A 288358-nucleotide genomic window follows, 5' to 3' on the forward strand; every position below is an offset into this window, starting at 1 on the left:
CACAGGTTCTGCTGGGTGCTGTCGTCCCCATGGTAGAGCTGTTTGCACTGCAGCCAGGATCTACTGCAGAGACCTTTCCTGCTTTGAACCCCCTGAAGCTGGGAGCTGTTTGTGTTCTCCAGTACAGTTTGGAGCAGTATCCGCAGTAATGGAATCTGTTGTCTCCAGAATAGATCCAACCAGGGCTCTTTCTGAGTGGTGGAAGGCTCAAAGGCAATAACTTGTTCTTTAGTATGAAGAGGAAGTCATAGAAGTTCCAGACCAATGGGCCCTTAGTATTTTTCTGATGTCGTGGACCTGAGTGTTCCTAGGATGTATCTTTCTCCCACAGCAGTATCAATGACCTACCAAGGCCTCCTGAGTACTAGCTGCTTCCTGCTCATCTGTTCAGAGTAGCATGATGTCTTTGATGTAGTGGGTCCACATGATGCTCTGATGCCCCATGGGATGTCTGACCAGAACAGACCTCTTTGAATTATATTATGACAGAGAGTGGGAGAGTTAAAATAGTTCTGGGTCAAAACTGTAAATATATACTGTTGTCTATTCAAAGTCAGTGCAATCTCTTCCTGACCCTCTTCTCTGATAGCAGCAGAAAAGAATGTATTTGTTGGATCAATGACCGTGGACTATGTACTGGAAACCATGTTAATCTGCTCTAGCAAAGATGCCATATCTGGTCTAGTACCTGCAACTGGGGCTACTATTTGATTAAGTTTGTCATACTCCACTGTTATCTTCAGGATGTGTTTGGTTTTTGTAGGGGCCAGAACTGGTGAATTAAGGGGGAAAAAAAAAACCATCCATACATCCTTCAAATTTTTAAGGGTGGCACTAATTTCTACCTTTTCCTCCAGGATGTGATGCTGTTTTTGATTTGCTTTCTTGGCCAGGATAGGGTGTGGTTTCAGATATTTCCTTTGGTTTTCCCCAGTGCAATAACTCTGACCACAGAGGCCAAAGAACCAAGGTGGGACTGTGGTCATTATAAGTATGGCTATTCCAATCGCACATTGAAGGACCAGGAAAATGATCACCTGGTGGGTCCACAGACCCGGTGGACCTCCTGTGAGCCAGGCCCCCTATGTCCCCCCACTCAAGCTGGGGGCTGGTGATGATGCTCTGGATCTTTGGCTGAGTTGTTGCCAACTTGGACCCTGTATCTAACAGTCTTTCAAAAGTTTGGGCATTCCCCATCCCCAGTGTATGGTCCTCAAGTAAATGGTGACAGGTCTCTTTGAGGAAAGACTGTGGAGTCATTATCCTGCGTGCTTATCTTGCTGTTGTCAGTCTTCATCCCAGCGACTCAGTCTGTCCTTCACTCAACACAATCTGGGTTTGAACACTTGCCCAGGTCTAGCAATTGGGTAAGAGATTATGACCTTTTTATTGGAACAACTGCCCTTGGCCATCCTTGATTTTGTTTTCTTATATGTATTGGTCAGTATCTCTGTTAGCCACCATTCATGCTGTTGCTAGGGTCACTGTACCCTGTCAACCATCCCTGTTAATACTCAGACTCTGCTCTCACTGTGATATTTATATCCATGTTTTCTGACAATTGAGCATAACTACCTTCTCCATTGTTTGGGGGATTGATCAGCCCCACCGTTGTGTGTGAATTCAGTCTTATAACGATATGTGTTGTCATCAGTCCTAGGCTATGGAGGAGAGTCCCGACACCAGCCCATGCTTCACTGCTTTGGTAAGTGGTGTATTCTTGGGGCCCGCCTCTGGAGCAGTCTTCTGGTGGCTTTTCTGGGCTAACAAAGCATATCCACTGTAGCATGGCCTCTTTTCTCTGCCCCAGGGAGAAGACCAGGGTGATGCTTTCACAAGCCAAGGGATGCTGAAGATTGCCAGCAAACCACCAAAATCTCTATTAGTTTGCTAGGGCTGCCATAACAAAGTACCACAAACTGTGTGGCTTAAACAATAGAGAATTATCATCTCACAGAGTTGAAGGCTAAGAGTCTGAGGTCAAGGTGCCAGACGGCTGGCTCCTTCTGAGGGCTGTGAGTGAAGAATCTGTTCTAGGCTTCTCTCCAAAGCCTGTAGATGGCTGTCTCCTCCCTGTGGCTTCTTACCATCTTCCTTCTATGCATCTCTCTGTCCAAATTTCCCCTTGTTACCAGGACACTGGTCACATTGGATTAGGAGCTCCACTCAATTCCAGTGTGACCTCACCTTTACTAATTACCTCTGCAACTGAGGTATTGGGGATTAGGACCTCAATATATGAATTTGTGGGGGGGACACAGTTTACCTCGTAACAATATGTATGGTAGCAATTATTTTAAAACACACTTCATAAATTCACATCTTTAAAAGAACTCCTGAATCCTAGATTTGGGAAGCAGATGACGTTACCCCCGGTGGTGCTGGCCCGCATGCCCCTGCATTCTGTGCTACAGCATGCACAGGTGAGCCTCCAGCTTCTCCGAGGATGTGCCTGCTTTGGTGACATCTGTCAGATGGGGTGCTCAGCCGAGCGGGTCTCGAGTTACAGCACAGAGCAGGCTACACCGTGCAGCCAGTGAGAGGTCATCTCAAGTTGGCTACAAAGAAAGACTGGCTACCAAATGTGGGCTAATTTTGCTTTGTAGGTAAAGAAGAAAGTACAATCAAGAAGAGAGCAAGAAATAATGAGTGAATGCTAAAAAACTGTGATTTTGTTTTTTAGTATTTTAAAACTTGCTTTCATAAACTTGTATTCATCTTACACTCCCTTCAAGATGTTGCTTCAAGCACAAAAATGTTAAACACTACTACACTGAACAATCACTATGCTAACAAGATTGAACTGTTGGCTTTCCTCAGCTGGTTGCTGGTCACTATTGGGCTCTCATTGTCTCCTTAGTCTCACTTTAGCTCCTGTCAATCAAACAGCCTCAGAGCCTAGTGTTGGGCAGTCTGAGTCAGAGTCAAGCGGTAATAATAGGGATTGGGTCTGGTCTGGGATCCCAGAGTGAAAATTTTGCCAATTAACCTCTTTCCGCAGGGCAGCAGCAGCTTGGCAGCCTCTCGAGTACAAGCCACTAGATGGCGCTCGATGCTCACATTGAACCTGTCAAAGTTCAGCTCAGCTGGAACCCGATTGTTCAGGGCCAGTTTGTCTTTCCAGCCCTGTGGGCACACATTCTTAAGGACCAAGGAAAGTGTTTTAACTTCTTTTAAAATCAGAAATAAAAAATGAATATAATATTCCTGGATTATATTCATAATTTTATTTTATTTTTTTGGACAGGGTCTTGCTCTGTTGCCCAGGCTGGAGTGCAAGTGGCATCATCATAGCTCACTGTAACCTCAAACTCCTGGGCTCAAGCAATCCTCCTGTCTCAGCCTCCCAAGTAGCTGGGACTACAGGCATGCACCATGACACCCAAATAATTTTTATTTTTTGTAGAGATGGGGGTCTTACTATGTTGCACAGGCTGGTCTTGAACTCCTGGCCTCAAGTGACCACCCCCTGCCACAGCCTCCCAAAGTGCTGGGGTTACAGGTGTGAGCCACCACACCTGGCCTATATTCATCTTTATACCAATGCAGTTGTAAAGTATGCTTTCTCATATATACATATATATGTACACACACACACACATATATGTATACATATGTGAAGGACGGGATCCATGGAGGAAAAGTGTCTAGGGCCCATGAAAGTCATGAAGTCACAATGGGGCCCTGGCCTGGTTGTTTTTCCGTACCACATTTGGAATGTAGATCAAAAGTGTCAGTAAAAGTGTCCCAGGGTGCATCTCTCCTTGCGGGCATCTTTTGAGATGAATGCATTCATGTATTTATTTAACTCAATATGTCCACTCTCAGTAACATGTCCTCTTGATTACAGCCCCTAAATATCTCTCCAGCCGGTCACTTTCTCTGCAAACCTACTGCTGCTGCCTTTGTCCAGACCTCTGGGACCTTTCTCTCGGACTTTTATAACAGCTTCCTGTTGGGCCTCTTGTTTCCAGCCTTTTCTCCTATAGCTCCAGAATGATCTCCCCCAAATCCAGTCTGAACATGTCAGGTTTTTCTTTAAAACCTTCTGTGACTCCTCACTGCCTACACCTGTCTCTAAGGTAGGGTGTGTGTCCTTAAGGAAGCTGGCAAGGTACGGAACTCTTATTTATATTTCCCTTTGATCCTTTAAACACTTCTCATTTCTATTTTCTGTACGCTTTATTTATACAGTACACGCACATTATTTATTCATAAATATGCATGTATTGGGGGAGGTGTGGGTTTTAATTTTTTTTTTAACCAAAGATGCATCCTGAAGAGTGTTTGGAGAACTTAAAAATGATGTCCACATTTTTTAGAATCGTGCATAGGCCTTTCTGATATGAATCGACCTACCTTTAGGATCTTACTTGCTTAGTGCTAGCCACACAGAGCACCCCAGGTCTAAGCTCTTTCACCTTCATGTATTTGTAAATGTTCCACACATGGCGGCACCTCCCCAGCCATCACCCTCTCCTGATGAACTGCAGCTCATCCTTCACCACCCGGCTGCCGGGCTTCTCAGAGACCTGCTCTCTTGGTGCTGTCTGAGTTGTACCATACTTACTTGTTTGCATTTTCTTTTTCCATTCCCATGTTATGAGAGACACGTGTGTGTGACTGCATTATTAGTTGCAGGGCACAGTGCTAGTCATTTCAATCCTCTAGGTGACCAACGCTAGGTGACCTGATGTGCCTAGGAGTTTCTAGGTTTTAGCACTGAAAGTCCTGTGTCTCAGGAAACCCTTGAGTCCCTGGCAAACCGGGACGGTTGTCAACCTATGCGATAATCCCATTATATGGATGAGAAAACCAAGGCTCAGAGAAATTATAAAAACTTGCCTGAGCTCACAAAGCTAATTGTGAGCCAATTGTCCTGCCAGTGGCAGGACCTGGCTGTGTCCCTCAGAAAATCAGTGCCTATCTATGGCCATACCACCCTGAACACACTTGATCTTGTCTGGAAGATCTCGGAAGCTAAGCAGGGTGGGACCTGGTTAGTGCTTGGATGGGAGAAAATCAGTGCTCTTTCCATCCCGTCTTGCTGCCTGTTCAGGGGCAGGGACTGTATCTTATTCAACTTTGTGTCTTAACGCCTGCCGTGGTTCCTGGTATATATTATAACAAATATCAAATGAATGCATGAATGAAGTCACCAATAAGAAATCAAACAGGTATTGCACGGTGACACAGTGAACCAACCAAGCCATTCCTCTTTCCTCCAGTGATTCTGCATAGTCACAGGGTGTTAGAGAATTGGGCCCAGAGAGGACGGATGACTTGCCCAAGGTCACACTGCCAGGAAGAGGGTAGAGTGGGAAGTAGAACCCATGTTGCCTGACGCGGACTCCAGAAACCGTCCCACTAGACCACGGGATGAAACAAACCAAGGTGTAGAGGAAATAGTGAGTGAGAACCGGGCTATTTTCAACATCTAGCTGCAGACACTAAACAGCTCTGAATTGCCAGAATTTGCATGGTTTAAAAATTCCCAAGATTGGGAACTTATTTTCTAAAAGGAAAGAAAAGCAACACTGTGAAAAAGGGGTGCCCTCCACATCGGGAGGGCTTTGTACAGGAGCAAGAAGCGCGGCAGTGCCACGCCTGTCCCCCAGAAGGGGGCCTTCTTTTCTCTGTCCATCCTCCCACCTCCACACCACTCCACCCGGCCCACCCCGCAACAATAAAGCTTCGGGTCCAAACCGGTCTGGCATCTCCAAAATAGAAGTACTGTTTGGAGACAAAGTGGCCAGGCACTGCCCTGCGGAGAAGGGACAAATTGCCACACCCACTGCCTGCCCGCTGTGGCTCTGAAATGCCTGTTTATCTCCATTTCTATCAACAGCACTTGGCTTCCAGGCCCTGTTTGTGCTTTGTCCTTAGTGCTTAGTGACCTATTTGATTCTGAGGGGAAGCTCAGCCTCGGGCAATGGGCATTTTAATGCACAGTGGGGAAGATGGGCTCCCCCAGTGCATGGGCTGGTCCCAGGGTCTTGGCCTTGACCTTTCCAGCTAAGTGTGACCCCAAACTCCACCCAAGCCAAAGAACAAAAGGGGCCCAGGGGCACACACTGGGGCCATACAAGGGGCTGAAGGGTGGAGTGCTGAGGACTTGCCCTTTTTTTTCCTTCTGGGTCTGCCATCAGACTCTGTCATGGGACAGAAGGGAGGAGGAGGGTGGGAACAAAGCCTGTCCTACGCAGTTCCCCACTCGGGCCACACCTGGACAGGTTCCAGATGTGTCCAAAGGGCTGGAGAAGCAGGTTGCTCAGTCAGGGTTGTGAGATCTATGGCCCTGATGGGTCCTGTGAGCAGCTAAAGTGATGACCTGGCGGGACTGTCAGGGTGGGTGGAGGGGGAAGCTGAGCAGAGGATAAGAGTCGCAGCACCCTGCTCAGCAAGAGGGCTGCACCTGAGTGTGGCTCAGCTGGTGTCCCACCCTGTCCCCTCTCCACCGTGGAAGAACAGGCTCATGGTCGTCCCGGGTCTCCCAGACCAACTGCGGCTGTCACAGCCCCCAGGCGTGGTTTACCAGGAACCTGCTCTGGGAAAGTGAACTTGGATTCACCTGAGCAATAAGTGCTCAGGAGTGTGCTGGGGACGGGCCGACCCCAGAGCACTGGGAGGGGGCGCAGCTCCATGGGATGCCCACCCTCACGGGGACCCTGGCGGGCAGGGCTGGATGGTGACCGAGCTGCCGGGTCTCCTGCTCGTTCCCTGCAGCATCTCCTGGTAGTAAACTATGTCCTTTACCTGGGTCTATGACAGAAACCACAGCTATTCCAACACCCACACAAGTATTACCACGTGCCTGGTTTTGTGCTGAACACTGACAAATCTATGGTAAAAACAACAGCCTGTTGCCTGAGGGGACATCTAGACCGGTGGGGCTGGGCCTCAGTTGGAGAAGGGGAGCCGGGCGGGAGGCACTTGGTGGGGCTTCCAGTGCAGGCCGGGGGGCCAGCAGGAGTCCTGGGGTGCTGACCCGGGGCCTGCGGAGGAGGTGCTGGAGTGAGGAGGAGGGAGGGGTCCTGCCGGGCAGCCACTGTGCTGTAGCACAGCGACGCCCAGTGCCCTGAGTCCCGCTTGATGCTGGCCGTGGAACAAGCAAGCTCACAGGCCTGGAGGTGAGTGCTGGGTGTTTTAGGTGGCATCAGAAGTGCCCGGTAGCCCATGTTGGGGCATCTCCACTTTCTCCTGAGGGTGGGTGGTGGGAAGGAGGAGTGGAAGCCTTGCTATCCAACCTGTCCCGGCCCCTTACCTTAGGAGCCAACAGAGCACAGTGTCTGACTGACCAAGGCACCCACTTTCTCTAGTTCAGCTCCCCTTTCACACCTCCTTGATTTCTATATTAAAAAAAAACCAAAAAGACTGCATGATATTGTAACATGGAGAACAGTGACCTACTGGACCGCGTCCCAGCAAGACAGAGCAGCAAAGCCCTTCTCACCATGCAGACTGACACAGGCTTCCAGCAGTGCCCCACTGTGTCATTTGATTTAACCAGACCCCTTGAAAACCCAATTTCTCACTGCGACTTTCCTTCTGCGCAGCATCACCATGTGCCCACCAGATGGCGCAAGCGTCTCACATTTTGGTCATGACCAACAGCAAAAGCTTCAGTCAACAAGTATTGATTAAGCAACAGACATGCATTGTGTGTCATGCTGAGTACTTGGTAGATAAAAATTCCTTGCTCCCAGGATTGTTTTGATGACAAAAGAAGGTAACACATAAAAATAATGCATTGGATTGGAGGCACGACGGCGGACGAGAAAAACCTCCAGCCAGGGTGTCTCTGCAAGAAGGAAAGATTTTAGATGAAAGTGAAAAAAACAGGCAGGCAGACAAACATAGATCAGAGGAGGGTCGGGAGGAAGGGTGCATGAACCTACAGGAGACTCCACGGGAAGAGGTTGTGGAGCAGAGCTGGAAGGAGAAAGGCGTTGGCAGGGGCTAAACCCGAGAGGCTTGGAGACCAGCGACAAGGGCAGGTGGAGTGGTTAATTTCCCCTCCCTTGCATCTCGGACTGCGGGTGGGCTCCTGAGCTGCTGGAGAGACCTGCCCACACCAGCCCAGAGACGGCTGCCGCCAGTGAGCGGTGAGCCTCTTGCGGACAGGGCACCAGGCTCCCAGCTCCCTCGGGACACCTTCTGCCCGGGCCAATCTGCAGGCGCCATATTGCCTCATTCTCCCCTTCCTCTTCCCTACCCACAGCCGCCCTAGGGAAGGACAATTTTGCCACCACCTGGAGGCAACCACAGGGAATGGGACCTTTCCTTGTGGGGCCCTACAGCGGACCAAGGGGTACTCAGACTGTGCGCTCCCTACCCGCCAGCCCCCCCAGGTGCCACTTGCCTGGTGACTCCAGCAGAGCAGGGCAAACCCCGAGACACAGAGACATTGATCCAGCTTGGGCACCCCGTGGATGACTTGAGACCAGGATTCTTCTCCCTCGCAGGGTCAGGAATTGATCTCCAGGGCCCAGAGGACAGGACTGCAGGCCAGATCCTGCACACCCGGGTCTCAATCGCATTGCTCCGGGAGGGGATATTTGTGAAGGAGCCTACTGAGGTGGCTGTGCCTTCAGGGGCAGATCAGCATGCCTGAGGGGCAACCCTCCTCCCATGGGAGGGCCGTGCGCCCAGCTCAGGCCGGGATCCTGGGCAGGGAACCTCCCGGCTCACATCACGGTTAGGGGAGATCCACTGGCTTGAGGTCCTGCCTGCCAGCAGAGGCCCGGGAGAAACTGGGGAGTAGGGGAGGGTGGAAAGGAGCGAGGCCTGCTCCAGACTTAGGGTCTCAGACAGCCCCACCCCCACCCACAGGCTTTTTGGCTCAGTGGGACCATTTCAGCCCCTCCCGGGCAGCTTTGCCCAGAGGCAGAGAACAGACCTTTGACCCCTGCTAACAGCATTTGTGGAGCTTGAGGGCAGGCTCTCCCACCCCAGCTCTGTCCAGACTCACTCCCCCACCTGCCCCCACTGAGGTGCAGAATAAGGACACACCTGGAAGTCCCAAGCCCCCACCCACCACCTGAGGCACTAGAGTGCCTCTTCAGAGGAACGAGAGCCGGTTACAGGACCCCAAAACAACACTGCAGCTGGCACCTTCCAGCAAGCGCCACCTACTGACAGGGAGGTCAATTTGCACACACGTTTACTGCATCTACTGACTCATCATACAGGGTGTGGTTGAATCTCACCCACAAACACCACCTACTGGATCAGAGATTAAACTGGGTGTGTTATTATCTAAATGAAAATACAAAAGTAAGAAGCAATAGCTGCTCCAGATGAGAAGGAATCAATGAAAGAACTCTAGAAGTGTGAAGAATCAAACTGAAAGGACACCCCCAGAGGGAAACACCAGCTCTCTAGCAATGGATATAAACCAAATTCAGAGCACTAAAATGACAGAAGAATTTCAAACATGGCTTATAAGAAAACTCAATGATATGCAAGAGAAAATGAATACCCAACACACACACACACACACACACACACACACACACACACACACACACAAACACACACAAAAAAACCCCAGGACTTGGAAGAAAAATTCACTACAGAAATTAAAATATTAAAGAAAATTCAAACAGAACTTCTGGAAATGAAGAATTTATTCAAGGAATTACAAAACAGTGGAAACCCTCAAGAATAGAGTAGATCAACAGAAGAAAGAATCTCAGAGATTAAAGATAACACCTTTCAATTAAACAAGTCAGTTGCAGAGATAGAGCAGAGAAATAAGAGAAAAGAGCAAAGCCTACAAGAAATGTGGGATTGTATTAAGAGACCTAACATGAGAATTATAGGCATCCTTGAGGGTGAAGAAGAAAATACACAAGGGTTGGAAAAACTATTTGAGGACATAATAAATGAAAATTTCCCTGGTCTTGCTAGAAATCTAGATATACAAGAAGCTCAAAGGTCTCCTGGGAGATTCATTGCAAACAGGAAGACACCATGACACATAAGTCATCAGACTGGCCAAAATAAACACTAAAGAGGCCCTCTTACAAGCTGTAAGGCAAAAGAGGCAGGTAACCTACAAAGGAAAACCCATCAGACTAACTGCAGACTTCTCAACTGAGACTTTACAAGCCAGAAGAGACTGGGGCCCCATTCTCACTCTTCTCAAGCAGAATAATGCCCAGCCTAGAATCTTGTACCCTGCAAAACTAAGTTTCATATATAAAGGAGAAACAAAGACCTTCTCAGACAAGCAAAGAATGAGGGAATTCATCAAGACAAGACCTGCCCTCCAGGAAGTACTCAGAACAGCATTACACATGGATCAGCACAGTAAACACTGATCAGTGTAAAATCATCCAAAAGCTAAAGTTCAAAGGCCAGATACCATAATGACTCAAGAGAGAAAACAAAGCAACAAAGTTCAACTCAACAGGATAAACAGAAATCTGCCCCACCTATCAATTCTTTCAATAAATGTGAATGGCTTGAACTGACCATTAAAGAGACATAGGCTGGCTGAATGGATAAATATACACAAGCCAAGTATCTGCTGTCTTCAGGAAACACATCTAACCCATAAGGATTCATTCAGACTCAAAGTGAAGGGATGGAAAACAATATTCCATGCAAATGGAAGCCAAAAGAAAACTGATGTAGCAGTTCTGGTTTCAGATAACTTAGTCTTCAAATCAACTAAAGTAATGAAAGGCAAAGATGGTCACTATATAATGGTGAAGGGTACAATTCAACAAGAAGACATAACAATTCTCAATATTTATGCTCCTAACACACCCAAATTCATAAAGCAAATCCTACTTGATCTAAACAAAATGATAAACAGCAGTACCGTAATAGTTGGGGACTTCAAATGACATCAGATTTACCTTCCAAATATATTCAAAATGAATCTACATCATACCACCCCATGCCACACCCTGACCCCTTTCCTGCCTCCACCCCTGCCCCTCTTGGTCTATAATTCAGCAGCCAGAGTGACCGTGTCACTCTCTGCTTAAAATCTTCTAATAGCTTCTCACCTGACTTAAAGTAAATGTCAAGGCTCTACATGATCTGGCCCCAGTTGTCTCTGACCTCTCTGCTTCCCTCCCTTTCCTGTCTGGCTCCAGCCACACCAGGCTCCTTGTTTGTCCTTAATCTCCAGGGGCACCTCCAGCACCTTTGCACTCGCTGTTCCCTCTGCCCGCAATGCTTTTCCCTGAGGTATTTGTATGGTCGATTCCTTTACTCCCTTCAAGTCTTCTTAGCAAAGCTATGGTAGGTTCCTAGACCTGCTGTAACAAACTGCCACAAGCTGAGCAGCTCGAACAACAGAAATGTATTGTTTCACAATTCTAAAGTCTGAAATCAAGGTATTGGCTGGGTCAGTGTCTTTTGAAGGCTGCAAGGGAAGGATCTGCTCCAGGTTTTTCTTTCTCCCCTTGGCTTGTGGGTGGCTGCCTTCATGTTCTCAGGGTGTTCTCCCTGTGTGTGTCTGTCTCCAGTACTGCCTCGTAGAATACCAGTCATATTGGATTAGGGCCCACCCTAATAACTTCATTTTAACTTGATTACATCTGTAATGACCCTGTCTTTTAAAAAAAAAAAAAACAATGTCATATTCTAAGGTACTGGCGGTTAGGACTTTAAATATTCATTTGGGGGGTACACTTCATCCTGTAACAAAGACTTTCCCTGGTCACCCTATTTAAAATTTCACCCATCCTGCCCGGCACTCCCTAACCCCCTTCTTTGCCTTAGCTTTGTTCTCTTCAAGAAAAACCATCTAATTAATGGGCTATTTTACCTATTTGCCTTGTTTATGGTCTACCTCTTCCATGGATCAAAGCTCCATGAAGAAAGGGCTCTTTGTTTCATTGATGGCTGTTGTCCCATCACCTGGAACAGTATCTGCACATAGATGATCAGCATGTGTGTATAAGATGAAGTTGATGAAGTCTGTTGCAGACTAACATTAGCTCACTAACAGTCCGCGACAGAGAGACGGGAGGAGGAGTTAGTTATTGGTTGATTTAAGGAAGAAAAAGACCGTGCAATTGTAACAGACATCAGGCCCAGGGTGAGCTGGCTTTGCTCCTGGCCCCTCCTGCTTTTCTGCCTTACAAAGGGGACTTTATCTCAACCCAGGGCTCAGAGTGCAGGTTCAGCTGTGTGTGCTTGCAGACCGGATTCTAAATGAAACTGGAGACTCCCCCAGCCACAGAGGACAAGAGCACGGGGAGCAGCCTGGCCTTCTCAGGCGCTTGTCTGAAGTGGTGATGCTTCCATGTTGCTGAAGAGAAGCCCGAAGCTTATGAGGGAGCTGCTGCTTGGGGCTTCCCAGGCTGAAGTCCGAGCAGAGAGGCAATAGGGAGAGGAAGGGCTTGGGGCCATGGAAGAGCACTGCACAGAGAGCTCCACTGAGCCCTCAGAGAAGTTGTGGGCCGGGGTCAGAAGATGCGAACAGGCCCGGGGTCTAATCAGACTGTTAATAATAACATCGATGCCAACATTAGTATTCCCCCAACTTGGCAGGCTACATGCAGACATCTTTGTTCAGCTAAATCGGCCACCATCTGGGGAGCCATTGCCTATCTGGCATTGCGCAGGCACAGGGGATTCCTAAAGAAAATCTCTCATTTGTATCTCGCTTTAGCACATACAAAGGACACTCACGTGCATTGTCCATTTCCTTCTCCCAAGTGCCCTGCGACAGAGAGGTTACTATGATCTTGCTGGAAAAGAAGGGGAATGAGGATAAGAGAAATTAAGTAACTTGCCACAGCCGTGTTTATGCAATGGTTGAGTAAAAATCTGGTGGTGAATCTTCTGGCATGTACCCTGTATTAATAATAATAACCAATTATCATTGTGTAGTGGGCACCCCAGACATTGTATTAAGCACTTGACACACTATTTTTCACTCAACCTTGTGAGGTAGGTAGCATTTTAATTCCCATTTTATGAAATGCAGAAACAGCAGCCAAGAACAAGGTAGGAACTTTCTCACCAGTTCTCCCCATCTTGATAACAGAAGGCGGTTCCCCCAAAGAGTAACAGGTGGGACCTGCTGTAGGAATGCAGATGAGGGATGGGGGGCCCAGTGTCAGATGGGGTGGTCCAGGGAGGCCTTGGAATGGACTGGTTCTGTTTTGTAGGTAGGGAAGGAGCTCTGAGCGTGACATGTTGAGTGGGACAAGAAGGGCCTGGCGGACGGGGCAGGCTGGTGCCAGACTTTGGGGAGCCAGGAACACAGCGGGGAGCCAAGCAGACCCAACACCTACTGTCGGGTGGCAGTAGCTGGCTTGGCACTTGGAAGCAGGCCCTTACGTGTTGATTCCAGGGGATTTTCTGGTTCTTTATTGCAGGCGTTCATTCCTGGTAGGACTGTGGAGTCAGCATTGGACGCAGGACAGGGAAGGGGCGAGGTGTTCCTTTCTGGCATCTTCCCATGGCCTTTTCCCTTCCAGCTTCTGAGGCCTAGCCCAGGTCAACTGAATACAAAGGAGCATGAACAGTTCTGATTTCCTACATTAGTCAAGTGGCTTAAAAAAAAGCCACCAAAAAACTACTGAGTTCTAGCAAGCACAGATCTGTACCAGCTTTCTTACCAGCCATGGGCTGGAAGGATCTTCGAGGCGTCTGAGCACAGCTCTCCTCTGATCACTGGATTGCCCTTGAGACCATCGCTTCTTGCACATCGCTGGTGGGGAAGAGCTCGTTATGCCTAAGGCAGTTCTGCTGGCCTGGGCTCCTGCATTCAGGACCAACACACACACACACACACACACCCCCACATACACACACACACAAAGAGCTGTATGTTCATCCTCATCAGTCTGACTTTAACACCTTGAAATTAGCAAGTAAGTCTCACACTTACTTAGCAAGTGATTGGTGCATGTGATTTTCAACAGGCATTTCAGTTAGTAGGAATCAATTTATCACCACATTTAGAATATCAGTTTCAAGGGGAGATTTCTTGGGGGCATCTGCATGATCTCTTTGGCCTTAGACAGGTAAGAAGAGACCAGAATGTGAAGAATCTGTATGCAATTGAAGTTTAGTTCTACAGCCTAGGAGTACTGTTGAAGGATGTTGAGCTGGGGAGAAACATGACATTTGTGTTTTAGGAACAAAACATTTTTTTGATTGCAGCGTGGATATTATATTGGGGAAAGACTATGTCAAAGGTCACTGTAATGGTCGAGGTGATGGACAAGTAGGACCTGGTCGCATGCAGAGGGAGCGGGACAAATGGCAGCGGGTGGAGAACTTCATGAGCAAAGGGCTGGCAGAGCCAGGAGTCAAGACAGTTTGCACAGGCTGGACTTGGTCGGAGGGTGACACCACTCAGCCCTGAGGCTCTCCCTGAGGAAGGGACTGTAGAGTTGGGGGACACCAGAGTCACTGTTTCTGAACTCGGGAAAGATCTTGCCACAGCCTCAAGTCTCTCAGACAGGCTAATTGCTTCTGAGACCTCAATCTCTCTGCTTCATTATTTGTGTGTGTTTGATTGTTTGCGTGGCTTTTTGGTCAGGACTCCCAGAACAGGGTGACCATTGCAGGGATTTTCTCAGATCATGATTATTTTCACTCAAGTTCTAACTAGAAATGTCAGACTCTATCCACGCACAGACAACTTGGGAACCTCCAAGTGTCTCTGAGCACGAAAGGGGCCTTCCAGAGAGCAGGCTCACAGTCACTTCCTATGGCAGCATCTCAGGACAGCCAGCCTCCAAGGCCAGACCGCTGCGCAGGGTCTTCCTGGGAGAAGAAAATTTCAATCAGGAGTGCTTGGCGTTTCCACCCTCCCACTTCCATGCTGACACCTGGGAGTGCAGGAGACTCCCAGAACTGGGGGAATCCACAATGGGGAACTTGTTCTCCTCCTAGGGGAAAATTTCCAGGCAGTAACAGGAATATTTTACTAAAGAACATTAACAAATCTAAAGCTTTAGGAATCTCATTTGTTTAGTAGTGAGTGAAAAGCAAATACACAAGTTGCTCCTGGGGAATCGGAAGACCTCAGACCAAGAATGGGACCCACATGGAGCCTCATGCCCTGGAGTCAGATTCTGCAGCTGGAGCACCCGGGCTAGGAGCAGAGTCTCATTTTAAGGTTTGCTAATTTGAGCAAGAACAGGTTTCTAAGATCACTTGAGCCTTATTCAACCGTCTTTCCCACTTGTAATTGAAGAAAATCCATCATATCCTTAGCAGTGGGCATTTCCCTTTCCTCTCCTGTCCCCTTCCAAACCTGGAGCCCAGGGCTTACCGTCTCCCTTCATCTCCTGCATTGCTCCAGATTCCAGGAGGACCCTGTGAGGTCAGCCTCCGTTAAGTGATCTGGGGACCAGCACAAAAGCAGTAAAGTTCAGCGGTCCTCCTCTCTCTCTGCTCCCGGCTGCTGTCTCAGAGGCAATGTCCTGGCATTCTATTTTTCTCATTTCTCGTCTCACAGAAGTGCCATGTCCTGGTGATCAAGAGCCCAAGAAAATTGTCTTTAGGTCTTCTTTACTATTCCATACATAAAGACAAGATTTTTCCATGGATGTGTGACAACGGTGGCTTCATCCTTACTATACAGAGATGATGCTGCTGCCCACACATGGACAGAGGGAAGGAGCAATTTATCAAGAAAGGAGTTCCCTGGGAGACAGCATTAGTCAGCTGAGGCTAAATTCTGCTGAGTAACAAACCACTCCCACACCTTAGTAGCTTCTAGCGATGACATTTCTCATTCCAGTTACATGTCCTTCACAAGATGGAGCTCTGCTCTGTGTTGCCTTTGTTCCCAGACCCAGGCTGACAGACGCCTGTACCTGGGGCAGTGAAGGTCTCCTAGCAGGGCAGACATGGCAGGCACAGGCTACCTCGTAAAGCTTCCGCATACAAGCCTCAGAGGTCATGTCTCCCCATTTTTCATCGGACAAAGCGAGGCACTTGGCTGCTCCAGAGTTCAACATGGTGAGACATAGAATCCTCCTGCAAGGAGGGGATACCACATGCCAAAAGCCAAGCTTCCCCTTGATGGGCAGGATGCACAAGTCTCCCGTTTATACAGAGACAGAGAAGATTCTGAACACGAATACAGTCTACGCTAGTGTATGTATAGCCAGTCTTCCCACTGCCCCAGAACGCCCTTACTGCCCATTTGCCCCTCCATCCACCCACCGCTCTTCTGCTATCAGGACCTCTGTTCTGGGCCCAGGGTATCACCACCGGGCTTGGAGCTCATGTCTCCCCATTTTTCATTGGACAAAGCAAGTACCTGGCCACTCAATATGGTAGCCCCACTCAAGTGGGGTAAGGCGATGACCATGGCTGTCAGGTTACCCAAATCTCAGCCTGTGAGAACAACTGATGCAGTTGCCAACATACAGTGTTAGGTTCTCCAATAACCCAACAGCAGGATAAGTGATTTTGGCCTCCAGGGGCTGCCTGCGAACCTCTTCACCTCCTTGCAGCTCCGTCAGTGAACAAATGACTTCTGAGTTCCAAACACCTGATCATCAAATGCTACCAGTACACCGGCAATATTTAGCCCACAAACGTCACAGAGAAAGCAAGAAACTATGAGGCATCAAAAGTATCTTTAACAGAGTTTATATTTGGAAAAGCAGTTTAAAAAAAACACTTGAAAATAAGGTAATGGTTACTTATATAAGTTTTAACCTTATATTGCTTGGCCATTTTTACATATAAATTATTGCTTACTAGCTTCGATAAATACACAGCACAGTCCTATATACAGAGGCAGAAAGCATGAAATATGGGAAAGGAAACACTGTTAATGGCAATTCTGGTAATTCAACAAATGTTTCATATTTACCAGCTCTTATAATGGTGGAAAACTACGAAGTGTAGTCCCTGAGAAGTTAGGTAGACACCCTGATTGCGGGTTTTCTATCTTCTAATTGATAACGCAAGCTGACAGTATCACAGCAGGCCTAATTAATAATACATTGAAAGGCAAGATTCCTTGCTTCAGGTCATTGATTTCATCCCAATATTTAATAACCGTGTAATACGAATACAATAAATAGACTATGCAAATAAATATTACTCTGCTAAAAAAAGTTTAGTATATACAGCTTTGCTTTATACAGTAGTACATTTTCATCTCACTTTTTGGCAATTTTTAAAAATGTTTTTCACCCCTACCAGTTTTAAGCAAAACTGGCCCACTCACTAAGAAGCAGGCTGAAATTTTAAGGACATGTCTCTGAAACATTTAAAAGAGATCCCGTGTTGGACAGCTGCAATGGACCTGGATCTTCCCCATTTTAATGGTTTTTGCCCAGTTTCTGAGAAGCTTGGAGTGGCTGTGCCATTCAGGAACACTCAGTCCCAGATGTGTGGTGTTCGCGCTGGCTAGGACAGAACTGCAGGGCTGCGAGCCGGGCAGCAGGGAAAGCCCAGCTTCAGGGATCTGAAGTTGCCACCAGCACCCTCTCATTCATGCTACTGTTCCTCCCCCACTCAGAGGCGAGTGTGCATTCATGCAACATCCTAACTGCAGGCTGGGAGGTGTGGGCATTTACTTCATCTTCGTGTGCTTCTAAATTCAATGTATGCTCTGCACTACCTGCTTGTGGGTATTGGTCTAGGAAAATGAGTTTATTCTAAACATAATTAAGCCTACTGAAAAAAGTGAATGCGGGTCACAGGTCATAATATTTATCACTACAACCATTTGGCAATTATACAGATTATGACAAAGACTGAATTTAAAACACTGTAGTCTATAGAACATCTGCAAATGTGTATGCAAAAATTAAAAAAAAAAATGGAAAGGTTGTGATTTTGCCTACGGGAGCCTGCATTCCTCTGTCCTGTGCTAACTCCAAAGCAGGGCTGGTTTGCTGGAATGCTGACGCAGCCACAGGCCTGCGGGACTGAGAGTTGTGCTCTGACAAAGAGGACCCACTTACAAGTGACTGCATCACCTGCTGTGGAAGGTGGCAGATTACACAAGATTTTCAGAGTGAATGGAAATTCCATACAACCATAAAAACCCCAAAGAGAGCTAGAAAAGAGCTTAGACGTCTTCCAGTCCACCCTTCTAGCCTGAATAAAACCTATTCTCGGTGGCCGTGGTGAATAGCCCAGACAGGAAACATGGCCCATTCACGTGAGTCCCGCCGTGGCCTGTTCACTGTTGGACAGCTCAGAGTGGTTAGAAAGAATTCTTGTTGAGCAAAATCTGGTTCTCACAATTTTGCCTTCAATTCTGTAATTCCAGATTTAAGATTCCTCAAAGCTTCTGAAGTTTCTGAGAGTTGCTGCCTGGGAAATCTCTGGAGATGAGTTATTAAATTTCAGAAAGATTTAGAGATTTTCAGAATTTCAGAAAGATTCAGAAGACAGGGATGGAAAAGCAAATCTAAACAAAATCCTCCCTTCTCTTTGCTACCCTGAGGGCAACGTGATCATGGCGGGACGACATGGTGGGCAAGCACCACTCTCTCCCCAGCCTATTTCCCCAGGGCCATGCAAGATACTCTGAATGCACCACACAAAATGTGTTTGAACAGCTTCATTTGGCCAAGCACACATATCTGACTTGGGGTCTAAGCAGCATGCACTATGCTGAAATAGTTCTTTGCAAATCAGTCCCCTAAAAGCAATGCTTGCCTTGGAGCAATGTAGAGCTAATGTAAATAAAAATTTAAATTCCAAAACATAGAGACAATGTCAAAATGGCCTTACATGATTAGACTGCCCAAACCCTAGTTCCTAGAATAGGAAAAAGATGTGCTGTAAGCCCATGCCATCCTCAGGGACTGCCAAGGGGAGGGCTTTAGAGTGTTTGCTCAGCCGTGAGGGATGTCTGTACCCCCCGGTTCTGATGGCTCTGGTCTCCCCTTCAGTGGGTCTCATTCCAATACCAACAGCATGAAGCATCTCTCTGAGAGACCATCCCTGGATGGTGCCTTTCTATAAACCCTGTACATTTCCAGGAATGAAGTTTTACATGCTGGGCGAGCCTGAGTCTCCGTGGAAGAACTTCCAAACATTTCCTCTGCATGGTTCCTTCCAGCAATATCTCAAGCTCAGCGTGGTTCCTGAGCCCAGGAAACAGCACTGCCATAAAGACGTCAGAAAGCACTGGGCCCGCCTCGTAATGAGGATGAACGAGGTGCTGATGCGACAAAAAGGACAAAAAGGAAGCAGGGCCGATGGGGCCCCTCAGAGAGGACAGGCAGGGATGGCGAGAAAAACACCAAGCCTCCGCGTCTGGACAGCGGACGGGCTGAAGGCAGGAGGCAGCCCTTGCGTGGTGGCAAAGCAGCAAGTACCTACCGGGCAGGGGTAGAGTCATTATTTTAACCCCCAGGCTCTGAGTCTGTGTGAAGGTTGCGGGAACTCCTCCAATCAGTCCTTGAGAACAGCAAGAAGTCTTATTTGCTGTTGGAGCCCCAACTGGTAAAAATGGGAATAAAAAAAGGACTCAGAAGACTCTGAGATTTTGAAATTTAACAAAGGGCAAATTACAGAAAGGCTCCCTGCTTTGGCTGGTATGTGGACCACAGGACTTCTAAGGCTCCAGTATCAATTAAACATTTGGGTATTCCTGGGCGCTTTTCATTTGCTGAAAGACTGGTAATCCCCACTCCCTTATTACTGAGCTTTTGTAGAGAACGCTAAGCGCTTCACACATCAAACCTCACGCCACCTCCCTGCGTGGCTGCTGTCATCCCGCACCGTGGGCAAGGAGCCTGCGTGAGGTATCAGGCACACGAATGCAGACCTCTGTCACTCGGTCACCTCACTCAGCAGTTACTGAGCGCCAACAACGTGTCAGGCACTGTGCTTTTTCAAAAATCATATCATGCCCAATAAAAGATAAGAGCCTGCTTACCAATGTAAAGAAAATCCCCAGAAATTAAACATTGAGTCAATTTCTTAAAGATTACTATTTTTGCTTCTTGGCAAAGCAACTTAGTCTACCTTGCCTATAGCTGCAAATCAGTTGTACAGAAACTAATTTCACCTGCAAGCATGTGTTGGTAAGTGATTGTGGTGCAAAGCGGTGCACGCCTCGATGTTTCTCATCTGCAAGTTGGAGCTTGGGTGCCAGCTGCGGGCCTCACCCCCTAGACACAAGTGGCTTTTGGTGATGTCATAGTTCGTACTGACAGAGACCTCTCCTTCTCCCTGGAAATCTGGAGATGCTGTCACTATCTTTAGGTGTTCAAAACAACTACTCCTTGATAGCCTATAAAGAGTAATCTAACACCAGGCAAAGCAAAACTCCTCCTTGTTTCACGCACGCTCTTACTGAAATATTTGGTCATTATATACGTCAAGACGTGTTCTGTTGTCTTGATGCTGGCGCATCTAAATGGAAAACTGGACTGGATCAAGAGCGTGCTCATGAGAAACCAGACTTCTCCACCTTAAGAATGCATCTGAGTCTCTCTCTGCCTTCTTGTTCTGGGAGTAGCGTGGAGAGGCCTCTCCCCCTCTCTGGTGGCTGACGTTGCTTCCGGAACACGCTCTGGCTGGCTTTCCTGGGAATGTCTTGGGGTGTACTGATAAAACTCAGCAACTTCGTTTCTCACAGGAAAGCAACGTGCTTGGCATGGACATTCCCGTAGCTCAAAGTGCTGCAGTTACAAGGGAGGTGAGGCCGAGGGGGCTCACACCCGAGGCTCGATCCGGTGCGACAGCTCAAACAGGGCCTGCTGGCTCTCGATGACGTACAGATGATTCACGTAGGACTTTAACTCCTGATGCTCTTTTGGAGACAGGTCACCTCCTGTTTCGTAGCAAATAAAACAGACAATCTCAGGAGAGTAGTAACGTTATTTCTAAATACCAGTAAAACCCACACTAAGGCTTAGAGTAAATCTACCAGGTAGATTCTCATTAGTTGGAATCCCCTGTTTCAGATCAGACTGGATTCCTCAGGTCGGGCAATCAAACTGGCAAGATATTTATAGCATTTATTACCTAATATTATATACTATTTAGATATTATATTATCCTGCACCACAGATGAGGAAATTGAGCATAGTGACAAGCAAGTAAGTGGCACAGCCATGACTTGGACCCAGGCCACGTGGCTCCTGGGTCCAGGGTCTGAGCTCCCATGCCATGCAGACTTTCGTAGCAACTGCTCATTTAAATGGCCTGCACTGTCTCTTATATCTCAGCCTGGAATTGTGTTAGAAATCACTAATAATGTGTTTAGCATAGGAACCCAATCGCTCCTATTTAATTTTTTTTTATTTTGTAGATTTCTTTGGTGTCCTCTTTTTTTGGGAAAAAAAAAAAATTAATGGAGTAATTGAATGAAGAAGGACCGAAGAACAGGTGCGGTTAATAGGCAAAGTAGGTTGAGAGTAGGTTGTGCATGAACTAAAGTCTACCCAGAGAAGAACAAGGCAAGGGGGCTTTCCACTCACATATCCCGGGCAGTCAAAGAATCGAGGGGCCACAAGGAAGCTTTAGAGCCCTATGAACACATATGGGCCCTGTACCCACAGCTCTGATAAGGAACCAGAGATAAAGCAGCATGGACAATGGGGCAAGCCCACATTCCGCAGTCAAAACAAACAAAGGACAAAACCATCAAGGCATGGGGACCTTGGCTGACCACTCACTACAGTGAGACAGTGTAAATGTGGGTGGTGATGACGTCACATCCTCTTGCTTCATGGAGCACAGATGGGCCAGGCAGGCTGGGCCACCGGAGCTCAGCCTGAGCGGAGGGAAGGGGCCCGCAGCAGGGTAGGCATTTTACTGTGGTGTTTTTTTCTCTTGGTGAAAACACCCTTTTTCCTCCTCTTTGATGAATGCATTTTATGAGGAAATGATTTAAGACTTGTACGTCATGGCTGGCTCGTACCTCTTAGGTTTAACAGAGACAAGTCTTCCTGGTTTCAGCAAGTAAAAGCACTAGTAGTTAAATTTTTTTTACCACCCCACCTGTTTGGATGTGACCAAAAAGCCATACTATTCTAGATGCCTTTTCTGGAAGACACTGAGAAACTGCTTTTGGTTTAGTAAACACTGGTTTGGAAAACATGATACACGAAGATAACTTTTGTTGTTAATTTGCAAGCCTTAAAAAGACGGCAGAATGAATGATCCTAACCATGACAGCTGACGCTTGCATGCCACTTTATAAGTGACTTGATCAGCTTTATCTTATTTGATCCCAAATGCTGACATTGATTGACTATGTCCATATAAACTGTTAAAATGAATTCAGATAATTAAGTCCCAAACCCAATTTTTAAACATACATTATATAAATATTAGAACACAAACTGGCTTGATAGTTATTTAAATTTCTCCTTTGCTTAGTGCTATGTGGAGAGTTACTGTCTGGGGACTGGGAGGTTGAAGACAGGTGCAAGGCCAGCCAAGCCAGTGTAACCTTCCTGTCCATACTTGGAGCATATATAATTAGAGTCCCTTGGTAAATGAGATTGATGTCTTAGAATTAGCCGAATACTCAGTAAATACTTGGGAAGCAGAGGAGGATGAAGTAAACATGAAGCCATCCTTATCAGCAACATTATCTTTGTGCATTTGAATGAATCTCCATGACAATGTTGTTATTACTGTTTCTATTATAACTGCATTGTACTTGTGCACTTAATGAAGAATTATATAAGCACATATAGAATGGTATTAATTGATATGAGTATTTAAAAAATTAGGTCCTATATTTATAATTCTCCTTTTCAAACAGAAAAATTATAATCCATACAGAAGTTTAGTTCCTAATTTGCTTTTGGGGGGCCAATATTGCTAGCCAAGACCAACCCTGAACAGAAAAAAAATTCTTAAGAATGTGTACCAAATAGTTAGTAGTACTTTTCTTGGGAGGTAGGACTTTGATTTTCTACTTTATAGATACTTCTATATTGATGAAAAAATTGTTTTACAATGGGGATGCATTACTTAACAAATTAAGTTTTACTTAGTGGTCACCTTTGATTAATTTATAATTATTGAACTCAATTATTTTTCTTATTACCCTTTATATCTATAGAATCTGCAGAGAGCAAAGGGAAGGGCCTGGGCAGGAAGTCAGGCAGACTCAGTGTGAACAGTGGCTGAGCAGGTGAATCTCCCTGAGCCTCAGTTTCTGCTCTGCACCTACAGAGTTAATCATGTCCATTCATTCGCTAGCTCTGCTGTCAGGATTCTACTGCCCATGTGAAAGCTCCTTCAACTCAATAAAATTGATTTCCTTCCTTCCTGCAATGTTCTAACACCATTTAGACAGTGTAAATTATGCCTGAGATTTAAAATGGAACAAGCATTCCTACATACATTTGTCTCAGTTGGGATTCTACAAAAGTGCTCAGAAAAGCACTTTTTCAGCTGAAAGGCAACTCTAGACAGGAAGTTTTTGTTGGAGAGAAAAAGATTCTGGAAGATTCTGTAAAAGTGCTTCAGGCACTTTTACAAACTATAGTTCTATTCCAGGAAGGCTCCAGGCAAGAAGGTGAGGGACAGGGTCACCCCTGCTAAACCCACCAGCAATTCTGAGCCAATGGGGAAGCAAAGCAAGACCTTCTGGGGCCAGCAGTGGGGTGGGGGCTTCTGACTGTCCAAAGCCACTCTGTTCAGTGTAAACTTGGTGTCATGAGGGGATAATGACCTGCGTATCTTATCTTTCTTTGCATCCAAACATGCAGTGAGGAAACAAAGAGAGCAATTAGCATATGCATACAATATGTATACATATAGACCTGTGGTACTTTTCAATCTGTTTAAGTTTGTTGCCACCAAAGACTTGTGATATAACCACGATGGGTACCAACGTATAGTCAAATCAGATTCCTCACTTGACTTCAATTACTCACCAAACTGGTTCGTCCTGCAGTGTCTCAGGGTTCGGACAGTGTCTGCAATCATGTGCTGGAAGGTAGAGCAGGAAACACATCAGTAAAGTGTCACCGAGGGTGTTGTTGAAGTAGCAGTGCCTGCTAGGATGGGTGGGGCGTCTAACACCTTCGGGTGTAAATACGGGAGCTATATTTGGAGACTGACATAACTTTAATTGATTCTACTGAGCTTGGATGACAAAAGAATATTTAGTCCTTGTCTGCAGAAGCAGTAGCACCCAAACCAGTTGCACAGACCCCAACTGAGACTCGAGAAAGCACGGTGTGAAGCGGCTCAGCCCTCCCACCCACACTGGCTCGTGCCTTTCACGTCAGGGTGTGTGTCGCCTTCTCGCCATGAAGCCTTTCTGAGATCCCCCTTCTGGCCTTGGAGGCTCCATCCTCAGCATTCCCACTGTTCTTTGTGCAGCGTCTACTGGCTTTGTGTCATTGTCATTGCTGCTGAACTGTTCTCCTCCTCTAGACCAGGTACCACCAGAGAGGTCTGCGTGCCCAGCACCTGCCGTGGCCGACACGCAGAGGCTCACACGTGTGCTGAATGGAGGGGGGAATTTTTGTAGACTCAAAGGCTCAAGTATCTCACATAGTGACAGGAAATGAGATACATACAAAAGATGGACATTTTCTAAAAATCCACAGCCTTATAGAGGCCATTTTCTGTTCAGAGTTTACATTCCTTTACAGTCTCTGGTATTCTAATTTAATTCTTTCTTTAAAGTTCTCACTGATCTCCAGGCAAAAGTCTTCTCAAATGTACAGCTGCTTACATGTACCTACAATATACTTCTAGCTGTTTCTACCATTTTTAGTTTTCCATGATGAAGGAACCAGCATTTTGGAAGAAACCATTCTCCACTCTAGTTCCTCCTACGTAGTTGCCAGAATAGTCTCTAAATACTGTTGTCATCATGTTCTAGTCCTCTAGAGCATCTACAGTAACACCTTACTTTGTTTCATATCAAAATCCAAACATAATCCTATCATTCAAGCATTAATATCATTCAGCATCTGGTCCTCCAAATCTTCCCAACTGGGTCGTCATTTTCCACGTCACACCTGCACACACTGAACACAGACAGGATCACCCATCTACAGCAAACCCTCAGTGAATTATTGCTGAAAGAAGAATGTTAGCACTAAAAAACTGTCTTACTTAAAATCCAAGAGAACTACAGAAACATTATTTGAATATGACCCACTGATTACATTGTTCTCCCAACCGCATTTCTAACGTACTTCTATTCAATAGTGGCAAATTAAATAGGACAGTGATTGCAGCAGTAGCTCAAGCTGCATTTGCAAAGGAAATGAGGCCTGACTCATGTCTGTGAAGGCATTGTTAAATTTCCTTCCCCAAATTTGACCACTATTCCCAGGACGGTTTTCTTGTTGTTTTAAGCTGTGGCGTCACATTGATTTCTATCACATGCCATTTGCATAGCTCAGGCCAGGCTCAAATTGATGTAAGGCTCGGTACTGAGTGTGGCGTTGAAACCTGAGTCCTGATCCTCATCTTCAGGCTCTCTGACGGGGGAGGGAGGAAGATATGGTAAGAGATGATGCTCTTAACACAGAAGGATGTTTCTTCATTATTTAATAGTTTCAGATGCAAACATTTCGAGTTGCTGAGGCAGCAAGGAACTTAGCGTAGGGAACAATAGAAATCCTATTAGGCCCCGTGAGCACTTCTGGAACTTTACGTGGTCTGACTTAATGAATTGGCCTGTATCAGCCAGATAAAGATAACACACTGAATTATCTGCTAGCTGGCTTAAGTTAATCTCCATCATGAGGAATTGGCTCCTCACAAGTTAATTCACTTAGGTTCTATCGGTTCATTATAGTGAAAGATGATCCTGTTTTAATTTAAGTGAAACCCTGTCCTTTGCTAAGGAACATTCCTTGAAAACAGCGTCTCTCCGAGTAAAGGTCAGTCTCATTCTCCAGCATCCAAGTAGAATATAGGGCTCCGTATGATGTAAAATTGATTTTTGTCCTTCTGAAAAAAATTCTAACTTCACCCTTCTGCATGTAAGGAGTCGTCAGCAGGAGACTCTAAGGGCCAGAACTCACTGAACCCACGAGGCCTATGCTCTTAGAAACCTTGTGCTCGCCCTGCCCGATGGTGTGTGTGTGCACGCTGGGTCTGGCGTGTGCATGCACAACTGCACCTGTTTTCTCACTCTTTTTCATAAAAGCTCTCTTCAGGAATTTCAAACAGTTTCCTTAAGTTTTCTTAAATAATCAAGGGTACAATTATTGACCCTAATAGAAGCAATATTGTTTAGAGTTCGTCTCAGTCCCTACGGCTAGTTGGAAGTCTTAGCAGGTATAAAAGCTGGCATCGAAAGGCTTCCATTGGATTGTTGGAGAGGCAGGGGAGGACCACAGATGCTGGTCAGAAGGAAAGAGTGATGATTTTTTTTCCACAGCTCTCTCCCATTTGTGCCTTTAAGGAATTGTTCTCTTGCTTTGGTGGCACAAGCTGAGGGGAAACGACACGATGAACGAAACCGATGCACTGGTTCACCGAAGGGAGGAGGCAAGCCACCAGGCTGCCCCCAACAGCAGGCCACAGTCAGCTCATAGAGAGTGCACTGTTTTCCCATGTCCCTTCTGGATTAGTCAGAGGGAAAACATCACTACACCTCTACAGGGAATTCCACTTGGTGTGACACACCTCATCCCGCATCTTCACAGATGCTTTACAAAGCTCACTTGGTGCTCTTAGCCAGGTGTGTTGGCCAGGAGGCAAAATACCTATCCACCAAGGGCTTCACATTCTCACAATCATTTCACTAATACCAAACACTGGAGACGAACCTGCTTAGAGACAAGAATTCTAGTGCTAACAGTTGCCCTGTGATCTTCAGAATATCACACGGCAACATAAAACCAGTACAAAAACATGTACACTTCATCCACTCCCAGCTCCGATGGTTTGACTGTAGCATCTAAAATAAATGAACTCTGATTCCAAAACACTTAGTGCAGAGACAGACTTGAAACCTTACAGCCATATCCACTTCAAACATAGCCACGGAGCGATCGTCTTCAGAGTGCTTAAAATGGAGCCAGAGCAAGATATGCCGAGATGTCGGTCCTCCAGACCCCAGATGCCCGGGTTGTGCGGCTGTGCAAGAGCCGACGACACTGTTCCCGCGACCTGTGGGGACTCAGCCTGATGGTCAGGCGCCAAAGCTCAGCTGGAGTCATCGGCTTGTTCTGTTCTTTGGTCACGGTCCCTGGTCCCTGCCCCCCTCAACCTCCCAAGGGCCTGACCCCGTCTCACAGGGAACCAGGGTCAGTTCCTGCAAGAGTTCACACAAACCCATTACCGTCACTGAAAAGGTCACTCAAAGGTCAGGATCTGTGGAGCAGGGTGATTGCTACCATCTCTAACCAAGAAGGACAGTTTAATCTATGACACTAAAGTTCATCTGTCAGACAGATCCGTTCCTCTTGCAGACAAGCGGGTCCCTTCGGAGCACGTCTATTTTACAGTTGTTCGCTCTTACAGGTAACTCCTCCCGTGCCTAAGGGCAAGTCAGAAAGGCTTGGGGGAGCCCATCGCAGGGCAAGGCACCTGGGAATGTCCTGGAGATAATTCAGGAAGAGGGATGACCTGGGGGACCTCTAACTCGGAGCAGGGAGGGCACTTTGCCCGAGTTGCCCTGTCCACGGTGTTCAGAGGTGGCACCGTTTGTCCACAGGCTGATAAGGGGGCGGCCTTTCCCTGCACACACAGACCCTGCAAATTCCAGCCTCACATCCAAGTGTGGAGTCCTGAGAGACAGAGACGCACCTCCCCAAGAGGAGAACTTTCTCTCTCCCTGCCTTGAAAGCAGTGCAGGCTGAGACACTGCAAGATGCCTCGAAAGCAGTAAAACTTAATCTCATGAGTGTGAATTCCTCCTGACAGGAACTTTACAGTTTTATTTCTGGATCAATAATATACACTCAACCCCTGATGATAATCTAATGAAGCTCTTTTTTTATAAATAAAAAGATATTCATATTTGGTTCTCAAAAACCTCGCTAGCATATTTACTGTTAACTGGAATACATTTTGTTGACAAGGTACAACATGCAACAAATAAACTCCTGGAAATCACCCTGTATTCAACGGAGAAAAGTACTGAAACCATCTGTCTCCTGGAGCAGGCAAGACAGGCACACACTTCCTTTACCGTGGAAAAAGTAGAAACAGTGAAATTTACGTACCAGCTTTTCAAAATTGACAAGATTATCCAAAAAGGTTTTATTTCCTTCGTGAATAAATGTTACATCTGAAAATTAGAAACAAAGAGATACATGTACCATTAGGAATGGATCACGACTGGCTGTCAGGGCTGAAGAGGTCCACACGCAATGCAACTTATACAATTTTCTTAAACATTATGGATCATTCCACCCACGTGGCAAACAACTTGAAATTGACTTTGTATAGTATGTGATGGGAAAGTGCATAATTTTCGTGCATGTGTGGACAAAGTGTAATGCCACTGAAAGTATATATTTTATAATCACAGTGAAGTGTTTGACATCAACCTGCTTAATATAAGCTAACATTATCCTATAACTTAATTGTTCCACCATGTTTTTAGGCCAGAACACTGAGCAGAAAAGCACCAAATATCCAGAAACAACAGGATTTTAGTAATGACTTGTTTGCTTTTTAATAAATGCCTAGCAAAGTATATGGGACTTGCTTTACTTAAAATAGTTAAGATTTAGATCTAGATATTTAAATTTTAAGTTTTTGGTTCTGAAAGCCGGGACCTGATTTTGCACCAGAAGTGAGGAAAGGGGTAGTTTTGAAAATGGCAAGATTTCTGGCACCATTGGACTGGTAGAAAGAAAGGAAGCATCACTGACAAAAATGAAATAAGGAAAATAGGATGAAGGTACATTTTCGAAGAGAAAGTTAAACTTGGTTTGAGATTCTGCTTTTAAAGGGACCAAGCATATTCATTAAAAAATCTCCTTTTGGCTGCAATAAACAAAGGATCTTCCTCAGGAGATAGGATTTGGGAATTAGTTACATTAAAGGTAGCAGGTGAGGATTTAGCCAAACTGAGATCAGAGGGTTGATGACTGAACATTAGGGAATCCTCACAGACAAGGATCACAAAAAGAAAACACTACAGTTTAAAGCACATGCAAATAATCATGTTCTATCAGATGTGGACGGCCAGCCAAATAAAAATAATCTTCAAAAACTTTGTTCAAGTAACCAGATAGAAAAGAGGGAAAAGAACAGCTTAAAACTACTATGAATAGAAGGGAAAGCATTTGCATTTCATCAAGACGTTCCCTAAGTACGAGATAGATGCTCCTGAAATGTGCCTCCGAGTTTTGACAGCAGCCAGGAGGTGACCCCACTACACGGTTACCGCACACCCTTTCCTCAGGCCCTCCCTAGGCACAGCTTCCAGTGTGGACTGCCATGTTTTCATGAGCTTGTTTCCCTTTTTTTTTTTTTTGCTTTCAAACTGATGTCCTAGTAGGAAAATGATTCACAATTAATTACACAGTCTTCTGACAAACTCTCTGGTTATTTTATTATCTTTTGCAATTTTGCTTTCAGAAAATAATTGCAAGCTTTCATTCTGTGACACAATATTTAGAAAAGAGAAGTCAACACTGTTAGTTTTTACCTTTTTTGTATAGCAAATAAAACTCTGTGTGCAATCTACATTAAACACCACCTAACAGCCTGGCCTTTACTAACTCTGGATTGTAAACGCCCTCTGAGAGTCACTCGGCCCATTTCCCCAGTGTTGGAAGGTTTATCTTCCAAGCTCCTCACCCCCCAAGCACCTTGGGGTGATGATGAGGGTGGTGACAATATTACCAGTGTCACACTTGGCTCTCAGTGCTTTGGCTGCATTAAGTCATTTAATCCTCAAAAGACTGTAAGATAAACCTAGGAGGTAAGCATGTGAAGAAACTAGGGCTAATGGTATGGTACAAAAGACCACCATCTCTGAAAATAGCACACCATAAACACCACTCAGCTGCGTCTGACCCTTAGCGCAGCTGGGTCTTTTCCCCAACACTTATTTAGGGTTTCCCATCATCCCTTTCTGACTAGGATCCCACACCACAGTAGCGGGAAAGTACATCCAAAGGTAAGAAATTCCACTGGGAAAGAGGAAAACTGATGGCTGGAAGGATCCTCAGGTAATGCCCTTACTTGATCACCTGCATGCTTCCTGAGAATTGACTCTATCAAAAAATGAAACCAGGGAAGCCTAATTCTTCCTAAACATCCAAGGAGTTCAATTTGGTTCTATTTCTCTAATTAAAAGCAACTCATCCTAGGAGGTACAAGAGAGGGAAGAAAAAGAGTTATCATTAAAAATTAAGCTGGTTGCTCTAAAATAGTTCGTCACAACTTTAAAAATAATTACAGTTAAAAAAACCTAAGAATTAATGTGTATTTTTGCCAAAATGCCTCATCTCAGGCATGACACACACAAACACACACATACACACACACACACACACACACACACACACACACAGAGGCTGTCTGGAAAGTATCCAGCCATTGTTAATATATTTTTTATATTACATGGCTGGACACTTTCCAGACAGCACCCTATATTTTAAATTTTCATCTTAGTTTCTTCGGAAATTTAGACAAAAACAGTCACTTTAAAAGCCAGGTGCAGTGATGCACACCTATAGTCCCAGCTACTCAAGAGGCTGAGGTGGGAGGATCACTTGAGCCCAGAAGTTCAAGTCCAGCCTGGGCAACATAGCGAGATCCCATCTCAAAAAAAAATTTTATGACACTTAAAAACAGTAACTTTAAATACAATGGAGTACTATTAATAATACTATTTTTATAATGACAAAAATTAAGATAAAGAAAAAATAAGTACTTATCTAAACTCATGAGGGCTTTAATGAGAAAAAGAAAAAATATTTAATTTACTTCTTGTTTTTGGAATAAGTGAATATATTTTCAGTATAAAAAAGGAGATTTGTCTTGCTGCCAACAAAGAGGTCTAGATAGACTCAGTAGAGCAGAAAATTTCATCTAAGCTAAGACGTACATGAGACACTTGACTACATTAAATATTTTGGGAGAAAACCCTCTAATATATAGCAGAAAGGTCTATTCATATCTATTTAAGTTAAAGAAACACTATCAACTAATTTCTCTTTATCTTATATTTATTGTTTCAATTTTTTTCTTCCTAAAATCAATTCTTGCTTACATCTGCCCTCATTTTCTACTGTCTCTATTTGTGTCTAAATGATTCTAAGTGTTATTTCCCACCTGCCACCTCCTACCATCCAGGTGAAGGCATTGTATGAGCCCAAGTAAACTTATCTTAAAAGCAAATAAATATGAAGAACCAAATCAACTTTTAAATTGTTATTTGGGCACTGCAATCTCTCTTTATTTCATCTGTTTGTATTTAACAGAATCTCTCAACTGGAACGAACCATTCGTGCATCTCTCAATTATCCTAATATTGTATTATTCTTTTCACAGAGATTCTTGATTTATATTTGATGAAGACTAAATGAGTAGCTGCAGGGATGCACAGCAACTCACAATAATTCTCCGAGCTCTGGCTGTTCTCGAGAGCAGCTGAAGAGGGAGGGCCGGCTTTATTGCCAGTGGGGGTGGCAGTGGGAAAGGTGGGGGCTGAGGATGGCTAGGCCAACCAGCAATCCAGTTCCTGTGAGATTTATTTCATTTCCAGAATCACATTTATGGGTCCAGTTGTTGGGGCCTAACCCAGCAGAAGTTACAGACTTCTGAAGAGCAGAGGCTGGATGAAGGGGGTATTCCTACAAAACCTCCAGAAGGAATCCAAAGATGACCAAGGACAATGCCCAAACCCCCTTTCCCTACAAAGCACATAGGTACAGATATACACTGAATGTCAGGAGTATAAGCTAGATCAAAAATAGTTTCCTTTTATTAATCCCATTAATTTGAAAGAGAGATCACTGAGATCTCATCAGTAAATTTAACATGGTTCGTGGTGGATTATTTAGTGCACTATAGAAGAGAAGTCAGTGGACTGACTTGGAGCTGTCCAATACTTTCCCCAACTGGATTCCTCTCCTTGAAAGAGGAAAGCACACTTTCCATCAATAACTTTTATACACTATATTGCTTATATTGACCAAAGGTGATTCTCCCACAACAGCAAACTGTGGGCTGTGTTTCTCAAGTTGCAAACATAGAGCATGATTGATCACCATTTGGGTTCTTTATGCCAGCCTTATTCTTGGTTGAATTCACTGCATCGTAGACTCAAAGAAAATAATGCAGGACTTAGAAGCAGAGTCAAAGAAAAACACAAGTTTCCAGTGCCCAGTTTTGTGAGTCAAGTGAAAATGCTTTGACGTCTGCTTAAGCACAATTAAGTATTCTAGGTACCTCAAAAATAACTGAGCATTTGAAAAACGATCATAAGTAAACATAGGTAGATCTGAATGCCAAAACTACTGTAAAGAAATAAACGGAGAATCCTTTTTTTGCCCTCTACAGTTTCAGTGATAAATTTCTGGAAGATGGAATTACATAGCATGAAAGATAGAAAATTGTTACCTTTAAGCAATAAGGGCATGAAAGGGATTTTTGGAGGCTTCATCTTTTTGAATGCATCTCTGTAGGCTTTGTGATTTAGGGAAGGATCCTGAAGAACCAAACAGATTACAAAGAGAAAGAAAAATCAATATGCTATAGAAAGAATTCTAAATCCACTTTTGTTATACAGTTTTAACATGATTTAGATATAGAGAGATTCTTCCTAAGAATGAAAGTAGATAAAGGTTTCCTAGGAGAATACTCACTAAATTAGGGCAAGAAATCTAGGCAATGAATGAAACTCAAGTTATTGGTTTACAATAATGGGAAATGACTGCAAATGGGAGATACCTTTTGATTGCCCTATTATTTTCTTCAAATAGGTTCTTTAAGTACAGTTTCCTCTGCATAATTTCTATCGTGAGTTAACCCGACATCTTTTGTTAGGTACGCTGCCAAGAAAAACTGCCCTCATCATGCACAGACAATACAGAGAAAACAAGAGACTAGTGTTTTATTGCACTCTATTATAAAAAGAAACTATAAATTTTGTATCTAAATTGTAAAAAGGAGAAAAAAGAAAAGAATAATGCATAAGGCACTGATTGCACACTAAATTTATACTGATTACTTTTGTAGGCTTTGAAATAGACTATTTTAAAAAATCTGCCTTCTGAAAAATCACACTAAAAGGATTATTCTCACCACCATTTTTCATGGAGAGGAAACAGCATTAACTGTCAAATAGCTTCCCTCCATGAGAAGCAAAGTTACATTTTCATGTACAAGTAAACTAGTCTAAGCTACCTGACACTGTGGAGTGCAGATACTAACCACTGAAATCTAGAAGGAAACTAGATAGTAGCAATTAATTTGAAAAATAAGTCCCCTTTGGCTCAACTACTTACTGTTAAACTTTCAAGTTCAGAGAAAAGTTTCTTAAACTTCCCAGGGATTTTCTACAAAACAAACAAAAGGTCACAGAAGTTAGTTAATTTGAGAGGCACCAAAGGCAGTTTTCATTAAGTTGTGCCTAACTGTGTCACATTTCTGCACATAAATAACCTCTATCATCTGGTTCTACCCTGATTGCTTCTCATTATGTAATTTTCATCATCCCCTTAATGTGACATTCCTTAGGAATATTGTTAAAAACAATTTAAAATAACAGCCACATGATTCGGGAATCTAGCTGGTTAGATATTCCACACATTGGTGATTATTTAATAAAAACTTAGATTTCAGTTACACACGCTACCTTTGATGAATGCTCTCATCTTCTTAATAGTCTGGCTGAGTGGGAAGTAATAATGTTGGCTGACATAAATGATATAATTGTATTTCACAGCAGAGAGCTAAGCAGTGAAGGGCCATGAAGACCTTAACGGACGAAGCCTGTGCTTCAATGGGTAGAATCACCGAATTGCAAAGCTCAATCGCATCAACAGGTGGCATGCAAGAACGCCAGACGATGGAAACCTATGCCATCCTCCCAAATAAAAATTCAGGCATAAGGAAGATGGGTCCGAATGTTCCGGCCTACCTTTAACATGAGTAAGTAAAAAACTGAACATCTTTCATACTGACTTAGTGGTAAGCAGCATGTATTTGAAGTCAGCTGATTCTGAATCCTGACTGTGCCCCTTTCTAGCTGTGTGGTTTTGTGTGAGTCTCCAGGCTCTCTGATCTGTTTCTCTAGCTGAGGATATAGACACATGCCTAGAAAGTATACAATCCAAGGCTGGCTGGGGCTTAACAATTCCAGCTATTAATACCAACAACAATATTGAAGAAGATATTTGTGGGATTTTCTTTTTCTAAAGTGAATCAAAACAATGAGGCAAACTCCACAATAATTAGACTCTTACATTATTTGGAAGTGGACTTTTCAATTTGATAATTTTGCATCTGAACTCAGTGTATCACAGCAAACGGGTAATTTAATCTGTTTGGAAACTACTGCCATACACAAATGCATACATGCACACATCAGTGAATGGAGGACAAATTAAGTGAGAAGATACAAAATGGAGATACCTGCAAGTGATTCCTGTCTTTCTTCAGAGCTGCATATCTTAGTCTGTTGGACATTCCACATGCATGTACCAGTGGCACCTCAAATCCAACATGTCCAAAGACAAACTAACTGATCTACTGCAGAGGTCAGCCACGGGCCAAATCTGGCCCATCGCCGGCTTTTGTAAATAAAGCTTTATTGGATCACTGCCATGCCCATTCTTTCCCATATTAACTATGGCTGCTCTTTCACTCCAGTGGCAGACGCAAGAAGTTGCAACCGAGACCACGTAGCCTGCACAGCCTAAAAATATTTACTCTCAGGCCCTTTGCCAAAGAAGTTTGCTGACCTCTGATCTGGTCTCTCAAACCTACTTTTTTCCCCTATATTATCTATCTGGGACAGTGTGATCACTTTCCACTCACTCAGTCACCAGACTTAGAGATCCTGTGGGTCACCTCTGCCTGGGATGGCCACCCTCACTCCAGTAACTCCCAGCTCAACCTCCCAGGCCCCATTGCATGGGGACCCCAGCTACCCTGGGGCAGAATGAGTCCCTCCACTTGCTCTGCCTGGGTCCAGGACTTCTTTTGTCACAGAACACTTGCTTCTAATGTATCCATTTCCTATCTGCCATGGCACTGACCCAGCGCCCTGCACCTAGTAGGCAGTCAATACGCAGATTAAATTGTTGGAATTTCACTAATGATTTCTCCTCCTAATTTTTGCAAATCAAAGTTTCTTTCAAGGTTGAATTCAAATTCACTAGCCATCTGTTTTCCTCCCGCTCTGATCAATCGTGGCATTTGTCCCCCATCTCCTTTAATCTTAGGACGTGTGGGAACATCTTGTTTGCTGAACCAGAGCAGGCAGGTCTTTCACTTCTTTTCTTTGGAATCCCTTTAAGGGGCACTGACTCTGACCCTTGGGTCACCACAATGCGTCCCATCAGGGTATGGGACCTGAATGAAAGGCAGTGAATACTCTCACTTGCCCAGAGACCTATACTGAGAAAAAAATAGTTAACCTATCAGCTTGTCTCTTGTAGGAGGAGTTTGAATTGGGAACCATAAAGAGAATGGCTCGGTCAGTGATAGGAACTAAATCTGAGAGGACTGTGGAGAGAGGCTAAGGTGACCACAGGGAGCCAGAGGCAGGCTGGAGCCAGAAGGGAGGGCGCGCGATGCTTACGGCGAAATGACGAGGGAGAGAAATGGTAGAGTGAGTGAGGCATAGTCATTGAGGAAAGCAGAGTGAAGGAAACAAGAACCCAAGGAAAGAAGGTGAGGGGGCCACGGGAGAGGCGGAGAGTCCTATGACTGTGTCTGGCTAGGTTTAGGGGCTCCCTGGTTCCAGGGCTCCCCACTTAGAGACTCAGTCAGTGCGTCAGAACTTGTGCTAACCGGAGTGGGACTTGCGTCTTATAACCCCAGCAGCCGCCATCATGGGAAGGGGCTGAGCCAAGATTTGGGAGGCCTGAAACTTACAACCTTTTGTGGATGCTCTTTAAGAAAAAAAATACAAAATTGCTTTAGAAGATTTTACAAGAATATACATCATCCATGTGCATACGTTGCCAGGTGCCCCACAAGTAAGAGGCCCTGAGACTTAAATCCATTAGCATCACGGCACGTCAGCTTCTGAGCACACATCATCACATAGGCGAGACTGTGAACGACCAGCATGGAACTAGAACGCGCTACCGGAGAGCACGGAAGGGAAGGCTAATTTTAGCTGGGGGGCATTTTACAATTTTTATCTTTTTTGTATATACATTATGGAGCCATTTTAAAGACCATTTGACCGAGCTGGTCCCTACTGCCTTGCTTGACACATTACTTTTTAACATTTTTAGTCTAGTAGCACGTATCTCATTTAAACCATTTAAGCACATTTATTTTCACTTTATTTTCCCATTCCCCACCACACACAACAGGACCCCGGGGCTCACCTCCCAGGTCTGCGAGAGTCGGCTGACAGAGGCAGTGTTGAGACCCATCACAATCGCAAAGAAAGAATTCAGGTTTCTCTGGGCTTTGCAGCTATGGAGGAAGTAGAGGGCACTTTGAGGAAACATCCTTTTGCAGAACGATCACAAAAGGTAAAGCTGAAAAAGACTGTCCTAGGCCACAGGGTTCAGGAACTCTGCTCTACAGCCCAGGTACCCTTCGCCACCCCCAGCTGTTTCTAGCACAAAGAAATGATTAATGATCACAAATGCTTCAGCTCATCCTTACCTTTAAGAAGAGGTCTGTGCCCTGGACAACCTCCTGACATTTCACAACATTCCTGTTTTTTTTTTCTCTGTTTTGTGTACATTTACAATTCCCACTGAACCCTCTTTTAAATTCACGGTTCTTCATCTATGCCACACTCTCCTTGTAACAGCTCTCTGGTCCCAACTCCTTCATCAAAATGCTTTTTTCCATTTTTGACAGCCCCTCTCTCCACACAGGTCTAAGCTCCCACTCCCATTACAGTTAGGCACATTATCTTTGCTGCCAACAAAATAGCTACTATATTATGTATATATTTAAAATATGGCATATATTAATGGGGATACCGTTCCACATGGCTCACTTAAAGAAACAAGGAGATAAAATGCAAGATGAGATCATGTTGAGCTCCATTCACAAGGTTATCCATTCTGCATAACATCAATCATGCCCTCAGACTTAAAGGATCAACATTCCACTATTTTTCAAAGCCAGCTGAGAGGGCTTGGTATAGCAGCAGGAACTTGGGCTTCCAGGTCCACCAGAACAGCCTATGAATCCCAGATACTCCTTTATCTGGGAGCATTAGAACACAGCTTCTCTGAGGGAAGGCTTTAATATCAAGAAATTATGCTACTTTATAATTAAATATGAGAAAATATGAAAAAGTACTTGGCAGTAAGCAGGGTGCATAAAGAGCCTAGTGCATGTTAGTTTAGCCTCCCCCCAATGCTGTCTCTTCCATGACATCTCTACCAATGTCCCAAATGGAATTTGGGCAGAGTGTATGTGCAACTCTGTAGCCTGCTTTTTCAGTTAAATACCATGTCATATTATGTACTATGGATTCTTTACTATCATCATTAATGGCTACATGATATTTCATCAAGAACATATTCTATAACTTATTTATTCCTCTATTATTGAAATTTAAGTTATTTTCAATCCCATTATGCAGAATGTTGCAATGAATATCTTGTGTATACAACTTTTGACTGTATTTACTATTTTTTTCATTAAATTAGACTTCCAGCCATTACATGATTGATCAATAGCTATGAAGACTTTAAAGGTTCTCAATACATATTACACACTGCTGTCCCCAAAGCTATACCGACTTCCAGTTGCACAGGTAGCGTATAAGAACATTTAATTCAGAACCAGGAAAATGGCTGGGCTGTTAAAGCAAGCAGGGAAGTCCACAGTGGCTGTGCTCTGGCAGGTCCTGCCGGGACAGGCCCGGCCCTGGAGCCAGCCTCACCGACCAGGCACTGTCCAAATCCTGCTGCACCTGGGCTCCAAGCCAGGGGGCTCAGGCCTGGGTGCATTTTAGGGGGAGTTCTAACCCCACTAACAGTGGACCCTGGAAGGGCACTGCTGCCTCCACACCCAGCATGGAAGTTATCGGGGTGAACACATGTCCTGTAGGCACCTCGCTGCTGAACCTCTACCAGGCATGGTCTGTCCCTCTCATAGTCCTCCTGCCCAGCTTTTCGCTCTGCTCGCAGTTTCCCAGTAGTGTGGGGACCTCAGTCCAAGTGACTCCTTCCCTGGCTTCTTGCCAACTTTCTCCTGGGTGGACCCTGCTTGGTGTATTTTATGAACAAACCAAAACAAGATACTTTCTGGTGTATGATTTGGAAACTCATCTGTTTTTGAGAATTGCTGCTGTGTAAGACTCCAATACTGTGACTCCACCTCCCTCCTGCTGTTCATGTCCTCCATTTTACCCTTTCTGTTTCATCGCATCTTTTGAACGTTCACACCAGCTAGAACAGATCTGAGTGAGCACCATCTCTTGACTTGACATTCTGAAATGCTAGGCTCCTCTGCCGAGGCTCCTGTGTTCAGCAAGAACAGCTCTATCCCTCCTCCTCACTCACTCCTGGGCCCTCCCTCCTGGGTCCACCCTACCAGTGAGGGAGGCCCCACTGGTTATACCATTCCTCGCTGCACAGTAGGTGCCTTAAGGCTGGAGTACCTGTCTACTCATTTTCATACTCTGTCCATCACTCAGCTGCTTAGTATTATACATGGCAAGCCTGTCAAACAGCATTTTTGAAATTGAAAACAAGAACTTCTGGGGAAATGGTTTTACTATTGTTCCTTATTAAAAAGTTTATTATTCTTCTTTTTATTCAGCATCATTTATCTATATGAAATCTTAGATATAATTCCCATCTTTTTGTCTGTTAGCTCCCATCAACAATTTTCCTGGCACATACAGCTTTCTTTTCTAGTCATACTTTACGAAACGAAAACACACATATAACTAACATCTGAATCTGTTAAAAAAAAAAAAAAGAGAGGAATTAATATAGACACAATTTCTGTAGAAGACAAATTGACATAGTGCAAATATTAGATACCATTCCAGTCTGGAATCCTCTGTTACCAAGGGTCATTCATTCCGTGATAAGAACAGACTGCCTGACACTGAACATTCCAGTTCAGCAAACACTCCTTTGTCTCTGTGTGAAGAAATAAAACCCACTCCATCCACAGAGGTGGGGGATGGGGATGGCGAGGAGGAGGGGAAACATGAATATGCAAATAGGATGCCTTAGGCAGGAAACACACTTCACAATTGTGGAAATTACTATTTTCCCTTGGTTATTCCCACCAGTGTGATTATAAGGAATTTCACTTTATGTTTCTGTTGGCGTTCTATTCCATGGGCTAGGGATAGAGACCACTACCATAAATAATTCAAGAGCATGGGGCCATATGGAGAAGATGAGAATATATTTCATCTCCCTAAGGATAGATATAATCTTATACTGGGGACCGAGCTGGGTGGTGTCATTTTACTCCCTGGAACATTAATTTCCCATTTCTCCACGTAACTGGCATTTAGAAGAAAGCTTTTTACCCCAAAGAGCCTCACCTTCAGGAATTTCAAAGGCTATTTTGGAATACACTGGCCAAAAAAAACAAGAGCATTCACCATAAAAATAGCCTAAGATTTAGGCATATCTGTTATCTATCTTTCCATTCCCAGTCACATTAAACACCAGGTCAGGCACTTCCATGATCTCTTGCCTAAGAAGATAAATTATCCTGCTTCTGGGGTTTCCCTGCCCCACAGTTCAGCCTGTGTGCTGCTTTCAGACCCACTGTCCTGAAGGACAACTCTGATCATACGGCCTTCTGCCCAACAGCTTTCAAAGGACCCCTTCTCCCTTGTCATTCAGTTTGAGCTCTTCAATCTGAAATTCAAGATCCTTTACAGTTTGCTCTCATCTTCCTTTGCAGATCAATCTCCCACAACTTCCTTACAAATACCCCTTCTCACACTTGCCAAATGGTATGAGGCTTCCTTCCCTGACCACAGGCTCTGCTTCTCTGTCTCCAATAAGTTTGCCCCCCATGGGGCGTGTGCTCTTCTGAATTCTTACCTGTCAAATCCCACCCAGAATTCAAACAGAACCTCGCTCCAATGCTGCCTCCTTCACAAATGTCTTCCTCATCCTGCCTCCCACACCCTTGGGGTGTGAGCTTTCCCTCCTCTAAAGCCCCTAACAGAATTAGATCTCATACCAAGGCACTCCCCGACTATTTTGCACAGTAGCCAGTCGAGTTCCAGAAGTGCAGCCTGGCAGACTGCAAGCTCCTCGGAGGCAGGACTGGGTGTAGCCTCAGTCTGATTTCCCCACACTACCTTGTACAGATCTGCACATATACTGAGTGATCAATAGATATTTCCTGGATATATTGCATTGACATGTACTTGAAAACTGTTTGATATAAAAACTACTTTGGAAGACAAAGGAGAAGTGACATGGGAAGCCTGGGAGGTGAAAGGAACTGAGGAAGGTTTTGATCCAGGCTGCCTGCTTCTGCAGGGGGGCTGTGCCCAGAGGACAGTCCCAGGATACTAATCTGGTGTTTTAAGAGATGCTCCCAGCAAGTTAGCAAAATTTCATTCAACCAACATTCACTGAGTCACTGCTGTTTACCAACGTCTGTACTAGGCACCAAGGAACAATGAGTGGTTAGAAATGGTCCCTGTTCTTCAGGACCCAGTGAAGGAATCCTAAATAAATAAATATGTCTAATAAGTATATAATAAAAGAGTTTTTGAAAGATAATAAGTACATGTGTCCAGAGGGAAAGCAGTTGACCCTGCATTTGAAAGTCAGGTATGACTTCAAGAAGGAAGTAACATTTGCCTGAGGTCTTGAAGAATGCAACAATGTGCGGGATGAAAGTGGCCATTTTTGGCAGAGCCAGCAAGTTTCCAGGTTTGGGGGATGATGTGCATGGGAAAGAAACAGACATTCAGAGGGGCTGGAAACCAAGGTGTACCCAGTGGCAGAGGCTCAGAGGTAAGCTGGGGCCAGCCGGTGCAAGGCCTTCTGACCAGTGAGTATGCAAGAGTTCAGACTGTGGGTATCAAGGAACAATGACCAGAATCCTAGAAGGCATGTGATTTGCGATGATGCTCATCCCTCACGTCATCTTCCCTTATTTTCCCAGCCTACTGGAGCTCACCCGGCCCCACTGTAGCTCAGCTGCCGGGTGGAGGATGTGTGCGCTGCCTGCTTATTAGCTCTGAAGCACAGGGCACAGTGCTTCCACCTGGTATTTTGACATTTACTTAAGATATAAATACTTCAAATGCAAAGACATAAATATTCAAGAACAGACCTTTTCAAACATTTGGTCACTTAACTCAATATTACACTTTTACATCCCAACCCCCCAAAACAATGTATTCTATTCTCTCAAGGAGAGGAGAGGAATGGCACTTTGCACCACTGCAAACTTACTGAGCCGCGATTTTGATGAATTTTTTCACCAGCTGCACCCGCTTGCCCAGCTGGCTGCAGAGCAGAATCTCCGTGGCCACCCAGAGCTGGACCTCGTTGCATCTCTGGAGCAGAAGGCTGAGGTTTGCAGTGTGCTCCCCACTACCCTGTCTGCTGAATGTGAAGTAGATCAGCTCTTGCTGAAAGAAAACGTATTCATGCCAGGGTTTATTCATAGCAAAGTCCAAGCTGATACAAAATTCAGGCCATTTTTAAGAGATACTTCCAGTAGCCAACCCCATATCTTTAACACAACCAACAGAAAATAAAGCAATAAGAATGTATTAAATTCAAAATAATTTATATTTAGTTTTAGAGATGCCGCCTTCAAAATGTTCACCTAGAATCCTTGTATGAAAGTAATTTTTCAGAAATGTAAGGAACACATCTTTACATGAAAATCTAAAACATTCTAAAGTTGAAATCACAGGCCAATGGAATTCCCCAAACTTTCCAAACTTACATTGAAAAATTCAAGCAAAAAATGAACACTAGCATTACTAGTATTTGTTAAGGTGCATATCAGACCCTCACAGGTCTGTTCTCTAAGACAATGGTCCTCAAACTCGAGTGTGAATCAGGACCACCTGGAAAACTGGTAAAGCACAGACTGCTGGGCCCCACCCCTAGAACTTCTGATCCTGTGGGTGTGTGGAGAGGCTGGAAATGTGCACTTCTAACAAGTTCCCAAGTGGTGCTGATGATGCTGGTTTGGGTACCCACTCTTAGAGAAGCATTGATATAAGGTATTGTCAAACTGTAAACAGAAAGAAATGACACTGGGCAAGATCCAATAATTTACAAAAGCAAATGAGACCACTAGCTATTATATAAATGGATCATGTGCCAAGCAATAGAAATTTGTTTTTAAGTGTGTGTGTGTGTGTTTGTGTGTATTTTACAAAAGTAATCCACATTTTCTCACTGCATAAATAGGGACATATCCCACTCTGTTAACATTGCCAAACACACAAGTCACTTAACCTAAATAAGTTCACTACTTGCTCAAATTCAGATCATAATGTTGAAGTTTCTTTAATGAGAAAATATGAAGACATTTAAAAGACATCCCCAAATGAAAATAAAGCTTAAGCTTCCCGAAATTGGGCATGAGGTTCCTTTTTCAGAAGGAAAGGCCATTTCAGAATGAAAAATTTCACTACATGGCAAAGCAAATGCAACATATGGTTGCACGGGGCTCTAACATTTTTCATCTCCTGATTCCTGTGAGCCTTTCCACTGGCCAAATTTACTCATTAACTGTCAGTAGCATTTTGCTCCTAATCCATTGTTTATAAATGTCATAAGGTGTCCTCAAGTGAAAAGTTTATGAACATAAAAACTTGAAATATATCCAAAAATTTCAAGAAAGTACCTGAAATCTTATAGCATAGTCCAAATTTATAGAATGTTCTTTGGTAAAAAGATGAATGTGTGTACATACGTAAATATAAATATGGTTCTTGTACAACTACTTTAAACTCCATGGGAAAAAAATATCAATATCAAAGATAAAATGGTCCTTCAACCCCATTAAAGCATCATATATAAATATGTACATATACATTTATACATATAAAATATGGCATATTTATACTACATTACACAAGCATATAATTGTGCTAAAAGCAATAAAGTATGTTCATATATTCTGATTTTTCTAGGACTATGTCAGCCTTTCAGTACATTTAAAGTTCCCAAATATTTTTTGGACCATGTTATCCTAGCATAACTATAGCACCACACACATAGACATTCTTCCAAAAGAATTCGTAGTTAAAACAGCATTCACATTTTATCTTTTCACTCCTTACTTACCTCATGAATTGAATTGAACAGACTCCAATCAAAATTCATTAATTCCAGAGCAAGATCCCAAGTGTTCATTCCCAAAATCCTCATCGACCTTTGCTGTGATTCCTCATTTTCTGCCAATGGGTTCTAAACCGACAAACAGAAGCAAAAAGGACTCTCAGTAATTCCCAAATGTTTTGCATTGAGTTGGCTGGCCATAGAAAGGCACTAGAAGCCCAGATTAGAAAAGTCATCTTTTCTGAGTGCACTTAATATTTTCCCTGGTCTGTTCACCTTCAGTGAGTTACAGCCAATTTAGGAAACGGTCTTGGAAGTAGTAGGATGTGATCAATGATACTTCACTGCCTTAGCCTGCCCCTCCTCCACCCCCACTCTCCATCCTCCCACCCCCAACCCATGCACACACAAATCTGATTATAAAACACTGCCCCAGCAGACAGCATAATGAAAGCGAAAGCCCTGAAATCACTTTGGCTTCTGGTAAGAATTAATGTGCCAGCAGGGTTAGTATAAAAACAAACAAAAGAAATGTCATGGTGCAACTTCAATAAAGACAGACATGGCTTTTACAGGAAATATGTTTAACAAGTCTCATCCCAGACACACATTTACAAATGTTATTAAAATGTCTGTGGCAAATGAAAAAATTTAATGTGAAATAAAAAATAAAAGTTATTTGAGTATCAACTGCTTTTCCTCTATAAATAGGACCTAACAACTATGAGGTTGGTAACAGTACTTCACTATAATCTGGCATAAAATTATTAAATGTCACCACAACTTTAAATCTATTGCCGTTATTAAAGTCATTAAAATTATTTGGAATCTTCCCAAAATACTTGATATTTTCTAATTAAAATATAAATTCTTCCATTTGAAGGGTTGGACTTGACTAGTTAATGACTTAATAAAAAGAAAGGGACTTTGCAAAAATAAATGACAGGATTGGATAGAGGGAATATTCCAGATGCCAGATATTAATCCCTATTTCTAAACTGAAAAATAAGTTACCTGCATTTTAGAAGTTTTACATTTATGAAAATGTATCCTAATTTAAAAAAAACTAATGACTGGAGAGCTTTGCAGAGCTTTCCCACAGACTTGATTCTCTCTGGAGCAGGTCAAGGTACAAATTGTCTCTGTAGCCCCAGTGTGGGACACAGCGTGGAGCTCAGAAAGCACTGAATGAATGAAGCAGCTTACAAATTCTGAGGTTTTGATGTGGGGGGAAAAGCCAAAGGGTCAGGGGCTGGTCTGGCTAGGCTGGGCCCAGATAGACTCCACTGCAGACTTGCAAAGAAAGAACCAGGGTTGGGAAGTAACACAACTACCTGCTTCATCGTTTAGAGGTGTAAGGATATTTTTACTTGGCTTTTTGTGCCTCTTATATTCTCCCTAAATGGGACCCTTACCCTGGCACTCATCTCTGGTTATGCAAGGTTGTCCCTCTTCCCACCCCATCACCAAGAAACACTATATTTCTCCATCTCATTTCTCCATGGCTCTAATTCCTGTTCCCTAAGAGGATGAACTCATCTGTGCGAAAGTACTAGTGGGTACCAATGGTTTCATGTGTTATTCTTCCCTTACAACGTTCTATTTCAACTGACATCTTTTAGAGATGAAATATCTAAACTTGTGATTCCAATGAGGATGTTTTAGATGGTGTCCAATGTTGGTGGGGAAACATTCCAGAGCGAGCGGGATGGGGGTCAGACCCCTTTTGGAATGTACTTCACAGCACCCAATCATTCCGTGAGGATATCGCCCCGGCCTGCCTGCTCTTCTGTGGCTGGCCCTGGACAGTGGCAGACTGGGCGTTGCGGGGCTGGGGAGGAGGTGGATGTGGAAGACAATGGGGTGCAGCTCTCTTCCACTGCAAGCAGCCCTGCAGCAGCTACGTGTTAGATGGTCCTCCTTCGTGGGGAGGGGCAAGAGCGAGCTCATTATCTACTCAGAAATGCTATGCAGCACCCAGTTTGTCTGGTTTCCCTGATGGAATTACACCGGAGCTGCGACCCACTAAAGGCCAGAACAGGAAAGGTCCGAGTAAGGCAAACAGTTCTCTCTCCTTTTCTTCCTCATCGTGTAGAAATGAAAGGAATGTGCAGGGGCTTTGGAGCCAAACGTAAATGGATTTTGAATCCCAACATTCTCCCTTACTTGGTTGTATGAAGCTAGAGTAAGTGACTCAGCCTTTCCGAATCTCTTATTGGAAGTGTTAAAGGAGATACTGCATGTAAATTACTCAGCACATACATGTCTGGTAATAAGTATGGAAAAGGACAACGATTAACACTATTACTGTAGCCTGATAGCCTGCAGATAACTTTAAATAAAATGTGTTTAATATAAGTTGTTTTGGTTAACCCACATGGTATATAGATTACCCAATTATATATATAACTGGAACCAGCTAGAGAGACCCGTCCCAGTGACGACTCCGTGAAAAGAAACGTAGACTCTGAGTCTAGACACAGACACAACCTGTTAGAGTCCATATTTCTAGGTGACGGGTCTGAGGCCTGCTCCTACTACTCAGAAACCAACCACATGACTGAGGAACAACAAATAAATCATCCACTTAGGTGTAAATGTCCTTATATTGTGGACTGAAAATAATTTAAAGCATGGGTTCTACATTTCTTCAGACTCTTATTCTTCTTCAGTGGCATCTGATGTCCTGTCATTATGTCCCCATTTTACACAGGAAAGGCTTTAAGGGAAGGGAACAAAGAAGTGCACCAAGTACTGAAACAAAGGTCTCTTCCCCGTAAATCTACCCAGGGTGCACTTCTCAGTCTAATCTTCACATATCCATCAAAAAAGAAGAAATGGAATTAAAATTCCACGGGAGAGGGAGTCACCTGTCTCAAATCCCTTATTTCAGGAGCTCAGAAAGGGTTTTACTTAGAAGGGGGTTGGAATTCTTCAAGTTGGGCCACAAAAGTAGTGTTATTTAGAAAGCATATCATTGGCTAGGGAAGGAAATAGTTTAATATATTTTTTTCTAACATTCATTATAAAGCATACAAAAATGTGCTTTGAGTCTGACATTTGTGTGCATGTGTGTTTTAAATCGAGGCTAAAGGTCCTTACCAAAGTGTCAGCCAGGTCTTTCCGGTAGACAAATATCCGACCAGATGCCTCAAGGGATTTGGAGATGGCCAAGTCATTTGGCTGAAGTTCATGTTTTCCTTCATAAAAAAAAGGTGGGGGGGAAATGACTAATAACACAAGAGTAACAGTAGGCCTAGACATACATCTAAAGAGTAAAACTTGCCAAAGAAAAATATTATAAAATAAATACAACGTAAGGTGGATTAGTTCAGTTCTGCACACTCTATACAATGACACCAGTGGTATCACGAACATCACTGCTCGGCATCCATAAAGGGGAGCTCTCTCATAGTTCTTCCTTATGATATTTTATCATTCTTTAGAACACAGAATAGTTTAAGGAAAAAAGCAAAATGTATTCATCTCTCTAAAATAACCATACGATGTTAGCATTGGTTACATTTGGGTACATTTTTGTTATGATGATTATATAAGTCTGTGCACACACAACTGCATTTATTTGCATACATATGCAGTCATAATTATTGTAGATACTTATATACATATATACTTGCGATTATTCCATATATGGTTTTATATTCTGATTTTATTATAAGCACTTATCCACTTATCAAAATAATTTATATATGTCATGTTTAATTGGTTATATAATAGTCCATTATACCATCATTTAATCATTCCTCTATTGCTGAACATTTAATGGTTTCCAATTTTTTGGTCATACAAATTAGATGGCATGATATATGCTAAGTATTACCATGGGGCCTGGCACATAACATGGGCTTGATAAATGGGATCTATTATTGTGGTAGCCATAATACCACTGAAGTCAACATCCTTGTGCATAAATCTTTTTCTGCTTATAGATGATTTTCTTAAGATAGATTCCGAGTACTGGAATTATTGGGTCAAAGGGAATGCATATTTTTAGTTTTTGACACAAACTTCCAAATTGCTTTCTAATTCTTATTTTTTAGAAAATAAGTCAACATATTTTCCAAAAAATAGATATAAAACTTGTACACTGACCAACACTGATTGTTACTTTGGGTAAATTTATTATTTTCCTAAAAACAAAAAAAGATCCTTAGTTTAATTTGCATTTCTTGACTACTAGTGAGGTTGAATATTTTTCATATATTCCTCTTCTATTTTATTTCCCTGATTGCAAATTGTTCATATCCTTTGACCATTTTTCTACCACAGTTAGACCCTCTTGCGACCCAATAGCTTTCTGCATAGAAAAAATACCCTCCTCCTGACTACCAAATGCATATGGGAGTAGGTTAAATAATACCAAGTTTTATTTTACTGTGAGATAATCAAATTCTCCTAAGGTAGCCACTTAGTTATCCAGCATGATTGGGAAATGCAATGTTCCACTTATCTTTTTCTAGATAACTTCATCAGTTCAAATTCAAGTTTTGTTTTGAACATTTCTGTTTAACACAGAGCACACAAATGATAATCTAATCTATTCTTTAAGGCCCAGCATTAAAAAGATCAATAGTACTTGTAATGTTGGGCTCGTGACATGTACAGCTGATGGTCCCACACAGCTGGGTTCTGAAGTTCCATCTCCTGGGTTCTATCTACTCCTTCTTTGGTTAGCTACAATTTCTTGCAGCCCTCTGTGTGACAACTGTATACCTTAAATCTGAATTTATGAGAGTCATCCATACTTTACAGAATAAAATGCCATGGCTTTCCAACAGCAATCTTTCTATTTGCTGAGCAACATTTTTTTTTCCTGATTTTCAGGTTTGTCACTATACTATAAAAGATTAAAACTGATAAAATTTTAACCTCTGAATAACGGGGTAGATTACTGTTACTGCATATATATACCTACCCTGGGTACAAATAGTTAGAAACCTACTAGAGCTATGAGAATGATAGTTAGAAATATCCACTCTAACATCTTAAAACATTTTTTTTGACAAAAAGAAAAAACAGATCTGTCATTTCATTCTGAAGTAGCATTAAAACATAATTTATTAAAAAGTATGTGACTAGAGCAAGGAATACATTAAGCTCTTTTTTTTTCCTTCATTGAAACATTATTGTTTCGGGGATAATAAGATGCAGGCAGAAAGGTTCTTTGCAGACAAAAAAACTAATGGATGGAAAATGATGGCACATTTCCAAATCTGTAGGATAATTCAAGAGATAAGCTGATATTTCTAGTGATGATTAGCAATGGATCTATACACATTAGAACGCCATTGCCCACCCTGATGAATCTAATTTAATAGAGTGTGAAAATGGTATTTCACAGCCATCAAAGAGATATTGGGTACCGAAGAGCCACTCATTAATTGCCAGATTCTCATGAGGCTCTGGGCTGACTCTGTGTTGCAGGGGAAAGGTTGCAGGGGAAAGGTCTCAGACGTGCTGCAAAGTTCACTCAGGGTCCTTCCTTCTCCGGAACCTTCTGTCTAAATAGAGACTTCCATGATTACTTTCTGTGGTGGTACTATCTCGAGAGGCAAAAGTTGGTGTTGATGAAGCTGAATATTGCTTAAAATCATTTAATATTTTTGGTCACTTGGAAATCAAATCTAATATACATTTATCAAACGTATCTGAAGTATCTGAACTATATTATGAAAAATTCAACCCCTCCCTAATTAAAATTCATTTAGTGCACATGTTCCTCCAATTCTTGCTCTTTTTTTTTTATTCTAGCTAATGTTTCACCAGGATGTACAAGTAGAGCCCCGGGAGAGGGAGCGAGGAGAGACTCTCATTTATTAGGCCTAGGGAGAAGGGCTGTGTGTGCATGTGTAATCACCTGGCTTGTAGGACCGTTTTACCTGCCTGTGAGCAACAAAGCAAGAGGAGCAATATTCTGCCACATTATACTTTAAGGTCAAGGATATTCTGACAGTCATCTCCCAACTGTAGCACGGTAACAAAGGGTAAACAGGAATGCTGTTTATCTGCTCCCCTCCCCCGGCCCCCCTCAGTTCTGGCTGATCAGTTCACACAGCACTCGCATTTTCCAACTACTGATGCTAAGTCACTTGCTTTGTGTTTTTCTCAGGGTTAATGAGATATTAAATGAAGATTGCAAGCCAAAAAGGAGGCCAGTGACACCAAGGTCTGACAGGCTCCAGCGAAAACGAAGGGGGTCTGTTCAGGCCACAGAGATCAATAGCGTCAGCTTGTAATCTGTGTGATCTTATTCAAAACAGACAATGAACCATTCTCTGAGGATAAATAAGGCCCAACAGAGGCAGAAGCTGTAACCAGGCCTCGCTCCCCACGTCCACCTGAGGAAGCAAGCTTTCAGCTTATTGTACGGATTTTCTTTCTTTCAACAGGGAGTCTTTAACTATTAAATTGTCAGCCTGCAATATGACTAGTTCAAGGCCATCTTTCTTTTTTTTTTCTAAAGTAATTTCATTCTATAGCAATTTCCCAAGTTAATTTAAATATGAAAATAGAAGGCTTATCTAGAGCACAAAATATGAAAAGCTTTATAATGTATTTCAAAACACTGGCGTGCCTCCCTATTCAGTTCTAGGGGAGGAAATTCAGTATCCAACAGTACCCAACTGTTGTCATGGAAACACTTCTGGTAGGCAGCTTCTCATTGTTACTGTGGTCACCCAGCTGTGGGCCCAGAAGGGACACGCTGCACATTTACTCTACAAAAATGTCAACTTTCCCCTTTAGGAAGAGATCCGGTGAAAGATTAATATTTAAGGACAGAAAATAATTTACCCCCAGAGAACGTGATGGCCACCAGAGCCAGATCCTCTTCTGCATGCTGGATCTTTTCTGCTACGACTTTCAGGATCTCTTGGGCTGTACTGGAAACTTTTGCCTTCACACTGACATAGGAGTGCTCCATTACATACACGTGGCAAAACACTGCACAAGTCAAAAGAATTGTTCGTGAACAGAGAACTGTGGTTATGCGGTACAGACTTTTCCAAATCAAGGCACCCACCTTGCTATTGTTATAAAGTACATACAGCTAGATTTACACACATGTGTATGTATGTGAATGCCTGAGGGTATATGCCTATAAACATGGGCTTGCAAACACATGAGACATAGACATGATAAAGCTATTGAACAAGCATGAATAGTATTTAGACTTCGCATACTGTTACTAGAGACCTGAGTCATGCAAGTCTATACTTACAGTAGAGATTATCTTACCACAATATAGTGGAATCTGTGGTATACACTGTATTGTTTTTTTCTTTTTTTGAGATTGAGTCGGCTCTTTTACCTGGGCTAGAGTGCAGTGGTGTCACCATAGCTCACTGCAACCTCAAACTCCCAGGCTTAAGCGATCCTCGAAGCTGGAACTATAGGCACGTGCCACCACACCTGGCTAATTCTTCTATTTTTTGTAGAGACAGGGTCTCACTATGTTGCTCAGGGTGGTCTTGAACCCCTGGCCTCAAGCGATCCTTCCACCTCAGCCTCCCAAAGTGCTAGGATTATCGGAGTGAGTACCCAGCCCACACTATATTTTTGAATCCCTTCTTTGAGAGTTGCTGAGATCTCCCAAAGCAGCATATTAAAGTGTCTAACTCATAAATTTTCATCTTATACAACATTTCTGGACAGTCTCGATGGCCTAATCAAGAATATCATATATTGCTATTAGAATTCTCACAAACTTATCTAAAAATCTGTCATCTGTCTCATTTTTTGTGTTCAGCTTTCTCCATCATTTAAAAATGATCCCCCCACATCAAGGTGGAGAAGAATTTAATTTCCAAATGGAGGTCCTATTTCTAAGCCTTTTTTAATTTCCTTTTGATTGTCTATGGTGCTAATAATTATTACTAGGACATTATCACTATCAGGGAGAATGGGTCCTGAAAAGATTTCTGTTTAAGATTTGAATAGCAAAAAATGTATTAATAGCAATGGAGATAATTGACATATTGCCTCTCATATTAATATCAGCTATTCTGAATGTACAAAACACTAGCTTCTTTAGAATAGACATAAGAACAATAATATACTTAGATATTCTACTATTCTATATCGCAAAAAAAAAATTAGGAGTGTAGCCCTTAGAGAAATTTCATATGCAATTTAAACAGCACCACAAAAATAAACCCAGGAAGATTTTCATAGAAATGCAAATGAAGCAAATGCCTAAATATGAGTTTGTATGCATAGAAACTCAAAGTGAACCATCACCAGGAAGCACTTCACATATTTGGTTTGGTTGGGTGTGTCACTAAAACAATAGCATTTAACAAATAATTGTTTTATATTTTGTCAATAGGTTTCTCAAAGAGAAAAAAAGCTTTCCTCCTTCCATAGAAAAATGGAATTTTTGACCAAGGTAAAATCCAGTCTAAAAACCACTAAATGTCAGGTAAGTTTACAGCTTGCTTAATAAACTGATTAAAAAAAAAGACGCCAGTGACCTTGAAATACTTAGCCTCTTTGAAGCTCAGCTTGGAAAATTATACAATTAAATTATAAGACAAATGGGCAGGGAAGGTCAGCAACTAATGAATTAGGAGGTAAGATCATTTTGTTTGCTCTTTCACTTGGTGCAGACGACACTTAACAGGATCCAACAGAACCCACCTATCAGTGGCGTCATATACAAACACCATGTAACAGAACAAGCATCCTGTGAGTTTTTAAAATATGCTCAAGAAATTGGGTAAATGTTAAATGTTCACACTTAGAATTTCAGCACGTGGAGAAAGGTGAGCCAAGAGAGCGAGTCTCTAAGTCACAACAGTGTGAACATTTTAATTTGCTGTTTCCTGGCTCTGCCCGTAACTCAACCTTTATCCTCGCAGGAGGAAACCACTGCTAACGTTTCTTGTTCTGCTATAAAATATTAACGTAGGAAAGCACGTCAGCATCTTCAGGGGGCTGAAAAGGTGTTTCCCCTTGTATTGAATGAACAGCCCTCTGCAGGCGAGGCCACGAGCCCCTGTGGGACTGAGGTGCCGCTGACTGAGGACACACCGGATGCGTGGCACTGCCCACACGGCTGGCTTTGGAGGAGTTCCTACCGCATATCCTTCCTTTCATTATTCTCTGCAAGATTTTCTTTTCTAATCTCATGGATCGACTCAGCCAAAACCCCGCGCACTGGCTTTGGTGCTCTTCCCAGTTAGTCACAGGCAATGGCCCGATGGAAGCCGGGAGGTGGCGGATCTGGGAGCAAAATGTTGAGTTTCCCAGTCCACTTTCCACCTCTGCTCAAGAAAGCAAGGGGGCTCTTTATGAAGCCTCCTTTCCTTGCCCCCAAATTAAAAATATCCCTGGTGCCTAGGACAGTATTATATGATTGAACACTCAAAGTAAGAAAAGAAAAACCATTCTGTTTGATGTTAACGTGCTTGTCCAAGGGATACGACTGCTGCAAATGATGGGTAAAGGCAGGTTCGTGTGCTAATGTAGGAGAACGATGGTGATTAACCGCGACTCCACCCACCCCAAACCCTTGCTGAAAATCATACTCACTTTCCTCTGTTTCAGTCACAGCTCCTCTGTGCTGGAGCCAGTTCTCCTTAAGACTGAATTGGTGGAAAAGGGCTTTATTCTGTGAGAAAGGAGAAAGAGAACAATGAATGAATGCATTCCTGCCCTTTGGAAAAACCATAGCTGTTTACAACATGTTCCAAAAGAGTTAGCCAGTTTTTTTAAAAAATATGAAATTTATCCATCCAATCTTAGAGAAATAAACCAGGAGTTGCTTCAATTAATGCTAGTGGAGATGGAGATTCTGAGCTATATGATAGGCCTTGGCTAAGGCCGGTGGCAGGCAAACAGCCCCTATAATTTCCCTGTGACATGCTAGAGAATCCCCCCCCCCCCCCGCAATTTTTCACCTCTGGCTACTACAAACATCCACGGAGTCTTCTCCTAAGAAAAACATAATTTCTGTATCCCAATATTAACCTCCAAGTTATAGTCATCACAATCTGATCTTTTGCTTTTTGCATTTTTCACAGAAGCAACTCTGAGATTGTTTCAATACTTCTGCTGTAGTATAATATACTGACTTTCTTAAGGGAAGCAGGCACGTTGTTCATTGTGATTAGCCATCTGATACATCTCTTTCTCCAAAACTTGTGCCTGACATCTCATTCTGCATTTCCCCCTCATCACGTTGAACAGGGAACACATTCACACTTGCTATCATCTCTCTCTCTATTGTGCTGAGAAAGTGCAAATATTTTCTTTACAAGACTTTAGTTTTGGAGTTAAAATTCCTGACTGGATTTTTTTTTTTTTGGCATACATATTTTAAAATTCTAATTTATATCACTCTGGAGACAGCACGAAGCTCAGAGACTCCAAAATGTACCACAAATTATGCAGAATGTCATAAAGTCAAGGGCACAGGGCTGAAATCAGATCTGCACCAGCACAGGAAAGCTGAAGGGAAGCAGGCAGGTGCAGGAGGCTGCAGCCCCAGGCGTCGCTGCCCTGCCCTGCTGTGCTGCAGGCAGTGTTCGTTTTAATTATGAAGAAATGCCAAGTGAGGCAAGGCCAGGCCTGTAGAACAGATGACCCCATTTCAGATACAGAAGTGTCTGCTTTACCTTCTTTTGTGGTGAGTATTCATCTACAGTGCTGAAAGGGAAAGGACAAGAAGTCAGTCTTCACCCTAAGACCCAGAATAATGCAGTTATTGTTATGGAAGACTAATTTTCAGGCACTGGGCAGAGGATTTTGCTCTTTAAAAAAAGATAAAACATACTATTCATTAATTTACTACGTACAACACACTTGGCATTGGGCTCTGAATTTCAAATGAACCAGGAAGTAAAGGAGCTATCTATTCAACAGGTGGATTTTGTCTCCTACCCACAGAAAGTGAAGCTGAGAACTGGGGGAAAGCAACTAGAGCTACTCAATTTATGGGAACTCAGTCCACAGAAATAATTATTTTTAAATTGCAATATTCAGCCCACAGAAATAAGTTTTCACATATAGTGATAGGTTTTAGGTAAAATTGTTATTTAGATAGCTAAATAGTTCAGCCAAGGTACATCTTTTCCAGGCTGTCTCTCTGTGTGGTAGGAACATTCTGGGGAACGTTCTGCCCCTCTCTGATTGTGCTCCACAGAGCCCCACTGGCAAGTGACTTCTGAAGGCCACCTCCACGTATGGGGAACCAGTCCTGGGACCACTCTCATACATCATTAGGTAAACCATAAGTTAAAGGTATCGATCTTGTTCTCAGAAAGAAACACTTTCTCCTCTATTTGTGCACAGTGCATTATAAAGGAATGTTGTGAGTTTTGGTGGGTCTTTTATCACAGTCTGTATTATACTAACTTCCCATAGCCTAAGACTAATATCAAAATATGAACTAATAAATGAAACAAAAGAAAAAAAGGCAAGCTTTTCCTTAAAACAATCTCCCAAATGGAAGTTGCTCTATGCTATAAAGCACACCTGTTAAAGTCGGGAAACTTTAACATGTGGGGCTCAAATCTTATTGTAGAATCTAAAGATATTTCATAATCTTATACCACCAAAGAGGCAAGAATAATTTCTTAATATCATTGTCTTATTTTAATCTATTAATTACCATTTTTAAATTTTTAAAACAGAATATATTAAATTCCATTAATGTACTTAATGTATTTAAATGTATTAAACTATGAGTTAAAGTTTCCCCACTTTAACAGGTTTGCTTTCTAGCATAGAGCAACTTCCATTTGGGGGATTGTTTTGAGGATAAGCTTGTCTTTTCTTCTTTTGTTTCATTTATTAGTTCATATTTTCATATTTGTCTTAGGCTATGAAAAGTTAATTAATATAGACTGTGATAAAAGACCCACCAAACCCACAACATTCATTTATAATGCACTGTGCTAACTTGCACCTTACTTGTGAATCTCTCAACATGAGACATTCAGATTTGATGATGAAGGACGAAAGCTTACACAGGGTTTGCTCCCTAAGATTCATTTATACAGATGTTTCATTTGCAATGGGGTCTCCCTTTACTAACATTAAGTCAGACTGTAAATCTCGAATCAGTAATCTAAAAGGCCTGAACCAACATTTTTCTATGAGAAGTGCATTTGTGACTGCTGAAATCTTAAGCTTTTCACAACTTGACAATATATATGCTTCATGTTTACTAAGTATAAACTACATTGTAAATCAGAGAATGATTTTTCCCTTCAGATGAACACTGCAACTGAAAACTGAAGAATGATTTGATGTTTTCATTTACCAAAATTAATAAGGAGAGTTAGTGGTAATGTCACAGTAAAGTCGGGTATTGCCAATCTGAAAGATTAATGACAGATACCTAGGGGATGCTTGGATATGCCGAGAGTCATTGAGTAAATGGTTTTCTTTAATCTTTCTAAATTGATAAAGAAACCTCAAGGAACCTATAAAATCGAGCTTTTAAAATGCTCCATGACTCGCTGGGACCTATTTATAAAACTTTTATTCCTATTCCATTGAACACCCAAATAACAAGTTAAATATGTAAACTTTTAAAATTAAATAACAACTTATTAAATAATTGTTTTTATGTACCAGGTTGTTATGGTCCAGCTTCTTTTTATGATATCAAAGAGGGTTCAAAAAATAGTCAATGAGTTTGATTTCATGTTCTTTAATTTTGAGATACAAGAACAAAATACACAATTTATTACTAGAAAAGCTAAGGAATCAGGAAGAATCCGAGTCAAACTGCTTGAAATCAACTTTAGTGCATAAGGCATCCCAAACCCCATCACATTTGCCGCTGCTTTCTTTCATTAACTATAATTAGGAAAAATGAAATACTTACTGACGACGGTGCATTCCAAGTATCTTTTGAAATTCTTTCAATTCTTTTTCAAGTATTGGATATTCATAGACATCATCCAGTACATTCCTGTATATGGTCTGAGGGAAAAGACAAATGACAGCTGAAATGATTTAATGCCCATTTTGTTGTGATTAAGACACATACAAGGGCTATTCTACCTAAGGAAATAAGGAGGAACCCAGGACAATGCAAGGGTTTAACCAGGCACCACTGAGATCCAAGTGGGATTCTCTCTCCCAGCCCCTCAACTCAACTGCCATGGCTCCCTACCTGCTTTTAGGAGCTACAGGTAGGAATTCTGGAAACTCAGAGCACCCTAGCTAGCTACTCCAGATGTGCATGCCTATTCTATATTTTAAAAACTAATATGCACATAATTATTTGGGAGGAGAGAAATCAATTGAATTAAATTAACCAGTTGTTTTGAAAATAACATGAGTTTAGTCAAAGAGCTGGTTAGACCAATTTTTAACCGGGTGTCTAAATGATATCTGAATGTTGAATTCAAAGTGGTTTCCTTCAGGAAAGGCAGAATCACTGTAGGCACTTGCCTAATCTGAACTAGAATTCTTCCTTGCTAGAATTCCACTCTACACCTTTTCTGTTTTAACCTGCACACCCAGTATGGTTTTGGTGGTCAAAGGAATCCAACTGTCTACTAGTCATCTCCAAAGAATCACCTGTGTTGAAAAGATATTGAAGCCTTGATCAGAAAAACAAATCACTTTATCTAATTCCAAATGTAAATCTAGGTTAGTATCTATTTTAAAAATTATTATTGTTTAAAATTCTCCAATTATACCATGTCCCACAAATGTTTTATCCAAATAGTGTATTTATGGGACTAGCTGGTTTAAACTTACAATAAATCACTAGCCAAGCATGGTGGCACACACCTATAGTTCTAGCTACTCAGGAGGCTGAGGCAGAAGGATCGCTTGAGGCCAGGAGTTCAGGGCAAAAGTGAGCTATGATTGTGCTACTGCATTACAGCTTAGGTGACAAAATGAGATCCTCTCTCAGCAAAACAAACCAAAACAATCCACAAAAACCTACCAAACAAAACACCCCTTATAATAAATCTCAACATATCAAGGAGTATCAAATTTTGAAGTATATTTTGGTTTACCTTCCTTATTTCATTTGCAATCAAAATTCCCATGGCTTCTATATAGGGAATATCAAGCCTCAGAAGTTAAAATAAACTTATATATTCTCTGAATCACAACTGGACTATCACAAAAAAGTTGAATGACTATTAACATACAAATGAGATTTTTGAAATGCATAACTAAAAATAAAATCAGTCTTTTGGCATCAAAGACTATCTGGAAGTGTTAGATTACCTTTAAAAACATTTTTGAATGTTCATCTTCATGTAACCAGTCTTTGTACAGAGCGATCCACTGGGAAACAAGATGTAAGACTTTACGTTTCCGACAAGGAACATCAGAGTTTTCCTCTTTGCCCTGATACTTCTTAGCAGAATAGGTGCAAACAGTTAAGGAAGAACATTACATTGTTGAAAATAAAAAAAACATAAAGAGATCCATTTACTCTTGTTTTTATACAATGTGCTAAGGCATACAAGCATATAAACATGCAGGAAGAAGAGAATATGTGCACAGAGACCAAAAGGTGTGCACTGAAGAGAGCAAACATAAACCAAGGGAAATGGGATTTTCCTTGAAAAAAAGTATTAGATAAATATGCAGACACAGAGGTGAAAGGGATTGCTCATTTCCATTTTGATTAAAATAAAATTTAAAAAATAAAATAGGAAATAACCTAAAAGCGTCAACAACTGAGGACAGTTAACTAAATTATTACATATCCATTTAGTGGACTATTCTGTAGCCTCACATGGAACATTCACAATACATAGTCGAACAGAAAAGCAAGGAAGAAAAGAATATGTTAGGATGATCCATTTCTGTTAACAATTCTTATTTATATGAAAAATCTCATTATCTGAAAGGATATATACTGAATAGTTAACTGTGGCTTCTCAAGATAATGAGATTTGAGAGTACATTAATTATTTTTATTTTGCTTATTAGCATTTCCTAATTTGTATACAATGACCATGTATTAACTATGCTGTTAAAATTATCACCTCAAAGGCAAAGTGTTTAAATGACTAGGAATGAGACAGCAGCTTGGCATGTTCTAAACTGATCTATTCTTTTTGTCTCCAAAATGATAATTTCTGAGTGTCTTGGACACATTGAAAAGATGACTAGGAATACGAAATGCTGTAATACCAAACACAGGTAGGCTTGAAGGTTGTTGGATAGGATTATATTAATATGTTCTTTAATGCTGATATATTTGCAAAATAGGAATAAATTCTCAATCAGCCTTTGTAAATATTTAAAAACTTTAATTCAGTCACTGTCTCCCTGTGCTGCAAAAGTACATTAAGGCCATCTTTGAATTCCACCTGTGAAATAAACTCAGGCAAACACACACAAAAATCTTGTAAAGTTTCTATTTCTCCTAGTTTTTCTCTTGAAAGGCAAAATATAAAAAATTATCCTACTTATGCAAATGTCCTTTTCTTCTTTTCCTGTGAATATAATGGCTTACTAATATAAAGGAAAAAATCTAGAAAATTAAGAAATACTAGCAGCTTCTTTTTTTTTTAGGTCAGCATAGATAAAATGAAGATTTGAGCTTTTTATTCAAGATGCATACGTATGGCATAGGGTTCTACAATTACGGACCAGCAGAATGAAGCAATTTCAGGAACTGACACTTGAACCACTCTTCTATATTCATAGTTACTAACATTTATTTGCTTAACCTTGTTCTCCTCCCTGCAAGATATATAATTTTAAAATATTTGCTGGTTAAATCTACATTTGTATTAATCCAGTTTTCAATATTAGGGTATATACATTATTTTACATTTTGTTTGTCTGTGCTAGATTATACTGATTTATAAATTTAGCTTATGGCGGGTATAGTGGGATGCCATGGGGGTGAGAGTTACAACTTCTGTGTAATGGACTGAATATTAGCTGGCCCAGGGCCATGAGCTTAAATAATGTGCTTTATGGTGATAAAAGATGAAAGCTATTAAATACTATTATAATAAAAATACTTACCTAAAATCTCCAAATCCAGCACAAATGGCTCTAATCTACAAATGTTATTCAAAAACCATGGAAAAAAAACAAAAAATAATTTGGACCATTCCCCAGAAGCTGGTAGTAGTGATAGGATATGAAAGACATTTTCACTAAGTGTGCATAAAAATATTTCACATTAAATATGGATGCCATATTTTCATTTGTGGTTTGTATTATGTCATAAAAGACAGAGTATGCAAATATACAGAAACAATCATATAGAAAGACTCCAGGCTTAAAATGTTTTCAATTTCATGGGTTTTGATAATTGGCAAAAAGGCTGCTAAGAATTTGAACTAAATTTTCACATAAAATGTCTTAAAGACTCAAAACGTTTATATCCAAGTAAAGTTTTAGAGATTCTTTAGAGACATTCCATAAGGCACTAAATTATTAAATGATAATCACAAATGTTTAATATTAGGATCATAGTTAAAGATAGTAGTTTGAAGGCATCTATTTTGCTATAAAGAATTTATAGTACTTAATGGATAGTAATTGTTTTAGAAATACATCAGCATTAAAATGTACATGAAACTAGCTCACACTTTTCCAAAACACTTTCAAAGACAGAGAAATTCAAAATCTTATAATTATTGCTAAGTTTCTTAACAGCATTCCACTTGGAAGCCGTGGAAGAAATCTGCACATATTTTATTGAAATTTTCCAAATTCAAAACTAACTATTAATAATAACATTTCAATATCAGTTTTATGAACTGGTTCTAAAAAGTATCAAAACATCAACTATAGTTTGCTTGGTTACAGGATACAGTGAGGCACTAAAAAGTAATCACCATTTCCAGTTTATATATTTTTTAAGACAAATTTTACTTTATGTCCTTTATTAAGTTTTAAAGTATTCTTTTAGGCGGAAAAATGCTGTAAAGCTGGCAGACGTGTAATAATTATTTAACAGAAAAAGAATACTGAATGACCATTATTGTTAGGTCTCAATAAAACTTTGGTATATAAGAAAAGCAACCCATTTTTTCTAAAAATTCTCATGTGGGCTAAAGTAGAATCTTCAGTTTGGTTTAATAAAAACAGGATGGCTAACGGGCTCCTTAAATGCTTCTGAAGCATCTTCTATAAACATTGTGAGGCAAGAAGCCCATTTGAAGACTTTAAATTTACATGGTTTTGCTTTTTGGCCTCTCAATGTTTCTGCGTTTCATCTCTCCTAGTTAGTGGGTAAAATATAAGGGTCTTAACTGGTCATTAACCTTTTAATCACATCCATCATTCTAAGAGAGCATGCACTGACAAAGCTCTGAAACGATGACAGCTGATTCCAAGGGGCTAGTTTAGACCTCCCAAGTAGGGGAATGGCTTGTCTTCCCTGGGATACTTGCCAGGAACATATCACATTTGTACATTTTCCCGCGCCAGTGGTCTGACACTAACTGACCGAGTCTCCTCTAAGTCCACTTATTGTGTGATATTGCCAATCCACTCAACCTCTTGACTCTGGGGTTTACCCACTAGGCGGAATTTACCTCCAGACTTCTAAGTGATCGTGAAGCACAGATTTGAGCCAATGTAACATAAACAGTACAATTTACCCACATCATGGGATGTGAAAACAGCAGCTCTGCACTTCCAGTTCTCCCTGTCTGTTCTGTCTCATTTCATCTTTTACCGTGGATATCATTACATTAATATTTAACATATCCATGCTCCATCGTGGAGTTGAGTAAATTAAGAAAGGCAGTTAATTCCTGATGTGGTACATCTGTCTGAGGGGACGCCAACACAGCATCCTGAAGTCAACGAAGGATATTGCCTTAACAGCGCCTGACACAAGTCATCAGTTGTCATGAAGACAGTGTACGTGAGAAGGAAGTCATCAAGGAGGGTCTCTGCAAAGAAAGAAAACAAATAATACAAGGTAAGTGAAGAGGTGACAAGAAGGGCAGCTGCTGATCCGGGCCCCAGAACAGTGTGGGTGGCAGAAATATATGATGATGGTAGTGGGAGGGGTTAGCCACAAAATACATTTTAGCCACAAAACACATTTATTAAAGTTAAGATTTAAAAAACTCCTTCCACTTTCCACAGAATGCCTTGAGCAATGACATATTTTTTGTTGAAAGGCTCTCTAAACATACAACTTTATCATTTTTTTTCTGAAACCTCATTTATATTTGTGGGTAAATATATTACAGAAAACCAATGCATAAATAATGTGCTTTAAGAAATGAATTTTATGAGATTTCTGAGGTATACACTCCCATCCTACAGGGAATGAAGCCTTCATGTCTAATAAATTAAGGCTTTCCAAAGCCATTTATTTAAGTCTAGGGCAAGAACAATGGATAATAAAACCCAGAAGATACATATCAGGTTCCAAGGCCATTCACCTTTATCTCTCAAATGCATCTATAAGAAGTTGAGAAAGTGATGAGTGATTTTCTTACAACTGTGTAGAGAGACAAAGCGGAGTCCAGTTAAAATTGGAAATTATCTACCTTGTTTGACTGTAGGTCATGAGCCCCTGTTCCAGAGAGGACCTTGCCCCACACCCAGAAGGCAGGAGTGCATGCTCAGAGAGGCCAGATAGGCCTTGCTGGGTTTCCCCAACTCAGTCTATTAGCATTAGATGAAAAAAAAAAAAATTGGAGAGCAGGTACAACATATCACAACATGCTTCTATCTAATTTCTTCTTTTTACCAACCCAAACTGGTTCTGCTTTTATCAGCTCTTTTCTTTGAGTGTTCTTGAAGAGTCCAGTTTACACATAATATGGAACTGCTAAACAGGCAAACTCTGACCTTCAATATTATTTCCAAAATGATAAATTTTATGCAGACTCCAAAGTAGTGATTTTTGCCATGACAGTCTTTATCTAGTCTCCTTAACTTAAAAATCATTTTACTACATGATTTAATTTTCATGTCTTTTACATTCTGGACATCAAATTTTTAGTTATATGAAACAGTCATAAAATCTAAGAGTAATGAGGCTTACATACCGTTATGGGCTGAACACTTATGTCCCCCGACCCCCACCACTCCATGTTAAAACCTTACCACTTCGTGTGATGGTAGTAGGAAGTGGGGCATTTGAGAGGTGATTAGAATTCGATCAGGTCATGGGGGTGGAGCCCTCGTGAATGGGATTAGTGCCCTTGTAAGAGTCCTGAGAGAGCTTGGTCCTCCCTCTGTTATGTGAGGACAAAAAAAGACTGTGGTCTATGAACCAGGTAGTAGGCCCTCACCAGATGCTGAATCTGCTGGCACCATGATCTTGGACTTCCCAGCCTCCAGAACTCCGAGAAATAAATGTCTATTGCTTAAGCCACCCAATTTATGACATTTTGTCATAGCAGCCTGAGCCAAGACATATACTCAATAGTACTTATGCTCTCCAAGATCTACACAGTATGAAGTTGCAAGTAAAAAGAATTGCCTGGTACAGAGCTCTATAGCTCTATGTTGAAGATTGGATGAAAGAAAAATTCCATAACTTTTAGGAATTACCAGTAATAGTTACTTTAAAAGTTGATCAATGAGAACAACATGGTTGTATTTATGAATACAAAATTCTGATATAAGAGGTTGTGGATGACATCTACAACTCTGTATTAGCTACAGGAGCTAATTTATTTCTATGTTTGTTTGGTTGCAGAGCATCAAGTCAATCCTGATCTACACAGATAAGTGGTAATTTTTTTTTAATAGCTTGCTTTTTAATTGCCAGATGCCCTTAATTAAAATGAACTGAAGGTCTTAATGAAGAATATTAAGACTATTAATGGAATTTCTTTGAAAGATATTTATTTATGGTAAATAATACTATTCCTTATTAAAACAATAAATCTGACAAATGGCATGCACCTAAAACATTAAAAAAAAAAAGCCTAAACTTACAATGTTGTATCACACTGCAGTACATTAGCAATCTCTATTCTAACTGACTATTACTCTATGGCAAAAGCAAGTGCCCAAACAGATGTACCTGGGCCTTGCTGGGCATAAATTAAGCCCAGTACAAGAAAGCCGTGGTAGTGCGCCTGCTCCATTTCATGTGAGTAGACATGTGCAGCCTGCATACAAAGAAGACCTGTGAGCTCCCTGTAGAGTCCCTGTTTATGAAAGTTTCAAATACACGCACAAGGCAGGAGAAGCTTTATTCTAAACATGTGTCTCCAAACTACTTAACCTGGCAGCTCAAGTTAATCACCACTCATCCCAATGAAAAATTTGGAATATACAGTATCTTTTATTATGGTTTTTAAAATAGTTTAAATTAAAATTCACCATTTGCATAATGTCTGAAACCCTAGGATATTTTGGAAATACAATTTGAAAACCATCCCTCTGGGATGCTGTTGAACAGTAATGTTTATAAATTGTAACATTGCTTTGTGCTAAATGTGGTTGATGAAAATCCTCAAACTCTCTGGTCTGATTTGAAATTAAGGGAAATCTTCCCTGCATTCAATGTTGGATACAGGCAGCAAGGACAACAGAGTAGCCTGGAATCTATTTTAGGGTTTTCAATGGGCTTTTATAGATAGGAGGCACCAATATGTGGAAACCACTGGTTGACAGCATTGAGAACATCACATGTTTGGCATTTAAAGTGTTTGATGTGACATGGAAGTTCAGACTCTATGAGATGTTCTTATACTTAGCTGCATTTAATGAGGTTAGAACTATTCTCTAATCAAGATTTACTCCATTAGTAGCTGAGATTAAAAAGAACACCATTAACTTTGACATAGCCAGTCATTCTATCCCAGAACAACCTCAGATAATGAACTGAGTGACTATGAGAGTCTGGCTGGCTGGTGTCAAACCCATCTGGCATTCAGTTCAATTAATCAGCTCACATACAACAATGTTTTGTTAAGGACTTTGACCCAGGAATGTTTATTTTCCCCTAAGCTACTAGCATATTTAACATTCAACAGCATTTACCTAATTATCTCTCTGCCATAGAAATATTAATTAAAATAAAAACAATGAGGCTATATAAAAATATCTCCAGTTAAAATCCCAATAAATAGTTAAAAATCCTAATAACCAGAACAGATTCCCAATACTCCTAGCTCAAATCTTTCTCCATTTAACAACCATATTCTTCTGAAAATTTTCTCTAAAGAGCATTCCTTTATTTTTTTCTGCATTGTTTTTTCTCTATACAGACTCTGAAAGTAATTGAGTGATGTGAACAAAAAAACCCATAATCAAAATGATGCACTCTAAATAAATGTGCATTTTATGGTAGTCATGCTTCAAAAAAAAAAAAAAAAAAGCTGTCCCATTGGTATATAGAGATGTTTTTAGAGCCACAAGGGCTATATGAATGATCCCCTGAAGACTATTAGCCAACAGCCATTTAGAAAAACTAGCAAATCCACTAGCATCTAAATTAAAACACAAAAATTATCTATTATATTAAATACTAATTAATAGTAATTTAAGACTATAGGCCAAAAAGCACTTTTGCATATATAAAGGTATCTTTCATTTAAACAAATTCACAGTTCCCTTATATACTAACATTTTGAACAAAGAAAAGTATTCATTTTTATTTCTAACTCTGAATACCTAGGTATTAATATACAAAAAACTTTTCTGTGGAATTTTTTTCATCAAATTAATAAATCTAATACCAAATTCTTAGCTTATTACTAAACTTTTGGGAATATCCTCCCCACTCCACCAAAATAAAAGAATATTTTTGCAGTGGCTTTTTGAATATAGGAAATACTCTTGCAGTATGAAAGTAATCCTAATAACCCTCAAAACCAGAAGGCTAATACTATTATAGTTATAAGTACTATGTAACTTGAAATAAAATATATCAATATGCTGCCAAAATCTGAAATTTTCATAGAAATGGTTATAAAATGCATGTCTATAATGAGCCATACTAATGTCATAGAGGATTTTTCCCTATCATCTGCTACTATTTTAATTTTTAAGGTATAAGAAAATAATTGTCTATTTGATTTTACTTGAATGTGTTTCTCTTGCATGTAACAATTAAAACATTTTCTCAGTCTCATTTTAACTGTATTAAGCACTAAAAATTCCTATTTTATTTCTGCAAAACACAAGTGTCTCTAGAGCATCCTAGAGTTGTGCCAAGGTGGAATAGTAAGAAGTTTGGTACAGGCCCTTTTTATAGGGTTCTATTAAGTAAATGTAATCAAATTTTTAAAACTGATCAAAATGTTACCAAAAGGTCTAAGCTTAATGCTTTTTTGGCAAAAACAAAACCCCTGATGTCTAGAAATTGTGAGGAGTATAGGGTTACATAGGAACAATTATAGAAATCTACCTCAGTTATTTTTTTCAATACTCATAAGCAAAATGCACTGCAATAATGAAATCACTCATTTGTATAAGTGAATTACCCAAGAAAGCAAGTGAAAAGGGTTTTGGCAGGCAAGTGCCTATGGCAGCCATTTAATCTAAGTATTGTAATGTGAATATTCAACATTTCTGTACTAACTCATATTCCCTGAAGTACTGTTAATAGTTTTGTTTCACCTATATTTCTACTTCAGATGCAATGGAATTTAAGGCACTCTAAAATACGTTCTACTTAACCTTTATTTCAAGGAGCCAAGAAAACTTTGAACATGAAAGGGCTCATTTCTGGCCTAGGAATGTTATAACTTACCATTATTTTTTGAGAAGCAGTGCCAAAATGTACTATGTAATTTGATTAAGCACAAATAAAATGTTTTTAATGTTCAGGTTGGAATCATGGATAAAAGTGCTAAGCCATTAAAAGCTACGTTTCTTTCCCAGTGTATCTTACTTTCCGAAAACAATATTAATGACCTAAAATGCAGCTGTTTACCACAGCTTTTAAATTCACTTAATTCCTGCCTATTTTTACAATTTCACCAGAATTTTGCTTAGGCATTCTAAAACTACCAAACCTTGAGATCTAGCTTTATGTTTAGATATCTGTGACATAAGAAATGCTTATTTAATATTGTTTACATGTCAAACCTTCAAAGTCACCTCCTTAATGACAAGAACTCACTACAGACAGGGCTTGGGTGCACTCTTCAAATAATCAAATCTGTTTTTATTTTAACTTGTAAAGTTCAGTTTTGGAATCCCATCATTCCTTCTGTGGGGAAAAAATGATTTGGATACAATAGATATTATGTTCCTAGATACATTTAATTTCACACACTGCCTTTGATTAATAAACATGCTACTAAGATCCACGTGGAGTAATAAATTCAGTGCTTACCTAGCTTCTCCAGACTGTGTGTGGCACCCAGAGAAGGGGCTGGGATTGCAGGTCACTCTGGGGTTAAGAGAGGTGAGAGTCCTGTACCTCCTGGAGCCTTCCCACCCCTAATCAGCTGCACAATATAACCTATATATAACCCATAATATAACCCATATATCTAGGCACAATATAACCCATTCATGGCTCATACATGTGTCTGCCAGGCCTGTTAGGAAGCTCAGAAAACAGTATAAAGAATGCAAAAGGAATCAGAGAGCTGGACTTCTACCTGATTAGCCTAAGGCATAGTACTTAATCTCTCTAGGCCTTAGCTAAATCACCTGTAAGTGGCTATCACATCTACACCCATGAGAGTTGTAGTGAGGCTTAAATACCATAGTATATCCAAAGCAACTGGCAGAGAACCTGGCATACCCTAGGCACTCACTAAATACTACCTATTCTTTGTTTTCATAAAATAAAATTATTTAGATCTTGTCCCAATTCTCCAAGTGCCACCAATCAACCAACGAAAAGCGAGTATTGAGAACTGACTATGAACTTCCAAGAAGAACAGGAGGAGAAGGAGATAAAGTGAAAGTGAGCAAGGGAACGGACATGGGTGTGTCTGCGGCTGACTCACAAATCTGTGGCCTGCGGGTCGTGTTTAGCCCTTAAAGACTTTTTTGTCAGTTGACAAAATTTAAAAATCAGAAGATCTGGCACCTCCAGGCCCACATCTCATATGGCAACCATGGCTTAGAGTCAACTTGTGTTTTTCATGCAGGGGGCACTCTCCAGTTTATCATTGTTCTACCCTGGCTGGCTTCACTTATTCACCTTAACCGCCTGTGGACATGCAGGTGTGTAAGCCTTGGTTCTGGTACAGTTGTGAAATAGTAATAGTATAATTGAAACATAAAGCTAGAAAAGTAGGTTGACCAATTCCTGGAGGGCCTTTGAGTGCCAGACTAAGGAGCCTAGGGCTCATTTGTTTGCTAAAGCGAGGTGAAGGAGGTTTTCAAGGCCAGGAGTGGCAAGAGAGGTAGGATTAACCTTGGTGCATCACAGAAAGCAGACTGGACAAAGGAAGGATAAGGGGAGGGAGGTGAGCTTGCCTTTAAATTTATTGAGCTTGGGTTCCCCATGCTATGCCAAGTGAAGCTACTGGACAAAAATATCAAAGGCAGAGCTTGCCAAAGAGGGCTAGAGTTATGATCATGTGAGCCACTGCCTGAGAAGGATGGCTGAGACCAACAGGAATTCTCAGATATGACTCAGGAAAAATAAGCAGTGCCCTAAGGGTTGAGCTGGAGTGAATATTCACTTTTGGACAACGGCAAGGAAAAGGTGAGTTAAGTAAAGGGAAAGAGAAAGGAGAGAAATAGGAGAATTGGGAGACACAAATGTTAACAGAAATTAACAAGAAAAAAAGATTGGAAAAGAGAGCAGATCATAAGCGGCCAACGCTGCTGGAAGGAGGTTCATCAGACTCAGCATTCAGAGGCCATTGATTTGTTGTGCGGGTGGTCCCTGGTCTGATGGCCTTGGAGAGACGCCCCTTGGTAAATGGTGGGGATGTACTCTAGTTAAAATGAATGAAGGATGGTCTGATAATCAGCTCTCACGCCATGCATCACACGGTTTTTCCCCAAAGACTCCTTAGAGTTGTAGAGCTCATTGATTAGAAACAGCAGTTGCTCTTACAAATGAGCCAGGACGAAAAATTTCTTCATGATCAATGCAAGTATCATTTTATTTAACTGTATAGATTAGAATGCGGGAATTGTCATGGGCATGAAGCTCTCAATACCAATCTGCCAGCATCTACCAACAAAAATTAATTTCTGGTTCTAAGATTCACTGTCTAACATAATTGACCCCTCAGAGTTGCTACACGCTTGTATGATTAACATCACAGAATGCATTCTTAAGATGCAAGCTGTGTTTCTAAGTGCTTGTCAATTAAACATTCTAAAATTTCAGGAAACAAAGAAAAAATTAATTTAAACATAAAATCTTAAATTAGAAGCCTGAGACATGTTTATTATAAGCAAATTAATAGTCTAATATTTGAATCCACTTAGGATAAGGTATAATGTTTTCACCTCTAAAGCACCAAAAAGAATCTGTATTATCAATTTCCTTTCAAAACTTTGAAAAACATCATCAGTCTGAATGTTAATTTTTTTCTGGTCAGGGTGAATCATTAGCATTGAATTTCAGAAAGATAAAATTTTATTTACTTATTTATTTTTTTGTTTCTAATTAACAGAAATTCTAGGAATACTAAAGAGAAGTTATTTTCCTCGAAGTTTAGCAATAGATGCTCAACTACCTCTTTTAAAGCTAAAAATTGGCATGATAGATATATTAAAGATAAAAAGATATTCTACAAAACTTACTAATTTAAGATAAACACAACTAAGCACAATTAAGGCTCTTTCTAAATCATCTGGCACAAGATCTTACACACACTGAAAATTTCCAATATAAAAAAAATTACTTTAATGTATTGCCTGTATTTAAAAATATTCCTAGGGCAAATATATCAACCAGTGACTGACAGCGAGCCTGCCTTTGTGTTCTGGTTTCCAGAGCAGGCATTAGAGTTCTTTTCAATCACACACAGCTGCTTTCTTTCTCACACAGGTGAAAGCAAGACTTGTGGGTTTAGGGTCACAAAGAAAGGTTTGGCCTGCAGCCCGTTAACTGGGCTCCTGCGACTAAGCGCTGAGCACTATGCTCTCTGTTCGCAGGGTTTAGGAATTTGGCGAGATAAAGAAAGAACCACCTGGGGCAGCCTACACACCCCAAGCTGATGGATCTCCCACTCCTGTGTGAATGTCTGAGCAAGCCTCCACACCCCACCCTCCCCAGCACACATTTCAGCCCTAGAGAGCCCCAAATTTGTTTTAAACCACACCCATTCCTTCCCATGCACCAGGAAGCCGGTAGTGGCTTCAATGGGCTATGGGGAAAAGCCCAGGAGGAAATGACAGCAGCCACTCTGTTTGGAAATAACCATAACAGCCCCCTTTTATTGATCACATACTGTGTGCTGGTACCAAGAGCTTTACCTATATGATCGGTCCGGCTCATATCCACCCTTGGAGACAGGTCTCACATTCTCTTTTCGGAGGCGATGACACTAAGGTTAAGTAAGGTGAATAATCACCCATGCTCCTCAGCAAGCTGATGTCAGCGGACGTCTAAGTCCCAAAGTCAGCTACGCTCCACCACTGGCTTTTTCACTGCACCATGCTCTCCTGAGGGTGTGGATCCAAACAGTCCACACTGGGGAGTGGGAAAAGAAAGTGCAGGAATGTCACGGAATCCCTGGCTTTGGAAAGGGGGAAGAGTCATAGACATAGGAACCTGGTCTCTTTATTGGCTTTGAATCACAAACAAGCCCCTATGAAGCTGTTTTTCATCTAAGTGCCAGTATGCTGTGTTCCTTTATTCCTACTCAAATTTTACTTTGTTTTTATTTTCTAGTGAATGCCTGGCCAGCACAAATAGATAAAAGAGATTAATTTGCTTTTCTAAAGGTAGAACTGACAATCACATGGAAGGATTAACATAGTCCATACATTCATAATGCTTTTAAGATATCTTAATGGCCAATTATACATATTTAGATTTTAAAAGATGGAAATGAAATGTTAAGGCAGAAACTAAAAAATTTTTTATGAAAGTCCAATCATAAACTTCTGCCATTCCTTGTAGATAAACTTCTCCATATGAAACATTACAGATACTAAAAATCTTAGTCACATTATATTGTGTTCACTCTTTCCTAAATGAAAAGAATTAACTTCCCTGTCAAAGTCTTAGTGGTCTCTCCCCCTTCATCTGCCAACACCTGGGTAAACAGGCCATTAAATATGTATTAATTGTCATTGATCAAAAATTTTTTTAGGCTAAAATGTAGTTTTTAGTGCCTTTAGGCTAAAGACACTCAAATAAACTCCTTTGTCTCAAATGGTTCTGATAGGTCCATTTTGTTTTGTTTTAAGATATATCTACTACTCAAACACCTACCAATGTCCTTAGGGCATTTTCTTACCATTGAAATCACATGATTCCTAGTGATACATTACAGCCATGTAATGGATACAGGAGTTCTGAAATATCACCAAGAATAATGTAAATATAATAATATAATAAAAAGAAATATTTCTACTCTTAACACACCAACTAGATGTCTTACAGCTCAATTCCAACGCTCTCTACCTAGAGTTAGTACAGAACCCATAGGTTGAGGGCTCAGGCCCACAAGCTGCCCCCATTTCAGATGCCAGTCACAAGTCTCAGGTTGTCATCTGTACTTCTGACCAACCAGCTATAAATTAGAGGTTCTCACAACTCCCTCCTCAGGCTTGATAATTTACTATAAGAGCTTATAAAACTCATTTACTGGTTTATTATAAAGGACAGTAGAAAGGATACAGATGAACAGTCAGGTGGAGTTAAGGCAAGGTCTGAAAGTGTCCTGAGCACAGAAGCTTCTGTCCCTGTGGAGTTTGGGTTCACCAACCTGGAAGCTCTCTGAACCTTGTTGCTGAGGGTTCTTATGGAGGCTTCAATATGTAGGCATGATTGATGAAATCACTGACCACTGGCAGTTAAGTCAATTTCCAGCCCCTCCCCAATCCCCAGAGGTCCAGGAGTTGGGCTGAAAGTCTCATCCCTCCAGTCAGGCCTTGGTCTTTCTGAAGACCAGCCCCCGGCCTGAAGCTACCGTCATATCAGCACACCTTCCACTCTGGAGATTCCAAGGGTCTTAGAAGCTCTTGTGTTAGGAATCAGAGGATGAGACCAAATATTAAAAGAAAAGATGCTCCTATCACCCCACCACTCATGAAACTACATGGCTTTTAGGAGCTCTGTACCAGGAACCAGGAGCAGAGACCAAATACATCTTTCTTATTATGTCACAAGAATATAACATCATATACAATTATATGTAATAAGCTACTTTTATAAGAACAAATTTAATTTGTGCCATTGTTTAAGAAAACCAGTTCTTCCAACTGATAGTATATGAAATCTTAATATTTCTTAGCACATGGTTAATTTCTTATGAAAAATATTTCTAACAACTGCTAGGAATTTCAGAGTGAATGATGAAGAATTCTCAAACATGAATTCAATAGCTCAAATTAGACATATTAAAGATGCTTATAGCTAAGTAAACCTTGCATGCCAAGAATACATGAGATTATTCTAAATATTCACTGGTTGAGAAAAATATAGGAGCCAAACTACTTTACAGACTTTTTTTTTTTTTTGAGACAGAGTCTCACTCTGTTGCCCGGGCTAGAGTGAGTGCCATGGCATCAGCCTAGCTCACAGCAACCTCAAACTCCTGGGCTTGAGCAATCCTCCTGCCTCAGCCTCCCGGGTAGCTGGGACTACAGGCATGTACCACCATGCCTGGCTAATTTTTTATATATATATATATATATATATATATATATACATATATATATATATGTTTTTAGCTGTCCGTATAATTTCTTTTCTATTTTTAGTAGAGACAGGGTCTCGCTCTTGCTCAGGCTGGTCTCGAACTTCTGAGCTCAAACAATCCGCCCGCCTCGGCCTCCCAGAGTGCTAGGATTACAGGCGTGAGCCACTGCGCCCGGCCTAGACTTTTTAAAAAATGATTATATAATTCTTTAAATCACAATATGTTTATATTTCTTTAAAGAAACAAATATATAATTATGGCCTTGGGTCTACAGTGTCAAAACAAATTAACATAAGCTTCCATTTATAAAATTAAATGCCATTTCCCCCTTCTTTAGGAATCAAACTTTGATTTTTTTCTGGGCATATTGCTCCCCAAATATTTTAAAATCAATACAAAACAATATATTTCTCAGCTTCACTTGCAGCTAGATGTGGCCACAAGATTAAGTTTTGGTCCATGAGATAAAAGCAGGAGCCATGTGTGATGGACAAATGTGCTGTTCATGACTCTCTGTCCTGCTGCCTGGACAGTCATGCTAGTATCCATCAGGGAAAGTCACACTCCAGGGACATTGGAACAAAGAGCTAGCTGCAAGGAATCTCAGGACTCACTGATGACAGAGTGGCCTTACCCTCTCTGGACTGCATTTCTCCACATTTATTTTCACATGAGGGACAAATACATTTATACCATGTTTACATCACCATTAGAGGTTTTCCTGTTACATGCAGCCATGCCTAATCAAAAATAATGCATATACATTGAACATTTTCAGAACTTAAGCACATGATCAGCAATATAATCTGGTTCTCAAGTTTCTCAATTACCCTAAGTAGGAAAAGTACATTTAAGGAGTTTGTGAATGTATCCTGATCTCACTACTATGGATTTCTAAAATGTGCTGATGAAAATGCATTTGCCTTGCACGTTTTTCTTTTTTTTTTTTGAAAGAAGAAACACCCACCCTAGGAGACTGTCAAATAGTGAAAATTGTCATAATTCTGAGACAAGCATACTATGCCAATCGGCACTGGCAGAACTTGAGTTTACTAAAATTATTCTACCAAAGTCATCAGTAAATGAAAATGGCTTGCAGTGCCTTCAAAATCAGATCAAACTGAACTAAGATATAAAAGGTCTTATATATCCCACTCTGGGGACAGGATCCAAGATTAGGATGAAAAGACCCCACCCTGTTCTTTCTTTTCTTCTTAACACATTACCTGACACTAGATTTAAGATCTATAAGCTGTTACACAAAAACAAAATATGTGATATCAAGCAAGACTGGAAGAAAATTTAGGGAAAAAAACTAACCTGCTCTCAGTACCATGTAAATCCTTCTTTGTAGAAAGTATATTTAAAGCTCACTGAAAGGGATACAGTAAGAAGGAAAATAGCAGAAGCTTACATACACCCATTCACCTAAAACTATGTTCACTTTTAGACTGAGAATTTACGTAGAAATATCCAGCCAGGTATGCAATACACAATTTTAAATTGTACTTTTCATGTTCACACTCAGTGAAGCTCATTTAAAGGATTAAAGGATTTCCAAAGTTAGAAGATTCACCAGGTATCCTATATACTAGACAAGAACACCAAGTCTGAAGCAGAATTGCTCTAAAATTTATTTTCTGTCACTACTTAGATAATGACAATATATTTGGGGATTTTGTTTAGTTTTCCACCCTTTCTGTTCACTCATATTTAACAACTCTAATTTCATATTTATTTTTGAGATGGGGAGAAGGATTGCCAGCCAAGCAGCAGCCTTAAGTACAAGGCAAAAAGCTGCAAGCAGAATGGAAAGAATGGTTTCAATTGTAGAGCAAGAAAGCCCAAGGGCAGAAAATGAGGATAATGGGAAATGGGAGGGAAGGTTATAGCGAGAAAAGACTGCAAAGAGAAATGAGGAAAAGCTCAATTGTAGGCAGGTTACAGGCAAACATTCTCCCACATAAAGAATATCCCTTTTAGATGCGTGCTTGTCAGTTACAGCAATTCTATGACATTACACCATTCAAATGAGGCAGTAATTTGATTGATACTTGCTGTGAGAGATTAACATGCAGTGATTATAATCAACAAATTGCCATCCACTAAGGTTCCTTCCTCACACTTGGAAGACTATCTATCTGAAGTACACATACATACTCTTACACAAAAAAACACTTTTCCCCCCATTTTCTGAGAGGATGCTACATTTTACTTGAGGAAGACGTCATGAGCATTTTAAAATTCAGACAAGGACATCTGATGATCTCACTTTAAATCTAACAACTGTTTGGGGAAATGACACAAGGTCTCTGAGACAGAGAGAGAAGTGGGGAGGGGAGGGGGAGAGGGGAGGGGAGGGGAGGGGGAGAGGGGAGGGGAGGGGAGGGGGAGGGGATGGGTTGTCTTAAATGCAGTTTCAAGTAATTTCAGTTGCCAATGTTACAATGAAACTATCGTTTTGCTAAAATCACTAGGTTGTCAAACTCACTACTGACACAATATCTTGTCTCCATGAATTTCACTGCTTCTCACTTTCAATTTGCTGCTCCAGAAACACCCGACTTACATCACACATTTAAACAAGTTCCTGGAAATACAGCTGGACACTGACAAAATCACATTTGTTTCTGCTGAAGTACAACACTAAGTGTGCCAACAGACCCAAAACTTACTGAGAATATATGGTTGTTTTAAAACTTTTAAGATTTGAGAACAGAATTTTCCTTTTAAAAGAACAAAAATCCTAGTTAGCACTCAACTGAGGATCTGTGCTGTAGAGATTATTTTTCCAAACAACTATATAGAAAAGAAAGCGAAGTAGCCTTCATTCTTACAGGGTACTTGTTGGGGGAGACAGACTATAAAGAGAATATGAAACAAGCTGTTATTTGTCTCAAATGTATGAGAAAAAAATGAGTTATACCAAGGACTTGTGTTTCAAAAGCAACCGTCATCCTGTGTCAAAGAGATTATGTAGATTCAAGCCGATGTCTTATTCATATAATAATAAAACTGAGGACTATTCATAGAACCTCCTAATTCTTCATGAACTTTGTGACTTTTCAGATAGCACCATTAAATTTTATCTCTGAAAATAGATTGTAAGTTTATATGTTTTGATTCTTTGAAAATTGACAATTCATGTACACACTTAGGGCAACTCTCAGTACACCAGAATATTTTATTGTTTGTAATAAATTATCCTCCAGCTATTCTAGAAAATTAGAAAGTTACTGAACTACAAGGAAAAAGTAACTAAGGTTCCCCAAGGAAATGTATCTAAAAAGGTAAGTATCAAGTGGACATATGAGGTAGAGGGAAAGCATTTTAGGTGAAGCAAATACATGTAAATAAAGGAATATAAAGCAAATAAAAAGTGCAAATGTGAATAAAGGAGACATTCCATCCATTTCTACATCTTCCATACTGGGTGCAGTTTACATGGGAAAACCAGGGCTCAGGGACTGAGGTCACCACTGGGACAGACTGTACAGAAACAAGCAGTCACATGCACATTTCATTTAGAACAAACAGTGTGAGGAAACTTCCAAAGACTATGTCATCTTCTGCTCTAGGACAAGGCCTTCACTCTAACCCGTCAGAAAGGGATTGATAGTTTCCTTATAAGTATTTAGAGAAGAAAGTCTATAAATGCTTAAGATACCCAAGTTTTTCATAATCCTTATAGTTGAGAAGCTAAGAATCTAATTTCTCGGGTCTTCTTTTCTCTGAAGTACTCCATTTTCCATTTCCTATTTTCAGATCCTCTTAAAATTAATTTCCCATAGTCCTACAATATTTTAGTTGATTTCCAGTGTGCTGTAGACTTACATAGGAACTTTCCCTTTACAAAGTCTACTATAAAATGGTCACGTTTTTATGGCAACAGCCTCATAAGTAAACTGACTATAATTTCCCTTCAAATATTACAGTCTTAATTACCCAATGTTTTATTTATTTATTTTTTTACTTTAGAAATAAACCCACATGCACACTCCCATATACACACATTATAGTAAATTATAAGAGCGGGCACAAAATAAACAAAGATAGGAACTGAAAGATAATCATAAAATTAAGAGTTTAATGAAAGTGCTCTCTCTCCACACTGTTCTCTACAAATACTGGGTAATCATTGAATAAACTACTCTATATTTCTCTGAAAACTTTAATATCATTGGAAAACTGTAATTTGAAAGGTAATACTTTTATAACCTTTGATGCTAAAATCATTTGTAATACTAAAATTAAAACTTCAGATTGTAAACAACAGCTCAAATGCGGAGTAAACGTGAAAATGATCCATTTTCATTCTAAGTAGGGATTGTTTCCCTGATAGGTTTGCTATACCACTTAAATCCTTTTCCATTACACATCTTCCTTTGCCCATTGGTTATGCCGTAATGAAAACTTCCACATTTCCATTATTAATCAGCGTATGTTAATGATCTTATGCTTCAGTTCAGTCTCACTTCATTTCACCTTGCTTCATTAACAACAAGGGTATTAATTAACCCACAATCTACTGGCAGTGTACAAGCATCAATTCCCTTGTTATCATACATAAGATTGCATGTTTAAAGATGGTGTGAATAGATTAACCCAGAAGATGAACACCTCAAATGAAATCCACGGTCAAAATATGATTTTTAATCACTTCTCATTTGAGTGGTCTGATACAGGGTCAACTAAAACTAGGACCTGTCTCTCTTTTCCTCTTTTTTAACCTTTTTGAAGCAGTTAGCCTCACCCAGTGGCCATCCTGCTCACAGCTGGAAGCCAAGAAGCAGGTCTTTGTGCTGGAGATTAGATCTCTCCTAAGTGGGTACAGAAGCACCTGATTTGGGGTTTATAGCTTGACTTGAATGGTAGAGTCTCACTTCAATTATGCCTTTCATCTATGATTCCAGTCTCTGACAAAAAACGATCTTTGGGATAAAACTCAGAATATATCTGGGCTCATTTCCCGATTCGATTCAAATGTTCACTCAATCACTGAAGCAATTTAATTAACTGCAACCTCAGCTTCTAAGTCCATTAAATGGGGATAATTATCCTGCACAGAGATCCATCTAATGGGACAAGGTTGGGATAAATAAATCGGTGTCTGGAGTAATCTTTGAACTCTGGCTCTCAGATCTGGAAGGGGCCTCAAATGTCACGTGGTCTAAAGCCTCTGCTTTTATAATAAAAATGAGGCAACCGAGAAGAAAATCTCTACACAATCCTAATTATCACATCACTTTGTCAACATTAATTTATAAAGTCTTCCAGTGCTTCAGTTATGGCCACCAAATACAGTACATTCCACTCTCCATATAAGGAATTAGGAGAGAAGCTCAAGAACTGCCAAAATCCAAACCAAGACAAAAACCCTAGCACAAACACTGCAGAGCAGAGCAGAAACCACATTCTAATCTGAGCACTTTTACTCCTAGGTTCTCTCTTGACACCATTCTGGGGACTTTTTACTGTCACTATGGATAGCAGTTTCAACTCTTTGCTGTATCTGGAAAAAACGAGTCCTTACTGAACAGTGAGTGGTGTTCTTCATCTGCATCTGATGTACACCCAGGGAAGCTAGAGTTTGTGCTAATGAATTTAGTCTTTCGCTGATTTTTTTATTAGTATGTATGCAAACAAAATTAACCTAAGATTTAAAAGTGCCAGTTTCATAAAGCTGAAAAAGCCCTCAAGTGGCAACCTAGTCCAGTTAATTGTCTTAGAGAGCTATTTTCACAGATTAAGATGGAAAAAGGCTAATATCCTTATCAAACATTTCCAAGAATACAGTAGCTATTTGCCATCCAGGGATACCTGTATATATTTCTGATTTCTTTTATGTTATTTTTTTAATTTCTATTAAGTCTATTTCATTAGGTTCTGAACTTTGTTGAATATGATCAGAAGTTTCATGTCAATTAAAATATTTTAAATACATTAAATTATCCTCCAGCTTTATTTCTCAAGACATGTGGATACTGTTATCCTAAATAGTGCCTGTAATGATATTGGTTATTTAACATCTATCATTTAATATGTGAATTTTCCTATTTATTTTATCATCTGATTCCCTCCAAGAGAATATAATCCTCCATGAGGGTATGGAGTTTGTTGATTTTGTTTTCAGTTGTATACCTGGTATTTAGAATAGTGTCTACACAGTAGGAGTTCAAAGATATTTACATATAGAATGAAGAAATTAAATTTTTCTAAGGTATTCATTCAGGTGCATATAGAAACTGAATAAATGAAAAAGGCACTGTTATACTTGTTACAGAAGCAGTGTGTAAAGTTAAAAGTTGAGGAATTACAGGGAAATGGCTAGTATAAGAGATATGATTTAGTATATTTCATCACTTGGGGAAAACTGCTGCTTTTTTCCTACAGTGCTGTGTCTGAATATCCCAAAATGGCTTGGTAATAAAACTCCACAAATGGATTTTACTAGTAGGTAATATATCAAAGCTATTCTTTGGAAATGTTACAGCATAATTTCTCAAAAGAACTTAAAAAGTTCCCCATTGGACAAGGTTATAGAAAAACACACTTAAATCACCACTAGATATGGTCACTGAGCCTTAGATCCCAAACTTAAAACCCCATCAACATTCTAACAGCTCTGTAAGGCTGAAGAAATGTATCAGTCATATAAAGTAACATGAAGTTAGACCAAATTTCCTAAGCCCTTGTGCAATGGCTAAATGCCGGTGCTTTCCGCATAAAATGACTATAAGATTCTGGAGGTCATCTGCTTGAATTCTCAAGTGTCCCTCTGATCTAGAATCCCATGGTTCTGTGACATATTTTGACAGGAAAGAGCATATAGGTCCCTTTGAATCAAAGAGTTTTAGTGATAAAAGCACTTCAGAGATCATCTCATTTATGACTTGCTCAAAGTCTCAGGCTGGTTTACTAATGGAGCCCAGATCTGGGACTCAAGGCTTTTAGAACCTCGTTTTAGTACCCTTTCTACTCTGCTATGTGCAGTTTCTCCATCCTTAAAATCTATTATTTACAGAAGTAAGCATTCTTGGCTGTGAGACCTAAGGACCGCCCAGGGAATTCTGCAGTGTGATAGAACCCTTACAAAAAGCCAACTGGGTTTTGTTCACGATATCCTCACCTCCTCATTTCAAGAGTGGAGAAACCAAATGTGTGTAAATGTGTGTGTCCAGTGCCTCTGTTCCCTGTGATTGTATCTTTGAAAAAAACAAAAACAAAACAAAACAAAAAAAAAACCGCTTTAGTGGATGGACCAGCAGTACAGGTTTGTCAATTACGAACTTCTCAGGCTATTACGTCTGAGCAGTTTGTCAGTTATGAACTTCAGAGGCTCCAGGGCAGGGACCATTAGACATGAGGCTGGACATACAGCACTGGAGAGGGGTCAGAAAGAGGAGGAGGAGGAAAGGAGGAATCATTCCCCTAACTCTCAGAAGGAAATGTATATTTATAACCATTAGAAACTTGCAATAGGTCTTAAAAAATGGGTGTGAGATACAGCCAGTGTTCTATTTCAGTGGCTTTCAAATCTGGCTACATAACTAGCATCACCTGGGGAGCTTTTAAAGCCCATTAGACCTAGACCCCAACTCAGGCCAACTAAATCAGAATCTCTGGGCACTGGTATGTTTCAAAAGTGCTCCAGGTGCTCCTTATGTGCAGCTGCAGATAAGCTACCTTGGTCTATTTGTTACATGACGTTACAGAAATAAAAAAGAAAAGACATAAATGCAAGATATGTATGTGCATATCAATTCTACAAAATCATGAAAAGACTTACCACCATCTAAAACTTTCTCTACCCACCCTTGAAAAGTTTTAGTCCTACAAAAGTGATGCTGCTACAGGGATTTTATGGTTTGGTAACCTGGGAGAAAAAGCCTAGAACAAAGGCACCCAGCATCACTCCAGATATCCTAAAAGGCAAGGTATGTAAGAAAGGAGTTCACTTTATTGTCTTCTATCTTTCCAACAATCAGAATAAAAGCATTATTTATTTTCCTCCACAAAAATTATGTATCAAGGGCTTATTACAAGCTTGGTGCGGGCAGGGGAGAAGATAGGAGCATTAATAGAAAATGAGGTACCTGTCCTAGCTTTACTGAAGGTTTGGTTTGTGCAATGCTTGGAAAAAGCCGCTAGGCTGACCATCAAGAACTTTTGGACTCTATCAAATGAGTAAGACACCCCTATAGTATAAAGCTGACACTTTCACAGAGGTTGTTGCCTTCTTAGAATAGTAATGACTCACTTCTTCAATCACATGTTCAACTTACTCTGCGCTGCTTAAAGCAAACCACCAACATTGAGGCATCCCAAAATGATCAAGGCAGGCTGCATAGACATTTCCACACCGAGGCATGTTAATGAACTATACTGAATGATAACCTTATGAAGTTAAAAAAAAAAAAAGCAGCCATGCCTTAAAGAAATCAGGTCAGGTCTAATGAGAATCAGCTGGCAGGCTTTACCTACTCCTACTATCCTATTCTATTTGCTTGATTTTCTTGGAAACCTGGAATCATAAGTGCATTTTCTTCAAAAGATGAATAAAGAATAAAGAAGTGGGAATTAAGAAATGGGAAATAACATTATTTCCTCCTGTGGTTTCCTTAAGGTAGACTCGTTATAACACAGATTCAGAAAGAAAAATCAATGAGAAGGTTTTTCTCTATATAATCCACAGTTTTCCCCTCTGCTTTGAAACAGAAATCATTATTTCCTACAGAAGCGTCTGTAAGCAAAACATACTTCATCCTCTCCAGGGAGGGGAAGGGGTTAAATAGGTGCAGTAACCACTGTGACCACAACAGAACAGGACTGGCTGGGTCAAAACCTGTTCCTCCATCTCTCCAACTCCTCTCCTCACAACTTGTTTTTTTCCTTCTTGCCTTCTTTATAATTCTCTCATGTAAATCTCATGCCCAGTGATGTCTGCCCTATTTCTGAGAGAATGAAAGATGAAAGACAGAGCTGCAGAAACTGCTTGATTTTCCTCTAACATTTCAAAATGTTTCAAGTCAGAACCTGAACCTTGGAAATAAAAAAAAAAAAAAAAAAAGAGAAATCTTTGAAAACAGTTTCAATCACTTTCCAAGTTCACAAATAAATATCCAGTTACCAGACTTTTAGTTTTTCTATTTTAAACAATGAAGAACTATGGGACAAAGGAAGAAATGTTAAAAAATTTAGATTACAAGAAATTGTGGCTGCTATTTGGGAGTGTTATATTTCTAATATGATAGACAAAAGAAAGAGACTGTCATAGATTATTGAACATTTCGAATATGGCTGCAATGCATGGAAGACCAAATAAATACTTGGTTGGTTTACTTGTTCCCTATTAGTATTTCCCATTCATCTTCTATTTAAGAGTTTAAGAAATTCATTCATTCATTCGTTAGTTCATTCCTTCATTCCACAGATATCACTGGATGACTTCTTATACCTGTACTACCAGGGAGGAAAGGTATGCATTTGGAGGATTATGAAAATAAGTATGGTAGGTGTGTCAATCAAGTCATTTAGGAAAATCATTAGTAGCACCTCTAAAGTTATTTTTGCTTTTAAAACTTAGCTTGATTTAGTGATAGAATACTGTATGAATTGTTTAGTTGTTTCTACTCTTTCTTGATTCCAGTAGCAACAGAAATGCCCATCTCAATCGCCCTGGCCTTCTCCTCCCTATTCCCTGCAATTTGGTAAACTTTTCCCACTTGCATGTTAATATCAATCAGTAATCACTTCAACTTGTCCTACGTGAGCAAAGACAGCCTGTTCTACTGGGCCCTGTGCACCTACATTTTCACAACTAAGTGACTTCTGCGGGAAAGAGGTGGGGAATTACTCACATCTCTTGCTGGGTTACCTTCCCCAGCCTCTGGTGGGCCCAGAATGTGAGAATCCAGAACAGGCTCATCCCTCATCCCAGCCTCCAGGACCACCTACTTCCTCCCCTGTACCCCCTTCCTCCCGTTGCTGTCAGGGCCTTGCACAGGGCCACCACATGGCTCCACCCAGCCCCAGATGGCTCCACCTCCCTAACAGGGGTGCTCAGGAACATAAAATGCTGCTGTGTACTTTTATTGCAGCCCCGTCTCATTTTCCCCCATCTGTCCTCCATATGGTTTATGCAGCTCTACTGGGCTCCTGCACACACAGGCCTTTGATAATGAGGGCTGCCGACCCGACCAAGATAAAGAATCAGAATTCACCTCTGTCACTGACAAAGGGCCGCAGTACTTTAAACGTCTGATTCACTTAGTATTCAAACAATTAATAGCCACTTTTCTTCAATTTGCACACAAAATTTATTCTGTTTTATATTTATTTCTTTTAATTTTATCAACAAAAACCACATGGTGGCTTTTCTACTGTTTTCTCCAAATGCTGTACTTGAAGTTTTAAAGAGCTACATGTGACTTCTACTTAGGCATCTCTTTTATACACACATCACTTTTTCCAAAACTGACTTTTTCATTTTCATAAAATTCTCCTTTGAAAGGAGGAAAAGTTGTTACCATTTTTTTCCCTCAGACGTCTCTGCAAAACTCTGAAGTTTCATGTGTGTCCTGCCCCCAAACTCTAAGCAAATGAGCAGAAATCAGGTGAGGCTGCACCCCTTCTGCCCTGCTTAGGTTAGTGCTACCAGAGTCAAGCCACGGAGTCATGGTCATCTTTGCTTTGTGAACACATGGCTGAAGTGACATGTTTTATCCCAGGGTTGGTATGATTGGGAAGAAAATAGGAATAAGTCACAATACACCGTGCACATCACTATTTCCCAACAGGAGGCAACTTCTGGTATTAGTAACAGTAATAAGAGCGATTTATCATTCCCAGTGTTAAGTAGTGGGAACTTGTTAGTGAGCACCTAGGCCATTTTTCTCAGAAGGAAAGAGAACACAGACTAATGACAATTACAAGGAAAGACAAAAGAAATCAAGCTAGGCCTAGGTAGGCTTTAATAATTTCTACGTTTATTAATATGACCTAGACACAAACTCTTGCATTTACAGAATAGGTTTGTGGTGTTATGAAGAAAAAGCAAGCATTCAACTCTTCCAAACCTCTACCACATTTAAAGTGTCCTCTCCATGACAGACAACTTGCCTGTGTTCTAGTCCAAACCACCTGTGTAAAAGCAGTCTGGTAATCAGTACATGGAAAATTATGCCCACTTCCACGATGATTCTATTTGGTGAAGCAGAACATGGGAGTAGCACTCAAATGCACAAAATATTAATCTGTAGATATATGAAATCAACCCAGCAAATGCCACAAGAATATGTTTTCCTTTTAGCTCATTTTTTGTGTGTATAAATGACCACTATTGATTTTTTCCTCCAAACACATGCAAAATAAGGTCTCTATTTAAATTTTAAGATCAAACAATAACACTACTGCAAGATACATGATTTGGTCATGTTGCTACATTTTTTTTTTTACCCATTTACATGTTTCACACATCTTTGTTTCTCTTATTGTCCTTTATAATGCACACTATAGACCCAGAGGTCACTTATGTTCAGTCAAAACTCCTGGGACGCAAGGAAACTCTTGTTCCCACCTAAGCTGTCATTTCACAATCCCTTCTGCATGGTAAAAACCTAAGGAAACTGTGGGTATCACAGGTGCTGTGGTAGCAGCAAAAAGTGCACTTTAGTCAAGGAATCAAGTTGCAAAATTCAGCCTATAGCCAGAGGCCTATTCATTGGGATAATTGCTTCAGGCTGGAACAAATTACAAATTCTGGTGAAGAGAAGCAAGTACTTTCCCTTCTGTGGTAAAGGAAGTTATAGATAAGTCATTTTGTAAATGGAATAGTAGTGTTTCCAAAAGTGCATGGATGCAAAAGCTAAATGGGTATTTTGCTCTCAGATTAAATTAAAAGGACAAGAAGTCTGATTGATAAGGCATCAGTGAATTACAATTTCTGGTCTGAAAAGCTATGAGTATCATATTCTGCACCGCAGGGCTTGCTCTGAGCCAGCAGTTTGTAAACCACTTGGAAAAAGGCAGAAGTTGCTGCTAAACATGTAGCTGCTGAGTAGTTGCATTAATTGTTGACATTTGGGCAGGGAGGCTACTCCCCCCAGCTCAGCACTTCCCACATGCCAGGTGAATGCCTGCTAACCCTCCTTCCCCGTGTTTCTTTCCACTGAACACGGGCTAGTGAATGTTGGCCTCTTGCCAACTGCCTCAGGTGAGATTTGGTAAAAATTGCCAAGGAATCAAGAACATCTGCCTTCATATCATTTTCTTTGTACAGCTACTTCCCAGGCAGCTGCTTGGGAACTACATGTGTCCATTTACTGGATTTAAACACAATGGCACAAGGCAAAGGACAAGGCACACAAAGCATATGCTGTTTCACCCCACCCTGGTTTCAGCTAACAGTGGGAGCCTTGCCCCTGAGGATACTGACAAGGGCATCAGCAGCTGTGAGTCTGGAAGCAGGAGAGACACTCCGTGCCTTACCTGTTTCTTTGTCCTGGACTTCTTCCAGGTGCAAGTCATTCAGGAGGTGCTCCAAAATCTTCTCCGGAGTCCCGGACACTACCACGTATCTGTCAGAGAGCAGAGAGTCCACTGAGTCATCCTCGGTGGAAGACTGCGAGCGGCTGCTCCATTCATCGTCCTCATCCTCCTCGTCGATGTATTTGAAATAAGGCACATCGAAGGTAGGCAAGGGCAGCTCTCGGTCTGAGAGTGCCGCGGAATCTTTCCTCTCTAAATGAGGGTCAAAGACCCTCAGCCGGGAGCTGCCCATTGTGAGCGGTTACTAACAAAGGCATCCCCTTAAATGCTAAAAGATCTTGCCATCCCTGTCCTTCCACTAGGAACTGAGTCCATCTGGCTGCTAAGAGCTCTGCAGTCAGCTAGAACGCTGGAGAGGCGGAGAGAAAAGGGAGGGAGGCAGGGTAGAGGAGGCAGAGAGCGAGTGCGAAGGGAAGGCAGGGAGAAGGAAACGGGAGCGCATGCCTCTGGCTGCAGGGAAACTCTCACCTGCAATGGCTCTCCGGGCTCCCAGCGGTGGGGGCTGGGCCACAGCACTGCACTTTCTTCAGCACCAGGACGCTCCGGTCTTGCTCTTTCACTTGCACCGTGGTCACTTCATCATCCTGCTTTAATTGTGGAGGGGAGTGATGGATGAGAGAAGGAAAAAGGAGAGAGAATTAAAAAGGGGAAAAAAAAAAGCAGCTAATGAAAGCTGTATTTTCTAGAGTTGCTTTAGCATCATTTCTTTAAAGATTGAAAATAAATTAAGAGTCTGGTCAAAAATCGCCCTCTAATAGTAGAATGTCCAGGCTCAAGTTTTATTGAAACATAAAGCATTGGAGAGACATAAGTACTTTAAAGGAAACAGGAAAAAAAAAAAGTGGAGGTGGGATTTCAGAGTTTATTCTTAAAACTACCTAAACAACTTGAATTAGAGAATACGAAGTTCAAAGTTTCAAAAAGCACAACATACTGATTGAATATGTGCTATATTCTTTCACTTAGTGAATGTTTATTAAACACTTCATTAAAATGGGAAAATCACATAAAACCCACACAATTTAAGCATTAAAACAATGAGTAAGTCATATTCAATAATTGTAGTTGACACGTCATATTCATTTACTTCACAGCCGTGCTTTAAAAGGTAGGCAAAAAAACTACCCATTTGATCATTCAGTTCAATTTTTTTTTTTTTCAGACTTGAGATGGCCTTCAAATTTATCATGTACTCGTTTTGCCAGAATACAAGCAAAAATGGCTCTCTAGTTAGGATCTCATCTAGACTGAAATTCGGATGTCACGGGTGAGTGCCCTGACTTTCTTCACCTCAGTCCCTCTGTAGAAAGGAGAGACGGCTGAACCATCACTCATTTCTGCACACACAGCTCCCACAGCCCAGAGCGAGTGTGGCCCGCTGACGTGGCTCTGTCACAGAGCACGGCTGGCTGCTGACCCAGCAGTGTGGCTCCGACTCTGAGTGATGAACACTTCCAGGGTGTTTAGTGCAAAATTCTCCCAGTGTGCAAGTGTAAGGTAGCCCAGGAAAAAAAGAACATGTAAGATGCATACATGAAAATCGAGCTTTATCTATTTCTGATGATGGGAGCAAAAGATTAAAGAAAAGTTAAATCTTCAAAATGATGTCACCTCTTTAAAAAGGGAATCGTGCTACTGACAGAAAATCCTACCTGTAATTAGGAACAAACATAAAAGAGAAGGATATCCCCGCCCCCAATACATAAAAAGTACCATATCCATTGTGCCTTATTAATTGGTTCCATAGACCAATCAGGGATATCAGTCTATTTTATTCACCTTTTATAAGAATAGGAGGGCACTAATCTTGCCATAACTGCCAACCAAATCAGTGATAAAATTGCAATTTTACCTCCTGGTGTAAAATCCTAAGAAAATATAGCAACCTAGTCATTTAAGTCCTCCAGGATTTTCTTAAAAACAAAAAACATTGGTCAGTCTAAATAGCAATATAATTTTATGATCATTCTTTTTTAATCTTTTAGTGGCAAATAATTTTACTATGTAAAACTGATGTATTACATTTCAGCAAGGTCAGACTCAGAGTTACTGTGGCAATTAATGTTGGATATTCATTGTTAAACTCCCTGAGGACGGCAGTGTGACTCCCCTAACATGAATACCAATGTGTAATTGCTATCTTTCATTTCTCCAAAGGGGTTCTTTTGTTATCCGTGTGGCTGAAGTGAAATAAGATGGCTGGAGAGAGGGGCATTTATTGACCCCCCTCATAAAAAGAAAAAAGGCAGAATGAGAGTCTGGGATGCTGAGACACACAGAAACAGACAAATAAATCTGTTATTTGAAAGAACAAAAATCTTTCCCTGGTTTCCTTTAATCGTGCGCCAATACTCATTTTATACAAGCCCGCTGTCATTCTGGAGTACATTTTACATTCTATGTGCATGTGATATATGGCGTTATTAACTTCCACAGGCCACGCACATACATATGGATGGGAACGGCTTCTCTAATGCCTGTGTAACTAATATGTATTACATGGCTGTGCACACAGCAGCCACACTCTGCTGGGCAGGGGAATAGCTGAATCACATTGATGTACTATCAATAGCATCTTATGTCACTGTGATAGTTTCCATGTTGAAAACCTGTTAAAAATAAAGAAGAGAAAAAGCAGAAAAATCAGTGTATAAAGGGAGATGTAAGTTATCAAACATTCCCATGAAAACATCATAATCCTATGTATTATATCTGGCTTTTAAGGAGAGTTAATTTAATGCTTCCTGATCCGTGCACCCTTCACTAATTTCTCTTCCTGAAAAAGAGCAGAAATACCACAGCTGAGGTTCTGTGTGTGAAATTTTATTCTAGTGCTTGCTTGGTTAAGAATAAAAGTATTAAGAGAATGAGTGATGGAAAATATGTTCAATGACAAATAGTTCATGAAATGCAAGTAAAGCGTTAAAACACTTAATTGACAGTCATTCATTGAACAAGGAGTGAGGGCCTCCTTGGGGTAAGGCATTGTGCTGGATACCAAGTGGCAAGTGAAGATGAGTGAGACAAGTGCCCTGCGCTTAACTGACAAGTTAACAGGCTCCAGGACAACGTAAGCATAGCGAGATGAGAACCCTCAGATGTGGCCAAATGCAAGAAACAGTGCAAAAGTGGCATCCATGGGATTTGACAGTCAAAGATAACGATAGGCGACTGAGAGAATGGGAGTGGCTTTAAATGGGAAAATAACGGATGGAAGATGGGTTCTGGAGAGACTGACGCATTTGCTTTCAGACCCTTGATGTTTTAGCCTGGATGAGGCATCCTGCTGTAAGTGTTGAGCACACAGTCCCAAATAAAGGATTAGGCCTGTGGACAAAGGTCAAGGATAGAGACAAATGAGTGAATTATTTAAGTTGTGGCAGTGAATGAGATTTTAAGGGGGAGCAGGAAAGAGGGGAAACTGTGAATATGGGGGATTAGAGGAACTAAAAACAGAGAGTAAGGGGAAGAGATAAAGAGAAGAGAGCTCAGAGTCACAGGAGAACCTGCTTATAGAGAGACCACAAAGAACAAAGCTGGGATGAGTCAGGAGCCCAGGAGAGCACTGTATCCTGCAAATCAAGATCCAAGGAAAACCCTGCCTGCCACTGTGAAATTTACACAGATGATACATCTAAGAAAGAGTGATGGTGGGATGACTTCAGATCAGGAGAGGGGAAAGAAGTGTTAAAGTGTGAGTGACCGAGGAGGAAGGGAACAGAGAAGGGAAGACTACATCCTGGACATTTTGTTATAAAGGAAAGGAGTCGGCTGGAAGAGGCCCATTGCTCCAAAATCAAACCTCTCTGAATGAAGCAGGCAGCACCAGGGAACCTTTCAGATGGCAACCACTGAGAATCACCTAGCTTGACGCCATGGCGTTCAAGAAGTCACACAAGTAGCACACGTTCCAGTGCTGTTTGCCCTCCAGTTTGTGAACACAGTAACTGAAGATGCTAACTTACAGGAAGGCATTTATAGCCAATAGCTTGTTATGCTGCTTTTCATGTCACAACCTTCTTGGCCCAACTCTTATTCATCCCACAAAGTTCACTTCAAGAATCACCTCCTCCAGGAAACCCCCCTGGCCTCCCTTCTGACATGGCTGGCCCTTCTGTGTGACCTCACAGCCCCACCTACATCTTTCTAACTCAGCACTCTGAGGAGCACTTACTGATGCACTTGTCTCCCCTTAGACTACAAGTTCACTTGTGGGCAAGCACCCTATCTTCTTCCATTTTGAATTCCCAAAAATTAGCCAAGTCTTGACACTTCATAGACTCTCAATGAACATTTACTAAATGAATAAGTTTATGAACAAAAGGATGAATGGGGAAATGTGCATTTTAAAGAGGAGGTTTAGAGAACAACATCTGAAATCTCAAAGAACACTCTTCCCATGGTGAATTCTGCAGGATCTGAGAGAGGGAACATTGTGCAGAGAGGAGCCTGGTTAAGGAGGTGCCATCGGCCTCTGCTGGTGGGGCACAGCACTGGCCTGACAGTAGGTGCAGATGAGGACTCCAACAGACAGGGCTGTACTGAGGGAACAGCTGGCATGAGTGTCAAGTCAGGCAGTGACAAAGACAGGCAAGGGACTACATATTGGATCAGAATGGCCTGCTCCAATCCCAGATTAGATGGTGGGAGGGTGGTACATGCTACAACCACTGGGAGACAGCACTAGGCCTTGGCCACTATTTAAGATAACGTATAAGTATTTGTGAAGTGTAAAACATCAGGCAATTATTAGTTACTGGACCATTGATAGCTAACATAATTTTATTCCACAGCGGTAGAGGTAACCACAACCCAAGAACTATGAGGTAGGACTATCACATGCAGCAACCAGACCCCCAGGAATGGGCACCAGGGGAAGAATGAGCCATGACCAGGCAGATAAACCTCCCACAACAACTACCACTTACCAAGGTTCACTGCATAGCAGGCAAAGCCAAGAACTGAACATCCGTTACCTTACCTAATTACAATGATCCTATAAGTTAAATACTATGAAAATTCCCATTTCACAGATACTGAAGCCCAGAGAGATGAAATAACTTGATCAAGAAAGATCACAGAGCAGAGATATGGTGAAACTGAGACTGAACCCAGATAGGCTCAAATCCAGTGCCCTTATCTGGAATCACAGATGTCCCCCAAGATGGCCCGTGCTCTGTATTATAGATTGCAACTATCACAGGGGATTCACTTTACCCTGCTGCTGACAGCCAGGGCAGGGCAGTCGCTGGTGGGTCACCAACAGAGCTATCTGGGCCACAGAGAGGCTCAAAACTTCCAAGGGTTGCATTTCAAGAGAACAGGAGGGTTGACAGGGCCAAGCACAGTGTTAGGGTCATAGCTCAACCAGCTCAGATCAGGCAGAGCTCAAGGAGAAAATGAAGCACTGACCGGAACTGAGGCAAGGACCAAGGCAGGAACAGAGTTAAAGATGGCAGGGGTTAGACTTAGGGGAAATCGGGGTTTGTGGGTGCCCATGTATCTATACCCATACAACTCAGGGACACTGGTGGAGGTAGGGCTCCCAGTGCATAAGCTGCCTTGGGTCTGATGGGCTCAAGAACTTGGCAGAAACTGAACTGCCTACTTAAAATGGTTCATTTTATGTTATGTGAATTTTACCCGAACATGGAAAAAAACAAACAAAAAAAAGAACTGGGCACAGATGAGCCTGTGGACACAGGGGTTTGCTGAGCATGGTGCACAGGAATCTGTACCAAGGAGCCACAAGGGGTATAGCCAGGGAGCCAGAATGTCTAAGAAAGAAGAGTTCAGGAGGACGATGGTAGTAGGTTATTTCTATTCTCTGAGCCTTGTGGGAGAGGGAGCCCTGGAATTACTCACAATGTTCTAGAAAGACGACTTTCCACTAGTGGGTGGTGAGATAAAGGAGGCCGACTGTGGCTCAGATTAAGGAAGCACTAACAAGACAGAACCAGCTCTCTCAAGCTGGAGCAGAGTCTGTCAACAACATCACAGAACAAGTATGCCGGCGTGGATGCAGAGGGAAAGGGAACACTTACACACTGCTGGTGGGACTGCAAACTAGTTCAGCCTCCATGGAAAGTAGTATGCAGATACCTCAAAGAACTAAAAGTAGACCTACCATTTGATCCAGCAATCCCACTACTGGGTATTTACCCAGAGGAAAAGAAGGCAGTTTATAAAAAAGACCTTGCACTAGAATGTTTATAGCAGCACAATTCACAATTGCAAAGATGTGGAAACAACCCAAGTGCCCACCAATACACGAGTGGATTAATAAAATGTGGTATATGTATACCATGGATTACTACTCAGCCATTAAAAATGGTGAATTTATAACCTTTTGTAACAACCTGGATGGAACTGGAGACCATCCTCCTAAGTGAAGTATTGCACGAATGGAAAAACAAATACCACATGTACTCACTATTAAATTGGAACTAAATGATAAACACTCATGTGTACATACGGTAGTAAAATTCAATGGAAATCAAGCAGGTGGGAGGGGAAAGAAGGAGATGGGCAAATTCATACCTAACAGGTACAATGCACACCAGCTGGGTGATGGACACACTTATAACTTTGACTCAAACTGTACAAAGGTAATTCATGTAACGAAAACATTTGTACCCCTGTAATGTTCTGAAATAAAAAAAAAATCATAGAATAAGTAAAGATGATTTTTTTTTTTTGAGACAGAGTCTCACTCTGTTGCCCGGGCTAGAGTGCCATCGTGTCAGCCTAGCTCACAACAACCTCAAACTCCTGGGCTCAAGCAATCCTTCTGCCTCAGCCTCCCGAGTAGCTGAGACTACAGGCATGTGCCACCATGCCCGGCTAATTTTTTATATATATTTATATATATATATATATATATATTTTTTTTTTTTTCTTTTTTAAGTTGTCCATATAATTTCTTTCTATTTTTAGTAGAGACGGGGTCTCGCTCTTGCTCAGGCTGGTCTCGAACTCTTGAGCTCAAACAATCTGCCCGCCTCGGCCTCCCAGAGTGCTAGGATTACAGGCATGAGCCACCGCGCCTGGCCAAAGATGATTTTTGATTGAGGTAGGGGCTAGGCTCTGCATGCTTTCCAACACTGAGATCCAACAAAATGCATCTGTCCTGATTCTATCACTTTCACAGAAGCCCAAAGTGTTTGCTCTCCTGAAAAGGAAGAAGGCACATGATTGAGCAGTTAGATATCTCTTCCCATCTTGTACTGTGGAAATTTACACAGAGCTTACAGACCAAACCACCAATGCCCACATCTATTCTTGTACTATAAATGTGGGTACAGCAGAATTGGAATACTTATCTGAAAAAAAAACTCCTCTAGCCAAAAAGAATTTTGTTTGAGAACAACCTTCACAGAATTTGCTGACATTGTATCACATGATTCTTTTTTCTCATGGAAAAAAAGTAAACAGATCTTTTAAGGAAAAAAAAAAGGTCAAAAGAATACTGCTGGCAAGATAGAACTGATTAAGAGAAAGATTAAGTAAGCAGATGTGTGTCAAGGTGAGCCGTTTAGATTCACCCAACCGCAAAGGCACTGGCCTAACAAATACATCTTTGTACAGGCTACTCTGGCAGAAGGAGAGTATTTAAATAATGATAATGAGTTCTTTTTTTTATATCCAACACTAATAAAGATTAATAACTCAAATGAAAGCCTAAATAGGACTAATAGGATTCATCACCCCAAATTTACAGAATCTAGGTAAAATGTGACTTCGACAAGTGTGAAAACAAACATAAATTTATTATGGAACTTGCCCAAACTCCCACAAACAACCAGTATACATCATGACTAGAAAGAAAGCTTCTGGCTGCTAGAGAAGGACTGTATGTATTAAATCATATTGCCTGTAACAATTATCATCATATACAGCAAGTTGTCTAAGAACCCTGAAACTAGAGCAAGCCTAGGGATTTGATCTCAGGACCAACTTCAGCTAGTGAACCTACTGCCCAATACAGCAGAAGAGATGAGGCTGGACTGCAGTATCTTGAAATATAAAGTCAATGTCTTTTCATGACAAGTATATTTCAATATGCTGTGTTAGCTTGAGGGATCATTCTGGATACTGGCAGGAAAGGGAGGCACACTCAGCTAGGGTTTTGAAAGTGTTTAACGAAGGGACTACTTACAGACATGTAGGTGGGTTTGAGGAAGCTAGGCAAGAATGGTGAGATAACCAGAGATGAGTAAAAGGAAGATCTTAACCACACCTGGGCTGGAAGGGGAAGGGGAGGCAAGCTTAGTACTGGATCCCTTTGGGAGTTGGAGGCATAAATGAGAGGCTACTGCAGGGGGACCCCAGCTGGACAGAGGTGGGCAGAAACGCCCTGATCTCTCCCTGCTTCTGCCCTCTGATCTCCTGCCTCTCACTGGCTGCACCCCATTCAGAGCAGGAGGGCAGGAGGTGCCGGGTGATGCGTCCGCAGTGGTCAGGACTCACTGCCCACCAGCACAGGGCAGAGGGGAGAACTGAGAAGAGTACAAATGGAGACAACCCAGCACACTTCACATTTCAGTTTCTAGAGAAGCTTGTGTTAATTTTTAATTAATTCAGACTACATCCTGAAGGTCATGCAGTCCCTCCTCCTATTGTCAGGAAAACTAAAAGATCTAAACACTTGGAGTAGGGTATATGAGCATTTCCCTACTTGATCTGATCCAATTCCTACATTGTTTATTGTCTTAACACACCTTGCCTGGTACCTACACTTGCTTACTGCAGTTTAGCCCCACAGCTTGCTTCCCACGCCACACTTTCCGGGTGACCTTAGTTATTCAATCACATAGGTGTTAATGGTTTTTTTTTATCACAAAAGCTTAAATTTTAGCAAATCTTTCCCAGCAGTCCATTAGTTCCAATATAAAAGTTCTTGGTTGGTGACCAGATTTGGGAGCTGGATGGAGGGGAGAAGGAGGAAGAGAAATGGCAGGGGCAGGTCCACTCTGATGTCAGCTGCCCGAGAACAGGGTCTAGTTTAATTGAGAAAACTGAACTAACCTGTTCAGTTCTGTTCCATCCCACCACCCAGAACCAGTGCCTGTGGAATGAACAAATGGCCTGGTGAATGACGGATGAGTAAATAGATACTAGAAATCAGAATGGCCCAAAATGAAGGACAGGGAGGTCGGCAAACGCCAAGAGGCAGAGGTTAAGCCCCAGAGGAGCTAAGTGCAGGGAGTAGGCGAGGGTAGAAAAGATAAGTTCAAGCTAGAAGTCTGCAGAACAAAAAGGCAAGATCCCCCATGGCTAGGAACCGAAGCACCAAAGCCAGGTCTAGGCAGAGGGCACAGAGCTCTCTCACAACAGAAATAGAGCTTGATTCTGACTCTGGAGTCTCTGGAGCCACTTCTCACCCAGGGAGAGGCCTGTCCTCCAAGAAAGGCCAGGGTCACAGCTGCAGACAAGGCCTCCAACTGTATAGAGGACAGGGGTTCCAGGGTTTGCCTTAGCTAGAGCCAAGTCCTGGCCACCACCCAATAGCTGTGTTGCTGGGGGTAAAATATACTCCCCAAGCCACAGAGTGTCATCTGAAATATAATGCTATCATACCCCTCAGGGGACTTTTAGGCATTAGAAAAGATAATATATGCAAAAGACTTAGCCTAGTCCCACCCCAACTACTGTTTAGTCACCAATGGCTAGGTAAATCTAATTTGTTTAACAATTCACACACCTTACCAAGATCCCTCCCACCAAACCTCAAGCCAGGGGTATGGTTCATTTCACTCTATTTCATGGGTAATAACCAATTCTTAATGGTATAAAAATTAAACTCAGATGATGGCAGCCTTTCAAAAAACTTACAGCCTGAATCAAATTAAACTGATATCCACCAAAGCAAAACTAGATCTGCCTGGGTTCAAATCCTAGACTTGCCACTTACTATCGGGGTAGTCTCTGACAGAGTTGTTTGATCTCTCTGGGCATCAGTTTCCTCGCCTGTGAAATGAGATAATCCCTACCTTACAGACCTAATTGATAGCTGGACACAGAAAAAGCCCTCGATAATTGGGTTCACAAACATATAAACTATATTGCAACTGTATACCATATAAGTATGTTAACACCAAAGTGTTACAAAATTGGAATTGTATCAGGGCCTTGCTATAATTTTGTTCATGTATATGTTTGTATGAATATCATCCAAATTTAAAGAAACACACAAGTAATTGAATTTTTTTACTTACAATGACAACTGCTCCCTATGGTGCTGTATGCACCCTTGAGAGGCAGGGGACATCACTGGAATTAATTACAGAGCTCACTGGACCTGCAGAAAAGGAGGTTCCGGGCCCTTCTGCTAGAGGAGGACTGGGGACGAAATGGATGGTTTTCTTGGGAGCACTGGGTTGTTCCTCTCTGGCCCTCACCTCACCCTTCAACTCAAAGCCTCACTTGCCAAGAAGTGTACACCTCTAGAGAACGAAAACTAAAAGAAGGGAGATGAGAAAATTCAGTTGTCTTTGACGTTTACATTTTTTAAAATAAAATGTCAAGAGTTAGTTCTTGCCTTCCGAGCCCTTTGTCCTGGGTGGGATTCCTGATTATCTACAAGAGAGTAGTTGTACCCTTCCTTGTCCCCGGACAAGTATAAACAGGATAAAGCACAAGCAGCAACAAGCAAGGTGTGATGCCAGCCGTGGTCACCGGAGGTGAGGCAGCTGGAGCTCCACTGCTTTCTGCTGCTCCTCTGTTCCAGACTTGGTGGCTATTTCGTTCTGCTGAGACCTGTGAGTTAGAGCCACTGGCCCTTGTTAGCAGGCCCAAGGGAAGATGGAAGGGTCAGCCAAGCTGGCAAGTCACTGAGACTTTCTGAGCCACCTACCACCCGTGTGCTGTGGGCCAGGGCTCTTCAGCAGTGGCTCGGCTTCCCTGGAATCAAGCAGCTCAGGTCAAAGGGCAACTGAGGGCACCACACTGTGTGCACACACGACCCGATAGAGGCCTACCTGAAAGAACTTCAGAAGAAATGAGGATGCCTTCAGAAATCTAAATTAGATCCTTAAGCATTTTCTAACGCATAGAAGAACAAAGGAAAAAAATTGCCAATGAGCAGAATCACTGGAGCAAAACTTTGTGTCTGTCAATTCTTGGAACATGTGAGCTCTATCAATCCACAGCATCCACACAGACTCTGCACAATGTGTTCCCAACAGAGTCTGTCATGCTGGGATTTGCAAAAGTGAGATGACTTAGTGCTGAGAACAGCACTTATTTCCACCTCTTATTATTGGTGTATCTCGATATTCCTCAAAATATAAAATATATATTTTACCTGTGATCTTTTTCCAAAGGGCAAATAAATAAATCTGAGATCTTGCTTCCTAGGAGGTTTTACAGAAATTATAAATATGTTATGCAGAAATACTTTCTGGTTTTTAAGAGTTCTCAAATCATTTCTGTGTGTGTGTGTGTGAGAGAGAGAGAGAGAGGGAGAGAGATGCAAGTTTTTCTCAACGGAAAATATCAATATCGACACTTCTCACTAGCAGCCCAAAGACGGGATGAAAACCTAGCCTGAATTATGACTAGAATAGAGTTTCTGCATTCTAGTTGCAGATATATTTGTCACCTGGGGTTTGACTAATTCACAGTAGCAGTTTTATAGAAGACTTTAAAATCTGAGTAACAAAAGGATAATAGGAATTTGCAGAGCAGCACTTATAGCTAGCCTTGACTGGTTCTTGTAGCTTTGGCTTCTCCTCCTAAATTCCTCCTATACTATCTGAAACTCACTTGTTTTTGATAATACTTCCTGATTAAGTGAAGCCTAATTCATAAACAAACTATTTGAAAAAATGAACCCTTAACTCCCAACAGACCCAGAAGTAATCTTCAAACTTAAGAAGTAAAGAAGGTATAACGTAATACACTTAAAAACTGGAAAAGTTTCAAGTCCAAGAACTCCACAACTCTTTCCAAATCTCCTTTGTGTGTATGTAAATGGACATTTGTATGTGTGTGCATGAGGATATACTTTGTGTGTGTGTGTGTGTGTGTGTGTGTGTGTGTGTGTGTGTGTGTGTGTAACTTCAGAGAGGGCAAAGCAGTAACAAAAAGGGCAGCCTCAGTATTTATGCAAGTTATGGAATGAAAAATTCTTAGTTACCATAGTAACTGCTAGATCACATGGAATGGGGGTGAGGAGATACAAACCATCTTAAGTAAACACTCGTGTTTTTTCATGTTTTGTACATTCCTTGGTGTTTTTAGGGAGGCATGCATTTAGTCTCTGCAGTAACCATCTCAGAAATTTGATTTCACAGTTGGAAACAGGATCAGAAAAAGGTAAGACAATATGTCATTTGGTGCATCGAATAGTAATGCAAAGTTGGTACTAAAAATAGGTTAAGAGAATTTGAATGCAATGAAATATTGCCAGCACAATTTGAGGCAGGTAAGCAAGTAAACAAACAAAAAACCAGGAGGTAAAAAGGGTAAGAGAAGGTTAGAGTAAGACAATGATAAATCTGGTTGCACAGTAATAGATCTCTCCTGCCTCCTTTCTAAGGTGGGAGAGAGGTGTGGAGGAAAGAGAAGGGCGGACTGAAAGAAATGAAAGTAGTAATTTAATGATAATGTCGATGGAAAGACAAAGTTCTATTTTCCTGAATATTAATATGCACTCGCTATGCCGAAGAAGGTCAAAATCCTCTCATACAAACCTGCCTAGGTCTATTGGCTACTGGTGATGAACCTCCCTGCCTTTCCAGCTTGCCATTTCCAGGTTAATTCTCCACTGTAGAAAACTGTTAATTTAAAATTTTAAATCTCCAGTGAAGTGGAATCCTAAAGCTGGTACAAGTTTGGACTTTAACAGATTTGATTTGAGCACCTGAACTTGGGAAACATTTCAAATCGCCCACAGCTGCCTGCTCTACTCGCTCCAGTTCCGTAAACGTTGACCGAAGGCCTAGCGCTAGACACTGGGGGATTAAAGAAGTTCAAATAAAACATGTGACTGCCCTCAAAGAGTAAATTCTTCATGTGAGAGATAGATACATCAGAGATTAAAATTTGTACTTTTTAAAAAAATGGTGGCTTGGAGCCAGGCTGTGGGTAGCGGTTAGTTCATGAACCTCACTAGTATCAATAACCAGGCCACTTTCTTGGTATTTCCACAAAGTCAAGGCAATAATATCTAGCATTTTCTTAGTTTGTCAAGACATGAGAATTCCAGATCTTGACCGTCCTCAGGACACTGTGAGCTCAGAAAAACAATTCCAAATATTTAATGACTTGATTTGAAGTACAGTTTTAATACCCTGATAACACAGACACTTGTAGCTGGATATGCTACATCAGCCATCTGTCCTGTATCAACACCATTTCACACAGAGCAAATTTTTAGAAGTTCTATGCAGTCCAGTATTTTTAGAACATAAAAGAACAGAATGATTCTTGGCATTGATAGACATATTCAATTAGAAGGAATAAAGAGTATCTCAAAGCTTCCTAAGTAATCAATTGCTATCCATTATAAAATGGTGACATTTTGCCAAAAAGAGTTGAATACTCAAAATATGGATGTTGCTGAATTTTTTTTTGGTGGGGGGGGGATGATATTCTAGCTAATAAAGAAATTTTAGAGCAAGAAGAAATCTTAGATCTCTAATGTCCTAATTTAATAGATGAGAAAACTGAAGCTCAGAGAGGTAAACTGACTCACTAAATCTGTACTCAACATATTTAACTTGGAGGAAGATTGTTCACAGAATTTCAGTAAAGTGTGCTATGAAAATGTGCATGAGAAAAGCCAAATAATGCAAAGATTAGTAAAATGTAAGAAAGTGAGGGGGAACAGTGGTTAGTTATCACTAAATTTTTCTTTTCTTCCTTGTAGCTATTATTTCTAAACTCTCTACGAAAGGCATATATTACTTTTACAATCATAGAACAACTTTAAACAATAAAAACCTTTAGCAGCAATGTGCTATAAATTCCAACAAGTTGCCTGATACCTTGTTCTGGACCGTTAAACACCTATAAACCTCTTCCAGATGAAGCTTGTTTTCAAAACCAAATGCAATCAGTAAAACAAGTCAAGGACCATGTATAATATACTAAAAAATTTTTTTTTGGAAAAATATATTTTGTAGCTAGGAAATGGGAGGGGGGAAGGAATAGTAAATTCCAACAATATGTAGCCGCCTTCAGATTTGAGATTTATGATCTTTGCCATCTACGATTTGTGTCTAGACGTGGCCATAACCCAGGAAGTAAAAAACGATGATGTTTAATTTAGCAAATGCCTTATAGGAATGTGAGACAAGAATTTTCTGGAAACAAATAGCTTATTCAAAGCGTACCCTTCTGGAAGCACTTCCTAACCCCCCCCATTCTGTCTGCTCATTGTCTCTCCTCCTCAACTCTCCTGTCTTGGTTTTTTTCATCCTCTCCCCTCACTCCATGGTGGTACCTTTGGGGCTCAAATCACATCTTGCTAATTTTTGTCTCTGTCCGATTTCGTGTGATGGCTGGTTCGTAGGTCTTCAACACATGCTTTTCTCAGTACATGAAGGTGAGAACAAGTTAATATTAGCTAGATCTTTAAAAAGTCTGCTCTAAGTATGAAAAGAGAAGGTTATGCTGACATTAAAAATCATTTAGGCCCTCAACAAAGTCAACTTTGTGTGTTGTTGGTGAATGACCACCGCTGGTGGCAGCAAGCTGAACAGCTATTTGGCTGTCTTCCTCTTCATTGGTATGGCTCTTTCTAATCACCTCCGTGAGCTCAAGCAGGGACTCTGAAGTGACGTTGCTAACAGTGAAGAAACCAAGTGTCTGCACTGAGTGTAAGGGATGCTGGCCTCTATCTGAACACCTAGTGCAATAACAGAAGTGAATGACCTCCCCGGTATCTGTGGCTCACCACGTTCAGCTAAGGAATAATTCGGTTCACCTGGGGCCTCCCTCAGGCCTGGGCTACCCAACCCTCCTCTTCACGGGGCCCACCAGACTGAGGTGTCTGCAGCTTGCCTCTGTCACTCAGAAGGAAAAGACACATCTGTTCTGCATGGAAACAGTCTCAAAACGTAGGTTTGGGCCAAAATGGAACGAACAAGATGCTCTTTCACTACATTCCTCCCCAGAGGTTCTGGACTAGCCAGCAGCGGAACAGAAAAGTAGAAGTCAGAGCTAAGATGCAAAGATGGCGAACCACAGAGGGTGGGGCACGAAAGAATAAGCAGCTGCAGATGTTCAGTGCACCTAGAGCCGCTCTGATCTTTATTAACAAGGATTTTTCCAGGGTGTGGCACATTTTCTCAGGTCTGTGCAGATCTCTTCTATACGCCAAGATTATGAATAATACTGAAGGACAGGAACTTTCGATTTATTGACTTGGGACGGCGGAAATGGGATCCATTAAAACGGAGATAAAGGTCAGATGGGATTGCCAAATTACAGTAGAAACGGCATTTAATGGTTCAACAAGTCATGAAAGGTTTCTGTGCACAAGCATCTGGCATTCAAGTATATTCCTTAAAGACAATCAGAATGTATTAATAATTGGCTCTCTCTTTTGTTCCAACGTTTCTTCTTTTGGATTTGAAGTTACTCAGAATTCTGCCCCATCCAGCCCCAAAATTCTCCTCTCATCTCCTCCTTGTCTTATCCCTTGATCTCAGACCTGTAGGTATAAATCAACAACAACTTGGGCCGTGTGTATTCCTGTCTTTCCATGTCATATCCTGTAGTTTTATTCACTTGTACCTTTTAAAATTCCAGTCATACATATCATTAGAGGGGACAGTATTATCTCCATGGCTTCAATTATGCTCTTTCCCCCCATGTTTTTAAGAGTTATACCTGAATGTTGTTTTAATATTGAGATAATTCTTAGATATGCGCTTCTCAGTAGGTATTTAATGAGAAGCACTGAACGATCCCATTTATTTTTTGCTGACAAAATTGTTTGTGCCTGCTTTCCTGAGCTGCTAATTTTCTGATAGGGTAACTGCTAATAAGTAGGGGAGGAAGAGTTCAAAAGCAGTATTTTATTAGGGCAAAGGTCATTTCAATCAGGCTAGTCTCACTTTAGAGCCCCACAAAATATAACTTCAGGAACACAAAGAGATAAAAGCACAAAGATTGAATTACAGTGTCTTCTAACAAACCTAAAGGATCTCCAATGATTACTATTTTTATTAATGATTTTTTGCTTCTGATTACAGAGGCTAAAAGATACCTACTTTACTAGAAGAATATTATCAACGGAATATCTTAACATTTTCTTGTGACTAATGCACTTCCAACAGAACTAATGGTCCTATAGTATTTATTGCCCACTTTAAAGTAAACTGCTTATAATCCTATTTAGTGGGTACCGCTTTTTGAAAGAAATTTTCTCTTACCCAAAGCATCAAGACACATGATATCTACAGTTCTTTCTAATGCCTATGACTCTCAGAGGAAAACTCCAGACTACTCAGATTGATTGTGAAAAATTACACATCATGACAATCCCCCAATTTGTAATAACAATAAGTTCACTGAGCAGGGGGAGAGTGTTAGCATCCATCAACCATAAAACCCATTTGGGGATTTTATTATGCATTGCACCATTTAGGGATCATTGGAATTCTTTATTCACAAGGGCATCCACGTAAAGCTTGTTCCACCTCTATAAATCCTAGCGAGGGCGAGATCATGCAAGCTTTCAAGAACCATCTGTATGAAGTACCGCTCTCTCTCCTCTTTGATGGCACAAAATTGTACCTTGACACATTCCACCCCCTCCCCAACCTTTGGGGTCACCCAGATATGCTCCTGTGACTCATTAAGTTCTCTTGAGCCTCCTTACAAAGCCCTCCCTGCAAGCCACTTCCCGACATCTTAATTGTCTTATTATCACCATTATTCTCTCCCATTATGTGTTTCTTGGATCTTGAGGAACCCCTAATCCTTTATTCTGACTCACTTTGCCTCAACCAAGCCCAGCCATTCCTGGAACCAGAACAAAGAGAACATTTACAAGGGTTTGTTAAAATTGTTGAGCCTTATTCACTTAATTACGTACAAATGTACAATAAATGAACATACATGCCATATCTTATTTCTCCATTTTTTTAATGCAGGAGGGAAATATTGGAAAAAGGAAAAAAAAAAAACCTTAAAATACAAAAACCTATTCTAGCTAAACCTAAGTACTACAGCATTGACTTCTTTAGACCAAAACAATAGTTCTTTGTGCTTCACTAATGGAGTAGATAAATATTTTTAAAAAGTAAAGACAAATTTTTATGTAACAGCAAATAAGAACATTGTTATGTTTTAAGTAAAATATGGATATTTAGCATGATTTATTAGAAAAATATGTACTGTACACTTGCCCACAGTCTGTTATGTTCTGTTATGATATTTTCAGCAATCTTCTATTTTTGTTATCTTAAAACAACATTTAGGGCTGCTTGATGCCAGATGGACTTTTTCCTTTCCACCCACTTCCCACTGCAAAAGGAAAAAGGTTCTTTGCATCCTACATGGAAATCTTTTAATTCCTTTTTCTCATCTTTAGCAACCAAAGTATGTGAATCACTCAGCAATCACCAAACTTTGGCTGAATCAATATGAAGCAAATATCATATCGCAGAGTAAACTGTATTTAAAGTGAACATATCTGCCTGCATGGTGTTTATCACAGAAGGTATTCATATTATACGCATATCAAATTCATTTCTACAAAAGCAAGACTGAAGCCAAGTCAACTTTTTAAAGAAAAATGATGATGTAATCGTATATTTTAGGGTAAAGCTAATAAATTTGAAATGAGCTATAACTGGACATTCTGTCTTCAAGAATGAAGTCCCGGGACTTGAGACAGCAAACCCTTCACATGTGTGCTGGTTACTGCTTCACGTGAAACCAACAGACAGGGCTGTGAGGAAAGGAGGGCCAGAAAGCCTTAAAGGAGTGTGTGTGACCCATTCTTTCCTTCAAATCCATCCCCATACTGCAGTGGACGAATCTCAAAAATTTGAATCATCTTTCTCTCTCTTGCTTAAATTCTTCGCAAGAGCTTGACATTGCTCTAACATGTAATGAGTGGCCAGGCCACTGGTCGCAGGTCCTGTGCCTCTCCCACCTGGCCCTGCCTCTCCTGTCCACAGATTCTGCCTCCTAGAGCTGCCCCATCCTCTCTGCATCAGGCCCCTCTGCCTTGAATGCACCACCACCCCCCCCCCCCCGCTTCTCGTAGCTCTCCTGACCCTTCAGATTCTGTCTCTTCCTCAAAGAAACGTGCCTGACTCCCTAGACTAGCTGAGGTCCCTGCTAGATGCTTCCAGAGCACTTACCACACAGGTGGCTGTGAATGCAGCCTCTGAATTGCTTGCAGAGCATCAGGGCAGCTCTCAGGGAACCAAGGCACACTGTGAATTGGTATCTATGTCTCCCTACTCCTTTATATCTCTTCTGTTTATTTCTCCAAGCCCCCACAGTACACACAAACCTCAGTAGTACACAGTTATCATGAAGGGCTCTCCATCTGTCTGTACATCTTTCCCCTGACTTTTTGTCTTAAAGCATCCATTATAAACCCAAGTAAAACCAAAGTGCCAAAGGTTCCTAATGTTACCTGATCAGATAACAGTCTGTAACATATTGATATTGTTATATTAATGCAGATCAAACTATGACAGGAGTAGAGGAGAAGAAAACACAAGGTCACCAGATAATCTGGAGTGAGGTGTAACACAGGGGGTAGGGTGGACAGAGAAAAATAGCCTATTTTTCAATACCTTACTTTAATGATTTCTCAAATATATCACAGATGATATGGCTATTTTAATTCTGTAAGAATCAGAACATAATAAAGGCAAGCAGCATCTGTACAGCAGGGAATAAAAGGATCCTTTGATAACATGAGTTTGATAAATCAACCTTCAGAGCCACTATCAATTTTCTGAATTGGGCCTTTTAGAATAAACTTGAACATTTTCAAAAAAGTAAACAAATAGCATAATCACAAATTCCTCTCTCTTTAAAAATGCTCAAACTAATTTTTTAAAAAATGTCAGGACTTGCCATGGGCTTGTTGCAAGAAACTCTAAATGCAGCTAATGAGCAGATGGTTCCAGCAGACAGCAGGAGCACCGCTGACTTCCACCGATAGTCTAGCTGCCATTTTTCTGGAGGAAAAAACTAGAATTTAAAGAGAGCACACAGTGAACCAAAGCTGCGAGCCTTGCTCCCGAATAAATGAGAAGAGCATGGATGGCCACAGTTGTGAAATGTGTTTACCAGATTGATTCTCCTCTCCCTAAATGCCTTATTTGGACACTTTATTAAATGCCATCTTGAATGGCTTCTTGTTTTCCATGTATAAATGGAAATAAATCTCCAGCTAGACTGTAAACTTCTTGGAGGCAAGAACTGTCTTCTACTACTTTTTTGTTACTCTTTGGCCATGTTAATCCCTATTAAAATAGACTATAATAATTCACTCAAGGAAGCCTATTTCCTACGAAAAGATACTTTAATACTAACCCAACACAAAGTAAGGATTTTGTTAATAAGAAAAATAACATGATTTCAATGTGGTGATTTCTCAGTTTATGAATAGGCAATTTAATGTATTATGAATTGCCTCTTACATCTGAATTCTGGCTTTCAATACCAAACAAGGTTAGAATATTCTATTTGTCTTTAAGTAGTTTCTTGGTTAAACTAAGTCACTGGTAAACTTCAAATAATGCTGAGATTGCTTGAAATTTTACTCATCTGGATGTATGAGTTTGAAAACAGAATGATGAAAATACTTTTCCTTATAGTATTTCATAGAGACTAAAAAGAAGATTTTTACTTTACATTTAACTGCTTAAAAAAAAAAAAAAAAAAAAAAACCAAAGGAATAGACCACATGAAAGTTGGGAAAAGGTAGAGACCAACTTTTAATATGTAAAATAAGAATGACAGCAGGCAGAATACTCCAAAGCACTTCTCCCCTAGTAATCCTTAAACAAGGGACCCTTTTTCGCAGGCAGAATTCCAGGATGAGGCTGCAGGAAACAGGGAAAAGGAAATTCCGGTTTAGGTCGAGTGATAGGGACCCTACCCTTGCAGCAGATGGTGCCAAGATTCAGTTTCAGAATGTGCAAAATCCCCTTCCCACCCATACATATTTCATGAGTGAATTAGAAAAGGGGAAGGAAGTCGGGCGGGTCCCCAGACTTAACAAAGGAACAGAAGAAAATGGGGTGGGGAGAGGGAGGGATGCAGACAGGGTCCCTAGGGAAAGGATTGCTGAACACGGTTTTCACACACATTTGAGAGACACTACTCGTTTCTACAATTGGAAGTTGGGAAGTCAGTTTAGGAGCTACTGCCGGTATTTCTAATCGACAATTTAATGTACTACAAAGCATAAGCTACATTTTAGGAAAAATACGGTTTCAGCTTTCTGGTAAAAAGCAGGGTGTATTCTAGAAAATAAGAGCCACATGTAGACCCACGATGACCATCCCTTCCTGCATATTCACTCAGTCTCTTTCCCTCAGGGCTGCGCTCGTCCATCCCTCTGTCTCAGGACTGCCGTGACCTCGGTCATCTCGGCCTCCTGGCCTCCAGTCAGTGCTCACCCCAGTGACGATGGCTGAGGGAGAGCCAGAGGCAATGAGACCTGAGTTCACTCTCAACCCACATCAGCTCCACCTTTCTAATCAGTCAGACTGAAATAATATCACTTACCTCACGAAGGCCCTGCCTGAACCTCCTTTTTTAATAAAAAGCAACCAAACCAAATACTCCATGTGTCCTCATTATTTCTAGAATGAGGTGAAATTTCTCAGCCCTCAGACTCCTCCACAGTCTTGGTCCCAACCTCATTTCTCACTAGATCCTCTTTCTCCTGCCTCTTCTCCCACTCCCAGCTCCTGGTACTCTGGCGACAAAAAATGGTCTCAGATTTTAGAAAAATATCTTGTATTTGAGATCTCTGTGCACTTTCTAATGCTATTCTTCAACTGAATTGTTTAAATCCAACCCCAACTACTTTAAGGTCCAAGTCAAACTCTACCTCTACCTTTTAAAAGAGAATCTTGTTTCCCCAGGTATAAATTCTTCTCACTCCTATGTAGCTCTCCTGGGATTCTCATCAGTGCGTTCGGTACCTCACTTATTTGCATCAGTGTCTTTTTTTCCACAACTAGACTATACTTCTTGAGGGTAGGAGCTACCATAGTTATTCTGGTTCCTCTATAACATCAGCTTCAATAAAAGTGTAGTGAATGAATGAAGATGGAGAGTATTCTAGGAAGACAGTACAGTAACACCAATTCAGACTACATAGATCAGGAAAGCATTAAAGAAACCATAATAAAAATTTAAAAATTGCTTAATATAAAATAGTACACACATCCCCCATTACCAGTCATCAAATTCTGCCAACTTTACTGTCTAAATGACTCTTAACATCTACTGCCTTCTCAGTTCCTATAGTCACTGCCCTGGTTCAGGCTGACATCTCTCACCTGACTCACTACAATAGCTTTCTCAGGGTTCTCTCCAACATTTTCCTCTTCCTCACTCAATTTTTCCTCTAAACCAATGCCAAAGAGATCTCACAAAAGCCACATGTGATTATGCCACTTCCTTTCTTTGGTGGCATTCCTTTGCCAGAAAGGCAAGTTTAAACTCCTTAGGGTGGCTTACTGGGGCTTTCACAAGTGAATTGTAGCCTCCCTGTCAACCTGCCCTTTTCCATTCCCTGTGAATCACCCAGGGCTCTGGTCGTGTGTTTCCCTGCTGGTCCCTCTGCCTGAGATGCTCTCCCTGCCTTTCTTTAAGACCATGAGTCATCCTTCAGGGATAAGCTCAAAAATCCCCACTTTGTCACACATACCCCTTCCTCTATTGATATAATCACAGAATTAAGACTAGGAAAAACAATGCCTTCATAAGAGGTCATTTATTTAAAGAACTAATGACCAAATGTTAATGCTGTGACATAATGCTTAGGAGACAGCCGATTTCTGTCCCATTCTCAAAGTACTCACATAACAATTTTCAGGATTTAGGAATGAGTGCTGCCTAATTTTGCCCATAGATATTTAACAGAACATAGAAAAACTGAGTGCTTCCTGAGAAACCTGTGATAATTATACATTTAATTTTTTTTTTTTAATTTCAGAAACACCTTGGCAAAAGCACAGTGAAGTGCTTCTCTAATTGCATGCATTTGGAATCACGGCACTTACCAGTTTAAGAAAATATGACAAATGCCTACTCAGAAATCTCTAATCTGCTTCAATTTGTAATAAGATGTACCGGCAACAAAGGCTTTATTCTATCAAATTCATGTCTTTCCCTTTGCAGTAGTACTTTGAAGTAGCTTTCTCTTTGGCACACACGTGGCATTCTAGAACTGGAAAAGCAATGTAGTTCAGTGAAAAGAATGACTGAATAGGCAACTTGTATTCTAACTCAAATTTTATCACTGTCTACTTAGCTAGCTTTGGCCCAGGAACGGTAGATATGATAGAAGTCTTTTAAAATCATAAAAGAAAGGAAATCTGTATGTAACTTCAGAGGCTGGTCATTATTCTTATAACAAGAAGAGGAAACTGCAGACCTAGGTTTCTGTTAAGTAAACTGCAGTTGGCTCTGTTCATGCTGTGTGTTATAACTGAGTTTCCATGCACAAGAGCAGGTGACAGCTACTGAAAAGAAAGGCAAGGCAGGAAAAATGAAAATGTTGCACCAACCTCATGAACACTGTGAGCTTAGGGGGTAAGCAAAGGTATAGATACATCAAATGCTCGAGATATAAAAGATTAAAATAAACTATCATGTGAGTTTTATTCCTAATAACTTATTGTAAAAAGTGTAAGACTCTAGTATCAAATAATTCATTTAGTGGAGGACTATGTCAATAACAGCCTCAAGAGTTGATTGGTTCAACTGATGTCCTTCTGCAGAAGGGAGATCACAGAATGGCTGAGTTTATATTTATCACTAAGGAAGAAAGATCCTTAATATTTACCTTTATGTTAGGCTTCACAGGAAAGTCTACATAGAGGAAGTTCTAATTCCACTGTTTATTTAAGCACCATCTTTGCCCTCAGGGGCGTAAACATTTCAGAGCTGTTAATGCATCCATCATATGACATTCATGCAAGAAGTAAAAAACCATAGTGTTCTATTTTACAAATGAAATGAAAGTTTAAAAGTAACAGATAGCAAATAACCATAAGCAAATTTGCAAATCTCCAACCACTAAATTTCTGTCTCACGTTAAAAGCCTTTACAATTACAAGCGCCAAGTTCAGATTTCTATAGTTACACAACCACATTAGCTGTAAATATTTATAACATTCTGGATTGAACTAAATATAAGACAAAGATAACACAGGTATCTGTTTTAAAAGCACAAAGTTGTTTGTGGCCTAAAGCTGATTATTTCTAACTTTGGCAAAGTGGTACCCTACTGTATGATTTTGAAAGATCTTGATGTACCTGAAGTTGTCACTGGTTTACTGCATCTGCAATGAATTGTAAGATATAGCATTTATTTTAAGGACCACTAGGAAAGAAAAATGCTCCCAATTAAACCATGACATGTTTTCATATCACCAATTATTAAGACTCATCCTGATTTCAGAGATGCTAAAATGTGGGGAAAATGTGCATCTTGAAATCAACAAAATATGACATATGAAAACTGTTGTTCTTCTAATTAAAATGAATTAAAAGGAATATTTTTTTGAGAAATTTAAGCCACATGCTATGATACTCAAATATCCTAAGGACACAGCAGAGGTTGGGAGTTAGTTTATGAAATAGTCCACCATCAGGGTGCTTTTATAATAACAACCTGAACAAGCTGCTAAATTTTTCAGTGGTACCTAGCAAAGTGAAGGTGTCTGAGATCTCCACCTGCATTGAAAGTCAATAGTCACTCCTAAAATAGCTCAATCACAAGGATTTAAAACTGCCTAATTATTTTCTCTCTTAAAATACCAACTATTATGATCCAGTGTCCCACTGTTAAAGATGTGCTGTGTTATTAAACTAAACAGCCAGCCTTGGCCATGCCACTCTTCTCCCGCTCAGTAAAACCCTGTCACTTGTATTCATGGACTTGGAGCAGAAAAAGCATGAAGCAACTTTTTCCCCCTTGGAAAGTGTTGAAAATAAAATTCCAAGGAAAAATTACAGTCAGAGAAAGACATGTTTATAAGCACAGAGGAATATTCCTCTTCATGAGCAATCCTGGATGGCACAGCACTGAGAGTGAAGTCTTAACAAACAACAAAGTCCATGGATGACAATGCATGGCAGAAGAAAGTGGTCCCATTGTGCTCCCAGCCTAACAGCAGCATTGCCAGTTATAAGGCTCAATCTTGAATAACTGCTTTCAGGAAGACCAAGCAGAATGTCCCTTTCCTCTAGTTTTAACTGCATCCAAACAATATAACTCTTGTTGGAACACAAGCCTTCATAAGATACTGGGAAAACTCCCCTCTGACCTCCCACTGGGTGAGAGCATCTATAATCTGTTTTCTTGTTCTTATCTGTTTCTTGTGACTTAGGATACGTTCATTCGGCAACTAGATCCATTTCTGTACTAAACATAAGAGTACATTGGAATGTTCTTTCAAAATTCATATTCTCTAAACTATCTGATTAGGCACAACTTCCAAAGTCAAACTTGAAAGCCATCAAGCCAGGATCATAAACATACATATTTGCTTAAATGCTCAGATTTCTACATGATTTACTTTTGAGAAGAGTTCTCTTATAAATCCAGTGTCATAAACCACTTGCTTAGAGCTATGAGCAGCTGTCATTTTCACCTAAGGAGAATGCTCTGGGGTGGGGGAAACCCAAACCTAGAGAATTTAAAATAAAATATTATTTCCTTCAAACATAAAACCAGGCAGAAACATTTTCCACCCCCTCAAACCTGCATTCCCCAAGAGGTAAAAAGGCTTACGTATTCAGACTTCTCCTGTTCTTTTTTGTCCGTCTGCAAAAACTGATAGTTTTCTCTTGCCAGCTTCTGGACCAGTTCGATTCGTCCGATGTCATCTCTCTCTTGAAGCTTGCACATCACCCCTGCCTTAAGAGTCGGAGAAAGAGCGAAGATATACTTAAATCCACAGTCCCAGGACATGACACCACTGCAAAGTTCACCTTAGAATAAGCTCATCTTTGCCGTCGCCTGGATTAAATCATGGTCTTGGTAAAATATTTTGCATTTCCAAAACCGAAACTGTATTATTTTAATCTAGGAACACCCTGCCAGAAGACTTAGAGTTGAGAGCATGTATCGGTCTACTTTAAGAGGGTGAAGGGCAGAGAAAACTAAATCATTTGCTACTAAGTGTGTGCCTGATATGCCCCTGTTTGTTTGTTCCTGACAGCCTGTTTCCTGTTACATAAGCAGAGCCTAGCAAGAGGTTAAAAACTCATGGGAAAGTTAGCCAGGAACCACGCTGGCAAAAGGGTGAAGTGATAGAGTCCTAAAAATAACAGTACATAACCTCCCATGTCCACCAGATCATTCATTTTGTATATACACAGTTAACAAGAAGATAACAAGATAATTTTTTTCCACAACTGGAAAATTACTATGGGGCATTAGTAAAACACTCCTGATATTGCATGAAAGATGGTGAAAATTTTTATTAACAATAAGAAATTGGAAAAAGAAAGCTTAAAATTTCATTCATTGGAGTTTGGAAATGATCCCTAAAGCATCATATTTTTAATTAGGTCAAGGCACCTAAATAATAATAATATAAGGAGAGAGGTGAATCTAGGGCTTTAGAATTGGAAAAGAATGTTCATTCTAATGCACAAATTATGAACTGTTTCTGCTCAAATTCTTTCCAAAATGGTTCATACTGACATACATACCAAGACATGATCTAATAAAGAAATCTGAAATTATACTTGGCAGGAGTAGTTAGAACTATGGAATCTTTGTTTTGCCCAACACAACCTACAGGATTTGAATATACTTAGTAACATGACCAAATATGGGGAAGGGGCCAGCCAGGGATCTAAAGCTTCGTGGTCTTTGTGGTTTACGCTAAGGATACCCATGTTGTTGAGTGGGCATCAGAGAAATGGAACCATCCATGCAAAGTGACTAAATCTTTATTCCCAAGGGCAGTGACATCTCTTTATCTGCAGTTTCTCCAACTAGGAAGGAAGGAAACAAACAAAAAAATCCTCTGAAGAGGCCCAAATCACAGACTCCCAGAGGGACAGCAAGTGGAATTCCTCCACCAAAGTCAGAGATTTATTTTTACAACATCCCTCACAAGAGGTTTTCCAGTTCCTTTCTAAAGTTGCCTTGGACAGGGATCTCAGTTTATCTTAAGACAGCCAGGACACTGTCAGATAGCCAGAACTGTTGCAAAATCCCTTATCACATTAGACAAAACTCTGAACTCATTTCACTTCAACCCATGAGTACTAGTTTTGCCTTTTAAAGCAACTGAAACTAGGCCTATTCCTTATCCAACATGACAAACTCTCAAATATTTAAATACAAATATTATATCCTCCTTTTAGTATTCTCTAGATATATAATATCCCTAGTTTCCTAATTATTTTATTTGTTCATTCATTCACTCATTCACTCAACAGAGGATATGTGAGCAACAACCTACTATAGGTTCTGGGGGTCTAGTAGTGAATGACGACAAAAACGTCCCTCATGTCATGGAGCTTACACTCAATAGAGAATGTAGATTATATAACACATGGATAGGAAACATCAGGTGATAAGATAAGACAGGATGGAAAATAAAGTGTGACAAAGGCACAGAGACGTAATTGGAAGCATTATTAAAACAGAAATGTCAGGGAAAGATTTTCTAGTAAGATGGCACTTGAGTGGCGACCCAAAGGAAGAGAGGAAGAGGTGACACGGATATCCAGACAAAGCATGTTCCAGGCAGAGAAACAGCGAGTGCAAGGGCCCCGAGGCTTGGTGTGTTTGGCATGATCAAGGACGAGCAGAGAGAGCAGGGTGGCTAGAACAGGGCTTGGAAGGGGGACACTGTTAGGGTCGGTCAGAGAGGTGATGTGGAAAAAGATTACGCAGTTTCCTCACAGGCTGTATAAGGAGCGTGGATTCTTTTTCTGAATGAGACAGCAATCCTTTGGAAGGTTTTGAACAGAGGACTGGTATAATCACTTATATTTTAGCAGGATCATTGTGTGTCCTGGGTTAGGTGGGGGAATGTAGCTGCAGCTGGAAGACCAGTTAGAAGACTGGTTTCCACACGAGATGGCCTGGAGCTTGTGGGAGTGGTGGAGACGGTAAGAAGTGGTTCTAACCACTGGGTGTATTTCAAAGGAGGGGCCAGCAGACTGTGTGCTGTTTGGGAGTGTCCTAAGTATTTGGCCTGAGCAACTGGAAGGATGGTGTTGTCATCGACTGAGATTGGAAAGACAGGGAAGGTTGGAAGGGCTGGGAAGGAAGATGTCTGCTCGACTTCCCAGTGGAGTTGCAGGGCTGGCAGTCTGGGGGTTCAGGGGAGAGGTCCAGGCTGTAGAAGGAACTCGGGCGTCATCAGAGTGTAGACAGTATTCTTCTGGATTTACTAACGCAGTGATGTGGATCTAGGCACTGAGTCTGATGTTTAGATATTGGGAAGATGAGGAGAAATCAGAAAAGGAGACTAAGGAGAAGTGGCTCCAGGAGGAGGATCTGAAGAAGAGAGAAGGAGGTGCTTCAGTGAGGAAAGAGAGAAAAACTCCATCAAATGCTGCTGAAATAGCAAACAAGATGGGTTCAAAACAATTGACACTGAATTTAACAAAAGTAATTGGTGACTTGGAGGAGAACAATTTCCTTTTGAAGCGGTAGGGACAAAAGCTTCATTAGCACGGGTTCAACAGGGAACAGGAGCCAATCCTTCCAAAGAGTTTGTGACAACAATGTGCTGCTGAAGAGCGAGGCTGAAGGGAGTTTTGCTCACTTGCTTAAAACAAGGGATACTCCAGCGTATTTATCTTTATTAGACATCACCCAGCAGAGAAGGAAATTCAATGACGAGGAGGGAAAGGGGGCATTTTCAAGAGTAATGTTCTAGAGTAGAAAAGGGAGGATAAAGATCTGACCTCGGGCAGAAACATGAATATAAATATTTCATCCACTGGAACAGGAGGGACGGTGAAGGGCAGGGGTAAATATGCAGGTAGGTTGGCATATTTGGTGGTGGGGACATGTGGAAGTTCTCTTCTGAAGGCTTCTATTTCTCAGAAAAAAAAGAAGTGAAGTTTATTAGCTGAGAGTAAGAATTGTGGGGAGAATATGCTGGAGGTATGAGGAAGGAAGGCACGCAATAGTCATTTCAGTTGCAAGCACTGGAAAAGTTTTATTTGAAAAGGGTCAGACAGTGAATATTCTAGGCTTTGTGGGCCATGGGGTCTCTGTTGAAACTACCCCATTTTGCAGTTTTAGCTCCAAAGCAGCAAGAGACAATGTATAAATGAATATGCACAGCTATGTTCCAATGACACTTCATTTACAAAAACAGGCAGTAGGCTGTGGATTGTCAACTCCTGGCCTAGGAGAAGAGGAAACTGGGCAAGGGAAGTAGAATAAGATTGTCAAGCATTACTAAGGGCACACTTGATTTTATTTTTAGATCCTTTTACCATCCTAGCCCTCCTCCTTAGGGCATATTTCTGTTTGTCAGGATTTTAATGGAACCTGCAACCTGAGGCAATGCTAAATATACAGGCTGATCCTGAAGATGCTATTTTAATTAATACTAATGAGGGTGAAAGAGTTTCAGTGGCGTAAAGCATCCTCCTTCAAACTATGAAGGCAAGGAAACTGTTTGGGGCAATTTCGACTCACAAATGACTAACATTCTTTAAATGTTTTGACACTTAAAAGACTACATTTCTGTTATCTTGAAAATCCATTTTTGTCAACCACCTAAGATTTCTTCTCTCTCCTTCCATGTCATCTGCACAGTGTTTAATACACTGTCCTGCTAGTGGGGAGAGGATGCTGACGACCATCCGACCCGGGCACCTGCTCCGTGGTGTGATGGGTGAGCCCTGAGCCCTCTGTGTTCCCCAGCATGGCTCTCCAGTATGATAGAGGGCCTGAGGCCCAGGCTGTGGGGGGACACAGGTGAGAGTGCTGCCCAGTTAACTCACTCAGCTCCCCATTGGGCATTTTCCTCCTCGTATAAGTACAGGCTGCAAAGCAACTTGGCTAAGCTCCCACAGACTCTGATTTGGAGACACTCTTTCCTTCTGCCTGTAGGTCCCAAACACAGGGTTTTATTTATTTATTTGTTTGTTTGTTTATTCATTCATTCACAAAAGCATCACCAATAAAAGGCTGGAATTAAATAGAGGAAACTGACGAGGTCTTGACTATATTTTTGGTTTCAGTGTGAATGTCAGTTTTTAAGGAACTCTAAACACTCTTCATATCATATGATTAGTATCCTAATGAATGAATTGTATGATATAATTATATAATTATATCATATAATGAATTATATTCATTTATATTCATTTCTTTCAGGCAGAAATATTTTTATTAGGACCAGATACTTGGGTACACAAATGAAATGTGTATTTGATACCCCAAAAGCTATTACTTTTTAAAGTGGGCTTCCGACTAAATTATTTTATATTTACTTCATATCTTATACTGAAAGAAGGAATATTGCTGTCTTGATTTTTCTGGTTTCCATATAATTTTTAGATGCATTTTCACCAGATAATCAATTCTCCAGCACTCCTTACATAACAACTATCAAGAAAAGCTTTCAAGGAAGGTTATAAATGCTTCTTCATTCCCTGGAGGACTTTAAGCCCATATATCCTAAACGGCTTGTAAGGCAGTGCTCTTTGGAAACATCATGCTAAACCAGATGTTCTCTGAGGGTCCCTTTCACAGCTCTATAATTTAGTAATTTAATTCAAGAAACCCATGAATTTATTAATGTATTTTGGGAGATTTCTTACGGCAGGTGAAGCAAGATAACTAACAGCCCTCGATCTAGACTTTCACATTCTTGGTCTATTTAATTTATCTATGTGAAATTCATTATAAACAGTTTACCTAACATTGCTAAGCCAGAAAAAAAATAAAAGATTCATGTATAACTGTCAGAAGAGTTATTTAAGAGCCTTATTTCAAGGTCTTGTTTTTTAAAAAAAAAAAAAAATCTCTGTAATGTATAACTAAAGCTTTTCATATGATTTTTCAGCATTTGAGAAGAGAAATGTTATGAATGTAAATGAAAAGCCTGTTTTCTTTACAAATGGAGTCATAAAAAAATGTTGTGTCCATACCCTCTGTGGTTAAAATGAAATCTGAACAAGATTCCTTAGGAAAGACCACAGGGATGATAAACGAGCATCTTACTATGACAAGAGGTGAAACAGCACAGTTCTGTGTACGAAAACATTTCCCACATTATCTTAACTTTAAAAACCACCTTTTCTAAAACACCTACGTAAAACATTGTGCAAAAATTGCTATCAAGAGAAGGGCAACCAGGAAGAAAGAGTCCACCTTTCATGAAAGCACTTTTGTAGTAATAGAAGGCTATGCAACACGAAGTCAGGGTTTTTGGATAACTCTTATTAATTACTACATAATACGTTCATTTCCTTAAAAATTAAACCTTGAATATAAATTCATAGAGTTTTTTTTGCTATTTTAAATAAAAAATATAAATGACAGAATAAAACAATGATGGCTTGAGATATTGTATTACTCAGTTGTATACACCTATTTCCAAAACAAAATATTAAGAATTCTTTCCAGAAAAATTTAGATGACAGTTCATAGTCAAAAAATAATAATAATTTCAGGGCAGCAAGTATTCATTTTTTTTCAAATTTCTTCAAAGAAAGAAATAGTACTATGAAAAAGCTCTCCCTGTTAGGAACAGAAAAATATGCACTTTGATAATGGGGGAAAGAACTGTGAAGCAAGCGTCCATGGTGAGAAATACATACAATAGAAAGTGTGGCAGTCAAGGCAGGTGTACTAATCCCCGGAGTATCACTAATGCAGGCCTTAGACTCCATACTGGGGTGGAGCCTCAGAAATCATTCATTGAGTCCAAGCCCCTCACTGAATAGGCAAGGCGCTGAAGTTCAGGGAGGCTCCCTCCCTGGACCTCCTCCTTCGTGAATTACTTTTGTTCATGCACTGCCCCGTTGGATCTCCATCCTGTACAAATACTATTCGATACCACATTCTGCCAGAGCGCGCTGAGAGCAGGGAAGGAGGCAGAAATCATAGCTGCATGGAATTTGTAACTGTTATTTCCCTCTAATACTGTCTTAAGCTATTGTACTGAGAGAATTATGCCCTCTGATTAAACTCAAAATATAGAATTATAAATTTACATGACTGACAAAGCAAGGGGTTCATTCATTTCACATACTTGATTCCTTGAACTTTCGGACTAGATCACTGAGTCCACCAATATTCTATATTGTTTTGCCCTGAGAGAAATTACAGCTCAGATCTGTATATACTATTGATCACACTGCTAAGCAGGGCAGCAAAGTTGAAAAATAATAAAGAAGTAAAAAAAGAGAATAAGCAAACTTTAATAAATTCCAACATAAATGATTTAACAGGATCATCTGTTTTCTACAACAGCCTTAAATAAGAGCTTTCTTCAGTACATAGTTTTTTAAAGTTACTCTTTGGCTACAGACAAATTATCAAATATTTGGCAATTAATTTACATAATTAACAATTATTATCACTTAATATTAAAATGATTGGTTCAAATATGGGACAGGAGGCAAAATAGTCACTGAATCCAGTGGCCAATGGCATCAAAGCAAGAATTTCCAAAGTTCAAAACATTATAAATTATTCACTGAAGGTCTAATTAGAACCCTTAAGCTAGAACCTGGTAAAACTTCAATACATTCTGACAAAGATTCTTTAATCCTTTTGCCCTATATAGAGTGAGAATAACACCACATCCCAGCCCTGTTAACTACCTTAAATATTCAAACCCAAAAGCAACGAGATCGATGATCAGGATGCTAATAAGTGACAGAGGCTAACCTTTCTGAGTGCTTACTGTGTGTCTGGCACTATTCTAATTGCTTCACATGTAGTCATGTAATCTGCAAAACAATCTGACAATTATCTCCATCTTACAGAAGTTAGAAAGGCAGTTTGCACAGTGGTTAAAAGCAAAGATGCTGGAGCCAAACTGCCTTGGTTTGAAACTTAGCCCCGCCTCTCACCGGCTCATCTGTAAAGTGGTGGTAATTACACAATCTACCTTATGGGGTTTGCTGTGAGGTTTAAATACGGTAATAAAAACAAAGAGCCTTGAAGAGCGTCTAGTATGTATGAAGTGCTGCCTAAGTGTTAACTCTCAGTATTATTACAGAAAAGAAAGATGGGACACAGGAGAGTTAACTTGCCCAAGGTGCCGGTGGCAGAGCCAGGAAAAGAACCCAGGTAGTCTGGCCCTGGGCAGCACCTCTAAATTTCATGCCTAACATTTATTGAAACTCTCCTATGTGCCAGGCTTGTAAACTTCTTTTAAAATGTTGTTTCATTTCAATCTTATGACAACCTTATGATATCTCCATGTTACAGAGATCAAAAGCATGCATGCTAGGTACTGCTTAGCACAGTGGGGACACCACAGGGACAAAGACTCAGGCACCCAGCAGGAACTTACAGGTTTAGAGCTGCTAAGGAACCTGCCCTTAAGGAAGAAGGGCTGGGGTGCAAACCCAAGTCTGAAGCTTTCTTCACTCCGCCCTCATGTCACAGCATTAAAACAGGGCGTTTCTTAGGCAGAAAAGATATTTTTAGCGAGAGAAAAAAGAAAGGAACCAATGGGTGAGGGAAGATTAGCACTCTTGGGTAGGTGGGAGGCCTAGGTACAACAAGGACCCTGTCTCTCTGGGGTTAGTGGCTGTCTTAACCCTTTATATACCCAAAGTTTTCAACAGCCTAGAGGCATTTTCCCCAAAGTAACATATTTATCAAGTATGGGGGGATGGGACCGTAAGGAATGAGAAACCAATTTCTATTTAACTTGCTTAAAATTATTTCAGTACTCTGGGGTAAAGATTGAATTAATCTGAAATACTTACCATGGAGTCTGGCATATAGATAGTTAAGCAATTATATGTAATACATCAATCAAATTGCATGTGTAAATTATGCACATATGTACACATCCATGAGCATACACATTTATTTCTAATTCTGCCTAGGTAACTCATGGCAAAATCTGAAAGTTTTCTTTAAGTTCACCCCACACGACTTGAACTACCAATTCTTCCCAGGGCATTTGTATAGATGGACCTGGGGAATCAAACCAATAGAAATGGTGGTTCTACCGTGGTAGCTGATTGGGCTTTCTCAGACATACTAGGGGAGATGACGCTGCCTTCCTGCCTACTCAGCCTAGGCTTGTAACACTCACAATTATGCCTCCCGGTGAACGTGACTTTCAAACCTAAACAGAATCTGTTCCTGATCTAATTATTGATTTATTGGTTGCATGATTTCATTCTTCTCTGTGTCCTGTAGATGTACAGTTACGTCACTGTTGCTGAATAGAATCACAAAATTCTGAAGAGCAAGGTCTGTGTACCCTTTTGAGAAATAAAACTGCATTCAAGCAGACTTTTGCCCATGGAATAAGTTCAAAATAAATAAGGAATAACAGTTTAAATTTAGAAACACTTGTCCCACTAATAACTAAAGGATGTAAGAAACCCTCGAGAAAGTCGTAAATATGCTGAGTTAGGAAATCCCTTCATAGGTTTGCTTGGAAACCTTAAGTGTAATTTCAATATGAACTTGTAGACTGCAGTATTTTTAATACTATCATAGCAAAACAATGCAAATTTATTAAAACACTACAATCTGTGCAAACTTGACTGAAAAAGTTAATATGATTATTCTGATCAGAATTGACAGATTTGGAACCTTAAAAGTGAAAATGATGGGCCAACCAGGCTAATTAAGAATCTTTAAATGCTCCACTGTTACATAAAGTTAATAGCTGATAGCACTAGGGTGCCCAAAGTTTTTACACCATGGTAGGATCTGGAGGTAAGTTGCTACCAAAAGCATATCTACGCCATGGTTTACCTCTTGGGAGATAGCACAGCACCTCAGTGCTGTCGGCCAGCTCGTTCCCCTCTGCCTTCTGCAAGGGAAGGTCTTCCCTAAGGGTGGCCTCTTCTTCTGGTTCTTGACTTACGTTCCCTGCTTTCTCTGGGAAGTAGACTGTGTCTATCTGTCCCTCTCTCGTGAATCACGTTATCAATATGGTTAGCAATTTAGGGCCCTTCTTGTGAAATACCTTTATATCAAAACTAAGCACTTTATTCCCAATAATATGACTATTTACAGAACACACAAGGCAAAAACTGTATCACTTGTGAACACCTGTCCTACCTTACCACCCTCAGCACAGAAGAGTACAACGCATGAGGGGCTGTCACAGAATTGATCCTACCTGAGAATCTGGAACACCTTCCGCTTCTGTTACAGTTACGTGTTTGTCATTGTTTTCTTCATCTTGTTCAATTGCTTAAAAAAGAAAAAAGAACACTATTAAACAAATGTAGCAGCATAAGAAAAATGTTTCAATTTTCTTTCAGATAGCAATTTGGCAGGAAAAAATGATGGTAGGTGGATTCATAAAATGTAAATCTTGGCACTATTTTTTTGTTATTCAAATGGAAAGTTAACTAATAGCACTAGGTACTTTTCATGTACCTTATCTCATTTCTTAAAGCAATGGCAGTGGGAAATTTTAATCTCAGTTCTCCTCTTCACCTAAACTCATCCATACATCAGTATTGTGCTTTGCCAAAACAGAAGCGGGAAGTATAGATGAAGACTTCTATTCATTGCATGTGAGAACAGTCATATTTTTTAAAATGTGGTTTTCTGGCTGGCAGTTTAAATGTCATGTAATAAAGGAAGTGCAGTATTTTATATCTGGGTTTCTTAGTGCATTGTTACCATGAAATTCCAAACTGTGGGGTCTTGAATCTGCCTCCCCCCTCCTCAGAATCTCCCTATCCAAGACCTTGTCACCCTTTTCTCACTGGTGTGATAACCTCCTACACAAAGCTCCTGTCTCCAGCGTGGGCACAACTGCTAAAATAATCAGTCTCAAAAAATATGAAAATGGCATGTGCCAGGTTTTGGCCTATGTATTGCTTAGTTTATTAAATCTGAACTTCTGCTAGATCGTGGAAGGGCTTTCTGGAACTGTCTAGCTTCCCCCAATATTAAACTTTACACTGACACTCAGCACCGAAACTATTTTACATTACTGTGATTCAAGCATAACGACTGGACAGCTTTTCTATTAATACAGCCTGCTCTTCCTTTTCAATAAATATTAACTGAGCACCAACTATGTCCATAGCAGGTGACAGTGACATTTGACAAGCCGGATGATGTGTAGACCATGATAAATTCAGATTTGAACCTAAGAACATGGGGAATTGCATGATTTGATGTCTATTTTTGAAAGTTCTTTTTGGCTTCTTTGTAGAGAACAGACTTAAGAGAAGGAAGCGCGGAAGCAAGGAGACCAATTTGGTGACTGTTGCTATTGTCCTTCCTAGAGATGACAACGGCTCAGACTGGGGGTGGCTATGAGCAGGAGAAACACGGAGGACTAGAGCTGTATTTTTATACAAAATGGCACAACTTGCCAACGAATTGAAAAGGAAGATGAGGGAGCGGCAGCAATCAAGGATGACTCCTACGCAGAGTGAGTCATTTATCCTCTTTGCCCTCTCTATCAAAAGCAGGTCAGACACATGCCAACCCAGCTGGCAGTCAGGTCCCCCACTGTATTTAAGGATTCAGTTTGCATTATTTTGTGTACTTTTAAATATTGTGCTCTTTCTGCTCTGTGTTGTTTAAAGCACCATTTCATGTACCTTTTGCTTTTGCATGCCTTTCACGCCTGCTGTGTGGTGCTTACCACGGAGCCCACCTACAATGCTGTGGATAAAGCACGACTCTGCAAATGCTAACTGGGATGAACAGCTCGTCCCCAAGTGACCAAAATGGCACTACTTGACTACACCTACTTGAATAATAAGCTACTTCTTTTGTACCTATTTATGAAACAAGGAGGGAGGAAAACTCTACTGTTAACCTCCACAAATACCTAGGATAACTCCTACCAGCTGAGCACCTAAAGGCAAGGTAGGAATAGCTGAAGTGGGTAGAAGTTTTTCTTCTATTTTCAGAAAAAAGTTCCATTCACGCTCGTTCAAAGGGGTCCCCTGTTGCTACTGTTGCCCAGTTAGGAGGAAACTTAAGAACAAAGAAAAACACTCATGTTTTCTCTAAAAAACTAGAGGCAAGAATACGAAGGGAAAAATAAAACACAGAATAACATCCTAAATTCCACTTAGCAATGCAGTGGGCTATGGAAGCAAGGAGCTCTGCTTAACCAATTGACATGACATGAGAAGCCTTTCCTCATCATCATTTTCTTGGAGGGCAGGCTGATCATATACCAATGAGGGATAACTTCACGTGAAGAACAACCATGCTTTGGTACTTAATTTGTGCTTTATTTGAATTTTTGCTCTTTAAAGTTTAAATTTTGATGAAAATGAAGATAATTAAATTTTGGAATCTGTTTTTAAAACAACATTCTAGGGTAGGAGCATTTCTCTTTTTTACCTCTTGTACTAGGACACAGAACATCCAAGATGATAAATAACCATTTCAGATGAGAATTAACACTATTTTTAAAGAGTTAGGCATAATTCTTAATATATAGGAAGAAAATTAAAAGGGGAACAGATGAACACAAGAGCACACTTGGGATAAAATGTCTGTCCTTTATTTCTAGCTTATCCCCAACAATGCTACATGTACTGTCACATCTTTGAAGATCTCAAAATCTGTTGCCTAGCATTATGCTGAAATTAACAGAGTGAGAATCACAAACACAAGCAAGTTAAAGGACCTGGCAGAGGTAACTCAGCAATCTATCTCAATCAGCATAACGGAGAGTCTCAAAATACTGCCAGACTCTTTAACTTCAACCCCGTGATGATGAAGAGGAGAGAGCATTCTCTTCCAACACATAAATAATATCACTTTCTTGGAAATACTGAAAAATTATAATTCCAAAAATGCAAACTTTAGCCAGTGGTTCACATACACCACTTGGGAACAAAAACTTATTTATCTTGGATTTCCAGGGATTTAAGATTAGCCCATGAAGTCACAAGCATGAAATACACAGAGTCACGTAAAAGGGGAGTGAGTACTCCATTGACCTTTTAATGCATAATATCAAGGAGTAAATAAGGAGATAGTTTCTCTCTTTTTGCCTTCTAGGGGTGTGGCTTACCTGGTGGAAGAAGGAGGAAGCAATTATTTAGATTTTTGAGTTTAATTTTTCTTTTATCTGTTCAGAATAAGGGTAGGTTGGGGAAAATTTCCTATGCAAATATTGATTCTGGGACAGTTCCCTCCAGCAAAACACGTACACAGGAATGACAGCTTCTGGGACCAAGGGAGGCTAGGAGCCTCTCTCTCTGCCAACACAAACCATCTTCTTATCTCTCAACACACAGAGTGTAAAAGCAAGCAAAGGCCTTTGAAAATAACATACCATAACAAAAGACCCAAGTACAAGACTAAAGCATACACTTTGAATAGTGAATATTAGAGGCCACATGAGAACAAAGAATACATGTGGATTAATTAACACTAATTCACATAAAAGTACCTAGTTTAAATGTGTCTATTTGTAAATTAACCAAGAGGGATTCAAGATGAGCTACTGTTGACAGCCCTTAAGGATTTTAAGGCTTATCTTGATATCACTTTCTTGTTGCTGTGGGGACAACAGGTTTTCTTTATGACTTACTAGGGCGCTAAGAAAACCCTCCTAGTAACTCTACTAATAATATTATTTAAACACAAAGGGGGTTGATGTCCTTTCAAAATGATGCTTATTTAATTTCTGCTAATCAATTTTGAAAGGGGGAGAACTACACTAACAGAAAAAAATAATTTTTCTGATGATTTTGCACATCAGCAAATCCATCCGTGTGGGTCCTAACTGGGACTTCTCTTTTCTTTTCCTTTTTAATGAAATAGAATGGCATAAAATAGAAACAATAGGAAAAAATTAAGATCCAAATGCATTTTTCACAAGTGTAAATGAAATGTGTACCAACATGAAATCTTTTATGTGTGCTGAGGGTTGTGGACATAAAAATGTTTATAGAAAACACTGTAGTGTTTCCAAGCCATAGGAGGCAGAATCCAGTTCCTCATTATCTAAGTCATCAGCTATTTTTTTGCCCCATCCTGGAGAGGGGTCATAATATTGACTTTAGGAGTCCACTCAGCAATACTCCATTCACATTCCACAAGGAGTTCATACCCTGCGGGAGGGCATGGTAACAAGCTTGCAGGGAGAAATGTTTATAGAGGATATTCATTTTTGTTGCCAATATATAATCACAAATGTGTCCAAATGCTCAAATCTCTTCTATTCCTTAGAAAGAAAAAAAAAAGCAGTTATAACCCTTCACCTCATCACTATATTTTTTTAATGTTAAAATTAGAAAAATAGGAGTCAGTGTTCAGCATCAAGACACTCCACATGGTACTATAATCTGGCCCACGCAATGCTATTGAACATTGAACTTCTCTTTGAAAGCTGACCAATAACCACTACATCTCTGTCCCAATAGTTTTTTCTCAACCCCTATCTATTCAGTCTGACTACTGAACTTGAGACTTGTTGATATAAAACACTTTTCTGTGTCCTTACTGTCCTTAAACCTTCTAAAAATGTAAGTTTTCCCCTACGCTCTCTCTTCGGCCTCTTTCCTCGGTGATCTTATCTGTTCCTAAGGTTTCAACTTGCACTGCTATGCGGGTTATTCCCAAATCTGTGTCTCTGTCTCTGCCTGCTTCTCTGAGTTCCAGGCCCGCATTTCCAGCTACACATTGGATGTTTACATTTTACAGACTGTAACATATCTGCTACATACAAGCTGCTAGGTTCTCACTCATGTGTGTAATCTAAATATTAAACACAATTGATCTCATGGAGACAGAGAGTAGAATGATGGTCACCAGAGGTTGGAAAGGGTAGTGGGGAGGCAGGTAAAGTGGGGATAGTTAATGGTACAAAACCATAGTTAGATAGTTAGAATAAACAATACTTGGCAGCACAACAAAGTAATAATAATCAACAGTAAACTAAGGCATACTTTGAAATAACTAAAAGAGTGGAACTGCAATGAATATTCCTAACACAAAGACATGATAAATGCCTGAGGTGATGAATAGCCCAATTACCCTGATTTGATTAATTCACATTGTGTGCCTGTATTAAAATATCACATGTACCCTATAAAGATATATACTTATGGTGCACCCATAACTTTAACAATTAAATAATTGTTAAAATTATAACAATAAATTAATTTAAAATTAATAATAATTGTTAAAATAAATCAATAAATTAAACAAGCTGCTATGATAGGTACGGCAGCATAATCTTTGCCTCAAAAAAAGAGCAGTCTACGTAATACGGTGAGTAACAAAGGTGTGCAATCACAGGCTCCCTCCCTCTCCTGGGGTCTGTATTTGGATCACCACCAAGTACTGAAGCTGGCGACCTCAGCCTCTTCCTGGTCTTCCTTCCCCACAGCCCTCACATCATTCTCACGCTAAATCCTGTCACTTCTACCTCTGGAATGTTTCCACCCTTCTTCTCCGCACAGTCCCAGCTCATGACATCATCTCTCACCTGGGCTACCGTCACAGCCTCCCCTCGCTCCAGTCTCCACACTACCTGGGTTCTTCCTCCAGAACAGGAGTCTGGCCAGGCCCTCCTGCACCCTGTAGTGCCCCCTCAGAGAACGTGAGAATCATGCAGGGAGATTAACACCAGTTCAAGTTCCACAGCCCCAGCTTCCCTGATGCCCTAGGGCTTAACCCAGGGACGTGCAGGTTTGAAAGATTTCATACCTGTGACCCCCACTCTATTCAACACTGGCCAACATTCAAGTGGAAGCTCTCAACCTGGCCTCGAAGGCCAGGCCACTGGGTCTCAGACGCGCTCCCCAGGTACATCTCCCGCGTTTGTTTCTGGCCCATGATGCCCTCTTCCTCAGCTTAACCAGGAGAGACTGTCTTGTCCCCTGGGCTCCCCAGCCTTAATAAAGAGCCTTCTGAGTCCTCACTACCAGCATCCAAGGCCCCAGACAAAATGAAGAGCCTTTCCTCCTGGCCTAACAAAGTTCTTTTTCTGTACACTCATGTTTTTTTATCTCAGTGTTTTATAGTCAGCAGCACAAACATCTGTCTTTACTAGTCTACATTATGAGTTCCTCAAGAGGAGAGTACATTTCCATAATCCCACCCAGAATATTTTCTTGAACATAGTGGTCCTAAGTAACGGCCTATTGAATTGAACGAAGGTTGTCAAAACAGAAAGTAATAAAAGACAGACATAAGCTGAATAAAATGTCACATCCAGTTGAGGGGATGGGGTTAACATTATGAAAGAGGCGTCAAGGGAAAGCTAGATTTCAGATCAGAGGAGGGGAGGGACTCAAGGTGGAGAACTGGCATGATATGGAGAAATGCATGGGGTCTGACGTCAGAACAGCGAGGAATAGAGTGTTGGGAAATGTTAGAAAACAAAGCCAGACAAGCAAGTTGGGTGTAGATGTTCAGCTGAGGAACTTGGAGGGGCAAAGGAAATACCACCATCACTATAGTATATACATACAGTTCTGGAGCTCTTACTGTTTCAGGCACATGACAAACTCTTAGTGTGGATTATCTTGTTAAGTCTTTACCATATTCCTCTAGTAGAGGTCCTGGCAAGGCTGGACTGATGTGGCCACTGGGGGAAGGTCAACAATTTGATACCTCTTTATGCCAACATTTGCTCAATATCTATTCAGCATTTCTTCACTAGGGCTAGTGAGAAACTGAGTTTCTATTCATAAAGGGTGAATATCATTTATTGGAATTTAGCAATTCACTTTTTTTGAATTGTCTCATTTGACAATTAAAAACTTTTATTTTTTAAATTGTAATAAAATTGTCATACTATAATTGTATATATTTTCTGACACCCATATTTTTTTCTGACATGCTTCCTAAGGAGAGAGGTAAATCTCATTGCTCTGATGCAGCAACATCCCATGTGTGATCTGGTTTCATAATTATCACGAATCACCAACCAAAAGCTGGCAAGTCTACAGGTTGGTAGAGCTGCCTTGCTGAGCCTTGAGCAATGAGCTTACGTTCACTGAAAAAGTATTCCTCAGTGATTACACGCACCCAGCAAGGGGCGTTTATGCATCGTCAATAGTTAAGACCAACTTCCTTGGCCAAGGCAGGGTCCATTTACATTTGAGAGTTATGTGATTCTTAATGTAGGAATCTGCATTTAACAAGGGCGTATATTCATCACACCGGTGATGTTCCTGGGCAGGTGCACGGTTGGCCCTCGGCTTAATCAGATTCCAAGCACTATTACGATTATGCTCATTTTATAGATGGAAAAACTGAGGCTCAGAGATGTCAAATAGCTTGCCCAGAATTACATAGGAAGTCAGTGGAGGAGATAGCAGTTAAGTCTCCAGGTCTGACTCTTTATCTGTACCAATATGTTATAAAGATTAAGTTGTCTAAAATGAATTGAACAGAAATAAGGCTGAAAACATAGGAAACACAAGGTTTACTTCAAACAGTCTAAGCACAAACTGACTTGGATTTCCTACCAGGACTTCGGTCTCTGAAAATTAGGGCCACAATGACTTACTGGATTTTAATCGCTCCTACCCACTCCCTTTCCCCAACCCTTCCAACCCATGGTTTTATATGGAACAGATAATGTTTGCTGCACATAAGAAATGTGTTACCTTTATTAACATTTGAATGCAGGTGTGTGGATATTCTGAAAATGCACAGCACTCAGACAGCACAATAAATCTCTGGTGAGGAGACTGATACCTGAAGTAGCTGAAAAACTCCAACCTCCTGCATCAGATGCACCACACTCAGCACACCTGACTGCAGGGCTCAAGCCACTGAGAGAAGGGCTCTGGGCCCCCCCAACTCCTCCTGCTCCCAACTGACTGCATGATTTATGCCCACCCTAAGGCAAAGAGGATTCCATTTCAATTCTTATGTGTTTTTCTTGTAGCCAAGACCCTCCAAACTTCCTTCTCTGCCACTTAATAGGTTTTTACAGTGATTTCTTTTGCGTAAGATTTAATATATGTCCAGTCAATGGAAAAGTTAGTCAATAGAGAAAAATGATAATGTCACTAGGGCAAAGGGTATCCCATACCAGGTCCCTAAATTAGGGCATAAATATTTACACCGCTGGCCAGGGTAATAAAGGGTAATCAGTAATTGACCCCAGTGGCCTGTTACATTGCCATTCTTACAAGGAATTGTATCAGAAAAAAAAAATGTTTTCTTCCCATGCAAAGATAGCTTGAAGATTATCCAACTAAAATAAAACCTCAATACACAAAAATCAAGTTAACCTTAGCAACAATTTTTTTTCCAGCGTTTTTCCTGAGAAACAGAAAGGCTTTAGTTTTGTTAGGTGCCTTTTCAAGGGTACGTTCTGGTGACAAAACAGACTCAGGCCAATCTGCTATTATCACATGGGAAAAACAGGAGCAGCAATGGTTCTCAGACATTGCAAAATGTTCATTCATTAAAAAAGATCCCGGTGCACTCCACCACTCTATACAGTTTCTCTCAGGAATTAAATTTGAAAAGATTTATCTCTACTAGTAAAAGAAAAATGATTCCTGAGCCTGACTATGTGCCAGCGAAAAGCTCCGCATGCTTTATGCCATCTCATTTCCCCCCTTCAACGAGCCCCAGAGGCTTGTGTCATTAGCTCCATTTCCTAGAATAAGAAAATGAGCCTCTGGAAGCCACTAAGTCATAACAAGTGGCTAATCCAGGACTGAACCTGAGTCCTTGATTCGCTTTTCACAGCTACATGATTCTGCCTTAGGGACCGTAAATCAGAAAACTCAACAGGTCAGATCTATACGGACATTCTTATTCACTCAGGTTTTATGGTAGACAAGTAACCTACATTTAAAGAATAACATTTATCACAACTCTTTTGCTACACATATCACGCTCATAAGTTTGTTTCTGAATTGTCAGCAATTCTACTGTTCAATCTTCCCATTGAGGTTACAGTGGAATTTCAAAACACACACAACTACCAAGAATTCCCTAGGAGTCCTGGTGTTTGCAAATACAAGCGATGACATCAAATGGGCTACTAAATAAATAAAGGGTGGAGACAGCCCAAGAAGAGTCCAGGAAAGAAGATTACAAAATCTTCTTTAACCCCCATCAAAGTCTATACTGTGAGAATTTAAAGGAATTTCTTCTTCTTATACGTTCAAGGAAAAAAATACAGCATTAGTCCCATGATACTTCTAGTACACAATCTTAGTCAAGTTACGTCAACTCACCAAGCTTCAATTTCATTACTTATAAAAGAGGGATGATAATAACCACTACCCACAGCACGGATGTGTGGAAGGAAGGAAGGATGGAAACTGCTTAATCAAGGGTAGTGACTTTACATTACAAAATATGATAATGAGCTTTTCTCTTTTGCATTTTCATCTGTGGATGGGACCTTTTTCCTAATCTGACCCACCTACCATTGCGGTAGAGTGGAAGATAATGGAATGTAAAAACAAAGTCATTAATATTTATATTCTGACACCCAAGGTAGATTTTTTACATCAAGACAATAGTCTTGAAAGGACAAAATCTGTAGAGAAATGTTAACTTGCTTTGTACATCAAGAACCAATCCTAAGTCCCAGATCTCAGACCCTTCTCTCCCGTGATGGCTAAGTCACAGGCGTGTCCCCCTAAAGGAGGAGGTCAGGAAGTAACCAGCTGGAAAAGCTCAAGGCTGTCCCCATGTTGTGTCAAGTGCACTGTGGGCAGAAGGGTGACAGGGCAGCAGAGATGGAAGGGAAGGACTGGCTGGGCTTAGGTCTGGGAGGACATGGCCAGGGAGATGGCTGAGGGGACACTGAGGACAGAGGCACTGGTTTACAGGCAGACGCAGCCTTGGCACAGAGGAGACTGCTTTGAAGTCTGCACCCAGCCCCTCTGGGGGTCAGCAGACTCACAGTTAATCAGCAGCGAGCACAGTAAGGCTGGCGGCAAACCAGGTGCAGTTTATTTTTCCTGAGTTGCTCTTCTTTACCAACATGGCAAGTTTCTACATGCCCTGGGGACAGGGACATGCAATGGACCCTCCCCTCAGAAGAGGCAAAGGTCTTGATGGAGCAGATGGCAGCGAAGCAGTGGAGTACATGCTCCATCCAGAGGCAATATGGGATGGAGCAGCTAGGAAGGCCCAGAGCCCCTGATCAACTGAGATGGGCCCCTGGCCACACCACCATGAATCCACTGTGGCAGCAGTGAATGGAACAGCCCCATGTAGCTCCAACAATCCCACACACCAGGGACCGAGAGATACAGAAGGGGCAATTTAAACCAGCCCCAGGCAGCAGCTACATCCTAAACAGACTTCAAATCAGAAACAGGTAAAAGAATGCTCAATGGCAGCAGGTAGCAACTTGTGAGGACCATAGAGCAGTTGTCGAACATAAAGAACACATCATTCCCTCTACATTTCAGTGTGGTGAATAATTTTAAGAGCCTACTACACTCTCAGTTTGGAGTATCAATGTAAGCACTTTAATGGCTCATAAGAGAAAATAATCTCACACAATTACCAGATAACAAAGCTAAGCCAAAATGTATTAATATTTGAAAAAAGTATTAACACAATATTGGTTATCAGCCCAATTTTAATTTTTAATTAACAAATAATAATTGTATACATTTACAGGATTGGATGTTGTGATGTATGTATGTATACACTGTGGAATGATTATATATGTTTACGTTGAGGAATGATTACATCATTGTAGAATGATTATGTATACATTGAGGAATGATTACATTATTATATATACATTGTGGGATGATTATATCAAGCTAACATAGCTATCACCCCATATACTTATCATTTTTTGATTATATAAAGCTAACACATTAGCTTGATCACTTCATATATATTTTTTTAAATAGATCATTTAAAATCTATTCTTTTAATAATGTTGAAATATACATTAACTGTGGTCACCAGACTGTGCAATAGATCTTGAAAATTTATTTCTGCTTTCTCACTGAAACTGTGCACCCTTTGGTCAACATCTCCTCAATCCCCCCACCCCTCAAGCCTGTGGTAACCACCATTCTACTCTCTAATTCCATAAGTTCCACTTTTTAAAATTCCACAAATAAGTGAATACAGTATTTGTCTTTCTGTGCCTGGCTTATGTCACTTAACCTAATGTCCTCCAGGCTTCTCCAAGTTGTTGCAAATGACAGCATTTCCTTCTTTTTCAGAGCTGAAAAATATTCCATATACACACACATACACCACATATTCTTTATCCACTCATTCACTGACAGGCACTCAGGTTGCTTCCATATCTCAGCTATTGTGAATAATGCCGCAATGAACATGCAGGTACAGATCTTTCTTCAACATTCTGATTTCAATTCATTCAGATACCCAGAAGTGGGATTGTTGGATCATATGGTAATTCTATTTTTAGTTTTTTGAGGAACTTCCACACTGTTGTATGGCTATACCAATTTTTATTTTTATTAGCAGCATACAAGGGTTCTCCATATCCTCACCAACACTTATCTTCCATCTTTTTGATAACACCCACTCTAGCAGGTATGAGGTGATATCTCAATGTGATTTTAATATGCATTTCCCTGATTAGTAATGTTGAACATTTTCTCAGAAGCCTGTTGGCCATCTGTATATCTTTAAAAAATGTCTATTCAAGTCCTTTGCCCATTTTTAAATCAAGTTGGTTTCTTGCTATTGAGTTGTTTGAATTCTTTACATATTTTGGATATTAACCCCTTATCAGATGTGCGGTTTGCGAATACTTTCTACCACTCTGTGAGTTGTCTCTTCACTCTGGTAATGTTTCCTTTGCTGTGGAGAAGCTTTTTAGTTTGATGCAATCACATTTGTCTATTTTTGCTTTTATTGCCTGTGCTTTTGGGGTCATATCCAAAAAAAATCATTGCCCAGACCAATATCGTGTATCATTTCCCTTATGTTTTCTTTTAGTAGTTTACAGTTTGAGATCATACATTTAAAGTCTTTAAACTATTTTGAGTTGATTTTAAATATATGGTGTGCGATAAGGGTCCAATTCCATTCTTCTGCATGTAGATATCCACTTTTCTCAGCACCATTTATTGAAAGACTGTCCATTGTGTATATTTTTCAAGTCCGTGTCAAAGGCATTGAGTCATATTTCCTCTCAAATAAGTAAAAGTATATGTATTTTGAACTTTCACATAAATTGACAAAACCATAGGCTATTTTATCTGTCTAGCTTTCTTCCTAAAATTTTAAGGTAATTTTTAAAAACTACACTAGAGTAGATCCTAGAAAATTCGCTTGGAGGGACCTGGACCATTCAAACAAATGTGTTCTTTTGATAAGACTGTCCATTTGGTTACAAGGCTAACCATGAAACTGGTTAACTCACATAGGCCTATATTATGAGCAAAACGAAGCAATTTCAATTAACTTGGATTTAGGTACAAACACTAAGCCTGAGGACTAGAGGATCTGAGGTGCCCAGTGTCCAAACCTGCAGACTAGGTGTGTTGCTCTAATACCCACATGGCCCAGTGAGGGGATCCGTCCCTTCCCTGACTAGACCAGGTGGACACACCACCCCCTGGGGACCACAGGCTACCAGGATGATGCTCCCTACTCCCCCACTGTCAGTAAGAGATGTTCTCAGCCAGGGGTTACTGCCAATCTCCAACTTGTATTAATCTTTCCCTCAATCCCGATCGGGGAGGAAGTTTGCTTTCTTACACATATGTAACAAATTTGTGTTTGCTATATAAGGACAGAGGAGAAGAACTTCACTTAGCTCTACCTCTGGAACTAAGATATAGGAAATGAGCCTTTTAAGCATGCTAAAACAAAACTAAAAATCAAAATGAAGAAAATTAGAATCTATAAAATTAAGATGTCAAATTGTATCTATCATGTCTTGCTCTCTACTGTAGCTAGAGTGGAAGAACATGGGCAACATTTCTTAAAAACTACTACCTATTCCTAAGGCTGTAAAGGCAACATCGACTCAAATTTCTCGCAGTCATTCTTCCACCAGAAAAGAATAACAGGAAAAGATAGAAACCTCCCCAACTGATCTTCATAAGTCTTAGACCAAATGCTGAATGTTTATTAAATGCCTGCATTTCCAGTAAATGAAAGTTAGCCACTTCTTGGCAAAAGGAGAACCAGAGAAGCCCTTTAGTTCTACTGACTTGGGACCTGCACACGGTTTACAAGGATAAGCCTTCGGTTCAGGTACACTTCATTGGAGCCAGGCTTAAATTAATTTCCCCTTTAAACTACTACAAATCAGCTTCAAAAAATGTCTTCCTGACAAGTATAGATACTTTAGTCAGAAGGTTCGCTTATTCCTGACTCTGCCCACCCAATAAAGCTTGGTAATAATTCTCCTCATTTATAAAGCTTTTACTGCCAATGTCATGAGTGCTTTATAATTGTGTTATCACTCCCATGAGAAACTCTCTACTCAGGTAGAGAAACATTGAAAAGTTAGGCAATTCTCTAAAACACAAGCTATATGCAGAAGTATAAGGTATATTTTTGACTCTTTCTACCATGCTTGGTTTGCTAGACCAACTAACATCCTTTATATTGATAAAACATCAGCTCACTCTCTGAGTTGCAGATCAGATAAGATAGACTTTGGAATATGTTGGACAAAGTCTGGCATCTAAATCACTGAGGGTTAAAGGCTGGTTAAAGTACAGATTGCCAGGGCCTCTGTCCACACTTAAATGAAGCCCCAAGAGGCTGGGCCAAGGAATTAGCTCCATTAACAAGTGTTGCAGATAATTGCTAGGCAAATTAAATTTGAGGAGCATTGCTTCAGAAAAACAAAATTTTATTTAGTCAAGGAGGGACTTATGTAGCTGTTCAGAAAGAAGCCTAGGATTGTCTTATAAAGTATCCACCTACGTTTCTTCCTCTCCAAAACAAAGCAAAAAATCGCATAACGTCAAAATGCACTGTTTAAGCTGAAATTGTACAATACATGTCTTCACTGAGTCCAGGGTGAAAATTTCTATCACTGATCTTACCACCAAACTAGATCTCAATCATTGCATGATAGTATTAAAACACAGTATTTTTATAACCTATCTGAAAAATGCAAATAGTTAAAACCATGGTTTGCTTATCCACTTAATGTCCAATTCAGAAAGTCTCAAATGTTAAGTATTTCATATTATATAAGCGAAAGGACAGCATATGAAGTAAATTTCAGTTTCGTCATAAGCATCACTTATCTTCAGAATTTAGCTGAAGCAAATTACACAGTTTCTGTTACTTACAGTGGAACATGATTTACTTATATTCACAGACTGTGCTCATGTCATTCTCAGTTTTCCTGAGAACAGTTCCATGTTCATGTCTGTATATACAATTATATTTTTAATGTGACGAATGATGGATAATAGCTGGCTCATGTGGCCAGGACAAAGATTTCCCTAGACAGCTCTTCCTTGTCAATACAGATGACAGAAGAAAATGTGCCCTGGGGGGAAAAAGAGGACCTTCTGTGGATTTTCAGTGAGGAAAAAGTCGATGAAAGGAAAAGAGCTTGGGAAGGAAATTAAAGTATCAGCAATCACTATTCTCACATTTTTACAGAGTAAATAGCAATGTAACATGGAGAGAAGTGAAGCTTCCTAGTACTTGGTATTTAGGACATGACCTTCAGGCCTGGCATGGTATTCCACTCACCAACCAAACCCACCTCTTCCTTTTATAAAAAAGAAAAGAAAAAGGACAATGAGGCTGAGAGAAGAAAGTGACTTATCAGAGGTAAAACAGCCAGTGAAGAAGTCAAATTTCCTGACTATGCTCCCAGGACTGCAAAATTTTGGTAGAAGACCATGTTTACTAGACTGAAGAATTTCACAACTTTATAAAAACAGCATATGGCAAGGATTCTTGTTCTTAAGGAATATTTTATTACATAAGAGAGTTGATTTTAGCCATTAAACAGCTTTCCATTTAATTATGTGATCATCTAATATTTCCTTAAATATTTTAAAACATCTACAGATTGCTATTACTTTGCACCTTAGGGGCATAAAGAGAAGCAGTCAGAGAATTATAAGTTCTAAAAATAAATTACAGATAATCCCCCTCCCCACCCTTACCCATGCACCCCTAAATGTAAACCTTTATTCAAATATACAGAATTAGTCAGATACAAGGCCTTAAGTGGATGCATGTTCTGTTTAGGGTACTTGGTAATTAGCATAATGGCCCCTTGGGCCCTGCCTCTGAATGCTGGGTGGCATATATCATATGTCCATGCACGAAGCGGTTCCCACTCACCAGAGAACCAAGAACAAAGGAGCTGGCAGGCTTCATGGGAGAAGTTGCCCAGTCAACTGTGTATTAAAGACACCCATTAGTTGCCTCAATCAGCTAATTAGCTCAAACAAATATGAAACCTAAATCATTAAATAAAGTGGCCCTGATTGCATTGGTGACTTCTGATTTGCTGTCACTAACCTAGCAGGGTATGAACAGGGTAGTTCTACCCAAAACAAAAAACTATCCACACTGGGAAAATGGAATGGGATGGGACTTAATTTTTATCAAAGTTGAGCCCTGCCAGGAAGTTTTACTGATTAAAAAAAAAGGGGAGGGGGAATGCCAGGGAGACCTCTGTGTTTATGCTTTGAAATTTAAATCAATTTAAATATAAATTGCTCTCCCTTTTTGTCATTATGAGAAAGAAATAAAACATGGGTTTCAGATCTCCGGTGTGCAAATGGTCATTAACTTTCATTTGACCTTGGGTGTAGATCTCATATTGGATTTACGCACAGGGTACACTCATTATACTCATCTAGTTTCCTCGCAGAAAACACGTTCCCAGGAGCTGCAATGCCGGAAGCTGCTTCTTAGCTCTCAACTACAAAACTTGATTCTCCCTTGAATGCCTCTCTCCCGCCTCTCTGCTCAACATCTCAGGAAACTGTTTCTCAAGGCTTAGAAATGTGTTTAAAACATGAGCAATGACAAGTAGGACTCTCAACAGTATAAAATCATTGTCCTGGACACCAGACCAGAAAGGAACCTGCTCTGTGTGCCATGATGTTACTGGGACAGGGATCATCAATGTTCAGTTCTCTTTCCTGGTACCTAATTCTCTATAATAGGAACAACTTCCCATTTAGAATCATTTAGTTACCTTTGTCTATTGAGCTTTATACGTGTTACACACCCTCACTGAAGTGCCCTGCAGCATGTTTTCAAACACCAAAACCTCAAAAACCTTGTATTCTGAAGTATGCTTTGCTGTGGTCATTAATTATTCACCTCCTTGGCAAATTAGGTTTACTTACTATCTTAATGGACATGAGGATGAAAAAGAAAATCATCTCGCCTTGTTTTCTAACTTTCTTAATTCTAAACAATTCTCAGGGTTAAAGGAATCTAACTTCCTATACTCAATACTCTCACATCTCTTGCTATTCAGGAGAAATCTATGCAAAGGGCTATTTTCTTTTATAGTATGCCATTGAATAGTTATTTATCATTTTGACTCAATAGCTCTAATTACAAAAGACAGTGTCACAGGATTTTTTTTTAAAGGCAATTTTCTTTGTATCCCAGTGGGAGATTAGGAAAAATTTACAAAGCATCTGCTGCATGCATTTTCAATTATTCCCGGGTTTTACCAGTGCTATTACTCTCTTGACGGTAAGAATTTTACATTTTCAAATATCTTTTAAGTTTACACTGCATTGAGAATTACTGTTTCAAGACTCTTATTTTATGTCATTTAAAAGTAAAGGAAGATACAACCTGTCAACCACTGAATTGATCTCTGCTCAACAAGAACATGGCACAGGTGGAGACGGGATGTACAAAATCTGTCAGCAAGCAGGGACAGAGGAACTGTCTCTAGAAATGTTAGAACAAGGAGTTATTATAGCACCAGAGAAGGAAGGAGATTTTACCAACTTCAACAATCAGCCTGGTGTTAGGCAAAGCTGTCTCTTTTAGGGAAAACATCCTAGATCAATCAATCAGGAAGACAAGAAGGTTGTGTTGGATATTTTAGGGGAAAATACATCCTACTTCTTTCTTCTTGGTTGAAAAATGCCAAACAACACATTCAGTGGGGTTAGAGTTTGGACCGGTGCTGACCACGAATGAGGGTGATGCACAGCCCGAGGAGGTGGCAAGGAAAAGAAAAGGACAAACACAAACCACGTGGAAAAATCAATGCTGAGAGAACACAGGTGCATCCTTTGAGCACAGGCTGTGACAGTCTCGGGAAAATTTAAATAGTTGAAAACATCCCTAAAAATAAGCATAATCTCTTAATTACGTAAAATATAGCCAACAGACTTCTGTTATAAAGTAGTACTTTTCAGCTTTAACATTCATTATTAGAGCACTCAGAGATTAGATGGAAAAGTCATTCAAGAGACCATCACTATAGCTTTTTGTTTTAAGAGGATTTAATTTTTTTCAATAAAAAATGACACATTATCCAAAAGGTAAAAGGAATTTGAGATAGCAATAATTATACTAGCAAGTGAGCCTGTCTTTGCTGGCCCTTAATTTTATTATTAACAGCTACTCTAAAATCCCATTTGTCATGCATTCTCCTAAATATGAGCTATGTGTTTCCAAAAGGCTCAGGGTAAATTCAAATATGGTGTTACATTAAAAGAAAATTCTGCCAACTAAAAATAAAAAGTAAAAATTTTAGAGGACCATAAAAGTAGATGCCCTTCCACAGGTTTTTTTTTTCTTCTAAATGTGGAAAAGGAAAAGCCTTATTCTCTAATGTTAAAAATAGTTAATCAATCTATACCATTTCTCATGACAAAGCAACGTGAATATCTTTTCTCTGGAATATTCTGCTCTGAAATAGAATATGTCTTTTCAGTTGTGTCCACTGACCTCAAACTTCACAAATGCCTCGCTTCAGAGAGTCCTGCCAATATATGATTTCCCCAAATCACACATACACATACTTAAGAAGGGTGCTTAAAACCACTAAATTTTCTTAAAATGTGTTACTGGTGACCAGTGATTGTTATTAACAGTAGATCCAGAAAGCTGGGACTTTAACTAGACTACCAGGGTGATTAAAAAAAAAAAAAAAACACCCTCAAATAGCCTAACAGGTCTACCATGATTAGCAGATCCAGGGGTTGCCTACCTGAATGTTTTACCTGGAGTTCAATGTTGTAGCAAATAATAGTAACCATATTTGGTGGTTGAAACCATATACCCAATACAAATGCCTACTTAAGCTTGGATGTAGGATTCAAAGATGATAAAACAAACAAGAAGATCTGTAAGGTAAGAAAAAACAATTTAATGCAAAACGCTAGCTTCTCTCTCATTCTTCCTAGCCTCTTAAAAATAATGTTTTAAAAAAGCTAAAACTAGGCCAGGTGTGGTGGCTCACACCTATAATTCTGGACTCTGGGAGGCCAAAGCGGTAGGATCACTTGAGCTTGGGAGTTCGAGACTAGCCTGAACAAGAGCAAGATCCAGTCTCTACTAAAAATAGAAAAATTAGCGGGGCATTCTGGCACATGCCTATAGTCTGAGCTACTCGGGAGGCTGAAGCAGGAGGATTGCTTAAGCCCAGAAGATTGAGGTTGCGGTGAGCTACGATGACACCACTGCACTCTACCCAGGGCGACAGAGTGAGGCTCAATCTATCAATAAATCAATTAATAAGCTAAAATTAAACACAATAAGCTAAACCATTTTACAGAACTTTATATTATATACATTTTATATATAGAAATAATAAAAGAATAATAAAACATCTTTGTATACAAATAATACTTTAACCTGAATTCTTGAACAGTTTATCCTAGAAAGAAGGAAAAAAATGTTGAAACCCACGACTTGAAGAGTTTATGGGTTTTCACTAAATACTTTTTCATTTCCAGGCACAAAAGTAGAAAACAAGAATGAATGCCTTTTCATAAATCACATCTTTATTCTCATAATCCTGAAAATTACTAACCAAGAGTGGGAGCATAGCTGGAAACAATGGGCATCCGATGTTGGAAAACCTGGATTCGCATTGTGGCTGCAGACTTTTAGCCTGTGTGATCACGGAGTGGCACTCCCTCCCCTCAATCTCAAGATTGGGACAGTGCAAACAATTCCTCCTGCAGCTGTTCATCTTTCTGTGGGTGTCCTCTGCAGAGCCACGTGTCTTGCGTGGGGCTGAGTTGACCCCTCCACCTCCCCCCTGCCATTGTCCTGCTGCTCCAGAGGTGAGCACTGCATCCTGACAAACAGCTCCCCTACCTGGGATTCTGCTGTGGCTCCCCGGACATCTCTCTGCCAAGACGCTTAAACTCCAGATTCCCCTGAGCCAATAAATTCCCTTTTTGGTTTTCAGTTTGTTTTTCTACCATGTACACCTGCAAGAATCCTGAACAAAATAGTCCCAAGGTTGTGACTAAGGGGAATGAAGGTAAAAGTGAAAATACTGTTATAATTAAACATTATAGCTTGGAGGAATCACTGAGGTTACCAGATTCTACGCCAGCCCCCCAAAAATACAAATTGAAATCACATAGCCAAGATCACAAAGACATTTAATGGCAAAAACAGAGCCAGGAACCCCTTCCTCCCTTTCCAAATTTTAATATCCCAGGTACCTCAGTTTTAAAACATTTAACTAGCTACTAGCTATGGGCTAAGGACAAAGAGTGAAATTTAAAAACTGCCAAGGAGATTTTCGGCTTTCCAGAAATAGAAGCCCACCGTGGCACAAATTTCATGTGATCTAAAGTTAATGAGAGCTAAAATGCTTTGGCTGTGGATTTCCCAGAAAAGGGAATAACACATCTTCCAAGACATTAATGAGCTAACATTAGCAGGAGAATAAGCAATCCAACAAACAGAAAGAAGTGTAAGGATATCTGTGCAAATTTTTGTAAATCTCATGAAGACTTAAAATGTTATTCACATCCACTAATGTTAGTTCTCAGAGGAGAAAACTGAAAACTGTTCAAAGGCACATCCTAATGGCCTCTTAGAAAACTACAACAAAATGGATTTTTTAATAAGCTAGAGCTTTGAATCATTTATAGGACCTACATTGATTGGAAACTACTTTTATTTCTATTTGTACGGTGGGCTGAAACCAAAACTTTTTCTTTAAACTAATGCTCATTTTAATAACTCTTTGCAGTTAGACATAAATCTGGCAGGACCACCTGAGCCCTAATTAACAGTTTTACTGCAAGACATAGATTTAGGGTAATCAATTCCTTCTGTCAAGCTCCAGATGTGTCAACTATCATTTTAATACTTTTTTCTTAGATGTATACCAGCTTATTTTTCTTCTCCCTTTAAAAAAAAAAAAACAAAAAAACACCTCAACATAAAAAACAAAAAGCGTACATAGAAAGCACCATTCTGCAGCTGGAACTCTATTTAATTAAGGCCATGGTTAATGGTTCTGCAGTTTATCACCTCCTAACTTCACAATAATAAGGTTACCTTTTTCTGATAGCCATTGACTCAATAATGCATTCTATTTATGAAACATATGCTATGATTTAAAAACAGCAGGGGCCACGCTTGTCCTTGCTCACTAGTGTATCCTCTGTGCCTTACACTGCACACCTAGCACATAGTAGGTGCCCAGCTAGAATTTGATAAAGGAATGAATGAATATAGTATCTATGATTCAGGCTCTATTTTACCTTGCCATTATTATTTTTCATCCACTTTCAATGCCAACTCAAGGATTGAGAATGTAGGATGAAACAGGTGGGTATCTCTAATATTTCCATATTTGGATTCTTTGGATTCATGGTAATATATACCATGTTCGTTATTTTTGACCCTAGATTGGCTCCCAACTTTGTTGTGGTTTGGGAGGTCTGAGAAAGAAATGTCTGTTTTTTTCCCAAGACAATCTACTTTATTTGTTACTTTTCTAATCTGAAAACATATTTAATTAAAGTTAGGGGCAACATAAGAATGCCAACTATCATTGATATTATTCAACCTTATATTTCAGGGCTCTAATTAATGAAGTAATATGGAAAAAAGAGTTCATATGGATTGATAAGATAGAGATAAAATAGGCATCACTGATAGATATTGAGTTTGTCCATGTAGAAAATCCAAGATAATTTTAAAACGAGCTATTGGAATTCCTTTGAGTTCCACACATTTACAAGACACAAAATCAAGAGTTCTCATACAGAAAAAAAAAAGCCAACTAGAGGAAATAATAGATATAGATATTGATAAACTGATTCTGAGGTTTATTTGGAGAGGGACAAGACTCAAGATAGTCAACACGATGTCGAAAGAGAAGAGCAAAGTTGGAGGACTGACATTACCTGATTCCAACACTTACCATAAAGCTTTATTGTATTGGTAAAAGAATAGACAAATAGATCAATGGAAAAGCATACAGAGTCCAGAAATAGACCCAAACAAATAGAGCCAATTGAATCTTTGACAAAAATCTATGAACAAAGGCAATATGATGGGGAAAAGATTGTCATTGTCTTTTCAACAAATGGTACTGAAACAACCAGACATCTACATGCAAAAAAAAAAGAAAAAATGAACCTAGGCACAGACCTTATACCTTTTGCAAAAATGAATTTGAAATGGATCACAGACCTAAATGCAAAACACAAAATTATAAAACTCCTAGTTGATAACAGAAGAGAAAATCTAGATGACCTTGCGTTTGGCAGTGACTTTTTAGATACAACACCAAAGGCATGATCTATAAGAGAAATAATTTGTAAGCTAGACTTCATTAAAATAAAGAAACTTCTGTTTTGCAAAGACACTGTAAAGAGAATGAGAAAACAAGCCACAGAGAGAAAATATTTGCAAAAGACCTATCTGATAAAGGGCCATTTCCAAAATATACAAACAACTCTAAAACTCAACAGAAAATGAATAAGCCAACTAAAAAATTGGCAAAAGACCTGAACAGACACCTGACTGAAGAAGATATACAGATAAGCACATAAAAAGATGCTCAATATCATATGTCATTAGGGAATTGTGAATTAAAACAATGAGCTATCAATGCACACGTTAGCATAGCCAAAATCCAGAATACTGACAATACTAAATGCTGGTAAGAATGTGGTGCAACAGGAATGCTCATTCATTGCTGGTGGGAATGCAAAATAGTACAACTGCTTTGGAAGACAACTTAGCGGTTTCTAACAAAATTTAACATACTTTTACCACATGATCTAGCAATCAAACTCCTTGCTATTTACTTAAATGAGCTGAAAACTAATATCAACACAAAAACCTGCATATAGATGTTTACAGAAGCTTTACTTATAATGGCCAAAACTTGAAAGCAACCAAGATATCCTTCAGTAGGTGAATGGATAAATAAACTGTAGTATATCCAGACAATGAAATATTATTCAGCACTAAAAAGAAATAAACTATCACACCATGAAAGAAGCCAGTTGGAAAAGACTACATGCAGTATTATTCCAAAACGTACAACATCAAGAGTGAAGCCTTATGTAAACTATGGACTGTGGGTGATAATGTGTCAATGTAGATTCGTTGACTGTTACAAATGTACCACTCTGACTTGAGATTTTGATAGTGGGAAACTGTGCATGTGTAGGGCAGAGGGCATACAGGAACTCTCTGTACATTCAATTTTACTATCAACTAAAACTGCTCTAAAAAAATACAGTCTATTTTTAAAAAAAGAAGTTTCATGAATGACCAAGACCGAGGAACCATGACATAATGAGATGAGGACAACTTAAAAAAAAAAAAGGTAATAGAAAAAATAGCTCATTTATAATCGTAACCAAAACTGCAAGGTACCTAAAAAACAATTCAAACAAAAAACATGTAAGATATTTATAGAGAAACATATCCTAGGTTTGTGGATGGCAACACATTATCTCAAAAGTGTCAGATTTATGTAATGATCTATAAACTGAATATGTGTTTTAAAAAATCCCTTTGGGATCTTCATGGAATGTGACAAATTAAAACGATGAAGAGAACAAGAAAAGTAAGAAGAGACTTGCCTTACCCACCCCAACTACCCCCAAAAGTCTCAATATAAACCTTTGGTAATTAAAACAGGATAATGTAGGCACAGGGATTGGTAAACAGATCAATGGAATACAGACACCAGAAATAAATCCAAGCACAGCATACATTAAACTTCATATATGACAGAGTTAGCATTATAGATCAGTGAGCAAAGAATACAATGGATGCTGCTGGGTTAACTGGCTTAACATAAGTAAAACATAAAACTTGATCTCTACCTCACACCATATACATAAATAAATTTCAGATGACTTAAAGTCTTAAATGTGAAAAACAAAACTTTAACACTGTTCACACCTAGCTATTGACCTAGCTATCCTACTTTTAGTAATTTATTATAAGGAAATATTAATAATAGGGAAAGATATATTACTTATAATGGAAAAAAATTTAAAAACCCAAACGTACAACCAAGAATTAAATAAATTGCCTAGTATGTACCTTTAATAAAAATGATGATGCAAATTTATATTATTGACATTAATCCTATAAAGAGTGGATTTTATATATAACTATGGTAATCAACACTGTGGTGTTGGTGGATACTAACAGATTTTGTTCAATGGAACAGAACAGAGATCCTAGAAATATACCCACATAAATGTGCCCACATGATTTCTGACAAAGGTATAAAACAATTCAATGGAAGAAAGATGGTCTTTTCAACTAATGGTGCTGGATCAATTATACATTTATAGGCAAAAACAGACAAAAAACCCCAGAACCTTGACCTACACCTTATATCAAAACTAATTCAAAATGGATCACGAAGTTACATGTAAAACAAAAAACTATAAAACTTTCAGGAGAAAAAAAGATATAAGAGAAAATCTTTAGGATCCAGAGCAGGCAAAGAGTTTTTAACCCAAAGACAAACAAAATTCCATTAAAAATTAATAAACTGGACTTCATCAAAATTAAAAACCTTTGCTCTGTCAAAGACTGTTGAGAGGATAAAAAAGACAAGCTATAGACTGGGAGAAAATATTTGCCAACCACATATTGACAAAAAACTAGTACCTACGTTATATAAAGAACTCTTAAAACTCAACAGTAAAAAAATCCCAAACAATCCAATTAAAAAATGGGCAAAAGATATTAACAATCATTTCCCCAAAGACAACATTCAGATGGCAAAATAAGCACATGAAAATTTGTTGGACATCATTAGCCATCAGGGAAATGCAAATTAAAACTGTAATGAGCTATCACTACACACCTATCAGAATGGCTAAAATAGAAAAAAAGTGATTATGTCAAATTCAGGCAAGGATTCAGAGAACCTGGATCACTTTTAGATTGCTAGAGAGAGTGTAAAATGACATAGCAACTCTGGAAAACAATTTAGCTGTTTCTCAAACAACTAAACATGCAGCTACCATACAACCCAGCAATTATAGTCCTAGATATTTATTCCAGGGAAATGAAGACTTAGGCTCACACACAAAAAAACCCCTATACACAAATATTTGTAGCAGCTTCATTTGTAAAATACTAGGAACAACCCACAGGGCCTTCAATGGATGGATGGTTAAAAGTACTATGGTACATTCATACCATTTAATACTTTTCAGCAATAAAAAGGAACGAACTATCGATACACAAAACAATCTGAGTGAATCTTCAGAAAATCATGCCAGGTGAAAAAAGGCAGTTCCACAAGGTTACATACTGTTTGACTCTACTTGTATAATATTTTATAAATGACAGAAATAAAAAACTGAGTAACGATTGCCAGGGGTTAAGAATGGAATAGAGGTAGATAGAAAGCCAGTGTAGTTATAAAGGAGCAACATGAGTGAACCTTGTAGTGATGGAAACATTAACATCCTACTTGTGATACTGTATTATAGTAACTACAAAATGTTACTATTGGGAGAACTTGGGTAAAAGGTACTCCGGATTTGTTTGTGTTATTTATTACAACTGTGTGTAAATCTATAATACAATTATCTCAAAAGAACACATATGAGATAATCCCACTTTTATAAAATATGCATGTTAATACATAACATCTAATATATGCATAATAGAAAAATGTCTGGAAATATATACAACAAAAGAGTATTTGTGGTTTCTATGTTGGTGAGATGATACATGATTTTTCAATTTTTTGTCTACACATTCATGTATTTCAAAAGTGTTTTTCAATGAGCATGCTCTACTATAACAGTGAAAAAAAATGAAGCTATTTTCATCCTGAAAAAGAGAATACAAGCTACCATATACAATTTTTTTCACTGAACATTTTACTAGATTAATTTTTTCTAAACGTCATTTTAAAAGTTGTTTAATATTCCATCCCATCAATCTATCAATTTTACCATTTCCATATGGTGGGGACTTAAGGATTGTTACCACTTTCTTCATGCTAAAAAAAAAGGCAACAAAATAGATATTTTCTATCTTAATCATCACATGCATCTCTGATTATGTCCTATAGTCAGACCTCTAGCCATAGAGTTATTAGGTCATAGAGTTAGGGACACTGGAATATATCAAACAATTGCTTTCCTAAATAACTATGAATTTATGTCCCGTCATTAGTACATGAGTGTGAGATCACTTCACTTTGTCCCTGACAAGCTGCCAAAATTGTATTCACATTCCAAGTTCCATAGATCAAATAAGCAAGGAAAACATATGCTAATCTCATACGGTGACATCAAGGCAAAATAACATTGACTTCACACCAATCTTTTATTTGTACAACCTAACACGTATGGGTCTTACTCACTCACCTTTCTTTCCCTTCACCTCCAGAATGTTCAAACTTCTTAGTCTGACATCAAAACCTACCTCTGTCCGCCTCGTCCACTTGCCTCCAGCCACGCTTGCCACCTTGCTGCCTCTCCAACCCATCTGATGTAACGCCTCTGCCCAAAGGCTCTTGTGCACATCCACAAGGCTCACTCCCACACTGCCTTCAGGTCTTGGCTCAAATGTCCCCCTGTCAGAGGCCTTCCCATCCCACTCTGTGTAAAGCAGCCACACCCTTCTCCAGCTTCCCTGTCTGTATTGACTTGTTCTGTCTTTCTCTGGCAATGACACACTGTAAGTTTTTGATTACTTCCCTGCCTTGTTCTGAAACTTTAAAAAATCATATCCTATACTCCAAGGCACTGCCACCCCAACTTGTACAGACTATATATTTTGTCTGCTTATCGTGACAAGAATCAAGAGCAGCTCCAGCACAATTTATTTCTAGGCCCTCCCTCCTACAAACTTTTTTTAGAGTTGCATTTTGTGATAAATAATAATTGTACATATTTATTGAGTAGATGTGATATTTTGATATATGCAAATAATATGTAGTGATCAAATCAGGGTAATTGGGATATCTGTCTCCTCAAACACTTATTCCTTTGTTTTAAGAACATTCCAAATCTTCTCTTCTAGCTATTTTGAAATAAACGATAATTTATTGATATTTATACTCACCCTACTATGCTATTGAGCACTAGAACTTACTCCTTTTATCTAGCTGCATTTTTGTACCCATTAACCAACCTCTCTTTATGCAACCCCATCCCCCACTCCCACACCCGGGTAACCATCATTCTATACTCTATCTGTATGAAAACAACTTTTCTAGTGCCTACATGAGAGTGAGAACATGTGATCTGTTTCTTTCTGTGCCTGGCTTATGTCATTTAACATAATGTCCTCCAGGTTCATCCATGTTGTTGCAAATGACAGAATGCCATGCTTTTTTATGGCTGAATAGTATTCTATTGTTTATATATACCACATTTCTTTATCCATTCATCTCTTGATGGACACTTGGGTTGATATCAGATCTTAGCTATTGTGAAAACTGCTGCAATAAACATGGGAGTGCAGATATCTCTTCAATATACAGATTTCCTTTATTTTGGATATACTCCCAGCAGTGGAGTTGCTGGATCATATTGATAGTTTTATTTTTAGTTTTTTTAAGGAAACTCCATACTGTTTTCCATAGTGGCTGTACTAATTTATGTTCCCACCAGCAGTGTATATGAGAGCTCCCCTCTCTCCATATCCTCAACAGCATCTGTTATGTTTTGTCTTTTTGATAATAGCCATTGTAACTGAGATGAGCTGCTGCCTGATTGTGGTTTTGATCTGCATTTCCTTCCTACGATCTTTATATTGATGTCCTTTCTCCATGTTGGCTTCCACCTCTGCAAATATAATGCTGTTCACTGAGAAGCCCTGTGCATGCCGCCCTCTGCTCAACACCCCAGATTGCTGTTCTGTGCATCCTCCTCTCCACCACCTTTACAACATCCAGTCTCTGTGTCCTCAAAATCCGCCAAACCAACAAAGAGAGTAGAGTGAATATAATAAGCTAATTTGCACCAAGGTGTGTTTGACTGAAATAGTAACTAACAGAAATGCAACTTCTTAAGAGTTTATAACTGGAAAAACAAAGATGTAGAATATATGGTTCATTCTTGAGATATTTCTGTTCCATTTATTTCTTCAAGTTTCGTTATCATTTTGATTTTGTCACAGTCTTTCCACCTGAAAAGTCTTATTCTAGTTTAACATTATCCAAGAAGTAATTCCCTTCTGATTTTCATTCCACTCAGCCCTGACCTCTTCCCTCTGAACAGAGAGGAACAGCAAAGGATGTCTCCTTCTGACATTCCTACTCTCTAAATCAAGCATTTTTCTACTTCAGTGAGTCTCCATTTCATATTGAATTCCATCAGGGTATGTTCTTTTCTCCTTTAAAATTTATTTGAAAGCCCCCTTTTCCTTTCCACGTATTCCACAGATTATATCCTATAGGTATGAGGAATCAGACCCATAAATCAGTCCTATGAAAAATCTTTGCTTTGAAACATCATTAAACAAATTATTTTTAGAAGAAACTACTTTGAGATTAAAAAAAAATAGCCTTAAAAAAAGACCAACTCTATAGTATTCATTGTCCTCTGTCATTAAGATACATAACACAAGGTGGTTTGCTTGTTTTTATCATGTACTTAGATCCTTTTCATAGTTGCAGTGGACTACATATTTTTAATTTTAAATTTCATTTTTTCTTGAAATCTAGGATAAATTAGAGCCAAACAGTGAAATTTTACCTTACAGAACTATATAAAACATCCTGTGCTATTTCAGTGGTAGAATAAATGATCTTAAAAACAAATGGTGATACTTCTTTGCATTCTACACCATAGCTTCCTGAGATACACTCAACTGCACACTACCAGATGATATGAGAAATATCCCCAAAGAATTAAAATCTTCCTCCAGCTCCATAAAAGACTACTCACCAGACTTCCTTGCTTTCAAAGCAATAACAGCTGCAAGCTCTCTCTGCACCTAATAAAATATTAGGGGGAAAATCAAATTAGAAGAAGAAAGAAGTAGCTATCAAAAACAGTACTTTGTTTTTATTAATAGATATACAACTCAAATTAAGAGCTGTCGCAATTAAACCTAGGTTTGTTGCCATCACTTTTTTGGTTTTTGCTTGGTTGGAAAAACCTCAGCATAGGAATTTTAGGCAAAAAATCTAGAATAATTGTCTTGAGTTACCTTTAAAAAAGTTAGATAGTTGTCAAAATGTATACATTGCCAAACATTAGTGTACATGCCACAATGGGAAGTACCTCAAAAACATAACTATGTAACATTCATATATAATGTAAATATGAATTAAATTAAAATATACATGATACTGTAACCCAAATATTAAATGTTATTTATCCCACAAAGATGCTAGTTTATACAGAAATTCTAGGAAAGCTGAGATAGGCAATCCTGGCTCTGCTCAAGCACAATGAACGTTCACCGTCAGCCTGTCAGGTTTACAGCACCCAACTTGCACAACAGGCCACCTAAAAGCAAGTGCCATCAACTCACAGGGCAGGTGAAATGGGAATAGACTAGATGACTTTTAAAACCCTACATGTCTTAAATCCCACTTAGTTGTCCAGAGTTTTTAGTGCTTACACGTCCTCTCACCCTTCCCACTTGGAAGGCTTAAATCCTTCCTTGAAACCATTCTCAAAGGCAAACATGCAGTGACAAAAAAGATAGTCACCTTTAAAGATAACATGAGGATAATCTTTGGGAAATCTATGTTTGGTAGCAATAAAAATTCCATAATGAGAAAGCTCCCTCCGCTTCAGGGCACAGTCCCTCCCTTAGGCTGAGAAGTTTGTGTGCTCAGGTGTTTGGAGGTGGTGATGGTGAGACGTCTGAGAGGGTCATGCCCCTGAATATATTACAGCAATGACACTTTAAAGAAAGGACATGGGAGTTCAAGGTTAAAGTGCAGTTTGCTATTTAAATTAATTTAATTTCTATTCATTTACTGGAAGGTGGGAGTAACAATGTGCTAGATGCCGAGACTCCACCTAGACTGCTTTGCCAAAGGCCAGATATCACCCCTGAAGAAGGCAGCCTGCCCCAGGCACCGTGCTGTCCCTGATGGGCTAGTGTGAATGCTATTTAAAAGTGCACACTCTTGATTTAGCTGATTGATACCGTAAGACTCTCTCTCTCTCAGGAAAACTATAGAATAGTGAGAAGACAATGAGTCCCTCTCCAACCTTGGGAGTCTGGGCTCTGAAAATGCTCACAGCTGGAAAGTTTACAGTTAAAGAACTTACGGGAAAAGAGGTCTGGGGCAAATAGAACTGATGAGCGACCACAGGAAGGGCTTTATAAGTACTTGTGTGTGTACGCAAATAAATAAGAAAGCAACAAAATAAAAATATCAATTATTGCATATTTTATATATTTTAAATTGTTTATAAAGTTTATCACAGCATAATATTACCATCCCTTTTTAGGATTTTCCTCCTTCACAGTGTCACAAATATTTGGGGGTGGGGCAAAGATGCAGATTATAAACATTCACTGGGACCTTGTCAATGGCTTCCCGATGCTAAGAGCTCAAAGTAAAGACACCACCATGGTTCACAGATAGGAAGAAAGCAGAGACGGAGAATGATGCATGAGGTGGATCACTTAATTTGCTCACTGAGGATCAAAAACAGTCATCTCCATCATCCTCTTTCCATTTTCCATATCTGAATTCCCTTTACAGCTGCAGTCCCCAACCCCCAGGCTGAGGACTGGTACCAGTCCAAGGCCTGTTAGGAACTGGGCCACACAGCAGAAGGTAAGCAGTGGGCAAGTAAGCAAAGCTTCATCTGTATTTATAGCTGCTCCCCATCACTTGCATCACAGCAAAAACTCCACCTCCTGTCAGATCAGCCGGCATTAGAATCTCATAAGAGCATAAACCCTACTGTAAACTGCGCATGTGAGGGACCTAAGTTGCAGCTCCTTATGAGAATCTAATGCCTGATGATCTGAGGTGGAGCTGAGGCAGTGACACTGGCACTAGGGAGCGGCTGCAAATACAGATTATCATTAGCAGAGAGGTCTGACTGCACAATAAATGGAATGCACTTGAATCATCCTGAAACCATCCCCTGCATGCTCCTCTCCCCTGTCTGTGAAAAAATTCTCTTCCATGAAACCAGTCTCTGGTGCCAGAAAGGTTGGAGACCACTGTTACATAGGATCCTCGGTCTTTCCTTCTCCAATTAGAAATAATGCTCCAAATATAAATAGCTCAGAAAAGGAAGGTGCTATATTCCCACCTTGGTATAACACTACGTCTCTTCAAAGATTTGATAGGGAAAGAAAGGGAGGAATAGGATGAGCAAGAAAACAATGGAGCATGTTGAAGGCACCAGGAAGGTGAGAGATGTGCAGCAAGAAGAATTTCACAGTTTAATTCAGATGGAACCTAAGTGCCTTTTTGACATAAAATAAATGAGAGTACTCTACTACATGACAGCCTCTGAACCTCTGCAAGTGGGAGGAAATGAGTGTTTTGTGCAGGGTGGGATACAGAATACTTCCATGTTTCTGCCCTAGGAGGGCAAAGATTTTGGACAAAAAACCCAAAAGTAGGTTAGCCTTCCTACAAAACACAAAGGGGAAAGAAAGTGCTGATTAAGCAAAAAACAAATGTGGTGAGATCCCATTATACGCTTCTATAGCATCCCCACACTTCCTTTCTGTTTTTTAAATGCATTAGCAATCATTTAATTAGTCATTTAAAATTGTGGGACTAATGTTTATCTGTTGGCTGGAAGCTCCATGGAGACAGGGACCTGTCTTTTCTTCCCGTTATCCAGGGTAATTGATATCATTCATTCATTGACACATAAGAGGTGGATACAGAGGCACCTCTTAAGAGAATACAAAAAGGACATAGGGGAGAGAAAAACCTCCTGAGGGAGGACAATGAAAATTCAAAGAGAAGGCATTCCCCGGTCATAAGATACTCCCAGTAGAAATCCTCAGAACTTGTTAGAAGGACTCAAAGCCTCCTTTGCAAATAATTGTTATGTTTATATTGAAAACTAAAACTCTGAGCAATTGCATAAACAGAGACTACAATTTTGTTTATGTACTAATAAGGGACCTGTTGGCACTGGAAAAGAAATACCAATTTCAGTGCCAATTGACCTTCAGGTGACTGAGGTCCTGGCTGGCATTCTGACCAAAACCCCCTGAGACACCCTGGGCAGGAACCACCCAGCTAAGATGCTCCTGAATTCCTGACATAATAAATACGTGTTGTTTCAAATCTCTAGATTCTGGGGTAGTTTATTATGCTGAAGAATCCTTTATAGGACAGTGATTTTCCATCTACCTACATATGTCATCAGTTAACCTGAGTGTCTCTCACCATGTCTGAGATGGAACCACCTTCTCAGATTAGGCTCGAGAAATATTTCAAACATAGTAGAACCATGTTCCAATATTGGCCATTGTTTTTATCCAATGAGGATGCTCAACTACTGCCGATGTAATTAGAAAAAATGCATTGTTCCTAATCTGACAGGAAGAGTAAATTATTACCTTGGATTTTCCTATCGTAACCCTTCCCTGCTATGATCTATAACTCCTTTTCTGAACTCCCTGGGGTTAGATGTATTTTAGAAGTCAAAATTTTATATATTTCAGAAAGGTCTCCTCAGTGAGGTCTGCAGCAACTTGTAATCAGACACATTAATATTTCTGCAATGAAATGTACGATGATTCATGCTAAATGGGACAAAGGAAGACTAGGAAAAGCCTCAGGCTTTGCCACCAAATATGTTCACTTTTGGTTAGATTTTGCCACCAAGTTTTTTATGAAAAAACTTTTTGTTTCTCAGAGCTTTTCTATTTCAGAACTATGAATAAGGAATGGTAAACCTCTATTAATTTCACACTAGAAGTTTCTCTTCCTCATCTTCTCCTCATGTTTTCTTTTCTCCAGTTGCCATTTAGTCACTACTTTTTCTCTGCTAAGAAATGCTCTTTTAAAATAGCTTAGATTTTCATCCATTTCAGCAGTTTTCAAACCTAACAGCACAGTAGAATCGATTGGAGAGGTTTAAAAAAATACTGATAGTTGGGCCCCAACCAAATCAGAATCTCTGGGGGAGAGACCCCAGGTGTCAGTACCTGTTGTTGTTTCTGAGCTTCGTCTGTGATTCCAGGTTGCATCCAGGGTGACGAACCATTGCTCTATTCAACAAGATAGCTTAGTTTCCCCAAGATTCAGGAATATATCCCCAAGATTATACTTCAGTCTTATAATCATTTCAACCAACAATCAATCTTTACTTTTTATTTTGTCCTCCTCTAATTCAATTCGTTTGTAAGGGAACATGGCCTTCGCTTTTTAATATACACAATAAAATCATGCTATATATAATCCAATCAACTGATAAGATTCACTTACTGCAACCGCAGTTTGAGAAACAGGATCTACTCAAGTACAAGGAAAATTACAAGAAAGCTTTTTAAGAAGCTTCAACTTTAATTTAAAATATAGTTCACTCAATATTAAAAAAAAACTATATAATTCAAAACGCATGCAGCTGAGGGTTATATTTGCCTGGGGAATATTTAAATAGAGGATGAATAAGGGACTGATAAAACACATCCCCAATTTTTCCCTCTCCCCTGGTTAGCCATCAGAAACTAGAGTCAGAAACATGTTGAAATGTTTTGGCTTTCTATTTTCAATAACCAGCATGGCTGTTCACAAAACAGCCTTGACATTCAGTAAGAATCAGAGCCAGTCTTATGTCCAGTGTTCTGTCTTCTTTTTTTTGCTGGCACTTTAATAGTACCTTCTGCCTCAAAAACCAAATGCTCACAAAGCTGTTTTGTATCAAAGCTAAGACTCAAGAGGCAACAGAAAGCATCAAATGCAAACTCTGAGTGCCAGAGAGGATCTCTGCGGGAGAGGTTAACTGAGAAGACATGCACAACCTTCCTGAAAGAAGAGGCCCTTGAAAACAAAGCATAAATCTGGAGGGAAAGTCATTTTGGGAGGAAAGATATTCGCAAAGGTCTTAGTAACCGAAGAGTCGTCCTTACAAACTAATTTTAAACAGAATCGCCAATTCACAAATTTCCTAAAGGTTTTTAGTAAACCTATTGATCTTAGCAACATTTAAATTTTCATACCACAATAGAAATGTTTTTAAAACATACAATCCATTTTGCTCAATTTCCTAAATTAAACGTAAGAAGAAACATAATCCAATACTCTTCCATGTTTTTATTCCCAAACATATTCAACTTTTACATCACTATAACATTTTTAGGTAATATGGACTTTAAGAACTCTAGAAAAAATATACAAATATCCTTCTCAATCAATATGTTTTTATACAAGACACCAACTGAGCAATGATGGTTTTTCTCTTCTGAAAGGAGTAACCCGTGGGCTAAGTAACAATTTTCTTTGTTTCTCAGAAGCCTGTTTTCCTATTTCCAAATTGATTATTCTGTTCTGAACGGCTAATATCACCACAAGTCTGACACACAGATAATCTTGCCAATCCTGTTACTGTCAACCAATAATTAGAAAATTAAGAAGCTTATATATCTGCCTAGACACTATTGTTCCCCACCTCACAGTTTATTTATCAAATACTTGTTTCCCCAATAATTGCTGTCACTACATCAAAGAGGTGTTTGTTAAGCATGCTGGCATGATAAAATATACTAATGCTTCTGTTCCAAGGCACTTAGGGATATCTTTTAAATCTCTTTAATAGACTTTTTTTGTTGAGTGCATAGTTATGCTTATTAATTTTATTATAACTGAGACAATAGCTGGTCATTCAAAGATGAACATATATAGAAGTGGCTTGAAACTAACAAAATGAACTGGAATAAAGCCCTACACTTAAATTTTAAATGTCTGTTATTTAAGTCTGATACACATACATCTGGTTTGACAGAGGTTCACATTAAAAAGATCTGATAGCTTTAGTCTATCACAAGCATACTATGAGTTAACAATGGGAATGGGATTACTTAGAATGGATTGTTATGTTTTTGGGAATATTATTAGAGGTATGACATTCAGGTCACAGAAGAAAATAATGAACTTCGGAAAGATCAACATCTGGATTGTATTAGATTTGGGGTACCATTTGTTAAGGTTGATGAGCAGTAGACAGTATCCACAGGAGGACAACCAGGAGATAGTCACCTCCTGCAGCTCAACTCAACAGATACAGCAGTCCTCACCTTGTCCTCTCTGTACAACCTGACACAGTTAACCATTCCCTTCTTTTTAACCACTGGGATTCCATGACATCACATAATCCAGGCTTTCTCTTTCCTCTCTGTCTACCACTTCTCTTCTCCCAAGGCTCCCCCCTTTTCCTCTGCCTTTTCAAAAAAACCTGATGTTCCTTAGTGATCTATCCTCAGCCCTCCTGACCTTCTCTTTCCCTTCACTCACATGCCTTCAATTATATCTGCATCTCTAGTGCAGATCTCCTGGGCCCTACAGCCCCGTATCCATCCACCTTCTGAACCTGAAAGCCCTACTAATACTCAAACTCAACATCCCCAAAAGTGAAGTCACTTTCTTACCACTTGCCTCCACTCTACGAATCTCCTCCATTCCCATATATCCAGTCAGTGAATGGTACGACCACAAACCCATAGTCCCAAGCCAGGAAGTGAGATACCCTTGATTTGGCTCAGCCCAACATCTTCTCCCAGGCAGACCACTGTCTCTAATTTATCTCCCTTCATCCTACATCATTCTTTACTCCACAGCCAGACTGATCATCCTAAAATATAAATTTTATAATATTACTTCTTTTCCTGAAAAATTCTTCAAAGACTTCCCCATGATGCTATGACAGAGCCCAATGTCTTGATATTGTATATGCTGCGTATATAGTATTCTTCTGGTTTGGTCTTCAGTATCATGTCTATCTCCACTCCTCCTTTCAAAATCTATGCTCAAGAAAAAAATCCATGCTCCAGGCTTTGTGAAATATAACACAATTCTATGAATGGACTATTATGTTCTTTCTTCACTCTGGGCCTTTCCACGTGCTCTGTCTGGAATGCCTCTCCATCTCTGCACTTTGTGTGGCTGTCACCTATTTGTCCTCCAGGTCCCAACTTAGTTATCATCATCTGAGCACTACTCACCTCCCCTGTGTGAAGTCCTGTTTACACTCCAATAGCATTCTATACTTAACCCAGTCACAGGACTTACCACAGGCTAGTGAAATCTCACTAGCTAGGGGCCTCCAACACTAGATCATAAACCCGCTGAAATGCACTCATGTATTCATCATTCTGACCCTGGCTCCTGGCACCATTCCTACGTTTGTGATCAAGAACACAGTAAAATGTTTAGAGTTGATACTAAAGAGAGAAGATTTAGGGGAAAGATGATCATTAACTTCAAATACTTGGAAGTTTGAGGGTGAAATTCAGACCAATGAAGAGAAGTTACCAAAAGGCATGTTTTAGCCCAACCTAAGCACTTTTAAAAAGCCAGAGCTGTCCACAGTGGAAATGGTCTATTATATGAGATTTAATAGAAGATGCTTTATAGGAGAAGATAAATATCAGAAGTGCCCTGACTAAGGAATTGTTTTAAAGATTTGTCTTATAAATGCCTCCTTTCCTAACCACCCCACTAGCAAAAGAGAACATGGGGGTTCTTCACGTCACCTGGGTGGTGGTGGTGACATCTGTTATTCTGCAAACAGTTGGTGATCTTACGGCCATCTAATCCACCTGACAGAGAGAAAGGTGGTACAAATCTGAACAAAAGGATGAAAATAACTGTTGGAAGCCATTTTGTTGTGGAAATCTCATGAATTTCTTGGTACAAAGAGCAGGAAAAGGTGCAGATGTTTGAAAAGTCTCAAAAGAGCAAGCTAATGAAACTAACATCTTTTCAAAAGAACAGATATATCTGCTTTGGTTTTCAAAGCTGGTCTTACAACCTCTGATCAGTGATTTCTCCAAAGCCCTAACTGCTGATCAACATGGATTTCCTGATACATAATAATTCATACACAAATAATAAATTTATTTTATGTGTAAATATATAAAAATATATTTTAAGGAAACAAGTACATATTGGACATTCTGATTTTGCTATAATACTGAAATAAAACATTCATTATGTTTATATCATTAAGTTTTTAGTTTTTAAATCTCCAGTTACTTTTTCCCATTTTCTGATAAGCACAGAATATTTTTCAATCTATATAACATTGCAAATAATTCTCCAATGGATTTACATGATATAATTTAACAAAGTGTTTTCAAAGACATAATGTAATTTGCAAACTCATGCCTGACAATGCCTTTTATTCCATATTCCACATCATTCTTGTCTTTTTTCAATCCTTGTGCTTTTTAGAGGTAAGGTTATAAACTACAGCAATAGCATAACTATATCAACAGTCAAGTCCCAGACATTCTAGGGATCTTCTACGGTAGGGGTCTCCCTCTTGCAGGGATAAATTCCTGCAGAACCTTGTAGGGATGTTACATTAGAAACATTGATATTGGGATAAACCCAAATCAACTAAGATGTTCTAACTAGAATGTTCTATAAAAACTGCTACTGTGTGAGGGCTTCCTGAAAGAACAAGATTCAGAACTTAGGATCCAAAAATCTAAAATAGGAATAGAAAATCCCCAGTTATTTTACTCCAACCTTGAGAGGAGCTGTAGGACTCGAGAGTCATAGTCCTCTACCTCATAGGACTGTTGTGAGATTTAATGAGTTAATACGTACAAAGCATCTGGAACAGTGCCTGACACAGAGTAAGTGCTACTGAGCATTCACAATCACATTATTGCAGCTAATACCATCGGGCTGAACAACAGAAGAAACAATGTATCCAGTCTTTAGTTGCTTTAATATTGTATGTTTAAGCCCCTTCTTCCCACCTAAATTATAAACTCCCTGACAATCAGTCTCGCCTCCACTTACTACATTCCACCTCCCTTGCCCACCCCATTGCCACTAACATAAAAGGGACTGAAATATTTCAGCAAAAAGTTGTAAACAGTGCTTAAAGAGCTTGTATTTTCAAAATTTACTTTAACGAACTTTTAGAATTTCAGAATTCTGAAGCTTTTATAAATGTATGAAGGACAGACTTTAGTTTTAGAAATTCACTTTGAAACTTCAGAGGTGTCAATCAACTTAACTAGTTGTGGCCTGGCAACTTTTGACATTCAAAGAATGACTGCTGTATTATGAATCAAGGGACTATGCATTCAACAAGGAATGTGTCTTAATTTTATATCCCTGCCATAGCAAATCACCACCCATTTTACTGCCTCAAAGATATCTACTTATTATCTCACATTTATGTGGGTCAAAAGTCCAGGGACAGCATGGCTCAAATGGGTCCTCTGCTTCTCACCAGGCCTCTCCCAAAAGGCCACAATCAAGGCATCCTCTGGGCTGCATTCCTTACTGGAGGTTCTGGGGGGAAATGTGCTTCCAAGCTCGTTCAGGTCCTTGGCAGAATCCAGTTCTCATGTCTGTAGGACTGAGGTACCTGCTGCCTTGCTGACTGTCACCTAGAAGCTGCCTTAGCTCCTAGATGCCTTTCTGGTCCTTGCACACAGGCTCCTTCATCTCAGAGCCAGCAATGACACAGTGAATCCTTCTCAGGCTTGGAATTTCTCTCACCTTCTCTTCTGCTGTTTCTCTTTGACTCCCACAAGAACAAGTTCTCTGCTTTATTTGAAAGGCTCATATGATTACACTGGGTCCATGCAGTCTGTAGCCTTAATTATATCTGTAAAGTGCCCCCTCCCATGTGATATAATATTTACAGGTCCCAAGTAGGGTATTCATCTTTGGAGGACCATTTTATCTATTACAGAATGATAACACGGATCCTTGGAGCTTCCTGAAAAACTAGCCCTCAACACTTCTTTAGGGCTTCATATAGTAACTTGCTAATAGAGCCTAGTCCTGGAACATGATTTACTTGCCATAAAATCTTTACTAAATCACACCAAACTCTCTTAGTTTCCCTTTACGACTTTCTCATACTCTACCCCTAAGCTGCAACCAGCACCCCAAATTCATCTCAAATTAGTCCATTCACTTGTCTCCATTTTTACCCCTTGAGATGTGTTCCAGCTCTTACAATTTTATCTAGAATGTTCTTTTCTTTCCTTTATCCAAAACGTGACATTCTAATTTCTATGTGGAGCTAACCTTAATGATCAAGAGGTGCATAACTTTTCTGATGCATTTTTCACTTCTCATCACCATCACACAATGTGTGTGACCTCAAGAATGTATTATAATTCATACTTATATTAACTTTCAAACAAAATCACTTTCTTGTTTTTTGGGTTATTTACTTAATGTATGCTTATTTTCAAAATTTGAAAAATGTATAAAAGTAGATGGGCAAAAATCACCCACAGTCCCAGTGTCCAAAGAGCTAATCCTAAATTCACTTACTACATGTAACATGATGCTAATTTATCAGGTATGAATTACAGAAATTGATTTATTAACCACATTATTATATCTATTGTCAATAATGCTCCATGTCAATATTTTGGTTTTAAGAAAACCATTGGTATTACAGAATCACAGGCCAGAAGTAACGTAAAGATCACCTAGTTCATTTCTACATCAGGTGCCTTAATCCCTTACACAGGGTACAGAATATAAAATAATAAACAACAGCAAAATGCATACTTCTGTAGCACCTGTTAGGTACCTGGGCACTGTTCCACATATTTGCTTTCTTATCTGCATAGTACCTTTTATACCTGACCTATGGTAACTTGCACAGATAAGCTCTTGAAGTTTTATAATTTATATGATAACCTAAATAAATTAAATTCATATATGTACATCAGACCTCTCATATGTGTAATTCGTTACCCAGCTACATGGCCTCTTCAGATTCGTTTAGAAACCATTGAAACATGCTCCTAATATAATATTACAAAGAATCCATGGATTCTTTTGTATTAAAGAGCAAGTTTTTGTTATAAAGCTAGAAGAGCCTAGTTAACAATTTTTCAGAGGGTTTTGTTATCTACTTTTAAATCTTTCTTTTGCTCATTCTTCTGACTCTCATAACTCCGCATGTTTGTCCTGACTTTCAATATACGGTTTCTTTAAGTAGAGAAGTGCTACTATATTTAAGCCTTTCCTTTATGCCATTCCTACCCATAGACACTAATTTAAAAGTTGGGCTTTATTCTTGATATTGCTTCTAACCTAAATTCAAATTAAATTAAAATGGTGCTTTAACGTTTTCATAGGTACTTTGACGATTAGCATAGGATCTATTAAGTTTGAAAAGCTGCTATATTATCTACTAAGATATCATATATTCTTAGGCATAGTTTCATATTAGCATTTAACATTACAGGTAAGAGGATCTTAAATGAGATTTATCCTGTAGTCTTAGCATTTCAGCTGAAATCCAAAGTCGAGACCAATTGGTCAAAAGTGCTCAGATCTCCTAAAAATAGGTGCTGGGTGCATCTCCGCAGGATTCCATTCGCCCTTGAAGCAGCAAAATTCTGCAAAACCATGTCATCAACCCTCAGCCATTCACCCCCCTCAAGGAAATATCAGGGGAGGCTTGAAGATTATTCAGGAGGGATCGGCAAAGACCATTATTTAAGGGAATTGCTGGAGTGCTACAGGGGTAGTTACATATACATACACCTAAAGTCATATGGGGAAGGGGGTCTCAATCACTTGCATTGGTTGGCCTTTGTCTCTGGAGTTTAGGGGACAAAGGACTTCTCACACAGCATAAATGTCCAAGAGGGCTGGCAAAAGGGGCATATAGAGGCAGAGGAAGAGACAAGAGCTGTGCTGTCTTGGGGACAGCCTACATTTCCAGAGTTTGGCAGGACAATAATGCCTTCATGTTTCCTGTGTGCTCGCAGGGAGTTGGGTTTAGATCATTTTGAAAACGGTCTTCTGGAAAAGTGAGGTAACTCCAACAGAAGAAAACTGTGAGAAGGAAGCCAAGCCAGAGGCTAAAGAGATCGTGCTAAGGTTTCAGGAAGAAGAGAAATTACTGGGATCATGGAATTGCAATTGGTAGCTCCATGGAGATAGGAGTATCTAAAGAAGCCACAAAATGACCTCATGTAGCAAGGAAGAGATTTCTACAGCTCTCACACAGAGAATGATGCCAGATCATAACTGTGGCAGTCAAGAAAGATCTTTATTGACTTGACATCTCTTCCCTCTAGCCTCTCAAACCCTGGCTGGGCCAGAGGAAGCAGGGTGGCATAGAGGAGGAAAGAGGGCAAAGAAGAGGAAGTATAAAAACAAGATGGAAAATGTCAACACAGCAAACCCTGCCCCTTTTCCCAGGCTCAGGTTAGGGGCAAGGAGATGCTTTGAAATGAATGAGAGATTGAAGCTCTGATACTGGATTCAAATGGACTTGTAAATATCTAAAATAATTGAGACTGATCCAAGAAAAGCTATGGATCTGCCTGAAGATTGATCCAGGGGTGGGAACGAACTAGTCACAGCTTGTTTGAGGGAACAGTGGTGAAAAAGGGTAAAGTTTTTACTGCTTTTATCTTATCAAGCCCAGCTCATTTAATAAACCATGTATATGTATATACTTGGTTTTATGGTGGGAATAGACACATATAGGTTCAAAAGCCATTTTAGTTGTTATTTATCTCTTAACCCTACCCCCTTTTCCTCGCCTTATCTGTGGGAATGTTTTTCTTACACTCTGAGCAGATGTTTCAGTATAGGTTTAATCTCTGATATCTAGAATGTCAGCCTAACTCAGTTATTTATCTAAACAATCTAGTTCATGAAGCAGTTCCTGCTAATCTCCAATGCTGGGGTAACCTTAGGCAGTATAAAATTTAAAAGTTTATGAATGGCCAGGTGTGGTGGCTCACGCCTGTAATCCTACCATTCTGGGAGGCCGAGGTAGGAGGATTGCTTGAGCTCACTCAGGAGTTCAAGACCAGCCTGACCGAGAGTGAGACCCTGTCTTTTACACATATATATATAAAAGAGTGAGACTTAGATATATAAATATATATATATATATACATATATATATATATATATATATATATATAGAGAGAGAGAGAGAGAGAGAGAGAGAAGTTTATGAAGAAAGAAAAAAAATATATAGCCCCTATGTATACTTCTGCCTTTAGGAGTGGTTCCATACATTCCTCTCTCAGTTTGGGATTGAAAGGGAGAGCAAATGTGAAAAACATTAATAAAATTACAGTTTTCATTATTTTTATCTGACAGACCCTTTCTTTTCTCTTGCCCTCTAAACACAAATGAGATTCTGGGGTCTCCTCTGGGTAATTTCTTCAATATCCATGGGTCTACCTATTCTGATCTGTAATACAAGTGAATTGGAGAAGATGACTTCTAAGGCTTTCTCCTCTTCTATCCTTATTCCAAAGAAACCAACCATCATACTCTCAAAATATTAAAAATTCCACTGAATTATAACACTTCCTTATTTTAATTAGCGAGGGATACTGCTGTACCTGTGGTGGGGAAAGACAATGCAGATAGATCCCTGCTCAGGTGAACTGAGATGAGTTCAATGAAACCAAGGTAGCCAACAGGGTTTCCTGGGTTAACTTGAGAGCCTGATTCTCTTTCCCCACTCTAATCTATGCAACAAAGATGTCACCAGATAAAGCTTCTTACAGCACATTCCAATCCTCTCAGGAGCTTCAGTGGCTATTTCTGTCTACAAAACAAATTTCAACCCCTCCCTCTGTAATTCTAGACCTTTGACAATTCACTCTGCCCACCTCAAACAAAGGATTCTTTGTTACTGCCATTTATTTATACATCACACACTCCTGCCAAGCAGAAAGGATGGCCATTCCTCTAACATACCCCATCTCTAGGCTTTTGTGCTCATGCTGTTCTTTCTAGTTAGAACCCTATTCTCTATTCATTCCTACTATCCCTTATATCCAACATATCATTCAAGGCTCTCCCTATGAAGGTATTTTACTTTTAATTAAGTGTTGAATTAAAGGTCCATATTAATTTAATACTGCCTGTCTCAAATGCCTCATCTCTCCCATTCAACGATCACACACCCTGTCACATGAGACTGAAATGTGACAGTACATGGAAAGCATTAGCAGAATACCTGCACAGGATAAGAACTCAATAAATATTAGCCATTCTAGGCCTCTTACCCATTTCTTACTTGGTCTTCTTAAATCAACAGCAGGCTAATATATTAGCATCTGCAAACAAGTTTCTTCAAAGACTTCTCCACACAGAAGTTCGTCTCTGTGGTGTTCATAGCAGCAAAAGATTGAAAATAACTACAACAACCAAAAATGGTAAATCCATGGAATGGAATACCATAGAATCACTCAAAATGATGTAGGTGGTACTTTTAGCACTAAAAACATAATAAATAGAAGGTACAGGCCCACACACAAGAAAAATACCTCACAAGTAATATTAATAAATACTTAAGTGCTAATAATGCGTTATTTCTGGGTAGCTTCATTATGGGCATTTTTGTCTATTCTGCAATTTTTTAAAAATTATAATCTTTATGTTCCAGTCAAACAAACTAAGTGTCAGATAAATGAAACTGCCAAGCATAATCCACAGTCCTGTTAACTCACTGTTGGATTTACCATCATGTGACATTTACAAACATAGGAAAAGTATTCATATTATTTCTATCCAGTATCCACATAAAAAATGTGATTATATTCTAATTTTACAACAATATAAAATAACAGAAACTAATTTAAAATTTACCTTATCCCATCACCACCAAAAAACTCAAGTAATTTTCACCTTTTTTTTATTATATGCCTCCTGGTCCTCCTCTATATATGGACATACTGTACAAAGCGACAACTGACTTAGCCGTAAAATTACATTTCATCTAAAGCAGCTATAAGTTCTATTTTAAACAAATGCACAAGGAAGAAGCCCAACACGAAACATTCATGGATCATCCTTTTAAAGCTCCTTCAGCTTCCCTCAGAGAGGATTTCACATTAACACTTCACAAACCCATGACTGTCAATATCCAAATTGAGAATTGAATGGTATATTTCTACTTCTTGTGAATAAAAATAGTCTATATTTTCTATGTGTCTTGCATATCCAAGTGGCTTTCCTCACCTTGGGAACAGACACCGAAATACCACAATAGACATGTACGAAAACACACACAACCTTCTTCCGCTATTCCCAAGAGACTCACTGGGACTCTTGAAGGAGTTCTGCACACTCACACCTTTCTGAAAAGATATCTTTAAACAAATGCCCCCTCCAACATTGCTTCGTTTCAGTAGGCAAAACAGTATGTATTATGCTGGTCACCAAAACCAGACTCTCAGGGCTAGAGTTAAATTAGGTTACCACGTAATCTGGGTAGGTTTAGATAGTTTCTTCGGAATTAGAGATGATGGCTTAGTAATTAATTCTGAAAAGATTTGTGTGTGTGTGTATACACACCTGTATATTATGGTATTTGGGGATCTATCTCCAGGATGAAGAACATCATTTTGATGTGAAATATACATAGAACATATAAGCACTTTTAAATTGAAAAGGGATCGCAATATACCATTCAGCAACAGACTCATAGGTTTGGTAAGCGTTACTATGAATAGGCGTTCCTACCGGAGGGAAACTGAAGGAGATTGAACCAGCCTTCCAAGTGGTCCCAGACACCTACAGCCCCTAGCCCAAGGCCCTCTGGACACTCTAGTTGGATGAGGACAGCATTAAAGCACAGGAGGAAAAGGTAACAAGCCCCACAGCTCCTTAACAGAAACAAGTTGCTACCAGAATACACTACACTTCCACTGCTGCTTTTTTAATGCACCAGATCTGTCCGCTCAGGTTTCACTGGACACCTTCTCTCAAAACTCAATCTACCTGGCTCCTCCCCAAATCACACAGTAACTCTTAAGCCACTGGAAGGGCTGGAGCCAGCCTAAGGATTCCAAGCAGGAATGTTATGTTCCCTACAGATAAGAAATACAAGGTAACAAGATATTCACGATTCCGTGGCAGCCAGACGGGCTAGTCCTTCCCTTGGGGAGTAACGTACTTTTATTCTCTGAGCAGACATGCCCCGTCAGGCTGTAACAGACTAAGGGAAGAGAGATTACCTACACTCCATTTCTCCATTCTCCAGGAAGGAAAAGGCAGAGAGCCAGGAAAAAGGGTGAATGGAAACTAGTTATTTTGCATTTTTAAAAACATATTTCTAAATGTGGTAAAAATGTATCCCTTAACTGTGCTCAGCATATACAGATGCTCCCTGACTTAGGGTGAGGTTATGTCCTGATAAACTCATCATAAGTTGAAAATATCTTAAGTAAAAAATACATTTAATATACCTATCAAACATCATAACTTAGCCTGGCCTGCCTTAACTGGGCTCAGAACATTCACATTAGTTTACAGTTGAGCAAAACCACCTGGCAACACGGCACACCGTGGAATATCGGTTGTTTGCTCTCGTGATCATGGGGCTGGCTGGAGGCTGTGGATCCTGCCACTGCCCGGCATTGCTAGCCTGGGAAAAGATCAAAATTCAAAACTCAAAGTATGGTTTCTACTGAATGTGTCTCACTTTCATACCATCCTCAAGTTGAAAAAATCATAAGCCTAACCCTCGTAATTCAGGGACCATCTGTACTCAATGTGACAGATCCTCCCCACTTGCACTAACCTAAGATTACTCCTAGACCTTGCTAACTTGGCATACAGTAGCCTCTTAAATCAGTCCCTAAAGTTCTATCTTTCTAAGGATTCATCAAAATCCCAATCCCCTGCTATTTCTGCTTCCTAAACCAGTACCAATTTTGAAAATGTCTAATCAAAAAAGCTGTCAGTGTTATTCAGATTCTACTGTTCAAAAGGGAATTTCTCCAATGCATCAAATCCGAACCGTGGAGTAACCAAGAATGACAAACTAAAGGAATGCTAACCATTTTACATCCTCCCTGAACCAAGAAAGGGTGTGTGTAAATGGAGTCCTGTAAAAGACATACCTTAAAGAAAACGACCGATGTTTCAGGTGAAAAATGAGACATGGCACAGATGAAAGGAGTTTTCATAAGCGAAAGGAAAATATGAGAACAGACGATATTAAAGCAATGAGAGAGCTGAGAGGACAGAGAATCTTGAAAAGTGTGCATCTCTGAATTTCATGCTTTCAGTAACACAGGACAATCAGTTGCTCGTTAAGATCTAGCCCCACTTGGGGTGGGTCTATACCAAGGAGTGCCCAAGAGAACTCTAAGGAAAAGAAGGCTTGGGAGAAGAATCGAACAGAAGCCCAAGTTAAATACAGGCCTTGGTTAGTGAGAGTAAAATCAGATCAGTTTTATCTGTAAACTAGACTCCCAAATGTGGAGAAAGTGAGAACAAGACTTTTACCAGAAAGAATGCTAGAAAGCATGAGAGAGCAAGTTCAGCTGACGTGAAGACAGATGGAGTTGTGTTACAATCTCTGGACACTAAGCATGGAAAAATGCTTTTGTGATGTTGACACTGTACAGTGATTAATTATAGCCACCTCTTTTATCCTAGAGGAAATGCAAAAAGAAATTCCATAGAAGGTTCCTTGTTTTCTAACACTTTCATGGAAAGTTAAATATTCCAGCATGGGTGTTTGTTTCTTGGGGCTTCATCTCCTTCCAGATCTTCCAGAGCTTACAGAAGTTGCCTTCTTTTGTAATTTGGGCCTAACTCACTGGCAAGTAAGATTTTAGCTCAGTGGGATTTCTCAGAGGAGTGATCATTTATACCTGAAGACCCTATGTAAAAAAATTTAGAAAATACCATTAAAAGCATCAAAGACAAAGGTCCTACAGTGAATTTGGATGACCTGAAGAAAATGAGCCAGGGGACAGAGTAGAACCGTACAAATAGAGAAATCTAAATGGATGAAAATTATAAACTGAATCGGCTCTGACAAGGAATACAAGGGTACAAGAGTGCCTCGTTACATGGTACAAGAGTATTAGACGTTGTTCTCATCCCCATTGGTCTCTCTTCCTAAATTCTGAACACCAAATTTGTCATCTTAATTCATCTCTCAAGATACAGCCATAACCCCTACCACTACCACCACCAGGTTAGTGTTTTATTCTAGACACTCACACTCACTCTTCTCTTTCGCCCATTCAAGTGATGGCTGAGTTTGTGAGACTAAGCAGCCCAGAGGACACATCACATGTCCCCTGCCCCTTTATACGTGCCCTCATGTAACCATCCAACCAAATAGGCATCTAATATATACAATTCACAACTTAGCCTAACTCACATCACTTCAGTAGCTTGACAACTAAACAAAAATCACAAGCTCAGATAAGATGTTTGTGTTTTCTTATCTCTACAATTTCCGTCATGGAAACTTAGCCTTAAGAAACAGAAATAACCTAATAGGCTTTGTTCTGGTTGTTGACATTAAGTACATATGAGATGGCAGTCTAGAATCGGTTTTTATCTCCTGTTGAAGAATGGTCATGTTTCTATTTCCTGTCTTTGGACATTTCCCAAGTACGTCTCAGTTCTTTCCAATGCCTCAAAGTTGAGTTTATTTCCTAAATTTACATCCTTAAGAACTATGACTTTGAAAGCAATGCATAATTCACCATAAAATTTTCCCTATATTTACTTTTGTTTTGAGCAAGCAGACCCCTGGATTATAACATGAATATATAATAGTTGTCTCTTCAATTCTGAATACTCTATTTGTCACAGACACTGGAAGAATTCATGTTTAAAAATAAAATAATACTCAGAACTTCAAGGATGGAAACTGCCTTCAAAGGCCCTTCTTAGTCTACCAGTTTTATTAGACCAACAGAGACTCACAGTCGCTGAAAAAGAGGTTTTCAAGTTAATAAAATTTATTGCACCAGGAGATATTAGACCTGCCTGGATTAGGTGGGTGGAGGTCACAGAGGTCTGGGCGGAGGTCAGGGAGATCTGGCCGGAGGTCACAAGATTGTCTTCCCTGGAGATGGGAAGGACTACAATTGAACAGCAGTTGCCTGAAGCTAAATGGCACCTTTTAAAAGCTCTGTATTTCTGCTTATGAGTAGGACAATGGCATTATAGATCATAGTCTCCGTCCTCCTCATTTGCCGGCAAATTATTAATAATAAACTCCTCTTTTCCTTCTGCTCAAAAAAATTAAAAAAAAAGTATTAGAAAGAAAGCTAAGGTACTAAGATAAAACCATATGTGCAACAGGGAAAGTCACTCTGGATCCAGATACTACTCCCCAGAGTGTTTTTGTAGGCTTTACATAATGGGAAGGGTCTATTATAGCCATATCCTTTATCCTTAAGCTGAAAACTTCTTACAGAGCTTCATTGTTCAGGTTTTTGTATGCCCGGCACTTGCAAGGGAGGCCCTTCCTTGAAAATTGCTAGAAACATGGCTGGAACATTTTAATCATTCATATTTGTACAAATTTAACAACTCTAAATCTGATTGAATTATAAAGACATTTTTATTAATATTTCTACTCATGCACTCTCTTCTCATGCTCCTTCACTAAGAAAACTCACTTGTGTTTACTTCCAGAATAGAATTTAAGGTATTATTTTTTTTTAAATGACAGGACCTTTCCCCCAATGAACCTAAGAGGGGACTAGGAAATAAACTATTGTGGTTAAAGAAATGAGGATTTTTTTTTAAGACAGCCATACATAAAGCTCCCAAGTTTGAATTACAAAGGCAAATATACAAGAGGGCACAGTCAACTGTCCTGCTGGAAACCACTGCCCCCTTTCAATACCCTCAAAACACAAGAACCCTCAAAGAACACACTGGCAACTCTACATTACAGATGTCACTCCTGTTTTCCCTTCCTGTGTTTAGGGGTCATGGTAGCTGAGAAGTGTTACTTGAGTGACGTATGCAAATACCTTCCTGCATGCATTAACAGGTAACTTAAAGTTTATATACCATTGCCAACAGGAAGAACCACATTATGAACAGGTGAACCTAGCCCAGCAGTCCCTTAATAAATGCGTACAGAATGAACAATGGAATTTTAAAGGGACCTTAGAGATAGTCTAGTCCAACCACTCAACTTGGCCAAAGTCACATTATTGGAAGAAATAAGAGTCAAGGTCTGTAATCTCAGTACCAGGATATTTTCAGTATTACAGCCTGATTTACCCATCAACTGAAGAGATGAATTTTCTCCTCTGCCCTTTGTTTTCACTTCTAAATACCACTCCAGCCCCTTTCATGAATTTATTAAGTTTTTTTGCTTGGGGATTTTTCCAGAGAGATTAATTACCTCTGCGAAATCTGTAGTGTACACTTTGCTGTTCATCTTCCTTTTTAGAGGTTCTCCTGAGTTTGACTTCACAGTACAAACTATTCAGCTATGTCCCTTCCTCTCAGTGTCCTCTCATCTCCCCACGGCCCTCTTACTGTGGGTGTTCCCAAGACTCCAACTTCTGCTCTGCTCTTCAGTCTGCAACCTGTGACCCATAACTTTAGCCCTAATCTCTCCGAGCTCCAGACTCATGTCTCTAGGTGTTTCCTGGATATTTTTATGTTCTTATCTCCTCAAACTTTGATGTCCCCCCAAAATCATCTCTCTCTCTGCACATTTTACTCAACTTCCTAAGAGTATCATCACATCTCCATTCATGCAAGTTAAGAACTTTAGTCATCTGACTCCTATACTTTCACCCAGTCCTACTGATTTTTTAAAAGAATTCTTTTTGTTCCTTTTTGAACTCATCTTTCTTTGGGTTCCCACAAAAACCACCATAAACTAAATTTTCATGAGCCTCTCAGCCAGTCTCCCTATCTCCAACTCCTTCTTTATTAAACATCTACTTCATCATGTTAATCTGTTCTTCAAAAAAACTTTCAGTTTTCTTACTTAGGACCTTCTTCTCTAACCAGGTGGGTCTACTCACTATTTTTCCATGTATTTTCTCATTCCTATGCCTGCCCACACAATAAATCCCACAGCTAGAATATACATCCTCCTATCACCTGTCCAAATCCCAACTGCCTTCAGTGGTGGTTCAAGCACAGTCTCCTCCATGAAACCTTCTCTTACTGTTCTTGAATTCACTGCCTATGTACCACTTGTTTTGGTACTCATCTTCCAATTAGTTTATATATTAACTCTCTAAATATATATGTCTTGCCCTCTTGGTGTGGCCATAGGAACCAAATTTTATGTGTCTTTGTTACTTCTGAAACTATCCCAATAACTATATTACATTATGAAAAAATGAGGCATAGTAGTTAAAAGAACATTAGGGGTAGAAAATACTGAGTTCAGATTCTGGCTTTGTTCCTTTCTAGCTTGGTGACCTTAGGCAAGTTACTAACCTCTACAAACTTTCATACCTGTAAAATAAAGATAATACCACCTACTTCACAGTGCTGTTGTACAATTTAGCTGAATGTGTGCATGCACACACAATGTTTAACACGATATCTGGTGCACAGTAAGTGCTTTTATAACAGATGACTATTATGATTTTGCACACAATAGGCATTCCTCTTTGGTTAATATTTTAAACACAAAGGTCATGCCAAATATTTCTTCATACCATGCCATCAAGATTCCATTTCACACGAAGTTTTACACCTTGATCACCACCATATTTAGTCAAAAATTACTTTTCTAAGCCATATATTCCAGGAGAACAGAAAAGACAACTTTCAATCCTCAAGGTGTGCCCAATTGACAAAACCTGGTGTATAAAACTCTGTGTAGTTTCATCCACACACAAAACCCATTCAAGCATGATTTTCAGCAACTGCCATTTTGATAATGGGGTTAAAGCAAAACTAAAGAATTCTTTTGGAAGGCTAGCAAAGTTTCCAAACAGCCAAGTCAATAAATAAAGATTTTGTGACATAGGATTGCTAGAGCCTGTCAAAAACTGGAGCTCAATGATTAGTGACCATAGCCTGCTTTTGCTATGAAGCAAGGCATAAGATTTCCTTCCACCAACAAGGCTATTATTACCAAATCCATCACTGGCTTTTAAAAACACAGTGTAAATGCTGCTACACAGTACCTTAAAAACCAATGTCCTGGCCTTTTTTGCCTGGGGTGATTCTTTCCCCACCCCCTGCCGATGAAACAGAGTCTTTTCTCTTTTATGCATAGGTCACAACTTTTCCCAGGTTAAATCATACTGTATTTAAAAAATCAGATACTACACCTCCACAAAGGTTACTGGAACTTTCCACCAGGAATATCTATGATCTCCCAAGGGAGGCCACATCTGTGTGAAGAAAGTCAAAGCCATTGTCTCCCTCTGCCACACCTTGGAGCCTTGGACCTCCCACAGCACTGAGCAGCCACAGGGCAAACCTCTCCCTACACCATGGCCCAAACTGCTCCCCTTCCAAGACCCCAGCCTCATTATTTCTGCACCCTTTGGCAGAGAAATTGCATGGTCTTACCGCAGATGTCAGACGAGCGAGAATTTCATCACTGCTTTCTTCGGGGTCTTCAATCTTCTGATGAGATCTTTGAAAAACAAGAAGAAATTACTCTTCAGCTTTGGTTTCTCAAACTTATCTACCATGTTAGGGGGAATAAAGGCCAAATAATGGCATTGTTATTTTATTATATTATATTATTATGTTAGTGAAAGTACGCAAATACTATTATGTCAGTAATGCCATAGGAACACAACCCTGTTGCAAGTCAATTGTTCCTTCAAAACCAATTAGGAAGAACCTCTACACGATGCACCAGTTGAACACTTAGGATCCAGTATTGTTCTCTAAGTGACAGAATAACCCCGACACACCAGATTTACATATATAATGACATGCATGAAGTAGATGCTAATATAAGATGCTTAAATGCTGAAATTCCCTCTAAATCTAAATGAAATCCAGATTTTGAAAATATGAAATTTACCTTTATAGCTGAGATTCAGCCAAAATAAATGTACTCTAAAATGGTATATTACAGGCCTAATACCATGATGGGAATTATGAGGAATACGAAAGGCAGAAGAACTCTGCTTTTTTAAGAGACTATAGCCCAATTGAGAAGCCAAGGAAATTATGCATATGTTAAATAACTAACAAGACATGTAACAGTGTGAGATCAGTTTGTTAGGGGAAAAAAAAATCATCATTTTAATTTAATTCACAAATGAAATTTTCACCACACAAATGTATGTGTTAACATATAAAATTTTCTACTTCTTCAGAAAAATCTTATAAACTACATTTTTTTCCCCAGTGTGGTCAAAAAAAAAAAAAAATTTTTGACCAACACCAACTGAATACATAAAATTGTCTCCCAGATCTATTTCCACAAGCAATCCCTTTCAATACATTCTGTGGCTGTGGAGGGATTCGAGGTAATTGCCCCGTGGAGCAATGTTATCAGAATTGCAGTCCAGCAATTGATTTCAATCTCAGGAACTGTGGTGGGGCAGCTGGAACGCTATCCTTGCAGGGCAGGAGGGCTTCTCCCCGCCCACAAGAGAGCTAAGAAGACGCTCTTTAAGAAGGGAAAAGCTAGTCGGATCAATTCTGGCTTTGGCTTCTTGTTTCTGTAAATGTTATTAAACCCTTTTCCAGGAAAAAAGTCACATCCTTCAAATCACAGCAATGAATTACAAAGCACTGCCTTTACAAGAATTGCAATATATAGGCATGAAGCAGGGCCGATGTTGTCAAATAACTTAAGTACTCAGTGTACGAAAGTGTTTGAGATGCTTGCTAACAATCTGCCCGATAAAAACAGTGGGAAGTGAGCATTACAACTTGGCATATTTTTTTTAAAGTTACCTGGATGGGTATTTCCAACAACAGCCTTTATTATTAAAATGCCCTATGCACAAAGTTTCCATGTAAATGAAGTTACATTGACAAGAGATTTGAAACCCTTTATAACCTAAGCCACCCAGCCAGGTTCATATGATTAAGCTGAGGTGACTGAACAGATCTGACAGGAAATTAAGAGCCAAACCCACCAGAGACAAGAGCACCAAACAAGGGCTTCTGCCGCTCCGTCTGTCTCTGCAGCGAAGCGTGGGCTGGTCGTGCCTTGTCATGTTTCTCAGACCCCACAGATGCCTGAAGCATTAGTTAATGGGTATGAGGTATTTTGCGCCAGCACAGATTCTGTCAGGAATCTGTTTGCAGTAAGCTGCTGAAAGGAACTCAAAATTCCACGGGAAGCTCTTGTGTACATGACTGATAATGGCTGTTCCATGAGTAACGGCCAAACTGCTGCTGTTTTAGTGACAATTTAGTCCCTGCTCGAAAGCAAAACTATCTTTCATCATCCTTCCAGCACAAAACATGCCATAGCAAAAATGTTGCTTAAAGAAATATGTGTAAGAGACAGAGTGATGATCTCCTGGGAGCTGTCCCCAAGCCCATATTCCATGTTTATCACCTCAATCACCAGGATTTTTGACCAGAATTCCCATGTCTTTCTCTAGCTACTGAATCTCCCCCGTGCTGGCCTTGTTTTTCCATCTGCCTTCAACGTGGCTTTACGTGGCAATTCCAGGAACTTTATTTTCACCCACCGGGGATCTTACAGGCTAACTTGGCCTAACTCACGCTGCAACTCCTCCTGCCTCCTGCCTCCTACCCCCATCAGCTCTGCTGGTGCCTCTCAGGACTCACGGGTCCCACTCACCCTGTGGCCATTTCTTCCCTCCTCACTGCCGGCCTCTGCTCAGTGCCCAGGTTCTCTCTGACAGAGAGGCTTGGCAGGAAGGTAAGAGAAGTGACTTCACTTGAACACATTATTTTAACCCACGTCTTTGCCTCTGGTTTCTCTTCTTCTAACCCAATCTCCCACAGACACCAGGATCACCTTTCTAAAACCTAGATCTGGTCTTGCTATTCCCCAGACTCTAAATCTTCAGGGATTATCCCCACTGCCCGCTGAGAGTTCTAGAATTCAGAAATACTCTTCCTATCCTGCTAATATACTCCATGTGCCCCTGCACCGGAGGATGCCTGCACCTCACCTGGCATCAAGGAAGGTCACAGGAGCAGGACTAGGGGGAACAGGCAGAGCCTGAAAAGGGAGAAGGGAGAGACAAGGTGATATTCAGCCACTCTTCTTCCTCCCTTACTCCTGTGGTCACTTTTTACCTTAAACCCTCTCCCCAGCTCTAGGCCAGAATACCCAGAAATACCAGACTCTCTTGCCCCAGCAAATGTATTTTTTACAGAATATAAATAAATTCTGATTTTATCTATATAAATACACATCAATGCAACTGAGGAAAAACCAAGTTCTCACTTATTGGATCAAAACAGATAATGAAACAGAAGCAGCAGAGGAGAATCAAGGGTAATACTGACATTTTTCCGCTACTACTAAAGGCAGCTATGCTGCTGCCCAGTGAATGAGAGGGGAGAGTGGCTACGGGTCTGGTTTGTTAGTGGTTGGAGGAGGGAAACAAAGAAACTCTGGCTGGAATCAGCAGGTGATGACAGTGACAAGTGACATAAGACAGAAAGAGAAGAGAAAGGGAATGAGCCCAGGAGGGAAGATCCATCCCTGAGGGTTTATGCCAACAGGTGCTCCACCTTAGGAATTCCCAGGCTTACTTCTCTGTGTCTGCTTACCCGCAGCCCAAGGCAGACCTGGTAATTCTCCAGGGGAAAGTGCTGAGTCCTGGTACCACAGGCAGACGTCTTTGTAAGTTTGCGAGGTCTGTAATATCTAAGGGTGCCATCTGAGGATGCAGGGATGGCAAAAGCCTATGGGGCTTCTGCCCTTGTCTCCCTAACCATCAAACTGAACGTATTATCATTCTACTCACCCCCTACCCAGAAAGAAAATCACAAAACAGAAAACTCTGCCCTTCCTATAGTCTTCCTTATCTTATCTGATGGCAACTCCACCCTTCCAGTTGGAAATCAACCTTCACCTCTCTCTCTCACAGCCCACCTTGTATCTACCCTGAAATCTTACTGGCTCTTCCTTCAAGGAATATCTCCCCTCTGACCACCTCTCACCACATCTCTCACCACCACAACACCTTTCATAGGAACCCAGGAGCCAGCATGGCTTTGCCGAAATGGAAGTTAGGTCATATCCCTCTGCTCAAAATCCTTTTTTTTTTTTTTTTTTGAGACAGAGTCTTGCTCTGTTGCCCTGGGCTAGAGTGCCGTGGCGTCATTGTACCTCACGGCAACCTCAAACTCCTGGGCTCAAGCAATCATCTTGCATCAGCCTCCTGACTAGCTGGAACTACAGGCTCATGCTTCCATGCCTGGCTAATTTTTCTAATTTTAGTAGAGATAGGGTCTCGCTCTTGCTCAGGCTGGTTTCAAACTCCTGAGCTCAAGCGATCCTCCCACCTGGGCCTCCCAGAGTGCTAGAATTACAGGTGTGAGCTACTGTGCCTGGCATGCTCAAAGTCTTTGAATGACTTTCCATCTCATAAAGCCAGAGTCTTTTTTATTTAAAAATAGTTAATTAATGAATAAAGATTTTATATATTCAAGGCATACAACACAATGATTTCTGTATACATTGTATAATGATTATCACAATCAAATTAATTAACACATCCATCACCATGCACACTGTGCATTAGATCTCTAGGACTTGTTCATCTTATAAATGAAAGTCTGTACCCTTTGATTGACATCTCCCCATTTCCCCTACCCAAAACATCTATATCTTGGGCAGGTCTGTTTTGCTTAATAAAGCAAATTCCTGTGAAAAAAGAAAAAGTGGGATGGTAGATGAATACGAATTAGATTTTTTCTTGAGATCTTTAATATTATAAATACAAACACCTACTTAGCTTCTCAAGAGAAGATAAATTTTCACAGCATCAGACTACTAGCCATGCTTATAGAAGAAATTTACCAAATAGCAGTAAATTGTGACAGGTTTTATTAAGGGTTCAGGGTATATAGTTATGGATTAATCTAAAATGGACCAAAATTAGGTATTACTGATATGATATTCTTTCATATTTGATTTTGAGGATTTGAAGATTAATGCTTACTATTTAATTAAACAGCTGCATTTCAAATGCTAATACAAGCAGGCCTAGAAGTTCAATTTTTGCTAAATTCCTCTACTACTCTTAACTAGAGAGATACCCCAATAAAAAGTATGCAATCTGTTCCCATACCAGGAATAAGCTTTGCCTATAAACAATGGAAATTTTGGAGAACTATTTCCTTGGGAGAGAGGGCAATGAGTAATAACAAAGACTAAGACTGGCTGATTTCATAAGATTTTTAACAAAAACAGTTTAAAGTGATAAATGGAAATTTCCTTCACCTATGATCCTAATATGAAACTTATGACAAATTCCATCATAAAAAATTGTTTTGAGAAATACTCAAAGAAATTTTTGTTTACCCAAACAGTATTTCCTCCTCTCCAAGTGTCATGAGAATCTAATTAGGAAAAGTCAGAAGTGCAAAGGGTGGTTTGGAACATAGGAATGGCAGACTTGAACTTGAGCTCCCCAGTCAGAGGGTGTTAATCCAGCACCATTTTAAGGATGCCAATGGATGTCTCATGTTGCTTATATATGTCAGGTGGAACAGAAAAATTAGGAGGATAAGAAGAATAAAGGAGGCAGAGGTGAGAGGGTGGTGGGTGGTGGTGGTGCTATTTTATATAGAGTGCTAAGAGGAGACAGGGAGTCATCAACGTAGAGCTAATATTAAATACATGACTGAGTGAGGGCATATCCAGAGTGACAGTAGAAAAACAAGAGAAGTTTGAAGACTGACCTCTGGAACACTCCCATGTTTACAGGTCAGCATTTTAAAATACAGGTGTTATTATCCAGGTATGGTCGATCTAAACAATCTGAGGCCAATGGATCAGGAGATGATTGCCATTGAAAAGACAATCTGGGGCTCACAGTTTCCAAGAGGAGATGGCACTCCACACCATGAGGGGCCACATGGGAAGCACCAGGCTCCATCAGGAGGCAGAGGACATGGGGAAAACATGGGCAAGAGCCTTTTTTGTGGTTTCCACAGAATTGAGTGGGGGAAGCAGGTTAAGCAGGCTGAGGATGGGATAATGTCCCTGGTTGTCTGGTACCTGGCTCTGGAGTGATCAGGGTAGGTGGAAAGTGGCCCAGAGGGTGAAAGCCTTAAAAAAGAGGTGGTTGGGATATGAATAAGTTCTCTACCAGCTCTAGAAATTGACTAGCCCTGGGTGGGGTAGTCTCTCCAGGGTCAGCCAGGCCCCAGATGTCAAAGCATTGAAACTCATGGTTAATATAGTCAGGAACAGGAAGAATAAGCAAAGCAGGCTGACAAAAAGCAGCTAGTGAGATAGTAGAACCCAGAGATGTTATCCCAGGGGCCAAATGAAAAAATGGCTTCCAGAAGGGCATGATCCACTGTGCCAAATGCTGCTGACGTGCCAAGTAAGATGAGGACTCAAAAATCAACCACTGCATTCGGCATCATAGAAGACTTTTGTAATCTTGGCAAGGATGTGTTCAGTGGAATGGTAGTGTTGAAAGTCTACATGGAGTGGGTTCAGAAGAGAACAGGAGAGGAAGGAAAGTGACCACAGATGTATTTTTGAAGAGTTTTGCTGTAAATGGGAGCAGAGACACAGTGCAGTAACTGGAGGGGGATATAGGGAAATACCAACACGTGCTGACAGGAACAATCCAGTAGTGAGGAAAAAACTGATGAAGCAAGAAAGAGCTGAGAAAGCAGGAATGAGGTCTATGAGTAGGGGTGCAGAGATGGGACTGATGCACAACTTCAGGAGTTGACCTGAGGTAAGAACATGGACCATCCATCCATTTTTATCAGCAGCAAGGACAGAGTCTACCGTTACAGATGCAGGTAAGTTGACAGATTGGTGAGTAAAATAGAAGAAAGGTGGTTTTTAAAAAAAAATTCCTTTCAATGAAATAAAAAGCATGGAAAAAAGGTAAGGGAAAGTAGCTGTGATAAAGTCTTCTAGGAGAATGAATTTACTAAGAAATGAAGAGGACTGTTCAGCAGCATCAAAGATTCAATTAGGATTAGGCCATGAGTATCAAATGAGACTGATTGTCATTAGTCTCCTTAACAAACCACTCCTTCCACCTGCCTTTAAAATATGACAGAGCAAGAAGGTCAATGACCACAGCCAGCAATGGCTGAAGAAAGAGGAAGTACAGCTCTTGTGATTGCCTGTGTATGTAACTATGTCATCTGCAAAGAGAGATGGCTTTATTTTTTCCTTCCAATATATATGCCTTGTATTTCTTTTTCTCGTCCCAATGAATTGGCTAGAGCTGAAGAGAAATAATAAGGGGAAATAATAGCTTTGTTCCCTAGCCTTAGTAGGAAAGCATTCAGTCTCTCACTATTAAGTATGATATAAGCTATAGGTTTTCTGTAAAGTTTTATCAGATTAAGGAAATTCTCTTAAATTCCCAGTTTTATGAGAATTATTATCATGAATGGATATTGAATTTTCTCAAATGCTTTTTCTGCATCCAAGAAGTCATTATATAGTTTTTCTTTTTTTAGCCTGTGAATATGATGAATTACACTGATTGATTTTTGACTGTTGAACCATTCTTTTATTCCTGGCATACATTCCCCTTTTTCATGATGTATTATCATTTTTATACATTGCTGGATTAATATTTGCTAAGGAAGATTTTTGTGTTTATAATCATGAGTCATATTGGTCTGTTGTTTTCTTTCTCTGAACTTTGTCATGATAATGCTGGCCTCGTAAAATAAGTATGAAGCCTTTTAATTTCTTCCTCTTCAATCTTCTGGAACAGACTGTATAGAAATGATATAGTTTCTTCTTTAAATGTTTGGTTAAATTTGCCAGTAAATCCACATAGGCCTGCAGATTCCTTGTTTGGAGGGTCTTAACTACAAATTCAATTACTTTAGTAGATATAGCACTATTCAGATTCTTCTTGAAGGACCATAGGTAGTTCATATCTTTCAAATAATTTGTTGATTCTATCTAGATTTTCAAATTTATGATCATAATATTCACTTACTAGTTTTTAAATATAAGTCTGGAGTGATATTTTCTTTTTTATTCCTGATATTGATAACTTGTCTTTTTCTTTTTGGACAGTTTGGTTAAGATTTATCACTATTTTTTTTCCCAAAGAGCCAACTTTTAGTTTCATTAGTTTTTCTATTTTCTTTCCACTTACACTAATTTTTGTTATCTTTCATAATTCCTTCTTTCTGCTTGTTTTGGGTTTCATTTGTTCTTCACTGACTAGTCTGAAATGGCAGCTCACACCATTGATCTAGGATATTTATTCTTTCCTAACATAAGCATTAAAAGCTCTAAATTTTCCTCTAAGTCCTGCTTTAGCTGCATCCTATAATTTTGGACATGTTTTAATATACATTCTATACAAAATATTTTCTAATTTCCTTTGGGACTTCCTTTTTCACCCATGAGTCATTTCAAAGTATGCTAATTTCCAAATAGTTGGTGATTTTACAAATATCTATTTATTATTGATTTCTAGTTTAATTTCATTTTGGTCAGAGAATATATCCAAATGATTTTCCTTCAAATATGTTTATCACCTAGAATATGATTTATCCTAGCGAATGTATCATGTACACTTGAAAAAAAAATGGGTACCATACTTTATAAATGCCAATTGGGTCAAGTTGGTTGATAGTATTGTTCAAATCTTCTAGATCCTTACTGATTTTTTCAAATTTACTTGTTCCAGTGATTGCTGAGAGAACAATGTTGAAGTCTCCAGCTATAATTATGGAGTTGTCTATTTCTCCTTGCAGTTATGTTTTCCCTTCATGTATTCTGAAATTTTGTTATGTGCATACACATTTAGGATTATTATGTCTTTCTGGGAAATTGACCCTTTTATCAATATGTAATTTCTCCCTTTATTCCTCGTAAAATTTCTTGTCCTGAACTCTATTTTCCTTAATAGTAACATAGCCACTCCAGCCTTCATGTGATTAGTGAAAACACTAATCACATGATTATCTTCTTTCACCCTTTAACTTTTAACCTATCTATGTATTTAAAGTGGGATTCTTGTATTTAGCAGATAGATAAGTCTTTAAAAAAAAAAATCCAAGCTGACAATCTCTTTTAATTAGTGTTTTAGACAATTTACATTTAATGTAATTATTGACTGGTTAGATTTATATCAACCATCATTTTATTTGCTTTCTCTTTTGCTCCTGTTTTATGTTCCTCTGCTACCCTTTTGCTGCCTTATTTTGAATTATTTGAATTTTTTAATTATGCAATTTTATTTATGGCTACATCTTTTAAGCTGTTGCTCTAGAATTACCATACGCATATCTAACCTTTCCCAGTCTACTTAGAGTTACTGTTTTACCACTTTAAGTAGTAGAAATCTTAAAGCCGTATATGCCTCTTTACCCTTCCTCAATTATCTTTTGTTATAGTTGTAATATTATATTTACATATATTGAAAAGCCCCAGAAATATTGTATTTGCTTTCAATAGTCTTACATTTTACAGAAATTAAAAGAAAAAATGCCTTTTATTTTTACCCAGATATTTACCATTTATGTTGCTTTTCCTTTATTCCCCGAATTTCCAACTTTTCCTTTGTATCATTTCTATTCAACCTGAAAAAAACTACTTGTAGCATTTCTTCTAGAAAAGTTCAGCTAGCAACGAATTCTGTTAGTTTTCCTTCATCTGAGAGTATCTGTTTCACCTCTATTCCTGAAGGATATTTTCACTGCAGAGAATTTTAGATTGACAGTTCTTTTATTTCCATACTTTAAAGATTTTGTTCTATTGTCTTCTGGCCTCTGTGGTTTCTAATGTAAAACCTCTGGTCACCTGAATTATTACTCCTCCTGTAAGTAATATGTCATTTTACTCGAGCTACTTTCAAGAATTTTTCATTATTTATTAGCTGTTTATGAAATATCTAGAGGTGTTTTTGAGTGTATCTGGTTGGGGTTTAATGAACCTCTTGAATCTATAAATTTTTCTCCCACTAAATTTGGGAAGGTTTTGGTTATTATTTCTTTAAATATGTTTTTCTACACAAATTTCTTTATCCTATCTTGGGATGGATGCCAACATGTGTTAGACTTTACGATACTGTCCAAATTCCTAAAATTGTTCATCTTTTTGTCAATATGTTTTTCTCTTTGTCCTTCAAATTTAATAATTTATACTGATCTATCTTTAGGTCACATCCATTTTGCTATTGAGCCAATTCAATAAATTTTTAATTTCGGGTACATTTTTCAGTTCTAAAACATCATTTGGTTCTTTTAATTTTTCTGCTTCTTGACTAAGAATTTATATCTTTCTATTAATTTTAAATATGTTTACCTTTACCTAATGGAGCAAAGTGAAAATAGCCATTATCAAATCTTTAATAATGTCAATATCAGGGTCATCTCAGGGCTGACATTTGTTGCTTACCCTTTCCTTTGACCATTGGCCACATTTTCCTGATTATTTTGTGTCCAGTGGTATTGTATTGTACCCTGGCCATTTTGAACATAAGGTGCAGCCTCAATGATTCCAATTTCAGTTCAGTTTTCAAAGCATTTTCTATGCTCCTTGCATTTGTTCCACAGATGTTCAGCTCAGGAGTCAATCTACATTTGTGCAGTTCATATTCAAAACTGATGAATCCCTTTCTCTAGCTCCATACTTTCCTATATTCCTTTATATTCTCCTGCTTGCAGGGGATGCCCCTTTGCCCAGTTCTTCTAGCCAAACACAAAAACAAACCAGGGTTCCTCATTGTCTTTTATAGTTGCCTATACGCCACCACCAGCACTCTGACACTTGGACAAAGCTACAAGAAAAAGGTGGAATCAAGACAAGGATTTCTCCATACACACACTCCACACCCCAACAACGACACACTCTTCAAACTACAGGGGCCTATTTTCCTGATTCTTCTTCTCAGAAAGAGTTTCTGTTGGGGATTTTGGCACCTGTGCCACCACTTCCCTTGTGCTCTATAACTGGGGCCTGACTTTCAGGCAAAGCTGCAAAATAAAAGAAACAACAAAAAGGTAAAACTCACACCTGTGTAGCTCACTTCCCCAAGGTTTTAGTTCTTTCCATAATCTGCCTGCTTCTGTTTACTTGTCTGAGGGCTAAGGTAGTTAGTTAGTTATTGTATTTTCTCTAGAGATTTTAGCTGTCATCAATACAAGAGATAGGCTGTAGTAGACTTAACTCCATCGTGGCCTGAACCTGAAGTCCCATCAATAGATTATTATTTACAAGACTCTTCAACGGAACTCACGATTGATCATCTTGCCATATTTAACTTCTCATAAGCAAGAAGCCAAAAAGTCAAGGTTTTCAGGGAAAAACATTAAGAGTAGATAAGCTGAAAATATGTGTCAGTTCTATTCCTGAGTGTAATAAGATAATGAAAACGTATAAAACACAAAAGGCAGGAATAACCTATAATAATAAAAACGAATCTTCTATGGCTGAGAAGAGTTGAATATTCCACACAGTAATTACCCGTTTTCAATGAATTTAGAAATATACAGTACAAGGTATTTTCATTTCTCAGAAAATATTTTCATTTTTCCCACTGCTTCAGAACCTTCAAGATAAGCTCCTGTGTTCCATTGATGGCATACTACTTCCTACCTTGTTATCTGTATGAATTGATCTCCTCTCCTTTTAGTCCCTGAAGGCCTTATATTATTTACAAATCTTCATATGCATCACAGGGCCAAACATAATGCTTTACACAAAGCTGATCATCAGCAAGTGCCCGCTGAATAAGTCACTCAGCAGAGCGTTGGTGACAAGTGGTTGTCTTTTCCCAGACCCTCTGCTCCCTGTTCCTTTTCCTCACCTAAAAATTAAGAGGAACAAATTCAACTATCTTAGAAATCCCTTCTGGATATCTATGCCTACGGAGCTAAATTTGTGGAATTTTCAGAAGTGTCAGCCAAGTGGCAATAGGTACCATTTTGGCAAAATCATTTTTTTTTTTTAAATTCATTACAGACATCTCACAAAAAACATCTTTATATCATGGAAACATTAGCCGGGTCAGGGTGGTGAGGGGGGTGTTTCGGCAGAGGCCGAAAGGGGTGTCCACTATGTGAGCTGCAGCCAGACCTCAGGAGCATCAGCAATGCCAAGAGGCAACCAGGAAGGCAGGTCAGCCAGGCAGGACCACCAGGCATTGATCAAGCTGAGGCAGAAACCCAGCTCACACCAGCCCCAGGCTCCAGCAGCAGCTACTTACAGAACACCAAGCCCAGTTATACCTCGGGGGTGACTAGGAAGCTGGCTGCCCATCCACTAGCCAAGACCAGTAAGGCGAGAAAGCGTCCACTCCGACATGAAAGCCTTCCACATCCTCCTCATCCTCCTCCGCCAAGGCCAGCGGGCTCACACCACTCACCATGTACCCAGAGGCTATCTTGAGAAGCAGGGAGGGACAGAGACTGAGCTCTTTTACCAATATATGCTAAACAGTTAAGTAAAGAGACTTTAAAAATTACCACGTAGAATAATTTTGCTGGGTTAGACTAAAACTGTGGGGCTTCTTTTCCTTCTTGCTGGCCACCCAACAGGATGGAGGCTCATGTAAACAAGTATCAGATCACTTAGAGAAAAACAAAGAAGCCACATTTTCCTTTAAATGAGTTAAATTTTAGCAAACCTCTACAGGTCTCTTAACCACAGCATAAATGTTGATTGTTCTGGGAATGGTAGGACACAGGTTTGTGTATTTAAGGTTCATAGATTGTCCGTTCAGAGCCCTGCCACTCCCATCCTGGCAAGCTGGAAGCTGCTGTCACAGCAGCTGGATTGAATTGGCCGAGCTTCTTCACAGCCTGAATTCCCCAACAGTGTGAGAGGCCTCCAAGGCTTCTCTCCTGAGGGAGTGATTAGGCCACCTTTCCCTACACAGCTACTTCATCATTCCTCGCGGCCTCTCCCCCACCCTCTGCACAAAACAAAAGAGAGGAGTTAGAAAAAGTACATTCTGGGCAAGTTGATTTGGCTTTCCATCAGAATGAGATACCCATGACTGCTCTTTTTCCCCGAGATAGGACCCTCGGCAACCAATTCAGTCACTTGTTGTGAATTACCTATTCAATTTGGATATAAAAGTGATTTTGCACAGACAATGATTTTGTTTCCTCAAACTAGTCTAGAAACCTGCAGCAGCTTGATTTCTCCTCCTGCTTTAAATATGCTTTCTTGAAGGAGAAAATTCCCTTTACTTTTTTCTTTTTAGAAATGCATTTGTACAGAACAGAATTGCGTTTACATAAAGACGTTAAGTGGTTTCCTCACATTATTTTAAAGACATTTAGAGGATGGCAAATTACAGGGGCCTAATGCAGCCACCTCTAGTTTAAAAGTACGCCACTCCTTCTTAGAAAGCTTGTTAAAGTTTATTGAACTGCTCTTCGGCTTTTCTCAGGACACTTCTGACCTATATTAATAGCATATTACAATAAAGAACATTTCCCATACTCGGAGTAATTGAGTGATATCTCAATTTCGCTTTACCACTGCAAGGCCCTCTATAAACAGTGGTGGTGGGAAATCCATAACCATTTCAGAGCTTAGTCTAACACTTTTATAGCTCCTGTTTATACTTTTTCAGAAGGGGATGCTAGAATGACCTCCATAACTTCTGAGGACACATTATAGCAGAAGACAAAAGGATGATCACTAGAGCCAGACACACAGATTCAAACACTAAGACTTCACTTGACACTTGTATGACCTTGGGCAGGTTACTTGACCTCTGTGCCTCAGTTTCCTCACTTATGAAATAGGGATAACAATAGTATCTATCTTATAGAATTCTTCTGAAAGTAAAAAAAAATGAATATAAAGCATTTAGCCCAGTGCCTGACATAAAATGTATTCTCTATAATCAACTTTTCTATTAGCACAGTGTCTCATTAATATTCTGAAATTTATTTCTTGTCATAAAAACAGTCCATATTAATTGTTCAGTGTTAATTGTCATTTTTTAACTAATAAGAGTAACTTACCTTTGTTACAGTTATACAGGTGTTTCTCTCTGAACCTCCTCTCTTACCTATGAAATAAGGACAATACCGCTGCTCTGCTAATACCACAGAACTGAAAGTCAACAGTACAAGAAAGTACTCTAAAAACCGAAGTGTTCTACATATGTAAAAGTTTTTAACTGAAAATTTAATCTGTGACTCATAGTTCTGAAATAAGCCTGTCAGTATCTTCATGGATAAACAAAGGCATGTCAGAATCACCATATCATGACTCAAGTCCTATTCCCAAGCCTCTTTAATTAATTTTAATTCATTTTAATCATATAGTGATTCAGTATGCTCATGTGATAATGATTCATGTGTTTTAATTTGCCAAATGTTGCTTCTAGATTATTTTCAGAAATGTTCTGTTGCGCTCCTTCTTAGGAAAGTCACGATGTGGACAGGATGTGAGTTATTTTATTCAACTTAAGCCCAATCATATGTTTATTCCTAATTTAGATAATCTACTCATATAACGATGATAAATTAGAAGCCTCATGGGGCAGCTGGTGATGCTCCTGGGATCTGAATACCAGTTCAGGCATTTATTAGCTGGACTTCATTTTCAGCAATTTATTTTACCTTCCAAACTTGCCTGTGAAAAATGGGAATGGTACAGTTACCTCTTAAATGAGATAGTTATCTTAAAGAGAAGAGCATAGTTCCTGGACACAGTAAATGCTGTCTAAGTAAGAATAGTTTAACAATGGCCCAAGATAGTATCTACTTACAGTTCACAGATGCCAGCTCTAGCGGGAATGAGAGGTACGAGCTGCAGTAAAAGTTTCACACCATTTTGCCATTCTTCTTCTCTTTCGAATTCACAGTACAAGTAGCTACATTCATCCGAGGAAAACTGGTAGAAAACATAAGTATCTTGAAAGTACAGATGCTGGTCCACTGTTTGAAACAAAAAAAGCATAATCAGTTTTTTAAAGTATATTATTCAGAGTCATAAATCAAATAATAAGTTGAAAGCCCTAATAATTACTAGGGAGAAGCTAGGGAAAGATTATAATTATACATTCTCAGCCCATTCATGTTTATAATCCCACTGAATTGAAAAGGACTTACTGGCTAGTCTATTTCCATAACTCGAAGCTTTGGCCAGCATATTCACATGTATTTTATAATTCTTCTGCTTCAGAGGCAGGTGCACATGAAATCAGTAGCAATTCAAAGAGGGTGAGGAGGAATTGGTTTCTTTTTAGTATCCCAAAATAAACTAATAAATTTAATTGCCTTAGTGATACACAAATATAACAGGATGGCAAGTTTTAGATCCATGGTTCTCAACTGGGGGGGATGACTGTGCCTCCCCCCCAGGGGACATCTGGTGATGTCTAGAGACATTTTTGGTTGTCACAACTGGGTTGGGGCATGCTACTGGTATCTGGAGGGTAGAAAAAAGGGATGCTGTTGAAAATCCTATAATGTCCAGGACAGCCCTTCACAACAAAGAATTATCCAACCTAAAATGTCAACACTACCATGGTTGGGAAACCCTGTTTTAAAGGAATCAAGAGGTGAACTTTTCCAAAAAGCATTAATACAAAATGTTTTCCTAACCAGAAGCCTGAAACTAGCAAGTGAGCTAATGATACCTCCATTTCTCAAAAGAAGTTAATTGATTTTCTAAGTAGGAATATTAAGAGCTAGATATTATTGACTGTCTAAGAAGATTACACCCACATCCCCATCTGTACTATTCTTTCATGATGGGACCAGGAGAATGCCCTTGACCTTTAGTACCTGCAGAAAAAAAGAGCTTCTCAGGGACCATCTAGCACCTGAGAGATGGAGCTAAATAAAGAATCCAGATTGCTTGGTTTCTAATCCTTCAATTACCTGGGCTCAACTAAGAAAAGAAATACCCATCATCTATTTTAGTTCCCAGCTAACATCTATTTTCTGTTCTGTTTAAACAGCTAATTTTCATAGGTCATATCGCTAAGTGTTCATGATTACTTAGTCAATTAAATGACATACATATTCCACGCACAAAATCAGCTTCTGATGATTACTCTAAGTACAACAAGACAAATCACATATTTAGAGCAACTAAAGATGTCACTGATTTAAAAAAAAAGAGTTTGTGAGCATTTGGAGTAGCAAAAGAAATGGGTAAGGGAAAGACTCTAACAGTTTTTAGCCTATGAATCAATAAGGATCTACTTGTTTTTACAAAAAGTGTGAGAGAAATAAGTGAATCAAAAGATGTCCTGTCACTTTTACCTAGAAAATAAAAGAATACAAATATTTACCTTCAAAAATAATTTCCATCTAGACAATATTCTCTAGAAAATCAAGTACATTTTCGTCTGATAGCTTAATAATGATGCCATGCCTTCAAAACATATAATACTAACCTGATAACATAATTCCCATGTCCAGTAGGAGCTGCCAGACCCCTATGGCCATAGATCTGCACTGGACAAAAGGACAGTGTTCCAGAAGCCAGTCTACCAGTTCTGACCCAACACAGCTTCTCCTAGACAAACGCAAAGACATTCACAATAAGGTATTGTTGCCACCCATTTGCCAAAAAATTGATAGTTAATACTATTGCTTTCATGTGTTTGCTTTTTTAAACAAGGAACCCAAGAATAAATAACATATTCCTTATTCATTTTTCAGATTAAAGCTCAAATATCACTTCCTTTGCAAAACTTGAGTCCAATCATCTTATACTTTTTCTTTCTTCAAGTCAACTAAGATTTAGTAATTATACATCTTTCCAAATACATATCTGCTTCCCCCACTAGAAAATAATTTCCAGGAGAATAGGGACTTTATATAACTCAATATTAATCCCCCCAATTTAGAACAGTATATGCATGGTACACAGAAAATTCTCAAAATATATTTGAACAAATGAAGAAATAAGTTATAGCAGCCTTTTATATAAATATGATGATTTTATCCTGGTAAGCTACATACCTCAAGTTGGTAGTGATAAAATTTGATTCAACCATTTATAGATTTCTATTTAGTCCCTTTGAGAATAAGATACTTCTCAAAGGGAACAAGATAATTCTCAAGACAAAACTGGGATAATAATGGTATAGAATTTTGTTTGATACTCCTAAAATTTATTTCAAGGAACAATAAATTTGATTGCTAATCTTTTTAATATAATCTAAGCAACCTGGTTAAGCAGCCTAGATCATAAACCCATAAACCCAGAGGGATGTGTTGGATTCCACTAATCTCACACAAAAAATCATCTATCTTAAAACACTATATTCAAAAAATTCCATAACCTGAGTATTACAAGCAGCATCTTTATACCTACTTTTTCATCTCCATCAGCCTCAGATGAAAAACAAAAAAAAACTTTCTGAAATATGTTTCTTCATTTTGCAAAAATGTCATTGAATTCCATTTTCCCTTATGAAAAAGATCAAAAAGTTTTTATAAAATGATGTATCATTTAATGGCTATCTTGATTCCATAGTCAGGACTGCAGGATCAAGAGATGTCAACATTTATTTATATTCCTAAAGTAGAGAGATATTGCCTATTTTTCTATCTCTTGTGATTGGCATAGTCACGAATACCCTGGAATCACATTGTAACCAACAATATGAAAAAATGCCATGAGGTGCTATACATTCTGAGGCGAACAAAGATAAGGCAGTGAACTTTTCTGCTGAGATATTTAATCAAATATTCTAACTTTTGATAAAGCATCTTTTTTGGTGAAGTGTCACTATTTGAAACATACGCTAAGGCAATTAAGCCAATTCTAGACATGTTCAGGTGCAGGTTAGTATTAATACAATAGAAAGATTAACAGTCAAATATAGGGATTTTTTTAAAAACAAAATGAGAAAACAGATGGCAACAAAACAGGCAATTATATCAAATAGTCAAGATTAACCTCTAATTCTATAGGACACCTTTCATGTTAAAGGTTCAAAGTGTTAATTAACTAATTAATTCCTCAACACCTCTGTCAATTAGCCAGCATCTTAGGGCTTTGAAAGCACTTTTATCCCATGGATTAGATACTGTATCACCTTAGTTCATATTCTCAAAACAATGTAGCTCCTCAGCCTGCTGAGTGTCTGACATCACCTGGAACATGAAAGCACACAATGAAATATTTACTAAACAAACTAAACTGCCAAATTGCAAAAGGTGGCTTGATGGATGCATCTGCTTGTTTGTTCACAGGTGACAAGGAAGAAGCTTCTTAAAAATTGTGCTTAGGAGTCACCTGGGGGATCTTGTTAAAGTACAGATTCTGATGCAGGAAGGCTGAGTGGAACCTGAGACTGTGCATTCCTAACAGGCTCTCAGGTGGCACTGGTGACCACAAAGCCCCAGTGTCCCGGCTCTCCCTTCTCATTGAGAAGGGCTCACTGTTTTGACTTTTGTTTGTTTGTTTGTTTGTTTGTTTGTTTGTTTGTTTTGGAGGGGGTGCTCTGAGTCAATATGCTAAAACACAGTATTGCCATGACAACATTAAAAACTGGGCCCCACTCTCAGAGAAAGCTGCTGTTTCAGTTGCACTACCCTCTCCCCTAACTTTATCAAGTTATGTTTCAAATCGCTTTCAATGATCCATCTGGACCAGGGAAAACATTAGTGGTAAGGGTAAACACTGTCATTAATATCACCTACATGAATAAAATGAGGTGACTTGCTTCTTTGTTTATAATAACTCCTAGTCCCCTGATTTGCTAACCAGGTCTCCAACAATCGGTTAAAAACCAAAATGCACAGGACTTAGAGGACAGCAGTGAGGAAGAAAACAGAGATGGTTGGAATAGAGCAATCCAAACACAGGCAGCAGTTCTTACCCACAGGATATTTTCAGTCTTGTACTCAATCCAGAAACTGTTCCCAGTACATGTAGATCTAACTACAGTTGCGATACTAGGTAGGAACATTGTGAAGTGGAGGTGATTAGCTACAGAGCCCACGTGATTGCTATAACAAAACACGAATTCAACCAATCTCTGGAGTTGGGGTGACGGTATTTAGTGACTGCTTTGAGCAAAGGAAACAAAGACTCAGAAGCCAATGTGATTCTTCATATAGTAAAAAATGAATAGAAAACATTTCAAAGTTTTAAAAGTGAATTCTCATGTGGTATATGGGGAACACTTTATCTCAATTTACTACCAGACAAATGAAAGTGATCCATGCTTGGCAATTGTATGAGCACTTCATGTTTAAATCCAGAACTTTAATCAGTCCTTAGATTATGAAAGGTGTTTCTGGCCCTATCACAGCAAAATACACACTCTTGCTTCATTCTACTCCCACTACATTTTAAATCTGTGCAAACTGGGATAGATGGTTCTTTTCTCATGAACCTGATTAATGTATATCTCCCAATTCCTTTTTCAATCTATATCATGGAGATCTCATAAAGAAAAAAAAAAAACCTGAGTACGACGATAGATCTCATATATGGCCTTACGCAGAAACTAAAATGAGTCCTACAGGCGCTTACAACTAGACTCAAAGACTTACATACAATTTTAATTAAAAAAAAAAAAGAAAAGGAAAAGTCAGATGTGTTTAAAGGCGATGCCATCATCTATTAAAAGATAAAAATGAAGTTCTGTGAAGTGGCCCAATCATCACACACCTGCTCTGTCGACTTGGACTGGGCTCTAAACTAATGGTTCTCAGACTCTGAGCTATGAATGCCTAAGGGAGGAAAAGGGTGGATGTTGGAGCTTTTTCAAGAGCTTCACGAGTCCATACATGCAAAACCATTGTTTATAAACAGAATAGGTATGTAGCCGACAGCATATTTTTCAAAACCTATGTAAATGTTAATGTGATTAATTAAATATAGGATTTCAAAGTGTTAATTCACTGTGGTCTCTGCCCACACTTTGTATTTGCTCATATAATGGCTCATAAGAATACAGATTCTGCCGAGTTTTTGATGTTAAAAAAAAATAGTTGGTTGCAGGAAATGGTTACTAACTAGAAGGAGGCATGAAGGAACTTTCTGGAGTATAAAAATCCTCTGTCTCTTGATAATGGCTACATAGATAATGATTACATAGGTGTGTAACAAAAAACATTCATCAAGCTGTACACTTAAGATTTGTGCATTTTATTATATAAATTATGCCTCAATAGAAGGGGGGTCTTCTTACACCAATAGTCTGGGAATCACTATCCCAAAAATCCAGGCCATAATGAAATTTTTCCCATCTGTGGCAAATGGATAAAATAGGAATATCATAATGAGTTTATCATAAAGCTAAATTTATTTAACTTAAAGGAACATCATTCTGAGACTACTTCCTACCTTTTTTGTGTGGCATGTATTCTGAGTATTCTTCCCACTCTTTATGGTATTATAATATTGTTTCTTTAAGAAAGAATAGTGATAACAAATAGTACTGGTGTCTTTCTTTTTGTCTGGTTTTCTTTTGGTAATGTTTGGTGTGGTTTAATATCTTTACTTGGCAAAATAAAATGCTGATAATTCACTTTTGGTTTTTCCTTTAAACTGTTCCATACAATGAAAACACACACACCAAGCTTTCTAAGTGACCACGTGTGTGGTCCAGCTGTACGTTAAAACTGGCCATCAACCCACCTGTTTTCTCTAAAACCTCTACCCTTGTTCACTAGCCAAGGTAGACAACTGCCATCCGTATGCCGACCTGCCTCTCCCCCTGCTTATGTACCTGAGGAGGAGGCTCACTCTCACCGAGCAATTCTCTCTGCCCACCGACCTCCAAGGAGTCCTTGCAGAGCCTTGATAAGGTTCCTCAAGAGGGAATCCGTACTGAAGTCCCCAGTGCAGCACACAGCCAAAAAATATTATGAAATATCGTTATCTCAGAGGAAGCAAAGCAGGGACTCTCTCAGGAACCCATCCACGCTTGTGGCTGGGAATTTATTCCATACCTTAACTTCAGAATCAGGAGTCTAACTAAACAAATACACAGCTAAGTTTAACAAAAAGTCACCACCAGTAGCCTCAAGAGACAGAACAAACAAACCCCTCCTACTACTGATATAGCCCACCTCTCCTTGATCAAGGTTACAATTTTAACGCAAGTTGAGTTTTTTCTTCCTGCAAGGAGAATTTTTGACAAGGTGTTAGAAAACTGTGTTACCTGTAAAACCCCTTGAGGTTCACTCTGTCCTTTATCAGGTCAGCTGCCTGAACGATAATAATATTCCTCAACGCTCTTCCTGCACAAGAAGAATTCTCCCCATAATTCTAAATGGAAAAACATTCACTGTAAATACATAACAATAATGTGACAATTTGCGAGCTACCAATAGCATGCTATCTGTAAAAAATTATGACCAAGTCCCTAAACTTGAGACACATTTTAGCCTATGTAGCTACAGACCTTTAACTACCTTATTTTATTTTAGCTACTAGTCCATTTACACTGTTAAGCTATAATCACTATTTTCCAAATGCTAAACTGATTCAACTACAATTATAAGTAATCTCCTTCCACACAAAGTTCAGTGTAAAATATCCACTACTTTTTAAATACAGTGCTTCCTTCTATCAACACAGCAAATTGAAGAATATTTACATTATATATTAACTCTGCTGTATCGACAATGCAATCACATAAAGGACATGGAAGATGGGAAAATATTTTTCCTATCCAGTGAATACGACACTATTTGACAGCAGCTTGCTTTGCTCTTAAGCTTCACTCAGCTGCAGAGCTCATAGTTAATTCCAAGCATCCTGGTTTTATCTACTTCACGATTCCATCTATCAGATAAAAATTTCATTTAACTTCCTTTTTTAATCTTCTAATTCCCCCATATAAGTCTCTGATTCTTGGAGGATGAAGGAGGGCATTCCTTAGATCTAGAGAAGTCTAGGTCCTACTTCACATTAACAATACTACCTCCCCGTCTGTAATGAGCACCGTCCTCCACAGCTCAATCCTGTTAAGGAGGCTAAATGGAAATGAGCCATGTTCATAAGGTAAAGGCTCATGAAAATTTATATTAACTTTTATATTACATGCTAACATGTACATCCTTACATTGTTTTAATTTTTTCTTGGTGACACTCTGCACCTACAAAATATATATCTTCTCTCAAAGCAAACAAATTGATGATATATTGATTATGACTTGACGGGGAACACACCAACCCCATCATCTTTACACTTCTTTAATTTTCCTGATATCATCTCCTCACTACAACCAGATAAGAAAGTGAGAAGGGCATGAAATTATTTTTAACATGTTAAAACTATCTTTTAAAAAAGCAAAGCTTGAACAAGCCAGATGACAGAAAGCATTACCAAGGAAGAGGTGTGAGTCAACCGACACTTGACTGGTCCTGACATCGTAGGATGTTCACTCACTCGGTCATTCAAAAAGCATTAAATGAGCATCTGTCAAGTGTCAGGTCTGTTCTCAAGGCTGGGGATACAGTGGCCAAAAAGGTAGAAACGGCCCCATCCCTCACAAAGTTCATAGTCTCTTGGTAGCCTAAAAATTGCAACTCTTTGTCGACTGAGTCTTTGATGCAACACAATGAAGATACCTCATCTTTTCTCAACAATAAGTACACAGGAGATAGTCCACTAAGAGATAACAATAAATGTAAATCTCTTTTTACATAAAGTTTTTAGTGTAAAATATACACTATTTGTAAAATATACACTATTTGTAAAATACAGTCTTTTTATCAATATAGCAATTTGGAAAATATGTATATTATATATTTACTCTGCCACATTGTCAATTTCCTCATGTAAAGCATTTGGAAGATGGTGAAATATTTTTTTCTTATCTAGTGAACATCTTGAATCATGACACAATGATCAGAGCATCTCAAACACCTTTGTGGTACCATCCCTAGGTGAAGAGACGATGTGATCACTGCAGCATCCCTGCAAAACTCTGTGTGCTCAGGAGCAACACGAACAGCTAAAAGTAGAGAATTCTATACCAGAGTTTGTCAATTACTATTACAGAAAATGCAGTAAGAGGAAAGAATCATACCTGGGAAGGAGTATGTTCAAGATATGGATTGGAAATTCTTCTTGACAGAGTCTATTTTAAAACAAAGAAAAAGAAGAAATTAGAACCAAAAAGAAACCTTTGTACCAAAAGGGCAAATACATACGCAATGATAACAGGCCCAGGAATTGTCCATGTTAAAAAATGAACTAAAGTCTCAAGTCATGGGGCCATATGGGCATCCTCATTCTCACTCAATGTAAATATCTGGTGAACATTTGTATCAAGAGAACAGGATATTCCACTTGAACAGCTCCCAACTTACCACAACCAACAAAAGTACAACAGAAAGACTGGGATTTTTTTTTTTTTTTTTTACTTCTCACTTTATTTTTAATGTGATTTGGATTCCATTTCTCCTATCCTTTTCACTTCCATTTTCATCACCCTAACTTAGTATACCCTGAACTGCTTCAGCTTCTCAGTAGATTTCCCGCTCTCTAGTCACCCCCCTGAGGCCACTCTGCAAACCTCAACACCCCTTCTGAAATGACAGCCTTAATAGCAAAATAACAGAAAAATTATTTAACCCATAGTAAGGCCTAAAATCAATCATACGGGCTCTCTCTCTGCGCTCTCTCTCTCTCTCTCTCTCTCTCTCTCTCTCTCCCCCATAGGGACCCCGAGGGGTTCCGTTTTCACATCTGAAAAGAGCAGACAGAAAGTAAATGTAAATCTTTCTCTTTACAGTCACCTGAAACTGCCTTTTAGAATTTGCTTTTACAGCCTCAAGGAATTCCTGAGTGGACACAGCGGACAGCAGGGGTGGGAGCTACAGGCCTCAGTTCCTGACCGAAACTGTATCTCAAGGGCAGAACCAATGACAAGATCACAATCAAGCAGTAAGTCTGCCTGCAAAGGATAGGCAGCTGCTTCTGTTATCAACCTGCCACTAAGGAAGGAAAAAAAAAAAAAACAGATACAACAGTTCACAGTACCCCTATTAATTTGGCTACAGCTACAAATCTTCTTCACCCCCTTTATAAACCCTAAATAAAAGGCCTGAATACCTGGTTCTCTCTGCCAACATTATCTCCTGCTTTTTCACTTCTGTGTTGGCCCTTTTCCACGTGGAAAAGTAAAATAAACTTTTTCTTCTTTCTACCCTAATCTTTGTCTGGAGAAATTTTTCTCAAAACCCACATGCACTAGCTCACACCCTAACACCTTCCACTTATAGCAGGTCCCTGATTGCTTATGTGAGTCAAGCCAATCTCTGCCCTTCCAACAGCAGCCAGCTCACCAGTCTGTCTCCAGTAGGTTTCTAGTATTCTCTTTCCACCTCCCTGCAAGGCTTCCTCAATTTAGCAAGATCTACTTGTCAGAAGAACCACCCACTCATACCCTACTTCTGCTCACACCATTTTCCATTTTAAAAGCTCTCTATCTTCCGTGACGCTCCCCTGAATCCTGCCAGATTTCCAAGTCTAGGTTTGTGCAGACACCTCCGGAGTGAAGCGCCTCCTGCCGGGGTTTGCTCCTCTTTAGAGCACTTTGTTTTGACTACAGTTAGCATGGTAGCACCCAGGACCCCCGCACTGTGGGCTGCTTTTCTGTGCATGCATTTCCCCCAGGGAGTCCGCAAGCTCCTTCAGGGAGTGCTGGCAGCTTATACTGCTTTGCTTTTGTGGCATCTAGCACACAACCTTGCATAAAGATGTTTATTTTTCTACTTATTTAGATATTTATATATCTATATTGACTTAATAAGTATTTGCTGAATGATTGAATTGCAGGAGCTAATTTTTCCTAGCGATCCAGGAAGCAGCACCATCACCCACATATGCTTAAGCACAATAGAGAACCATTATCATTTCCCATTGCAGTAGAGGGGGAAAATAAAAAACAGAGAAACTAACATTTATTGAACTTCCATCCTATGTTTAAAGCTCTTAACATCTCTATTCTAAGGCTTGCTGTCCTTTGAGATCCCAGTTTTCAGCCTGCTGCCTCCACTTCTTGGAATAATTTGCTAGATTTACGAAACATACCCTGCCAGTCATCACTTTCCAGCATCTGAACCTTCTACTAAATTTCAGTCTAAAAAGAGAATTTCCATTCTGCCCCTTCCCCACTACACACTGTTCCCACACCACTTATCTTCTAATTAAACTGAAATAAAATGTAGCAACTCTTTACCCAGAAATGCCAATCGATACTTTGCTAAAGATTTGCAACTTGCTTCAAAGAAAATAAATTTTTTAAGGTAGACAAGCCCATTTTTAACTCCCACCCTTGTGGCCCAGTCTATACACACTCCCCAGTTGGCCCTTGCTAGGCCTTCTGGAGACTGAGCCTATGTAATATATTCACTAATTGAAATACAGAACAACTTAAAACTTGCATGTGTACCAGATTATATAAAGATGAATCATCATGATAATTTATTTTTTTTCTCCTTTAAACAGGGGAGACTTTTAAAAATCATTATGGCAGACCAGAACTAATGTTCTTTATTACTCATCTAATTGCCTGAATCAGCTCAAAAAAACCCAATACTTCACATGATCTAGTTAAAGAGAAAGCTTTTAGGTAGAAACAAGTTCTAAAAAACTGGGCAGGGGCAGCCTCACAGCAGAAAACACACCACTTGCCTTCCTCTCAGTTGCCTTCCTGAATCTGGCTGTTGCCACCCTAGGGTTACACTCACACAATTCCACTTAACAGAAACTCCGCCCCCCCCCCCCCCCCCCCCCCCGCCCCACCATGGCTGGCTCGTTTCAAAAGGTTGGTAAGGTTAGTAAATGAAGCAATGGGATTCTTCTATACTGAATAGATAACAGTGTCAGATAAGCTACTGGGCCCCAGGGAATCGACAAAAGCAACATAATAACTGTCTCTTCCAGGACACAATTCCTAGATTGGTTGTCAGAAGCTCCTGTGAAGTCTTCTCTTCACTGGTCCCAGGGGATCTTTGTTTCATTAACACTCTGGGACAGCAGTTCTCAAACTTGTTAGCTGAGCCTGGGGAAGCCACAGAGCTCTCTACAGAACTCAGCAAAGTACTCACTCGTTACCCTTAAAATAACCATCATACTAACATCTTTTGTAGAGACCACTTTATGTTAGTTTTCAGTATTGTCCAAAAATAGCAAGTGCCAAATTAAGGAAAAAAGAGAATATTCCATCTGTTACCTCGTTATTAACAGGTACTGGGAAAGAACTGTTGCTTAATTTCATCACAGGAACACCAGTCGCCAACCTACTGCTGCTCTAAATCACCTCAAGAGTTGCCCTTTTGCAGCATTCACCAGCAAGAGTATCACAAGAACACCCTTGAAAATGCACCACCCCTTCCACGTCAACATTCTTTCCTAAACATACAACTGCTTAGCTGTTTTCATCCCATCTTTGAATCCCTTGGTTTTATTTCTCTTCTCAGCATTCCAAGGCTTAACCTCACCACTCTTGTGGCAACTTACTTCCATTCATTTCACATTTACAAAGCACCTACTGAACTCCTTGCCAGACACTACAGTAGCTTCTAGAAACAGATGCATCCCTAATGTAGAAAACCTATTTACCAGGAGACACAGGGTCTAAAGAACACTTTAAACATATGAATTCTCTTTCTTAATCCTGATCTCCCTATCAATTTGCTCTATAATCTTGAATGGCTAGTGCACCTGATGCAGGATACCCTCTTACATGGCTCTCACCATAATAAATACAATACCCAAAGTGATGAACCATTTTTTTCCCCTGTATTTCCAATGTCCTAGAATTACTAAAGCTGGATGCAATGATTCTTTCACAAAAGATGTATAAATCCCATAGAGAGTAGAATGCTAACAACACAAATGAAAATAGATTTTAATGCACATTTATTTCTCCTCCTTTCCATTTTAATGAACCATGGAAAATGGTTCCCTAAGTGATTTCAGGCAAACCTCGTATTTTAAACATGTATAAAAAAATTGCAATCCTTTAATATTCACAAATGGACTTCCAGAAAAAAATAATGGCATAACTTAAAAAAATAATTGGTTAGCAATCACGTATTACATTTTTTAAAGTTGGATGTCCACTAAAATGAAAGCATAATAGTTCATGAAGCTAGGTGTGAAGCAAGCATGACACTCATTCTAGAGTTGCTAAAAATATCTTGCCAAACCATTAATACGTAATAGACGTAGGCACATTTATCATCCGCTCTTAAAGAAGACAGGCACATTTTTCATCAGGTCTTAAAGGAGATGCCCGAATAGGACACTAAGATTCAGTTAAAGTACTTAGGCTTCTAAGGGGAGAGAGAAATGAAAGGAGGGAGACTGAATCACTTTGATCACCACAGAAGTATGACCTGCCCTACTACTACCACGAACCAACAAGAATTACCAAGTTTATTGATAAGGAAAGAATTCAGTTCATGACACAACTTTCTGACAACTTTGGCCACTGTCCCTTTTCCCATTCTGGGTGATCAAGCAGAATACAAAGATAGAATGGTAAAATAAATACGCTTGAATTTCTTACAAACCTAGGAAGCCAAAAAGCTTATGTAACTAGTAGGCACATATGTGAAGAGATTATAGAATAAAATAATAAGGGCTGTGATCTATTAAAGTGTCCAGTAGATTTCTAAGACTGTGGGTCCTTCTTAAGCCCCAAGATAAACTTACATCTCAAACAAAGCTTGTTCAAGGTTAAAAGGACAGAATCCCAGCTAGACTGCAGGCTTGAGAATTACCCAGTCATTAAAGTCAGGCCAAATGAAAACTGGCAACATGAGCCAATTGCTAAGATGGAAGGGCAGGGAACCACGACTCTCCTGTGAGCTCTGGTTACAATTCAGGCCCACAACCGTTTCCTCGGGGCTCCAAGGGGCAAACCCACGGCAGCCAGCCACAGCCACAAAGGCCATTTGTAATAACATCTTCTCAACATAGCATGGCTGTCCCAGAGTCAATGATATTCTTGAAATTATATTTTTCTACCGCTCTGTGATATGTTAAGAAAGTAGAACAGAATGTGAGAAACGCTTACTGAGCACCTCCTTTGTCTTAAGCATTTTCCATAGTAGTAAATGCGCCCACCTATTCCTATTTTTATAGATAAGAGGCCTGAGGATGACAGAAATGAAGCATTTCACTTAAGGTCCCAGAGCTGGAAAGTTAAGAGCCAGGACTGAGACAAATTATGATTGATTCCAAAGCCACCACTCCATTCTAACATGCTGAATGTTATTAAGTAATAGTAACTGGGTTTCTGCTATGTGCCAGAGACTATATGAAGTATTTTGCATGCACCATTACCTAATACTTTAAAAAATTCTGAGTTAGGTACTAGTATTAATCCAATTTTGCAGATGACAAAACTAGACTTACAGAGGTCAAGAAATTTGCAACTCAAGCCTATCTTTATTTATTTCCCCATACATGTATCTTTTAACACAGGACACAATAAGAGTAGTGTGACAAACAAGTGCATCTAATTTCATTAAGAAGCCACAAATATTATCTGCTAGATCCAGTGGTTCTCAACCATGGATGTAAATAGAACCATCTGGGAAACTGAAGAAAAACAAAACAGGTTCCAAGGGACCACCCCAGACATACTGAATTAGAATCTCTAGGAGGATATGCCTGGGTACTTTTAACCCAAGCCTCCCAGGTGGTTCTAATGTGCAGCCAGGTTTGAGTAAAACTGTAAATATAAGTGATTGAGAAAGGCAATTTGAATCTCTCCTCATCCACTTCAGCTATGCGGCTTGGAGCACTGCTCAACCATCACCTCCCTCACACACCTTGCGGAATGGAAATAAGGTACAGTCACTTGCCAGCAGCACTGGCATCTGTGGCTAAGCCTCGAAGTGGCTTGTGTAGAACAAAAAGCCACTGTTTCAGCAAATCTCACCCTGCACCTGCTCATGTGGTATGTGTTTTCTATATACCCCATCCTAGACATAGCCCCAGGCTAAAATATCTTCATGTCTGCATAGTACCTATATACCTCCAGAAAGAGAATACCCTTTTAATGGCATCAATAACATTACACTGAATTTTAACTTCCCATTATTAAAGGGCTTGGGCTCTATTCTCGTATAAACATGTTTCCCTACTTAAAAGATAGAGTAGAAAATGAAAGTAGGCTCTAGGAATACTTATGAACATTTTATAATCTTGTCTGCCTAGGGAGATACATCAGCAAGAACCAATGGCTTCTGGGAAAATATACACAATAGGTACAACAGAAAAAAACCCCAGAGCTTCACCAGTTTGATTTTATTCAGTCCCTAGGAAAATATGTTTTTGGTTGTGTTTACAAACAAGAAAACGGTTTTGCCTACCAGGGTGGGCTTCCCTGGTGAATGCAATTACACAAAAGCCTTTAAAATTTAGGAATCAAGTAACTGAAGATTTAGGGAAAATGGTTAAGTTAGCAAGCTTACTTATCTCCACTTATCACTGAATTTCCTCCTGTGTTAACATCACCCCACCTAGTCATACCTGGACTCCAAGACGGACCATTCCCACAGCAGCCAGCATAAAGAAGTTCTCACTGGCCAAATCTGGGACAATTTGAGCAGCAACGTAAATAATGAAAGTATTGACTTCTAACCCACAGAATAAATATCCATGAGTCCATACAGATGTAAATAAATTATTGAATAAATAAAAGAATGAGGATGGGGAAGAAAGGATAGCTCTTCCTTACGGAATAATCTCAATTACTAAATGCAATAAAAAGAGAAAAAAAAAAAACAGAAAATCATCACTAGGCAAACATCACAGTGGTAAATGCTGCAGACAAGAATCATGAATGGTTGATGGTAACGATGAGATACAGGATATTGCATGGTGTCAAAGTACCTCCCCCCAAAATACTTACTAAGTATAAAGGAAAAAACAGTAACTTTCAAATGAAACTTAGCAGACACCACCTTCCCCAAGTGATAAAAGTTATCTCGTATCATGAGACACATTGACATCTGCCTCCTGATCTGATGAACTGAGAACAGCGCTTTCATGGTATTTTTGTCAGAATGCATACCTGAATTTAATGATGAAATATCAGACAACCCCATACTGAGGGATATTCTTCAAAATAACTGGCTTGTACTCTGCTAAAATTGTAAAGGTTAACAGAGACCAATGGACACTGAGGAACTATCCCAGATAGGAGGAGTCCAAAGGAAACTGACAACCAAAGGCGCTGAGTGATCCTGCACTAGAATAAGGACCTCGGCAGCAAAACCGGCAAAATGTAAATGACGTCTGTATTTTAGTTAATAATGTGTATCCATGCTGGTTTTGACAACTGTACCATGGTTACGTAAAAATGTTAACATTTAGGGAAGCCGACTGATGGTTATAACTCCCTTTGTACTAGTTTTGCAGCTTTTAAAAAAAAGTAATGGTCTCCTTTCTCCTCACAAATGCAATTTCAAAAAAAAATTCAAATATTATTTCAAAATACAGCATTTTTCTTTCTTTCTTTCTTTCTTTTTTTTTTTGCTAAATGCTGCACTGCCCTCAACATAATTTCCTTGGGCTGCACAACAGAATGACTCTAATGGCTTTTCTGCCCATTCTGGTTTCTAGCACCTTCACACAAATTAATCTCTCTAAAACATCTCCTTACATATCATCTTGGGGTTTTTTTTAATGAAACAAAATTTAAAAAAAAAAAAAAGTTTACCCTCCTAAATACTCACAGACAATGTTCCAACTCTTTAACCTTGGGGTCAACACCTTCTTTACCTGTCTATATAGTCCCTGCTGCACTTCTTTTGTACAAACTCTGCTTCAGTCCAGCAGGTCATCTGGTTTTTACCAGACAAACCACATGTACCAGCCCTTGCCACGATGTCTGCTGTGTGTATCTCTCTACATTTTCTACATCCTGCTCTTCCTTCAACCCACACAAATGCTACGTGAAGCCCATCCAAGCCCTGAGCCTCCCATGATGAAGCTTTCCCCCCTCAACTCTAGCACTTTCTATATTTGCCACTAAAATATAATGCCTCCTGGCTCCATTTGTGGGTGTATGCCATCTCTCCTCAACCAGCCTCATAAGCTCCAGAGGGATTGATGCCTTCTATAAACCTAGGACCTTCTACAGTGTGTAGCAGGAGCTGACCAGCCAACGGTGACTTTCCAATGCCACAGTGTCTGACAATCTGCCAAATGGTACAGCATGACATTACCGCCTCAAAACCTATGAAACCCACTGCCACCACTGCCCCACCCCAACCACCACTCACCCTTTCCCCTCCCTGCCTTAAGTGGTCATGCCCAGAGATCACAGACAGTGCACAGAGAACTAGAGTATATAGAGAGGAAGTGTATTTTTATATACCGAATGACTTATGTGCTTGTTTTAAAACTTAAAGATCCACTTGAATACCAATCATTTCTTTGTAGTGAAAAACACTTAAGTTGTTTTGTGTGGGGTTGTCAATAAGAAAAGAATTCTCTTTCATTTCCTACATTACTCACAAATCAGAAATGAATAAAAGAAAAACCTTTTATTCTTCCCTTCTTTGAAATCTAGAAGCAAATTAGTCTCTTAGATATTTCTTGTGAAGTTGTACATAAATTTTTGAAAGCTGTAAAACAATAAAAGTGACAGTGTAGAGTCTTCTGGTGGAAGGAAGAATTGAGAATATTAGTTCCACTTTTTATTTTTCAATTACTCAACTAAGATATATGAACAGCCTCAGAAATAAAGCACCAGAAAGGGCCTCCTAGGATCACCTGGCCTTCATCTGAACTATGTGAGACACTTGAGTATCTATTAGTAGATTTGGGGGCCCACAGACCAAACCCAGATACTACCTGTTTTCATAAACAAAGTTTTACTGGAACTCTGCAGGCCATTTATTTACCTATCAACTCTGGCTTCTCCACTGCCACAGCAGAGTTATGGAGTGGCTGGCAAAGCCGTAAGTATTCACTATCTGGCCGTTTACAGAAAAGGTTCACCAGTCCTGGTCTAGATTTCAAATCTTACAGAGCAGGAAGAGTTCTATAATCTCCCTAGCAATATATTTCATTGCTTAACCAGTTATTGGTAAGAACTCTTTCATTTGAACCAAAATTATCTCCCACTGCAATTCAAGATTATTCTTTCCATATTTAAGGCACATTTCCATTTCCACTTATGTTACATAAAAGCAAGAAATGGCAGCCAAAACAAAAAGGGAGGAGAGAGGGAGAGGTGCTAGTCGAAGGGTACAAAGTTTCAGTTCTACAAGGTGAATAAGTCCTAGTGATACACCGTGCAGCATAGTGCCTATAGTTAACAATACTGTATTGTATACTTTAAAAATTGCTGAGATCTTAAGGGTTTTTATCACAAAAAATAATAAAGAGGTTGATAGAGGAGGGGGAAAATAAGATGATGGGAGGAAATTTTTGGAAGTGGATAGATCCATGGCGTAGACTGTGGTGATAGTTTCACAGTGTACACTTATCTCCAAAGTCATCAAGTTGTATACATTAAATACATACAGTTTTGTATGTCAATCATCCCTCCATAAAGCGGTTAAAACAACAAAAATGGAGCAATCAGTTTCACAACCTCCTCCTTTTAAATTGGGAACTTCCAATCTATACCACAATCTAGACAAGTCTAGACTACGAAAAACCGATGCAAAGGGCCAAATATACAAAAATACCAGTAAATCCAAGAGTAAACCCAAAAATACAAGTTGTTTCAAACATCTGAATCTTGCACATGATATTCTCTCTGCCTAGAATGCCTTTCTCTGCATACATTTTCATATAGTTCATGTTAAAATGCATTCATATGTTCAAATCTCCTGTTAGAACTTTTTATGTGCTTCCAAAGCGTTTTAGATTCCAGATACTTATTTACATTTGGCTTTCCCCTACTTCATTATAAGAATCTTAAAGATAGGGTCTATCTTGGGCTCATACTTATAAATGTCCAGTGTCTAACATGATGCATTGCATATAGTTAATTCTTGCTAAATGTCTACAAAGAAAAAAATACAGCTCTCTTTTAATACCTTAACTCTTTTTACATTCTGGAGTTTACAGCTACTTCCTCTGTAGCTCTAAACTTCCTCTGTACCTTCTCGGAGGCAGCCTTGCATGGCAGTTAAGAGCTGGGTTCACACTGCTTGGATTCAAAGCCCATCGGTACCACTTAAAAGTTGTGCCCTTGCACAGGTTACTCAGCTTCTTTGTGTCTCTGTTTCCACCTCTTTAAATGAGTGAAATAAAATCTACTCATAATGTTGTTGTAAAGAACAAATGACTTAAAACTGTGACTCTCAAACTTCAGCATGCATCAGACACCTGGGGCTTATTAAACAGACTGCTAGGCTCCTACCCATAGTTTTTGGTTCAGTAGGTCTGGGGTAAAGCCTGAGAGTCTGCATTTCTAACAAGTTCTCAAAGGATCCTGACACTGCTGGTCCTAGGACTACACTCTGAGAATCTGTACCTTAAAATTATGTAAAGAGCTTAGAGCAATGCCTGCTATATAATTAATAAGTGCTCAGGAGAATGTTAACTACTGTTATTGTTGAGCACTCAGCAAATTTTAGTAGTAGTATGCACATGAATGTGGATCTCCCCTACTAGACTGTAAACTTCTCAAGGGACAGGATTATATTAATATCTTTTTCATCCACAGCCCTGGAACATGGCAGAGTGCCTGTCCCCAAAGCGAGGCCAATGAACACTAACAGAATTCTCTGCCTACTAAGAGTGAATCCTCTTAACCAAGGTTCCTCCTGGTCAGAAGGGAAAACAGGATGTGTGAGAAAGAAAATCCTCCTCCTGGCAACCTTCCCAGGGGTCTCCCATCAAGCATCTCTTGGACATGGGCTATTTCATTCACCCACTTGACCCATAAGTGGGTCCTGTTTCCCATATTTGGAAGTCTGGAAGTGCTAACCTGGAATCATCCCCCTGTTATTAGATTCTTGGGACCAGGGTTCTTTCCCAAATGGATACAGAATAATTCTTATGGGCTTTTGTCAATAGCAAAAATCTGCCACCAACACTATTTAGACCACTAGGTACTATCTTTTATATAAACAAAAGTTTTACCTGGACACTGATAATTGGAACTCCCGTAATTCACTCTAAACTTATACTATGTCCTGGTTATTAACTACATATCTTCCTTAGCTCTTCTAAATATTTCAGTTAACAATCCATTTTAGAATTCAAGAGAATCAAAATTAACCTCAGCAGTCTACAACTTCACATATACAACTTACAAAATTCACAACACTTACACTTCTAGGAGTATGACACAGATCTGCCACAATTTTGCAAATAATTTGAGCAGCAGTGCTGTAATCCCTTGCAGACTTTCAGTATCAAGGTCATTTGGGGCAGTTAAGAACTCTTTCTCAGCCTATCTTACCCAATTCCAGTTTAAAAAAAATTATCCTCTTGACAGAAGATAGTGTCTCTCATTGGTCAATCCCTTACCATTCACCACAAGAACTGGCATTCCTTCTTTCTTTTTTCCCTAATCGCAGATAAAATTGTTAGCTTTATTGTCCTTCACTCACTACTTCACAAGCCCTCAGTTAGCTGGCACTTGAGTCTTACAGGCTTGTGAAACTTTATTTACCATGGGCCACATGTCTCTCTTTCCCGAGTACACGTCCTTTTAAAATCTGAGGTCCATCAAAAGCTCACTTTACAGCCACACCAGCTTCTTTCACTTCCTTCTATTTTTCTAACACATTTGAACAGTGTGACATAGAATCAGAATTTCATTCACATCTCGTGCCATATTTGCCTTTAATGCTCTCATCTACGACAGCCTAACTATCACTTGCCTTAATTTGTTGACATCAGATTCCACAAAGTGCAGGGCTCATAACAGGGTCACTTTCTCCCGAGGTTCCCTCTCTCTAATGGGAAGAGGCTAACCGGTGTCGCACTGCTTTGATGCTAACGAGTTTCTTGTCCTAACGATACCCTCACACTTTCCAACTTTTTGACACTGGTTTAGATTTTCTTGTGCCTCCACTAAATCACCTTGTCTCTAGTCCATTCACTAAATTATTTCTTCTAATCTGTCTAGATAGCCTTTATTTTTATCTAGTAAGTCATCATAAAGTGTTTTTCTTCAAATTGTTTCCCTCCTCCCCCACCTTTCTACTCTGGCACAACGACCTACTACTGTCCCAGCAAACATAACCAGTGATCCCTTCAGCCAGAACAAGAAACAGAGCATATGCCACACAAGTCACCATAGCACGTTCGGGTCCCCTGGAAACTCCCCTTACGTGGCAGTAGGCATCAGCAACTGCCAATCACTCTCCCTGCTCAGTGGGAAGCTCCCATTCCTGGAATGTTACAAAAAGCACCTGGCAAATGCTACCTTCCCCCCAGGCCCATCCCAGCTAATCTCCAGATGGTATTACAGTAATCAACAGTAACCTACGGCTTTCCTCCAAGCGTGGTCTGTGAACCAGCAGCATCTGTATCACCTGAGTGCTTCTGGGCAAAGCAGGTTCTCAGGCTCCACCCCAGCCAGACCTACCCAATCAGAAGATGACACTTAACAAGATCCCCAGACGATTCACATCAGAGTTAAATTTGAGAAGTGTTGATCGATACCAACTGGATGTTAAATCCTGCTTCCTGCTGCAAATGTTTCTAAATCAAAAAAGCCCCTCAAGATATCAACAAAGGTCCTCCAAGAAAGGACTGTATGGGCAAAATGAGTTTTGAAGATGTTGCTTCCTCTATTCTCCCTCCTTAGAGATGAAAAATACATATAAGCACATTAAACGTGCTAGAGAAATCCTACAGTAAATAAACCTGTTTAATCCAACATTTCTCAAACACATCTGACCAAGGGATTTGTAACATACATTTATTTATTTGCCTAAACATCCTATTACCATCTGAAAGCACATTTATGGGTGTTAACAGAAAACAGTAAATTAAGCTGTCCCAGGGTATAAGCACCTCCACTTGACAATTACAAAATATTGCACTCACCCCTCCAAACCTCTCCTACTCACCTCCCACCAATGGCTTGTCAGTATCCATTAATCAGGGTTAAATGTGATGTTGCCTCCTACTTTCTCGGTTGGAGAGGTCAAGCAGGGACAAGCCTTGGCCCCAAAAGCAGGACATTACACAGCCAAGATGAACAGCAGGGGAAAGAGGCCAAGACCAGAGTTACCAGATCCTCAGGCTGAAGCAACCTGGGATTGTCCCACACCGTCTGGACGTATTTCACCTCCTTTCTACTTGTTTTCACCCTCTAAGGGGACAGTCCCATTCAGATTCCAATTTACATGTATTCTGCTATAGAAAATCCAAAAGTAACTTTAAGGTTTTTGTGTTCACCCCCCTTCTTTAAGCATAATTGCTCTAAGAGGTACTTCATAAGGGGTTCCATTTTTAGAACTCTCTCAATTTTTAACTTTAATCAAATTTCATTTTAAACACAACTGCACTCTTTCTGCTTTCTATTTGTATAAAATTAGGTAACAAACTTAATTTCTTCTTTAACTTTGTTCCACTCAGCTAGAGTAAATCATAACCCTAATTTTTTAAAAGAAGCCTCTTTAAAAGTACGTTAACACTGATAATCTGTTTCTAGATTAAAGACCTAAAGTTACTAAACTGGCCTGCACTCCAAAAGTGGGGAACTAGGGAATCAGCCAATGCAACATGTGTAAATTATACAGGAAGGGAGCACTTGCTAGGGTATGCTTACTACTTAAACGGATTTTACAATCCGTGGTTATCCAAAAGCACTACAATTCCCTTTATTCCCCAATTCCTCCTCCCCCCCTACACCCTGGTCCAAGTACATGATAAAACATTATGCAGCCACTACAAATGCTTTAAAGAGCTAGTAGTACATGGAAGTATTTTGGGAAAAAGAGAAAATAAAACTGAAGAGACAATATAAGACTGATAATACTTAAAAAACAAACAATGGATTATACCAAAACGCTAATATAACGGTCTCTGTATGGTAGGTAGATTTTCGTTTCTTTCTCTCTTTCCCAACCTCCAAGTTTTCTATCTTAAATATATTAGTTTTGTAACTAGGAAAAAAAAAAGCTATAAAACAAGATAAAATCTCCACTCTCATTTCCCTCCCACCTCCAACCCTATAAAGGAAAGGCAAAGTTCACAGATAAAAATGGCAGCTCTTTATACATAAAGGATTAAGAACACGTCTGCAGTCAGAAAAAAGTCCAAACTTAAGTTAGCTCTAACATAAGTGTGTTTGTGGATGGGGGAAGCGAGCTAAACCTCTAGATAAAGAGCCAGGAAGAAAGGATGAGGCTGGGTTCTGCTGAGAAGATGTTTGCACTCACACCCCCTCTCTGGCCTGCCCTGAGAGAGATGAGTGTGGAGGAGAGCACGGGGTGAGGGAAGGAGCCCTCTGTGAGGGAAAAGGCAAGCAGAAGACAGTGAGATCCTACAGTGGGGACACTGCAAACAGCCAAGTGCGAAGACATGGGACAGCCCTTCCATTCTAAACTGCCCTTGATAGATAAAGAACACAAACTGGGCTCTGCCCGAAGTTCCTGTTCTAAGAACACCACTGCTCAGAATATCTGTTTTGTGGACAATTCTGCTAAAATGTTTGGGATCACTTTCTCTTGCCATTAGCCTCTGAATAATCAAATCTAACAACATCTAGCTAGAGAAAACAATTCAGAAAGAAAACACCCTAAAGTCAAATATCAATAATTTGGGGGTTCTCAGTGTTTGGATTGAATTATGTCTGTACACAAATAGGTTCTATATCAGCTTCAAAAGGAACAGTGTGAGATATGCAACGGATTATGTTACGATAGCTACATTTAACAAGTGATCTGAAGGCGCATGGTCAATGTAGTTTCTAGTAAAATCCAAATGTCCCTCTCTCTGCCCTACAGTGCAGGTACTGCATTTGCTACTCACTCTGGGATATGTAAATTGCACTCTATTTTTTTTTTTAAATCATGCTCTTTACTTGTAGGACACTGGCTTCATTAGGTCCATAATCAAGAATTTAAGCTTTGTTCATTGCCCAACGGCCCTCCATCGTCCCCATATTCCTTCCCCTGTGCTTAGTCCTAAGTCCACCTCCCTAGTTTGATGCAAGAGATGCCAGTATGAGGCTTCAGCCTGTGGATGTGGCAAAACCAGCAACCCATGGGAGGAAAAGGAGTTTTAAAGAACCCTGAAATACATATTTAATTAACTACTTTTCCACACAGATCTTTCACTGAGGGTAAGATTAAATCACCAAGACAGTTGTTTTTAAAGCAGTTCCTAGGCTAGATTGAAACTATTTTAACACTGAAAGGTGGAACATAAAACAGGATGATTGAACCCTTTTCCTTTTTGCTAAGATTTATGCCCCTCTCCAGGTTATGAGGTCTGCAGAAGCTTGGTATTTCTACACCTTGTTGAGTTTGATATTATGTGTGTCCCTTGAAATAAAAGGCCAAGACCCCTTTAAAAAGTTACAGGAGGTACTGACTGAGTTGACCAAGAAAATTCAAGAAAGAAGAAGTACACTGAGAAGGGGAACAGCAGTCAGCAAGTCAGCAAAGATTTCCTTCCATTTATATTATATAGCTCAAATGTCATGAATTGGAAGAAATCTGTTAAAAGTAATGGAAAATGTTAGAACACCAAAATATTGTTAAAATCCTAGGATAGTGTCCTTAATGTTGAGGCTAATGGAAGAAAAAATTTAAAAATTAAAAAAAAAATTCTAGGGTAAAGGTATACTTATAATAAAGCTTTTACACCTTTCTCACTTTAAAACCATATATGGGTGTGGAGATTGGCTGCACAGCAATGTGACTGCACGTAACGCTACTGAACCATACACTGAAAAACGGTTAAGATGGTAAATTTTATGTTATGTGCATTTTACAATTAAAAACAAAAAATTTTAAAACTATGCTTGATAGATCCTGAAATTCAGAATTTACTTGCAAATTATAATCTCCGAAGCTAACTAAATAAACACATAACCAAAGCCTCCAAGTTGAAGGTTCTGTGCTAGGACACTCTAACTGCCTATAAGTTTCGATGTCCCCATGCCATGCAGAGATTTTAATGCCTTGTCAAACCTTCTTAATTTCAGTGAGGTTTTAAAATGGCAACTTTAGAAATGTAACCATGAGCAAATGAAGCTCCAGGAGTTAATTAGCCCAATTGTGTGCTCGTGTTTTCTTCTTATAAATGTACTTAAATGCAGCACAAAAGTCATCCATATAAATAAAGCCTCAAACATGAAGGTAAAAATGAGGACTGTTCCACCTGCAGAGAACAGAACTTTTCTCTTTTCTGAAAAAGCACTTTCTCCCCACTCTCACCCACATTTCTGTAGTAAAGATTCAATGCTTACAAAAGGCTCTCAACAGCCGATCTCCGTTTCTTATTACCGACACACGCACATTTGACACACGCAGGGAAACTTGCTTTTGAAAGCTTTCCAATTATAAATTAATTCTGTGACTCACGGCAGGCAATTCCTTTCACATCACCCTCACCTAAGTCCTATGTATCTCAAGCCGGACAACAAACACTTCCACACAATCACAGTCCTATTAACCATCAGGTGACACATTAAGTCTTTAACCACCTTCTCCACAGCTTTCTCACAGTCCTCTATGCCTGAGGGAGCAACCCACTACAGGGTGTGCAGAGATACAAGTGGAAGAGACTGGGCTGTTTTCTCAAATCGACAGGCTTTCAAACTTTTTTTTACTGCAACCCACCGTAAGTAGTATATTTTTTACGGTTACTCAGGTCATACAAACATATGTATACATGTACCTCACTGAAACAAAACACTTTTAATCATCTTCTTACTCTGCTGGGCAAATGAGATAAACTCTGAGCCCATTAAGTTATGTGATATCATATATATTCATATTAAATGCTAACATTTCATTATAAGGATTCTCCAATCCTCATGTTAAATTGTCAATGAAAAAAGTCTCTACTTTGTTTAAGTTACTTTGAGTCTTCAAAATATTCAAAAGATAAATATTTAAGTACTTACATATTAAAATCACGCTGAACTGCATGACTATATACCTAGATATTGTGTATTGAGGGTGCAGGGGAAGAAAGAGAGACAATAACCCAAAACAGCATATTCAGTGTATGGGATGTAGTTAGTCACTGATTTTTTTTTTTTTTTTTTTTGAGACAAGGTCTGTCTCTGTCGCTTGGGCTAGAGTGCAGTGGCGTCATCATAGCTCAATGCAACCTCAAACTCCTGAGCTCAAGCAAGCTTTGGCCTTGGCCTCCCAAAGTGCTAGGATTACAGGCTCGAGCCACTGTGCCCAGCCTTGATATTTTTTGTTTTTTAAGTAAAGCTTCCCTATAAACAGACTGTGATCTGGGTTTGCCAGAATAACTACACTCCTAGCAATCTTACCTTAAGGGAAAGACTATTTCAACAAAAAAAAATAGATAGATGTAATTTTCTTTGAACCAAATTGAAGAAGGAAAATAATATGTACTGCAGAAATCTCCCATTCTTTTTCATTTCTAAATATTAATGCTGCAATTTTAAGAAGAGGGAGGCTTCTAAAAGCCTCCACAGAGGAAAAATGGTTTATCTTCTACAAGAGTTTCCATTTTGGCTCTTTCTCGTTTAACAAAATAACAGGAGGAAAGAGAAAAGGGTATATTAAAAATGACCATGAAAACATAGTTAAAAAAAAAAAAGACACAAGGTGGCAGAAAAAATTGACTCTGCTATCCCTAAGGGGAACAGAGTAAAACTGAAGCTCGAAATGTAGAAACAGAGATCATTATATATCCTCCATGTTAATAACGTTCCAGAACCAATGTTTCCGAGGGAAACATCAAGCACTGCAACAAAGCCCTTGAACAAAGATTAGTAATTTCTGATAAGGGGAAAGCTAGTGCAAGCAAGGAAGAGAAGGTGGCATGGAAGGAAAGCCCATGGCCTAGAGAGCAACCTGGCATTTAGCAGCATTTGCCAACATACATATGTATACACGCAAGCTCAATTAGCAATATGTATTTACCAAGCATTGATATACTACCACTTATTATATGCCAGTCACTGGCAAATAAAAGTTCTAAGCACTTTTTACAAATATGAATGCATTTACTATTCGTAATTATCTTTGGAAGAATAGAGAGGTTAAGTAAACTGCCCACAGTCATTCAGCCGATGAGTGGCAGAGAAACCTTGGCTGGCTGGTTCCAGCATGTGTGCTCATAATCTCTACAATTCTTCCTCTCTGGAGAATGCCCTTGGTCCCTGCCCCTTTTGAAGTCTACCTCTCCAGCCTTCCAATAATTCTGCAAGCCGACCTGCCGCGCAACATCCTTCTAGTAATTTCAGAGTTGGTTTCTCTTGTTTGCAATCAAAACCCCTGACTGACTCTGTCCCAAATCCAATTATAAAGAAGAGTGTATGTGAACACAAAAGCCTCCACTGTATCCTGCCCCAGTAACGAGTCAATTACCTGAGGAACACTGAGAAGAGGGAGGCAGGCACGGGGTGGGGTGGGCAGGGGCATGCATGTTTATAAATGAGCCAAATTCTCATCTCACAAGGTGGGGAAAAACAGCTCTTGGGAAATTTATGAATGCAAGAAATAGTGGTGTTCATTATTCTTGTCAATTTCAAGACAGGTGGATTTCCTGTGGTCAGCTACACAAGTGCACAGTTTTCTACCAGAGTCTACTGTGACAAGCAGCTATGAGTATCTTTAAGCCACAATTCCCTAGACTTCAAACACATAGAAATTTAAGAACTGGAAAAAGTCAGGGGTGGATAAAGAGAATAAACTCTCCTTTATACCCAGTCAGCTCCCTATCTTCCCACACCGGCTATCTTCCACCTTATCTCCCTGCGCCTACCCCAAGGCTGGGCCTGCAGGCAGCTGGCACTATGCCTATCCAGCTCTGAGGGCGGATCCCTGGCGCTGGGCAGCCTGAGGACAAGGTGGTGGGGGTGGAGGGCCACAGCCTACTGGCAACCCTGGGAGGAGGACACACTAGAATGGTTGCAGAATGCCATCTAGTTCTCCTTCTCTGAACCAAAAACACTGAAATTTCAAAAAATGTCCTAGAGGCAAATACCACCATTTAGTTACTCAAACAGCATCTCCTTTCCCTGTCTCTCACATAAAGTCACTTACACAACAGAGACAACTTTTCATTCAAACACACACACACATACACACACACACGTACACAATCTTACTCATTATTTCTTAAATAAGAGTCTGGGAAACCCAAGAGACTTTCTGTATAGAAGAGACAACCTTTGGTCATGCTTCTGACAATTCCAATACTGGAAACTTATCTTGGGTTCTTGTTGATTATTAGCTGATTAAAACAGAAAGCAAATCCCTAAATCCTAGCATCCCTTCCTTCCCAAACTCTCAGACTTCTCATTCCCAATGCTTCCATTGAAGAACAGGTCCCTGGCCTCTATTACCTGGGCAACAACCCCTAAGAGTTTCCCTGCCTCAACCTCTCCTTCCTCTATTCTGCACAATCCTTAGAAAGAGACTAATCTTTCTGAAAAAAATGCTTATGTCAACTGATGGTAACTGTCACCTTACATCTGTTAGATCATGTCCAGATACTGTCTCACCTTTATTCTGTCCCAAAAAAACATGTATCTACTACATGAAGTAGTTCCAAAATGTCCATGTGAGACACAATAAGGGCAATATAATACGTTTTCATAAAACTAAATTTACTTAATTAGGAGGAGCAGCCCTTTAGTCTAGTGGTATAGAAATAGGTTATACACTAGGGGGGGAAGACTGATCAGAAACTATATAAATAAGTTAACTATCAATTATTTATGTTAGAAGGTGGGAGAGGACTAGGACATGGGGAGGAGGTTGCGGTCACAATCTTAAAATAGGGTGGCCAAGGGGCCTCACTGAAAGAATGGCCTTTGAGCAAGGCAGGTGAGTGGGTATTTGGAGAAAGAGGGTTTCAGATGAGAAAATAACAAGTGCAAAGGCCCTGAGGTCAGAGGATTCCCAGCATGATGGGCAAGAAGGACTATAGCAGTGGAAGACGACAAGAACGAGGCCCTACAAGATCTGAGGAAGAGACGGTTTTCATTTGTCTATGAAGCATGTACTTTGCAATGTTAACACACCACTCACATTTATACCTAATGTAAAATATGTCAGAATCTCTCGGCAAATCAAAGTACTGTATATGCAACCTTTTGTTGCCTAATAACTAACCCTGATTGTTATTTTACTTGGCTTTGTTCTTTTCATACTGTTACAGCAAGTTTAATTTTTGAGATCAAAGAACTGTCAGTAGCACAATTGCTCAGTAAAAGTATTTTTAGCACATCTCCATTAAACAGATACTCATGTACTGCATTTCATTTGCACTAGCAGATCTATTGCTGACAGATTGCTTTCGTTTCTTTCTTGAGGTCTCAAAGAACAGGTAAGCCTGTTTCTTAGAGCTGTATCCCAAATTATTAGTTTAGATGTTATGCAGCACATAAAATAAGTCAGATAAAAACATAGATCTAAACCTGGTGAACAGACAAACCCCAGCTCTTATGTCACCTCCACACTCAAGTTTTCCTCTCACAACCAGGCTCAGAGAGGTTGATTCTATATCTTTGTACTCTCGAGGTACTTTCTGTTCTATCACTATAGCTAACACATTATGTATTTTGAAGTTTGTGTAGTTTTGCAAAACTAAATTATAATACTATCAACATGTCTATCTCCCCCACTGGACTCTTAGTGGCTGAGGACTGGGATCATGCCTTTATTCGCTTCTATCTTCTCAGCTCCTAATAACTGAGGTAGACATTACTAATATTTGTGCTTCTCTTCTCCTTCAAGGCTCCTGGGAAGATGACACTTCTCCAGTGCCTTAAACAAGTGAGGCCAGGAGACTTGCTTTGGCCAATGAAATGTGAGCAAAAGTCACTCTGGCCAGAGTGTTAGAAAACCTGTGTGCAATTCTCCATTCTTTCTTCACATGCTGCAATCATCATGGGAGAAGATGGTGACATGGAAATGTCAGGAGATAGAAGCAGAGCTGCCACATGGAGCACAGCCACCCTGGGGAGCAGCACCCAGATGCAACATGCTCTTCTTGTAAGCAAGAAATAAACTTTTGTCCTATCAAGCTACAAAGATTTTGGTGGGATTTTGTTGTTGTTGTTGTTGTTATTGTTGTTGTTACTGCAGCAAAACCGAGACTACCCTGATGGACACATCAGGTGTAGGTGCACAATACAGATTTTAGAAGGAAGATTAGATACCAGGAAAGGCAAAAGTGGGTGACGGCATCAAATGGCAGTCTGGGATGTGAGGGACAGGTGCTGCCTGTAGCGCAGGAAACAATTAATAAAATCATAAATCCGCTTTACTTTGTCTTATGTTTAGCCTTGTATTCCCAAAGCTAATTGCTTAAGTAGAAGTTTCTACATTTATTACAGTCGTTATGAAATGAAACTGGGTTTGAATTTCACAATCTTCCCTCTCACCGGAGCAATACCTTCTTGTATGTATCCTTTGTATCTATCCTTTCCCAAGGCAGAGGTCCCTATTTAAACCAAGTAGTTCTGAAAATATAAAGCTAATCAGCAATCAATACATTTGTAAACTCTCTTCTCCCTAATGCAGACCAGGTAGATGGTGGCTACTCAAGCCCTTGTAACAGGTACCCTTCTCTTGGGGGCTGGGGGAGAGGGCAGATGTGAGTACCTAAATAGTCTAAAAAAAATTAATAGGGAGGTTGGGTTGGGTGAGGGCTTCTCTGAGAGTCTGAACATGCGGAAGTGGGCTTCAATCACCCAAATTCCTGAAAAAGGCATCTAGCATCCTCTCCCATACAAAACAGAGCCCTCGGCTAGGGCCAGGTACACTGACAGATTGGTGTCAGGATGAAGAAACAGGAGTGCAGTGCAGGGAAACAATGAAGGCAAACAAAAGGATGAGCTGATTCAGAGAAGAGGTGCTGGGAAAACAGCCCACCAGAAAAGCCTGCAGGGGAAAAGCTCAGGGGAGGAGAACAAGAAAACAGGAAGGGCAAAGCTGAAGGAAATCAAACCCCAAACAAAGATGGATAGCTCATCCAAGGGAAGCGATTAAGGAGATGCATCTTCAAAAACCAGGAGAAAAGCTATTCAGAGCCTTCCTAGGGCCAAACCAGAATAGAAAGTAGACCTGAGGCTACTTTCCCCAGCCAGGCGGACAGGGAGAACATTCACTCCAGGCTGGGGGTGAAAACAAGGAGGATTAGCATGAACTGTCCTCACCCCGGGGTCTGAGACTGGAAAAGGAAGCCTGTGTGACTGGGGCCCACCCACACCCCTCCTGCACACCCAGCTCCTCTTTGTTCCTGACCAGGACAGGGACCCTCGCTGGCCAGGGTCACACGCACCAGACCCTTGTCCTCTTCCGTCTGCACTAACAGGCGGTGTCGGGCATGGCATCTTCCAGGCAGCTTTCACCCAGGAAGGCCCATCCCCTTCCTGGCAGAGGTGGGCCCCTCTCCTCTGTGCTCCCAGCGGCTTGTCTTCTCCAGGTACCCAGAAGCCAAGCCTTACTGGGGAAATGACCAGAAAGAAAGGGAAAATAGAGCAAAACACAAGGCATTTTAACTGTGCCACACTGAGGAACATTACATGACTTGCCTCAATCATACAAGGTCATACTCTTGACTCCCTCACACATCCATATTTTCTGACAAATATACGAAAACCTAGAAAGAGAGGGAAAATATTCCAGAGTTGAGTTTTCCTCACAGAGAATATTCTTCTACCTAAAGAATTGTAACAATAGAAAATTTGAGGTCAAGGGCTTGTTTTGCCTTTAAATGTTTCATTAAGACAAGGTATTCCGATGTTGGAATCCAAGCTTTACCACCCCAGTGTTATTCATAAGAGCTGTGAACCAGTCTCGACCTAGTGTGACATTTCAATACAAAAGAACTGACACACACAGAGAACTGGTGTGTGCTGTGGTCCTGCTTCATGGGAGGCTACTATAAAAGACGATTTGGCTGAACGCGAAAACCATGAAAAATGTTTTTTATCTTACTGATACACCCATCGCTGGAACCTATGGGCAAAGGAACCGAAGGTGTAATTATTCTATTCAACTATTTGTTACTTCGTGAATGTCGTTTGGCAGGCATTTCAGAACATGTTGGCTATACTGTGACAAAATTTAGCAAGATCAAAGTACCACATAAAGGTTTTATAACTCCTGTGCTAGGCTGACAACCCTAAGGGTGCCTGGGGAAGGGGCAGGGGCAGGAGAAGAAACTTGGCCAGGCATTTGTAGGGAAGGAATACAGATTCCTCACACAACGGCTTCTCTGACCCTGAACCCTACCATCCAAGTTTAGGCACAGGAATGACAGAGGAGTGGCACTTCAGTCACATTCCAGCACAGTCCTAGCTCTGACCAGAGATCCAGGGACCTCTACAGGACCCTCTGCAGCTAAGCCCAGCATCACTTCAAAGGCCAGGCCCTGCCCTTTGCTTCTCTCACCATCCTCCGCCCAAACTCCAGGGATCAGGCCGCCTCCCTGCCTTAATCCCCACCAGCGCCCACTCCATTCTGGGTTTCTTCTCACCGCAGCTACACCTGCCACTGTCACGTTTGCCAGCACTGCTCTTACCTGGGCTCCTACGTCAGTCAAGGGTCCTCTCAGAAAACAGCCTATCAAAGATGTGTGGGCAAGGTTCGGAGACCCCTGGGAGACGCTGCAGCAACAGAAAGGAGTCATGACAAGCCTTGAACGGTGCAGGCCTGAGGGAGAGGGAGACCCAGCTTCCCTGGAGGCTGGACAGCACCGCAGCAACTGAGGAGGGAACGCCCACGGAGCTGCTGTTAGGTGGTCACAGTCACCGCCAGCCCCAGAGAGAAAAAAGAGGGAGCAGGAGGAATAGGGACTCCCGGCCTCCCTCTCCTCCTGACCTCCCACTGACTGAACCCAAACCAAAGCTGGAGGGCAAGGCAGCCCTGGTGACGAATGTCCACAGAGGGCAGCCTCCAAGGTGCAGCCCACAACAGGGACAGGCAGAGAGTACATGGGATGGGCAGACAGAGAATGACCAGCACAGCTGCCATGGGCATTATGCTCCAAATGCTCCTTTTTTTTTAAACTGCCAGAGTCCTTCTGTAGAAACCAATAAGGTGAAGTTTCCAATATTATTAATTCAATAATGTCTTTATGTGCAGTCTTCCCATTTGGGTTTGGCCTTCCATTGTGGAGGTGGTAAACAGATAGTCAGGTGGACTCCTGGCCTCAGCAATTTCCTGATGGTGACAGTCCCCAAACTTCTGAGGCCTTTTAGACAGACCACTGCTACTAAGTGTGGTCTGTGGATGAAGCATCGGCGTCCTCTGGAACTTGACAGAAATGCAGATTCTTGGGCCCCATTCATGAGCTGTTGAATAGAAGTCTCTAAAACTGGGGCCCTGGAATCGATGTTATAACCAGCCCTCCAAGGATTCTGATGCATGAGGAAGTTTCAGAAGCTCTGCTTTAGTCCCCACCCTTCCCAGCAGCCTGAAACAGAACTGTCCGCAGACATCCTATCAGAGACCCTGCACCAAGAGAAATCCAGCCTAACAGGCCCCCCCAACTCTTTTAACTTCCTTGCTGTGGCCTTCCTGTCAATGATGATGTCACTGACAATAGCAGCAGCTCCCACTTACTGAGCATTCCCCACATAACTAGGTGGACGCGGTCTTTACTTCACAGATGGTGAGGTTGCTGCACACAGAAAAGCTAAGTAACTTGCGTTTGACTCTATGAAAGAAAGAAATACTTCATTTCTTTATGAGTTACGAAAACAGCAAAAGGATATATATGAAACTGCTTTGTAAACGTAAAGCATTACATAAATGATGGCAGAGTGAACACATAACTACCGATGAACTGAACTTGTTAGGTATTTTTAAGCTCGGACATCATTTGAGATACTCAAGGTATAGACTAGAATATATCTAGGTAGTTTTTTTTTTTAAGGAGTTATGTGCCAAGAGCAGTGGGAAATTTGAAAGCCTCAACAGGTGCTATTTGAAAATTTGTGATAAAGTTGAAATAGCAGAGGAAAGTAAACATTGATACCAATTTGAAGCTAAGAAATAGCCTTCATTGGTGACAAGAAATAGCAACAGACTTCTTATCCAAAAGAAGAGAAAACCACCTGGTAATATCTCTGACACACAAATAGGGTTACTGCCACTAAGTTCTTTTATGACACCTCTCCCAAAATCCTGTTTATGACCAAATAAACCACTTAATCTTCTAGAAACAGATTTATAGACATGTTCTTCACTCTTTTGAGATCACGGAATGATTTAATCAGATTCCTTTTGCATCTTCAAATGCTCTCTCTGAGATCTGGTTAATATTGAAGGCCCATCTTTCCTTCTAAGATATGCCCCCAAATGTTCTGCAGGTTCAGTTGGCATCTCAGCATAGAAAGACCACTGCTCTGACCTTGGTCAAACAGGGAGCATGAAATAAACACTGATTCCTTACCCCATCATTGATTCCCAGGATAGAATATTGGTATTCCATTTTGGAGACAGAGATTCAGAGAGGTTATTTGATTTACTCCAGCTCACACAGCCGTTGAGTGACAAACTCACAGAAAAATGTTCTCTCTACCATGCCCAAACTGTATTTTAATGGACTGAAATAGCCATCATACTTCCCTTGGTCTCTACAAGTTACCATCACATCCTCTTCTCTACTTTTTCTAAAAAAAATGTTTTACAAAAGATTTCATACCTATATACAAACTCACAGCACAATATGATGAGTCAACCATTTGCAGTGTTTATTTATGATAGTCACCATTTAGAGTGTTAGAGCAAACAGAAGTGATAAGGTGTTCACTTCCCTCAATAGTAACAGAAGAGAGTAAAACAAATTTACAGTCAGCACCAAAGCCCTAAGTGTTAGGCAATCACAAGTATTTGCATGTATACCACATAACAGCTGCAGGTAAATGATTTGACAAGGTCAAATTCAACTGAACAAATCCACCAATGGGGCTGGAGTTTAAGTTGCTAGACCAGTTAGAAAAAAATACAGGAAGACAACCAGCTAGAAGGAAAAAAAAACAACCCTGGTTTTCAGGACTCTTTAACTTTAGTAAAGGTTTGTTTTGCCTTATTAGAAATCCTGAATTATGTTTTCTCTACAGATAACACAAATGGTGCAAAATGAAAAAAGCACTTTATAGGTGAGAAGCCAAAGTCCCATAAACAAAGCAGATAAAATACAAAACAGATTAAACTGAGTCACAGAAGGTAAAATCTGCCTATTCATCACCCAAATTATGGTGACTCAAAGGCAAGTCTGAATCTATTGCCATTTGGTTATATTCATGATTCTCAGTTTTAAGAAATTTATATGGAAAGTTTAACTTTTAAATTTTACTTTCTTAAAATCTGTGAGGAAACTGATAAATTATGTACATACACACACATATATTTTTAACCTCCCACTTAGAATGTTTCTTCCACCTTTAACATTAAAGCTGTTCATACTTTTTGTAGGAAAAATTTAAATTTATTCTCCCCTGACATTTAAGTCATTACCTAAGCAATATCAGTGTTCATATAAATTGTTAATATAGTCTTAATTTACATTTTTCACACTTCATAAATAGATTGGGATTTTGTTTGTATGTACTGGTTTAAAGCTGTGCTTTACTCTGATATTTCCATAAACTATGCAGCTATATTTTAAAAATATACCCTTTATATCCTTTATGCTAAGACACAAATAGTTTTAAGACATACCATCAATCTAATAATACCTTTACAGGGAGAAAAATAGTACTCCTTCAAATGATCACATCAAGTGTAAGATACATCCCAATTTCAGAAGTGGTAAAATGAAAAAAAAAGAAAGAGAGACTCTTCAAGTAAATACATTAATTCTTTGATTTAGAAGATACAGAATAGTTAGACTGTGTAATATGCAGCCAAACTTCCTGGGTTCACATCTGGGCTCCTTCCACTTCTTGGGTGATCTTAGGAAACTTGGCCTCTCTGTACCTCATTTTCCTCCAGAAAAAAGGAAGACAATGAGACCATATGCCACATAAGGTTGTTACCAGAATTAAATGAGTTACTATTCTTAAAGTACTTTAAACAACCCAACACAATAAATGTTATATGAGGATTTGTTAAATAATAATAATCATCATGATTAGCACCGCCAACTACCAGAGCTCACTGGAGCATTTGCTACATTCAGAGGCACATAATTTCCAATTCAACAAACCAGTAAAATATTTTAATTCAAGAAAATATTAATTGACAACTCAATGAGTACTTATGACAAATTTTAAGAGGAAGGAAAGATACAAGATGAAATAATTATAAAACCATCATACTGCTCTCTAGAAGGCAGGTTAGGGAAGGACTTTTTAACCAGGGGTCTGTGTGGCCCAGGCTTCAGAACATATTAAAGCCCTCTGGAACAGGATGCTAAAGTACATCTGTGTGTACATTTTTCTGCAATGCTATCTTTTCATTCTTAAAAAGGCTTGGGATCAAAAAAAAGTTAAGAGCCATTCACTTCAGGTAATCACATCACATTAAAAGGTAAATAGGTAAATATACCAAAGTTTAACTTCATTACAATATATTTATACATTCTCAATGATTTTTATTCAATTGTAAATGCGTTCAGTTACTTTAACAGGTATGTGCACTTTCAACTTCCTAAAGTGAAGTTTTTAAAATATCAAGCATGTTACCAACAGAAACATAAATCCTGGCTTACAAGGATTTGCTATGGTCTTTCTCCAATATCACGTTGTCTAAAACTCTGACATGATAACAATATGTGGTGTATTGAAACAAAGGATGCACGAAACATTTCAAGTCTTAATACAAAATACGGTTCATTTTTCCCTCTCCCAGTTTTCCACACAGGCCAGAAAAGGAACTTGCTTGCTTTATAAATCTCTAATTAGATTTGTAATATGGAGCTGAGAAAACAATGGCTTCTAGGATGAGTCACCCAAAATCTTCACATTTCTTGTACAATGGCTGGTTTGCTGCTCAGCTCAAACCATGGCCAAACCTTATGAGTAATTAAAGATTGATCCTGGAAGCCGTTACTGAAGACATTGGAAAGAAAATGAACCATGTTTTGCACTAAGACTTGAAATGTTTCATGCATTCATTGTTTCAATATGCCACATGTTATCATGTCAAAGTTTTAGACAACATGATATTATGCAAATACCATAGTCTTTGGAATTAGGCAGTCCTGAGCTCCATTCTTCCTCCGTCTGCTATTTCCTAGCTGGTCTGGATTGTAATTTCCTCACAGGTGAAAATATCTTCTCCCTTTAGGGGACGACGGAGGCTTCAATCTGATAAAGACCTGCCACAGTGGCATCTAAGGACCTTCCCTGACCCATACCCACAAAAAATTAAGTCATTGATTTTAACTATCTTGCCTTCACATAAAATCTTATAACTTCTCACAAACTACTTCCATATCACATACCATTACTAGTATTATCTGTACTCCTAACAATGGTTGTTAAGGAAAACCGAGGCAAAAAAAAAAAAAAATCACAGGTACTTAAAGTCATCACCAATGACGTATTTCCTACTTTTCCATCTATTTTTAGCTGCACAAGTTACCAATTACTGCCAAGTCAATTTAAGAGGCAGTACAAGTGTGAAACTCAGCCTGTTTTGTTATGGTATCAGTATTTAGACACTGCCTAAAATATTCGCTATAGGATATCACGTGTTTCTAAAAAATAGAATCTGACATTGCATACGAAAGCAAAAAATGTTGTGCCTAGATTTCCATAAATATGTCTGTGAAAGTCCATTTGCCTAGAAGCATCTAGCCAGGGAAAGAACTGTTTAAGTTCCAATATGCCCAACACTTCAGATACATTGTCTTTATTCTTAGAAAAACCGGATGGACCTTATCTCATTACAGAGGAAGAAACTGAGGCTCAGAGAATAACTCATGTGAGGATACCAAGTGACGGGATGGCACTGGGATTCAAACCCTGTTTCTGCAGCCACAGCCATGGCTTTCCCTGGAATCTAATTATGCAACCAAAGTCAGGGAGGGGGTAGCTAGGAGGGGATGGAAAGAAAGTAAATAAAGTATGAACTTGCCATTTAATGTTCCTTTGCTGGAATTCACATGAAATTAAAATAAATTAATCTAGCTTCTTTTCCTTCTGCCCAAATAAATATTTTTAGAGGTGACATATGTAGAGTTTTGTTTTATCTTATTTGTAGCCATGGCTAACAGTTTTATACCAAGGTTGGAGCTGGCAGTACGGCTGCAATCAGAGGCAGCGAAATCAATGTTTCTCAGATAAGTTCAGCTTAAATCCCTTGTATCTAAGCTGACTTACCTTCCTTGGAAGAGGCATGCCTCCCTTAATGGCCTTTGTCTCCTGACAGGATACCACAAGCAGATGAGGAAGAAGAAAGCTGGGAGAATTCACAAAGTTTTTGGATTGACCTTGATCAAAGTGAGCCCGGGTTATTTTTGCTTATGACACACTAATGTTATTTTTAATTTAAGTAAATATTAGTTACCATTCACCTATAACCACAGTGCTTCTCCCCACCCCCCCTACACCCAATAGGTCAATCGTAAGCCTCTGTGTGCTCAAATAAAAGTTAAAGTCTGGCATTATTGACAGCATTTATCGACTACTCTTGCAGTGGTAAGGTGTTATCAGCAGGTACTATACGGCTATGGTAGCTTAGAGTAAACAGACCCTTTGCCCTCAGTTCATTTGAGAAAAACTAGACAGTCAATTCAGAGCATGGATTGGGCTCTACGGAAGCAGGCTGCCTGGGCTCAAACTTCTCTCCTGGCCCCACCCCCTACTCTGTGACCCTGGGCAAGTTACATCCGTGTTTGTTTCCTCATCTGTAGAATGCAAATAACAGCATCTACCTCACAGGTTTGTTGTGAGGGTTAAATGAAGTTTATATCAGAACATGCAAGGCACGTAAGTGCTATGACATGTGAGCTATTGACTGCAATTTAAATACAAAGAACAATTTACATGCTTTGCTTGTAAAATATGTGTCTAAAATGACTATAAATTGGGCATACTGGTATAACTTGGAGCAGTGTGTCTTTCTCAACCAACAAAGTCGAATTTCTGGCAGAGGAGGGTACTGAGTCATACCTAAAGCACTCCAGCTTGGATAAAGGGAAAGTGTCACTTTGTTCCTCTTTGAGAGGGAGTCATCTGGGCAAGGAGACTGTAAATGGAAAAGAGAGAAGCTCATTCAGAGGGCCACCAGCTGCTCTTCCCAGTTTCTCAGTTTTGAAGAGCACCAGCCACAGGGACGCTGCCTAGTGAAGGGTGGTTAAAGAGAATCAGACACTTCTGATGCCTAATCCAAAGGCTGAGAATCACTGGAGGACTTCGGTGGGCAGTCAGTTTGGCACCGTTGGTGAATCACTCTGGCTGCTGTAAATGAAACAGATTTCAAGATGATGGAGACAGTGGCAGAGCACTGCAGAAAATATCACAGCAGCCAAAGCCCAAAATAAGTCAATCCCAGCATTTTGACAGTATATATAAAAAGAAGGAATGGGTGTTAACAGCTATTTTATTGGGGTGGGGGAAGGAATGTTAGTCTTAGAAACAGCCTGATGAGAAGGATTTAAAAAAGAAACAAGTTTTAAGATGGGAGGCTTGAGACTAAGGTGAAAATAATGTAGCCACTAAGAAAGACAAAAATTGGATAAAATGAACAGTTTTCAGTATAAAAAGAAGCAGCGCTCCTTGGGAAAATGGCTGATTTCAGATCTGGAGCAGAGATATGCTTAGAGTATCTTGTGGCAGAAAGTAAGAAAGGTATTTGAATCTACTAGGACCGTGTAAAAAGTATATGGGAGACAAGGACAAGCTGAGTGTCAAAAAGAATATTGACTGTAATGACTGAAACAAATACATTAAGATCCATAAGTTCTAAATGACACTTAAGAGGAAAAAACTCATTGGTTATCACTGGAGGTTGTTAGGGCACCAAATCATTGCTCTGATAGTTCATAAAAGGAAAAAAATTAAGCCTTTTTCTACCTTTTTTGCACAATGTGAATTTCAGGAAACTCAAATAATTTATGAGGACAAGTTCTTTATAGACAGAATTCCAATTAACAAATGCAAGAAGAATGATGGATTTAGATCATCACCATTTTGCAATCCCTAATGAAATGGATCCAGGCTACAACCATGCATGATGCTGAAATCATTAGGTCAAAGGTAGAAAGGTAAATGACACTACCTAAACCCACCAACAAATCCTAACATCACAAAAAAAGAGACATTGAGACATTATGTGTCTCATGATGTGATGCAATAGATTTCACATAGCACCACCCATGAAGGATACTTGCCTTGAATCTAATCAAGCCTCTGTATCTAAGTGCCAGATGCTAGGAAACAGAGCATAGAGGAAAACGTTAAACACCACTGCAAGTAAGGAATCAGCCCTGAAAGTAGGACATTGTATTGGACAAATGACCCACTCTCCCCGGCAAATCAATGAATGACATGAAAAAAGGGAGGGGGAACTGTTACAAAACAAAATAGATTTAAAAGCCTGACAATCAAATACAACATGTGGATCTTGTTTAGTTCCTGATTCCAACAAAGTAAAAAGACATCTTTGAGAAAATGTGAATATGGATATTAAGGAATTATTGTTAATATTTTGAGGTACGAAAAATGCACAGAAGTTTTGTTGTTTTTTCTAATGTCCTTATAGAGATGAAAACTGAAACATTTGTGAGATGACATGATATACAGAATTTTGCTTTAAAATATACCAGCCCCCACAAAAAAAGTAGGGAAGGGAAACATAAATGAAAGAAGACTGACAAAATGTTAGTAACTGTTGAAGTTTAAGCATTTATTATGCCATTCTCTCATAATCTCCATTATACAAATTTTAAAAAAAATGATTAAAGGGTTTTGGTGAGAATACAATCTGTACCTTATTGGCCATTTATTTTTAAGAGGTATCTAGAGTCCTCCCACAATGTAAAACTTAGTCTTTCCTTCATCCTAAAGAGATGCGAAGACTCAATATATGCATGTTGAATTCAATACAATTAGAAGTGACTGAACCCAGGAACCAAGAAACTCTGGTATATTCACCAAATGACAGCTTGGTTTTGCCTGGTAGGAGATAACCTACAGTGCGCCTGGATTGAGCAACAAAACCCACTAGGAGCTTAGCTGATGTTAGTTGGTGTCAGGTTGTCCACGTTTCTGGGAGCCCAAGACAGCACAGACAGGAACCACACATATTCCTAAATCAGAGCTTGGTCAATACAGGAGTTGAAAACTTTACCAACTTGTGTAACGCACAGAGTTGCTTCTTCACCAGTGGTAATGGACAGCCTGTGAGACACAAAGCTAAAGGTCCACCAAAGGATCTAAGCCATGATTTGTTTGCATGTGGCATCACTGTCCAACCAAGGGGGCTAACCAGACAATCCCAGATGCTCACAAGTTACCAACCAATCAGTCTGGTACATCTTTTACCTGTTTTTTCTCTTTCTTTCAAACTCCTTCTGCTATGAACTGAATGTTTGTGTCCCCCACAATATTCTTATGTTGAAGTCCTAACCCTCAATGTGATGGTATTCAGAGATGGGGTGCTTTGGGAATTATTCAAGGTTAGAGTAGGTCATGGGGGTGGGGCCCTCATGATGAAATTAGTGGCCTTATGAGAAGGAGGAGAGAGATCTTTCTCCCTCTGTATGTACCAAGGAAAGGCCATGTGAGGATATAGTGAGAGAGTGGCCATCTGCAAGCCATGAAGAGAGCCTCACCAGAAACCAAATTGGCCTGCACATTGATCTTGAACTTTCCAGCCTCCTGAATCTGTGAGAAAATAAACTTCTGTAGTTTAAGCCACCCAGTCTATGGTATTTTGTTATAGCAGCCTGAGCTACCTAAGACAGGTACATATATCACCATTTTTTCTTTCAAACCCCATTCATAGCCCTTTGATGGAGAAGGTTCCAATATCACAAAAGTGGTTCCAGAGCAGAAGAAGGGGGAAACAGTTGAAAAGTATGGGTTTCCAACATTGGAAAACTTGACAATCAATCTTCCCCCAATAAAAAAACTGGCCATGCCCTTAGGAAATATGTTTGGAAAGTCCCAAAAAGATGTAATACAGTACTAGAATCAAAGAGAGTTAAGGAAGTATACGTTATTTGAGGTAACGAGAGTAATTAAGAAAATAAGAGTAAATATGTATATTGGCAAGGTAGACATCATCATCCCAGGCAGCAAGAAACACAAGTCTCTATGCAGATGAACACTACAGATCTATTTATACAGAAACCCTCAGCAATTCTTGTCACAGATTGCCTGGCTGCCCTCATGTCTTCAGTATTCTGTGCCATGAAAAAGTAACTGTCAAGGATAACAGGAACACAATTTGACCTACTTTTGCCTAGATTCCTGCAAAGTCTCTAACTCTGGTTCTTGCGTTTATTTAGCTACCACATCTTGGGTACACATTTCCTCACCTTCTCTGCAGTCAATCCTGTACGCCACACTTTAAGACACTTGTGGGTAATTCCTAAACTCCCCTGGCCACCGTCTTTTAGAATGTCCAGTCACACACAGCTAATCCTCAGACCATCCTTCTGAAGTGGACCATGTACAGTCACCCCTACACTGGAAGGAAAATGCCTAGGAAAGGAGAAACAGCCTAGAGAGGCTGACCTCCATCAATTCGGACCCTTCCCTACCCAAAGGAAGGCACATGGAAACAAGTGTTTCTCCCTAACCCATCCATGCAAGAGCTAAAAGTCTCCCAGTAAGGTCTGCCTTTAAGACAGACAACCAAGACTTCATTTTTTAAATTACAAGCCCCACCCCCAAACTACTATATATTGTTGCAGTTTTCCAGTAAAGACTACTTGATGACAAATTTTTAAAAGCTGAGTAGAACCCACCAAAAGCGCCCCCAAGCACTGGTGAGCAGGGAAGGCTGAGTAAGTCTGCCCCGTATCCCGAGGCCCTGGCAGAGCCTCCTCCCGTGTGGCTTGTTAAAGATCCCAGGCGACAATTAGCAGGCCTTTCCCGCTTCTCTTTACACACAAAACATGCCTGACCTGCTCAGGTCATTAGAAGCACTTAGAACCCAATGAGGGACACTCCTTCACCAGGAAATCCTACCTGAACGCACCATCAGGAAGTCAATATTTAAGATCCTTGGGGGCGTGCACCCTCCTGCTCAAGGGGGTGTCCAGGAGGACTAAGTGCTGGAGACGAAGGAACCCGGGAACTAGAAGTTCACCGCAGAACTTCCAACTCCTGGGTCTCCCCCTCGGCGGTAGCGGCCGCCAGAGCCAGTCCCAATGCCCAGAGCTTGCAACCGCACGTCCAAAACAAGCACACCCGTCGCATGCGTCCTGCAAACTGGGATCCCATTCGTGGGGCCGGGAGCTTGCGGTCGGGACAGGGCTGGTCGGGACAGGGCTGGCTGGCTGTTAGGCACCGACACCTGCAGCTTCCCCTCCGAGAAGAGGCAAACGGCTCTTCTTCCGGCGATGCCCCCGGTCGGGCAGCCTGAATCCAAGTGCCCTTGGGTTAACTCAGGTGCATCTGGGGGGAGGGGAAGCCGTCGCTCAAAGGGGGGCACTTCAAAACCCCACCGTCGCGGGCCCTCTTCTGCCGCCCCTTGCGCCACCTCCCCAACTTCCAGCCGCCCCCCACAGCGGCCCGGGAGGGTGGGCGCGGGCTCCACGTGCGCGCCGCCCATGCCCACTCGGACAGGCCGGGCCACTCACCCGGCCCCCGGCGGCGCTCCGCTTCCTCCGCAACGTGAGTCCGCTCCGCAGCAGGGCCGGCAGGTCCCTCAGCCGCGGCCGCAGCGACCCCGGCGGCTGCTCGCGCTCCGGCTCACGGGCGCTGGGGCTGCGGCGCAGGGCGCCGTCCGCCGCCACCACGGCCGCCGCGGCGGCCAGGGCCGGGCTCTCGCACGGTGGCTGCATCTTGACGGAGCCCACGGCCATCCTCATGCCCTGACGGCGGCGCGGCGCCGGCGGCTCCTCTCCACCGCGCTCGCCTCCGCGCGCGGTCCGCGCTTTCGCCGGGCAGCGAGAGGGCGCGACTGCGGCTCGGGCGCGGGGCGCGCTGCCAGCCGCTGCCCATTGGCGCGCGCCGCGGCCCCCGCGAGGCTCAGCCCCGCGCCGCCCCGCCCCGCCCAGGTGCGCCGCCCGCCCTCCCGCCGGCGCACCTCCGCCTGCGGGGCGGCCCCCTCGGCCACTCCCACTCCGGACCCCAGGGGCAGAGGACGCCTGGGCGCCGGCTCATCCACAGGTGCAGGATGCCCTGGCTCCTCCACCAAGCCCAATCTTCCGCCCTCTCCCCCTGCCCTCTTCCCTTTCGGCTGAAAAACCCTGTTTGACTTCCCTTTTCCTAACAGACAGGGTGGATTGGACTTCAGCCCACTGAGCTGAAGTCAGTCATCCTCCCCTGCAGGGGCGGGAACGTGCGGCCTCAAGGCCACATCAGGCCCTCCAGATCACCAAGTGCGGCCCCTCGACCAAATCCAGACTTCACAGAACAAATCTCTTTGTTCAAATCTGGATTCAGTCAAGGATCCAGAAGGCCACATGTGGCCCCGAGGCCTCAGTTTCCCCCACATTATCTAGAAAATGTTTTTTTGCCAAGGAACTTCAAAATAAGCAAGCTACACGGCAGAACTGCCCCACGCTGACCCCTCTTGGCTCGCTCAGCATGAAAGGATGAGGGGAGAAAACTTTTGTTGGTTATGATAGGTGTTTAGCAAAGTGGGTGCAAGTCTGGTGACCCGAAGGTGAATCTCTGGTAACATGTTGGAACCTGACCTTCCCTGAAAGCCTGCTGCATGTGTTGAATGTGCCTGGTAAACTGTAAAGGCCTTCCCTGGTGTGAATCATTGTTTACAGGAGGTAGGAACTGTGCAGCATTGAGAGTGAAACTATTCCAGTAGAGCCTCAAACTCCAGGGGGGCTGTGAATCTTCACATTCCAGCTCAATCTATCTTCAGCAAGGGCCAGCCAGGGCTTTTCCGCCTCATCAGTAGGGCACTGAGGTCCCCATCTTTGCCTAAGACTTGGAAGAGTTGCATAAGCTTATTCACATTAAAAGAGAGAGAGAGAGAGAGACAAATAAGGATTATAGGAGATCAGGGCGCAGAACTGGTTTACCATTGTACCCTCAGCCCCTCACATGGTAGGGGCTTGGCAAATATGTATGGCAGTGTGGCCACGTAAGGGAGAAGGAAGAAGGACCTGCAACCTCTGCCCTTAATGAAGGTAATTTGGCCCGGTAGTAGATAGAGTAGATAAACACATAGAAAAACAAAGATATTACCCTTGTACTCTTGCTAATTGCCAAGTAAGTGTGTACAATGAACGCTCCCAGCTGCGGGAGAGAGAACTACTTCTGGGCTGGGATGGACAAAGACAAATCAAGGAAGGGAAGGAAGTTTAACCAGTGCCTTAAGGCTGAGTGGGGAAGATTCAACCAGGTAGAAAGGAGGGTGAGGGCCCTTCAGGTAAAGAGGAAAAACATGAGAAAGTCACCAAGGTGGTGTCATACAGAACCTACTGGACACTGAGACTATGTCATTCTGGTGGAGGGAAAGATAACAGAATGAAGAAGTAAGAGAAAATACCAGAATGGATGCTGGTGACACACTGCAGAAGGCCTTAAATCCTGTCACCTTAAGCTGTGTGTGTTTACTGGAAAGGACTTTATAATAAACTGTATAGTCCGTTATAGTTTCCAAATACCTATCACATACATTTATCCAAGGCTGAAGTTCCACTTGTATGTAGCATGTCAGACTGTATCACTTTTTATAGTGGTAAAATACTTCAGCTCTGGTTAGCAATTAGTCATTGCCTTGAGCCCCAGAGTGTCACCTTCCCCCCACACTTCAAACTTCCCCATCACACGCCAACTAAAGGATTAACATCTGGTCTGCTAGAAGCCCTCCAGGACACGTCTGGTGAACATTCACTCTGATTAGTGGATGCTTGTGCTATATCACCCCTGATACTATTTGAATCACATCCTGAACCAACTCTGCTCCAAGGTAGAACACATGTGCTCTGTGCCCCGGTCCAGGTTCTTGGTCCTCATGCTCTTTCAGTGCACAGCTCCTCAATGCAAAGCCAAGGAGTTTGCACTTTATTCCATAGATTGTACAGCATTGACCAAGTATCTAAAATTCAATATCGATAAGGCCCTTTGGAAAGTTGGCTTAGGTTAAGGTGATAAATGACAAATGCCATTTAGCCTCAGTATAAAAATAGGCAGACAACCGGGAATGTGTAGACAGAAAAGTCATGCCACTATTTAGCTCAAATCAAGCCATGTCCTACCCTAGGAACTTTATGCCTGCTGTGCCCTCTGCCCAGAAGGAGATTCCCAGACGGAGGTGCCTCTCTCTGTGTAAGAGAACTTTCTGCAATGATGGAAATGTTCTGTATCCGTTTTGCAGCCACTGGCCACGTGTGGCTACCGAGCACTTGAAAGACGGCTGGTGTGAATTTTTAACTTTAATTTTAATCAATATAAATTTAGATAGCAGCATATGGCTAGCGGCTACCATACTGGACAGCACAGTTCTAGAAATCCACATTTCTCTCCTTCAGTTTTTAAGTTCAAATGTCACCATTTTAATGAGGCCTTCAAGGATCATGTGATTTAAAAATTGCAGCCCTTTCCATACACTCCTTTTCTCACCCCCTCCAAAACCCCGACAGAGCTTACTGCCATCCCACATCCTATATATTTTACTCCTTTATTTTTCCTGTTGTCTGCCTCCTTACTACTAAAATGTATGCTTCATAAGGCAGGATGTTTTTCTCTTTTGTTTGGTATCTAGAACACATGAGTTGAGTAATTAAATTCTCTCATATATGAGAATTCAGTTTTTCAAATGGTGCTTCATCTGGATTTTTATATAAAATCTCCTGATTTTGCAATATTGGAAGCTTAAAAAATGTACATCCTATATGTGCCAAAAATACACAGGTCAAATGAGTTACTGGCCAGCCGTTTGCAACTTTTCCTAAAGGTTGAGGGTACCAGAGCTGATTTTTTACTTAGGAGAATGATATCATCAAAGCTAAAGTTTGTGGAAAGACCAATGCTGTGAAAACACAAATCTTTATGGGCTATTAACAGGAAAGGGAAATTGGAGAGCAGGAAGATAGTTCTGACAATGAACTATATACAAAGTGATGAGGGCCTGAATTAGTTGTGGTGGTAGAAATAATAACAGGGGGAGGGAGTAGATGTTAGTACAAAAGACAGCTCCTCAGGCCTTGGACACATTAGAAGGAGTAGGAAATTACTTCATATGGCTTTGCAGACTACATTTTCCAAAGATGGCCACCTCAGCATCACCCATCCCCTAAGCTCTTCTGCAATGTGATCTTGCCACTGTCCCATAAAGAGAGCGGGGTTATTTCTCCATCCCCTTGAATTTGAGCAGGTCTTGTGAATGCTTTGCCCAATAAAATAAACAGAGATGACTTCACCAGTTCTGTAAATAGCTTTTAATTGGCCTACCAGTTCCTACTTCCTGCTCTCTTGGAACGGTTACTCTTGGGATGTGCCCACTCAGAACCTAATCTCCTTGCTTTGAGAAGCCCAAACAACGTGGAAGCTCTGTAGAGGTGCTCTGGCAGCTAAGCTTCCATTAAACAACCAGCATCCATTGCTGGCCCTTTGTAAGCCATTTTGGATATCCAGTCCAGCCAAGCCTTCACATGACTCCTATACTAGCCGACATATGAATGCAACCACACATGAGGAACCCAAGCAAGAAAACTGCCCAGCTGATGGGTAAATTGGAGAGCCATATACAGAAGAATGAAACTGGATCCCTATCTCTCACCATATAAAAAAATTAACCAAAATGTATTAAAGATTTAAATATAAGACCTGAAACAATAAAAATCCTAGACCTACGAAAAACCCTGGACATTAGCCTAGACAAAGAATTTATGACTAAGACCCCAAAAGCAAATGCAACAAAAACAAAAATAGACAAATGGGATTTAATTAAACTAAAAAGCTTCTGCACAACAAAATAAATAATCGAAACAGTTAATAGACAACCTACAGAATGAAAGAAAATATTCATGAACTATGTGTCCAACAAAGGACTAATATCCAATCCAGAATCTATAAGGAACTCAACTCAGTAAGAAAAAAACAAACAACCCATTAAAAAGTGGGCAAATGATATGAACTAAGATTTTTTAAAAGAAGATATACAAATGGCCAACAAATGTGGAAAAAATGCTCTACATCACTAATCATCAAAGAAATACAAATTAAAACCACAATAAGATACCATCTTACTCCAATTAGAATGGCCATTATTAAAAAGGCAATAAAACAATAGATTTTGGCGCAGATACAGTGAAAAGGGAACACTTATCCACTGTTGGCAGAAATGCAAATTAGTACAACCTGTATGGAAATCAGTATAATGGGGATTTCTCAAAGAAGTAAAAGTAGATCTACAGTTCGATCCTGCAGTCCCAATACTGAGTTGTAGGGGCTGGGCCTGGAAGAAAGGATGGATGGAAAGAACGTGAGGGTCAGGTGAAAATGCCTCCCCAAAGTTGCTGGTTTGCTGAGTGCAAAGGTCAGCTGAAAACAGCTGACCTGTATGGAAGTTGTTAAAGAAATGAAGCTCTGACTTGGAAGGGGGGGTGGGGCAAGGGCAATATACATAACCTAAGCTTTTGCACCCCCATAATATGCTGAAATAAAAAAAAAAAGAAATGAGCAAACGGCCCTGACCCTTTGCACGTGTCCTTGGAAATAAATACAGGGAGGAACCTAGCTGAGGAGTCCATTTTCTCCTTTAGATTTTGGTCTCTCCCCTTCTCTCGAAACACTATATGTTTCAAGTAATCATTCATTCTTTTGCTACTGATCTCAGGAGCGAAAAAGTAGCTGCAAGGCTGGGTATCTACCCAAAGGAAAATAAATCATTATATCAAAAAGATACCTGCTCTCATACATTTATTACACAATTCACAATCACAAAGATATGGAATCAACCTAAGTGCTCATCAACTGATGAATGGATAAGAAAATGTGGGTACTTATGTACATACTATGGAGTACTACTCAGCAATAAGAAAGAATGAAATAATATCTTCTATAGCAACTTGGATGGAACCAGAGGTCATTATTCTAAGTGAAGTAACTGAGGAACAGAAAAACGAATGCCACATGTTCTCACTTGTAAGTTGGAGCTAACTATAGCTACACAAGGGCACATGGAGTCGCATAATGGACATTAGAGACTCACAGGAGGGGAGGAAAAGAGGGGTTGAGTGACAAAAAATTGCTTATGGGGTACAGTGTACACTACTGGGGTGATGGGTACACCAAAAGCCCAGGACTGTACCACTATATTCTTGTGCAAGAATCTGACTTCTGATCTCCTACCTGTGCAACCTTAGCCCTTGGGAAAGTTGTGCTCATATATAATCCATTTTGGTGATTACATTCTGGCTGTTGGCAAGACTGAATAGGGAGACAAAATTGTATGTTAAGTTTTCTATGTTTGAGAGCTGGTAAAGCAATGCAAAACATTTTAAATGGGAGCAAATTAAACATGGTATACCCATCACCACAATAGCAGAACCCAACTTGGACTCCCTAAATCTATAAATCCATTAAGATAAAAAATAATAATAAAAAGAAAACTACTCAGCCCACCAAACTATGAAAGATAATAATAAATTATTTTAAGCCATTAAGTTTAGAGGTATTTATTATACAGCAATAAATGACCAGAACACATGGTTCAAAGAAGTGTGAACAACATACTCCCTTGTAAATAAAAAGAAGGGAAATTCATACCCATTTTTGTATGTGAATGAAGAAACTCTAGAAATTTCTTGCAAGTGGTTGAAATTGTCTACATGAGGAAAGAAAAGGCAGGAGATTTTTCAGGTATAACCTTTTTATTTATTTAATTTATTTACATATGTAAATATATTACCTATTTGAAAACATTAAATTAAAAAAGGGCTCTAGATTTAGAGAAGTAGGGAAGGTAGGGGGAGCTGGTTTGGGAGGTTAGTTTTATATAGCAATTACACTTGACTAAATTAGAGAGCTCTCAAGTGAAAAATCCAACAAGCAAGAGGAGAGGGTGAACTGGAGGTCATGAGAAAGGACTGGAGAAGAGAGAGATGCCAGCGTTTCAAAAGCATGATGGTAAACAGTGGACTAGATTAGGGTGTTAAGGGGGGAGAGGAGGAGCAGAGGCAGTCTGCCCCTTGCTAAGCTTGGGGCCTTGGAGAACATGCCACAGTGACTTTCCCATCCCCAGTTGTATGGAATTTTGGGGTGATGACTCTCATCGTTTTTCCTCATTAATTTTTGTGGTCCTAGAATACCAAGAAAATCATCTATGAGCTGGGCTTTCCCTTGTGTTCTTCCACTCTCTGCCTACCTGCTTGTCTTCTGATAAATGTTAAGAATATACATCATGCTAACAAGTCTCCCAACACAATAGCTATTAGGACTTTGATGAGTCCTCTTTGAAGTTCATCCCCTCCCAACATCCCCCATGTTTAATTTTGCCCCATTTAAAATGTTTTGCCGTTGCTTTACCCACTCTCAAACATAGAAAACTTACATACAATTTTGTCTCCCTATTCAATCCTGCCAACAGCCGAGAATGTAATCAGCAAAATGGGTTTTATATGAGCACAACTTTCCCAAGGACTAAGGTTGCACAGGTAGGACATCAGAAGGCAGATTCTTGCACGAGAAACCCAAGTCTTCCCATACAGCCTCCACTGAGAATGCCAGATAGAACGGTTTGAATACTTGATACTAACTCTATTTTTATGTTTTCTTATGGAATGAATATGCAATTGAGAGAAATGCAGCAAAATAAGGAAACGTGTTTTAAACCTAAAAATGTTAAATCTTATTCATTTTATTTTTCATTTTTGAGAATCATAAATATAACTCTTTGCCATCAGACTGTTCATGACAAACCTGTGTGACACTGTGCTATTATTTTTGTAGTCCATCATGCACTATGTGTCTTGCAAATATTCACCTTGGGGATGACAAACCTTCCTTATACTATTTGCATTGGTGGCTCCAGCCAGAGACAATGGCTGACAAAGATGGGTGCGTGGGTGGGTACCATTCCTTATAACTTCATCTTCTATTCATTACACTAATAATCTTGAAACAAAGTCTGCCTGTTCATGCCTTTTTACATGCTATTTACTTACTATCATCCTGGACATTGTTTTTAAAGTCAGGTGTACAAATTCACCAGGGCCTTTTGGAATTTAGGACATTTTTGCAAAAAAAAAAAATCTGTGTGGGCCAAATGCCCAAGAAGACAGAGGAAGAGAGCAATAAGCGAACTAACTTAACCAACAGACAACAAGAAAGACAAGCAATTCTTGTGCCATCCTCCCCTCTTGGCTTATGGAAATCTACAAATCTACTCATCCTTATACAGATCAAATAATGCCTCCTCCTAGAATCCTTCTCCACTCTTCCCATTCGGGATGAATTCTTCCTCAGTAAACTTCAATGTTTACCACCTCCCTTATCACAGTCTGTCTCTGTATTTGAATTAAATAAGATTTGCTCTTCTGACCTATGCAAGGTTATAACCCCTTGAGGGAAGAAATTATTCATCTTCGTATTCCTTTCTAGCATCCAATACAGTGCCAAGCACATAGTAGATGATAAGTAAATAAAAATGCATGTATGAATGAGTGCTGGATGGATCAACAAATGAACTGGCACCATCAAGATCAGCTAAACACTGCTATCCTAAGTTATGGCAAGCAAGACAGAGGTCTTAGCAGATGAGCAGATGCGGAATCTCTAAGGTTGTAGGAAAAAGTACATTACCCATGGGTGATGGGAGGATATAAATGGACACCAGATGGTGGCATGTTCAGATCAGCAGGGAAGGAAGATGATTTTAGCATCAATATGTAAAGTGCTTTAGAACAGGAGATGCTGAAAGCTGGGCAGCCAGCAAAGCAGGTTACAGGATCCCAGGCATGAAGTATTAAAATGGTAATCCGTAAGATCGAGTTCATGGAGGCTTCCTCTGGGCTTTTCTTATGCTATTTGTATCAGTGCACAGTGTGCACAGAATTTGTGTGTTAGTTATTAAGTGAGGTAGTATTTGCAATGCTGTCTGCAAACTTTAAAGCACTTTACAGACAGCACTGCCTTTCTTATAGGAGTGAAAGGGAAGGTGCAGATGAAATGTTGCCTTGAAACAAGCAGGCCCGGACTAGGCTAACAGAAGAGGGTGGAAAAAGAAACAGTGTCAAAGGTCATGTCAACCCACAAATTAGAGACCTTTAAGAACATGCTTCTTCCTGTTTGTGATGTTAAGCATTTGTAGCATTGACCCAAAACTAAGTACAGAAGAAACTGTGAGTAAATCTGTCTTAGAGAATACTGGCAATATTGTATGCACTCAAATTGGCTTTTGAAGATCCTGGTCAGAAGGTGTAAATCTGAGCCAGAGAACACTCAGAGCAGCAGCAGGTCCCCCAGGTTCTTAAACAGAAAGAAGGTCTTTGGCTTGGAGAAGATGACAGAACTCAAGGGATGAGAAGGGGGATGTTTCAAATATTTTGAATACGGTTAAAGAGGAATTGGACTCATTCTATGCAGAGTTCAGACCAAACAGGGAAACTACAGACAAAAAAGTTTCTTCTCAATATTATAAAAGCTTTTCTATCCATTTTAAATCCTTTTTGAACCTAGAGTGGTCCCTATCCTTGCAAAATGGGGAGCTTAGACTGGACTTGGTGGGATGTTGCTTCATCAGATAGATGATTGGACTAGATGACCACAATGTCCCTTCTAATCAAAGACTCAGTTATTTCACTGGCCCTAGTACATACTGAACTGGTTATAGAGCAAGGATTCTCAGAGTACGGGCTGGGGATTCTGGACTTGCTCAAGACCCTTTCAGGGATTCCATGAGGGACTTTTCTTAACGATACTAAAATGTTATTTGACCTTTTTGCTCTCATTCTCTCATGAGTATACTGGTGTTTTCCAGAGGCTATAGATGCATGAAGTTGCAACAGACAAAATGCAGGAGCAGATATGAGAATCCAGCTGCTTCTATTAGGCCAGACATTAAAGAAATTAACAAAAATGCAAAACAATGCCACTCTTCTCACTAAATTTTGTTTCAGAAAAACAGTTATTTTGCATAAAATATACTATTTACATTAACATATATTCAGTTTATTATTAATTAATTTTTTTCTTACAGATAAGGTCTGGCTCTATGGCCCAGGCTAGAGTGCAGTGGCCCAGTCATAACTCACTGTAACCCTGAACTCCTGGCCTCAAGAGATTCTTCTGCCTTGGCATCCCAAAGCACTGGGATTATAGGACTGAGCCACCATATCTGGCCTATTTTAAAGAAATTTCTCAGTTTTAAATTTTATATGATAAGCATTCATAGATATAGATATAACACTCATAACAAAAGCTCTTTGGGGTCCTATATAATTTAAGAGTGTAGAAAGGTCCTAAGATCAAAAAATTTGAGAACTATTATTACAGGGCATGGTAAAAAAAAATCTCTCTGATAATAGGGAAGGAGGAAGAGATGAACGGCGTAAAAAACTTTCTTTCTTACTTCCCATCTACCTTCATGGAGCTAATATCACTTTTATCCTAGCACAAAACTAGTAGCTTCCACAAAGGTGGCTACTACAGGAGCCTGGGGTGTTAAAATGGAAGGTACATACTTTGGCATCAGATGGTCTTAGGTTCAAATCAAGGTTTTTCCGCCTTCTAGTATGTGCTCTTAAGTTGCTTAGTCTCTCTGAGCCTCTACATTGTATTCTGTGTAAAACTTCTACTTCCAGGTTGTTGAGAAGATTAGGCAAAATATGTGGGAAGAATCTAGTTGCAGCTGGTGCTCTTGTTGGCACCATGTTGTCTCCGTGCGGCTGGTGGTGTCATTATTCAATCCCCAGTGAGTCCCAGGGAACCATACAACCTGATGAACAAACAATGGTCTAGATATGATTTTCACCCACTTACTTTTGCCATATATTCCCCGCTCTAGGCAAACTCCAAGTCTTCAGACAGGTTATTCTTGAAGTACCTTCTTTATTGCCAACCATCAAAATATATTTTCCTCATCTTTATACTCTAAGTACAGTTGTGCCATAGAAAAAAAAAAATATATTGATCATGAGTCAAAAGGCTGGGTCAAGTCTCACATTTGTGATTTATTAGCTCTGTGACCTTCGCCAAACACTTCACCTCTCTGAGCCTGTTTCCTCATCTATAAAATAGGGATAACACATCCCAATCTGCAGGTGGTTATAAAGGCTAAAGGAAATGATGTTTACAAAAACACCCTGTAAATTAAAAGAACATATATAAGTGTCAGTTCTTATTAATAAATCTTATTCTATGTTCAGAAGTGGTATAAATGAAAAAAATTCTACAATGAGTATTTAATCAAAATTATCTCCATTAATATGTACATGTGTGTTTCCAGACACACACACATGTACGTATGTATTGGATAGTCACATAAAACTGCATGTATTTTTACAAGCACACAAACTTTGTGAATATATTTTGGTCAATTTTCCCAAATTTGTTTTCCTAATCTAAAGCTTTATATCAAGCCCAATAAAGAGAAACACTGAGGATTATTTAAATGCTTTATTTCTAAATAAACTTACTTGAAAGAGGTAATATTGATAAGAGCAGCAAAGAAGAATAAGAATGAAGAGCTTTCTTTTTTTTTTTTTTTTTTTTTCCCCCTTTATAGACAGGCTCTCACTCTGCCACCCAGACTGGAGTGCAGTGGTACGATCATAGCTCACTGCAACCTTGAACTCCTGGGCTCAAGTGATCCTCCTGCCTCAGGGTCCTGAGTAGCTGGGATTACAGTTGTGAACCACTGCACCAGGCTCAGAGCTTTCTCAAAAAATTTAAATGTGACACCGATCTGATTCTCTCTCTGTGACCTGGTCCCTTGAGAGGAAGAACTAGAGGTATAGACATGAAGGGATAATAATTCCTAACTGCTATTAACAGAGCTGCTAACTGAATCTGCTTATCTGCAGGTACTCCATTATGTCTATTTATTTAGAAGTGGAAAAAGCTGTTAGTCATAAGGATTCTGTTTTTTCCTGGTGGAATTGTCAAAACTTTCATTGTCCAAGGCTGAGAGAATCGGACTCAGTTCTCCCCGTCCATTCAGAGGGAGCCAGTGGTTGGCCATAGTCCCTGGGGTATCTGCGTCTTTGTTATCCTTGACTCCTCTTTGGCTATGAACTTCCTGGGGACTGCGGTCACTGTTTCTGAATATTTGTAAATTCCCCATTACTTTATAGTATGATTATCTGCATGGTTGGAATTACATGGAACTGTAACTTTATGATTCCAGATCAAAACTGATAATGTTTCACTTTTCTAATATATAGATTGGAAACATTCTTTCAGATACCTTTCAAAATGGTAACAATAGAACTTTATACTTACTTAAACTGGATACTCAGAAGATCAACAAGGCTTCTTGTTTGCAACGTTTTAATCATTTTTCTCAAAGTATATGCACAAGATAATTTTTAGGTCTCTATTTACAGTATAGAAGTTAGAAGAGAACATGAAATAAATTCAAGAGCCCATGAAATCATAGGAAAAGCTTAGAAGCACTGTGTGTTTTATCTTACCTCCCTTCTTTCTTACCGTCTCTCTTATGGTTTCTAATCCTAAACGAGCAGTACTCTCATGTGGTGGGCTCTGGGGCCAGACTGGCTGGGCTCAAACCCTCCCTCTGCCTTTAACTAATCATGAGAAGCTGAACAGGCCACATCTTTGGAGTCAGTTCCCTCAATTATAAAATGGGTATAATCATAGAAGCTGCCTCGTAGGATGATTGGGGGGAATAAATAGGTTATTGTTTGTCAAGTACTTGGAATGGTGCTGGCACAGTCAGGAATTTAAGTGTGTTAAAGATTTTCTTCATCATTCTTTTCACTCTGGGGTGCATAGGCTTTAGAAGGGCTGGGAACCTCCTGAAAGTATATGAAAAATTCCTGTGGGTTTTTCTGGTGAAAGAGACATAGGCTGCATCAGAGTTTCAATGTGAGCAATCTAATAAAGAAATCTTCTAAGACCTACCGCAGTTGGGGTAAAGCCTAACTTCCTAAATGTGAGCATGTATGGACAGACCAAAAGCAAAGACAGACATAAGCTGCTCCATTTACACAAAGAGGCATTAATTATGAATTCAGCTGCAATTTAAAGAATTGCTCTTTATCTTAGTGGATACCTAACTAATACAAATGGATGTTCCCGACTACCACGAAAAGACACGAGCCTGGAAATGAACAAAGATCACACTCCACACCAGTGTGTGTGAGATGCACCAATATCTGCAGGCAAAGAGATTCTGGGAGGAATTGGAGGTGTTCGGTCTGGGAAGAGGCGATAGTAATGGAAATGCAACATGTCTGTTTATGCTCAAATCCTAAAAAGACTCTGAGAAAGATGTGACAATCGGCACAGGATCAGATGTGAGAGGTAAAATGAGAGAGGAGAAAATGCCAAAATGAGGGATTTGCAGAAGGCTACTTTATTTTCTGTCTGAATTTCACATTTGTCTTTCTAAGGCAGCACAGATACTCCATGTGAAAAAAAGGACAGATGGGATGGCAGCATTTTGTGTCTGTTTTCTGGAGCATTTACTAGAGAATTCATGATTCCTTATAGTTACTGTTGGGTATGTATTTGGAATAATTTTCTGCCATAACAATAGGTAATCCTCATAAAATTTCAATCCTAACAAGAGGGCAGAGATGTTGCTTTTCTAGCCTTTCTGCCTTTCAGTTTGCATATTAATAGCCTTGAATAGCTACTCAGTGTTCTAAATAATTGAAACTGCCTTGCTTGAAATCTACTTTATTACTGTTGGTTAAAAAAATGACTAATTCTTTCTTCTTCCTGGACAATTTTGACAGCTTCCTGGAATGGGCCTTATCTGCTTGAAAATCCCACCTTTGGTTCACATTAGCTACCTTTGGAATCAGACTAGGTATGATGCTGATTTTGCCTTAAGGAAGATATCAACATATAATGTTCTTTTTTTTTCTTTCTGTTTTAATCATCAAATAATCAATATTCGTAGACTACCAATCCTATCTATGCTCAGTACCCTGTTAGCCACAGATATGGATGACAAAATTCATTCCCTCAAGGAACTTGAATCTAATTGGAAGAGTCAAAACATTCACATTTGAAAAAGTAGAAAATTATTCCATAGTCAACAAGTTCTGTATGAGATGTGTTCTGATGTGAAATAGAAAGATGAATGAGACAAGGGTTTGTGGCCTCTGCAGTGGGGGAGTTCTTATTAGAAACTGGGTGGTAAGAGCTTATAAGACTTCCAGAACTTCATAGAAGAAGGAGACCGATGAAAGTTGTCATAGTTGAGGAAGACGTCATATCTAGGCTACATTCTAAAAGATAAGAAGGATTTAGACAGGGAATGAAACAGAACAAAATCATGGAAGTAGCAACGACCAGGGCTGCTGGTTACACAATGCTAGCAGTGGCCATTTAGGTGAAAATCTATGTGAACAACGCCCTTTGGTGTCTGGCAGAAGACAACCTGCACCGCCATACCCACTGGCCCTGGAAATGGTCATGGCTTGTTCATGGTACATGGGAAAACCAAAAAGCATGTTGAGTAGTCAAAAATTAAAGTATGCTGGGATGCATGGCACAGGCTAGATCATGGAGGGTCTTGAAAGTCAGGCAGAGAACACTGGCAGGTGTGTGCTAAGGCACAAGGAACATGGTATGTTTCTGAGCAGGGCAGGGGCATGGTGGAAGCATGTTTTAGGATAGTTAGCCAGGAGATAGAAGGCAGAGTTGCCTGGAATATTAAGAGCTAAGATCAGGGAGGACGCCTTGGGGCTATCATAGTGATAGGCTATGAAACAACCTAGGCCATGACATAGTCAAAGCAGGAATGGAAAGGAAAGGAAGAATTGAGACATATTAAAGCAAAAACCCCACAAGATGATGACATGGGATATAGATGAAAGAAAGGATTCAGGCAAACATGATACCAGCTCTTAACAAGCTGCCAAATGCGGTTCTGGTGTTCAGTACCGTTGTCAAGAATAGTAAGATAACGTCAAATCCTCGGTCTCAACAAACTCATTTGCCATTATTAAAACAAAGCAAAAACAAGCAAGGATTTTTAAATTTTAGCAAACAAATTCTGAGAAACCAAACCAGGGATGTTATGCTGTGCAATTCACTGCTAACTCCTTTTGCATCAGGTCTGAACTAATACCCCAACAAGTTGCTTGGAGAAGTTATCTTACTAAACATGTTTAAACTACAGACAGGATTAGGACCCTCATCATTTTACAGAATGGCCTACTTCTAAGGAAATCCATTCAAATATAAAGGGTGGATTTATACGAGTTAGTTGATTTACCCAGGGCCTATTTGAAATCTTCCCTCTATATAATACTTTAATCAATTCATAGAGGAGGCTTTTCCAAATTATTAGAGGGAAAATAATACAGTACCGTGCACCATTCTTTCCTTCCTACTGGTAAGTGAGCAAAAGGCTGAGATCCACGGAGTGAACCGGCCACAGCCCTTTAAAATTGTGGTCCTGGCCTTTAGCCTTGTGCTGAAGACCATGTAGCACTAACTGCTGATTAAAAACTAAGATGATGGAGCCCTGAACATTTCCTGTAAATCCCCTAAGCCAACAATACTTCTTAGGATTTATGCACTCATGTAAGAGATTCACAAAAGTCTCAACAGAGACAACTGCTGTGACAAAAACCTTTCCAGAAGAGGCAAAGATGAGTGATCTTGATGGCAAAACCTGAGGAGGTTAATTGCATGGTCAGGATAGGTTTTACGAATGCACTCCATTGGAGGCTCAACCCAGAGCTGTCCTCCTTCCAAACTACAGGGCGTGGGTGTGCATAGTTTGCAAAGGAGTCAGGTAGCCCAGAATTCTGGAAGTTGCTTAACTTGAAGTGTCCTTAGCATTGTTCTGAGTAGTCTCTGAGAAGACCTAAGCCTTCTGACGTGCATTCTGTCAAACTCTACGTAAAGGAGAACAGGCTCAGGGCAGTGGTACTTACCCAAAGCTTTACCACACATGGAGGGAAGCTTGTATTGTTCCTAAGAAGTTTGCTCTGTCATAGTCTCTCGGACTCCTATTCAGAATCAATCTCCCTGGGTAAACCAAACTTCACAGAAATTATTGTAGCAGCCCTATAAGGAAACATTTGGCTCAGCTACAAGACCACTTACTAAAGTTGTACAATACTGATGCAAACACACACAAAATATAGATATGATGCAAGAGTTCAAACTAATAAATGCCAATAAGCATTGAAAGGATTGGGCTTTCATATTTATGGAAGAAAAAATGCAGAGTAGTTGATTGGAGGCAAAGGCATTTATGTGAGGCCAAGAGAGGCACTATAAGAGCACCCCTCCCTGCAGAGAGAAGCTGCAAGACTTCTCCAGAGGTCAGATGACCTACTATAGAAAGAACTCGGTGCACTGTGTCAGCTCATTAAATAAAAACAACAGTGGCATCTTTACATATGGAAGCCGCACATACACATATCAGTAGCCAAAATACAAGTTTCTTAGTTTTAGTTCCTCCAAGTATCACACCCTGAAATAAGAATTTGACAGCTAATAGTTTACTTGGGAGGTGCTCCTAGGAACACCAATAGAATGTTGGTGGAAAACTTAACAGGGATAGAGAAGGAAGCCAATAAAAGATACATTATTAAGAAAGTTACCGCTCAGGTAAAGGAAGCTCAATCCTAAAGGAAGCCAGCGTAGAGTTATTAGAGCTCCCTCATTTGAGGGGGAGAGAGCTGAGTACTTATACTCGACTCCCATCAGGCACTGGGCGTCAATTATCTGCATGTCCAGTCTGCCCTGAGCACTGACAGAGTAGGTTTCAGCCACCAGAAGAAAACCTTCCATATGCAGAGATGGGCTGCTGGCAGTTTAAAGTCTGGCCGGTGTGTGCTGCAGGGGTTGGGCCCAGGGTATGTGGACAGGACACGGAAAGGATCTGACTCATGAGTCTTCTTCGGAAAATCCCCTAGATGTTATGCCAGGAGACAAAGAGTTTTAGGCAAATATGCTCTTTCCCCTGAAGTACATTTTTCCCTCATTTACTTCGGGCAGATAGTCACATCCAGTGTTCTGCATTTGCATGACGGAAAAGGCCAAGGTCCAAAGGAGGAAAGCCGTGTTCATTTGTGAGGGATGGCAGAATATGTCACCCAAAATGTGCCACCTGGGCATAAGGATTATTCTGAGCTAAAGGCACTTCAAAAACCAGCAGGTGCAAGAAGGGAGCTCTGATCCACCCTTTTTCCTTTCTGAAAGCAGGAGATAAAACTCCCATATGGAAAATGTCCTCCCCATATCGGGAGAAATGTAACATTCTTATCAGCAAGGACGCAAAGTTGAAACTGAGAGAAATCTGTACAAAGAAACCTTGTTAACCTAGCCGTTGTCTTCCTAGTCACTTCTCCAAGATTAACTGCCCTAGCCTAAGCCCCTTCGCCTTGTCACATTTTCATAATTTACTACCCTCTGTCCGATTCAGTATATAAACATTCAACTCTAGCTGCTTCGGACAAGAAAAGAGTATAGGGTAATCTCATTTCTTTATGAGGGCTCTTGTTTCAAAATCTTAAATAAATTTCTATGTTTTTCCTTATTACTCTGTCTTTTGTTATGGAGATTCAGACAAGAACTTAGAAAGGTAGAAATAAAAGGATTTTTTTCCTCCTTATGTTTGCTAGGTTGCCGTAACACAGTGTCACAGACTGGTTGGCTTAAGCAACAGAAATATATTTGCTCACGGTTCTTCTGGACACAAGAAGTCCAAGATCAAGATGTTGGCAGATTTGTTTTCTCCCAAGGCCACTCCCCTTGGCTTGCTGATGGCCACCTTTCACCATGTCCTCGTATGACCTTTTCTCTGGTGTCTTTATGTATAATATGTCCAAATTTCCTCTTCTTTTACAGAAACCTGTCCGACTGGCTTAGGGCCCATCCATATGACCTCGTTTAACCTTAATGACCTCTTTAAAGGCCCTGTCTCCAAATATGATCACAGTCAGGGGTACTGGGGATTAGGACTTCAAAATAGGTATTTTGGGGGAGGACACAATTCAGTCCGTAACAGAGAGTAGTTAGCACATTCATCATTTAGATTTGCGCATATTTCTGTTAGGAAGGAAAATATGTGTTAATGAGGTTCAAATAAATAATTACAGTTGACAGTAAAAGTATATATGGAGCTCTAGCTGTTGTCTTAAGTTGAAAGAGACCTTTAGGAGTTCCTGAGACCCCAATCTGGGATGTGAGGACCACCTGTAATGGGCCCCCTGCTGTTTAGTAAGTCTTAGCTCCATTCTATTAAGTCCCATGTGTGATTTGTGAAAGTTACAGTAAGAACTTATCTCTATTGAGTGTCTCTTATGCCTCAGGTGCTGTGCTAAGCGATCACCTATTCAGTGATTCCTGTAGTTAGGGAATTAACATGTAACAGATGAGAAAACTGAGGTTTAGCAAGGCAAAGTAACTGGATTTTTAGGTCTCCATTAGAGCAACTGAACTTGTCTAACTAACATACAAACAAGCTTCAGCTGTACTGCAATTTTTATATTTAAGTCAATAAATATTTGAAAGGTGAACCTATTAAGTGAGCTCGGCCTTGAAAGAAGGTGGAAGGAGTGGGGTAATTAATAAGACTTTGGGTCTATCCCCAAGATGCTGACTAAGTAATAGGGAGAAAGCAGAAACGTACTAGGTAAGAGGAAGATATAATACAACCAAGTACAGTACAGATCATCATGAGAACTCAGGCAAAGAAAATATTGGTCCCAGCAGAGAGAATGCAGGAAAGCTTGAAGGGGCCATTGGCACCCGAGCAGAGCAAATTGCAACACGGGGCATTGTGATGGACAGGTTCACCCACTCCCTCTGCATCAGCAGCACGTGCTCATGAGGTAAATCAGAGAATGAGAGGTCAGAATCCAGGAGCACTTGCACACAGAAGGTCACATTTGAGAATACGTGCATTGCATCTGAGACACTGTGATGGGAGCCAGGGTAGTAGAAGTGGAAGACAGCAACCCATGGGCTCAGCACGAGCTGCAGGTGTGTGCTGTTCACATGCATAAGGCTTTTATAAAATTAGGGGCCAACAATTAAACAATTGGGAGATTTCTCATTGGACTCCAGATTTTTGGCTGCTATGGACAATCAAAAGATCTGGCCACCCTGGGCCTGCATGCCGGCCCAATGTGAGTGGTGGCTTCTCTCCTACTAGGCTATGGTCTCTCCATTTGCTGCAGCCCTACCACTCCTTTTTGTCTTGTACCTGCTACCTCCTCATTTAAATTGCCCACCAGGCCCCTGTAGCTCCTGGGGATTGGTCACTTCACTGGGCATCACAGTGATTCAGAGGACTAAACAGTAAATGCAATCTGTGTTTAAATCTTGGCTCTATTATTTTACTAGCCGTGTGATTTGCCTTTCTATACCTCAGTGTTCTCATCTAAGTGGATATGATAGTGTACCCAATCTATAGGAATGACTTAATCTGTGTAAATTGCCTAGCACAGCACCTGCCCCATCGAAAGCTTGAAATAGAGGTTGCCTCTTAATTGCTGCTATTGTTTCAGGCTTTTGTCTGTGTGTGTGGTTTGTCTTTGGATAATTACCTCCATGAGAGAAAAATGCCAATGGAGCCAAGGTCTTCTGTTTGGGGTATATGTCAGACAGTTAATTTTGCAGTGTTTCAAAAGCAGTTCTGCAATGCCAACTCAGCCAGGCCATTTCATCCATGTATCATTGCTCCCAGTAGACACCAGGAAAATAGTCAAGAAAAGCATGCCATTGGCAAAGAGGTCAGTGGTATCTTTTTAGCAGACCAGGCACAAACATTTCCCTTTTTAAAAATTCAAGAATATATCCAGTCTCTATTAAACTAAGGATTTATGCACATTTAATCCAAGCAAACAAAACTCAATTTTGTTTAAGAGATTAGGCTGTAGACATCAAATCACCCCTACATGATAACACTTTAGACACAAGTAAAGACATAAAAGAAGCATTACAGTAATATTTCTAATATTTACATACATGGATTATATGTATTCATAATTATTTCTCAGATAATAATAACTTGAGTTTACATTACCTGAACAGATGGGGGCTGATTGCATGACCAGGGGAGGAGGGTGATAAGGTGCTGGCTGCCAGATTAATCCACTGGGCATTTTAAATTTGCACTGAGTAAATCCGACATGGGATGATGGAGACCAGTATCTCTGGAGAAGTTGCATAACCAACAAGTGCCAGACCGTGGATGGTATTTCCTCCATTCCTTTCTCTATGGTAGCATAGAGGCTAAAAGCAGGGGCCAGGCTTCCTGGTTCCAAATCCCACCGCTACTGTTATCTGTGTGTCCTGAGCAAGTCACTTAACTTTTCTATACCTCAGTTTCCCCATCTAAAAGAGGTATTCAATTAGTATCTCTTACACTGGGTTGTTGTAAGGATAAAATATACATGAAATGCTTAGCACAGTGCCTGACATGTAGTAAGCACTAATAATGTTAGCTATTTATATATATTATTATTGATTAGAAGTTAGTTTGTCACCCCTTTAAACAAAATTTCCAGAGTATTCACCAGGCCTGGAAGGGATTCTGTGTCTTTCCGCCTCTCTCCTGAGCTCACTGTCACCTTTGTGCATGGAAAGGGGAAGGAACATTTGTGAAAATGTTCCCTCCTCCAGGGAAATGCAGATTTGTGAAGGTGAAGAGGGTACATGTGAGGTTAGTGCAGATATGGGAAGTGGAACAAGAGTTGCAGAATTGATAAAATAAGAGTGGCTGTTGACCTGGGCAGAGAGAGAGAGAGAGAGAGAGAGAAGACAAAGGACACTCAGCAGTTAGTTATAAGTTAGTCTTTCTCTTTGTCCCAGCAACATGCAGAAAATGCAAATGTTGTAGCTGTTATTGGGCACCCAAAGCTTCATGTGGGTGAGTCAAGATGAACATTTTTAGCATCGTTTTGAATTATTGAGGTAGCATTTATTTATAGGGATGTACCCAGTCAAATTAACATTTCAGCACTCTCACTTAACAATAAACTTTCAAACTAGGTATAAGTTAACCTTACTGAGGACAATTTCCCATGACTTAGAGAGAAATTAACAAAATGTACTTCATTCGTGAACAAGTTTCAATATTTCAACATTCTGGATTTATAGCCAGACATAGGAATAATAGGCCCATGGAGACTTTATTAATTTTTTTCTGTCAGTCTGCTTGAAAAACTCCCTCCCTGTCTTCATCAGGATGTACAGAACCTGGGGTTGAAATCTTGATGGGGCCCAACAGACATGCATGCTTAGCTAATGATCTTCCTCACCACTCTCTTAACCTGGGGACTCCTGGGCAGTTCAGTGGGTAAATTTTATGACTGACACTAATTTATACAGGCTTAAAAAGGGTCCAGTTCTGCCTTACAGCCTCTTGTCAGGACAGGAAAGCATAGGAGCTATGGCAATAAATATAGACTCAGTAAAATGCAGGGCAGGGATGCCTTGGGAAACCTAACCTGGAACCAATGGATCGTCTTGGATAGCACGTTGTTAGGGGACTGAATTAAGATGTCGACCACATCAGGGTACAGGCTATCATTTCTGTGCTGCAGGAAGCCATCCCTCTGCTGGGAAACAGCCGAGGACTTCGTAATGAGAGAGAGGCTGAGATGCTTGCTGGACGACAAGATGGGGCGGGCAGGTGCTCAAGAGACAGTAATTGGCAACTAGAAGTGAATGAGCCAGGGCAGAGAGCAGTCCAGGCACTTGATTTTGTTTGCCTTCTCCTACTAATATCTGAAAATCACTCTGATGATCATTGTACTTGAATCTACAGGGCTTGATTGGCTTATTCATCTAGAAATTACAGTTTTTGTTTGTTTGTTTGTTTTTTATTTCAGCTTTTCATGGGGGTACAAAAGCTCAGGTTATATACGTTGTCCATGTCCCGCCCATCCCCCTGAGTCAGAGCCTCAAGCGTGTCCATTCTCCAGACAGTGCACCTGGCACTCACCATGTAGTCATACCTCCATCCCCTCCCCCCACCCTCCACCTCCCCGAGTCAGCACCTTCAAGCATGACCATTCCCCAGACGGTGCGCAACACACTCATCATGTAGGCATACACCCATCCCCTCCTCCCACCCACCATCTCAGTCTGATATCCAATTGGTATCCTTCCCTGATGTGCATTTAGGTGATGATCAGGGAAACCAATTTTCTGGTGAGTACATGTGATGCTTGTTTTTCCATTCTTTGGATACTTCACTTAATATAATGGGTTCCAACTCTCTCCAGGAGAACCAAAGAGATGTCGTATCACCATTATTTCTTATAGCTGAGTAATACTCCATGGTATACATATACCACAGTTTACTAATCCATTCGTGGATTGACGGGCATTTGGGTTGTTTCCACATCTTTGCAATTGTGAATTGTGCTGCTATAAACATTCGGGTACAGGTGTCTTTGTTATAGAATGACTTTTGTTCTTCTGGGTATATGCCCAATAATGGGATTGCTGGATCAAATGGTAGGTCCACTTGAATCTGTTTAAGGTATCTCCATAATGCTTTCCACAGGGGTTGCACTAGTTTGCAGTCCCACCAGCAGTGTATGAGTGTTCCTGTCTCTCCGCATCCATGCCAACATGTGTTGTTTTGGGATTTTTTGATAAAGGCCATTCTCACCGGAGTTAAGTGGTATCTCATTGTGGTTTTGATTTGCATTTCCCTGATGATTAGGGATGTTGAGCATTTTTTCATATGTTTGTTAGCCATTCTTATATCTTCTTTTGAAAAATTTCTATTCATGTCGTTTGCCCACTTTTTGATAGGGTTGTTTGATTTTTTTCTTGCTGATTTTCCTGAGTTCTAAATAGATTCTTGTTATCAGTCCTTTATCTGATATGTAGTATGCAAAAATTTTTTCCCATTCTGTAGGCTGTCTGTTTATTTTCGTGACTGTTTCTTTGGCTGTGCAGAAGCTTTTTAATTTAATCAGGTCCCATTTATTTATTTTTGTTGTTGCTGTGATTGCCTTAGGGGTTTTCTTCATAAATTCTTTGCCTAGACCAATGTCTGTAAGAGTCTTTCCTACATTTTCTTCTAGAATTCTAATCGTTTCCCATTTAAGGTTTAAATCTGTTATCCACCATGATATGATTTTTGTGAGAGGTGAAATCTGTGGGTCCTGTTTCAGTCTTCTACATGTGGCTATCCAGTTTTCCCAGCACCATTTATTGAATAGGGATTCTTGTCCCCAGAGTATGTTTTTGTTTATTTTGTCAAAGATTAGATGGCTATATGAGGATGGTTTTATATTTGGATTTTCTGTTCTGTTCCACTGGTCTGTGTCCCTGCACTTGTGCCAATACCAGGCAGTTTTAAGAACCACAGCCTTGTAGTATAGTTTGAAGTCTGGCAAATCAATACCTCCCATTTTGTTTTTATTGCTTAAAATTGCTTTTGCTATACGGGGTCTTCTCTGATTCCATACAAAGTGTATAATTATTTTTTCTAAATCTGTGAAAAATGATGTTGGTAATTTTATAGGGATTGCATTGAATCTATAGATTACTTTGGGTAGTATAGACATTTTAACAATGTTGATTCTTCCAATCCACGAGCATGGTATGGTTTTCCACCTATTTACATGTTCTGCAATTTCCTTCCTCAGAGTTTCATAGTTCTCGCTATAGAGGTCCTTTACCTCTTTAGTTAAATATATTCCTAGATATTTTATTTTCTTTGTTACGATTTTGAAGGGTATTGAGTCCTTAATTTGGTTCTCCGATTGAATGTTAGTGGCATACATGAATGCCTCTGATTTGTGTGTATTGATTTTGTAACCTGAGACTTTACTGAATTCATTAATTAATTCCAGGAGTCTCTTGGTTGAGTCCTTGGGGTTTTCCAGATATAACATCATATCGTCAGCGAAGAGTGAGAGTTTGATCTCTTCTGTCCCTATTTGGACACCCTTGATTCTGCTCTCTTGCCTGATACCTCTCGCAAGGACTTCCAATACTATGTTGAAAAGTAATAGGGACAGTGGGCAGCCTTGTCTGGTTCCAGTTCTGAGTGTGAATGCTTTCAATTTTTCCCCATTCAGTATGATGTTGGCTGTGGGTTTGTCATATATGGCTTGTATCATTTTTAGGTAGGTCTCGTTTATGCCTATTTTGTTAAGCATCCTTATCATAAAAGTGTGTTGAATTTTGTCAAATGCTTTTTCTGCATCTATTGAGAGGATCATATGGTCTTTATTTTTGCTTCTATTTATGTAGTGAATTACATTTATAGATTTTCATATGTTGAACCACCCCTGCATCTCTGGGATGAAGCCTACTTGGTCGTGATGAATTATTTTTTTAATAAGCACTTGGATATGATTTGCTAGGATTTTATTGAGAATTTTTGCATCTATGTTCATGACAGAAATTGGTTTGTAGTTTTCTTTTTTTGTTGCAACCTTTCCTGGTTTTGGTATCAATGTTATATTGGCTTGGTAAAATGTGTTGGGGAGAATTCCATCCTTCTCGATATTGGAGAATAGTTTATGTAGGATGGGCAACAGTTCATCTTTGTATGTGTGGTAAAATTCGGGTGTGAACCCATCTGGACCAGGGCTTTTCTTTTTGGGAAGGTTTTTTATTGCTGTTTCAATTTCAGTTCTTGATATTGGTCTATTCAGGAATTCTATTTCTTCCTGATTGAGCTTGGGAAGGCTATGTGTTTCTAAGAAATTGTCCATTTCCTCCACATTTTCCAGTTTGTGTGCATAAAGATTTTTGTAGATTTCATGGATGATATCATGTATCTCTGTGGCATCGGTTATGATTTCTCCTTTCATGTTCCTGATGGAAGTTATTAGAGATTTTTCTTTTCTGCTCTTGGTTAGTCTAGCCAGTGGTGTGTCTATTTTGTTTATCTTTTCAAAGAACCAACTTTTTGTTTTATTAATTTCCCTTATGGTATTTTTGTTGTCCTTTTCATTTAATTCTGATTTGATCTTAATAATTTCTCACCTTCTGCTGGGTTTGGGGTCAGTCTGTTCTTTCTCCAGCTCTTTGAGTCTATTCATTAAGTTGTCTATTTGTAAGTTTTCTGTCTTTTTGAAATAGGTGCTTATGGAAATGAATTTTTCTCTCAGGACTGCTTTAGCTGTGTCCCATAGATTTTGATAAGTTGTGTCTCCTTTGTCATTTAATTCAAAGAATGTTTTAATTTCTGACTTGATTTCTTCCTTTACAAAATAGTTTTTCAGGAGAAGGTTGTTTAGCTTCCATGACTTTGAGTAGGAATGAGAGTTTCTGTTAGGGTTCATTATTACTTTTATTCCACTGTGATGTGAGAAGATGCATGGTATGATTTCTATTTTTCTAAATTTTTTAAGACGTGTTTTATGTCCTAGGATATGGTCAATCTTAGAGAATGTCCCGTGAGCTGATGAGAAGAATGTATATTCAGTGGATTTCGAGTAGAATGTCCTGTAGATGTCCATCAGGCCCATTTGTTAGTAGCCAAAAGAAAGCTGGTGTGGCAGTTTTAATTTCCAATAACTTAGTTTTTAAACCAACAAAAGTAATAAAAGACAAAGATGGTTACTACATACTGGTGAAAGGCACAATTCAACAAGAAGACATAACCATACTTAATATATATGCACCCAACTTAGGCGCACCCAGATTCATAAAGCAAACCCTACTTGATCTGAACCAAATGATAGACAACAATACTGTAATAGCTGGAGACTTTAACACCCCACTGACAGCACAGGACAGATCCTCCAAACAGAAAATAAGCAATGAAATCGTAGACTTAAATGAAATTACAGTTTTTGAAGGCTTTATACTTTTGTCTTAAGTTCCCTCAATATGAGTGGCAGGGATCATGGGTTTAGCTATTTCCTGGGCAGCCTCTTTTCCAGCGGGGTGGTTCTTGGAAGGAAGCTCCCAGAACTTAACTAGGATATCTGAGAAAGGCAGAGAGGGAGCCCTTTACACAGTTCCACTGGGAGACCGGGAATGTAAATTCATGCCACTTGCTACAAACTCTGAAAAGCCCTTGAGCATTTGCATTTGCTTATGAAACATTCTCTTGACTTGATCAAATGAAAAACAATGTGAACCCTGCCCATGGGTTATTTATCCCAGCAGTGAATGCTTAGAGTGTCTGAGATTCTATCACCACAGAAGTCCCTGTGGACCTTGGGCATTTTTACTCTGAATTTAAATAAGCCTGGTGCCTTTGCATTTGTCCTTACACATCATATTTTTGGATGAGAGAATTGTCTGAAAGGCTGTGCTCTAGACCCTCTGTAAGAGGGGAAGCCAAACCATTTGATCAGGACTAGCTCCCTAGGATAGAGGTCAGCAAATTACAGCTCACAGGACAATACAGCCTCTGCTTGTGTTTTTTTTTTAAATAAAGTTTTATTAGAACACAACCACATTCATTTGTTTAAGGATTGTCTATTGACTGCGTTCACATTATAGCAACAGAGTTGAGTAGTTGTGACAGAGACCACCCGGCCTGCACAGCCTACACTATTTCCTATACGGTCTTGTATAGAAAAAGTTTGCTCACCCCAGGCACATGGCACAGCCTCCTCTCCAGACTTCACTGAAAGCATGGTGGAGAGTAGGACGGAGGAGGAAGAATGACCTACATGGGTTCCATTTCCCCTCTCTGTGCTCAGGGATCCCTCCTCCCTCCTACTACAGGAATCACAAAGTTCTTTTATCTTTTTTTTTTTCCAGAGACAGGGTCTTCCTCTGTTGCCCATGAGCTATCATGCCTGACCACAAAGTTCTTTTATCTTTGACTCCCAGGTGTACAGAGGTGAATGAATTGTGTTACTCAATCCATAGCACAAAGCTCACCCCCACCAATATATTCCTGCCGGCTAATGTGTGGTGGACCACTCCCAACCATACATTGTCTATATTGGGTTCTCAGTGAAGGTAGACGGGATTTGGGGTTTCTCAGAAGATGGAGATTCAAGTGGGCCTATCTCTAAAAAGGCAAGAAAGAGCCAGGACAGTGTTAGTCCCTGAACAGCGGCTGAATCAGTACCACTGTGCCCCTGGTGTGAGGCAGACCTAGCAGGATCTCTGTGCTCTCTTCCCACACCACGCCCTCTGGAGAGGGTGTGTTCCCTTCCCAACCCTGAGGCCCCCGTGAGCTATCAAGGGACTGGGGGGTGGGGAAAGATGAGCAGGAAATCTCAACAATTTGCCAAGTAAAGGGGGTTCAATGATTTTGTGTTAGACTCAAGGGAAGGGTACTCCACTTTAACCAATTATTATTCCCACAGAATATTGTAAAGTGTCCTGACCAAAGTTTTAATCTCAGCTCTCATGAGGACTCATGCTTTTCATGCTGCTTTTTCTATATTGTTAACAAAAGAACTCTGTCTTTTGACATTTGATGCTTTTCCAATAGGAGAGTAGGTAATAATTGGTAGACTAAAACTAGGGATTTGCATGTACATTTACAGGAATGTTTGAATTTTAACAATGTTAATGTTGTCAGGCTACTAATATAGATTCAGAAAGTTTTTACGATGTACCTAATGTACCACTCAAATTAGTACTATTTGTTCTCCCTCCCCCTCCCCTCCAATTTTAGGGCATTCCTGATTTATAATTAGGGAAGTACTTTGAAAGGGGGCAGTGGTGAATTAAAAAGAGGGCTGATCTACCGCAGGGTGTGATGGAACAATCTTATTTACTGGCCCAGAGGGTTGGGGCTCTGCAGAGGAAGGTAGTAAGGGACTGAGCACAAGGCTTCAGTGTGGATACAACTGTCCCCTAAGTCACCCCTGGGGGTCCAGATAGGCCCTTTGGTAATTCTGCTAATTAAAGGAAGGATCTTGATGGTCCATAATTCACCCTTTTTGTATCTAATCAATATCTCCTTCAACTCAATTTCTTAAACTTATAAATAGAATGGGGGACTTGTATTAATAGTTCAGCTCATGGCTGATTGTTTTATCTGAACAATGTCCCCTCATGAAAAAGCACACACACAAGTCAAGCTGTCAGAATAAGATAACTCAGACCACCTCTCTACCTCCTGTCTTTTTATGAATATGACTTCTATCCACACACATCTCAGCATTGCAGAGAGACTAGCAATCTTTCCAATTTTAAATTAACAAGGGCTAAGAAAACCTCTCTCTAAAATTTAATCTGGGAAAGGCTATACGTCTAGTTTATAGCTAAAGAGATTATACACTCATTAAATTGAAGTGCCCATCAGGATTAAAGCAAGAAGGTCTATGAAAGGAAGAGTCTTCATCAATGAGGAAAGCATGAAACATAATAAGATTCATTTAAAAATAGAATTTTTAGGGTGAACAGTTACAATAAGCTTTTCACCCAGGAGGTTGCTATTTTATTAATCCTAATTAGGTACCTTTTTTTAAAAAAAATCTTAAGCAAGGGTAGTCCCTTCACTCCTACTGCAGAGCAAAAGCTCTTTTTAAGCACTTCAGCTGTCGGCCAGGACTTTCTGCTTAGCAGTTGCTCTAGTAAGAAATCTTCCTCTTTCCTGCACCCATTCCCCAGGACACATTCCACAGTTTAATGCAACCTCTCTCATAGGTCCTAATGATGTTTGTTCAACTATTTGTCATCTTCCCACCCACATGCAAAAGTCACAAAATGCCGAATGTCATTTTTAAGAAAACCAAGAAAGTCAGAACTCCTCATGATAGCCTAAAGAACAGTCAGTTTTTAGAACTCAAATCATGATGATAAGGGAAATGCCAAATAGCATTTTCCTCTGTGAACAAACTACCCACCGAATACGCCGAATAAATTTTTTAAATTAAAAAATACATAGAGTCTACAACTCACTCAAAATAGCAATTTTAATCAAGGAAACACATGAAACCCTAATTTATTAGTCAGAGCTCTCATGAAGTTAAAGCTATATGAGCTCAACATTTTTCACATTTGTTTTTTAAAAATGTACTTACTCAATTCATTTCTATCTATAGGACATTTTCTAAAGGAAAGAAGCCAGTCTACTCCCCCATCACCTAACACTTTCAGATTTTTGGTTCCCTTGAGTTGTAAATAGTCTCTTGAAAGTTTCAAGCCTGCATTACATTTCAAAAGGATCAGGCTAGATCGGGAGGCAATACGAGAGACAATGAAATGTTTTTAGTTTTGTGCGCGTTGACATTTCTTAGGATATAAGCCACTAAACTGTTGTATCATCCCTTCCTCTCACTCAATTCTGCCTTATTTCCAACTGGAACTCTTTGTCTATCATTTCTGAGCTCTGTGCAGAAAAACAAAATATGAGTCAGAAATTCACAAGCAATGGATAGTTAGTATAGTGCCTAGAGTAGGGAAGGGAAGAAAAGATTTCTTTAGAATTGACTGCTATGAAGAAGGTTCTTCTCTGGCTCTCATTTTTACCTTAACCCTTTGGCCCACTACAGAAAAATAATTTGCTTAAGGTCTACTATCTGAGAACTTTGATCAGGCTCTCAGCTCTCTCATCTCAAATGTCAGGAGAATTCAAAGCACTTGTTGAGTTTATAGGAATATTTCCTTTTAGTATTCCTTATTCTCATTATTTTCCAGCAGATGTGGTAATTGAAAGGCTATGATAAGAAACCAGCACTATATCAGAACACTGTGATGGACTCTCCTTTCCTTAGAAATCAATGTATTTAATGCTATTGATATCTGAATAGTAAGTTACCTTCAAAGTGGCTAGAATGTAAGCTTCTAGGGGACAGGGATTCTTATCTGTTTGTTCACTAACATATATCCCAAGAGATCAGAATAGTGCTTGCATATGTTAAGTGCTCCCTAAGTATTTGTTGACTGAAGGAATAAAGTTAGAAGACAAGGTTCTGCTATGTGCATTAGACATTTATGTTTCGGAAGTGGGAATAAAAAGGCAGAGTCAACTGTGAAAAAAGATGCACTTGGCTCCTAATAGATGTTAATCTTTTGGGTGGATTTGCTTTTTAAAAGGGTTAGATTTTCCTTTTAAGTGTCCCTGACTCACAGAAATGCTGGCTGGCAAAGGAGAGATTACAGAAGCAAAAAGCAGTAACGTTTTAATCTTTATGTCTGAACTTTTCAAATTCTAAAATTCAACTAATGATGGTCTTTCCCCAATTTTCAGAAAATAATTGTTAACGAAGACTATATTTCCAATTTTGAGTTTGTGTTGTTTTTCTAAAAACCTTGTTCTTAAAAACTTTTTTCAACTAGAATGTGTGTATGTGAGATACTCGCATTTTCTTCTGGAAAATTCGTATATATAATTGCCTGCTTTTGGCAACTCTTATGGAACCCAAGAGCTCTGGTGTTAGGTTCAATTTTGGTCTGCCAATTAGTAACAACTTCTCATGTTAGTTAATCCTTCTCAGCTCCAGTTTCTCCACGTGGGAATAATAATGAATAGAGCTGCAATAAGGAATAAAAGAGGTCTCCATATTGCTAGCTTCCTGGGTCTTGCCTACCTCTTTAGATCATGTCTACAAACACAAAGTTTCTAGTTCTTTTTAATCCTGTTTTTTTTTTTTTTTTGGTAACAAGGTAAGTAATTTACTGGGCAGGTGGGGGGGGGAGGGGCAGGAAGCATATTTTAATCCTGCACACTGCGGCTATATTACTTCTCCAATCAAATTTTCAAGACTTTGCTTGTGGGTAAAAATATAAAGTTTACCTGTTACTTTTTTTGTTCTGGTGGTAAAACACACATTACATAAAATTTGCCATTTTAACCATTTTTAGGTGTATAGGTCAGTAGCATTAAGTACATTCATATTGTTGTACAACCATCACCACCAATTATCTTGAGAACTATTTCATTTTCCCAATTGGAAACTCTGTACCAATGAAAAGATAACTCTCCATTTCTCCCTCCTTCACCCTTGGTAACTTATAATCTACTTTCTGCATCTATGAATTTGACTACTCTAGGTACCTGATATAAGTAGAATCATACAATATTTGATCCCTTCATATCTGGCTTGTTTCACTTAGCATAATGTCTTCAAGGTTCATGCATGTTGTAGCATGTATCAGAATTGTATCCCTTTCTAAGGCTGAATAATATTCCATTGTATGTATGTACCACATTTTATTTACCCATTCATTTGCTGATGAACTTTTGTGTTTTTCTGCCTTTTGGCTATTGTGAATAAAGCTGCCATGAATGTTGGTACCCAAATTGGAGCTCTTGCTTTTAATTCTTTTGGGTATACATCCAAGTAATGGAATTGCTGGATTATATGGTAATTCTATGTTTAATTTTTTGAGGAACTACCTGTCATACGGTTTTCCTCAGTGGCTGTACCATTTTATATTTCCACCAGCAAGGCATAATGTTCCAACTTCTCCACATCTTTGCCAACACTTGTTATTTTCTGTTTTTTCAATTGCAGCCATCCTAGTGGGTGTGAAGTGATATCTCATTGTGGTTTTGATTTGTGTTATCCTAGTTATTAGTAATATTTGGCATCGTATTGCTTTTTGAATCAACTAGAACTCCTTGGCTGGATAGTCAGGCCCTGTAGCACCGTCTCACATCCTGCATGAGCCTGTGTGCACCCTCTCTGCTTAGTTTTCTACTCTCCATCTTCCTGTGGTGTCCCTCTCCCTGCCAGCCCTTGGCACAACCCAACAGAAGCCAGAGGGCAGGGGACTTGGGATGGAGTACAGATCAGCCTCCCGGGAGGCTGGTCAGGGTGGGGTAATAGGAAGGCAAAAGGGAAAATGGAAATTATCCACCATTCCAATATTTTAATGACTATATCCATCACAATATCTAGGACAATCATGGGCTTATGGTAGACTAATAAATGCATATGAATTTGTTTTTTGCCTGATGTCTTAAAGCAGAAGTTGGGGTTAAGCCTGTGAGCTACCTATTTTACCTATAGCTCCAGATAGTTCATATGGACGACCAGTTACAGAGCCATGCCTGCCATGACAATTGTTTTGCCTTCCAGCAGCCACGAGTCCCACACACCATCAGCCCCTCCTCTCACCATCAATCCACAGGGTCAATATATGGATAGCTGGATGATGGGTGCACAGTTTCTCTACTTTTGTGTGTATTTCAACTGTTCCATAATCAAAAGTTTATTCAAATAAAGATATCAGGCCTCACCACTGACCATGTGAGGAAAGGGACCACCCACGGTCTTATCTACCCATCTAATTCTTTGCATTGAATAATTAATATGGGATCTATGGGTAATTATTATTAGATTTAAAATTTTTAGCTATACAGCTAATTCTGCGATGACCAATGCTTAAAGCATTTTCTACGTCTATGATATATAAACGTAAATTATAGGCCATATTATATAGTCATTTTTAAGTTATGCTTGTTATTTGATATGTATACAAAATAACATTTAAATACCTCCTATGATTACACTGGAAGATTCTCCCCAGTGTTACTGAAATCAGTTGCAAATCTTACTTCCAGATAGATACATAAAGTACTAGAAAAGTAGCCAAAAAAAGAGACATGGACTCAACAGGCTGCCAAAAATAATAATAGAACTTTAAATGTTAAACAGCTTTTTAAAAAGCTCTTGTCTGGAATGAGATGCATTTACTCAAGTTGTTCTTCCCCCATCCTCCTGCTTCTTGTTACCGACCTGCCTTGCTGGCTGACAGCCGGATGAGCTGGTGGGCCCAGGCCGGCTGAGTCAGCGGCAGCAGCTGTTTGGTATGGATGCATGGAGCTGGCAGGAACCAAGGTGGAGGGCGGCATGGAGACTGAGCACTTCGGGAAATTTTAAATTGGAAAAAGAAAAAAATGAACAGAAGTACTGAGTTGCCGCTGTGAGGGCAAATTGCCCTTCATCTCTCTGTGGGCATCATAAAATGCACTTGATGACTGAGGCCAAAATTGGTCTATTTGCTTTGTTTCTTTGGTGAAAAATGAGAAGACCAAGGCTTGTCCTCTGGTTGGCATCACATTCCTCTATGCACAAGTTGTTTTCTGTTACAAATGGTTTTACAGGTCACGTAAGGGGTAACGGGCAAGAGTTAGTATTTTTCTGTCATCACTTTGGAAAGTATATCAGGACATTTCATTCCAAGCTGTCCCTCTAAGCCTGGTTGTCCCTATTCACGTACTCAAAGGAAAACTGGCAAGGGGCCCAAAGCACAGGATGAGGTATAGTGATCTCCCCAGTCAGGTCATTGCAGCCTGGACCCTTGAGAAGTTCAGCCAGTGGGGACCACTTTGTGCGGAGGGTCACTCAGTGCTTTCCTGTAGGAAATGTTCCTGAGGTCAAGTCCATGTTTCAGTGAGTCTCCCCAGTTATAGGAACGGGCACTTAATACCACAACTTCTAAGCTGCCTGTTTTTAAAAAATGTTCCTAATAAAAAATTAAAATTAAATAAGATAATGTGCTTAAAGCATATAGCACTGTGTCTTGCACATTGTAAAAGTCAATAAATGTTAGCTCTTATTTATGGTTTTCCTAGCCATGAGCACAGCAAACTGTATTCTAAATTACTTGTTCATTCATTTAGCAAACAATCATGGAGCACCTACCACATGTCGAGCATTGTTTTTGGTCAGCAGGGATGTAGCAGTGTACAAGTGAGGCAAGATCTCTGCTCTCATCAAATGCACACACTTTGGGAGGGAAGACAGACAACAAAGTGTTAAACTAAATAATTCCCTTTTATAATTGCTGTAAATAAAACAAAACAAGATCATGGGGATAGAGAGTGACCGAGGGGGATGGGATGGGGAGAGAAGTTGGCTCTGGACAGAGTGGCCAAGAAAAGCTTCTCCAGGGGTGGAAGTTGGATGGTAAAAGGGAGCCATGTGAAGATTCAGAGGTGCAGCATCCCAGCAGAGAGAACAGCAAGAGAAAAGGCCCTGAGGCAGACCCCACCTCAACACTGAGCCCTATTCCCACATGCAAAACTGCATTCCTTTTTGCTGTCATTTTAATAGTGTCCATTTTCAAGGCATCCAAGTATTCTACCTGCAATCAGAATAAACTGCCACCAGGAGAGTTGTGGTACTGTGGTGAGAACTAATCCATTTATGCAAATGGTGTAGAAATTTTAGTTTAACCAAGTTTGAGAACTGACTCCCTGAATAAGCATTGCTTGATGTCACTATTCCACATTTCCTTGGGAGGACCCTTTTTCAATCTGGGGACCAAGCCCACAATTCACTGCTACTCAAATCACACAGGTTTAAGAGCAGAGTATGAGATAGGTGTATAATCTTGAACAGGCCATTTAGACTTGCTGTGACTTAGCTTGATCATCTATAAAACAAGAGGAATGGCTTAGACCAGTACATCTAAGACTTCAATGTGCCTTCCAATCCCCTGGAAATTTTGTTACCTGCAGACTCTGACTCAGGAATCTGGGGCAAAGTCGGTCATTCTGCATTTCTAACCAGCTCCAGGCTATACTTATGCTGCCCACCCTCAACCACACATCTGAGTAGTTTAGACTACTGTATCTCTAAGATGCCTTCTAGATAAAAATTGAGGACTCTGCGTTCTAAGCTCACTATGATTTGAACTTCAAGTCTTTGACCTAATCTAAATCACATAAAGATCTATGATGGCAAAGACAGGTGTGACATTCCTACAATACACAACCTGTGCTTCCTACTGCATTGCCCAATCCTTGAAACTCAAGGTCACTGCCTCACCTCAGCTACCTGCTACAGCAACACCCACGTATGACTGGTGAAACTCTTTATGTCTTATCAAATTCATTATGATGAAATGAGGAAGCTCTGATTTCATAAGTATGCCAACAGTCAGGCTGGAAAGGAATGTTTTGTTTATCAGAGTTAGCAATCGTAAAGGAGCATAATAATTTAATTTATATTATTTGATTAATAAATGTAATCATTGGGTAAGATACATATATGCATTTTTGGAAACTTTTTATACATAGCTTACATTTTTTTTAAATTTCAGGCTATTACGGTGGTACAAATGTTTTGGTTACATGGATTGCTTTTGTACTACTTGAGTCAAAGTTATAAGTGTGCCCATCACCCAGATAGTGCACATTGTACCTGTTAGGTATGATTTCACCCATCCTCTCCTCCCTACTCCCACCTGCATGATTTCTGTTGAATTTTGTGGTATTTCTTTTTCCATTCTTATGATACTTCACTTAGGAGAATGGTCTCCAGCTCCATCCAGATTGTTGTAAAAGATATTAATTCATTTTTTATGGCTGAGTATTACTCCACGGTATACATACATTACATTTTATTAATCCACTCATGAATTGATGGGCACTTGGGTTGATTTCACATCTTTGCAATTGTGAATTGTGCTTCAATAAACATTGTAGATATTTTAAAAATTACACTAAATTCCATATAGTCTTGGAAGTTCAATGAAGGACATTGTTGTTGGTTTTACCTTAATTACACAAGCTGGAGTTTACTTTGAGGGGGTTATTAGGTAGATAACTTGTTAGAGTAGAAAATCCTTCAAATTTTCTCATTAAAGCCAGTTGTCCCCTTGGCTTTTTCTCTCTGAAAGAGGGAGGTGAGGTGGCTGGTTTCCCATGGCTCTCAGAAGATCTGCTGTCTCACAGGCCAGGAGAAGGCGAAGTGTGAAGACAAATAATTCAGGGAATTACGAGTTATTGTTGCACTATTTAAAGTAGAGAAGAAAGATAGTGTCATAGGGCTACTGTCATAGTGATAATAATGGTTTACATTTAGTGTCTCCTCAACGTTTTAAAGTGTATTCAGGAAGTGACTATCTATGGTTATACCCTTTCATGATGGAGAACTGATGGCTAACGAGAGCTATCGACTGATAACTGATAAAGAGAGGGGTGAATTCAGGTCTTCTGTCCCACGTAATTTGCAGCACATGGATGATGTTCCAATTACAGAATATTAACCCAGTCTTTACAAACATCCCCAAGCTCACAGAACATGGCATACGGAGGAAGAGCAGGAATCTATCTGGTTCTGTTGATTCTCAGATTGACATCTTCGTTTGTTAAACCCGGGACTTGTGATTACCTCTGTTGGATTGTTAGGACCACACGATCTATATTTCCCATTAAATGTGCTCCACTGTAGAAAGTACCCTGGGGATAGATTGAGCTCAGCCAGGATGTCAATAAATGGCATAATGGAATTAACTGGCATTTCATTCATCCTTCAATGTTTCTTCTCCCAGACATCAGTCCAAAGGTTCATAGTGTCATGAGGCATCCTTCAAAGAGGAAGCAAACAAATGAAATAGGACTTATTTCCCCTAATCCTTCTCAGGCTATGCAGGGCACTCCCCAGTGTAAAGCTGGCCATTTCAGAAAACATCCTACAAATACTGGTCAGTTGGCACCTGTATTTTCAATCAGCTTTTTCTTTTTTAAATGTTTGCTCTGAAGGAAGATGCTCCACCTGGAGTGCGTGAACATGCATTTCCAAACAGGTGATATTACTGAACAATTACTCACAGAGAAGCCGATTCTTTTGTAAAAAGCCAATAGGAAACAGATAGCAAAACACATTGAATATGCACCTTGGCCGCTTTTGGCACTAACAAGGAAGAGAAGTATTTATCCATGATTTCTACCTATTGTGAGCTCCTTATATTGTTCATAAGAGCCACAACAAATATTTAGAAATGGTCATAACACATAAACAGACAACAATTTTAACAGACAGCAAAGCCTGGGTTAGCCTGGGTTTTATTGACTTCCCAGACATAGTAGGCATTTGTAACTTACAATTATGCATATAGGCGGGAGTCTCTATTGATCCTATCATAAGAGACATCTTAAAAATAAATTCCTACCCAAATGAACGAAACCAAGTCACAGGCCAACATCCAGCACATGATATAGAGTGAAATACCCCCATTCCAGACACAATGGAAAGCCAAACGTCAACAGAGACATCCAGGATTTGTTTCCTTTTTTTTTTTCTTTTCTTTTCATGTTTAACCTGTCCTTGTTCTCTGGAAGATGACACTGGCTTTTACAGCTGGCACGTTAAATTGAACTGTGGCCCTTTCAAGAATTAGAAGGGCCACACCCACCTACCCATCCCCCACCCGGACGATCCTGGCCTCAGCTGGGGAGCAGGGTGCCTAGGCCATGGCTCCCAGCAGCAGCAGCAGCAGCAGCGGGATTCTCCGAGGAATCCCAGCCTCGTGCTGCCAGTGGGTCAGCCCTGCCACACCTACTTTTGGGGACGATGAAAAGCAGCAGCCATGGGCAGCTTCAGAAGGAGCAGTGCAGCGCGGACCTGACTCCCCTTGTCTTTTGATGACTCAGATCTGAAGGTGGTGACAACCTCACATATTCCTGCTGAGACTCCAGCTGGAGTTTATGACCACTTCCTAACCTATTCTTTCAGGGTTCAAGAAAGTGTGTGTGGCGGGGTGGGGACAGGAGTGACCTTTATGGCAGAGGTATGGGCAATGTCCTGGCAAGGTACCAAAACACCATTTGGACCAGGTTCTCTGTTCTCTTACCCCACAGCTTTCTTCTCTTCATTAGCTCAAAGGACTTGATTACTTGCTAGGAGCTAATCCAGGGATCTGGGTCACCAAAGTCATCCACTCTCCAAATGATCAGGGGGCATTGATGGCCACAGCAATCAGAGTTCTGAAGCAAAGGAATCCTGGTACCAGAAGCATGTTCTCCCATTGAGAGGACCTGCATTCCCTTCCCCGCCCTCCCACTCTTGTGCAACTGCATCTGACCTGGCTCTCCTACTGTGGAGATACTTTCCCAGAGAGAACGGTGCTCCTTTTCAAGGCTTTTGGCCTCCCTCTCTTGGTTATAACAATGGATAAGGGGCTCCCGGTCACCAGATACTCCTTCTACGGTCCTGTTTTGGGCTGCAGAGGATGGATCTAGTTTGGCAAAAAGCCTTCTTCCCTACACACAAGCTCTCACCTGACAACCACAGAGAGGTCCTATGCAGGACCACCAACTTTCTGCACACTTCTTCGAAGCCCTGGGCAAGGGGCAAAAGGTGGCTGGAAAGATCTGCAGTTAGCCTTCCAGAACCAACGCAACTGTATGGAATTCCTGCTGCTACGCCTCACCTTGCTGCTTGCAGGCTGCTGACTTGGAAATGGAACCCACCATCAAGCAAGAATCAGAAAGACTTCACTCTTGGCCCACTAAGACCATTTGAGTTCGTTTGAAGCATTTTTAGGCCTTTATGTCCTATTTTTACTTCCTCCCCTTGCTTATCTTGGATAACCTAGAAAGGAGCTGAGAGATGTAAATAACGTTTCCGATTGTGGAGATCTGGGGCCCAATCAGCAAGGAGGGGCATGATTAAATCCGGGCTGACTCAGAGATGGCAGGCAAGGACAGCAAGGGGAGCAGACATCTGCGAGGACTCGGGCAACTCATTAGGGAGGAATTTTAGGAACAGAAGAGGGAGAAGCTGTGGCACAAACTGGTGCCGAGGAACAGGATTCGCTCCCGGTCCCCATCCCCTCCCCAAACCAGCCTCTTGCAGCACGCGACTGTGATTGGAGACATGCAGTTAGATACAGCCAAATCCTGGGTGACAAAAACAGTGTGCTATAGGACTCTATGTTTGCAGAGCAGGGGGACTAAATTTCATTTCAGTCCATCAACATGAACTGAGCACTATGAAATCCCAGGCACTGTGATCAGGGATAGGACAGACATGAGAAACAGTTTCTGTTCCCAGCCTAGAGACAGAGCTTTATAAGATTTAGCCTCAGATCCCTCTATTAGCTAACAAGTACTCAATGTTCATTCATAAAACGAGGAGAAGAAAGCAGTGGTCTGAGCTGCAGATCAGAGATTGCTCAGGTGCAATCCAGGGGCTTGTGCCAGTGGGAGTTCAGCCCAGCCCTGATCTAGCACAAGCCAGGGAGGAAGGGCACCCAGGGCTGCACTTACAGTTACTCTGTCACTCAGTTACCAGCAGTGAGCAAAATAATGAACCAAATAGGCAAAAATCTCTGCCTTGCAGAGCTGACATTCTTGGGGGAAGATGCTGTTCATAAATAACAGTCAGAGGACTTAGCAAATTATATGGTAGGTTGGAAAAAGCATATATGGAAATAAAGAAAAAACTAGAGTAGGGTAAGGGAATTGGGGGAACTGCAATTTAAAAATAGGGTGCTCAGGGAGGGCCTCCCTGAGGTGGCATCTGAGCTGGGACCTGGTGGGAGTGAGGCCTGCTCAAGGGGTGGATGTCGAGGGGCCTGAGCGCAAGCCCTGGGCCCTCCACCACCTGCGTCAATCAGGCCAGGAAGGGCCTCCCCTCTGCAACATTTCCAGGGCCTGGAAGGAGGCTGTGTGCTCTTCTTGTATGTCCTTCTCTTACAAGGCCTGGGACTTAGTAAATGCTCAGTTATTATAGAATCCAGTGACAAGGCATATGCTGGGACAGCCTCCTAGGCCTGCTCTGATTAGGGTTCCCTTCCTGAGCTGAACAAGACCTGGTGGAGCTCTGGACATAGACAAATTGATGGTGCAGCATTGTAGCAAGAGAGGACGTTGAGCAAGGCCTTAAGAATAATTCCCTATCCTCATCCTCTTGGATTACAGTCCCTGCATAAGTGCTCAAGTGGGATAATGTCCTGGGAACCCAACCAACTCAGAGAAACATTGTCCAACCGTTTTCTGTCCTGCCAGACAGTTGTGTGATCTGGCCAGAAGTACAGGTCTTTCTAATAATCCAGTGTAAGCATCTTTGGCTCCTCCCTGTACCAGCCCCATCTCACAGGCTGCTCAGATGCTCTACCGGTCACCTGTTTCCCAGACCCTCGGCCACTTGCTGTACTGTAGCAGCCATTGCTGGGACTGATTCTATGAGGGCGCCAGGCAGCTCAGCCTTGTCACCTACACCCATCCATGGAGACAGATGTCCTGAGACTCTACTACCTCTGGATTCCATGAAGCCCTGGGCCAATGGGTGCAAGATCTGTATCACACCCTGGCCAGGCGTTGCAACGGAAGTGCAGGGCACTAGAGGAAAGGAGCAGGTAATTATCCTCTGTCTCAATGTCTGTCCTGTGCCCTGTTCCAAGAGTGCACTTAGCAAATGAAAGTAAAATGGTAAGAATTCTGCTTGTTTCCCTGGATGAATGTCCGCTAGACAGATTTCAGATGTCTTTGTTCTATGTGTAAAATGCAACTATAAAAATTCAGGATGAACTCCCACCCACAAGACTCCATGCTTCAACTTTTTCAACAATGACCAACACAAGGGACTCAGATTCCTCCCAGTGAGAAATACCATATGATTGCTTTTACTCCTAGAATCTGTTTTAAAATTCATGCCTCTCTAGCCCTCTGCTTCCCTTTCCCTGTAGGAAATGAACAATAAATGATACTACCTTCAGTTAGAGGCACTATCCTACAAACAGAGACACCATGAAGACATGAATTGCCATTAGGAGTGTGTGCGTTTGTGCGTGTATGTGCATGTGTCTGTGTTCATGTGTGTGTGCTTTTTCCCGGCTCCCAAAAACCAGCTAAATGCTTTTAAGCTTTGCTTTCAATTTTTTTAAAACTCAGATAATTTTCCAGGATTTAACTCGGCTGAATTCATCAAATGCGCTTTGTTTTTTCCATCATGGATCAGCAAAGGCAATTTTCAGAACGACTCTGGAGGGATTATTTCTCTAACGCGTTTCTTCCCTGAGAGGAATTCGCCTGTTTGCCTCATTTGGAGCTGAATCTGCCTCCCTCGGACCTGTGCTAGAGGCTGGTGAGAGTGAATACTTGGTCTTTTTCACAACAAAATAATAGGAGGTCTATTTTTCTCAAAATTTCTTTTGCTTGATGCAGGCTCCTGAGTTCATGTGTTGAAATTGCACATGGAGTGATTTTAGTAAAGTTTTGATGCTTTGAGGCTTACTAGTGCACTCCCATGGATCTGCCTAGCCTCAATAAGTATTTCTTTATAGAGCAGAGGAAGAAGAAAGAACTCTCTACTCTGGGAGCATATACCATTGCAGGCCTCTGGGGGCTGATTATGAAGTTCTGATATATGAGCATCACCTCCTAAGTCTCATTCTATGCAAGCTGGTCTACCGAGAGGATCTAAGAATAAAAGCTGTGTGCAGAGATTTGCAGAGAGGGATTCTGTGCTCACTTTTAACACACATAATTCTATGACGGCTCCCTCATCAACCACATGTAAGGGTTATCTCTTTTGCACAAAGGATAAATTTAAAACTCCCTAGATTGGCATGCAAGACCTGTTGTAGAAGAGCTGCCAGTCATCTCTCCTCCGTGAATTCCCCCCTCTGCACTGCACTCCTCCAAGTCCAGGACACCTATCCCAAAGCAAATGTGATCTGCCAGCCTCAAAGGCACCTTCTGTTTGCCCACCTCTGACCCCTTTCCTTACAGAGATTCCACTACCAGAAAGTGTCACTCTCACCTTCTGAAATTACACTCACCTTCCCAGGCTCAAATTAAATGACATCTCCTTCAGGAAGCCTTCTCAGATGGCCCCTCCCAGTTGGAATTTATCTCTTCTCCTCCAGTCCCTTCGCATTCTGTGTGTCTCCTTTGTGGGATTTATCAGAAGGCTGGGGAAAGGAAGGTAGAGCAGCAGATCTTGGGGGCAATTAGGAGAAACTGGTGCAAATCACACACAGGTGTTTTGAATTTCACTCCCTTTTTGTTAGGAGGGAAGTATGACATTGGTGAGACTGGAACCTGGCAGAAGCAAAGCAGGAAAGGCTGGTGGGTTTGAAAAGAACAATGGGTTCCAGGATATTCCAGAATACTCAGGGATGAAGTCTCCATGGGAGATCCAGAGAATGGGACCAAGGTTTTAAAATCCTGGCTCTCGAACAAGGGCTGAAGTTTGATCTGTGTCTATGTTGGTGACGATTAATGAATAGCTTTACAGAGGAATTGCCTTACATCTAAAGTGCTGTCCAAGATTCTCTGTGTCTCTGGGGTTGAGACCATTGGATGGAGGCGGCAGGAGTTAATAGGGCTAGAGCACGTGTCACAGACAGCTTGATGGCTCTCTTCTTTGTACCTCATTCATTTCGCTTTGAGCATCTTGAGGGCTGGGATCAAGTCTTACTCATCTTGAGACCTTCTGCACACTGGCAATGAATAAATAATGGCTGTAGGATTGAATTGAGTTAACGTGAATGAGCCCTGGTAAAGGGTTTTCATCCTAATAGTTTTTTAATAGCATCTATAAGAAAACTAGGCTCAATTTTATGTAGTTTTAAAATATTTTATTTAGTTTGAATCAGCTTTAAGGAGGAAAATGCTTCTTTCAAATAGGTATGTTTGTTGGGAAATATAAAACCACTCAGAAAGCACCTTCATCTGACTCAGCTGTAAGTAATTCAGTCTAGCTTTGGTCCAATAGTATGAGGTGTTTCCTCTCTATTTGCTTTGAAATGTAGAGTCTTTTTCAAATATTAAAAAAAAATCTGATACAGAGAATTCATGTCAACTTTGTAATTGGGGGAAAATATAAGTATGCACAAAAAAGAAAAGAAAAATATTCATGCCACCCAAAGATAAATGCTTTAGCTACATTTTGGTGTATGACTTTCTAACACTTCCCCTAGTATTTCTGAATCTTCCCTAGGTTCTTATAACTAAAGGCACCCAGAATCCTGTTTCAGGACTATGGCTAGAATATTCTTTCTGTTTGGTAATTGCCTGAGTCTGACCTTGAATATCATCCTACTTTCTCTGAGTTCTCTCCCACTCCCCATTCATTCTGAGGTCTCCCACTTCATGCTTGCTCCTCTCTCCCTGTCTGGTAGAATCTGTTCTCAGGAAAATCTCTAACTACTAATTCACACTAAAGTTTAAATGACAAGTAAAACTGTGTGCTACTCATTCCAGAAGTATTTGCATTTAGAGCTGAAGCCTTAAATGAAAGAACTGAATCCCTGGTTCTAAGCCATAAAGCCCTAATAAAGTATTTCTTTATATACTATCTCTGGAGGCATGTGCAGGTTTCAGTATCCTGAAGGATGCCAATATTGAGGAGACTCCTTAAGAAAATTATAAATACAAAATTAGGTATAAAAGAATATTTATTTAGAAGAAAGGCATGCAATTGAGTTGCCCTAAAGTTCAATCTTTAGGAGCTTTATAAAAACTCACTTCTGATTTTTTTTCATTGATCCTTACCATCCAGTGAAATTGACAAGGTAGGTACCATTAGCCCCACTTTACAGATAAGGAAACTGAGACGCAGCGAAGTCACACTGTCAATGAATAGAATCATGTACTAACAGACACAGGAGGTATCTACCATAATGAACTGCAGCCAAGAAAAGTTACATGCTGTGCTGTGACAATGAGAATATTTGTAGATGAGATCCAAACCCAGATCTCCTGGCTCCAAGCCTGCTGTACTTTCTAATATCTGTGCCATCTAGCTGAGCTGAGGGTATAACTCACAGCTGCTGAACTTAACTACCCAGTATTTTTTCCTCCAACCTCAATGTAGACTGACCCCCAAAAAAGAAAGAAAGAGGTACTATTGTCACAGATTTGGCCTTTTCATATATATAAATATGGTGAAAAACAAAACTTAAGAGTATCATTTTAATACATGAGGAGTCCCCAGAGAAACAGGGATGTGTCAGGTTTCACGTGATAGCAGTTCCCAGAAAAATTTTCATGTCAGATTTGTATGAAGTAAATTACATGGTGAATAGAGAACTCATTATTTCAAGGGACTTCATAATAAAACCTTCTGCGAAAAATTAAAAGAATTCTTGTCAATCAAAGAACAACGTTTTAATTTCTCTCTTGACAGTTTGAATGTTCATACCCAGAACTTTCTTAAGGCGGGGCACAATTGCAAACACTAGGAAAAATGTTGGAGTTTGGACAGACCTGTCAGGTGAACAAGAATAAAACCTGAGACACTGTTTGGATTCATTCAACAACAAGGGCAGGCTTCCACACTGTGAAAATATATGTCAGTCCTACTGGTTTTCCTTTCATCTCAACAATGCTAATGCTGTTGCCAATACGATTTCCTGTCCTATCTTTAAAATACAATTATTCACCTATTGTCTTAGAAACTCTGGTGGGTTGATTACAGTAATGGCCCCATCGGCCATGCCTTTCTTGGACCCTTAGAGCTGCAATGTAAACAACCCTGGACTGGCTTTCTGGGGAACGAGAGCCATGAGATCCAGTACCTCCTTTTGCACCCACCATTGCCCTCGCTGACAGCCATCCAACTGCCAGACACGCAAGGCCATCGCAGGCCAGCCAGCTCCCAACTGACTCACCAGCTGACTGCAGACCATGTGCAAGCTCAGGCTGTATCATTCAAGCCTGGCCCAGACCGAAAGAACCACCGAGGCCATCCACACACTCGTGAGCTAAGTAAAGGATTATCATTTTACAGCCTTAAGTTTGGGGATGGTTTGTTTTCCCCACTGATACCAAAAATAACCATAATGTATTCCTACAAAGAATTAGCTACTTTGAGAGCATTTTCTGCTTGAATAAAGACTGAAATTTTAGCATTGGTGGTTAATATTTCATCCTTCATCTATCTGAATATCTTAGACTCAAAATTCTATAGTCAGAGAGCTTAAATAATTCCACAGTATGGCTATTTCACAGGACACACATGTTTAGCAAGAACATTGTTCTGGCAGTCATTAAAATGCAGAAAAAATTAAATTTTCATAACAAAGTCAACTTTCTTTGATGAATAGATCTGATCACATATTCACTCTAAAGATTCAAGAATTTCTCTTTTGACATTTCATCAAATAAAGACTTTTTAGATAAACTAAAACAATAATAATCAATAGAGCAGGGGTTTGGCAGGCTGGCCCTGTATTTTTGTAAGTACAGTTTTATTGGGACACAGTCATGCTCGGTCATTTGCATATTGTCTACAGCTGCTTTCATGTGACAAGGGCAGAGTTGAGCAGTTAGTTGCAATGGAGACCTTGTGGCTCACAAAACCTAAAATATTTACTATCTGACTTTTAAGAAAACGTTTTCCTACTCCTGCAGTACACTACAAATATCTTTTTAAAGTACATCTATTAAAATAGCTATTATTAAGATACTTTAAAATTGCAAGCTCAGGCTTGACAAAACCTAACCAATTGCATTGCAGGAGGAGATAGTATGAAAGGGAGGCAGGGGTATGGTCACAAAAACTGTAGGAATGCAACCACTTTCAGGCCTGTTGGGTGGATTTCCCTCAGCTGAGCTGATGTTAGGTTACACAAATAGGTGAGCCAGTGGTCATAACGGATTTACACAAAGTCAAGCTCCACTGAGCTTTGCCCATCTGTTTTTCTGTAGCCCGTTCATGAAAATCATGTCCCTGGGGAGTCACCTGATTCCTTTGCCAGAACCAGTTATGTTTCAGGGATGTCAGAACTCACAGCCAGGGGAGATACACATTCTGGGTTTGGCATTCACCTTTCTAAGCTTCAGTTGCCTTGATTATCAAATGACCACCAGGTAGTCTCTAAAGTTCCTTCCACATTGAACACTGTGACTCTGAGCTGGTGCTAGTGCTTGTGGTACTGCTAATGGAGCAACAGTTGTGGCAAATAGTGACAATGGCTTCACCAAACCCAATCCGTCCACTGTTCCGGCTTTATTGGATCCTACAGGCCTGCCAACCCCTACTCAGCCAGTTGAAGGGCCTCAAGCTCTGGCAACCCTGCCCTACTGAAGAAACAAGGAACCTGGCTGGTGCCTCACTCAGTGGGGCCACAGCTGGGCAGATGGCAAAGTGCTGTGCCACTGGCTTGTCCCAAAAAGAGACAGGAAGCTGATCTCGCAGGAAGTGATCCTGTATACCCAAGTGTTAGCAGCAAACTCCGAGTGGTAAGAATGCCAAGGCTTTTATTCTCTTTTTATTGATACACATTTTTTGCAATGGTGCATATTCATTGTGTAAAAAGAAAAAGAAACAATAAAAGGTATTTTCAACAGACCCCAGTCCCATCACTAAGACATGGTGACCGCGGAAGGCTGATAGCCGGACCTCTCAGCTGCACACTCCCCGTCTTGGACCACGACTACGTTCCCCTTCAAATCTAGTCTCGACAATTGTTTTTAAATACACTTCCCATGCACAGAAGTGTTACTGGGTGGTTTGTTCTGGGCCACCTCCTTCATGCCAGGCCTGCTCTGGTCCATCCATGTGATTGGGAACGTTTGGATTCTGCCCTGGCAGTTATGCCACAGCCTGGCATTAGAAACACCTGAGGGAGCTTAATGCAAAGTATTATTTCCTGGCCCCCAGACTGGCTTAGTAGCTTAGAAGCAGGACTCGAATGGCTGGCTTTTAAAGTGCCCCAGGTGTTTTTAATGATCCGCTCTATTTGGGACTAGGTCCCTGGGGAACTATAGCCAGCATGTGGTCTGATCTCTCTGGGAAGGTAACCCCGTCTCATGCAGGGCCTTACAGCAGTCAACAAGATCAACATGGCAAAGGGATTAATGGGTCACCTCTTGTCAATCATGTCCGTTTGTTTTCTCTAAACCCTTTCTTTTTATTTTCTTCACTGGGTAAAAAGCAGAACTCCAAACCCATTCTGCCTATGATCAAAGCTCAGTTCTGCCACTTTCTAGTTTTGAGACTATGGGCAAGTTTTTTAACTTCTCTGTGCTCTTATTTGTAAAATAAGGATAATAGTAGTACGACAGAATTTTTGGGTGGATTAAGGAAATTAATATATAAAGTGCTTACAAGAGTGCCTGGAATGTGGTAAAGCTAATTAAGGGTGGCTATTTTATCATTGCTTGATTTTTTTTTTGTGGGGGGAGGGGTCCCTTATGCTGCCCTAGGAGCTCCTGCTTAGGCCCCTTTCTGCAGGAAGCACGGTTTCCTTGGGGCACTGTCACCAGGTCAGAGAGGGACATTTGGGACATGTGTGTCAGTATGCAGATACAACTCCTAACATGGCATTGAAGTTATGAGGGGAATATCGTGCAAGTAAGCAGCTCACAGAGGTACAGGATGGAGGTGGCACAACACACCTGAATGTGGGGCTGCTGGGTCCTGTCAGTGGGTCTACTGCTGGGGACTAGGGACATAGTGGCTCCACGTCAAGACAAGCACAGGTAGGGGCTGCCCAGCTCGGGTCACGCTCTTCTTTCCTAACAGCATGGCTGGCTGTCTTAGTCCATTCTGGCTGCTATAACAAAATACCATAGACTGGGTGGCTTATGAACTCACAGTTCTGAAGTCTGGGGAGTCTGAGCAAGGCACTGGCAGATTCGATGTCTGCTGAGGGCCGCTTTCTGGTTTGTAGATGGAGCTTTGTAGCTCTGTCCTCACATAGTGGAAGGGGCATGCTAGTTCTCTGGGATCTTCTTGTATAAGAGCACTAGTCTCGTTCATGAGGGTTCTGGCCTCATGACCTAATCACCTTCCAAAGGCTCTACGTCCTATTATTAATACCATCACATTGGTGATTAGGTTTCAACTTATGAATACTGGTGGGACACAAACATTCAGACCATACCACTGGCCATTTGGAAAATACCCGATATTTTAAGATGCAATTATCGAAACAATGGACCAAAAGCAAAAGTTGAGAAATTTCATCACTTTCCAAGTTTCAGTTGCAGGTGTGGAGTTTTCAATTTAGTGAATTCCTTTCTCCTGTTCATGCCATGGGTTAATAAACAACCACAGTCGCGGCTGATCACAGAGAGAGAGGGAAAAAAAACATCTTTCCTCCAACCTGTCAACTCCGTACCTGGAGCAATTTGGGATGGCAGAGCTCCAGCAACTGCAAAAAGCTGCCACTACCAGTGTAAATGTAATCTTTTACATGCACGTGAGTTATGCTACTTGGTGGCTGCTTTTTTTTTGAAACTACATTATTAGCAACCCACGATGAATCAGTCCTTTATTTTTAGTCACCTATCATGAGTCTCTCTCTGTTCCCTGGATGGCGTTAGATACTTCACCTGATAATTTAATGAGCATGCCTCATAAAAATAGCACGATTATCTATATTTACAACCTGGACGTTTCTAGTGTCACCTTATGTTTGGGGGTGTTTAGCATTTACTAGATGCCCTCCAGGAGAAGTAAATGGCAAGTGGTGCAGAGAATACCCCCTCGAGGCACTTACAGTCAGTCACTGATGAGGTGGAAAGAACACATGAATTCAAGTGAGCCACCCAAGAGTGAGGCCAAACTGCAAAGGTTGTTGTCTCTTTAGGCATATTTCTTAATCTGAGATTGCTTCTTGAACCAGGGATAACAGCCGCCTCATGCAGTGTGGCAAAGAAATCAATGCCTACGAGTATTACATAGCTCCCCTGCGCTTCCAACCCACCCACAGCTAGGCAGAGTCATGTGACCAGTCCCAGCCCATGAAGGAGGAGTAGAAATGAGGTGCGTCACTTCCAACCGAAGCAGTAAGAAGCCCACGTATGATTCTCCCATCTCTCTCTCTCCCTGGTCCCAGGGACTGAGAATGGTGCAAAAAATTATACCATTTTTTCAGATGGTGCAATTCATAAGATGGTGAAACCTCATTCAGCCTGGGTCCCTGAGTGACTTTGTGGAATAGAACATCCACCTCCCCCTCATTCCACTCCCATCTGCTTATGGCCCCTTAATGAATAGATAGTGTGAATAGGATATAATCTTTGATGTGTTAAGGGATTTCCAGGTTCCTTTCTCCACTCAGTGTAATGAGTCCACCCTCACTAGCGGCCAGGGTTATCCTGAGGCAGTAAAATGTAGTAGTGAAGTGTCAGTTCTGGTCTCAATTTGAAACTGAGCTCCATTCCTCTCAGCTTTGTGATCGCTCTGCACTTCAGCTTCCTCATTTGTGACATGGAGATAATTTCTCAGAGGATTGTTATGAATATTAAGCTAGTCAACAAATACAAAACTTTTCAAACAGTGTCTTACATATAATAAGTGTTACAGACCAAATTGTGCACCCTCTCAAATTCCTGTGTTGAAGTCCTAACCCCCAGTACCCCAGAATGTGACTATGTTTGGAGATAGGGCCTTTAAAGAGGTAAGGAAGGTTAAATGAGGTCATATGGGTGGGCCCTAATCCGATATGACTGGTGTCCTTGTAAGAAGAGGGGATTAGGACACAGACACACACAGAGGAAAGACACTGTGACGACACAGGGAGAAGGTAGCCACCTGCAAGCCAAGGCCTCAGAAGAAATCAACTCCATTAATACCTTGATCTTGGATCTGTAGCCTCCAGAACTGTGAGAAAATACATTTCTGTTGTTTAAGCCACCCAGTCTGTGTGGTACTTACCCAGTGATTCTTAACTCTCACTGTACATTAAAATAACCTGGAGCGATCTGAAAAAGTACCAAGCCTGAGCTGCATCCTGAGTTTCTCATTTAATTGGCCTGGGTGGGGCCCAGCGCTGATAGGTTTAAAGCTCACCAGGTGAGTCCCATGTGTGCAGCGGGGTTGAGAACCACTATTCTGCACTTGGCAGCAAATTGCGGCTTGTCTGCTTAATACTCCAAACCTGGTAAGTAACAACAAGAACAAGGTGTGGGATTTCCTGTGAGCCAATACCCATTCCCAGCTCCAGAAGGGTGGCACTCGAACCACAAAGGAAACACCAAACCTGTGCTATGCAGCTGGCAGTGTGCATTTTTCACTCAAGCCAGGGAATGGAGCTGCTGCCCCGCTGCAGCATTTAATACACCTGCTGCAGGAAGGGGAGAGGAATGACCTGAAAGGAATAAGGCTCAGAGTTTTGATACCCCAGACACCCAGAACTTCATTTGCCTCCTGTTCTAGTTAGTCAGCTTGAGTTGCAAGAAACAGAAGCTTGCTGCTTATGTGGGTCCAGATAAAGAGGATGGGATGGGAGGATGCAAGGCAAGGTTACAGAAATGGAAGAGCCAGAAGCCAAGCCCGGCATGCCCACAGGAACATTACCCGTGGGCAGTCAGGAACTGAGATGACTTCCACCTTCTCCCAGATTCCACACTACCTCCCTCATCTGTGCTCCTGTGATCTAATCTTCCTGGTCCTCTCAGATGGTTTCACTTCCTCCAACAAGAGTCCTGACTCTGCTTTGAGACTCCTTGGCTCAAATTCCTACCACAAATTGGTGGCCTTGTATTACTTTGTTCAAATTTGCTCACTCAAATTTGATCATCCCTGCTTGTTTATTTGAGCTGGAACACCCAAATCATGGGTCTTTACTCAATCAATAAATTGGCTGGCCTCAGGTCAAGAGTTCACTCCTGTTCTCATCAGCTATGGATGAGGAAGAAAGGCCATAACTTGGAACCAAGAGTTAAATTGGAAGTTTCAACTGGGACACCAAGATTTATGGATACTAGATGTGAAATTGAGCTATAAAACAGACAACCGTGCAGATACAGGCATGCATTGTTTAATGATGGGGATATGTTCTAAGAAATGTGCTGTCAGGCAATTTTGTCATTGTGCAAACATAATAGAGTGTACTTACACAAACCTAGGCAGTATAGCCTACTGCATACCTAGACTATAGTATAGCCTATAGCTCCTAGGCTACAAATCTGTACAGCATGTTACTGTACTGAAAACTCTTGGCAACTGTAACACAATGGTAAGTATTTGTATGTCTAAAAGGAGAAAAGGCACAGTAAAATAGGGTATTATAATCTTATGGGACCACCATCATATATACAATCCAACCTTGACCTAAACATCATTATGTAGTGCATGGCTATATTGCAAACAGGTGGTTGAGCACCAGCTAGATTATTCTCAGACTCACATTGAGGAGGACAAAGGGTAAAGAAAGGATTTTAAAAAATTATTTCTTTGGAACTCTACTAAAAAACTCTTAGAACTAATTGATAGACAAATTTAGTGAAGATGCAGGATAACAAAATCAATATACAAAAATCAGTAGTGTTTCTATATATGAACAATGAACTAGCTGAAAAAGAAATTGAGAAGGCAATCTCATTTATAACAGCTACAAAAAAATAATAAAATACCTAGGAATAAATATAACCAAGGAGGTGAAAGACCTCTACAAGGAAAATTAACATAGATAAAATAAATTGAAGAGGATAAAAACAAATGAAAAGATATCCCACGCTTGTGGCTTAGAATAATAATAGTGTTAAAATAACCATCCTACCCAAAGCAAATTACAGATTCAATACCATCTGTATCAAAATACCAAGGAAATTCTTCACAGAAATAGAAAAAAAACCACCTAAAATTTATGAAACTATAAGGACCCCAAATAGCCAAAGTAATCCTAAGCAAACAGATCAAAGCTGGGGGCATTATACTACCAGATTTAAAAATATACTACAAAGCCATAGTAAACAAAACATCGTGGTACTTGCATAAAAACAGATATATAGACTAATGGAGCAAAATAGAGAACCCAGAAATTAATCCACATACCTGCAGCCAACTAATTTTTGACAAAGGTGCTAAGAACACTCATGGGAAAAGAACAGTCTTTTCAATAAATGGTGCTGAGAAAACTGAATAGCCACATGCAGAAGAGTGAAACTAGACCACACCTCTCACCCTACATAAAATCAACTCAAAATGGATAGAAGACCTAAATATGAGACCTGAAACTGTAAAACTACTAGGAAAAAAAATATGGGAAATGCTTCAGGACACTGGTCTGGAAAAAGATTTTTATGATTAAGATCTCAAAAGCACAGGCAACAAAAATAAAAATAAACAAATGAGATTATATAAAACTATTAATTAATAAAAACTTCAGCACAGCAAAGGAAACAATCAACAGAGTGAAAAGGCAACCTATAGAATGGGAGGAAATATTTGCAAACCATTCATCTGATAAGAAATTAATATCCAGAATATTCAAGGAACTCAAACATCTCAACAGAAAAAACAATCTGATTGAAAAATGGGCAAATAATCTACACAGACATTTCTCAAAAGAAGACATACATACGGCCAAAAGGTATATTTAAAAATGCTCAACATCATTATCATCAGAGAAATGCAAATCAAAACTACATTAAGTTGTCATCTCACTCCGATTAGGATGGTCATTATCAAACAGAAAAAAATAACAAACACTAGTGAGGATGTGGAGAAAAGGGAACTCTTATACACTGTCGGTGGGAATGCAAACTACTACAGCCATGATGGAGAACAGTATGGAGGTTCCTCAAAAAACTACAAATAGAACTACCATATGATCCAGCAATCCCACTAGTGGGCATTTATCCAAAGGAAAGGAAATCATTATATTAAAGAGACATCTGCACCCCCATATTTATTGCAGAACTATTCACAATAGCCAAGATATGGAATCAACCTAGGTGTCCAATAACAGATGAATAGATAAAGAATATGTGGTACATACGTACAATGGAATATTATTCAGCCACAAAAAGAATGAAATCCTGCTATTCATGAATGGAACTGGAGGACATTATGGTAAATGAAATAAGCCAAGAACAGAAAGTGAAACACTGCATGTTCTCACTCATATGTGAAAGCTAGAAAAAAGTCGATCTCATAGAAGTAAAAAGTAGAACAGAGGATATTAGAGGCTGGAAAGGGTAGGGAGAAGGGAGGCATAGGGAGAGATTTGTTAAAGGACACAAAATTACAGCTGCATAGGAAGAGTAAGTTCTGCTATTTCATACCACTACAGGATGACTGTAGTTAATAATATATTGTATAGTTTCAAATAGCTAGAAGGAGGATATTGAATATTCCCAACACAAAGAAATGATAAATGTTTGAGATGATGGATATGTTGATTACCCTGATCTGATCACTATACATTATATGTATTAAAACATCACTTTGTACCCATGACTATGCATAAATATTATGTCAATTAACAAAATTTAAAAGTATAAAAAATTATTTCAAATTAAAAAAAATATATTTCTTTGGAAAGAGCCAGTCTCCCTGTATTACCTCCTACCCTCAGCTTTAACAGTCCCTACTCAGAAAGATCAATATTTCTTCCCTACAGGGACCCAGAAGACAGATGTCTGATCACATCTGAAAAAGCTTACGTAGCGTGTGGCAGCAGAGTGGACAACTGCATCTAGAAAGTAACTTTCTATTGGCCCCTCAAGGTACATAAGTCCTGGGGATCAGAAGTGGAAACTGTGGTAGGAATGCTGGCTTGGGGATTCTGCCCAGGGACGTGGTGCTCCATGGGAGGAGGTTAGAGGGTATAATATCAGGGGCAGACGCAGAGGGGTACCAGGAGAAGCCAGCCAAAGGAGAGGTGCTGTCTAGGTCAGGGAGGTTGTGTTCAGAAAGGCCAGCGGGGGAGTCTCAGGAGAACCCAAGAAAGCAACTGCAAGAGAAAGGTCTAGAGAGTATGATGCCATCTTATGACATCACCAGTCATGTATGAACTTACCTATCCTCCAACCTTCCTTTTTCAGCCCTGATGGTCCAGAGGATTCAGCTAGTCTGAGGAGGAGTAGAAATATCAGGCACAGAAAGAAACCACCAACCTTTGCTCCTTCCTGGGTCACTGAGGGAGTGGAAGAAATCCAAATTGAGTCACCTGTGCCAAACTAACTAGGAAATTTTTGTCTGAGAGTGACCAGGAAGTTTGTGATATTGCTCTGAGTTTTCATCCAGGAATGGGGAGAAAACAACCACATTGAAAAGGTTTGAAAGGACAGTGGGAAACAAAAATAAAATTGTCTTTAGGGTTCTATCCCATGAGTCCTGCTGGTTCAACTGACCAGTTGTATAACACATGGGGCTATGGAGCAAGGAATTGTGGACAAGACCCATTAAGTCAGAGGGAGCAGTTTCCAGGCAACTTAGGGTTTGTATTAGGTATTCCTCCATTTAAAATCAGCTCCCAAATTCTTGTGGCTATTCCCAAAGGATCCAGTCTTTCCCAGAGATAAGACCTCCTTAGGCAGATGGCTCTGGAAGTCTGTGGTTTAGCTCTGTATCAGTTCACTCATTAGCATGTCAGGTTCACCAACAGATGGGGCAGCACCCACCCATTGAATGGACCAGCCTAACACTGACCAGTCGACATGATTATGTGATGACCTTCCTAGAATACTCACTTTGGTGGCCAAGGTGACCAGACACACTCATCTACGGCCCACTCACAAATGAGCCTTAGAATTTCAAGCTGCTTTTCTGTTTCTGGCCAGAAGTCTTCAGGCATAGTCAGCTGAGCTGTGCAAATCCCACAGTTCAACTGTCGGACAGGGCTCCTGTTGAATGGGCATGCCTCCCTATATCTCATGGGTTAGAAGGGGATGGAGGCAGTGAGTGGCCATGTCACATTTCATTTCTAAGTTTACTAAGTAAACAACAACAAAATTATCTTCTGCTGGAGTCCAGGCAATAAGGTTGGTACTGCAAAGCACACAAAGACAAGACAATCTCTCCCCATGAAGTATTTACCTTACAATAAAGAGGGCAAGACAAGGGGGTCATCCCACTCCAAGAGGGAGGAAAGGCAAGGGGAACAGAGGAAGGTAGCCACAAGACTGTCTGGGAAGTTGTGATGTGTGAGCTGGTCTTGAATGGGTAGCATTTTAACAAGAAAAGATAATGAAGGGGTAAGGGGAAAAGAAAGCCATTCCAAGACAAGGAGACTTGTCCTCCCCACCCCGCCCCACTGCCTGGCCCACCATGGGAGCTTTGCCTTCATGCTAAGATTGGGGAGGTAAAAAAAAAAAAAAAGTGTCATCTCCTGTACAAAATCTGGCCTATTTTGGGGTTGCCTGTAGTGTTCTGTAAATGGAAGTTGGCAAGTACAAGGACTATTCTGGACAATTAGTTAACAGATAAAATGACTTGGGGTATAGACATCTAGTGGGAATCTCTCCTTTTCTCTCCTTGAGCTGCTGTTGTACATGGATTCTTAATTTAGATCCATGGATGGGTATTGGAGGATCATGAGTTTTTTAAATTGAATGGATTTTCTTATATTTTGGTGAATTTTTCTGGGGTACTGAGCCAGAGATTTCACCAAATTATCAAAGAGATCCATGACCAGGAAAGGTTAAAATCACATACCTAAAAGAAGGAAGAAAGGAAGTTAATGTATCAAATTAGGTTGGCTTGAATAAAATAATTAAAGTAAAGGAGGGGGGTTCTAAGTCCTTTTTGACTTAGGACAGACTCAGAATATTCCCTTCCAGTGCCTGACCCAGGCACCAAACTCAGGGGTCTAGTCTATGACAGATGGGCCTCTTGACAAAAAGCAGGGATGGGAGTGGGAAAATAAACAAGAATCATTTTCTGATCTTCAGCTCTGTCATTGCTAAACTTGTGTTCTTGACTTTACTTTCTAAAGACAGGGGCAGGGCTGTCTCTACCACTGGCACAACATGAGGCCATTCCAAGTCCCACCATCCCCAGGTTGTCTTCCCTTGGACTTGCCATGCTGACTGCATCCGCTGCTTTGTTCTAAGGCAGGGATGACAGGATTCAACTCCCACACAAAAGACTGACTCTGATCTGTTTTTAGTGGTTGCCTGTAGTGCTGTGTAAAGAAGAATTCTAGACGAAGAGTGGGCTCAGAGGGAAGTTTTTGCTTTATCTGTTTAAAGGCATTCTCTCCAAAAGGCTCCTACTAAAACCCAAGTCTTTTCTGGGGAAAGTCATTCAAGATTCCCTTATTTATGTGAATAAGGATTGATTGGTTAGAACAGCAGGTTCTCCCACACAATGCCCTAAGGGCAAAGCCCAGGCAACCTGAGCTGTGGCAGAGAGGAGGGTAGAGGAAGGGCGAGGAAGGGAGAGGGGGAGGGGGAGGGAGCGAGCGAAGAGAGGCAGGATGCACCTGGGAGGGATGAGCATTTAACACCTGTCCTTACCAATCATGACATGCAAAAAGACAGATATGAGGAACTAAGGATTTGGGCAGTAGGGACTTTCTGACTATTGTGTTAGAAACATAAGCAGGCACAGGACTGGGACCCTCTCCATAACAATTCTTTGCTGGGCAAAACCTCACCACGAATCACTGCTGCAGCAAACAACCAGAAGGAATGGTCACATGCTCTACATAGAAATAACTGCTCAGAGGGCTGCTCTGTAACTTCTACATATCGGAACCCACGGGAAGATTTTGAAAGATCCCGATGCAGCTTAAGTCAGTGATTTTTAAAGATCCCAATGCAACTTAACTCAGTGATCCTTAACCTTGGCTGCACATTGGAACTTCCTGGGGAGTTTTGAAAAATATTGATGCCTGGATTCCCCATTTCCCCCCAACCCCCATCTAGAGATTCTAATTTAATTGGGCTGGGGTGCAGCCTGGACTCTTTAACGGCTCCCCAGGTAAGTCTACTGGGCAATCAAGGCTGAGAACGGCCGGGCGCGGTGGCTCACGCCTGTAATCCTAGCACTCTGGGAGGCCGAGGCGGGTGGATTCCTCGAGGTCAGGAGTTCGAGACCAGCCTCAGCAAGAGCGAGACCCCGTCTCTACTAAAAATAGAAACAAATTATCTGGCCAACTAAAATATATGTATAGAAAAAAAATTAGCCGGGCATGGTGGTGCATGCCTGTAGTCCCAGCTACTCGGGAGGCTGAGGCAGTAGGATCGGTTAAGCTCAGGAGTTTGAGGTTGCTGTGAGCTAGGCTGACGCCACGGCACTCACTCTAGCCCGGGCAACAAAGCGACACACTGTCTCAAAAAAAAAAAAAAAAAAGGCTGAGAACGCTGCTTAGGAAAAATGTGGGAAGCAGAGATTCTGATCCGGGAGGTCTGGGATGGGGGCCCAGGAATCTGTATCGAGAAAAACCTTCCCAAGTTCGGTATCTCTCCATGGTACAAAACAATCACATGAATTCAATTTGTCAGTTCAGGAAAAGCAGATCAATCTGATTATCTAGCATTATGTAGATATAACACCTAGTTGATTAATTGAACTTTCCCCTTTTCAAGTAATTACTTTGACATCCTGTTGAAAGCGCTGTCTTGCGCTGTTAGTTTCAGCATTTTGATTGAATTGACTGCTCCCTCCATTGGTGCCCATCATATCTTGATCCTGTATCCCCATGTCCATCACAATGCCTGGTACACAGAGGACAATCAAATATTAAGTAGGGCAAAACCAGTAATTACCTGAGGATCTTTTTTTGAAAAAAGTGTAGACCCCATCCTAGACTAAATATGTTTTAAATATTTGGTATGGGGCCCAGGCATTAGACCTACCAACTGTGGATGATTGGACAAATTTTTTAGCCAAAATAACCAAACTGGTATGTGTGTGCGTGCGTGTGTGTGTGTGTGTGTGTGTGTGTGTGTACAGACCTCACTTCAATCTTTCTCTGATATCACTGTCTTCCTCTTCTGGTGGGGAGAAGCCTCAAGCAGCCTGGCAGATGGGGTGATGCATAAGCCTTTCTCTCCTTATCTTCCCTGCCTAAACTAATCTCCTAAATGAACATGTCACATCTGGGGACTTTTAGTCTTTGGGAATTTGCAGCTCTTTGAAAAATCCTTCCTTGGCTGACCAGAGCGTTCTCAAAAGGATGATCCAATCTCTCATTAGTATGTCCAAGGCCTGGCTGAGTAGCATCCTGGAAAAATTGAGCCTGGTGGATCTTCTAAAACAGCCACAGCCGATAACACCCAGCACATTCTCAGCTAATTTGGCTGCTGGGGATGGGCTAACAGCAGAATATTCATGGTCAGTGCTGGTTGTGGGGTCAGGAAAGCCAGAGTGGCTCTTTGAGAGGGTCAGTGTGGGGGCCTGGGCCACCACACACTCGGGCCCTCCCTGCACGGTCCTTTGGATGTTTACATTGGGGCTTGGTGCTCCCAGACGCCTTGCTCAGATGCTCCTGTGGGCTTTGCTCACAAGAATATTAATGAGAAAGCAACACCTTATCCCAGCCCACAACCTTTGATCCACTTGAAACGTTTTAGATAAAAATTTGATACTTAAAGGTTTTTTGGTTGGTTTTCCATACATCCTTCACAAAGAAATTGGTCATTTGCATTTAGGACAAATCTTCTGCATTTCGAGAGGGAGCCCTCCCCACCCACGGGAGACACCCCCGTGGCCCTCCCTGTCTGACACTCTTCCCCCATCAGGGCTGACGCTGGAACAGCAGAACCAGATGTTTGCACAGGGAAACACTTCTAGGCTGCTTAGTCAATTAGATGCAGCCCTGTGAGCTAAATGAACCTCTTTTCTTCATAAATATCCGGTTTCAGGTAGTCCTTTATAGCAACACAGAATGGACAAGACAGATGGAGTTTACGCAGTGAAAGGAACAAGATAATTGCTATTCTCAAAAACTTGCAACTCTAAACAACTAAGGTGACAAGGGACGAGCAGGGAGAATGTGCAGTCAGAAGAATAGGAGGGGGCCAGGTTCTAGGCATCTTGTGACAAAGCAGGACGCAAAGTTCTCCCAGAAGCAGCCCCACCCCAGGCAGAATGCCCTGGGCCTTCCCCTGTCTACTGTGCCTATGTCTTTCTTTTTTTCAGTCACCAGTTATAAAAAGCATTCATGTCCCTCTTCTCCCTGGCCCAGAGGAAAGGACAGAACCAATCACAGCCCTGGTTGGGAAAGCCTTTTAGTATATGTACTTTGTGCGGAGGAGGGAGGGGATCAAGGAAGGGAAGATGCCTTAGATGGAGAGAAATGGAGGGACCGGCCCGGAAAGAGCATCTTCTCCTCATTCCCTCTGTCCTTCATCTCTCTCTCTACCCACCATCGTGTGCTCCATGTGTTGAAGACTTGGTTCGTGACCTGTTGTCAAGCCCAGGGGCTCTGACTTTGTTCAATAATGGGGAACCCTGGCCTGATTTCATAACATATGCACTGGCCACGTGTATACATCCACACACCCACACTCTGCCCACTTCTGCCTGGTGACTTGACATTCAGAGTCATCTGGCCCAGAAGCAGGTGACACAGCTATGGCCAAGATTCTAGAAGGTCATTATATTCTAGTTACAACTAATGTAGTCCAAAGAACAATCCTCTGTGTAGCAAATTTCTGTACAACAGATCCAAAGTCAGTACCTTAAAAGACAGGTTGGAAAGTGTGTGTGTGTGTGTGTGTGTGTGTGTGTGTGTGTGTGTGTGTGCACGCGCGCGCGCGCACATGCATGTATCTCTCTTTTTCCCTCTCTCTCTCTATAAAGAGACTTATATATGTATGTCTCAAAGTCTCTAATAGAAAAATGAGTAAAGGACACAAAACACAAGTAACAAAAAAAACACAAATGATTAAAAACCTTGGAAACCTCAACATTTACTAGGACTGAAAGAAGTGTGTATAAGAACATCGAGAGTAGCCAGTGAACACAGACAGTACTCTGTCTTATTTAGGAAATGGGGAAACAGATTCTCTCAGACATTATTACTGGTAATGTAAATTGATATGATCTGACCTTTCTGGAGGAGAATCTAGCAATAGGTAGCAAAATTTTAAAGAGGCATTCCACTAACACAGCAACTTCACTTCCAGGAACTTATTCTTAAGAAATAATTGGAGGACTCCACAAGGACATTTATATGAGGATTTACAGGGAAAACAAGTCAAACCTCCACAGCAGAAACTTGGTTGAATAAATTATGCTAATGCATACCATGGGGTATTCTTTCACCACCAAAAATAGTGTACAGCAGTATTTATTGACATGGAAAGGAGTCGACAACATACAAAGTACAGAAGCTAGACTACAAAGGCATGCAGGGTATGATACAATTTTTTGTAGACTCTATCTGTTTATGCACAAAAAGTCTAGAAAGAATATATATACCAAAAATAAATCATTTTTGGTTTCCTCTGGATTATAGGATTTTGCTTTTTGCTTTTTTATTCTATATTCTCTGAATTGTAAATAATGAACATTAGTGCCTTTTTAAATCAGATAAAACCAGTAATGTTGAAATGCTCTGGACAGTGGAACAAAATGCTCGGTCAGTAGCTCTCAGTAGAAAGGAAATCTCCTTTCTCCTCCCTTCCCACCCGCAGCCAATCCATCACGCCATCTCCAGCTAGGATTATGCTCCCACTCTCTCAGGCAGATGAGCATCTATCCTATTTTTAAAGCTGCCAGAGAAAGAGGCTTCAAAATTTCCCTGGGCAATCCATTCCAGGGTTTATGAAATCCATCTGGAAAAGAAATTTCTCCTTATGTCTAATCTGAAACACCTGTGCTGGGATTGAAGCCACTGCTTTTCTCCTGCAACTTGCAGTGCAAATAGGAAATGGTGACTGCCATTTGTCCTAATCAAGAGCAATTATTTTCCAGAATATCTGAAATTATATATGTCCTGCAAGTTAAACCTATGTGCATGTACACGTGTTCTCAGGACACTCTACACCGGCAAGATCACATCAGCCAATGTTCAATTCTGGGACTGAGGCTCAGTGGAAGGGGCCATGTGGAAAGCCCACCCCATCCTAGGCTGCTGCTCTGAAGCACAGAACTGCAGCCCGGGGTTGCTCCTCTGGCTCTTTTTAGTGGGGGCAAGATCAGGCATGTACCCTTGAGCAGGAATGAGAGCTAGAGATGTTACAGGAAGCTGTCTCAGACTGTTCTGGTTGATAAGGAAGTATACTACCACCCCTAAGCCTTGAGAAATTGAAAGAAAACGCTTTGCTGGTGCTGACAGCCCTGTGAAGGACACACTGGGACAAGGGCCTTTTATCTGTACGTTCTCTAACTACTCCTCTGTCCCCCTCCCCTGCCTCTTCCTGTTGTTTCCTCCTTGCACCCTTCAGACTTCTTCCCTATTTCCTCTCCTGCCCAATCTGCTGTCCTCAATGCCATCACAGCTAACATTTATTGTTGTCCATTAACTATGTGTCAGATACTGTTCTAAAAATACTGCATGTCCTCATCGCATTCTTCCAACCTCCCTAAGAGGTGGAGATCCTCACCTACATTTACAGTGGTCTCATCCAAGAGCTCACTCCTGTACATGCTGAGGACCAGATGGTGTCCAGATGCAGTCCTTTGGAGCCACAGGTGGTTTCCCTGTATCTAGAGGGGGGGGTGGTGGGGATGTGCCCAAGAACCTACTATGACTCAGAGACTGAGGGAGCTAAGCAGGATAGAGACGGAGAGATCACAGGCTTTGGTGCATGGAACAAATGCTGTCATATCTCCACCCATACCCCTTGGACATTCATATGTTAGAGATGACTTCTAATTGCCAGTGTCTACGTCTCTGTGCCCAAGGGCTTTTGCTCCCCAAACCATGAGTGGCCACTCTGGGAGCAGCCTCTCTACCAGTGACTCTGGGTGTCAATACATAAATATCCCAGCTCCTCCAGCCCTTAAGTGGGATAATTGTGGGTCATAAGTTTTATATTGTTTTCCCTGGGATTCAAGAGCCTTTGCCCGTAGTAGTAGCTGATATAATAATGCACCCTTCATTGGCCACCTTCCTTTCCTGCATTGCTTTTCACTGCTCAAGAAACTACTTGCATTTGAACCATTATCTCAAGGTGTCCTTCTGGGAAAACCTAACTGAGTCAGAGTCTACGAGAGACTTGGCTTGAATTTTGGCTGCGATACCTGTGTTCCACATGACCTTTGATGAGCTCTAACTCTGGAAATGGGGGTGAGGTATTGCAGGTGTTAGACTTCTTCTGCCCAAGGTTCTTTGAAGTTCTGGCAAACAGGCACTCAAGAAGCGACCGTTCTTACTATTGCTGTGAAGGTGGTGCTGTTGTTACATGGTAGCTGTTTCCAGCCCTAAATAAGAATGACAAGTATTTCCCTTCCTCACTAACGCTTCTGGAATTTTAATCCCAAAGGCTTGAAACTGGGGCCAGGAAGGTGAAAAGCAAGCCCTGATATCAGATGTAGTTCCTTAGAGTTAATTTCTATTTGGAAGAAATAATTGCAAGTAATTTTCAAAGAATGAGTTCTCTTACATTGTTATACCCACTTGATAATTTAGAGAGGCTAATTCCTTCCTTGGGTAGAGTCCTTTAATGTCAGAACATTTCCATCCACTTTTTATGAACATATTTGATTATCATGGC

At 40.4% G+C, this 288358-nt stretch overlaps 1 protein-coding gene across 2 annotated transcripts; it reads right to left on the reverse strand.

The window, feature by feature from the left end:
* Positions 1-16572: 16572 nt before the first annotated feature.
* Positions 16573-227313, reverse strand: RAPGEF5 (Rap guanine nucleotide exchange factor 5). Of its 2 annotated transcripts, XM_045564354.1 has the most exons (26): positions 226989-227313; positions 192187-192237; positions 190311-190417; positions 185577-185698; positions 183939-184107; positions 169642-169708; positions 147119-147167; positions 119017-119090; positions 109488-109613; positions 84992-85110; positions 84464-84552; positions 61072-61150; positions 57501-57645; positions 56134-56231; positions 53915-53945; positions 52830-52908; positions 50091-50240; positions 46380-46477; positions 43284-43406; positions 41427-41605; positions 36390-36480; positions 33330-33380; positions 32443-32530; positions 28083-28147; positions 23817-23871; positions 16573-20749 (listed from the first exon to the last, which is right to left on the reverse strand). In XM_045564354.1, the coding sequence occupies exons 1-26, from the start codon at positions 227217-227219 to the stop codon at positions 20631-20633; spliced, it is 2655 nt and encodes an 884-aa protein (XP_045420310.1). In that variant the 5' UTR covers positions 227220-227313; the 3' UTR covers positions 16573-20630. The 2 variants fall into 2 exon arrangements, with proteins under 2 accessions (XP_045420310.1, XP_045420311.1); XM_045564355.1 differs by lacking the exons at positions 192187-192237; positions 226989-227313 and having other exon boundaries at positions 84992-85107; positions 190311-190371.
* Between the last annotated feature and the right edge of the window lie 61045 nt (positions 227314-288358).

The sequence above is a fragment of the Lemur catta genome, chromosome 11, assembly GCF_020740605.2.
Source record: "Lemur catta isolate mLemCat1 chromosome 11, mLemCat1.pri, whole genome shotgun sequence".
Lineage (NCBI taxonomy): Eukaryota > Metazoa > Chordata > Mammalia > Primates > Lemuridae > Lemur > Lemur catta.

Bases quoted from the DNA above. Each gene is read 5' to 3' on its own strand.
- RAPGEF5 (XM_045564354.1), bottom strand. From the start codon at position 227,219: ATGAGGATGGCCGTGGGCTCCGTCAAGATGCAGCCACCGTGCGAGAGC. The intron at 119,091-147,118 runs GTGAGTAGTCTT...TTCTTTTTTAAG, and splicing joins TTTGAAAGCAAGGAAGTCTG to CAATTGAACAAGATGAAGAA. The intron at 41,606-43,283 runs GTAAGTAAGGAG...GTTTTCTTTCAG, and splicing joins TGTTCAATTCAATTCATGAG to CAAGAGCTGATCTACTTCAC.